Raw genomic sequence first — 282,471 nt, 5'->3', positions numbered from 1 at the left:
AAGACCTAGTTTGCAGAGCGGTCACACCCTGAAGTCCCATCAGCCCCAGGACACTGTGTGGCCCCTAAAGGTCCTGGAGTCGTTTCCAGAAAAGGGAAGCCTCTCTGGCTCAAAGGTGATGTCACTGGTTTTCTGTGGCCAGGCTCAGATGAACACATTTTAATTGAGGATGAAGGAGTGCTACACTCCTTCTGTGGCAACTTTTAACGATGGTGATGATAACGGTGACATTCTATCGAGCATTTGCAGTGTATCCATTGCTATACTAAATAGCTTAAATGCTTTACCTTGTTTGATACTCCCAAAAAATACCTATGGGCTTGGTATTATTATAATCATACCCCACTTTATAGATTAAAAAAAAAGCTTAGACCCCTGGCTGGTGTGGCTCAGTGGACTGAGTGTTGGCCTGTGAACCGGAAGGTCGCCAGTTCAATTCCCAGTCAGGGCACATGCCTGGGTTGCAGGCCAGATCCCTGGTTGGGGGCATACTGCTGTTCCTCTCTCAAATTAATGCCTTTCTCTCTTTCTCCCTCCCTTCCCCTCTCTCTGAAAATAAATACATAAAATCTTTTAAAAAATAAAATAAAAACCAGCTTAGAGATATTAAGCAACTCTCCCCCCGGCCACACAATATTCTTCCATTTCATCCTCCTCCTCCTCCTCCTCCTCCTCCTCCTCCTCCCCTTCCCCCTCCCCCTCCCCTTCCTCCTCCCCCTCCCCCTCCTCCTCCCCATCCCCCTCCTCCTCCTTCTCCTCCCCCTCCTCCTCCTCCTCCTCCTCCTCCACACCCCCACCCCGTCATCACCACAACAACTCTGGGCCAGAGGGGCTGGGGCTGTCATTGCAGGAGATTAGAGAAGGGACGCCTGTCTTGCATCTGGGTTTAATTCAACATCTTGGTGGGAAAAGTGTTATTTAGTTGGTCCCTCATGTCAGCATCAACCCTGGCTGGTTTGGCTCAGTGGATTGAGCGTCGGCCTGCGAGCTAAGTGTCGCTGGTTCGATCTTCCAGTCAGGGCACATCAGAGAAGGAAAACTCTGATTCCAAAAAACCTCCGCTGCCTTGCGGCATACCTCTTCAGGGGAAAGGCTAAGGGAGTAAACCCCGACAGAAAATCCGGAGCCGGAGTCCCTAAGGCGGTTTGACGTTGTAGTCAACACCGGCAACTCCTGCGGCGCACCTGAAGCCAAGCTGTATTGACTCCGTCTTTCCCTTGGACCCTTCAGCTGCGAAGAGAGGGGGCGTCTGCTGCATGGGCAACAGCAGACCCTCCATATCACCCTGCCCAGGCTCTGTAGCTTCAGCTTCACTGGAGAGGACACTCCAGCGTCATCGCAAGATGTCGATTCAACACGGGAGGAGACATATACCGTGTCACTCCCGAGTCGGACTGCACAGCCATTCTCGGCGGTGCAGATAGACTCTTAAGAAGCTACACCATCGTCTCTCGAGACGGACGGCTGCCGACGACGACGACCACATGTCAGCATCCCCGAGGTCTTTTTAAAGCCAGAACCTTCTCTCCCCTGATTATAAAACCCCCAACTAAGCGTGTCCTTGACCAAACGTTAGCCAGGCTCCTCTGTCCTCTCCTGCCGCGAGACCTCGACTTCTGGATTTCCATGTCCATCACTGCGCAGTCCGATTTTAGCAAGAATTCAAGCGTCCTAGCCCATCAGTTTAGCCAGAACCCCCATCAATTTCCGATTACCTCGATATCTGACCGAATTCCTCTTCTGATAATGTCATATTGGATCGCTTGACATGCCTTCAGCAGGAAAATGGTTAGGGCAGTTTAGCAAAGAATTATGCTACACTTTTAGTAATTTTCCACCCACTGACCCCCCACGTCCTCCTCCTTGACTATAAATCCCCCCTTTCCCTTGCTGATTTTGGTCTTGACGCCAGTCTCTCTCCCCTATGGCTAAACCCCATGATCGTCATCCCCCTGAGTCAGTCAGCCATACTGTTTTAACAAGGGTCAGAATAACTTGTTCTTTCACTCCCTACAGGTCAACCCTGAGGACAGTGAAGGTCAAATGCTGGAAGTCTGAGCCTCTGTGGTTGGGACCCCCAGCATCCGGGTTGTCTGAAACTCTCTAGGTGCTTCCGTGTGCAGCCAAGTTTGAGCATCGGTGCTCTAACACAAAAGGCCCTCCCTGTTTCATGAAAACTAGGTGTCAGGGTTGGTGAGTCCTTCCCGATGCTCTGCCTGCGACATGGGCACATTTCCGGAACCCCAAATGAATCTCTAGTCCTGAAAGATATACTCAGTATTAAGAAACCTTAGCACGCACAAGGCTTGAGTCCAAGGACAATTAAGTCAATTACAAAAGATCTCACCCAAAGATTCCTTTAAATTACAGGTATTCCAGATAACAAACCTATCATTTGTTTTACAGGACTCAAGTTTATAATCATCCTTTCAGAATGTACCTTTATAATTCTTTTTATGTAATGTACAAAAGCAGGCAAAGCTCGTCTATACTGCTACAAGTAAGGAGAGGGTTACCTTCGTAGGGGAGTGATTGGAAGAGGAACAGAGGGGGCTTCTGGGGGAGCCGGTCATATGCTGTTTTCTTATCAGGGTGCTGGTTGCATGGGCGTGGTCGGTACGGAGCGTATTAGCTTCATCAAGAGTTGACAGATTGCATCAGGTGTGGACATCCACGTGCCCTGTCATGTATTCTTCTCCAACAGTGACATGTAATCGGGCCCGTCCTGGCCAGCCTCTCCATAGGAGGGTATCTGGGGAAGGCCTCCCACGCCACATCCCATTTCTCTTAGGTCTAAGTCAACCCTGGGCTCTGAAGAGAATCTCCCTAAGGTCAGTTCCTCTCTCTACACGCGGGGCCAGCAGGTCTGCAAGGAAAATGCAGCATCTCTGACTCCTGTGAACGCCCCTCGGGCAGAAGGGCCTAGCAACTGCATAATGTATTTCATCAAGCAGAGAAGCAGGAATGGAAACACACACACACACATGTGCGCACATGTGCATGCACACCCATGCACTCCATCTGTGCCTGCAGTCTTGGCTCATACAAACAGAATATCCCACTCAGCCTCTCCGTGTTTGCAGCCTTCTTCAGGGACCCAGAACACAGAAAGTGATAAAAATAGTTCCTTTTAACATGGTAATGTACTGCCACAGTCAGCTTCTTGGCATTGTTCACACAATTGCCCTCTCAGGAACCCCTCTCAGGAACCCCTCTCAGGAACTGCCAGGACTCAGCCCTCTGTCCTGGGCCAGGGTGGCAGCCAACGTGGTCTGCACTGTGCAGAGTCCAGGATCTGCCATTTTTGCCAAAGGCAATCAAGTGACCCCCAACAAACCTAAAATATTCTCCCGACCTCGCCCCACAAATTTTGCAAGACACGCAGGGCATGGGCTGAAATGGTGCCTCCCCTGGCAGGTTATGGTGTCTGCAATGGGGTGTGGAGTCAGATGGATCTGGGTTCGAATCCCAGTTTCTTGCTTATTAGCACTGTGGCCTTAACCCGGTAACTATGCACCTCTGCTTCTTCGCCTGCAAACTGGGAATGAAAATAGCTTCTGGGATTGCTTGCAGCCCAGCAGTTGTCAAGTGGACGTGGCTGGTCTGGCATTAGCAGCTGGGAGGTGCATAACGTAGTGTGAAACCTACAGGGCTCCTCATTGTTCTCTAGCTGTGTGTCCAAGGACAGGTTACCTAACCTCTCTGAACTTGGTGCCCTTATCTGCAAAGTGCGGGGGCACCTACTTTGCAGAGCAGTCGTGAGGGGTGAGTATTCCGTGGGGTCATCGGATACTGCTGTGCCCTACCCCAATGCCTACCGATGGCTTTTGCTGCTCCTGCACCGCCCCCTCCACTCCATCAGTCGGCTCCTGCTTCCTTTAGCCACACCTGCTACTCTCTCTTGGCGACCCACCCGCCAGCCACTGGAGCCTTTGCCTTCACGCACTGACACCTGCTCATTACACCTCACTTGGAGGTGTAAGTGACACCAGAACTCCCCCGTGGGATCAGGGGAGGCCACCCTCCATGGGACTCTGTCTGAGATTGCACCCTGGCCTGGCTTTTTGCCCTTCCCTGGCCACTTCTCCAAATCCCTGTTTCTCCTGGGAGTACTTCCATTATAAAATACTTGCATCCAAGTAAGACTCTTGTTTCCAGAGAACCCAGCCCAGGACAGTGAGAGGCATCCTGCATCTTGGACATGGCTTCCTGGATACCCTACAGCTCCTCACACCAGACATGTCTGAAACAGAATTGTCCTGACTCCTTCCTGGGGTCCTGTGTCCATCCCCCAAGCCTCAGCCCTGCTGATCATATGCCCTCGCTCACCATCACCCTGCACAACTGTAGGGCCACTGCTGCGGGTCCCTAAACAGCTGTCCTGATGCTCCCTGCCTCCTGGTTGTACCCCTCTGTCCAGTCTCCGCCCTCCTCACCGGCCTCTTTGCCCCATCTGGCCTGCTCCAGTCCACGCCCCACACTGCAGTCTGAGAGCTTCTAGAAACTTCTTCTTACCTCATTTTCTCTTGCTTAAACCCTCATGTTTTCAGGATAAAGCTCCTCCTTAAAAAAAAAAAAAAAAGACTCCTAGAAGAACTATATGCACAACCAATGGGCATGGACTAAGGAGGGGCGTGGAACTACTGGAGGAGGGTGGTCACTGGGTGGAGGGGAACAAAGGGAAAAAAAATTGGGACAACTGTAACAGCATAATCAATAAAGCATATTTTTAAAAAATCCATACCTGAGCATATGTTCATTGATTTGAGAGAGAGAAAGAAACATCAAAGTGAGAAAATCAATTGTGTGCCTCCCATCCCTGCCCCAACTGTGCCCCAAGAGGGGATCAAACCCACAACCTTCTGGGGTACGGGGATGATGCTCCCATCAGCTGAGCGCCAGGCCAGAGTGAAGGCTCCACCTTCCTAGCTCAGTACTGAACCCCTTGATGACCCAGCTCCAGAGCCTCAGCAGCCCCCTTTCTGCTCCTTCCCCGACCTTGCACACCCCTCCCTGTGCGGATCTACTGAGGGTGCCAGGCAGCCCTGAACGTACTCTCTTGTGCACTTAGAATCTCTTGTTCATCCTTCAAAGCTCTGCTCAGGAGGCTTCCTGACGCCCCAATCTGGTGCGATGACCTGCTGTGTCCCCACAGCACCCCACACACATCACCATCATCGCCTTCCCGAGACCTCCTGAGCCCCTGTTTCCTGACCCATCGAGGGGCTCCCTGGGGTGGGGAGTGCACTGCTTCTCACTCATCTCACCGGCTGCCACACACATGGCAGCCACTCGAGAAGTGCTCATTGAGCAAATGACACATGTTAAGTCCCCTGGCGTGTAGCTGGGGTTTGAGAAGCCACCCTTCCTCTCTCTGGCTCCTTTGGCCCCCACACCTGCAACACACTACCACCAACGATCGCTGCTTGCTGGCGCCTGAGATACAGCTCTGCAGATGTGCTCCAGGGCAGAGTCACATGGCTTGTTTGCATATGATTTGTTAAAATTTGCATGTAATTGGCTTATGCCTGCAGAATCTGATCTCTGGTTATTTGTTTTTAATGCTGAAGCTGGGTCATTGAGACCTTCGGGAAGGTTACTCCCTCTCCCTCCTTCTGTTGATCTTCCCGTTCTCCCTTCCATGCTGGCCAGGTTGCCCTGACAAGTGGGGTGTCAGAGGTCTCTGAGGAGTGAAGAGATGCTAGGTAAGAGGGGACATGGGCCAGGAGTGGGGTGTATTCTTTGCTCCGTTGCGTAAGGACCAGCGTGTATGTGAAGGATCTGGACCAGGCGTTCCTGTGGTGTCTCTGGGCTCTGCTGAACTGGCCCTGGATGTCACCGACCCACAGTCTCAAGTGGGTGGGAGTCTCGGGGTAAGAACCGACCAGGGCTGCGTGAGCTGGGGGGCACCCTGTGGGAGGAACCACAGAGCAGAGGCTTGAATCCAGCAGTAGCAGGAATCAGAGCCAGAGACAGGCAGGAGAGCTGGGGGGTGGGGGCAAGGCTGTCGGGAGGTACATGGAGGACATCAGCTTGTCTACAGAAATGGAACCAATTTTCCAGGGGATTTCAATACAATACAAAATGACAAGTTGAAACCAGCCCATTGAGGGACTTGGGGTGGGAGGGAAGCAGGCTGATGTGTGAGTCACAGAGGGTCTCCCAAGCTGTGGTTCCCCATCTAGCTGGGGACACCTTCCTCGTGAACACTGCCTCCTACCTACCCATACCCCATCCATCCCCTCTGGGGCCACCCAGTCACTCCTATCATGCTGTCCCCCTCCCCCGGGACCAACCAGCATCCCCCATGACCCTAACCCCTCTGAGACCACCCAGTGCCCCCCCTTTCCCACCATCGTTGTAACAAAAGACAGCATCAAGCTGCAGGGCCCAGGAGCAAGGTGGGGAATCGGGTAGGCTGAGGAGTTTTGGACCAGCACACTTAGGCTCAGGGTCAGAGCCGGCTTGGTCTCATGCACAAAAGGACACAGTCGCAGTTTAGCAAGTCATAAGCAGATAGCGTGATGTCCCAGGAGGAGTTTGCGGCACTCCCCATGTGACATCAGGGCCTGCTTCACATGCTGCCTTGCCAGCCTGCTAGGCGCCAGACAGATGCTCGCGTGATGCTAAAGACGGTCACCGCGAGCTCCGACGCTCCTGTGCTTGGCTTACATTTTCCGTCTGGCATCTAGGAAATGCGTCTTGCAAGTCAGCTGCCTCTTGAAGGAAACATTGTGAAGACCCAAAGATGACATTCGAAAGCCATGGAGCGCTGAAGCCGCTGTGTCCCTAGAACTCCCATATGCAGCCAGGGATGAACCCACCGACCTAGACCGTGGCAGGAAGATTAAGATCTGTTGCTGCCCAGAGATCAATTGCAAGGGGGTAAAGATCTCTGCAGACAAGGTCGCCAGGTAGGGAAGGGTTGGCTAACCACCCAAACATCATATCGTCATGATGCAACAAGGCGTGTTAAGGTTTCGGTCAAGTGCGGGGCTGAAATAGGCATTGTATTTGAAACAGACATAGCCTTCTGTATCTTTCTTCCTGTAGGGTTTTTGATAGAGGGAGAGTTTATCTGCCCATCTGGGTAGCCATTTTGGCATTTGATTTTCATTAACCTTCATTAGTAAAATTGTTTATGTTTATTGTATATGAACCCAGCCAAAACAGGCACCGGGATTTCTAGGGAAGACCTAGGATTTAGGGCAAGTTTCTTATTGAAGTGTAAGAGGAACAACCAACTCTGTATGTTTTGTGTTTTGCCTGAAACTGTCAGGTCACCTCCCTGCCACTGCCTGGTTGTTACCACACTGGGGTTGGAAGGTTACCTGTCCATGGTGCTGCTCAGCCCAGTTTCATTAACACCTACCTTCCAGTCTCTGATGTCCCTTTACACTGGCCACTCTCTGCCCAGATAGACTCTTACACCTGTCTAAGCAATTCTGGGAGAGAGACTTTGAAGTGCCTTTTCAAAATCCCCTGCTAATAATCTGGTAATTATTGTGGTGACTTTTCAATGAGGTGTGAAGTGCTCAGCTAGCTGTCAGCCAAGAGACTCCCAAGGCACTGGGAAAAGGGACGCAGGGAAAAAGCCCCAGCCAGAGAAGGGGCCCAGCCTGGGGCTGGCAAGGCCACCAGGAGCTCCTGTTGACAGATGAGCCCCCTCTAAGTCCTGGGACCAGTCTGACTGTAGAATCTGGGGAAGCTGCATAAATGACCCCCAGACCCCCACGAGTACCATCGCAGGCAATGCCATGTCCGATGGCGGCTCCAGGGAGGATCCACACTCCCACACAGGGATGGCAGGTCGTCCTCGGTCCCCTCCCAGTGGAGTGAGTGCCTCCCTTCCTTTCCCAACCCATGTCCACCCTAAGCCGTCAGAGCTGCCATCCACACCTGGGGAGAGCCGTTCCCACCTTTCTCCCTGTGCCCTCAGATCCACTGGGGCCACATGTGGTCCAGCCATGCTGGGTGCTCCCAACATCTGGAGGCCAGGTATGCCACCCATCTCCACACCTGTGTTCCCCAACTTGCTTCCACTAGTCAGAGCACAAGGAGCCCCCACGGACCAACACAGGGGTGCTGGGTGTATCTGATACCCCTCACAACAAAGGAGGCCACAAAATGCATGAAGGGGTCATAACTGGCCCAAGTCTTGGCAATATCTGAGCTAGCCTTCTCCTCCAAAAAGAAGACAATCTGATTGGAGAAATGAAATGCCAGCCCTGGGGACCCATTTGGCCATGGGGTCTTATGGAGCAGGCCCCTCATTTTACCAATGAGACACTGTCACCTGGGAAGGTAACATGACATGTTCAAGGTCAAAGCCTCATTAGCCAATGCTCAGGCTGGGACTACAGGGGATTCTCCAGCAGCACCCACCATGAGTCTAAGCTGTCTTCATATTTGCACGTGTTGGCTTAGATTGGTGTCCCCCAGCAGGAAGCAAGGGCCTGGGGGGCAGGATGGCTAGTCTAGCTGTGTTCTTGGCCATCTCTGACATGCCCTCTTGGCACAGTGATACCTGAACACAGCTGCCAGTTGTGCTGACTGGTCTTCCTCCCTAACCCAGCTTCTGGCGTCCCAAACCCCAACTTCTGCTGGCCCAGCCCTGCTCCCAATGCTGGCACCATCTCCAGCCCAGTGATCATGGGAGTTGCCCTGGTTAGTTGCCAGAAATCATCTTTCTAAGCTACAGGCCCTGATCCGGATCCCTTTAGTTAAGTGAACCCAGTTGATTGGTGGCCTGGGATTCCGCTTCTCTGCTCCTTTGAGCAACTGGGGAGCAGATGCCCCAGGTGTAAACATTTTTGTGGCAGCCCCACCAGAAATATACGGCATCGGTGAGCAGCCGATACCTAAGAGAAAGGGAGGTCCTCTCCAGAAGAAAGCAGCAGACAAAACTGCAGGCTTTCACTCTCTGCATTCCTTTGTGCCCCATAGCTACCATCACATTATTTCCCCCTGAGGCCATATGTGGCCTCAGAATCCTTCTTAACACAGCCCTCAGGTGACCACCAAGTTAAACATGATTTGCCATTTTTGAGCTTAAAACAAGGTGCCAGATCATGGATGAACAACAGACTAATATAGACCAGGTTTAAGGAAGATGCAAGCCGCAGAGGTCAGCAGTTCTGATCCCCCTGAGCCGCCTCTGGGAGATGCCACTGTAAGACGGCGGGTGACTGCAGCTGTCAGTCTCCTTGGCAGTGAGACGGTGGGGCCTTTGATGAAGTATGGGACCGTGTGGGCCTCTGTGTGCCTCCAGGGGGCCGAGAGGGTTTTATTTCCATTACTGTCACTCAAAAGTGAGTTGCAAGTGGGCAGCTCAGGAGATCTCTGGGCCTCATTCATTAAATTTCCACAGGGGGCTGGTTTCTGGAGAAGTCTGATCCCTCTAACCTGTGTGCTCCGTCGCTTGGGCAACAGCCAGCCAGGGGTGGGTAAGCTCTGCTAGGACAGGGCCGGGACCAGAGGCCCAGCGCCAGGGTAGCACTGGGCTCTTCTATGGAGGTCTTAGGGCAACATCTCCCACGTGCAAAGGGCAGAGCAAACCCAGGCACAATCAAGATGGACACTGCCAGGGAGGGGCCCAGCCTGGGCCGCAAGGCCCCGGCACACAGCTTCAGGCCGGCTGTCACATGGGTATTCTGATACCATGTGTAGGATTGCAGGGGGTTGGCCAGCAGCGCAGGGGCCAGGAAGCATGACCCAGTGGCCCCGATGGCCTTGCTTAGACTGAGGGCTCCAAGCTCTTGCCTCTTCCCAGGGATTTCTTCAGGCCTTGAGGCTGCAGCTGGTCCAGCCAGGGCTTCCACCTCACACCTGGTCTCCTGGGGCCTGACCCAGGTCCTCAGCACATCTGCGAGGAGCAAGGCTTCATTGCACCGGAACAGAAGCTTGCTGAGCGTGTGGACACGCTCGCCCATGCAATCCATCCTTCTAACTGTAAGGTTAGAAGCGCGATTCTGGCCATTAGGAAGCCCATCGTTTCCTCCTCTGCTCTGAGTAAATTAGAACGGCTCTTTGCTCTCACGTTGCCACCGACCTCATTTTTAATGCGCGGCTGTAAAAGCATCGCCAAGGACTCTACTTAGAGAGCTGCTGTGTCTGATGCCCAGTTGGCCAAAGGGCTTGGCTTTCAGCCCTGGCTTTGCTGCCAACCCGATTGTGATTTTGGCAAGTGCAGCCTCCCTCCCTGTCCTCAGTTTCCCCGTGTATAAAATGAGGGGTTTGGACTAGGTGGCTTCTGGGATCCCTTCCAACTTCCATGGCCGCTGGATTCCAGGCTTGCTTCGTTGCTAAGGATAGATCCATATAGACAAGAGCTTAGCTTCTTTTAAGCCAGGAGGCATCCCTCTCTCTTGATTTCTCACATACAATGACCCGTTCCTGAAGGTGCCACCATACCAATATCCACAGCAGTGTAAAGATAGGGGAGGAGACACCTGCCCAGGTTTCTGGAATTAAAAGTGCTAGCCACGCTCAGGGCAGGCCCTGGACTGATTGTTCCACAGCAGAGATCTCATTTAACCCTTACAACAAAGCAGCCATTCAGCCCATTCCGCAGACAAGAAAACGAAGGCACAGGACGGCCTCCAAGCCTGCTCCAAAGGCCATGCTCATAGTCACAACTCTCTCAAATCCCCAACTCTGGGGACTTCTGTAGAAAAAAATTAGACCAAGAGGCCACTCCAACGTGAAGGGAACGCCAGGCAGGACACCTGCATGACTGAGTGTGCCCCAGCAAATGGCAGATGTCCCCAAGCACGTGTGGCTGGAAGATCCCGTGGAAAGGGGTATGGTTAGAAGGCACAGAAGACTTTGACGAACGTGTCCCAGTGATCCTGGTTCCCTCAAAATGGGCTCTTGCTGCCCCCATCTCCTACCTTCCTCCAAAAATGGAACGCCAATGATTTCCTTTGAAGGGAGTGTGGGTGCTTTTCAGAAGCAGCAGGAAGTAAATTTTTATGATGCTTGTTAGTGGCTGACGGGACACAGTCAGCTGCCTGGGCTCTGATGACCCAGCTCTGTCTCCCAGGTTTGCAGTAATGAAATCCTCAGAATTTACAATTATAAATGCTAAATGACATTTTAATTTTTTTTTTTTTGTATGAGATGGATCTAAGACGCACAAAATATCACTTGCTTTAAGGATTGTCTTTCCAAACAAATTACTTTAAGCAACACCAATGTTATAGAAATGCACATTACCATCCTAGCAAAACAGTGCTTTTAAAAGATAGTTTTAGGCTCCTCTGACAAACGCTAACCCTGGAGAGAAGAGCGCAATGGCCGATGGTCCACAGGAACCGCCCTGTTGTCCCCTTCAGTGAGACTTAGTCAATATCCTTGATCTTGCTCACCTTTCTCTTAAACACCTCTCCAAGTAATTTGTAAATACCTTCTTTCAAAATCCATTCACGGCCCTCCCTGGTGTGTCTCAGTGGATTGCGTGCTGGCCTGCAAACCCAAAGGGTCACCAGTTCGCTTGCCAGTCAGGGCGCACGCCTGGATTGCCGGCCTGCTCTCCGGTTCGGGGTGCGCAAGACGCAATGGATCGGTGTATCTCTTGTACATCAATGTTTCTCGCCCTCTCTTCCTCCTTTAACTTCCTCCTCTCTAAAAATAAATAAATAAAATCTTTAAAAGAAAAATCCATTCCTGGCAAACTTGAAGGCTCCCAGGTATCTCAGGAGCTTCAGACTAGATGTCTGTCCAGCTGAGTGAGGGCCACAGAATCCCAGGTTCCCCACTAGGGTTTAGGAGCAGCCAGGCTGCACCAGGCATCCTGATGCCCCTGGGGGCGTAGCACTGGGCCTGGGATCCCAGGCTTCCTCAGGAAGGATGCATTGAGCTGGAACACACGCTCCAGGACTGCAGTGTCCGTGGGATGCACAAATTGGGACTGAGTGAAGGACAGACGTGTGTTGAAGGCTGAAGGGATACACGACCCTGCCTGTGCCCTGGCCCAGCCATCCTGCACCAGCTTGCTCATCAGTAAAGCAGGACAATAACCTCCACTCACAATGCTGTTGGTGACAGCAGAGGCCACTGAGCAGGGCTGTGATTAAGAATGAACTCTTCAGCTAAGGTGGGCGTCTTGGCACCACCCTGTCTGACTTCTGATATGTGACTTAATCTGAGCTTCAGTTTACCTCATCTTTAAAATGGCCATAGTGATGAATCTCTCCCCCAGGGCACTATGGAGAGCATGCATTTCAAGTGCTTGACCCGGTGCCTGGAGCACAGTGACTGTCCATTAAGGGACAATAACATCCGGCAAAGGTGCCAACGCCAGGCCAAACCCAGGAGAGGCACTCACTCAGCAGGCATTTCTCTCCCTTCAAATGCTTTCACACCCTTTTCCTCCTCCCAGCTCTCTTAGACACTCTCCTCCTTTCTGTAATAGCAGAGGCTTCTTATTTCCTCAAAAAGTCTTCGCTGAAATCTTACCGGAGGCCCAGCGTGACGCTTTGGTCTCTGGATAGAAAAGCTGTACCAGCAGAGGTCCTGCCCACCCCGCACACCGGGGAGCCACAGGCAAGCAAGGACTGCCCCAGGCAGAACGGAGTCCAAGTCACAGCTCGAGCTGGCAACAGCAGCCTTGTCCTGCTGTCACGGCCAAGATTGTGCGGTGACAAATCTCCCTTCTGCCCACAGTGGTCAGGCAGGATAAACGTCCGTACCCTGGAGGTCCAGCTGAGACGCTCTGGGAGATCATGAACCTGCATGGAAGCAGAGGGCACAGGATCTTCAGGATCTGATCAGCCGAACACGGGGGGCTTCCAGTCCTCCCCCAGGGTCACTGCAGAGGCCAGCTCCTCAGCGGCCCCTGTGATCAGCGCTGGAGTTTCCGGCTGAGGAATGAGATTTCTCAAAAAGATGGGCATGAAAAGCATTCTTCCCCCATCTCCCAGTGTGCCCCACCCCCAACACACACCCCAACACAATCTCATGGCCTTCCCCAGAGATTCTGATATAGTTGAACCACTGGCTTCTAAGCCCCTCTTTCCTCCTATCTTTATGATTCTTTTGTGGTTCCTGCCTATTTCTCAGGCTACGATGCGTGGTAATAATCTCTTACTTCCACCCACATTAGAGGAGAGGACTAAGGAATTATCGCCAACTCTGAGGTCAGGGGATGAAAGGGATTCAGAATAACCCAGAGAGGTCCATTTGTGAAGTTGGACTTCAACAGGCAGGAGAAGGGAGAATTAACTAATCCCAGGGAGGGACAAAGGAAAAGATGAGAAGGGCTGTGTGTCCTTAATTATTTCCTTTGATGTCCTCAATGATTATTTTCTAACAAGACAGGCTATGTACAGAAACTAGCGGCCCGTATTTAATGGACGATTTACCAGTCTTCCATTCGTTTTACAAAAATTAGAGGACATGGAGAAATGAAAGAAGTCTCATTTGTTTTTCTTCCTTAAATCTGAAGTAAGGAAAGCCTGTGGTCACCTGGGGCATTTTTTATAGTAGTAACAAGGACTGCACAGGCTGGTGCTCCTCAGGGCTGCCTTCCATGCCAAACTCTGCCCAGCCAGGTGGTTCCCCAGTAGGGCCTGGCTCCTCAGCCAGCCCGAGGCAGGGCAGGGCAGGGCCAGGTGGGCAGCCCCAGGCCCACAGCCTGATAGGAACCACATGAGTCTTGTTGCTATGGGACTGCTGGGGCTCTCTCCATCTCAGTTCCCTAAACTGCCGCTCACATCCTGCCTGCTGGGGAGGTCCAGTCTATTGAATTCCCTCACTCATTCATCAACTATGATGGGGGACCCCAAAAAAACCCAGAATGATCTTCTGGAGGGCAGCCCTTGTAACACGGGCTTCCCCCGCTAGGTGAGTGTTCCAGGAACCCGTCTGTATCAGTGCGCCAGCTGGTGTTGTTGTGAGAGGCTGCGTTCAGCTTCAGTGGAAGTTTTTTGAAGACTCTTTCATCAAGTTTGCCCATTTCATGATGGGTGATTTACAAGTGCACCTGTCCACACTGTACTGAGTGTTCAGCAGTTTTTTACCAAAAACAACATGACCTCCATGCCCCCCCCATATTCACCCCAATCTCACCCAAGCGACTTTTTTTTTTTGCTTTCCCAGGTGAAAAAAGTCCTCAAAGGGAAACGTTTTGCCAATGTGGAAGAGGTGAAACAAAAAATGGCAGAAACACTAAAGGGCATCAAACTTGACCAGTTCAAACACTGTTTTGAGCAGCAGAAAAAACACTCAATAGGTGTAGTGCATCAGATGGAAACTACTCTAGTGGTGACTGAAGTTTAAACATGTTAGAATACATGCACAATTTTTATAAATGAAGTCCAGATTTTTTCATGTCCCCCTCAAATTTACTGAAGCCTACTGTGTGCCACGGACTGTTCTATTGAACAAAACAGATGAAGCCCTCCTTTCGGGAAGCCAACATTCCAATACAAGGAGAGACATTACATAAAGAAGAAAAATACACAGTGCATCAGCCAACAATAAGCACCAGGAAGACACAGAACCATGCACAAGAGGGTAGAGAGTGCTGGGGTGCTGGGAATGAGTGCAGGTTTACGGGAGTGGTCTGAAAAGGCCTCTCAGAGGAGTCAACATCTCAGCAGAGGCAAGGGAGCAAGCAAGAGAGATAAGAAGGACCAGTGTCCTGGGCAGAGGAAACAGCAGGAGCAAAGGCCTCGAGTCCGGAGTTTGCTCGGTGTTGCAGGAATAGCAAGGAAGCCAGTACGCCTGGAACAGAGAATGCGAGGGGAAGGGAAGGTGGTAGGATATGGATAGGGAGGGACGCAGGAGCTGCAACTTAAGAACAGATTGGCCACAACTTAAGCAGCAGGCCCATTCCATCAGTCAGCCACTGCACACTGACTGCCCCCTGTCCCTGGCCAGTCCTCCATGTCCCTGTGGGGCTTAAGGCAGGAGCACAAAGCAGTAATGGTTGCAAAAGACAGTGGCACTTGAATATCATTGTCTTTTTTTTTTCCTCAGAAGTAATAGCTGCAGATTTAGAGAGTATGAAAAATGCAGAGAAGAATCATAACGCAGATGCAGAAAAGTAAAGCTATCAGGTAGCTGGGATTATCAGTGTTTCCTCCAGTTTTCCAGCCTTTGAATAATGGTGCTAGAACACACCTATAATACATTTATAATATGTTTCTTTAAAAAGAAACTCAACCAAAAGCTTTTCTCAGAATAAAATAGCATTGCACTCTTCTAGCGGAGGCACAGACTTTAAAACCCAGCCTCCATGAGATGTTCTAAAAAACACAGACTTTTGAGTCACTGGAGACTAGACCGATGTTCTGGCTTTGCCACTCGCTGCTGTGGGAGCTCATGTCAGTTATGCACCCTCTCTGAGCCTCAGTTTCCTCATCATAAAATAGGGAACACATCCATGGGACCTTTGTGAAGAGGAGAGATGATCTGTGGCAAACACCTGGCACCCAGAAAGCACAAAACAAATGGTGGCTAGTCAGAGCTATCAGCAAACGGGCAAATTTATTCCATCCACAAGTACCGAGCCTCTGCCCTGTGCTAGGTACCTTCCCTGTTCTGGTACCACAGTAGTAAACAGGGCAGAAAATAGTTTTTATCTTCTTTCCCCAGACTCCTATGGTCCAAAAGATAGACTCAATCTAGAAAACACAGGAACTATGTAATATCCCTCTGAATGAGGGCAAGGTGTCGGAACCCGTGGCACGTGCTGGAAAAGTGGGCGGAAAGCAGGCTGCCGGGACACAGGGCTGCAGCAGCGCCATTTCGCACTGAACTGTTTGGCTCCCCAAGGTCTGTGTCTTCCGCCTTTGCTGCTGCCGTCCCTGCTGCACAGACAAAGCCAGGAAGCCCCCTCCTCTGGCCAAAACCCTAGGTAGGAGCATCACCATCGTTACAGCCGGTGACCAGCTTCAAAATGCACCCCTTGAAGAGACGGGGGCGTCTCTCAGCCCTTGGGATTAATTACTTCACTTTCCTGGGCTGCTCACCAGTCACACGGCTCAGACTGACACAGTCCTGTCACAGCAGAGAGCAGATCCTGTTCCTAACATGCAATTTTTAATAAAAGCACAGAATGTCACACTGTCCTCTCTGATAGCACCACTTCCCAGCAGAAAAGTGATCAAGATGTAAATAAAAGGGAAGCCTTGCCCCCTCCGGGAAATTAACCTTTGCTGTAGAAACTAAGAACAGTTCCAGACAGTCAGCTGGTGCTGGACCGACACACTACCGTGTCACAGCAGCCACCACCTGAGCACCTCTGTGGACAGAGGGACAGACACCGGGCTTAATGCATTGATCACAGCAGCCCTGCCAGGCAGGTACCACTGACCTCGCTGTTCGACAGGGAAGCCAAGGCCAAGTCAGAATAATGACCTGGAAGGAGGTTAGGTAGGTTTGGGACCTATATCTGGGCCTTTTCCTTTCACGTTTTCCTCAACCTGGCTTTTGCTCATTATACTAGAAACAATGGACAAAAGCTTCCAGAAATGTGATTGGCCAGGATACCCAGCAATGTAGTTCTGTTCAGGAAACTCAGCTGGTTTAGAGGGAGGGCCACTTGGTTGACTGCCTGTTTCTGCCCCCACCCCGAGACGCTGGAACAGCTGGTGCCCACGAAGTACAACGACTTCAAACCACAGGGTCACCCTTAGAGTGGGATCAGGGAATTTTTTTTTCTAAGTGTAAGAAGCCAAATTAACCAGGAATGTATTTTTAAAATATAAATCTGATTTGTGATGCGTTATACTTGGCAGGCCTCCCCCACTTACTAACCTAACAGGAATGAATTAATTGCCCCTTGACATGGATTGTACAGAAAAATCATAAACACATGCTCACTCGACCTGCCAGGCAGGGAGGGGCCGTGAAATTCCCCATCAGGAACCCCTCGCCTCAGCCGCACCTTCCCACAGCCCCTCTCCACCCCAAACTCCGGAGAATTCTTGGAATTTTCCTCAGGGTTTGCTTGCTGTGAGGAGAATACCAAGTGGGTGTATTGTGTTGGAGACACTAAAAACCAGCTAAACTCTCCAGATTGGAGGTTTTCAGAGACACCTTAGAAAGGCAGAAAGGGCTAGTGGCCCGGGTTCCCGTGCTGGCTGGTGGGGTGACCTGGGGGAGTCGTTCCCCTTCTCTTGGCCTCAGTTCCCCCTTCTGTAAAACGAGCGGGGTCCAGGTGAGCACCAGGTGAGACGTCGCAGGCTCTCCGAGGCGTGACAAAGGAATCGTCTCTGGACCCTTCTGCCTCCCTCCGAGGACGCAAGCCTCCCACAGCGCCTTCTCTGCTTGGAGTCCAGCTCGGGCAGTGTCTCTGGGCCGCCAGCGCGCAGACTTCCCGGGCCCGGCCAACACCCTGCCCGGATCTTCCGATGACACCCCTCCTCCCGGCCTGGCCCCCGAGGTGGCCTCAGAGTCCCTGCGCTGTACCCCGCATCTCTCGGGTGGAACCCCGCCCTCCCCCAGTCCCCCAGCTAAGCGGGCGGAGGGCGGGGCGGGGCGGGGCGCGCGGGAGGCGGAGCCGAGCCGGGGAATCCTGCTCCGGGCGAGCGCCGGACCCCGCAGAGCAACCGTGCCGTCCGAGGGCCCCCGCGCCGGGGGCGGCGGGGAACCCCAGAGCAGCCAAGCCAGGAAGGATCCCCGCGCCGAGCGAAACGCTGCCGCCGCCTCCGCGCCGCCCCCGCGGGCTGCCAGGTGCCCGGCCACCCTCTCTACGCCCGGCCGCCCGCTCCTGCGGTCCCGCCGTGCGCCCACCAGCCGGTCTCCCGCACGCCATGCAGCCGCCGCCGGCCCCGCGCGCGTGAGGCGTCCGCCGCAGGCCATGCTGCCCCTGCTCGCCGCGCTGCTGGCCGCCGCCGGCCCGCTGCCGCCGGCCCGCTGCGGGGTCGCGGACGCGCCGGGCCTCTTCGGGGCGCCCCCCAACGCCTCCGTCAACGCGTCGTCCGCAGGCGAGCCCGCCACCCCGCGGCTGCTGCCCTCGGCGGCCGCCGGGGGCCCCGAGCGCGCGGGCCCGGAGGAGGCGGCGGCGGCGGCACCGTGCAACATCAGCGTGCAGCGGCAGATGCTGAGCTCGCTGCTCGTGCGCTGGGGCCGCCCGCGGGGCTTCCAGTGCGACCTGCTGCTCTTCTCCACCAACGCGCACGGCCGCGCCTTCTTCGCCGCCGCCTTCCACCGCGTCGGGCCGCCGCTGCTCATCGAGCACCTGGGGCTGGCGGCCGGCGGCGCGCAGCAGGACCTGCGCCTCTGCGTGGGCTGCGGCTGGGTGCGCGGGCGCCCGCCCGGCCGCCTCCGGCCCGCCGCCGCCGCCGCCTCCGGGGCGCCCACCGCGCTGCCCGCCTACCCTGCGGCCGAGCCCGCCGGGCCGCTGTGGCTGCAGGGCGAGCCGCTGCACTTCTGCTGCCTGGACTTCAGCCTCGAGGAGCTGCAGGGCGACTCGGGCTGGCGGCTGAACCGCAAGCCCATCGAGTCCACGCTGGTGGCCTGCTTCATGACCCTGGTCATCGTCGTGTGGAGCGTGGCCGCCCTCATCTGGCCGGTGCCCATCATCGCCGGCTTCCTGCCCAACGGCATGGAGCAGCGCCGGACCGCCGCCAGCGCCGCCGGCGCCACCCCTGCCGCCGTGCCCGCGGGGACCACCGCCGCCGCCGCAGCCGCTGCCGCCGCCGCCGCAGCCGCCGCCGTGACCTCGGGGGCCACGAGCAAGTGACCCGCCCCGCGCCTCCCTGCGCCCGCCCGGCGTCCGCGCTCTGCTCTCGGGGGCCCTTCCCGCCGGGAGCTCGGCCGGTGTGCTTCGTGCTGTAGTGACCGTTAGCTCTTCCGGGGAGGGGCTCGCCAGGAAGGTTCGGGCGTGTTTGAAAAGCGAGGTTTGTGCTGCGCTCTGGCTCCGAAAAGATGCCACCAGCCCTGGCACTTGACGAGGGTGGGATCCGCCGCCGGGAAGACGGAGAGGAGGGACATGGGCCCTTTCCCCTCTATTGCACCCCCTGCCCTCCTCCCTCCCGCACCCACGTGCCCTATATTCATGGCAGAAAATGACCAAATCCTGTGTATTTGTTTTATATATTTAATAACTGTTTTAAATGAAAGTTTTAGTAAAAAACAAATCAAATTGCTATTGCTGTAGTAAGAGAAGTTCTTTGTATCCAAACAGTATTTGAAGTTTGTTTGTTTTTTAAAATTTATTTAAAAGGGGGCGGGCGTGGGAACGATTTAACACCGATATATTGTTACCGCTGAAAATGAACTTTATGAACCTTTTTCAAGTTGATCTATCCAGTGACGTGGCCTGGTGAGCGTTTCTTGTATTTCTATGGTTTTTCTTTTTCTTCTTCTTTTTTTTTTTTTTGGCTTTTAATACAGACATTTTCCTCCAGAGTTGCGTATGTAGCTTTTTCTTTATTTGACTTAAGAAAAATAATCCAAGAATTGTAAAATGTTCCCCTGAGACGTGGAGGGAGGGATTTGCCAGGAAGGGCTCCTTCTGTCTCTCTCTTACCTGGCTGGGGGTTGGGGGGGGCAGGGACAGGTTACTTGTCCTGATAGCAGTTGCTTTGCCTGGCACCACACTGTCCCCATTCCCACCCCCTCAGCTCGCTGCCATTGGTCATGGTGGCAAACAGGGTTTTTATGTGACTTGTCTCTTTATCCACTGACCCAGGCTCTGCAAAAAACCCAGTAAAGTACCAAAATGGAAAAATCATACTTATTCTGAGCCGAGCGTGTAGATTTCCTTTTCACTTGTGTAAACTTTAGCACATGAACACATATCAAAAGCAGACCTTAAAACCTGAGATATTATTTTGGCATTAAGATTCTTTTATTAATCCTCAGTTGAGGACAATTTTTTCATTGCTTTTAGAGAGAGAGAAACATTGTGAGAGATAAGTGTTGACGGGTTGCCTCCCATACTCTGCCTGACTAGGGATCACAGGCACCTAGCCCCAGGGACTGAACCCAAAACCTAGGTAATGTGCCTAATGGGGAATCGAACCCGCAGCCTTATGGTTATGGGATGACACTCCAACCAACTGAGCCACACCAGCCAGGGCAAGAGGATTATTTTTTAAGGTAAATTCTTGGGGACTAAGTAGTTAGTGACCACATGGCTTTCCTCAGTCCTGGCCCCCATGTTACAGTGTCTGCTGGGCAATAGTTCCACATTTGTCCTGCTTTTTGGAAGAGTAAATGAGAAGTTCTTCAGGAGACTTAATGCCAAAACCACCTCAACAGCTGCTCTTTCTAGCTCCCTCTCCCTGCTCTTGATACTGTTCTAGAGCCCCAGTTCTCAATGTGTGCTTCCTGGGCCAGCAGCAGCAGCAGCATCTGGGAGCTTGTTAGAGATGCAGAACTGGGGCCCCACCCACGACCGACGGGCTGAAACAGAAACTCGGGGGTGGAGCCCAGCAGTCTGTTTTAACAAGCCCACTGATGGATTCTGATGCATTTCCAATCTGAGAACCGTCAGCATATGTTGCCTCCTTTTATCGTGAGATATCACTATTATACCAAAGAAACAGGAGCCTTTATTCATGGGAATCTGTCTGAAGGAGAGGCTGGTCATTGCCCTGCAGGGTCAGCTGCCCCTCCGGCTCTTTGGGGTCCAGGGCTATCTCTGATAGTCCAGCCTCTCTGACAGTGAAGAGGTTCAATGCAATGCAAATCCCTTCGCCTTGCGATTCACCGTCAATCTTCTGCTCCAAAGCAAGGTGGGTTGTGAACTACCTTCGTCTCCTACCCTGTGTTAACTAGCAGGAGAAAATCAATAACTGCTCATCTTGGTCTGTTTTAATATAATCATAGCATTTGTGAGTCTGGAAGACACATTAAGCATTCCTGGTACAACACACACGCAGTCACTCTCCCTGCTTTTTCCCAAGGTGGAAATTGAGGCTCAGAGGGGTTCAGCATTTTGCCTACAGTCACACAGCTACATGGGGAGGCAAACCTGAGACCAAACCTGGGTCCTCTGCCACCCTGACCGGCCTTTTTACATCACCAGAAGCTTCCTCTCCTAGGAGAATTAGGAGCTAGCCACTCAAGGTCTGCTTCTCCGCTGACCCACCCCTGTCACTGTCAGATTCTATGAGTTGCAAACCCAAAGGGGCCAGGGAGCATTAATTTTAAATGAGACACTTGGCACTTAATATAACTTTATATATTCATGCATTCATTGGGTGGGCCCTAATGAATACTTTCTTAGGGTGAGTTTGAAATACCAGTATCTATTACTACAGCAATAGACCTTCCTAAAGGAAGGTTTTCAGAATTGCTGAAGAACCTGTGGGGAGAACACATGTGTGCACACACCTGTGTGTGCGTACATACATGTATAAATCTGATGGACTGGTTAGTTCTCCTTTATGCTGATTTTGGCTGTTTTCTGAGAGCTCGAGCTCCAGAAGGAGACTACAGACTGAGGACGGAGCCTGTGTCCTTAGCGTCACTTTCAGTTGGGACCATCCATTCGGTAAAGGAAGTCAGGTGTAGGCAGCGTCAGCTGCGGGGTCTGTGCCCTCTAGCCACTTCGGCTGGCATCATCTCGGCGGTGAAACGCTTCCCAGGATGCATTGTACTGAAGGTCAGTCACTACTTCGACAGAAGAAGAAGCATGCCAGTGCAGCCTGTGTGCATGTGTGTGCAGAATCCCCCGACACCAGCCCGTTTTTAAAGCCTCCTAGGGATGGCTGGAGTTGCTAGTGACGTAGCTAAAAATGGAATTGTGCTGCACGTAATGGGTTTTAAAACTTTTCTGATTATACAAGTGCTACATCATAGAAAATGAGAAAATACCCTTCATTAAGATCAACGAATTAATATCAGCAACAATCCCAGCACCCATAAGTGACCATGGCTAATATTTGTCAAAAATGTTCAAATGCATATATTATACCTATTTCAACCCAGCAGGTGCTTCTAAAGGCTCTGCTTTCCCCACTCAGGGCCTCTGGTGGTCCCTCCCTCTGCAGAAGGTAATTGAGGGCTTCTCAGGGCAATGGTTTATAAAGGCTGACATGCAGGTCAGAGATTAGCTGCACAGGATATTGAAATCCATCTGAGGACCAAAGGCCCGATGGAGATGGGGAGCGGGGGTGATGTGCTATCTTTCCCATCCCAAGTTTATCAGCTCCAGACACATCAATGCCAGACCGAATTTCCCATCCCTTCTAGAGAAAGATCTCTGCTCTCGAGATTGAGGTCCCAGATGTGGCCGATAAGGAACGGAACATAACCTCACAGGATGAACAACGCAATTCATCTCCTTGAGTCGTAACCACAGAGCCGCCTTACAGTGCCTGGGTCTATCCGATGCCTTGGGCGCAAAAATGAATTCTGAGATTCAGAAAGCAAGAAGGATATTGTGTCTGTCCAATGCTGCCCAACAAGCGGTCACGGCTCCACACGGCTGGGTAAGAGCCGAATTCAGATGCCTTGCTGCAGAGGTGGGTGCTGAGGACAGACCACCCAGAGAGAGGAAGTAGATGAGCCATTGGCTCAAGACAGGAACTGTCAATATGTCAAAATGTACTCGGTACCACGCGCAATAAATGGACTGTGTTAAGGTTTTTGGGGATGGATCTTGTCCAGGATTGGGTTCCCTAGAAGCAAAGCCTCGGATGGAGGGACTCACACAAGGGAGTATTGCAGGTGGGGGGCATTACGGAGCAGGAATTACACCCCAGCGCTGCCCCACCTGGAGGGAAAGGTCTTTGTCTTCCCACTTCAGTCACTGGGCAGGGTCTTGGCGTTGGGAGCTATACACCCCCCTGGCTGCTCCCCTTTCACTGGGCCCAGCTCTCCAGAGAAGGAGGACCGGAGAGATATTAGCCGCCCACCCTTGCAGCAGCTGGAGAATGGGACTGCGAAGCGAATCTGGGCAGGGCCCCACTGCCCTCACTGCAGACCTCCCATTGCTCTCGAGTCCCATTCCCAGCACCTGGCAGGGTGGGGAGTGAAGCTCAGCGGTGCCAGTTGAACTTAAACTCCCTATGTGGTCTGCGTGCTGACTTCCGGGCCTCTGCCCATCTCAGGTGAGGTCTGGCTGGCTGGTGTAGCCTCTGGGTGTCCTGCACTTGGGCCGACTGCAATGCAGCTGGCTGCGTCATGCTGGCCCTCCCTGATGAGGCCAGAAGTCCCTGTCATTTGTCTCTGTGCTGAGGGTCCTAGATCTCCAGTACTGCATTACGAGAAGGGAAGTCCCACAGTATTAGTATTAGTATTAATATTAATATTAGATATAGTAATAGTATCTCTGTGGCTGCCAGCAGACTGATAATAACATGGGACAGAACACCAGGGCACCTCCCTTGTCATTAATGAGCTGTTTGGCTGGGGCAAAGCACTCCTCCTCTGAGCCTCGGTTTCCCTGCCACAGAACAAGATTGCTGGATAGCTGAGGCCATGGCCCTCCCAGGCTCTTGGTTTCAGGTTCTGGCTCCTCTCCCCACCTTTCAGTTTCGTCAGTCACAACTGCAGAGAAACACCTCTCAAGTATTCTTCACCAGGCAGACTGAAACAGGGGCCAGGGCCACTCCTTTTTCTGGGTGGCGAGGGGAAAATATTGTACAAAGTAGAAAAGGGGGTTTTAAGGGTCTTTGCCCCTGGATTGTCTAAATTGGCTATTTGTGTGGGTCTAATAATCAATAACCTTATGATTTTTGCATTCCTCTCTTCAAATGGCCATTGCCATGAAATGAAGATATTTTAAGCCAATGAGGCACATAAGAAATGAGAAATTGTTTACATTGTTGACTTTGTCACTTAACACTGGGTATCATACTTTGAGGCAGGGTCTATACAAGGTAAGAAAGAGGAGAAATTAGCATGGGATGTGTGCCTATGACATGCCAGGAACCTGGCCTTCCAAACGCTCCCTCAACAGCGACCTCACCAGGTCAGTAATAGTTTTTGAACCACATCCGCCACCACTAGCCCAAGGGCAGGCACCAGGTCTCTTTTAGATGTGCGTGATCTTTATCACCCACTTGCAGTGCAGGCCAACAGAGGCAGGAGCTGGCGCCAGACACCCTGGCACGTGGTATAATGATGAAGCACATTCATTCTCAAGTTCTTCCACAAAAGTCTCCCTGAGCACTGTGGAGAATGTCCCTTCCCTAGCCCCATCATTCCAGGAATCCCCAGCCCAGTCTCGCAGCTCCCCAAGTCTCTTCTAAACATAGATCTATGACTAGTGCGCTTGTGGGTCCAACTGAGCCCAGGCTCATTATGACTCACGTCCGCTCATGCAGAGCCCCAAAGCTCACTTAGTTAGCCAGACGAGATGGCAGAATCCCTGTAGACTCACTCCAGCCCAACTGTTGCTTCCAGAGGGAAGCCAAAACCCCAGCCATGTTTGCTATTTCAGCTCATGGAGTTATTCCTGCAGAATGGAGCGAGGAATGGGGCCAACCAGGTGGGGCAGAGGTGAGGGTAATGAGGCCAGACTGTTCAGGTTCAAATCCTGGCCCTGCCACTTTCTAGCTGCTTTCTAGGTCTCAGTTTCCTTGTCTGAAAATAGGAATCATAACAGTACCTCCCCATAGGTATTGCTGTAAAGATTTCAAAGGGTCGTGTACCAAAGAGTTTAGTTTCTCCCCACGGTCTTCTAAGAACACAGATTCCAACTGGAATCCTGGCTCTGCCATGTACTAGTTTGGGTTAAATATGTACCCTCAGCTTTCTTGTCTGTAAAATGGGAATAATGATGCCTGTCTTAGCAAAGCTGTTGGGAGGAAGAGGCACAATGTCTGTGAAGTACCACGCACGTGTAGATGCTCAAAAGACAGTACCAGTGGTATTATTACTCGAAGGAAGCAATCCTCTCCAGTCCATATGCAGAAAATACTTATTCAGTATTACTGTCTGCCCATTGGATCACGATGAGGCCTGGCTGCAGAGTGAAGATCTAACAGGCCTGGGCCTTGCCCTCACGGAACACACAGCCTATTCTAGCCACCTCCGAGGACCAGAAGATTAAATCCATGCTTGTGGTAACTGATGGAACCCCGTGTAAGTTATTTTTACTATTAATCACTGTTCTCAGAAGCATTACCAAAGGGTGTTGTGACCACCGGTGTGGGTGGGGCCCTAGCAAGGCAGGCCGGGGCTGTGAGAGCGTGGTATGGGAGCTGAGCGCCTTCTTTGTGCCTCTTTTTAAAACGAACACTTGGACGTAGGTGTAAAGCACAGGCTTACTGCCACCAGCAGGTGCACGGATAAACAAAATGTGGTACCACACACGGCAGAATGTGCTTCAGTCTTAAAAAGAACAGAAATTCTGACACGGGCTACAACATGGATGAAGCTAGAAGACATTATGCTCAGTGAAATAAGCCAGTCACAAAAGGACAAATATTGTATGATTCCACTTACACGAGGTACTTAGAATACTCAAATTCATAGATAGAAAGCAAAGGGTACCAGGTCAGGGGCTGGGGAAAGGGGGCAATGGGAGTTATTTAATGGGTACGGGGTTTCTCTTTGGAGTGATGAAAAAGCTTTGGAAATAGAGATTGGTACTGGTTTCAAAACATTGTGAATGTAATGAATGCCACTGAATTGTACACTTAAAAATAGCTAAAATGGCAAATTTTATGGTATACATGTTACCACAAAGCTGTATTTCTAAAAGTAATAATAGTAAAGGAAAGGCTTACTTAGCTCCAACCGAGGACTCAACAGGGGCCACAAAAGATGGATTTAGTATCCTACCCAGTAGAGTGACCCACAAACAGCTCCTGTGGGAATTATGGTTCCCCGCCCCCTTTGTGGCTGCCCCGCCCCCCTCGTGGCAAGCCCCGCCCACCCCCTTTCACTCAGGCTGCTCTCATGCTAGCGCAGCGCGAAAGAGGGACCTTGGGTTCTATTTCCCTGGTCACCAGCCCCGACGCATGCGGCAGTGGCTTTCAGGAGGGAGAGCTGACTGGGACGCTGGCACTGGGGCCCTGGGCTTCTGGCTCCTGGTGGACCGACCTGAAGCAGGTCCCACAAGCGGACAAGCTCTAACGGGCCATGGGGGCAGGACCGGAAATGAGCGAAAGGGACGGGACGTTTCCCTGTCCCCCTCTCCCCCAGCCCCGTTCCCTTTTTTTCTCTTTCAGGCCTGGGTCTTGCAGGGAAAAAATGATTAAACCACTCCCTTGCTCCCTCCTGCCACTGAGAATTCTTCCTTCTGTCACGCTTCCGAGACTCCCCAGGCATCTCAGGGTTTGGAGGCAGCCCCGGGGCCTTGGATGCTGTGGTGCCCAGACCCAGGGCAGAACATAAAAGATGCAGCCTTGACATTTTACAGAGGAAGCAAATTTCTGCACAGTCATGGCTGGGCTCAGAGAGAGCATTCTAATTCAGGCACAGGATGAAAACTCTTTACGATCCCGGCACAGGCGGGAGTGGGAGCAGTAGCACCCGCCCCCTGGGAGACCAACCCAGACGTGATGGGACCCGTGACCATGGCAAGACTCCACACTCAGGAAGCATACGCTCGTCATCTGTGAAACAGGGGACATCAAACGCCTGCCATACAGCTGCTCTTGCCTGGCACTCCCCACAGCATACAGCCTGTCTGTGCCCCTTTCTGTTTATCAGCCATGTCGCACTTTGGTGGAGACGGTTAGGGTGCGTTGGATTGGAGCGCTATTTATTGAGATGTTACTAGCGTTCCACTCTGCCCTGAGAATCTTCAAATATGCATATAGAAGATTTTGGTATTTCCCTACCTTAGGCCCTCTCCACTGACCACGGTCGTGAATATTGGCCCGACTTCCAAATGCCTTCATTTCTGAATCTGTCTTAGCCCACGACGCCCAGGCACCGAATAAGTCAGAAGTGCTGAGCAATTAAGGCACCCCAGGAACAGCCCTCAATCAGGGCTGATGGAACTTGATGGAGAAATATCCCAGCTCCAGCACCCCAGGCCGGGTAATAAATAAAAGACAGCCCAGGCCACCCGTGGCAGCACACTTGCGGGATAAGTCACGTTTGCTGATCACCCCCTCAGGTGGTGTTTCCTGAGATCACCTCCCAAATAAACTACTTCTGAATCTCTCAGGATCTGCTCTGGAGGAACTCCAACTCAGATCATGCAGAATCTCATTTATTCTCTACAAAGAACACAGGGAAGTAGGTCCTTCGAGCTCCCTTTCGCACATGACAAACGGGCTTGGAGGTATTTGGTAACTCACCTCTGTTCCCACAGTGCTGAAGCTGGGGCTTGACTTCCAGCACCTGGTTCCCAGGCCGCAGCCAAGCCTTGCTCACAGCGAGCCAGCAAGTGTGCCCAAGGCAGTGGCTTGTCAGAGAAGTCTGAGGCTGCAGGAGGTGAGTCTTCACCCCAACACCCCTCCTTAAGTCCCCACCTCCGCCATATGCATCAGCTGAGCAAGAGCTCTCCCGTCCCACTGAGTGCCCACCACCAGGTGGCGCCCTTTGCAGGAGGCTCAGGGTGGCTCAGCAGACATTGTAGATAAAAAATCAAGTTGTGTTCATAGACCTCACCTGGCTACTTCCAAGAAACAAGGTGTCCGCCTTCTGCCTTTCTGCAGAAGGCAGAATCTGAAATTTGGGAGTGCCTCAGAGTTCCCAGGACTTCCAAGCTATCTGAGTGACTGAACAGTATCATCTTGTTAGACAAAGACTTGCAAGTACAAATTTCTAAGTACGGAAACTAATGTCCCTAAAAGCAGTGTTAGGCACTGTAAGGACCATTGGCATTTAGAAGGAGAGCTCAGTGTGACTGGAGGGCTTCCTGGAGGAAGTGGGCTTGTGATGGACTCTGAAGTGGCGGTAGGATTTTCATAAGGAGGGAGTGCAGCTTTTGATGGGAAGTGGTCCAGGACTGGGGCATGACCAAATAGTGGGCAGGAGTGTCCTTGATGAGCCCTGAGGACTGAAGTGGTGTTGGGATGGAGCTCTGAGGCCGGGGGGTTGGGTGGAGGGAGAGGTCCAGAGATAAGGAGGGCCAGGTGGTATACATACCTCAGCAGGAGATTGAGGACTTTGGTCTGAGAGACACCTCTCAGAGGCACAGATTTCAGAGCAAGGGAGTCACGTGATGGAAAGTGAGTGGTATAAGGAGGGGGAGGCTGGGTAGGAGAATGAAAGCAATCGGGGTGAGTGACAGACAGGGATGAAGCAAAGGTTGGGTCCAATATTGTGGGCCTGGGTGACTGGAGGCATCAAAGCCTTTTAGAGATGAAAGTGACCTTCGAAGATTTAATCTTGTGTGGGCATTTGAGAATAAAGAACCGCACTCAAGGGCACGCAGCTAATTGGGGGCAGAGTCAGGAAATGAACTCACATGAAAGAGGGAGAAGATTTAGGGCAAGAGATGAAAGAATGAATTTACCGCTGGAGCATTTGGGTTGAAGTGCATGAGGTATGAGTGGAGAGATACACTGGGCAGCGAGAACATGGGGCTGGCGCCAGGTAGGTACCAGCTAGGGTCTGCGGCGTTATCATCATAGAACAGAGGACATGGTTGCAACCCCACGGGGCAGGGTGCAGAGATGAAAGACCAGAAGTCCAAAGACTGAAGCTTGAGGTCCAAGAACAGGATCCAGGACAAGAACAGTCAGAGGTGGGATGTGGCCCAGATGTGGATATGGTCAGTGTTCTCCAAGGGCAGGGACACAGGGACACGAGGCTCTGACCTGCCTAGTCCTGCTGTACCATATTAGAGATGCCTGCAAATTCTTTGACTCCTCTCTCCCGCTGAGATGTGGGGGTTTTGCTTCTTCCCCTTAAATCTGGGTGGGCTCTGACTGATGTGCCCATCCATAGACTAAAGACTGGGAGCTCCGACTTTCTCACTCCGGGAACACTGGCTCTTGGAACCCAGCCACCGTGTTGTGAGGAAGCCCCAAAAAGCCCTTTAAGGGGTCCATGGGATGAGGAATCCCAGCTTTCATCTCTGCTATGCCCTGCTCACACTAGATTCATGAGCAAAATAACCGATTGTTCTGGAGTCACGAAGGTTTGGGGTGACTTGTTATGCAGAAATAATCTGTTCTCCTCTCCAAGCGCATGGGGGTCGGGCCCATCTGGGGCTCCCCTCACCTCCCCACCTTTACTTCTCTTCCAGCGGCTGGTGACCTCCACCGGGCTTGAGCTCAATTGTGGTCACCGTTGAAGGTGGCCCCAGGCCTCTGTGGGGGTCAGGTATTGGGAGTGGCCACACAGAGGGGGGTTCATGGTCCCTCAACAAGAGTAGATAGAACAGGACGAGCTCTGGCCTCCGAGTGACCGACTGGCAGCTCACAGCACAGCCTCCTGCACCGCTGACACAGAGAAGACAGCATGTGCTGAGCCCACGTTGCGTCTCTCCCAGGGAACCACTGAGAAACATGGGGCCGCAGCTGAACCAGGGACAAGTAACTAAAGCATTTAAACAACTTGATGCCCACTTTTTTTTTTTTTTGTACATTTGTTTATTTTAAAAAGCATAGGAAATAAAATGATACCTAAAAAAGTATCTACAACAAATAAATTATTTCCAGTGAAGCATTGCAGATCCATACAAACCAGTCCACTCATGGTGACCAAGGTTCTGTCCCATGGACCTATGCTTTCCCTCCTCTTCTCTTCCTGGAGACCTGCCCCTCCCGTGCAAGGTGACTGCAGCATTAGATCAGGGTCCTGTCTGAGCCAGGTTCCTCACAGCTATGGCAGCCCGGGCAGCGGCAGCCCCAGCGTGAGGCTTCAAGAAATGCATCTGACTGGTTTCCAGTGACCCCAAAATAGTTTACATAAGTGGGGCCTGAGCTTTAAAGAGCCGTAAGTACGTCGGGCCGGCTCCTTCCAGGAGGCACATCTTCAGAACCCCTGGGGTCTTGGGAAGGCCCTCAGTTAAAAGAAAATGGCCATGTGGGACCCTTGTCATTAAAGGTGACGTGTGTGGTGACAGATAGCCACGCCAAAGATGGCCGGCCAGCCACACTTTGGGGCGGAAGGCAGAGCACCAACCCAGCGACCCTCAGAAGAGGCCAGGAGGCGGGGTCACTGGGCAGGAGCCAGCCTTTGAGAAGGGAAAGGTGCCGTAACAGCACCAAGGGCACAAGGAAAACCACTCAGAACAACGAGCGCTTCCTGCTGGGAAGAGTTCAAGAGGCCTTAGGCTACACACCGTTGAGGAGACTGCAAAACTCCTTTCAAGGAAGTCCAAGTAGCCTGTGAACAAGTCTTGGCCAGTGCATTTCCAGGGTGAATTCACTGAGCTCAATGAAACGTGTTTACTTTGCAGAGGAGGCTTTGCCACAGAAATATTGAACTTCGGACTGTGCTGACAAGCCACAACACAATCTGTCTCCTCCTGGGTGAGAGCAGGGCCCACAAAGGCAAACAAACACCCACAGGAGCTGGGCAGGTAATTACAATAAATGAGGGGTGTGGGCTGTGTGTAAAAACCTTCCTGAGGCACGTACCAGCCTCGAGGCCTGTCTTCTCATTTGACAGGTGATATAGGTCCCAAACCTTTCATTTCACTGGGAGAAAAGCAACCCTGCGGGGGAACTGATCAACAGCAACAGAGAAAGTGGTGGGTGCGGTGGGGAAGTGGTAGACCAGATGCCCCAGCTGAAGGTGGCGCTGCCCCTCAATGCAGCCAGTTGTCGCTGGGTGAGAATACGAGCACCAGCGTGGCCAGATCTTCTGATCTGGATTGTTATGTAAACATTTTATCATTTTTAATGTTAGCAATCGATTCTTAAAAAAGATTCTGTCGGCTAAACAAAACACACCGGCAGGATGGATCATTTTGTAGTCTCTCCTGCAGTGGCAGGAAGGTATAGTTGGCAAAATTATGCCCTCCCCGCCCCCAAGAGGTTCCAAATCCAAATCCAGGACTTGTTGCAACCCTGTACTGGGTGACCTGCACTTCTCTCTCATGACTGCCTGGTTTACAACCCAACCTGAGTTTAAAAAGACATGAGCAGTGATAACTGTATCCAGACCAGAATTCATCATTTTTCAGCGTCTCATCAACAGAATGAGTCCCCTTGGAAATGAGAAGTTGGTGGTGTCCAGGAAAACCCCTGATGTTCCTTCCATATGAGTCCTCTTCTTTAGGATTTCTGCTGGGCGCCACACAGGGCGTCTCAGTGCCCCGCTTCATGCAAAGTCTTTGGGATGGGTCCAAGTTATTCCCCAGTCTCCTCTGGCTCGTGGGCGTCTAGCAAGGGAATGTCTGTGTTCCCGTTGCTCACGCTCACCTTGTTCGGGTGGGAGAAGGTATATGGTTCACTCTCAGACTCAGAACCGAAGCCAGGGGATGGCTCCTCAGGACTCAGCTTTGCCGTTGGGGTCCTGGAGCATGTGGGGGGTGGGGAGGGAGGACAGTCCCCCATGGGGCCCTGGAAGGGTCGGTAGGTGTCCACCTCGGGCTGGACGAAGGACCCGCCGGAATCCTGCAGCAGATGCCCGTATACCATGGTGTCTTCGATGACGGCATACACGTGGGTGTCAATGTCCTTTTGTACTTTGTGAAACTGTTTTGGCTGCATCGGCATCTGGGTATTGACGTTTCCATTGTAGATACCGACAGCCGGGCCCTTGTTCATCTTCTTTTTCCTACTGCGAGAGGGAGCAAGGCAGGAGTCAGGAAGACAATGACCTTAGATGGGCACCACGGTCCATCCCTGCTGGACCTCAGATCCTTCAAGGTTCTGACCCCGTGCCCCCACAAACCACTTAGCATTTGAACCTGAAACTGCTCTCCTCAGTGAATACTTAAAAGGGACCAGTTTCTGCCTCTAGTTTTCTAGGTGGAAACAGGGGGTAGAGAGTGGTATAGACAGGGTAGTTTTAACACTCCCTGCGCTTGCATTCACGTTGATAGATGCACAGCATTCAACGGCGGGGACCTCCGACAATCCCCCTTTCCTAATAGAAAGGGGAGGGGGCCCAGCCCAGCACATCAGGCACGGGCTTACCTGAGCCAGCCTTCTACCACTCCCAGCCCTTTGCCCGTAGCTAATGCTCCATCCCGCTCTTCGATGGATAAGAGCTCTGACCATTTAGATTCTAAACAATAACACATGAGACTCAGGATGGCAGGTTGCTTCTTTGTTTTAAGCCTGAATTGGAGGCAGCAGAACTGAGCATTTACAGAGGGACCTGGTTCCTTCAGCAATAACCTCCAACAGGGGAACAAAAACTAAAAAAGAGGACAAAATTCAGGCTGGTGTACCAGGGTGCCTCAATAACACCATTAACCTTTGGTCTGCAATGTTCCTTGGTACTGGGGCATGGACGGGCATTAGCACTCTCTGCTATGGAAAAAGCTGCGCCTTCCACCTGCATGAACCAAAAGCAGGGGGGACTGCCTTTTTAGCCAACTGCTGATTCAAAGGGAGAACATTATCTCAATGAACATAATGGGTCATATAATGCACAGGCTGGCGGCTCGCTAATTGTACTTTTCTGAGGTAGAAATAAATCTAGTACATTTAGCTTGTCACACTGAGACTCTGGCCAGGATGGCGGGTTCCCAAGGCTCCGGCTTGGAGCCTGTGATGGATGCCATTCCTTGTCCCCACCAAAGCTCTTCTCACAGGGTGGCGGGATTGCCGCTCTATCTGCCTGCCTCTTTTAGTCCCTGCACCCCCTGGGCGGAGGGAGAGGGGCCTGCGCCTGGCTCATCATTGTAGCCCCAGCACTGAGCATAGCTCCTAGTGCCCAGGAGACCCTCAGAAATACATGCGTAATACACAAGTTCAATGTCGCTGTCTTCCCTCAAGCTCTCCGCAGAACCTGTCCACCTCCTACACCAACCTGGGGATGGATGAGCCTTCCTTATGCAAGTCGGCCAGCCAGTGGCCTCCGCCCGCAGCAGGGCCGGGGCTGGCAATTCACAGGCCAGACTGGGGCAGCTCAGAGACGGAGGCAAGGGCTGCACCTGCCTTTCACCTAAGTCCCTCCTGATGAGGAAGCTGGGCCCCGGGTTAATGCCATGCTTCCGCTCTGGGGGGCACATACTGTAAGAAAATATCCTGGGAGAAACAACAGAATGCTGCTTTTTGTTAAAAGTCCTTCCTCCCATGTGACCTATGCGCAACCCCATTTCATGGGGAAGAAGCCTCTCCCTGGGTGTCCCTGGTGGGCAGGTCCTTCCTTGTCTGCTGAGACATTTCATTTCTAGACAGTGTCATTACTTATCAGGCATTTCAGTCATTTGTCCATGGGCCCAGTTAATCTAAAAAAGAAATTTGGGGAAGGTCAAATCATGCTAAGGGAAACTGATCTCCCCCTCCCCTCATGGTTTTAATCGGAAATATGAGCAGAATTGATCAAATCTGGTAGCAGCATGCACTCTGTCTAAAAAGGTCGACACCTTCCTTTCATAATACAGAAGTTATCAGGCTGAGGGGGTAGAAAGACACAGAGTCAGTTCACTGGGTCTTCCCTCCTCTTGCCCACAAAACTGGCTTCTTCTGGAGCTGGTATAACGTCCAATAAACATACATAAAGCAGCTCGTTTAAGAAACCGGAGGGAACAAGCTACGGGTGTCTGCGTTCGTGCCTCAAGGCGACAGAGGGAGCGGGTTTCGAGGCCTGGTCTGTCGGGGCCCATGTGGCCATTATCCCACCAAGATCACCCATGGGACGCTCACAGTCTAATGAGCAGACGGGAATCGGTTCCCAGGGGGCTTGTGCTGAGCAGCTGCACAGAAACAGCAGGCGAATCTGTCACCGCACATGAATTTTTGTTTTGTTTTGTCTTTTCCCCCCACTAGGTATGGGATTTCTCCCCGCTCCACGCATAACTCCTATCTGGTGATATGATTTCACACTAATTTTGGGGGGCGGAGGAGGGGAACGGGAAACAAGAAAAAGGGTCTCAATTAACGGCAGCTCTCTGTGATCTAAGGAGGCGTCAGAGCAGCTGACGACAGTCTGAGAAATTCCACCTACTTCTTTTTCACAAAGCAAATGACGAGTCCGAGGGCAAACAGCAGCAAGGCGCCGCCTCCCACCACGACAATGAGGATGACGGTCAGGTCTGCGAGCAGAGACACAAGGGAAGGAGACGTGTGGGGTTAGGCGTGTGACACACTTGAAGACGTCCTCTCTGACGTCCGCCACCCACTCTTCCGCTCCCTGCCCCCGCATGCTGCTCCCTCATTCCCTCTTTCCTCTTGGATCGGGGCTGTGCTGGCTCCGGGCCTGGCCAGTGAGCGGCATGGCGGCTTCTCGCACTTTCTCTCTGAGGGGGAGTCGGCCACCGTGTAAGAAGCCTGACTCTGCCGAGACCACCGTGCTGTGAGCAAGCCCACGCCAACTGCGTGGAGACTCCGTGAGGGAATAAATCATGGAACTTGGACAAACACGAGCAGCAAAGCCTCTCTTGGACCTCTCTGCTTCTGCCAGGAGAGCAGGTTTAGGCTGGAGGATAAGAGACCACGCAGAGGAGAGCCCAGGGAGCCCCGTTATCCAGCTGCTGTTGGCTGGGCCCCAGGCATGTGAGAAGGCCCCTCACCAAGATCAATGAAGTCCCTGAAGCCGCCCAAGGCCCATGAGTGAATGAACCCTGATAAGCCCAGCTCAGACCAGAATTGCCCAGCCAACATGTGAGCAATAACAATGGCTGTTTTTAAGCCACTGAGTCCTGGGGCACTTTGTTACACAGCACTACTGACGTAACTGACAGCTGATGGATACGTGGATAGCTAGGACTCAAGTCCATGTTTCCGACTCACCTCCCAGGCTTGCTCCTTACCCCTCAGCCACCAATTCGCTCTGCATTACCATTCTGGAAAGACACAGAAGGCCCTTACCTATAGTTCTCGGGGTAAGCGACACCTGGAAGAGCAGGTCCAGCTGTTTGCCACTCACAGGGCTGCAATTGGAGATATTGACCCAGAAGTTGTGATGGTGGGCGCTTGGCTTGGGGAGCATTTCCTCCAGGCTGAAGATCTCCTCCGTCCTGGACAACTGCTCCTGAATGATCATGAACGCACGCCCCGTCTGGCAGACCAGGCCAGTCTGCTCCTTCATGAAGGTCAGGCAGGCCACCTGGTCGCTGGGTACACTGATGTTCCAAGACACCGAGGCGAGGGACGGCAGGCCCCGCTCCCAGTTAGGGGTCCTCAGGTAGACCTTGCTTCTCATATCCGGGGTGACTGTGAAAACCCCTTCCTCTGCAGGAAAGGGAAGAGAAGCCACACAGACATGTCGCTTAATCAGAATGGAGAGAGAAAGTCACACTGCAGGAGACAGACAACTGTCTGGACCAGCACTGTCCGACGAAGCTCCCTGCAATGGTGGGAACGTCCTTTACCTGCCCCGTTCCGTCGAGTGGTCATGCCACATGTGTCTGTTGAAGACTTGACCCATGCTTGGTAGGTCTAAAGAACTAAATCTTAAATCTTCTTTACTATTAATTTACATTTAAATTGACACACGTGACCAATGCCTACTGTATCCTTCAGTGAAGGATTAGAGTCTCATCAAATCAGGTGCTCAGGTCTCATGCAAAAAACAAACAAACAAAAAACACCCACACAAAACAAACAAGCGAAAAAAAGGCCAGTTTGCCAAACCCGCAGTATCTCAGCTTCCTTTCAGTAATGCCCTCAACATGGCTAACATTCATCTGTGCACCACAGTGGGGGGTTTACTTACTGATTTCTGTCTCTGAGGTTAAAAAACCACCCGGTTCTGGGAAGAGTTCTGGAACTGCCTAGCAGCCTAGACTGCCCTTAGGCCTATGGCCAAAGATTCTTATCCCTCATGCTCATGCCTCCGAAAACCAAAGCATGAAGTAAACATCAAGTCAAGCCCTTGGTCAATGTTGAAATGGCCTCTCACGTAGAGTAACTTGTAATGGTGATGATGACTTTTTAAAATGAGTTCTACAGTCCACTTTTATGACCGATTTAGACCTCATTTCCTGCCTGGAACACTGAAGATCGCTGTAGCCTCCCAGGAGAGCAGGGGCCTTGAGTTCTAGATTCTTCTCTCTCCCAGCATTCCTTCCCAGTACTCTGCGTATTACATCCTAAATTCTCAAAGCAGAATCATAAAAATGTCTGCAGAAGTGTTCTGAGGTTACCACCTTAAAAATCTAGGACGTGGGAGTATGTGGCTAATTCTAATTTATGCTCAGCCTGCTTCCAAAACAGACTCAACCTGATTATTTGTTCTGCTGCCTCCAGCCACTGCCTCCCACTGTCAGACTGTCTGATTTCTAACTCTCGGAAGTTTCCACGCTAGGTTAATGGTGAAGTCAGCATCAGGACTCACAATCCTTCACATTTCTTGTCTGAAAATCAGCTCCCTCAGCCATATCTCCTCTTCAAATTGACAACTTGATTAAGACCCCCACAGAAGCAGAATAAGATGAATGCCCAAACAGGAAAGGGTAGGGGGGCCTGGGCACGGGGCAGAGTGAAAGACACCCTTACCTTTAAAGTAGGGTATGAAGGACACTTTCAGGCCCTGCCTGGAGACGTCCTGTCGGAAGCTGGGGGCAAAGGTGCGCAGGGTCACCGAGATGTTCTGCTTCACCTGGATCTGCTGGATGGAGCCCCCAGAGCAGAAGGAGCCAAAGTAGAGGTCCTGGCCGGGGCCGGCGCTGGCTACCAGGTAGCTGAAGCTGGTGTTGCAGACCCGCTCCTGCGTGTGCTGCTGCAGCTTCTGGGCCGGCACCAGGGCCAGGCTGAGCCTGTCCTTGGGCACCAGCAGCCTCCAGGAGAAGCTGTGGAGCTCCACGGGCAGCTGGAGGATGTCCCTTGGCACCTGGAGGGAGTAGGACCTCCTGAGGCAGTACCGGTGGTCCATGCAGCCTGGAAAAGAGGAGCTCGTGGTACCCAAGCGGGAGGAGACAGGAAGAGCATCCTCCCAGCTCTCAAGTCAACCTGAGGCTTCCTGGCTTTTCCCTTTGGTCTTTCCACCTCCAGCACCCTCCACTGTGGCTTCTGCCTTCCCCTCCTAGCTTCCCCTCCTGCCCTCATATTCATCCTGAACTGGCAGACCAACCTTTTGTCTGCCAGGGCCTCGCCCCTGTGTGTCTGTGTCTTAGATGCTAAGTGCCGTGTACGCAGGGCACAGGTTTGCCTCCCCCCAGGCCTGGGGCCCCGTGTCCCTGTCTGCAGGCCAGCAGGTCTGTGCGGTGGCTACAGCAGGGAGGGGAGTTGATCTCGGCTCACATTCCAGCTCTGCCACTTCCTCATGGGGTGGCCTCAGCTCCTGCCTCTGCAGAGACTGCTGGGGCATGCACGGCAGAGATGATGGAGGCCCCACAGGGAGGCAACTACTGGTTTGGCTGCCCCGCCCCATTCATCACACACTTATTATATGACTAGCACATGTTCGGCACTGCTAGGGGCTAAAGGGATAAAAAATGGAACAAGTCAAAGGTCTTGACCCTAAGACTCTGAGTCTCATGTGAGAGAAGACAAGTGGGCAGTGAGCGTGGGAGCAGATGGCGTGCAGACGGGAGAGGACGGGGACGGCCACAACTAGGAGGCAACTGCAGGCTGGACAGAGGAGACGTGAGCGCGGACATGGGACACACGCTGCCCTTGTGAAGGACGCATGTTCCAACTGAGGCTGCTGGGCCCCAAGGACGCACATCTCCACACTGCGCTTTGCTTCTTGGTTGCCCCTGCTCACCCGGCACTGCGGGGGACATTTGTAGGCCCCACCAAGAAGACAGGGCAGGACGGGGAGAGGTGCCCACGGGCAGGGAGGAGCGCACCAGTGTCGGGGGCAGGGGGGAGCGTACTTATGGTTGTCTCGGCCTTCATCCACAGGCGAGCCAGGTCATCACAGAGGAAGGAGATCTTGTGTTTGGAGCCAGGGGTCAGGGTGAGATTGGTGCTGCAGGTCCGAGACTCCAGACACACAAAGCAGCCGGGGACAAACCTGCGGCCCAGCTTGAAGGTCCTCGGCTCAATGGTGAGCCACATGGCTCGCTCGTTACTCAAGTCAACCACGTAGGTCACATCTGGAAGCACACACAGAGGACGGGCGTGAGAACGGGTCAGCGGCCACCCCGTGAAGTGGCAGAGGTTTCACCACACCTCTCGTGGCTGGGGAACGCCGGGAACCTTCTGTTACTATTAAGGCAGCAGCATCACAAGAACTTAAAAAGAAATTTAAAAGGAAAAACAGTGGGTCGCATTTCTCCCGCTCTTATTTAACAGCTTGCATTTCTTCAGCATCGTTTTAGTCCTTGTTCACATGCCTGCATATTTTTAGCTACTTAAAAGTACAGCGAATATAAAGTTTTCTACTCAGCTTTTACTTGACTATTTTATACAGTTTTACTTATGTTACTATCATTTTCATATGCACTAATCTTTTTAAACATTCATTAATCTTAGCAGCTGCATAATAGTCAACCAAGTGAGATTTATCATCATTTGCCTAAATACTCTCCTCCTATGAATGGTAATTAAGAACGATGTGGTATTAGTGCAGGAATAGAGGATTCACAGACTCTATACGTCAAATAAGTAAGAAGATGATGAACTATTCTATAGGCTAGACCAGGAGAACTGTCTTTCCCATCAGTAAAAGAATAAAATTAGACCAGTACCTCAAAGCAGTCACCACAATAAAAACAAAGAGACTATCCTTATAATTGTACTGGAGAGTAAATGCAAATTATAACAGAAAAAAAAAAAGATTAAAATATCTTTCTGACAAGAGGCACCATAAATAATGTTAAGGGACCAGGGACACAAGGGGAGAAAATATTTGTGGCCTGGAATGACTGAGCAGTTGACAGAAAAGGAAACATAAATGTCCAAATATACAAAATACCAAGAGTTCTTATATAACTTGCAATTTCACTTGTAATAAGAAAAAAGCAAATGAAGACAAAGTGTTACTATCTCCCCCTAATCAGATGGGGGGAAACATACAAACGTGATAACAGTGGGTGCTGGGGAGGGAATGGGGAGATGGGGGAGGCGGGGTACTCTCACGCTGCAGTGGGAGAAGGGAAGGTCCCATTATGATGACTTTCTAAAAGTCTTTCCCCGCCATCTGGGATGTCTTTGACCTTTGCTCTGCCGCCGGAGCCATCCTGGTCCAGACTTAATCCCATGACAGCAGCCTCTTGCTGTGTTAAAATGAACACACATGACATGCGTTCACCAATAAGCCTGTCTCACTGCCTAGCAACGCACTTCCTGCAGCCCTTCAGGGTCCAGAGTCCAAGCCGTCCAGAAACCGCAGATGAGACACAGGAAGGGAACCTCACCTCAAGCAGACTGCCCAGGAAGGAAAGAAAGTGCTAGAGGAGGAGGGGAAAGGAAGGTCGGCTAACTCACTGCTTTCATTTTGTGGACGTTGGACCAAAACTTGGAACTTCAGCCGCAGGATCCCTGGGTTCTGGGCGTCTTGGTCACAGCCCTGCAGGGAGATGTTGAAATTCCCGGCCATGTTCCCGGGCTGCTTGTCCGCCAGCTTGAACACCTCGGGGTTGGTGGTGGAGCCCGGGATGTAGTACTCCACCCGCTCCTCCTTCTTCTCGCAGTTGGAGACATTGAACTGGAGGAAGGACACGCTCGCCCGCAGGGACGCGGGAATGACAAACTGCCACGTCATGAGCTCATCCTCAGGGAAGCCGCCCGGGTAGTTGGCAGACATCAGGGTTGCGGAGCCTTCACCCTCAAACACAGATTCGATGACGCACAGTCCTGTTGGGAGGGGAACCCACACCAGGTGATTAGACCCTGCCCTGTCTGTCCATGGCGGAGGGGCAGCGGGCTGAGGAGAGGGGAAGGTGGATGAGCCGCGGGTCTGGATGTGGCATGAGGAGGAGACACCCGTGGTCTGTGAGTCAGTGTTTAATAACTGACTCAGCGGGGGGGGGGGGGGGGGGAGCCCTAATATGTAGGGTCCGCCTACTTCCTTGGTGTAAATACTCCCACCATAGCTGATTTCAAGCTACCGATATGAGATGACTGAACGTGGCCTTGGGAAGAGAAGGCAGCAGCTCCTCCTCACACAGGATTGTCGCCTACAGACACAATCGGCACAAAGAGCCTCAGGAGCACAGACACAGGAACGTGCCGTGAAGTCATTAGGAGGCAGTGAGTTTTGAGTGTTTATGACCTTTGTTTCTAAACCCACTATGTTTTACTTGTAAGTTTATGTGAACGGCTCCGTGTCACAACGGCTCACACACTTCCTGCACACGTGACAATCAGCTCCTGTGAGCCAGTGTGAGCCAGTGCTCTCACACCACTGTCACCATTAGAGAAAATGTGAAAAAGAAGACAGAACAAAGGAATTAGAAAAGGAGCGATCGCAATCGGTCTGTAGAATCAATCCCATTTCATTTCTTTAAAACAAACCTCATAGTCACAAAGGACAGAGAAAAGGGAGTCACCGCCCAGGTTAACAGAGAAGGGTGGGCCCGCAGCAGGTGTTGGTGGCCTGTGCCATTTACAGAAGACCTAGATAAAGGGGTGACCTTCTATGTTTCAACCTCGGCAAGTAACAGGAGGGCATGGCATGCTCACGTTTTATGGATGACCGGTTTGCGATGCTGAAGCCGGAGACATTTCTGTTGTGGGACCACGGCAGGTGTAAGGCCATTTGGACGCCCTCTTGCATCTTGATCCGGGACACAGTGCCGTTGCTACAGAAGGTCCCGATCTTGACCGGGGTGGAATCGATGCGGCCGCTGATGGAGTGAGTGACCCCATCCGGGCAGCTGTCCCCTGGCTCGATCTGCCGCAGGCGCGGCATGGAGAACTGCAGCTCCAGTCCAATGCTCTTGTGCGCTTGGACGTCCCAGATGAAAGTCCGGTTGAGGGTGGGCAACCGTGATGTTGGGGGCTGCAGCTGGACCTCCCCAAAAAAACATGGGCCTGACATACAGTCTGAAACACAGTCACACAGCAATCTGGTCACAAATGCTACCAGGCTACTCACTGCTCCTCCCTACCTCTTTAGGAGACTCTCTGGGAGCACACCAGTGGGCACACCTTCCTCCAGGTCGCCTGAGTGTTGATGGCCAGTGGCGCACAGATGCCCCCTTCTCTGGTGAAGTGCCTCAGCTGGCTGGTGGCGCCTCTTGGGGCCAGAAAAACCTGAGGGGTTTCACTGCCCATCCCAGCAGGGAGCAGCAGTCCACAGCCAATCAGAGCTCATGTTGGGAGCATGGGGGGGGGGGGCCTGACCTTCTGGCTTCAAGTGCGTCAGCCTGAAGCTACACTTGAGCTAAACCCACATCCTTGTTTAGGTCTTCCCTCGCTCTCTCCTGCTTTCCTCGCTTCTTCACAGGGCGCTTCTGAGGGCGCTCTCTTGACAAAGGACTGGAACAAAAATCCCCACGCAGGCTCTGTTCCAGGGAACCACACCCAAGCTACCTCCTAACTCCTGTGTTTTCAGATGAAGTCAGTGCAGTCCAACTGGTGGGCCTTCCCAGAAATCTGAGGGTGGCCCTTTGCTCTGCAATGGAGCCTGTGCTTTGGGAGCCAGAGTTGCACAACTTTCAGGGTGCAGTGCCAAGCTCTACCTTTGAAAACTGGTTTTCCCATCAACACACTCATCAGTACACCGAGTTAACTCAGAACGTACGGAGCCCCTTTATGGCTGGAACCCGGAGGCACAGTTTCTTCCTGCCTTGTGGTTTTAATGCTCCTATTTTATTACCCTGTTGGATTTTTTTTTTTACAGGCTAACAACTAATGGCATCCTCTGATGTACTTTGTTTTCTAAGCTTTTAAAACAAAGGGAGAAACACTGCTGTCGGGGAAGAAGAAGAGAAAAGCATGTACAAGAAGGAACAGAAGCCGCAGGTGAGGCAACCGCAAGGCTTTTGTTGTCTCGGGCACGGGAACCAGAAAGGTGGGATTGGTTCTGGCCCATGTGATTAACACCCTGCGAACCTTCACTGTTGCTCCCGTGGGGTACTGGAAGGTACTGCCAACCCTGGCCAGGTAGCTCAGCTGGTTAAGAGCGTTGTCCAATACGCCACGGCTGTTGGTGTGATCTCCAGTCAGGGCACACACGAGAATCAACCAATGAGTGCGTGAAGTCAGTGGAACAATGACTCGATGTTTCTCTTTCTGTCTCTCTCTCAAATCAATTAAAAAAAAAAACTACTGCCAACTCAAAATGGAATTATGGGAGAAGTTCAGAACTGGACGCCTGAGGTCCTCCACACCTAACCTCTCCTTTTTTGCAAAGAAGCCCCAGAACCCAGGGGGTGAGCACAGCATTTCCAGTTCACGCAGTCCCAGGACAGAGGCCCGGGCCACGTTTGCTCAGCCCGCGTCCTTGCCAACTGGATCACCTCACCCATAAAACTGGGTTAGATAATAGGGTGACGGGTGTGGCTAAAATTAGACTTTGTGTCAGTCAGGACAGTACCTATTTTTAGGAGCTCTTGCAAACTTCATTGTCTATACATCACCTTTTTTCTTTTAAAAGCTGGCTTTGTGGCTTTCCATCTACACCTCCAGCGTGCCCAGGGCCACATGGAGTGGCTCCTGCTGGGTTCTGCGCCCTTGTGGGAGCACTTAAGCCCACTAAGGCGGTGGTTCTCAGCCCTGGTTCCACATCAGGCTCGCTTGGAAAATGTTTTAAAAATGCACAAGCCTGGGAGACCTGAGAGATTTTTATTTAATTCTATACCAAGAACCTGGAGTCACGAGGCTCCATTTCTCAGCCATGGTGCTGCACCAGCCAGCAACACGGGAGAATCAGGGTATGTAAGCACATCTTTTTAAAAATTTTACTTATTTGTTTGTTTGTTTATTTTATTTTTAGAGAGGGGTAAAGGAGAAAGAGAGGAAGAGAAACATCACTGTGTGGTTGCCTCTCACTCGCGCCCCCAACTGGGGACCTGACGTGCAACCTAGTCACGTGCCCTGACTGGGAACTGAACCAGCGACACTTAGCTCACAGGCCAATGCTCAATCCACTGAGCCACAGCAGCCAGGGCTAGCACTTTTTCATTTGTTGCTAAGAGCTTCAGTTTTGAGGATGGACACGCAGGGAAGAGTAGCCGCAATGACCGGCCTGCCTCCATGTCTCTGTTCTCCATCCAGGGCCAAACTGTTACAGAGCTAAAGATTCCCACGTAGAGGATGGAGAACTGTCATCTCAGAAGAGATTCACACCCCACACACCCTTCTACTTTATTAACTTTAATGGCACTATTCGAAACGGTAACAAGAGAGATACCCAACTTTGAAACTTTCAGAATGCCTACTCAGGACAGATCTTTAAAAGGAGGGCAGGCAGAGCACGGGACTGAATTCTAGAGTCAAGGTTTATTATTTCAGAAATGAGTATCTTCATATCATTTTCAAAAATTGCGAGCGTGGGTTTTGACGGTAAATTGTGTCGCATCCAAGGGTTGAGAGCCTGAGGCATTCAAGCACTTGACCTGTGGGATGCTTATCTATCAAGATAATCATGGGTAATTTTTTTCTCTCTCACTGAATAGTGCCATACATTACATCAGCCGATTTGATTTCCTTTTCTAAGATGATTATAAAGTAATGCATGCTCGTCAAAAAAAAAAAAAAAAAAGAGGATAGTATAGAGGAACAGAAAAGAGAAAATGAATGTCACTCTTCCCGCCCACCACCACCCCCACTACAGAAATAATATAAGGTTAACGTTTTGGTGTTTAGCCCTCCAGACTCCGGGCTGTGTGTGCATGTGTGCACCTGTGCCTATGTGCATATGTGTGTATTTAATAAAGTGGGACTGAACTGTTTCCCTACTATAAGCTGTGCTCTTCGCAATAAACCAAAACTACCTTTCCATATCAGATATGCAGATTTACTTCAGTCTTTGAAGAGCAACACACCATTCCACTGAATTCTTCAGTGTATCAACATTTTCCTCCGCTCTGTAAAGGCTTCACTGAGATGTTAACTGTAATCATCTCAAACTGACCGATGACTTGGGAGGAGAACTGACATTTCAAAGTACTGAGATTTTCATCAAGGGATCCAGGTCATCTCTCCATTTATTTATGTCTCCTCTTTTGTCTCCCAGTAAAATTTTATATTTTACTTCATATACACCCTACGTTTTTACTGAGATGATTCCTAAATGGTTAACTAGAACTTGTGAATGACGGTGTCCAATAGCATGCATGATGGGGACCCTGATGTCATTTCCTGCGTCACTGGTAACGCTTCTCTGTTGAATGATATTTGCTGTCTGGTTTTGGCAGAGACTCTTCACTGGATTAAGAAAATGTCCTTCTAGTTCTGGTTTACTAAGAATGTTGTATTAAACACATGTAAAATAATCTCTTCAGCTAATCATATATAGTTTTGTTTTGTTTTTTCTCAGAATGACCCTTCCAGTCTCCCAGTGAGGCCTCCCTGCTCTTGTTCTTTTACTCCTTTAATGCATTTTTTGAACTTGATAAACTTAGGATTTGTTTTGTGTGTGTATAGTCATAACAGGCTGGTCTATGGGGCTTTTACTGTTGTTGTTGCTGATTTTTAATGCCTTGGCAGGTTTTGACATCAGGGTTGTAAGAGCCAAATAAAATAAGGAACTCTGCAACTTCCCTTTCTGTGCTCAGAACAGGAGTCAGCAAACTACAGCTCGTGAGGTCTACCCAGCCAAACACCTGTCACGGCACATAAAGTGTCCCTGGCACTTGGGCTGCCTCTTTGTTTACCTATTAGCTATGGGGACGTGGTGCGGTGACAGCAGAGCAGCATACCTGTGACAGCGACCATCTGGCCCACAAAGCCTCAGGTGTTACTATCTGGCCTTTTACAGAAGAAGCCTGCCAACCCTCCTCTAGAATGCTTTAAATATCATGGAAATTATCTGCTCCTTCAAGTTCTATTGGACCCTCTATGAAAACAGCTCTAACCCAAACTTCGCTCTCCTCCATCTTGGACGTTTTCCAAATTTCCTCCATTATTATTTATTTATTCAGGTTTGCTACCTTTTTTTTTTTTTTTTTTTTTTTAGGTCTGCTACTTTTTTATGAGTAAGCCTGGCCCATTAAATTTTTCCTGAAAATCATCATGTCATTCAGATTTTCACATTGAGTATCATAATGTTGTAGTCTCCTACAATTTTAGAACTCGCCTTTGTATATGTCCTTAAGTCCACATTTATACTTTCAAGGCTGCATGTTCATATTTTCTCTTTCTTTTCTAGGGGACTAGTTACAGAGATCTGTCAATGTAATTGGTCTTTATCAAACACCAGGTCTTGGTTTTAGTTATCAAACGCAGTTTCAGAACTGCTTTTAGAAACTTTTAATTTCTCCTTTTATTTTTCCGAATTCCTTCCTCCTAAGGGTTGTTTTATTCTTTTTTCTTCCTTCGTGACCTATTACCTGGTTCAGTTGTTTTCAGTTAAAGGAGAAGAAATTTTCTGAGTCTGGCTCTGATTGGATCACAAATAGTGTTCCCACTGTTGGTACTACCTCCATCCGTGTCTGGCTGGCATGCCCTTCTTCAGGTGACTGGGAAATTATATATTTTCTTTTTTCTTTCTGATTATTATTCCTTATGTCAATCTCCTGCCCCAAGCTCACGTTCTCAATAATAATAATACCAACTATCTATAGTTTGTTGAATTCTTGTTCATCATATACTCTCAACCCATTATTTTATTTCATCCTCATAACAACCCTATTGGTTGGTACAATGGCTCTTATTTTATGGACTAGAAAACTAAGCCACAAAGGAGTTAAGTTACTTGTATGAAGTCACATGATCAGGTCACATGATCAGTATCTCCAAAGCTTGAAGCCAAGACCCAACTCCCTCAGCCTCTAAAGCTGCTGCGTTTTCCCTTGCACTTTGTGGACCCATTTCTCTACTTTTATCTTCTTAACCTTCCTTTCTTTCATCCTCTAATCCCTGGACTTCAGCCGGAGGAGTCGGAGGAGTCGTTAGCACATCAGACTGAGCATCCCAGACCTAAAGATCTACAGCTCCGTTCAGAGACAGTGTTGCTCAGTGGTCACAGGCCAAGGCTCTGGAGCTCAGGAGCCTGGGTTCCGGTCCTGCTGCTACTTACTGGCTGTGCCATCTCAGGCAAGTCCCTTTCTTTGTGAACTCCTAGGGCAGTTTGTGGGATTTAACAATTTAACCTACATACAACACGTACAGAGCTGAATAAAGCGCCGAGTTGCACAACAGATCCTACCCACCCTAGCCCGGAGGCCGGCTGCCAAACCATCCAGGAGTGCGTACTTACCGATATTCTTCTTGATCTCAATGACGAAGTGGTTCTCTGGATTCTGGCAGGTGAAGGAAAAGCTCTTTGTTTCTCCAGAGCTGATGAGCAACGCGGTTGTCAGTTTTCTACTCATGATGTAACAGGGCTTCTTCGGCAGAAGTGGGGTCCCAGGCTTTATCAAAACTGTGATGCCGCTTCCATGGGGCAGGCCAATCTCAAAAGCTTCGGAAGAAAGGAAGAAAAATGCAGTGAGCAAGATGACTGGGGTCTGCAGACCTGCTGTCGTCCCCTCAGTTGGTCCTGGTAGGGTGGCCTCTCCTCTTGGACCAACTGTGGCCCTTCGCCCGGCCTACGAGGGGGGTGGCACAAAATACCAGTGCCGTCCTCATCAATGGGGAAGAACTGGGCCACTGTGGGCTGGGCATTGACATGCGTCACTTGTTTGGTCTCTTTGTTTTTCTGAAAATGAAAAACTCTATACCACATCCTACATGTCTTAAGCTCTATGTTTTCAGATACCCTGTCTGTATTAAATAGCAATTAAGTAGCTATCAGAGAAACTACCACATTTCTTCTTAACATGACTGCAGGCCGAAGTCCACACACAGAAACTGTCTGTAGAAGGACGTGTTTATCTGCAAAGAGCTGCTGTCTCCTGCCCTGGGTGCTTCGCATGCCCAGTACACACAAGCATACATGCACATTCATAGAGTAGTGCAGGGTAGGAAAACTTTTACAGAAATTAGAAATAAATATATGATGTCACCAAACTTGGAAAGTTAGAGAAAAGTAACGGGATGGGGCCCCGACTCATGAACAAGCCCCATCTCTCTCCCATTCCCTTCGCTTTATCGATCTTTGGGTCATCTCGGACTAAAAGGGAAGAGCCACTCTTCCCCTTGTTGGCTAACACCCCTTCCCTGATGAGTCCTGATTGTGGGGCTCTGGGAGGCTGATGGCAGCGCATGGAGGGACAATCATCTGTAGGTGGGTCTCAGGGAGGGACCCCGGGGGCTCAGAGACCCACGGGGCTGTAGCTGGTGCCTCTGTTCCATTATGTTCTGGAGCAAGAGATGGTCAATGCAGTGATCCCTCACTTACCACGGGTATTATATTCTAGATGCCCCCGGGATTAGTGAAAATTCGCGAAGTAGGAACCTTACATTTATTTTAGCATTTACTGTACAGTACCGCAAAATCCCACGATACAGCGAAAAATCCGTGATAAATTATCAAATATAATATTTTTTTAAATCCCACGATACAGTGAGGCCGTGGTAAGTGAACCGCAATATAGACGGACGACTGTACCTGTTACAGCAACTGCACACGGAAGGCGCTCAGGAAACGTCTAGCCAATGAACAGCAACCCACCCAAAAGCTTTTCTTTGTTTTCCAGCTGTGCTTTCCCTCCTCCTTTTCAAAATGTATATTTTTAATCAACTTTATTGAGCTATCATTTGCATGTATTAAGAAAGACCCACTCGTTTTAAGAGTTCTGACAAATGTAGATACATGAGATCACCCCCCAAAGTACCTGTGGCACCACCCCCTTGCAATCAACCTGCACTCCAGGCCCCAGAAAACTATCAGGTAGTTTTGCCTGATACAAACAGAATCTAACAAAATACTCTCTTTTGTAACTGGCTTCTTTGCTCAGCATGGTGGTGAGGTCCATCCAAGTTATTGCATGGATGGTAGTTTGTTCCTTTTAATTGCTGAGGAGTGTTCCACTGCCTGGCTAGGCCACGGGTTATCTGCCCACGCACCTGCTGAGGGACGTTTGGGTCCCTGCCAGGTGTTGACCAGCCGTGCGCTGTAATTTTACCAGAACTTCTAACCAGCACCGGAGCTGAACACATTTCCCTCCCGACGCAGGGGAGGAGGAGTGGACCTGTGATCCCGGAGCCCAGCAGCTGGGTGGGACCAAATATTTGGAATTCAGTCAATGTCCTCTTATCTTACATCTCTCTCCCCCTTGCTTCCCGAGCGAGGAGAACAAGTGAGGGAATTGCCAATATTTCCCCCGGTTTCTCAGGTGAGAAACCACCTTGCAAGTGTAAGCCTCTCCAGCGACTGCCCAGCAGGGACTGTCAGAGAGCCCCAGGGCACCAGCACAGGGCCTGTGACTTCGTTTCCCGATGACTCAGGTTTGCATTGATGGAGCGAGACTTCTTATCTCTCCAGCCTCAGCATATACCCCTCTCTGCCTATACTCGGCCACCTTCGCCTTCTTTCTGGAACATACCAACCCCTTTCTCACTGCAGGGGCTTTGCACATGCTGGTCCTCATTCCTAAAATGCTTTCTCTAGCAAGAGCTGGGTCCTTTTTGTCATTCCAGTCCCAGCCCAAAGGTCATCTCCTCCAAGAGACCTTCCCTGACCAGCCACCTAAGCTTCTCCTCTCACGCCCACCCAGTCGCCGGTACTTCCTGTGTGTCCATCCCAGCTCCATCTCTGACTCAGAGAACCGTGTTATTTGCTCATTTGTGCTCACCTCCCATGACCCAAACGTGAACCTCCTACGGAACTGCAGCAGGACCCTGCTTTATTGAGTAGCACCCACAGGACCTCAACAGTGTCTGGTGGCACATGGAGGCAGCTCTAAGCCTCCCAACAGCCGCATAAAAATTAGACTCTGTACATCCTTGTCTTTGCCACATGTCATGTCTTGTAGACACATCACCATTCCTGTACTGCTGTTTGGGCTAATAAATCTGGGTGGGAACCAGGAACTCTGAGCTTTTTTTTTTTTTTAATATGCTGTATTGATCATGCTGTTACAGTTGTCCCAATTTCTTTTCCCTTTGTTCCCCTCCACCCACTGACCCCCCTCCCTCCATTTGTCTCCCCTTAGTCCATGCCCATTGGTTGTGCATATAGTTCTTCTCAGCATCTTCCTGTCTACTCCACTCCCTCCTACTATGCTTCTTAAGTCCTGCATCATCTCCCTCCTTTGCCCCCTTCCCCCTCCCTGCTGACTTCCCCACAAAATGTTCCCCACACCTATAGTTCTTTTCCCACTCTCGTTGCCTACTTAGTTTGCCTTTGTTTCAGCTTCCTAGCTTCTGTTGTTGGTTGTTGTGATACAGTTTTCATTTTAATGTTCACAGTTTTGATTCTCTTTCTCCTAAACAAGTCCCTTTAACATTTCATATAACAGTGGTTTGGATCTGATGAACTCCTTCAGTTTTATTTTGTCCTGGAAGCACTTTCTCTGCCCTTCTATTCTGAATGACAGTTCCACTGGATACAGTAATCGTGGTTGTAGGTTTTTGCTTCACATTACTTTGAATATTTCTTGCCAGTCCCTTCTTGCCTGCAGAGTTTCTTTTGAGAAATCAGCTGATAGTCTTATTGGGACCCCTTTGTGCGTAATTCTCTTCTTCTCTCTTGCTGCTTTTAAGATTCTCTCTTTATCCTTAATTTTTGACATTTTGGTTATAATGTGTCTTGGTGTGGTTCTCCCTGGGTCCAGTTTTTTTGGAACTCTCTGAGTTTCCTGGACCTGTAAGTCTATTTCCTTCCCCAGGTTAAGGAAGTTCTGCTTCATTATTTTTTCACATAATTTTTCAATTTCTAGTTCTTCTTCACCTTCTGGCAACTCTGTGATTTGGATGTTGGCCCGCTTATAGCTGTCCCAGAGGTTTCTGGGCCTCTCCTTATTTTCCTCATTTTTCGTTTCCTTTCTTCACTGGTTGACTGTTCCTTCCCTATGTTCTGATTTGTTGATTTGATCCCTGGTTTTCTTTCCCTCACCACTAGTTTCGTATGTGTTTTTGTTCATTTCAGCAGGACTAGCCTTCATTCCTTCCCTGTCTTGTTTAAGATCTGCTGTTAGGTCTGTAAGCATTTGTATAACCAAAGCTCTGAACTGTGCCTCAGAAAGATTTCCTATCTGCTGCTTTATTAGATTAGATATTTGCTGTCTGGTCAGCTGCGTCACCAGAATCTCTATCATGATCTGTGCCATCCTGACAGTTTTGTGTTTACCTATGGTTCCTGGGCAGGGCTGTCACACCTCCTACGCTATGGGGGGCGGAGTCCCGTGCACTTGTCACAACCAGGCAACCCGTCTCACCACGCTGTGGGGTTTTCTGTGGGGGTGGGGGTCCACGAAGGATTCCTGCCGTTCGCTCTCCACTGAGAGACCAGGAGCCTCTTCCTCCATCCCCACGCCCTCCGGCCCTCACAATCCAAGGCAATGGGGGTCTGCTTTCCCTGGTGTTGGAATCGCAAGCTGACAGGTCTGATCTGAAGCCGGGGGTGCTCCCCAGGCACTTCTCGGCTCCCCTTAAATATGGGTATCTGTGCTTACTGCTGTCCTGCCTCCATCACTGCTGCTGCTGTCACCAGCACAGCTTGACCTCTCCGCCCCGGCTTCACCCCCCCTACCTGTCCGGACGAGCACCACTTCTTTATAACTTCATACGTTGGACTTTCATTTATTTTCTGGAACTTCTGGTTATTTCTGGTTTTGTGGTAGATGTATTCCTTCTTAGTTGTGGAGGGAGATGGACTGGGTCAGTCTAGGCCTCCATCTTGGCTGGAAGTCTTGAGCTTTTAAATTAATACAGTCCAAGAGAGAAAACATCCTCTGAGGCAGAAGTTTATTTACTCAAATTCTTTATCTTCAAGCAGCATAGCTATTTTTTCTGAGATGGATCAAAAAGACCAAAGCCTCTTTAAGAGATCAGACTTAAAATGAGTCTAGCCCTGATGGATGTGGCTCAGTGGGCTGGGCATCATCCTGCACAGCAAAAGGTCACTAGTTTGATTCCCGGTCAGGGCACATGCCGGGGTTGCAGGTTTGGTCCCCAGTTTGGGGCATGTACAAGAGACAGCTGGTGAATGTTTTTCTTTTGCATTGATGTTTCTCTCCCTCCCTCTAAAAATGAATAAATAAATAATTTCTTTAAATGAGTCTAGATCCGTGTTCAGAAACCCAGTTGTCAGACTGACATCCATGCTGTGTATGTCAACCCTTGTGTTCTTCTTCTGTCATCATAAACATGTCTTAACACGTTATTTGTAGAAGACCCTGGGAGCACCTGTCTTGAAGGCTCCGCCCATGCTGCTGCAGCCTCCAGCCCTGACTCTCCCGGGGGCTGATTCAGGGTCTGGGGAAGCTTCACCCGGTCTGGGGTCTGCAGCCCAGCTAGCCAGGTTGCCCATTTCTTTCTGTCTCTCCTTTCTCCCCTGTCTGCTTTTACACCCTCTGGCCAAAGCATTGTTTTAAAACTCCTGACTCTACAAGTACGATCATTATTACTTTAATAATAATCACTAAGCTGATCAGCTGCTGTGTGCGGCCGGAGGTGTGGGGAGGGAATGGAGTAAAAGGGGCAGAGGAGAGAACCCCTAGGATTAGAGAACCATTCTGTATCTTGACCATGGCGGGGTCATGCCTTGCACACAAACGCCACAATTCATCAGACTGTATACTGAACAGTGGTGAAGTTTATTACATGTGAGTTATGTCTTAAGAAACATGAGAAGAAAAATTTATATTGGAAAGATTGTGTTTCTACACAAAGTAGGCACTTAATAAATGAAAAAAATGATCCTCACGTCCACAGTTAAAATATGGCTTAATAATATTTGGGGTGGGCCTAGTTCCCCTCAAGGTGTGTGCAATATCTGCAACTACCTTTAAATTAGATTCCGAGAGGAACAAGACTCTTCTTGCGCCATGGCCCCTGCTCTCAGGCAGGCGGGCCAGCACCCCTGGGTAATTTTGGGTATATTACAGCCTATTCTGTTATCAATCATAGCCAAAAAAAAATTGGATAACCTCTTCTGGAAATTATTTTTTTCTTTTAGAATCCTTGAAAGTATGTTTTCATTCAACAAACATTTTCTGGGTTCATAACATGTCCTAGGGGCCATCCTTGGTGCAAATGATTGTATGACAAAGCCAGCCGGGGTCCCTGCACCCAGGCAGTGAAGAGTCTAGACCAGGGGTTTCTAAATGGTGTTTGGGGGGGTTTAAAAGTGAGGAAGTTCCAAGTCCCAGCAGGCCCACCATGAGACGTGGGCATCTGTATCGGAAACACTTTCTCTGGTCTATGGTGGGAGGTAGGGATCCATTTTTTCCCCCACATGGAAAGCCAAGTGTCCCAACTCTAATTAACTACTGAATACAGTGATCCCTCACTTATCACGGGTATTACATTCTAGACACCTCCCCCCGGCCACAGCTGCAAATCTGCGAAGTAGGAACCTTATATTTATTTTAGTATTTACTGTACAGTACCACAAAATCCTGTGATATAGCGAAAAAGCTGCGATAAATAATTAAATATAATATTTTTTTAAATCCCGCAATACAGTGAGGCCACAGATAAGTGAACCGCGATATAGAGAGGGACTACTGTATGTCAATCCTTCCAGCTTGAATCTTTAACACTATCTCTGTGAATTATGACCTAGATTTTCACCTAAACTCATTTTGCAAACAAAGATCAAGCCTTGTAAGGGTTAAATGACTTAATCAGGTATACTTTTTTTTCATTTAAGATTCTATTTATTCATTTTTAGAGAGAGAGGGAGAGAGACAGAGAGGGAGAGGAACATTGATCCATTGCCTCTTGTACACGCCCCAGCCAGGGATTGAACATGCAACCCCGAAATGTGCCCTGACCGGGAATCGAACTGGCGACCTTTCCGTTTGTGGGATGATGCCCAACCCACTGAGCCACACCGGTCAGGGCTCTGGGTGTACTTTTAACACTTTACCATGTTTCTTTGTTCTGACCTGGAGATGATGACCCAGAATGTTGCACCACCCAGCCATTGCTTGTGTGTGTCTCAGTCGCTGAGACCAGAGACCCTGGTGGCATAATCCCCACCTGGCTTCCAGCTCCCAGCCCGGAGGAAACACTAAGCTAAAGACACATGCGCTAGAGCCAAATCTAACCACCTGTGAAGCAGATGACGACAACGTATATGATAGTCTGTTTCCTAGGGTCACAAAGGACACGTCATGCACAGGACGGTCATTTTCAATTGTCCCCCAAGAGTAAAAAGACAGTGATTTAACCACGTGCAGACTCGAAATCTGGGCTCCCCTTCCCCAGCCCCATTGCTACCAATCGTACCACCCTCCAGACGCACTCATTTCACTGTAACAAAAGCAGCAGAGAGATCCCCACTATAGGAGTAAGATAACGAACTCATCTGATCACAATGCTTGGGTCTGAGAATGACATTCGCTTGCACACCTTCCTTTTCACCACTCACCCACCATTAATCATACCTTGAAGTCGGAAATCCCGACACTGCGGCATAAACCTCAGCCTGCCCCACCCACAACGCCACCGCAGCCAGGTGGCACGTGTAAGTGCTCAGGGAGTGTACTGTCATTTAAAGAAAACGGATGGGCGTTTTCTTCTTCCCCGTCTCTTGGTTTCCCCAGGAACGTGGTATTTCAAGGCTGTACTATTTCGGAAGGTCTACTACCCAAGTTCACAGAAAGCCAGACAAGGCTGCACATTCTGGCGCGATGCTGAGGTCTCAACGGCTGAAAGAACCTCAGAGCATTCAGGACACTGGCAGGCGCCACACTTGGGCCCATGAGTCACAGCTTTTCCTCACTCTCCTGCCTCCCGACCTCTCCTTATTAGGACACCTTTGCTGGCTTCTGCCTCACCAGGAGCTTTTCTGGGGGCAACTTCCAATCACTGTAAGCACCCTTCATTAGTCACATTCATTAACCCTCTCTCACAGGGTCCTACACAGACCCCCTGTTCTTTCTTCTCGCTGCCATTGTATCTTCTTTGCAAGGAAAACAGATACAAAGACACCGGTTGCACCAGATAAACACCGGGGAAGTAATTTGCTCCCAGATCTGTTAAATACAGTTTAAAAGACAGACAACTGTGATTTAAATTTTCTTGAATGGCCCTGGCTGCTGTGGCTCAGTGGATTGAGCGTCGGCCTGCAAACCAAGTGTCGCTGGTTCAATTCCCAGTCAGGGCACATGACTAGGTTGCACGTCAGGTCTCCAGTTGGGGGCGCGAGTAAGAGGCAACCACACAGTGATGTTTCTCTCCCTCTCTTTCTCCTTTCCTCTCTCTCTCTAAACAGATAAATAAAATAAAAAATAAAATAAAGTAACCTTGTTTTTAAAATAAATAAATAAAGTTCTTGGATAGGGCTGAACCAGCCGCTTTAAGTCTCGGTGTGGTGTCCTGGGAGGCTGGGGTCTCATCTGTTATGCCCAGGAAAGGTGACCGGAGCGGCTCTCAGCCAGGGACCGGGCACAGCCTGGGCAGCAGGAGACATACCTATTAAGACGAACGGTGCCCTGGATGAATCCCGGGAGGGGAGGGGGATAGACGCAGGCACCGGCAGCATAACCGTGAACCAGCCTGGCTGATCCGGCACAGCCTGCATGGGAGTCAGATTCCAAAGCGAGCCCGTGAGGGGAAATCTCTTGGGCCAACACAGCCCTGTCCTCTCTTAGGAAGATGCCACACTGCAGACAAACATCCCTCTTTCAACAAGTTCACCAGCAACAGCTGGTTTGCTCTGCTGTGGAGCAGATTCCTGCTCCTCTGATTGAGCCCCAGATAAAATAAATAAATGTAGATGTTCCCTTCGGGCATGAGATGCTCACACCTAGGGAGCCCGAGGAAGTGACACTCGCAGCAGGGGCAGTGACTCAGCCTTCCTCCCACCTCACCTCCACCCAATGGAGACACTCATGCCATTTACGTGATTTCTCCTGCCTTTATCACCTGCAGGAGCATCTGCTGACTTCATGTCAGTTGAATGCTCATTTGTCTGTCTGTCTGTCTGTCCCACCAGTCCCCACCCGATAGCAACTGGAAGGCACCAAGGAAGGTCAAGGTTCTCTGAAGACCTTCGGGGTCAGCTAGTAACACTGGAGGTGGTGGTCAAGGAAGGCTTCACAGAGGAGGCATGCCTTAAAACCCATCTTGGAAAATGAATAGGTGTGTCAGCCAGGGATAGTGAGACGGGTATCAGGAAGGATAGGAAGGAACAGCAAATGCAGAGACACAGGGGTATGAAGAACATGGCTTCCTTGGAGCCAGTCCAGGGAGTGTGTTTTGGCCAGAAGCCAAGGAAAATTTGGGTAGAGGAGGCTGGAGATGTTGACGGAGGCAGAGGCCTGGCTACAGAGAGGCTTGGTCATTGGCCATAGAGTTTGGGCTTCACTCAGAGGAACCGGCATACCTTAGCAGCTCCGTGGGGTGGTTAAGAGCTTGGACTCTAAAATCTAACTGCCTGGGGTGATTCCTGGCTCTACGACCTGCCAGCTGTGTCCCCTTGGGAAAATTTCTTAACTTCTCTGTGCCTCAATTTATTCACCTGCATATGGAAATAATAATGCAATTGTTGTAAGGATTATAAGAGTTCATAGCCCTAAAGCACTTAGAACGGTACCAGGAGTCAATCCCTGTTAGCTGACAGCAGAGCACGGCTACTAATACTAGTTAGTGGTGGGGCACCACTCCAGGGTGTGAGGCAGGGAAACATGGAGGCAGTGGCTGGGCTCTCTGCATGGAGCCCGAGTCCTGGCTGGCTGGGCGGGGAAGACAGTGAGGCGGGTAAGGCACCTAAGGACAGACTTTAAGGAGGCACACTCACTGTCTGGGTTGTGCCAGTTTGGTGCCCCCTTAAATTTTCCACAACTCCCTGCCCTGCCCTGTGCCCGCTCAGCTCACTGGCTAGTAACATGCAAGGTGACTCGTGTGACTTCAGCAACCCTTTGAGGTCTCATTTGCTGAGCTCGGAAGGCAGCTGGGATATTCTGGTCCAATCTCAGCAACCCTGCCCTTTCCACTCCCCCAGAAACCAAACTCACGGAGGCGGCCAAGGCTGGCCAAGCCAACCCTCAAAGCGGAGGGAGTGCGTGGAGTTGCTGGCTGGCATCAGGGCCTGAGCAGCACCACTGACATTATCAATCCATTTAACAGGACCTGCTGTGGGGAGGGGGTGCCAGGCTGTTACACCACCAAACTCGGCATCTTACCAATGCAGTGGACCTGGGGCAGCAAGACCTGCGGGCAGCGGAGGGACACCTGGCTTAGCCACCCTAAATCCACTTGGCATTGGCTTGGCCAGGTCTCTTCACACACTGGTAAATGGAAGTGAACGTCTTACCAATGGCAGCAGGCCCACCCATCTGCCTACCTGGAAATAGTTCATTTCCCGCACCCACGTGAAAGAGAACCACAACTCAAGTTGCTGTTTCAAGAACTCATGGCTCCATGAGGAGCCATGAAATCTCTTAGGGGACGAGCCTTTGAAATCTAGACTTCATAGGTGCTCATACTGCAGGCATTTTGTAAGTATTTAGAAATCCCCACAGCCCCACAGATATTAATATTAATATCTAATATCAATCCCCATTCGCAGATGAAGACACTGAGGCTCACCGAGGCTAAGTAACTTGTCCAGGCCTAAGTAATTAAGAAGAGGCTTTGTGCCCAAGCAGTCAGACCCTGGAGGCCAGCACCTGACAGATGACTGTTCAGCAGAGCCGGCCCTGCCCAAGGAATTCCACACTCAGCCAGGAATTTTCTGATGAGAAAGGTTTGTTCTCACCAGCAAAGTCAACCACGAGGGAATAAAACACTTCCCAGCGGCTGGCTGGCTCTCAGGGGGATCTCCAGGATATCGAAAGGGACAGATGTTTGTTTGAATTCATCGTTAACGGGGCACACTGCATTAATACCAATCCTTCATTTCAAAACTTTTAAAGTGTAGTTTGAATTTAAACGTGAAGTTCCCTGGAATTTAAAATGTTTAGGGCGTGGTTCTTCTTTTGTGTATATTCAGGGACCCGAGAAAGAGAAACTGGCACATTTGCTGGGGGTGTGGCCACAGGCAGCAGGTGGCCGAGTTGGTGGCACAAGAAAAGCAGCCATGATTCAGGAGCAAAGCACTGGGCGCAAAGGACTTGTGCCCAGTCTTGGCAGAGATACACCCTGCAGAAGCCCCAGCCCATGGGGCTCTCCTCTCCAGGCTAGTGAGACGCACGGGCGAAATCTGACCTAAGGTTCAGAGAAGTCCCCAAACCCCCGTCTACCAAATTTCCTCCTCCTTTATTTGGGGTGAGAGACCCACAGTTCCCTTTAAAGTAGTTGACTACTTCCTTCGCTCTTACAGGATCAAAGAGAGCATAGAATCACGTTCAAAGAGCACCATTAAAAGGAACTCCTAGTCAATCTGAGCTGTTGAAAGAGGAGGCTGATATGTGCATCCACTCCCTCCTTAGTCTTCATCCCCAAACTATCAGGATCGACATTTATAGGCAATGATGCAAGTTCTTTATTTTCTAAAGTAACTGAACAATCCTCCTTAGGGGATTATACCGGCGATCACCTGTCTGCAGGGCTTGTGACGAGAATTATTTTTCTGAAACGGTGAAGGGTTTGCTCAGGACCATCCAACCCTTCTGGTGTATCCTCCCATCCATGATCACAATGCACGCCGTATCAGAGACCCACAGCTAGGCTGGGGGCCCTGTCCGGGCCACGGTCTGCGGCTAATGGACACACTTACTTGTATCCGCCGCCGGCAGCCGTCCGTCTTGAAAGACGATGGTGTAGCTTCTTAAGAGTCTATCTGCACCGCCGAGAATGGCTGTGCAGTCCGACTCGGGAGTGACATGGTATCTGCCTCCTCCCGTGTTGAATCGACATCTTGCGATGACGCTGAAGCTACAGAGCCTGGGCAGGGTAATATGGAGGGTCTGCTGTTGCCCATGCAGCAGACCCCCCCTCTTCGCAGCTGAAGGGTCCAAGGGAAAGACGGAGTCGATACAGCTTGGGTTCAGGTGCGCCGCAGGAGTTGCCGGTGTTGACTACAACGTCAAACCGCCTTAGGGACTCCGGCTCCGGATTTTCTGTCGGGGTTTACTCCCTTAGCCTTTCCCCTGAAGAGGTATGCCGCAAGGCAGCGGAGGTTTTTTGGAGTCAGAGTTTTCCTTCTCTGATGTACCCTGACTGGAAGATCGAACCAGCGACACTTAGCTCGCAGGCCGACGCTCAATCCACTGAGCTAAACCAGCCAGGGCGAACTTACTTGTATAATGTGTTAATATATGTATAAGTCCCTCTGGGACTGTGGCCAATCCAAGACATGGACATTACCTCTATATTGAACTAAATTACGCTGGTTGGCGGGATGGTTCCAAAAAGAACCACAGAGGGAGCAAAAGCTGGGTAAGGACAGACCAGGAAGGCGGGAATTGCAGGACTAAACAAAGACGAGTCAGCTTATGGCCCCTGTAAACAATTCCCGATGCTATGCTAAAATGCCACAGGGCCCTTTTAAGTCCCAAGAACATTTTACGGAATGTTAGATTCATTTTGTCAGACCTGGAAGTGCGAGTCGTGACAACTGTGAGCATCAGCAAGGATCATGGGCGCTAACAGGGAAGAATCGAGGGCAGATCAGAAATCCCACCTGTATGTGCGCCCAGGGATGTGCACAGGGCAGTGGGCCATGGTTCCCCTCGCCCTCCTGCTAAATGTTCAGCCGTGACAGAGTGGCCGATTTCTGTTCCAGCCCAAGAGTACTGTGGCTTAACAGCCTCACCTTACCATCAGAGATTAAATAATCGTTCAAGGCCTTCTGATAAAAAGCAGGGAGATAAAGAAAAAAACTACATGTTCAAGTTCAACAGGACAAACCCAATCTCTGCTGGTTTATGTGAACCTCTGGGAGACAGGTATGAACTAGGAAGCGGTAAGAGGAAAACTTCTGGGGTGCTAGAATGAGATACACAAGTATATCTGTAAAATTTATCATGTCGTACACTTAAGGTTTTGTGTACTTATGGTATGCCTCCATAAAAAGAATTTTAAAACTCAGGAAAACTATTGCTAATATTTGAAACTTTCTCGGAAGAGACATTCAACCCTCCTGTCCCTCTGGGCGGGCGCCAAGCCCTCCCGAGCCTGGCTCTGTACCTGCCTGGTGCTGGGCGTGGGGTCTCCTGACCAACGAGGCAAAGTCTCTGCCCTTAAGGAACGAGGTTCCGGCAGAGCCTCACGCTTCTTGCTATACAACAAACTGCTGTTTGCCCAGCTCTGAAGATGAAGAGAAAAGCCTGTTGGCTCCTGATTAAGTACATGGAGCTTAGCTGTGGTCTCTGAGCCCTGAGCGGGAGTGATGTCCCCGGGGCCTTGTGAAAGAAGGGGCCCTGGGTGGGTCCAGACTTCCTCTAAGCTCAGGGTTACAGGCAGAGGCACTAGCACAGTACCAAGCGGGCCCCGAAATGGTAAGGTGTGCTTCGCTTTGGTGTGTCAGGAGGCGGAGAGGGGAGGGTGAAAAATAAGTTAGAAAAGGAAAAAGAGCGCTCGTCTTTCTACGACTCATGAGTAAACCCTGAAACACTTTTTTTTCCTTTCTTTTTTTATTGTGGTAAAGTCTACAGAGCGTAACTTTTACCATGGTTACCTGTACAGTTCAGAGAGCACATGCGCAATGTTGTACTACCAACCAGCTCCAGAACTTATTCCTTTCCCAAATCTGAAGGCCTGTGCCCCGAAACACTGAGTCCCTGTCCCCACTCCCCCTGTCCCCACTATTCTACATCCTGCCTCCACGGAACCTGACTATCCTTGGAACCTCACGTTAGGGGAAGCACTCCGTCCCTGTCCTTTTGCGTCTTGCTCCCTTCCCGTAGCACAGATAGCCATGCTTCGCTTTCAAACCTGAATAACAACCAAAAATTAAGCTAAATTGCACAGTCTCGAAGTCATACTTATACATAACAATTGCTTTGCGAGAGGGGGAGGAATTGTTCTGTAAACCAAAACTAGATGTCCATAACTAGAAAACTCAAAAGACGGCCAACGGCCACGAGAAATAAGCAGGAGCATGTCTCTGAAAAGGGAAAATGCGGTCAGCCCGTCAGCCCCCTGGCACGGCCCCCGGAGAACCGCCCGGACAGGACTGCATTCTTTGGCGATTAGGAGCGATACAAAAGAAAACGTCCTTACGTGTCTGAACATCCGCCGTGAGCTGGCTCACCTGAATACAAGTTTAGTTTGAAACGGGCTTTTCCAGAAGCTCACACCAGCCCATTTCTTCCTTATTCATCATCCAGTGTGAGAGAGTCAAAGGTCGGGAGGCGGCAGGAACGTGTTCACTATTAAAACATCCGCCTTGGATCTCAGTTCAGCTGCAGCCTTGAAAACCCGTGCATGAGGGAGCGGGGAGGGGAGCAGAGAAGGTTCTGTTAAGACAGACACCTGTCTTGGGGCTATTCAAGTATTGACCTTTGTCACTAAACCCATGTGAGCACAGGCACTTTGGTCATTCGCTGGGCCACTTGGACAAGGCACGTTGTCTTGAAACCACGGGCGTCTCAATGTAACATTGGGCCGAGTACGTGAATTGTGGGAGGGCTTCTACAAGCACTGAAATGAGACCATAAGGATAAAGCACAGAGAATGGAGCTGTGATGGCCCCTGCCGTCACCATCCCCACAGATGGGACAAAGCCTCTGAGCCCCAATGACCCATGCCCGTGTGACCGCCACCCCCTTGTGTGTGGGAGGGACTGTGAATAAGATGCACCACTTGTGTGGCCCGGCTCTCTGCCCTGATGGGCTGAACCAGCTGAGGCCTTAACAGAAACTGGGCTTTTCCTGGAGATGGAGATTCAAAAACTGCAAAAGGGAGTCAGCGTGAGGAGGATTGTCTGTCGCTGCTTTTGAAGTCGGAAAGGGCCACCGGGCACGGAATGTGAGCGGCCTCTAACTCCTGACTGCAGCCTTGGCTGTCAGCCAGCAGGGAAAGGGGGACCTCGGACTTCCAGCCCCAGGGAACTGAATTCTGCTACCACCGCCTGAGCTAGAAGAGGACTCCAAGCTCCAGATAAGAAGGCAGCCTGGCCAACGCCCTGATGTCAGCCTTGTAAGACGGAGCGGAGAACCCAACCCGTCGTGGCTGGACTTTTGACCTACAGAACTGTAACCTAGTTAATGGGTGTTGTTTTAAGTCACTGAGTTTCTTGACAATATGCTATGCAGCCATAGGAGAGGAATATAGAACTTGGAACCAGATGGGACACCAGGCAGGACCTGCGAAGCCGCTCAAGGAAAAGGGTTTGGGGAAGCGTAAGGTACTGTCTGGCACCCCGGCCTCCCCTTCTGAGCAATGCACATCAGTGAGGAGGTCTGCAAACATTGTGTTTACTATACAACTTTCGTGTCCAGATGCCGGAAGGTGACGGGGAGGGAGGGGGAGGACTGGGCCAGGAGAAGGCCCCGCTGCCCCAGAAGAGCTCACAGCCGGTCATCTCACCTAGACCTGCGGGCAGATGAAAGGCAGGACTCGGGGGGGATTTGGTGGAAGCCTGGCCTCAAACCCCAAAGAGTGCAGAAGTGTTAGGCGGTGAGGGGCTGGACGGGGCTCAAGGTGGGCGGGAGGTGACATCTAGTAATGATGGCAATAACTTGCCAGCCCCCATTCGTTCAGCATCTGCCAGGTGCTGGGTACTTTCTATACACGTATGTCCTTCGGGAAAATTGTGCAGATTCATAGCTGGGAAGACACACAGCTGAGATTCACACCCAGGACTGCCTGACTCCAAAAGCCCACCCCTCTGCTGCTGTTCCAAGATATCCATCCTCAAGATCCCAGGCTAGGGAGGAGCAAATGTCAAAGAGACTTGTTGCGACGTGAGGCACTCAACACCAACACAGAGAGGAGTGTGGTGTTTTCTTTTCCTAACGCCCACTCTGAATATCCACCCTGCCCTTCGTCCTAGTACAGGCGCTGCTGTGTTCACCATAAATGTTCCGTGGGTAGGACAGAGGCTAGCCATCCAAAGCAAGGCTCTCTTCCTAGTACGGCCCCCGCCCTTGGTCTGTAACCTCGCCCCCCAGACTCCCCACTCTAACTCTGCCTCTGGGCAGCTCTGACATCTTCACCACCTCTTCACTGCCTTTACTCTGGATGCGTTGGCAGCAGTCTGCACACTGCCTTTACCTTGTCTGGAGGACGGCCATTGGCTGACTCAGCCCGCGCTCCGTCCTTGGGGCAACCGGGCAGACGGCAGCCTCTGCCCACTGCAGCCTGGCTGTGAGAGGCACCGGCCATCTGGGACCTCAGCCTTCACCAAGTGGCAGCTCTAGAGATTGGTGGAACTGGTCTTTGGGAAGGGGCTGCCTAGGTCTACCTGCTTCTTCACTGCAAAGGCCCAACCTTTGATCACTTAGGGGGATGTGATTGGGGAGTGTGGGTGTATCCCCATTCCAGAAGCCAGGGCAGCCAATTCGGAATATACCTTTCTGCGTAAACCTCCTTTTTTAGGGACTAGGGATTAGTACCTTTTATTGTTACTATTGTTTCCAGGAATCTTAAAGGGGCGTCAACCCATATGACATGGCAAATTTTTTTTTTTTTTTTTTTTAATCCTCACCTGAGGATATTGTTTTCACTGCTTTTAGAGAGAGAGGATGGAAGAGAGGAAGGGAGAGAAACAAACTGATGCCAGAGAGAAGCATCGATTGGTTGCCTCCCCCTACCTGCCTGAACCAGGGATTGTTTGTACTGGGACCAAGGGATCAGCAACCAGACCAGGGATGTACGTGTCTGGACCAGGGACCAAACACGCCACCTAGGCACGTGCCCTGCCAAGAATTGAACCCTCAGCCTTTGGGTTATGGGACGACGCACCAACCAATGGAGCCACGCACTGCCCAGGGTGGACAATAAGTCTTTGAATGAAGCTCTCTCTCAGTCACCTCGGGCCCAGTCAATAAAGTGATTCCTCTGGCCAACCAGGCAACCGAGGGGAAAACCAGGTCAGCCAAGGGAGGCTACAGACCCCAGGAAACCTTTGGGCCAGGCAGACACACACTTTCCTCACCCAGGGGGACTGGGACAGGCCCCGGAAGTGTTAGGTCAATCAGGAGGGCCATTATGGGATACGTTACATCAGAGGATGGTTCAACCACATCAGTACCCAGAGAAGCTGTACCCCATTCTTTTAAATGGCCACATGGCATCCGTGGTTTGGCAGTACCATGCTTTATTTACCCAGGCTTCTAATAACATTGGGTTGTTGCCACCCTCCAGCTGCCAGGGCAAGGAGCAGAAGATGCTTATCTAGCCTATGGGACACACCTCCCCCTGCGCCTCAGGTTCCTGCCTGGAATTTGGATTGTATTCCCAGATGCAGTGACCAAGGAGGCTGGAAGATGTTATTTCGAGGGTTCACTGGACGGTGGTGGCCTTCTGCAAGATGATCCAAGCACTGTTTACATTTGAAAAATGCTTTTTATGTTCTGACATGTTGAGAACTTTCCCCTGACAGTGTTAGCCCAAGGCTGAAGTGCCTGATAAGATTGTCAGCAACTTCCAGGCCAGTCTGGCGATCTTTCTCCACCTCTCAGCGAGGATTAAAGGCCGGGCCCCTGCCAGGCTCCAGATCCAGTTTCGCAGCCTGGCACACGCCAGCCCCGGAGACACCTGCTCACAAACTGAGAGGCCCACTGGGGCGTTTTTATTCATTTCTCACGTGTACATTATAGAAAACTGGTCTGGTCAGTTCCTCAGTAACAGGAAGTGTGTGTGTAGAACCTCATTCGCCAACAATTTCTTATTTTTTTATTTCCCAATTACAGCTGCCATACAATATTATCTTAGCTCCAGATGCACAATGTAGACTTGCAAACAATTTTTAAAAACTTGCTCCAGGATGAGAAAATTTCTTGCAGTTCTTAACCTAACAGCTTCGGTTCTAGAAACTTCCCCCCAAATATCCTCAGAAATGCCCAACATCAGCTGCATTGGGACAGTAACCGGGGCCCCAGGTACAGCAGCAGCAATTTAAAAACAGCAGCTCCCAAGAGCAACCGGATCACACAGGCTCTGCCCGGGCAGACTGATCCAGATTGTCTGCTGTTGAAAATCTCAATGTTCTCAGGCCCAACTCAAATAATCAGAGTCGTAACAACTCTCATTGGCCAGAATCTGTCCTAGGCCAGAAGCCGTGCTGAGTGATTTATACGTCTTATTTTATTCAGACCTCCAGCCACCCACCAGGTGCTGGCACCCCCATTTGGTAACTAAGGACACTGAGTCTTGGGGAGCCCAAGCCATTTGCCCATGTGAACCAAGCTTTGTCCACCTCTAAAGTTTGTCAGAATGAGGTTGTTGCCAAGAAGCTAGGAGGTAACTGTCATCCCAGGGCGACCTCTGCCCCTCTCCCTCCACCGGTTGGCAGTCAGGAGTCTGAGCCTTTTGGGCTGCGTGGTGTGAACAGAGGAAAAATGCAGTGGTGAGCAAGAACTCAGAGGCTGAGTGTGACCGAGAGGTGCGGGGTCCGTGCCTCAGAGACGGTGCAAGGTCCAAGTCCAGGGAGACTTGTCAGCAGGTGGTCCTCCCGAGACAGCGTCCACGGCTGCCCGGAGCCTCCAGCAGGAGCAGTGGCATGTGACAACCCCTCCCTGCAGGCCATGGCTCGTGGCCTCTTCTCCGTGGCTGGAGCGCCACTGCACAAGAGCAGACAGTCTGTCTGGATCCAGGAGATGCGCTAAGTCCTTCAAACTCAGGGGCTTTCTCCCATCACCTCTGCATCCTCTGTGATGTCCCAGAGCCCCCGCCGAAGGGGTCTGAGTTGTCCTCAGACGAGAGACGGTTTAACCCAACAGCCTTGTTTGAGAGAGCATGATGTTCCTGCCTCAGGATCAGTCACAGAAGACAAGGTGTCTGTTGGGATGAACCGGCACCTGCCTGGACCTACCCCATCACAGCCCAGCTCCCTGCTGGGCCACATGGTGTCAAGTGTTGTGGGACGTAGCACAAGGCCAAGCGGGCAGGCCCAGAAGCCACAACGGGTGTGGAAAGTTGATGAGCCTCATTTCTGGAGACTGTTTTTTTACCAAGACTGACGCCTCCCTGCAGAAACGGCACCTTTCACCCAGAATGCTTCCTAGATCTTTTGTCACCCAGGGTAGCAGAGTGTGAACTTCCTTTGAAACGTCAAGAAAGCCACACTATCTGTATTCATGGTACCATTTTAATTTCTTTGGTTTTTTTATAAGACATTTCCAAAAATACCATTGAAAGATGTTCACACCGTGAAATGAGGCATTTAATGGCCTCGTAGTCACATTACGGGGCTGCAAGCCCATCTGGCGGAATGGGCAGCCTCTCCCTGTCCAAAGCAGACCAACAAGGCTTTCCGTGGGGCCCTTGGCTTGGGCCGCACTCGGGAGAGAACTGGTAAGTGCAGATTATCTTTAAAGTAATTATCGTAATTGAAGAAGGAACATTTAATTTCATAAAAGTTTCTGAAATGCAAGTCTACAAAGCAAATTCTGGTCTTGTACGGCATTCTATCACCCATTCAGCATTACTATTTAGAGAAAACCAAACCAAACCAAACCAACCAAGTGGTGGGACTGTGGAGCCATGTGGCTATCGTGGGAGAACACACAGGACAATACAAAGTGCTTGTCATGATCACGAGTGCTACGAACAAGCGTCCTTCACACAGGAGGTCTCTGCAGAGCCACACCGTGAAGCCGGATACACCCTGTGTAAGCAATTCCTTCCAGTCTTTTCCCCTAAACTCACGTGGGGTCTTGCCAGGAAGACAGCAAGATAACAGGGCCAGACTCACACCGCACAGACGCACACTTGACCCCCTGCTCCCTTCCCTGTTTCACGAGCCGTTCTCCACCCTTTTCTGGTCATTCCTTTGAAACCTGCCAGGAGTGGGGCTGCATTCCTGCCTGCCCACCCACACCCCACTCCACTCCCCCCTGGACCCACTTAAAGGGGCCAGCGGAGCCTTACAAGCATGTTCTACTCTGTGAAAACCCCACGTTCTGGGGTGAGGCAGAGCCAAACACGGGACGAATGGGATGCTGATGAGCACAGGAGCCACACGTTGGAGATGGTGAGCCAGGAAGTGGGAGGAGCCCAGATCCCCTGTTTGTGGTCTTATGTGAGCAAGAAATAAGCATCTGTTGTGTCTGAGCCCCCGTACACGTTTGGGTTTGTGTGTCACAGCAGCGTGAAGTGTGTTACACCATAACTATCAGCCTCATCAATGTAAAAGGTCAGTAAGAACTAATCAGTGTAAACATGAGAAGCCACCAAAGCCCAAGCCTGTCATCTGTCTTCAGTCTCCTTGATACATAGTGTTCGTGGCATTCTGACCACTTAACCAAAAGTAAATATTTGAAAGGAAATTCAAGGCCTTTTCCTCCCCGAAAGCCTATGGTTAGCCTCCACTGGCCAGAATAAAGGAAGCTGTGAGCCGCAGCACGGGGTGGTTAAGAGTCTGCACTCTGAATCGAGCCTGCCCAGTTTCACAATGAAGCCTGGGAGAATCCCTGGAAGAGTGGGGGGGGGGGGACGGGGGGACACAATCATCACAGATGAAATGGCAGCATCTGACTCCAAATCCTGCAAACCTGTGGGGTTTGGGGGAGGAGGGACTCCTCCGTCCTCCGGGCACACACTGCAGACTCCAGCCGGCAGCTCCTCATTTAAACGTGAAGAATCATGAACACACACCCAAGGCGAGGGTGCACATCATATGATGTCTGCTCACATCTCTGGCCAGAAACAATGGCAGCAAGAATGGGGTCACTGGGCCTGACTCTGGTATCTGGGTGGCGCCTGGAAGGGCACTAAGTTCAGGTTTTAATAACTGAATTCCACCGGAACCAGTCCTTCACCCCTGGAAGTGGGGGAGCGGGTCCAATACCAAACTCACGCAAACACGCCACACCAAGAAGCAAACTTTCCTTTACCCGCCAGCTCCGCAGGGAGGCCAACTTCATTTTCACTCTGCCAAGTCTACGTTAAGAGTGCCAGGGCCCTCTCTGGCTTTCTCTTTCCTTTCAGGACTGACTCCATTAACCTCTCCAAGGACCCCATGGATTAGACCAACCCCAAGTCTTCAGCAAAACCGATGTACTAGGCAACTCCTCCAACCACAAAGGCATAGCCCTCAGTCAAGTCTGTCAGGTCCCGAGACCACGGAAAGGACTTAAGAATGTGAAATCAAAGTGCCTAGATTACATCGTATTTACACCCAGAACCACGAGCATGGTTCCTTAGTTCAGAACTTCCTGGAAGGAGGAGCTCCATTGGAGCAACAGAGACCAAACGGCAGCCTCTGCAGCCCACGGGGAGAAATCGGATGGTAACAGAAGCCAGATCAGAACTGGCCACCATTGCTGTCATTAGCAATGCCTTGATTAACACCATATTCCTACTGGGGGAGTGCTCAACTGTTATCACAGACCCGAAACATTTCAAATAATTCCCAGAGTTTCAATACAGCTTCGAAGTGTGGTGGTTACAAATTTTTCTCACACACACAGTCACTCACATTTTCATTTGCTACATTACTCTTCGTTCTTTTTTCTTTTGGCTTTGTAATCAGTATATTAAGAAGACATCCATACACTTAAATTACTCTTTATTCTTACTTTAAATTCTTTTATTGATTGACTTGAGAGAAAGGGAGAAAAGGTAAGAGAGAAAGAGAAACATCGATTTGTTGTTCCACTTATTTATGCATTCACTGGCTGATTCTTGTCTGTGCCAGACCCGGAACAAACGGCAAACCTGCGTATACCGAACAGAGCTCTACTCAACTGAGCCACCCAGCCAGAGCATAAATTACGCTTTATTCTTCAGAGGAAATCTTGAAAACTCATTCTTAAATTATAGTAAATATGCCCACAATGTTTTAAGTGGCTCAAATGTTCTATCTACTGGGCAGAAAGGAACCAGGAAGCTTTCCTGTCTCGGATTTATAATGACCATAGTTACCAAAGCACCCAAATTCACTGAGCCAGCTCAGTTTTATTTCTTAATTTATAATTTACCCTAATTTACCTACCTGCCCCATACCAACACTCCTTTTAGGTGCAGCGAACGGGTAATCAAAGACCCAAATCGTTTCGTGGACAGCCCTTTACAAAACACAAAACCTGTGCTAGTCTCAGGCAAGGCCTCAAATCAAGTTCTTACAAGAAACCGGGTTATTTACTGTTTTAATAGTTCCAGCGCCCGCGGGACACCTCCTTGAAGGAGCAAGCCGCTGGGTTGTGTGGTCCCTCCTCCAACCCAAACAGCTCGAAATCCACGCAGATATCGGAATGCCAAGCTCTGCCGACCCCCTTCTGCGGTCAAGGTCCACTACAACAGGTGGGGGGGGGGGGGAACCGGGAGTCTCCGTGGCCTTCTACCTGGTACTATCACTTTCTATTAAAGCTCCTGAACTTCAGGGGAACGTACGGGGACGGGAAAAAGGTGATCCTCTGGGCTATCCCAACACCAAAACTCTATTTCCTTGTATCTCTCCCTGCTCCAGGTCAAGAGGTAGAGGGGGGCCAGAGAAGAAAGTTTCCTCCCCACGCCCTGCCTGCCCGGGCGCCCCGAATAATCCAGGTAAAGCCCCCGAGCGCGCGACGCGTGGCCACGGCAGGTGCCGGGCTCAGCTTCTACGCGCTTTTTCCTTTCTCGATCCGCGCCGGGCTTGTGTCCCAGACCGCGGGGCTCCCGGCTCGAGGGCACTCCCACGTGCCGCGGACTGCGCCCAGGGCGAGGTCGCTCGAATCCGGGAAAGCATTGCCACGGCGCCCGACGCGACGCGCCCTAGAGTCGGACGGTCCGGGGAACCCGGCGCCGAACGTGCACCCCGACTGCTCTTCCCCCTCCCTAACTCTGTACCCTCCGCCCCAGGCGCCCTTCTGTCCCCTCCTCGCCTGGCGCCCGCCCGCCGGCCACCACGGCCCCTCCGCGCCATGCGCACTCGCAGCCCCGCACTCACTCGCTCCATCGGACGGGCGCGCCGCTCCCAGCAGCAGGACCCCCAGCAATGTAAGTGTGACCCCGAAGTTCAGGCCGGCCATGGCTCCGGGCGCCTCGGCCTCCGCTAGGAAAACGACTGCGGTCAGTGGTGCGGAGCTGCGGCCGCGGGCGCCCGAGCCTGGCACCCGCAGCGCTGCGCTGCGCTCCGCCCCGCCCCGGCTCTCTCACCTGCGCGGGGGCGGGCCGGCCCGGGTTCCGCCCCGCGCCGCTGGAGCTCGAACTGGCGAGACGTGTCCCCTCCCCTCTCCCCTCCTCCCCTTCCTGCTTCAGCACCCGCCTCTTCCGAACCCTGGATGCTGGGACAAGTCTTCTTCCCTGGGCTAGTCCTCCCTCGCAAGGCTGAGAGTGATCAGGTTGTTTTTGGTGGTGTTTTCTCCTTTTGGTCTAAAGCCGTGGTGGTCGCGCTTGGCGGAAGCCAGTCTGCCGTCCCTTCACTGTCCAGAAGGCCACTGTGTCCCCGATTTTGCACAGGAATATTTGTGGGTCACCCAAACCCTGGTTCCTCCCCCGTGCTTGGTCCTTGGCCGCCTGACTGGGGCAGAGGCGCCCTGGACTTGAACGCCAGTCCCACAGCTGCGAGCCGGCCACCTACTCGCGGCGCTTCGCCTGCGGTACCCCTAACGCTCGCAGCAACCCTTCCGCATCACAGTGACTCAGAGTGGATGAGTTGCGCAACCTGCCCAAGGTCTCTGGGCCAGTGAGTAATTTAGAGGCAGGAGTTGACAGCACAGGATGGGTTTTTCCACAAACGAAGTCGCTCTGTTAAGTTTTTAAAGAACGATTGAATGAATGAATGCATGAATGAATGAATGTGTGAAGCCAGAAACGACCAAGAGTAGAAACCTTAACTCGTCCATAAGGGACTCTCTTCAGTTGATTGGAGTAGTACGGCTTTCAGACCAATTGTTGGGTTGTAAGAATGAATGGTGCTAGGCTCCTTCCCCTCCTCCCAGCACCAGGTGTGCCTCATGTCCCGCTGCTGTGGGTCCTATTCTGCAGGCCACACACCAAGTTCAGGGTCAGGCCACAGGGAGAGGCAGTGGGTGGTTTATGGACTCTGAGCTGGCAGACCAGGGTTTTGCCAAAATGATTCCATGGCCCCTTTAGGGCATATTATCAGGGCAGCCTGGCTCTGAGAAGTCACCCGGAGACCACTGTGGGATCAGGCAGTGGGTTTATTGAGGCAAAAGAGGAAAGGGGGTGGAGGGGAGAGGCAACTCCCGGACTGACTCAAGGGCCCATAGGAGCAATGGGAATGGGGAGCAAGGGAACGAGGAATGGGGACTCCCGGTCCTCCTCATGGGCCTGTAGGAGTCCCACCTGCACTTCTGCAGACACCTTTCTTATACTTGTCAACGACACATTTCGGTGAGGGTGAGTTAGTTAACACATCGGGCTTGGTTCATTACCATTTCCCCTGGGAACAGGTTCAGTCCATCAACATATCCTTTGGGAACGGCTAAGTCCAGGGCCAGGATGATAAGCATAGACCAAAAGTCCAGGTGTGCATTCTAGCTGCCTCCATGTTCTGGCACCTACCTGTGCCCAGGGCCGGGCAGAGCAGCCTGGAGGGCTGGGACATGAACCAGAGCGTGTGCAGAGCATCAGCCTACAATCCATCCCCAACTTCGGTTTCATTCTTAGGGAAACTGAGCCTTTCCAGACTGCTCCTACTCCCATTGTGAACTGGGTGAGAAATCATCTCTTAGAAGGTTCGTCCCCTTCCCTCTCTGTGTCTTCAGTGGTGAGAATGAAGCCCACTGCACACAGGAGCGCACAGTCAGGCAGGAGGCAGAGGTGTCCAGACTAGGGACATGGCCCAGCCCAGGCTCTGCCTATGAAGGGGACTGGACTGTGAGCTGGAGGGAATCTCAATGTGTATCGTCGAGTCCATGTCCGTCCCCATCAGGCAGATAGATGGGGAAACTCAGTCCTAGAGAGAAGGAGAAGAGAGAAGAAATTAGGGAGGCTCTTGGTTCTCCCCACGGAATCGAGGGCAAATGCATCAAGAAAAAGAAATCTAACATTCTTTTAAAATGTTGTTGCTGACCAGGAGAGTAAAAGCAAATTTTGTCTGTTTTCCTAATTCTAAGCAGGCATCTATACCCCAGCATCTTTTCCTGGTGTCCAGAACACCATTTTTTCTCAACAGGAATAATAATAATGAGTAGTAGTATGTTGAAGTGAAAATATTGAGAATATAGCTTAACAAGTCCAAACTTAAGGAACAAGTTATTTCATTTCTCCAAAGTTTGCTTAACTGGCCTCCCTGAGGCAGTGAAACCAACTTTCGGTAAATAACATGAGTCAATAATTCTCAGATGCGAAGGGTTTGTGATGGTCCCCAAAACGGCAGCAAAGAGAAAGCGGTAAGAAAAGTAGGAAGGCATCTCAATAACGCCACATATTAAGAAATATTCAAATATGTGGGCACTGAAATGTTTTTGTATGCTCATCACAGCATGTCTAATAATGTTTTAAAAACCCTAAATGTGTTACAATTGAGGGTGGTTAAATACATTTTGAGAACAAAACAAAAAATAAGTTAGGGAGGCATCTCAGTATTTTTTGCATGGCTCGTGGAGTGGAGCGTGAGCAAAGATTGCCAAGGTATGGGAGTGTTTTGTCTTTACAAATATAGCTGAATGGAAGGAGTCAATGTTAAAAGATTATTTCTGAACTGGAAAGAAATCCAGGCAGGTATAGTCTGTTGCCAGAGAGAAATGACAGATTGAAGGGTGAGTTTTAAAACAGACAGTCCCATCTAATATTGACACCCTCCCTCCCCCTGCTTCAGGAACCCTACAGGGCTACAAAACAGAGATTTTTTTCAAAAGGCGTAAACCCACAGATATGGGGAGAACAGAGGGAATACCACAGTAAAATCCTCCGGAAAGCCAGAAAGCAGGTGGACAAGTGGTAATAGCCTTAGAAGCATGGAGACAGCGGAACCCTAAGCTGGGAGTGGGGAAAATTGAGAAAAAGCATGATTTATACAGTGGAATTCTTTAAAAACAAGACCAACAGCTCAGGAACTGGCAGCACAAGGTATTCTGGGACAGGAGGGGCTAAAACAAAGAAGCCTGGGAGGAAGCTGTGTTCGAAGTTCAATAGCAAGATCCCTGGAAAGGATCCTTCATTCCTCCTGGCTGGGCAACTGCCCTCCTTCACCCCAGTGGAAATCTGAAGTGTTGTTTTCTAGAGAAGTTAAAACTGAGGAATCTGGCCCTGACTGATGTGGCTCAGTTGGTTGGGTGTCGTTCTGCAAAACGAAGGGCCAGTAGTTCGATTCCTGGTCAGGGCACAAGCCTGAGTTTCGGGTTTGGTCCCCAGTCGGGGCACGTGTGAGAGACTACTTATAAGAACGGAGTCGCTCAGAAAGCCATCAAGATGCAGCGAGCAGGAAAAAAGAAGTTTATTGGGGGAATCAGCAAGCTGGGAGGGAGCTGTGCCTCAGGTGGGTCCAACTCCGGATTCCTAGGGAGGGAGGGGGTTGCTTTATAGGGGGAAGAAAAAAAGGAACTATTGAATTGTGATTACCTTGCAGCTGCAAGCCTGACAGGCTTGACACACCCTGCTATCGTGGGGAAGTCCCGGCCCAAAATATCGCTATCTTCCAAGCAGCTGCAGGGGGGCAGGGGGAGGGCACGGGAACTGAGGCTGTCACTACTGACTGATATCTCTCTCACACATTGATGTTTCTCTCTGTCTCTTTCTCCTTCCTTTCTCCTCTTCCCTCTCTCTAAAAATAAATAAGTAAAATCTCAAAAAAAAAGAAAGAAAAAAGGAGGGCTCTGAGCTGAGAAGTGCCAGCGATCACTGAAGGCCTAGGAAACATTCTGAAAAAAAAAAAGGTAGATAGGGAACCTACGGATTCTAAATGCTGAACTCCCCAGCTCCCTGGCCCCAACTTGCCTTCCAGAATGCAGAATGGCTTTACCATCCATACTGGAGATGAAAAGAGTCTTCTTCTGGGGAATCTGACCAGCCCAAAGGGAAGGACTTGAAGATGCAGACATTAATCCCCACACACAGGCTGACCGACCCCTACCATGAGGCTCCCAGTCGATACACCAAACTAATAGCTTTTTAATCTCTTGCTTTGAAATATGACCAGATAATCAGGATTTCAGGACATCTGAGGATAGTTTCTAACATGATAGCCAAACTCAACCAACTAACTAAACAGAAAAATGCAATCTGGAGGAAAGAGAATATATAAGGGAAAGAATCCAAAATGAAATTAAACAAAAACAATTACTAACTTTCTTAGACAGCAGACAATATTTTGCATTGATGAAGCAGGAAAAGGATGTTATAAAAAAATGCATATTTAAGGAACCACAAAAGAGTTCTTGAAAAATTTTTTAGATGGTAGTAGACATTAAAAGAAAAAGAAAGATTGGAATATCTCCCAGGTAATAAAGCAAAAAGACAAGGAGGTAAAAAAAGAGAGAGAGAAAAGAGTTAAGAGAATTGGAGGTTCCGTTCAGGAGATCTGACCTCTGAATAATGAATTTCCCAGAAAGGCAGAGCAGATGAAACAGAGAAGACATCTTTGATGATGTAATTCAAGAAAGTCCCTAGGCCTGAATGACATAAGTTTTCAGATTAAAAGACTCATGAAGTGTTGGCACAATGGATAATATTAGCCCACATCAAGGCACATCATGGTGACATTTTAGAAACCCATGAGCATAGCTTCCAGAGACAAGAAATGGGTGTCATGCAAAGGAACAAAAACCAAAATGGCTTTGCAATACTCAGCAGCAAAGCCTTTAAAGTTCTGAAGGATAATAACTGCCAACTTAGAATTCTATACCCAGCCAATCTACCAATTAAGAGAAAAGGTAAAAGGGGGGGGGGGAGCTTTTAGATATCCAAGATCTAAAACAAACCAAAAAAATGCCTCAAACAACAAACTCTCACATACCTTCTCTCAGGAAAATATTGAAGACTGTGTTCCATTCAAACAAGAAATGCATGAAACACAAAAAAGAGGAGATACAGGTTTATGGGGCTGAACTTAATCACCTGAAAAAAACAATACAAAGTTACAAATAGGAAATCAGGTGTGAAAAATGATGCTTTGTTTAGAATGAGGGAAGAAATCACAACAAACTAAAAATTTGAAAAAAAAAATGAAAATTATCGCAAATGTCACAAAATCCAGAAAAAATAACATACTCTCTCTACTCTTCAGTTACTGGTACAGCCCTATAGCGTTCACTTCTTCAGGTCATTCTGCCTCACCGATGCAGGTGCTGTTTCTTCTGGGACCGCCAAACTTCATCGTGAGAAGATGCATCAGACAAGCTAAGAAGCAATCTCAGTTTATTTAGATGCATAAAACATGTGAATTCACACAGAGAAATATGTGTTGTTCATAGAAACAGTAGTGTTGTGCCCTCCAAATGCAGGAATTCTTGCAAATTCTACATGTGCAATTCCTATTACTTGTAAGGAACAGCATAGTATGGTACATTTGTAATTTCATAAGCTGTATGATCTGTTTATTTCTGACAAATAAACAACCATTCATTTCTGATAAGCCTTATGCATTAGAAGCCTTTATAGAGAACTGGATGGCCTGCTAAAATGTTCAGTTTTCATCAATGGAAGAGTTTTCCACAGAGTAGCTTCTGAGTCTGCCCATGTCAAAGCTGACTCCTCCTCCCACACTATCTATACGCTGCCGGTGGTAGGCACTGCCCAGCAGGCTCGTAGTGTGATGCCACGTCTGGTCTTACTCCTTGTGGTTACCTTACCGTGAGTCAGCCCGGTGGCTAGGAGGAGTATTCCTGGAAGCCCCTGCTATGGCAGGGCAAGCGATGACTTCACTGCACACACAGAAGTGACTTTGAACTACATAACATATCCCACCAAACCCCAGTTAAATGTAGCTTCATTTCCTCTTCCCCAGCCCAATCCCAAAATGCCCACAACTGGGCACCTGCCTGGATTGCTACGCAGGAGAGAAATAAACTTCGCTTTTTGAAGCTTCTGTGACTTGGACTTCCGGTCACTTGTGACTCATTAAGGCTTGCCTTGTTAAGGCAAGCATAGGAGGGTCTTTTGGGGGCTGAGAACTGTTGAAGGGACAGCAGACCCAAGTGATTCAGATAGGAACTTGACCTCAGGGGGCTGGTGAGGTGGAACGGCTTGGGGACTACCACTTCCGCAGTCAGGTGTCCTGGATTCAAATACAGGCTCCACAACTTACCAGCTTGGGCAACTCCTTCCATCTCTATGTGCCTCGGTTTCCTCATCCATCAGCTGGGGCTATGGAGGGCGTCCTTTAGAAGGGGTTGGAAAGATTAATGAGAGAGTCTGTGTGATGCATTTAGCACACAGTAAACACACCATGAAGATGGCTGAGATCGCCCTCGCCGAGGGAGTCGGCATGAAGGGAGTGGGTTTTGGGTCGGTGGGGCTGGAAGCCTTGGAGGAGAGAGGTCTGGAAAGAGAAGACTGGAGATGAACGTCTTCAGGATCTCGTTCGAGCATGAAAGTGTCAGCTCCCAGGGCAGGAAGTTGTCTCTGCTTTGCTCATCTTGATGTTCCCAGAGCTGAAAATGATGCTTGGTACATCATCAGGGCTCAACATGGGCAACGAACAGACTTGCTCGCCAACGAATGCACGGCTTGCCCTGCTAACCCGGCCAGCAGAGCTGGGCAGCTCCTCGAATCTGGGGGCCCTGTAAGAAAGGGTGCACAGTTCATTTTTAAAGGGGTGGGGGAGGGGGTATAGGAGGAATAAATGGTCATGAAAAAATACAATAAATACGTTCATTAAAAAAAATAAAAAGGGGTGGCCCCTGGCTTCCAGAACGAGGCCATTGTGACCCAGGCCAGGTGTCTGGCAGCCCTCCTGACCTTGGGGGACTGGCCAGTGTGTGATGGGCCAAGACGTCATCCGGTTTGAGCAGAGGGTGGGAGGAACATCTGTCTGGATCAAGCAGCTGCTCTGAGACTCTGCTTTCCAGAAGGTTAAGCAAGTTAAAGTGGAGACTCTTTCAGTGCCTGAACAGCTTTTGTGGTCACTGCAATGCCATCGGCTGATGGGTGATGGAGGGAGAAAAGGGCTCCGTCACAGTTTGGCAAGAGAGACCCCTTTGTGAGCCTGGCAACGGAGGCGTTTGCTGTGGTCTGGGGCTGAGACAGGTGTTCCTGGGGGCGACTTACCTCGCCAAGTACTTTGCCCCGGGGGCAACCATGTGGTGCCACTTCGGCCCTAGGATGAGTAAGATGCATGAGGAAAGCCCTCCAGGAGCAGCTGTGGATGGGGGCTGAGTACACCCGGTTCTGCAGGACTCAGGGACTCTCCAGGAGGCAGCGAGCACCTGCTGTCATTGAGCCCAAGTCACCTGGAGCCCAGGGACGCACACTCCATCACCTCTCCAAATTGTGCCGCCAAGGAGGTCAAGGTAAATGGTCAGGGGGGCACAAAGAGGAAGAGTGGAGCTGGAGACCAAGCTCTCCTCTACCCCCTTCCTAAGCTTGTGTACCGCACTCACCCACAGAGCGAAGAAAGCCAGACCCTGCCCTCCGCCCGGGAACCCCACCATCAGATGTGACCCATGCCCACTGTCAGGCCCCTGCCTGCCACCCAGCCTTGCTCCTTTCTTTCCTGTTTTCACCTGGAGTTTGGGCTCCCTCGCCACCCTCTTCTGACATGGCCAGCCATTGAAAAAAACGAATAAGTAGGCTTTCATGCTGTCTGTCACTACCAGAACCAATAAGAAGAGATAAGGATTGAATCCTTATGGGCACTTTATTTAGATACCGGCAATCTGACAAGATGGCGGGTTATGTATGTACCCTCAAAAACCACCTTAACGTCTCATCTCAAGCCACTTTTTTTTCTTATTAATAGGGAGAAGGAAAGGGTGGGTAAAAGGTTTGGAACAAGGTTAATCAGGAAAGAGTTGCAGTCCTGCAGCAATTTTCTTAGTATTTCTTTTATCTACCGATCAACAATAGCTCAGATACATCCCCATCCTTCCAGACCCCCTGGGGCACCAAGGTTGAGTTGACTCCCACATAGGTCATGCATTACAGTTCCTGAAATAACAGCTTTCCACAGGCATTGATCCCTTAAGCCTATCAAGTATGACTAAAGCTAAAATCCTTAACTCTTAAGTTCCCCTCTTTCTATGACTGATGGGCTAGGCCAGTCTAATTTAAGACTGATGTCTGGCCACAGATTTAAACTAAGTCCTCTGATCAGCTTTATTAGTAATGAGATAAAGGAGACACTCCCAGATTGCCTGGCTTCAAATCTAGTCTGCTGTGTGATCTTGGGCAAATTGCTTAACCTCTCTGTGCCTGTTTCCTCACCTATAAAAAGGATAAATAATCATATCTACCTAATAGGATTGTTGTGAAGATCAGAGAGGCTGTTACATGTACAGTACTGAGCACAGTGCTTAGTATCTGGGAAGCATTAGCTATTACTTACCAGAAAGATAACGTTTTTGTCTTGTTTCCTGAGTCATTTTTCAGGAATTAAAGAAAGACATGGAGACTCCGGCTAGCTCAGTCCCTCGTGATGGCGGGAAACAGTAGGAAGGCCAGAAGAGAATTTTTCTGTGCAGACCGTGGGCTGTGGTCAGGCAGGCCTTGGCTTGCTACCCGGAGATACTGACCCCAGCTGGAGGGTGGGGAGGAGAAAGCAAGGAAGTGAGTGTCCTCCAGCCAGCCCAGCCTCTGAGCAGAGGAGCCTGTTGAAATGGTGCCAGAAGATGCAAAGGCGGTGGCGGTCCATTCCCCGGGGAGACTGGCTGTCTTCCAGGGTCCCCTGCTGCCGTGTTTCCTTGGGCAGGACTCGGTTCACTCCGTGACCTTACAGTCTCTGCCTCCTCCTCTTCCAATTCAGGACGTCTGCTTCCTGTTCATTTTCCCCACGTGTTCTGTCCGATCTCATTTCCCCGTCAGCAACAATTAATCCCGACAGATAAGAGAAGACATCCGAAAGCACTGATTCTGCTCTTTCTTATCTTCCCACCCAGGGCCTCAGCACGTGCCATGGTTCTGCTCCCAAGCCTCGGCGGGCTGCGGGAGCGCAACCCTCCCCGACCCCGGGGGCCCCCCACGTCCCCATCCCAGGCAGGACCCTCTCTGGCCTTTGGGAGCTGCTAAGAGACAGAAAGACGATGAGAGAGGCTGGCTGCCTTTAAAAACTATAACTTCAAACACTTGTCCTGAAGGGGACATCGTCAGAACTTGGCTGCTATCTTTCTGGTTGTTCAAAGGACGGCCAGGGTCTCTCTTTTTCTCCCTCCCTTCCCTCCGCATCCCTCTCGCCTCTCTGGGTGGCAGATGGGACGGGACAGCAGAGGAGGGTGATGGGGCCGGGCAGTGCTCTCAGCCACAGGTCAGCCCGGGGGCCGGGGAGGTGAGTGTTTGGGGAAACTGGCTTTTTTAGTCCCATGACGCTTGTGTCATTTACCAGGCGACCTCTTCAGCAAGCCAGCTCTTACTCATGAGCCTCTTAGTTCACAGTTTTAATTATTGTATTAAAATGAAGTCATTGTCTGGGAGCAACAAGCGTTCACACTTTTTGTGACCGTGTAGCCCTTCACTGCCTTCTGGGTCCTGGGTGCCTGACATCTTTTTTTTTTAATGTGTTGTGTATATCTGGCTCTCTCTCTCTCTCTATTTTTTTAAACAAATGATAATAGCATACTGTCACCTTGTTCTGCCCCTTGGGATTTTTTTTTCTTTCAGCATAACAAGATTTTTTATTATCTTTCTATGTCCATCCATCGTTCTCAATGGCCTGGGCATGGAACACACTTTCTGCTCCAGCCCACAGGCTGTAGAACTGTGTTCCCAGGTTGCTGTGTGATTCTGGAGGGACAGTATGCAGATGGTGACCGGAACGTGCTGACTGAGGAGCCCTGGATGCCCGCGCTGCTCACGAAGGCGTGGGCGGGGATGGGGGGCAACCAGCAAGCATGCGCTACCCCGGGTCAGCCCCATCTAGTGGGCTCCGTTTATCACATCCCAAGGGGCTGTATGACTTGCCCAAGGTCGCACAGCAAGAGGGAAAGCCATCAGAATGGAGGTCCTGACTCCCAATCCGTATCCTTTCATTGTCAAAAAGTGGAACAAGACAAAACGCCCCTGGTTATTTGAATCCCATTCATGCGTCTAGGAGAGAGTTTTTTGTTTTTTGTTTTTTTAATTTTTTTAATTGTTTTTCTCTTACAGTTGTCCCATGTTTTTCCCCATTGTTTCCCCCCACCCCACTCACCCCTTCCCCCACAGTCAATTCCCACCCCATTGTCCATGTCTATGGGGCATTTATACATGTTCCTTGACTAGGCGCTTCTGGGAGACAGTTTTTAAATTAATCTTTTGGACGATCAAGACCAATTAGTTAACTCTCCTGTTAGGAGTTTCCATACTTTTTCTATTTGCCCAACTTATAAATTGCTTTTGAAGTCATAACTTGCAAATTTATGCACAGAAAATGTTTTTAAAAGCAAAAATTTGGTATTTAGATACACTAAGGTTCCCAGGTTTGATCCCTTATCAGGGCACATGCAAGAATCAGCCAATGAAGGCATCATTAAGTAGAACAACAAATTGATTGTTTTTTTTTTTTTTCTCTCTCTCTCTCTCAAGTCAATAAATAAAAAATAAAAATATATTGGTATCAAAGGGTTCTAGTGCTTGCTGAAATAATTACAATAACAGGCATCGGTTCTCCTTCTATCAGAGTTCAGTAACTTTTCTCCAAATGGACCAAAGCACCAGGTAACCAGGAAATTTTTCTAGGGACAGAAACATCCAAAGTTCTTTTAAGGCCTTACTTCAGAAAAAAAAAAAAAAATGAAAATAGTACTATGACTCCTCTCCTAGAGGAACCAAAATATATTCAAACTTTTCCATTTTCTTTGGAAAACAGATTTACCCCTTTTTTCTGCTTCTCCTTATCTTTTTTCCTCAGCTGCTTGCCTCTAAAAAATAATTTAGGGCATCATATATAAAAATATATTCAGTAAATAAAAGTGCTATTTTATTCCTTTGAATAGTAATTCATAGGATTGGTAATGGGGATGAATATGGGTTAACTTTTCCTAAAAATGAATAAAAATAAATAAAAAGATTTAACATTAATTAATAACCATATAATTAAAGCAGAAATATGCAATTGCTTCCCAAAATTTGAAACTCATAGGCTTTTCCTTTATTTTGTACTTTTTACATGCTGAGAAATTTGTGACTTCTCACTTCATAATGCTAAATAAAAAATTGAGCTTTAAAAAATAAATAAAAATAAAATAAAAGGGTATCAATTTAAGTATCCTCAAAAAGGATAACGAGCAGGTAAATCACAGTACATCTACATAATGGGAAATCATGCATTTCTTAAACTCGATATTTATGGAGTTTTCAATAAAGTGGAAAATGCTTAGTTGTAATGCTCAAGGAAAACTGTGATCTCCAATTTATTTAGAGTATCATCAAATTATGTTAATTCACACATGCACTGAAGCAAGCAAAAATAAAAACCCTAAAACATTCTTCCCTGCTCCATATGCATCAGCAACTTGACTTTCTCCTGATGGCCAGGGCCTATTACCTGAGCTGGGAAGGTGGCTCCTCTCCTGTCCTGCTGGTCACTTGGCACAAGGAGCCCAAAGTGTCTGGGCAGCAGCTGCTGCTGTGGGTTTCACGGGACCCTCCCTGTCACTGGTGGGAGTGTTTCCTCCTCCAGAAGCCAGGATTTCTAAACCCACAATATGGGGCTGGGACATGAACCTCTCCAGCTGGGTTCCCTGAAGTGGTTAAACAAAAATAAATACAGGAAAGGAATAAAGCAGCATGTGACTGATAATGATTATCTGAAATACAGGTGATTGTTACTTCCTTTTTTCAACTTTTCCAGATTTTCTACACTCATTAACTAATACTTTCATAACCATAACAGTATCGACTACAACAATCAATTCAAAAATAAAATAAAGTAAGTCACCGCGATCATTTGACTAGGGGCTGTCTACGCAGCACCATGAAGAGACCCGCAGCTGTTAATCCAGTCATTTTTCTTCCAGGAATCTAGCCTGAGCAAGAGGTTCTGCTTTCGGGAAGAGCTCTAGGCAGGAAGAAGTCTACTGCAGGGAAAAGCTGGAAACCACCTAAATGCCAAGCCGTGGAATACCAATTACAGAAAATGTAGCTCAGCCGCCCCCTGCCACGATGTCTTCATTAAGGTGGAAAATCACGACAAAAGCATTAAGTGGAAATCTCAGGATTCACAAAGAAATGCAAAGTACGGCTATAATGGGTCTTTTAAAATATTATAGGTTCTGGAAAAAAAATACACCAAGAATGAGCTGAGCTGGCAGGGAGGGGCGCTGGAACAGTGGGTAACTGTTTCTCTTAATTTTCTCACATATTCTGTAATGTACTTATCTTGCTTTTATAACTTAAAAAATACAATAGGTAGCCGTCAGTCTTGGATGTTGGTTCTAAACCTCTGTCTCCTAAGCTCCTGCCCCAGCCCCGATGCTGAAGGAAGAATTAGAGGGAAGTGATGTTCCGTGAGGGCCTGGTGAAGTCTGAGTAATTAACCCCAGTGCTGATTAAGGGTGAGCAGGTTAAAGAGAAATTGCTGGGCCCTGCAGGAGTGGAGGCGGAAAAGGGAGAGGTGAGGAGTGCAGGGTGCACAGTTAGAAAATCAGTCAGCACACTGTTTCTGGTGAGCAAACATCACCGCCCTCCTACCTACGGGGAGAGACGGTGGTTGTAGGTGTCCAGGCAGCCTGACCAGGGGACACGCCCAGAACAGGACCCCAGAGACCTGAGTTCTGGGGTCCGAGATGCCCATCTCTTAACGGAGGAGGCTGGGGTTGACCAGCGGGCTCCGAGGCCCTTCCTGCTCCCAGCGTGTGTGACCTGGGCGACTCTTTGCACCTGAAGTTCTCTTCCTCATCCTCCAAGGTGGGGCCCAAACACCTCACCTCGGGGGGCCTTCCTCCAGAGCCCCTGCCTGGGCTGCGTGTCCACAGCTCGGTGCTGGAACCCAGTTCAGAACTGACTGGGTCCCTCTGAAAACAGAGGGAATGTCCGGTGGCTAAGGACCGTTTTAGAATGTGCCAGATACTGTGCTCAGCTCTGCGTCATCAGAGATGAGTCAGTCTGTCCTCCGAGTACTGGGTTTGTGTAGTCGTGCCCCAGGCTGGGCCAGGACTCACCTGAAGGCTCCCTCACCTACGTGGCTGGTGATTGATAGTAACTCTCGGCTGAAGCCTTAGCTGGGGCCGTGGCCCGGAACCCAGCCACGTGCGCATGGCCCTCCTTGATATGGCCTAGGCCAAGCAGGGCAGGAGGATGAGGGTGCTGCCTCAAGCCAGTCCCTGGGGAACAGGCTTGGCCTAGGTTTGTTTGCAGGAGGCTTGTGGGAGAGAGTCCTTGGGATCAAAGCTTCCAGGGAGAGAAGACAGCAGGCTTGGCCACAGAGAGAGAGGTGGAACATGATTCATTCGTGACAAAGGCCTCGGTGCATCCCATGGAGAGCTCTGGGCCCTTCCCAGGTCTCCTGCATTGACCTGAATGGGGACAAGGGTATTGGGCCACAGCCAGGCTGCCCTTGTGAACAGAGCTTGACCTGGGCAAGGGGGTTCTCTCCCACTAAGGGCACAGCCCCGAGGAGACTCAGCCGCAGGGAGTGAGTCTCCTGTCCCAGAGGGAGGGTGTGTCTGGGCAGCGCAGACAGTGTCCACGCCGCTTTGGTTCACTCAGTCATCAGTTTCACACGGTAAGTTCTGGAAGCACCTCCTTCTGATTCTGTTCAGCCTCTTTCCCTGGGGAATCTTACAGGGGAAAGGTTATAGCATAAAATTCAGCTCCCTCCTCCCGGAAGCTGGTCTCGCAGGTGGAATCGATACTTATCCTCCCTCTTCCACCCATTCTCACATCCCTCACCCCGAGTTAGCACCGCCACCGGTCTGGGTGGCTTAGATGGTGGGGTGACTGAGACCTTCGTCCCTCAGAGGTCCGTGCCCTACTCATCGTGTCCTTCTTGGTCTGTGTACTTGTTTATTATCAAAATCAGGGACAGGAGCACCAAGGATGCCCCAATGGACCACTTGGGGGCCAAACCTTCTTCCCTGCTCCATATGTATCAACAACTTCCTGAGCCGGGAAGGTGGCTCCTCTCTTGTCCTGCTGGTCGCTTGGCACAAGGAGCCCAAAGTGACTGGGCAGCAGCTGTTGCTGGGGGTTTCATGGGACCCTCCCTGTCACGGGTGGGAGTATTCCCTCCTCCAGAAGCCAGGATTTCTAAATGCACAGTGTGGGGCTGGGACATGAACTTCTCTAGCTGGGTTCCCTGAAGTGGCAGCAAGTGACACTGCTCTGGCTGTTTCCCCTTGGTACCCAGACTATGTATTCTCCCTAATGGGGATACAGTGCCATACGATGCCCATTGATTTGGGGTGTTGGGGTGCATAGTGTCTCTTGGAGGATGGTACCCCATCTCTCAGGACACACTCACCACCGATTCCCTGATGTGTGTTCTGGTGTGTCCCCACACCACTGGACTCCAAAACACTTGTCCAGTCTTGGGGGTGCCTGAGTCCTCGCAGGATTTACCTCCCACCGCTGGAGCACGTGGGCCTTATTAACATCTCTGATATACTTGTTACTCATTGCTCCTCTGTTCCAATGACATGCTCTCTTCAATGCAGTGACCTGAGGGATAAGCAGGGGAGGCAGGCACCTTTGGACTACATTACGACAGGGCAGGAGAGGTCACGTAGCCCCTGGAGGATCATCGATTCAGACTGCTGTCCATCCCGAGGGAAAGCGAACTGTTTCTGATCCTCTTTTTTTAATAAGGATGAAAAGAAAACACATTTGCCAGATTCCTGGCTGCAGACCATGTACACGGGGTCTCGTGAATCTCCTCTAGCGAAGACACCACGTTGGGAAACTGCAATCAAGGCTCCTATTGGGTTAAGTCTGAGGATCCTGTCACCTTCCAGGATCCACCTGGCTTTCATAGGGGACCAAAGCCTTGCAGCCTTTAGGGTGCTGAGAGCAGGATGAGTCTCTGCCGCTCTCCCAGGAGTGTGATAAGAGTGAGGGCCCCTTCAGAGGCTGCTGTGTGGCCTTTGTCATCACATTACTCCCACCCCACAGGCAAAGGAACCAATGAGGAATTTTACTCTCAAGTGTGTCCATTCGCATGATACATTGAGGGGCCGGAGAAATGGCCACCAGTCAGCTCCTTGGCGGGACTTTGCGGGTCCCCTGTGAGCCAGACCTGGGCCTCGTTACCTCTGAAGTCATTGTTAGGGTCAAGGGAGATGGTAGAAGAGAAGAAGAATCATAACATGCCTGAGTGACAGCGGTTGATTTTCACCTTGGAACCAGCCACTCAGGGTGGAATCCTGGCACGGCCGTGTGTGCACTGTGCATCCTTGGGTCACCGCCATGCCTCTGAGCTTTAGTTTCCTCACCTGTAAAATAGGTACAATAACATCCGTGTTGCAGAGCTGTCCTAAACATACATGAGCCACGGGGAGACATGGAAGTGCCTGGCTTTTCTAGAAGGGAAGCTTTATTTGATCAAAAACTTTTTACTCTGAATTTCCGTGGGGCTCCTTGCCTTTGCGCTGCTTTGTCTGAGCCCAGAATCTGCTCTGGGTGAGACTGTCAAAGTTGGGTCCCCTTGCCCTTGATTTTCCAACTGACTGGGAAGGTCCCCTCCCAAACCCAGCTCCCCTTTCTGACCTACATGTGTTTGAAAGTTCACCATTAGAAAGCTATACCTTTGCCTCTTTTTCGTCTCCTGGAACCCCCCGTTTGTCACCAACATCTCCTGTTTGTGTGACACTTGCTTCTTGATGTCCAAAGCACTTCCTGGTCCTTCCAGCAGCCTTGGAAAGTGCACCAGGACTTGCCCCAGTCACTCAGCTGGAAAGGGAGGAGCTGGGACTGGAACCCGGCGCTGGCTGGGGAGAGGTCCCCAGCTGAGGCAGTCTGAGCTGTCGCCTCCCACGCCATGCTGGCTCTCTGTCTAACGAACCCGTTAGCTGAGGTAGAAACACAACACATCCCCGTTAACATGAACCATGAAGAGGCCTCTCCATCTCAAGTAGCCTGCACGCATCCCTGCCACCCCCGAACTGCATCGAGAGCTGTACGTAAATCGAATAACTTGCCCATGTCCACACGTTTGGTCAGCAGCTGAGTATGGAACAGAACAGAGCCCAGGCCACAGGATTTCAGAGCCTAACGCCAAGCCCTTCACCCCGACACCACAGCGCCATCACATAATGAACTCTGGGAGATGCTTATAGAGGGAGGACCCCGCAGGCACGGGGGCAGCCCCGGCAGAGTCCTGGACAGACCGACGAGGCAGCTCTGGGTGTTCAGGGTCGCAGGAGCACAGTGTGACGGAGGCCACAGACATGAGGGAAGGGGCGGCCAGGAAAGCTGGGGAGCACCCAGCGAAGGCCAAGGCTTGAATCCTCTCCCGAGTGGCTTCCCACGCCACCGGGGGGTGTTTCTCTAGCTGAGGCTGTCTCCCCAGGGAGTCCGAAGCTGGCACTCATGGAGTCATCTGAAAGTGCCCTTCTCAGCCCTGCCAGGACCTTTGGGGTGCCGTGTTCAGTGTCCCCCAACCCCACCAGCCGCATTTTAACACCAGGCTGTTTGCCGAGAGAGAGAGCGGATGCCAGCACCGCCACCCTCTAGCTCCCCGCTGGGGATGGGGCCGGCCACTGGGCCGGCCGAACTTCAAGGGCTGTTTCTTCTTTGAAATGCGCATAGTCCTCGTGGTAACCAGGTATGTGGGTCTGTGTTCCTGGGTTAAAAAGACAAACAAGTAGAAACACCCCACAACTAGCTTCCGTCAGGGAGGCAGGGGGGCAGCCAGGAGCAGGCTTTGGAGGAACCGGAGACCGCGCCCCAACACTCTCCTTTGCCCTGGGCCTTGGGCCAGTCTCTTAACTTCCTGAATGCCCACTTTCTCCACTTGTGACTTGTTGACTTCCAGCTCTGTTGACATCTGGCTCTCAAGATAGGGGCACTGCTCAGCTTATAAGCATGTGTTCAATCAGGGTCACCTTGGCATGATACTTGGGAGGTACTGACCAGTGTGGTTCTGCAGCCTCAGGTCAGACTCTTCCAGAACCGGGGCCAAGGATCTGGGTGCCAGCTGTTTATTAATGGGGGTGTTCCTGGGAGGACCTCGTAAGGGAGCAGGGAAAGCGGGCGAGGGAAGTGGAGGAACCCCCTCCAAGGGGCAGAGTTCAGTGGAGTGATAGTCTTGGCCCAATCCTGTGGGGAGCTCCTGCTTGTCCTAACACGAGGTAAAGGGCTGGCTGGCGCTTGTCCTGCACATCAGTCAGTTACTGGCCACAGGCTACTGGGGGGCGGGGGGGACAGGACAGGGATGTGGAGTTCCCAGGTCCTTCCTTCTCCATAAGGCGAGGGGGCTCCAGGGTCCAGGACTAGAGTTGCAGGAGGGACAGCCCAAAGGAGCAAAGCACACAAAAGCTGGGAGAAGGATGCACAGAGCTGCCGAAAGGACTGGAGGGCTGCATGAACTTGAACTTCCTCACCTTATGCTACGGGCCTGCCCCAGGCCCAGGCTGCTGGGACCACGCCCCATTGTCTTGCCAAAGAATAAAATGGACAAAATCTTGACTTTGAAGCTTAAAAGCTTTTGTCAGGCGTAAGATAAGATGTGTCGCTCTGGCTGGTACGGCTCAGTGGATTGAGTGCCCCCTGTGAACCAGGAGGTTGCCAGTTCAATTTCTGGTTACAACAGGCTCCACAGTTGCCACAGGAAAACTAACTCAGCATATTTTGTAAGACTTCCCAGGAATGCTTATTCCTTGGCTTATTCAATGCTCTCTCCAGGTGATAATGAAGAAGAGTTGAATGGTCAAGGCATCCAACCTAGGAGTAAGTTTGCTTTCCTTCTTCCCTTGCCACATTGTGTGTGTGTGTGTGTGAGTGAAGCCTCTCTCTGGGTTAGAAAAATTTGCTAAGAGTTTGGGTTCCTGAGAAGATACAGTGCACTTTCTTCTATTTGTAGTGAAAACAGCATAAATCACTTTTCCCCTTGCCTGCTAGGAGGCTCAGAGCAAAAGTTTTGTGTACATTGCAGTGCTCTTTCTAAATCAGGATTTCTGATGCAAGAAATGTCTGCCCCCTGCCAAGCAAACACACTTGGACTTTGTTACATTATTACTCTTGTTTCATTCCTGGCCTTAATAGTGGATTGTCTCTTTGTTTCATATTGCAAACAGCAACCTCCAGTTCTGCCAGAAATAACATGCCCGGTAGAAACCAGTAGTCACTTACCTGACTCCCCAGAACTGGAGGTGCTTCCCAGGGGCCAGGATAATCAGTTCTGTGCTTCTGTGGGAGGGTTAAAGTGGAGGGAAAAGCCGCAGGGAGGGCGTGGGCCTCTGCGGAATAGCAAGCCAGGTGCTGCCCTTGAAGGCAGAGCTAGGTGAGGAGTGTAAGGAGTGTTTTTGGAAGGGGTGTTGGCTCATCCTGATCCCAGGCAGCAGGGTGAGTCAGCAGAAAGAAATGTCCTGACTCATCCCTGTCTCAGATTCTCCTAGGGTGGAGGTCTGCCCCCCGGGAGCTGGGGATTCGGGAAAGACAAAGACAGGCAATGGAGCTTAACATGAAGCCTCTGGGAGTAGGAGTCCCAGACCCAAGGAAGTCTTTCCTTCTAACCATCCTCACGCTCCATTAATGAAAGACATACAAAGTGTCGCTCTGCATGAGGCCGGAATTGGCACCATCAGGCTATCCGCCACCCCGGACACGCAGGCCACTCGTTCTTAGTTTGGGATCTACCTTTGATGACATTGGCCTGAGGCTGAAGGACGCAGGCTTCCTTCCTCCTGTCTTCCCGGGCATGGGTCTGATCAAGAAAGCATAAAGGATATGAAACAAAGTGGAGTCACTCATGTCAACCAAAATGACTATCAGTCAGCCATGATACCTTGGTTCAAGAGGGAAACTAAGTCAGAGCAGACACCTCTGGAAGGAGACACACCTAAGATATCTGCATATGTAATCAGAATAGCCATGTCTGCAGAGCAGGACCACTCACAGATAGGCTCTTGGGGAAATTCCACACTTGCCATCAGGGGTGCCAAGCAGAACAGTCATGTACCACCCATAGGCTCCTGGGAAAATTCCCATTTGGCATCAGGGGTGCCAAGACATTTATCGAAAAGACCCAGAAGGGCAGAGGACACCACTTTACAGGTATAACTGAGGCAGGCTCCAGACCTCTGCTGAGACAGCTGAGCTCCACACACCACAGTGCTGCTCCATGCCACGCTAATCCCCCTTGGCATTGGCCACCTGAGGCTCCGCCCTGCTGGACTGAGGACCTCACCTGCCCTGCTGCCCACCTGGCTCCAGAGATCCTTCCTTGCAAGATGCTGACAACTCCCTTGCCCCCCGTGCTCTCTGCTGGACCTGCCAACGAAGACTCTGGGACTCAGATTCATTATCCCCCATTGATTGCTGTGTGTGTGTGTTTGTGTGTGTGCATGTGTGTGTGTGTGTTATAATTCTCTTAGACCGTTAGAGTGTGTGTAGGATGTTAATGCACGTTGATGGTCTACTTTGAGTGAACCTGCATCTATAAAAGCTGAGTGAACAGCATAGTTACTGTGTGTGACTCTGGTCTACTCCTTAGTGCCGGGTGCTCAGCAGGCAGCTAGCCGAGCAGTTGCCTGGCTGACTTGTAGGAAAGACTAGATCACGAACCTGCACTCGTGACAGGCAGGTTACTGGAGCTCCTCTGTCTGTCGCTGGGTGGAGGGCAGGGTGCTCTGAGTCCCAGGGTCTTCCTTCCTGCAGGCTTGGTATCAGTTCCTGCTCCCAGGCAGTGTGACGGTTGGACATGCTGGTGGAATCCCGGAGGAGATAGAGGTCCTGCCCTGGTATCTCTCCACATGCCCAGCCCTGGGCTGCTGGCTCTGGGTCACCCCTAGAATGGGTTGACTGGCCAGTGCAGGGCCAGAGTGACCCCACCTGCCTCAGAGCCAGAAGCATCCCCAGGGCCATGGGTCAGGGACAGCTCGGATTATCGGCTCAGGTGACTCAGATATGATTTGGGTTTTAGTCTTCTTCTTTGCCCCCAAATGACACTTGCTCTGCATATTTTTCACTTGTAATCTAGCCTCTTATAATCCTGCTTTGCAATTGTCCTGGGGCGGGGTAAGGGGTGAGCGACCTGATTTCTCACTGACTATTTGGACCCATAAAACTCTGCCCAGATGCCCAGGACCCCTTTCCCTGGTGTGTGTGTGTGTCCCCAACCCGACTTCCAACAGCCGGCCCCTGTCTCTTCTTTGCAGGCCCAGTCTCGGCGACTGGGGAGGCATTGACCGAGAAGGTGCACCCTTTAACCGAAGGCTGGTGGGGGCGTGAGAATGTGGAAGTCAGGTCTGGGTGCACTAAGACAGGGGGTAGGGGGGATTCCGCGGTGCCGCTGACTCTGCAGAGCCGCCCGTGCGGTCAGGCTAAGGCCAGCTGCCCGGGGACCTAGTCCCAGGCGGCAGGCTGGCCTGATTCCCCGGAGAGGGCCTTCCTCGTAAACCACATGCACGCAGCGCTCACTCAGCGTTTGCTTGCGGAACGGGGCCTGAGATAGCCAGGGGTACATTTTTAAATGTGAAAATGGGTTTGAAAAACAGCAGGCTCTGTGGGCGTCCTCCAGAAGTTGAGCTCGTTTGTACAGCGTCTTAACACAAAACAAAATGAACAAACAAACAAAAAACACTCCAGACTCATTTCCCTGGACATGGCTGCCTGGGGTCAGAACTTGAACAGCGGGGAAACGGTAATCCCTGTAAGTTATGGGGGTCATTTTGTGCTTTGTGGGGACACTATTGCTAGATCTGCCCTTCTTTCTGTAGGGGCTGGAACCACCTCCAAGGATGGAGAGTGACTTTGAATACATCAGGTTTTAAACCCGAGCTCTAGAAATCATCTCTCTCTATATATAGATATACACGCCTCAGAGACCTAGCCTGTCCCCAGATAATCAGCCACCCCTAAGGCAGCAGAAGGCAGTGGCCAGCTCCTGACTAGTGGCCACAAGGTCAGACCTCCAGCAGGCTGAAGACAACATCTTTTATTTTTATTATATTTTATTGATTACGCTGTTATAGTTGTCCTGGTTTTCCCCCCTTTGTCCTACTCCACCCAGCACCTCCACTCCCTCAGGCAATCCCCACACCGTTGTTCATGTCCATGGTCATACGCATAAGTTCTTGGCTGCTTCAGTTCCTGTGCTGTACTGTACATCCCCATGGCTATTCTGTAACTGCCTATTTGTACTTCTTAGTCCCCTCCTCTCTTCACCCATCCCCCACACCCTCCTCCCATCTGGAGACCATCAAAATATTCTCAGTATCTATGGTTCTGTCTCTGTTTGACGATAACATCTAGGTTTCAGCTCCTGAGCCCTAAGGTGGAATGACCCCCTGGCTACTTTTCCATGAGACCAGACAGAGGGACACCTGTACTGACCTCAGAGATGTCCTGAAGACCTGAAGAAATGACTTATTACCCTTATCTCACCTCTGACCAATCAGGTCCCAGCAAGACCCAATCCCTAACTCAGGGTACCTTGTGACTTTGCTCTAGATAATCTGTAACCTACATGCCATCAGGGAGTTCGGGCTTTTGAGCATTAGCTTCCTGTTCGTAACAAAATAGCCAATCTCCCTACAGGGCAATTTTCCATGTCCAGTGTTTCCTCTGCTAGTACTGGGTGGGGGAAAACTCTCTCTGTCTGATAAGAGTACCAGACTGGGGCACGGAAGGATCCAACCTCTTCAGGATTCAGAGCAGGAGACAGGCTCCAGGGAAATGCCTCAAAGAAAACCAGAGAGCCCTCAGCAAGTGGGAATGGATATTAGATGACCCAGATTGACAAATGTCACTATTGCCTCTCCAGACTGGCTGCGGCCTTGTGCGAGACTCTGATTTACAGGTGCGGGTGCAGGGCTCACTTCCTAGTCCAGCTGCGTCACTGTCACTATTCGCTGCTCCTTGAGGGGCCGCGGAGGACCGCTGGCTCTCCGGGACCCACTGTCACATGGCCCCTCATTGAACAGTATTCCAGGAGCAAACCCACGGAGGAAGCCACAGGCCACTCACCCACCACCTGTCAAGCTGGTGGTGCAGACCTGTCCATGTGTGCACATGGGTGTGTATATTAAACGCAGCCGATCTCATTTATAGGAAACATTTATCCCCAGACTGAAGAAGACCTCGGAATTGCTGGGAGTGCCAGCTGACGTAGCAGTTGTGTGGCCCACACAAGCAACCTGACTACTCTGGGCCACAATTTTCTCAGCTGTAACACGTGGACTCTAACGCCGACTTCAGGGGATTGCGAGGGTGGGAGAGAGGATGTATACGACCGTGTTTGGATTTAGTGGCCACTTGCGTTAAATCAGCATTAAAGAAGAAACATGTCACCCATTGGGGCTTCCGTTTGGCGTGATGTCACCTTCAGCAAGCTGGTTACCTTTTTCTGCTAGTTGACATTCCCTAGCTGATTGTGTCAAATTCATAGATGCTGTCCTGCTGGTCCTCTCTAATCTCACTTGCCTGTCAGCTCCAGCAAGCTGGCCTATGTGACCCTACAGCATTTGTGCCACTCTCGAAAGAGAGGTTCCTGGGAGCAGCATCACAGCGTGAGCCATGTGGGCTCCACAGCCAAGGAACAGGGAACCTCGGGGCCTCCCTTTGTAACTGTCACAGTGACGGGACATTTAGCTGCCATATTCAAGGCAGCACTAGACGTTTGGGCCTGTCTGGCCAGGACACCCTGATTGGAGGTGGACCCCAAGGGAGACATGCGCGGGGACGGGTGCAACCTCCCCAGCACTGTGGCTTGAAACAACCACAGCCGCTGTCTGGACTCTTCTCTGCACTCTGTCCCCACCCCTGAAAGTACACCTTCCCTTAATGACAATGGGCTGCCAAGAACACCCCTCCTTTAAAGAGCGTCGGAAGTTCATCACTTCTTGTCCAATGTACAGTTAAGTCGGTGCCTCTAAAGAGCATCTGAGCATTTGAAAAGCTTAAAAGAGAGGTTTGAACAAAATCTTGTTAAATAGAAACTGTGAACAGTGTTTTTGCCTTCAGGGAAGGAAATTGTGTGACTGGGAAGCTTTGCACTGTATCACCCTTGTGTAACTTTTGAATTTGAACCTTGAGAATGTATCTCTTAGGTTAAAATCAAATAAAATGAAAACAAAAACTTCCTTTTTAAAACTTCCGAAAACTCACGATGTTACTGGTCCAAAGTTCACGCACTCAATGCTTCAAAAATGCCAAAACTCGAAGCATCAGAATTTGGAGAGAAGAAAGATTTATTGATCGAGAAGAAGGTGCCAACTGAGTAAATGGGTGAGCTAATCCTCAAATCCATCTTTAAAAAGTACAGAGTTCAGGCTTCTGTTACATCCAGGGAAGGGGAAATAAGAGGGGCAAGAGCTGACTGACCCCTACAGACTCCTGGGCACCAGCAGAGCTCAGAGGAGGATGGTGCTGGTTGATGTGAGTCTGCTCAAGAGGGTCCTGCAGATCTTTGATAAATGATGCCTAAAGCCCAAACTGCCGGCAGAATTCCTCTGATGATATCGCATGTCTACAAGCCAGACTAAGCAGAAGCTATTAGCCTGAAGGCCATGGGATCAAATCAGGCTTGAACAGGCTGCAATCAGAGAGACTGAGTATTCATTCCGCTCTGTTACAGTATTCTGTGGTTGTCTCAAAAGCAAGCGGTTCACTTTTTACCGCACCTGCTGTGAGAATAAAGGTCTTTCTCAGCCATCAGACTGCGGCCATTTCATGAAATGTAGACGTCACTCTGAAGGGACACATAGTTATTGTGAAGGACCCCAGAGGCACCCTGCAGAGGGACTTTAATCACATCAGTGTAGAACTCAGTCTTTTTGGAAAGAAAAAGTAGAGGCTCCGGGCTGACCAATGGTGGGGAAATAAAAAGGAACTGGGGACCATTCTCACTCTCCACAGTCACGTATAGAACATGAAGAAGGGGGTTACGCTGGGCTTCCTTCTGTTACAAGATGAGGTCTCTACGCTCACTTCCACATCAGCATTGTTATTCAGGAGGACCGTTCTCTTGCTGAAATTGGAAATTTCTTGGGTAAACACTATCCGCAGAGTTCAAATGAAGTCTGGTTTTGCTTTCTCAGTATCTCTAGGCCAGAAAGATGAGTTACTTCTTGAAGGCAACGACATGGAACTTGTATCAAAGTCAGTTGCTTTGATTCAACAAGCCACAACGGTGAAAAACAAGGATAAGGGAACATTTTGGATGGTATCTATGTTCCTGAAAAAGGAGCAGTTCAGCAGGCTGATGAATAAGATCTAAGCTGTCCAGCTACCGAAACAGCAAGATGCCAGGTGATCGCTCACACTCATTTGTGATATTTTGAAGATGAAATAAAAGCTCTGTATTGATTTGGGGGCAAGGGGGAGGGATTATTTCAGTCCTGCTGGCCTCTTCGGAGTCCAGTTTTTCAGAGGTTTTCAAGCCTTCCTTCTCCCCCTCTACCTCCCAGTGGTGTGACTCGTTTGGCCAGATTCAACCCCCCTCCCCAACCCAACCTTACTGCCTGAGAGACTACAGGCTGGAAAAGACTAGCAGGTGTAGCAGCAGAAACCCTGCTCAAACCCAGCAGGAAGCACCTCCACAACCCTTTTGGGCACTCCCAACTTCCTTCCTCTGTCCACCCCTCAAACATTGAAACTCCCAGGCCAAGATGTCCTCAGGGGGATGACATCCAGGCCCAAGAGAAGAGGTATTGGGCTCCCTCCATCTGGAAGGAGAAGTCCCGGCAGCATCTGGTGAAGTGGCCCCAAGCCCCATCAGGGGTTCCTCACATTGCCCAGGACTTGCAGATGTGACCTCTGACCTCTCAAGGATCCCGGGCAAGGGGAGCAGAATCTGCTCACGTCTTAATCCTGGGGACTGGGGTCGTGAGGGAGTCCCGCCGCTCCTTGGAGCTTGGAGAGAAAGAGCCCATCACGTGGGAAGGGCTACTCAGAAAATCATTTTGTGGCTGTTATATCATTTGAGGGGAAAAAAATATTTTTAGCCAAAATCCAAGCCCACAGCCCTGTGGGAGTGAGTGAAGGAGCCACTCAGCCTTTGTCTTGGACTCAGCAGGGGCTTTGGACCTGGGCTGGCTCCCTGGGTCTCAGGACACCAGCAGGGGCCAATTCTACTCTCAGTCCCTTTTCCAAAGACACTGATGGCTGGGCTGCCAGCCGCGTTGCCCAGCAGGTTTGCAGGCTGAGCACAGGCAGGATCCTTTGCTATTTCTGGGCTCAGTCTCTTTCCCCACCTTCCACCTCAGGACCCCCTCCCAAAGCTGCCACCCCCACCCAATCTGCACCACCCCTGGGTGCCGCAGCCACCCAGGGTCAGCCTGCAGGCTAATTGTCAGGGGTCTTTGATCTCAATGATTGTCAACTAAATATACCTTCTCTCTCCCTTCTCTCGCTCTCTTTTTTTATCCTTACCCACGGACAGTTTTTCATTGCTTTTAGAGAAGCAGGGAGAGGCAGAGAAAGAAATATCAATGTGAGAGGGTAGCATTGGCCAGTTGCCTTCTCGCAGGCACCCTGACCAGGCATCTAGCCCACAACCTGGATATGTGCCCTACCCGGGAATCGAACCCACAACCTTTCAGTCTATGAGATGAAGCTCCAACCAACCGAGCCACACCAGCCAGGGCTGCCTTCTCTTTTGAGTTGCAAGATAAATATTATTTCAGTTGATCCCACTGGTGATACAGTGCCTGCTACTTACCAACGCAACAAATTCTAACTGAAATTGGTTCTTACAACCACCCTGTGAGAACCACCCAGTATTTATTATCTTCCTTCTTTCACTTTAAGTCATGAAACCCAAAGAATGTGTGATTTTTGCCTACAGCCCCACAGCAAGAAAGCGGAGGACTGATGAGCCAGCTCCAGCCTCCTGCGTCCGGGTCCAGAGCCCCTTCTTCTGCACACGTCACTCCAAAGTGGGTCTACAAAATTCTGCAGTGGCTGCGGACCTTTCCCTCGGTATTTCCATGCCCCCGATGTCACAGGCCCTCCAGAGCTTCGGGGCAGTGTTCCCCCACGCCTTCGTGTGGGGACTCCTATGACTCAGGCACACACCTGTGCCCTTCCTTGGTTTAGGTGTTTCTTTCATAAGGAAAATCACTAATGATCCAAAAAGTTCTGTCTGAAGTTGCCAAAGGAGAATGAATCAGTGTGTTGACTCTGAGAGACCAGTTTCCCAGAAAGCCAAACATTCCTGTGCGATGGTTCTTTCCTTTTCACAGAAACACACGAAGGTAACTCATACATTGGGAGCCACAACAAGGAGCCCACCACAATGGAAGACTGTGCAGCAGAAAGAAAGAAGGAACGCCTACCTTTTGCGACAGCATGGATGGAACTGGAGAGCACAGTGATCCCTCACTTATCGTGGGTATTACGTTCTAGACTCAGAGAAGGAAAACTCTGACTCCAAAAAACCTCCGCTGCCTTGCGGCATACCTCTTCAGGGGAAAGGCTAAGGGAGTAAACCCCGACAGAAAATCCGGAGCCGGAGTCCCTAAGGCGGTTTGACGTTGTAGTCAACACCGGCAACTCCTGCGGCGCACCTGAACCCAAGCTGTATCGACTCCGTCTTTCCCTTGGACCCTTCAGCTGCGAAGAGAGGGGGGGTCTGCTGCATGGGCAACAGCAGACCCTCCATATCACCCTGCCCAGGCTCTGTAGCTTCACTGGAGAGGACACTCCAGCGTCATCGCAAGATGTCGATTCAACACGGGAGGAGACAGATACCATGTCACTCCCGAGTCGGACTGCACAGCCATTCTCGGCGGTGCAGATAGACTCTTAAGAAGCTACACCATCGTCTCTCGAGACGGACGGCTGCCGACGACGACGACGTTCTAGACTCCCCCGCCCCCCGCGACAGGTGAAAATCCACGAAGTATGAACCTTACATTTATTTTAGTATTTATATGTATTTTAAGGATTTATAAACCCTTCCCACACACTTAGAAACCGTTCCCAGTCCCTTAGTAACCTTTCCCACTCCCTTATTAACCTTTTCCACACTTTTATAAACACTACCTATGTTCTTAAACATATTCTACACCCTTAAACCTACGTAACTTTAACCACATACATATACAGTACCGCAAAATCCCGCGATATAGTGAAAAATCCGTGATAAATAACTAAATATATTTCTTAAAATCCTGCGATTCAGTGAGGCCGCGATAAGTGAACCGTGATATAAAGAGGGACTGCTGTATTAGGCCTAATGAAATAAGCCAGATGGTGAAAGACAAATACCGTATGATCTCACCTAATACAGGAACCTAATGAACAAAACAAACAACCAAGCGAAATAGAACCAGAGGCATGGAAACAAGGGACAGACTGACAGTGACCAGAAGGGCCGGGGTGGGGGAGAAGGGGAAGAGTCTAGTTAAGGAACTAATATTAATGACCTATGGACACAGATAACAGGGTGGGGATTGACTGTGTTGGGGAGCAGGGCAGAGGTGTGCAATGGTGGGGGGTAGGGAATGGGACAACTGTAATAGATCAACAACTTTTTTTTAAGGAGAAGGAGGCCACCCCCAGTGGCCCCACCAATGTTGTAAATCTAAACCTAGGTCATCTAGACCCAGGTCAGTCTGCCCTTATGAGAAACGCCTCATTGCTGAGGAAACCTAACATACCCCGATCATACCTCCAACTCAGCTTTAGCTAGCTCACCTTACCCCAGAGAATAGGACCCACTCGCCTCCTAAGGAAATCCCCGACCTCCTAGCCAACACGCCCTATTTCCACGGTGCCTGTTCTAACACTCTGGAAAATGCCCTCTTGCCCCAGATCGCCTGGGAAGAGTCCTCTACAGCTAGGGAGGCACTGTACTCCCCAATCCATAGATTGCTTTCCCTTGAATAAAGGACCTCAGACTTGTTACTAAATTATAGAATTTTTGTCATTCGCTAACACCCAAAAAGGAAGCTGGAAGAAATAACTCATTCATCAGACAGTACTGAAACATCACCCACCCCCCCTCCCCAGGCTACCGAGGAGAAATCTGGAGAGAGAGAATTCCTATGACAACAGTGCCATCAGCTGGGACGTCTCGACAGGGCATGGAAGAGGCACTTGTCCCTTTAGTCTAATCAGGCTTGGTTCTTATTTTGCAGGAGTATGATCGATCATGTCAATAAAAATGACCCAAAACTTGAAAGGTAGGCACTACAAGAGCCTGGGTGCCCTTCCATGGTCTCCCAGGGCATTCTCTCACAGCTCACTCGCGGCTCATTTAGGACGCTGCAGAAATGAAACTTTTGGTTGCCTTACTATTGATGGGGACCTAGACTCAGTCAGAGTATATGTTCATTTGTAGAACACTGACAAGTTGCACATGATTTTGCCAGGTGGAGGCGCACATGAGCTGTGTCCAATAGAACACATCATCCTTGAGGATGATGTCCTCATCCGCCAGTTCTGTGTCTCGCTTCTGCCATTATTTTTCCCACCAAGTATACTTTTACTAGAGATTATGATCTTCCGAAGAATAAATATTTCTTGTGGGCTAAGTGTGTTTCTAAGACAAGCTACCACCTGCAAGAGAAAGAAAAGAAAATGCATCCGAAGCCCCCAGCAATTCTGCTCCCTGCAGTCACCCACTCAGAGCTTTAGGGTTAGTTACCCAAGCTGTCGCCAGGGAAAATGGAAGAGGGGACATTATTGGTGTTCACCCACAGGAGACTCAGCAGGAACTTCCCCATCCTGTTGGGAGACTGATCTGTCCCCCCAAAAGGGCTGAGGATACGGGGGAAGTAAGACACCCCCAAGTGGGACATCACCCAAAGGTCTAAATGGAGTCTTGTCTCTTCATCCGGTAGCAGAGGCTGAGTTAGTTAAACTGGGGCTTGTGCTAGCTGAAGACCTGCTTACCCTCCAGCACTAGCGCGTAAGCCCCGAATGCAGGCACTTGGCCTTTGTTTCCTCTGCATCCCTAGCAAAGTCAGGAAATGGGATGCTGAGGGGAGATGTCTCTACACGCAAGACCCAGTCTGATGAGGACTGGCTGAAGAAGGACATGAGGGAAGCTTCTGGGTGATGGGAATGTTCTGTGTTGTGATGGGGGTGGTAGGTTCCCTTGGGGGCAAACATTTTCAAACCTGATCAATGGTACACCTAAAATGGGTGCATTTTATTGTATGTAAATTACACCTCAATAAAACTGATTTAAGAAGAAAGCACCCTAATCAGGATTTCCTGTATTTTTTAAATAGTGTGTGACTCACTCTAAGCAGTGCCTGATTTGCAGAGGCCAGACGGTTACCTCCTGCCATTTTCAGAGTATTTGAATGAAATACTTATAAAAACAAACACTTTGGGATACCCAGTGGAGGTGGAAGCCTTCCCTTACATAATCAACTTTAAGAACAAAAAACTAGACCTCTGGCCAAGATGGAGGCCTAGACAGACACGCTGCATCTCCCTCCACAGCTAAGAAGGAACACAGCTACCTCAGAACTAGAGACAACCAGAAGTTCCAGAAAAGCGAGCTGCATGGAAATCCAACAAACAAAGAAATAAAGAAGAAATACTCATCCAGACAGGTAGAAGGGGCAGAGTTGGGGTGGAGAGGACGCAGTGTGATGGCAGCAGCAGTGGCAGTGGCAGCGGCAGGCCAGAGGAAATTGTGGTCACACATTTTAAAAAGTGGGGAGGGACACCTGGGGAGTACTCCCAGCACCAGACCAGACCGCACAGCTCATGGTCCCAGCGCCGGGGAAAATCAAGCCTCATTGCTTCTGACTGTGCAAACCAGTGGGAGATGGGGTGAAGGTGGAAACTGCTAGTCTCTCAGCAGAGTCTGCTTGTTTAAAGGGCCCCCACAGTCCTAGAACATCCGCAGACCCATCCACTCTGGGAACGACGGCCAGGGCAATAGCTAGAGAGGTGCCAGTCCCATATGAGAGTGGGAAAAGTGCCTGGAAAAGGGGCAAGTGCTGAGCAACTGGCATTGTTCCCTCTCTGACCTCTGCCCCACACACAGTGTCACAAAGTGGTGAAATGGGTTGCCCTGTACTAATGAATCCCTAAGGCTCTGCCCCTTACAATGTAATGGGAGCAAGAGCTCTGCCTAAGACACAGAGGCAAACAAACACAGGAGCCTGTCAAGATGAGGAGACAGAGAACTATGGCCCAAAAGGGGGAACGGATCAAGGTTCCAGTGGGAGAACTAAGTGATGAGGAGATAGCAAACCTAACAGATGAGGAGATAGACAACCTAAGAGACACAGAGTTCAAAACACTGGTGATAAAGATGCTCATAGGCTTGACAGATATGATTGGGTACAGAAAACACATAAAGGAAGATGTGAAGGCTATGCTAAGTGAAACTAAAGAAAACCCACACAAAACCAATGGTGAAGGGAAGGAAACCAGGGTTAAAATCAATGATTTGGAACATAAGGAAGAAAAAAACAGTCAACCAGTACAGAACAAGGAAGCAAGAGTTGAAAAAAATGAGGAGAGGCTTAGGAACTTCTGGGACAACTTTAAACATGCCAACATCTGAGTCATAGGGGTGCCAGAAGGAGAAAAGGACAAGCAAGAAATTGAAAGCTTATGTGAAAAAATAATGAAGGAAAACTTCCCAAATTTGGTGAAGGAAATAGACATACAAGTCCAGGAAACACAAAAAGTCCCAAACAAGCTAGACCCAAGGAGGACCACACCAAGACACATCGTAATTAAAATGCGAAAGGTTCAAGATAAAGAAAGAATCTTAAAAGCAGCAAGAGAGAAGCAGAGAGTTACCTACAAAGGGGTGCCTATAAGACTATCAGCTGATTTCTCAAAAGAAACTTTGCAGGCAAGAAGGGACTGGCAAGAAGTATTCAATGTGATGAAAAGCAGGGATCTACAACCGGGATTACTCTATCCAGCAAAGCTATCATTTATGGAAGGACAGATGAAGTGCTTCCCAGACAAGGTAAAGCTAAAAGAGTTCATCATCGCCAAGCCCTTATTATATGAAATGTTAAAGGGACTTATTTAAGAAAACGAAGATCAAAACTATGAACACTAAAATGACAACAAACTCACAACTATCAACAACTGAATCTAAAAAATAAAAACAAAATCTAACTAAGCAAACCAGAATAGGAACAGAATCATAGGTATGGGGATCATTTGGAGGGTTATCAGCTGGGGGGGGGGGGCAGATAGGCAAAAGGTGCAGGGATCAAGAAGCATAAGTGGTTGGTACAAAATAGACAGGGGAAAGTTAAGAATAATATAGGAAGGAGTGAAGCCAAAGAACATATATGCTCGACCCATGGACATGAACTAAGGGGGTGTGGGATTGCTGGGGGAAGGGGGGGTACTGGACAGAGGGGAGCAAAAGGGAAAAAATTGGGACTAACATAACAACATAATCAATAAAATATACTTTAAAAAAAAAGAAGAAGAACAAAAACTAACGTGGATTCCTAATTCAATATTAGCTGACCAATTGTCCTTCATCTCAACTGGCAAAAAAAGCAAAACTTTTTGAAAAATTAGAATTAGAAAGAATGTTAAAGATTATCCAGTGACCAACCCATTCATTTTACAGAAGAGGAAACGGGCCCAGCTGACGGAAGGATAATGGGGAAATGTGTTCTCCAAAGGTGATTCTTAAAGTCGGGCTAGATCTTTCCAGAAATCTTCCTCACAGCTTCTTGAAAGGCAACCCAGTGATATTTCTGCACGTGATCTCTTTGGAAAACACTGGCAATAGAGATACTTCCAGTAATGAGGATAAAAAAATGACTCATATCTTTAAAAAAATGTCTAGCATCAAATCACTCTGGTATATCCAGGATGAAGCTGTATTTTAATTATGTTTCCCATATATAACACAGATAACAAGCTCCTTTAATAAAGTCTTTGGTTTTTTTTTGTTTGTTTGTTTGTTTGTTTTTAATACAATCTAATTTATATTTTTCTCCAGGCCAGGGACATTGATTTTTAAGATGAAAATTTACACTTGCTACAGACACTGCAAGCATAGACTTTTTGCACCAATAGATCAAGATATTTCTAGTTGTCTTCAGATCCTTGTCCAGGGTTGAGCAATAATTGCACACGGCATCACGGCTGCTTTGATCTGCATAAAGAATGTTAGCGTGGGTGGCGCTGAACTGTGTGGTATTTATTCTGCTGGGCATCCAATTCAGTTCAGTTATTTCAGTTCATTCTAACTGAATACCTACTGTGTGCAAGACACTCTGCTAGGGCCAAGTGCAGAAGCTGCCCTGTAACGTGCTACATGAAGGGGAGGACAGACCCCGGGTGGGTTGGGCATGGCGGGCAAAAAGAGGAGATTATAAACCTCAGGTAGCAGCATCCGCTCATTCATTCAACACGCATGGCGTGCTTTCTTGAGCTGTTAAGATGCTTCTAAAGAAGAAGAAGCATGAGTGTGGGGCTGTGGCTGGAGGTGCAATAACAAAATGTGATGAAGGCTCTTGGCCAATTTTTATTCGGCTTTCCCAATTCTGAGCTTTTGTTTCTAGCCCAATTCCCTAGGCAACAGGCTACATGGTGAGTGATTTAGAAGCATGCTTTATTAATCTATAAACTAATTAAAACATATTGCAATGATTTCTCAGTATTATTCTTTCACTAATAACTTTCATTTTGGATACCGAAAGAGAAAATCATGTACTCTCTCACAGACTTTGGGAATGCTGAAGGCCAAGAGCATCTAGAAGGTTATAGATTCTGCACCTGTAAGAGATTTAATCTGGATTCCAAACCTGTGCAGAGGGACTACTGTTTCGTTAAGAACAGCAACCTAGTGCCCTGGCCAAGTAGCTCAGTTGGTTACAACATTATCCCGATACACCAAGGTTACGGGCTCGATCCCCAGTCAGGGCACATGCAAGAATCAACCAATGAATATATAAATAAGTGGAACAACAAATCCATGTCTCTCTCTCTCTCTCTCCCTTCTCTCTCTAAAAACCAATTTATTAGTTTTTTAAAAGAATAACAATCTAGCGTTATCTCACCTGAAGGGGACAGGAAACCCATATTGGAGCCAGCCAGGAGTACAAAGAAGCAAACAGGCTCAGGTGGGCTGGGTGACTCTCTGGGACATTCTTGATCCATCTCCTCCTACCCAGGGTTTGGGGCAGAGAGGACAGGCACAACTACGATGCTTTTGTTCGTCTCAAGTACCTGAGTTGACGGTCTCCAGGTCCCCTTCCCCAAGTTCTTTGAGGACCCAAAGAATCAGGAAGATGGTGCTGAAGATGATGTTTGTGCCAGGGGTGAGCTTCTGCAGACCAAACACTGCCCTTGGCACTTGAGTGACCAGCCACCCAAGATGCTGAATTCGTGACAAGAGAAAAGGAGAGGGAGTCTGTGAGCTTTATCTCCTTGGTTGGTCAACTTCTTCCAGCAAATCCCCATAAAAGGGCTCTTACCACCAGACACCATTAAATAAAGGACTGCCTGGTGCTTTAGAGACATCTCCTTCCCAGACAACCCCCACCCCCACCACACACACACCCTGAAATGAAAACAGCAAGAATCCCCACCCAAGGACCCTGGGTTCCCTCAGCCCCCAGCCCTCCCAGATCTTTCTAGTTTCCAAGGTCAAGCTCTTACCCTGGGCTGGTAAGGCGAAGGCAGCAGAGCCCCAGCTGCAGTTGGCAAGGAGACGGCCATCACTCGCCTTAGCTGGGGGTAGGGGGTGAGGGACATGGTTTGCACAGTGGCCTCGTCGTGGTCTGTGCGCAGACGTGATTACAGAACAGTCTCGTTTTGTCCACCCTCATGTGATGTTGACGTTGACGGGTGGGTGACACTGGCTTCTGCTCCACGGGGGCACGTGACAGCCTCGCTGTGAGCCCCGGTCAAGCGCTGCTTCTGTCTGTCTCCCTGCAATGGCAGCGCCTTGGTCCTCACGTTCTGGCCTGCTCTGTGTCCCAGTCTCACAGCTTCACAGCGGGATAAGGGTCATAAGGGTTGTCACCTGGCAGGGGAAGAGGAGGATGGATGAACAAGAATGACGGGGACTTGCTTGGGGGTAGGGGTGAAATAGCATCTTAGCTCAGAGCAGTCACACCTGTCACCTGAATGGATCCAGGGCTCAGCTCCTTATCTGGGGAGAATGGGATTCCAAAGCTATGTTGGCAGGAAGAAAGGGATTAGGGTAGCACTGGTGTGCAGGTGTCATTTGAATTATTGGAAGGAGTTCCAGGGAGCAGGGTGGAGAGGCAATGAGTGGCCATTCTTAATATAGGTAACCCTCACAAGCCCCTCTCTCGGGAAACATAGGTAGTGTGATCGTACGTTGTAATTTTCTCGTATGTCCTGATGTTAAGTAACACAACCGTTTGAATTACCTGGGATAGAATTTTGCTACACACTGTTTTAATCTTATTTTTTAGTGAAGGGAATCCATGCCTTCTCTGAGCCTCTGAGAACAGGACAGCAAAACGGGATTAGAAGTACAAGAGATTTGTTGGGGGAAATACTTGTGAGGAAGGAAAGGCTCCCTCCCGGGAGCAGAGTCGGCAGGGAACGCCTGAGTGGAGGGACAGGGAGAGGGGGCCTGCGGAGAAGCACCTCAGACCACAGCACAGTGCTGAGGAAATCTTGTCCTGGCCGTGGGGGCATCCCCATGCTCAACATCCCCATTCAGGGAGTCCCCTAGTCTGGCGGGGCGGGCATGGGTCAGCACGGATGTCTCTGCCTTGCTCAATCCTTGCCCAAAGACGGGCACGGGAAGAAAGACTGGCCCTGTGTCCCTATCAGTCAACTCTGCTCCTTGCAGTAGGTGTTCTGACAGCACCTGAGCACCCGCCTCCTCGGCCATGTTTCTCCAGGCGCTGGTGCCACTTGTTTTGAGTTGTCGAAGCAGCTCAAGATTTCCCAGAAGCCGAGGCTTTGAGGAAATTAAACACGCCAGAGTTTTTATTAAGGGAAATGCCTGTGAAGGATAAACGGGGGAAGAGAGGAGAGAGAACCCTATACAAATGTCGTGGAAACTGTATACTGCTGGCGAATAAATCAGTTCATCGAGGTGATTAAAAAACGTTGTTTAGTCATGTGTCCTGTATTTTGACTTGGGGAAATAATGATGGTTTCTTTATAAGTCACATGAAGTGGCGAATTTGGAATTTGGAAAACGTTGAACTAATAAGGTCTGCCTCAACGACTGAGTCTTGCACGGTTCCTTCCTGTTTGAGCTTCTTCGCAGGTACCCTGGCCCTAGCTGCTTCTCAACTGCTCCACAGGGCGTAGGGTAGGGGCTGATTTGCCCGCCCCCCCCCCGGGGGATATTTGGTAATGTCTCCAGACAGTTTAGCTGTCACAGCTGGCATCTAGTGAATGGGTAGAGGCTGGGGTGCTACCAGACATCTTAATGCATAGAAGAGCTCCCAGAGCAAAGAATTATCCCACCCAGATGGCAGCATCGCTGAGGCTGAGAAACTGTCCTTCTCGCAAGAAAGCAGCAGCATGCATGACATAATGGGCTTACTGGGCTTAGTGGGGAGACCTCCAGGGACTGGGACTGTTATAGGCACACAATTCATGTGCTCGATGCTTCAAAAGAAAGGCCAATACTCAATACATCAGGAAGGCATCAGCTGAGAAGACGGAAGAATGAATCCTCAATTCCATCTTCAGAGCCCAAAATTCAGCTATCTTTTAAGTCAAGGGAAGGGAAGAGAGTGTGGTCCGAAGACAGCAAGACAGCTAGGTGCCAAGAGGAAACCAAGGAAAATCGAGCAATTTCGAAATCTCTTTGTTCCCAGTTGGTCCCTTGACTCCCATAAATTTTTGATAAATAAACAGTGTGTATTTCTTCACTTCTTGGAGGGTGGCCTTCTGACAAGGGTTTTCTCTTGCAAAGACTCAAGCCTCCTGCAGGATTCCTGCAGTTAATTAGCATATCTATAGCAGGAGCTATTAGCCTGAAGGCCATCAGAGAAAGCCAGCATTTCACTCTGTCACATGACCTTTTGGATGGAAAGACTCAGCCCTGAAACAGCCCCTGAGCCAGACAACTCGTTACAGTCACTTCCTAACAGTAGACTGTTCACGGAAATAAGAAGCTTTGTCTAATTGATGCCCCAGACCCCCTTCTAAGCTCTTCTGGTTGGCCTAACAATCAAATTAACACAAGAGACTGACAGGAGAAAATAACCAAATGTATTAGGTATGTACGTACGTGAGTTCCCTGAGAATATTGGACCCCAGACAAATGGGGCAACTGAAGCTTATATAAAATTCTGGGCTAAGGAGAGGGCGTCAAGGGTCTGCGACTTCAAAGGGAAGGTAGATGCTAAGGTGATGCCGTTACAGAGCGGGGTCCCCTAGGAGATAGGAGGGTCTTTGACCATTGAATGATGACATAAAGCTTACGGGGCCTGCGTAAAATTCTACACGTGGCCACAATTAGTCACCCTGCCCACTGCGTCACAGGCCGCAGTCAGGGACTTAAAAATAAGGCAGCAGGCATTTGTGTGAGAGAACCGTGCAGCTTTGAAAGGGAAGGGAGACCTCCATGCGGTTTACAAGGAGGCTGGGAACTCCATGTGGTTCTGCATTAGAGATGGAGAGAACCGTGACACAGGCAAAAGGTCTCCAATCAGGATCCAATGATTGGGAGCTTCCGGTAAAGCTGAACTGTGTCTGGGAAGTAGGAAAACGGTACCTCTGACTTTCCTATTCTAAAACTAGCCTGGTTTGGCAAGAGGGGAGGCAGAACTATGTGTTTGTGGGTGTTTTAAAGAAAATAAGACTTAACGGCAGAAATCTGCCTTTAATCTTAATCTGTATAACCTTTAAATAAACAATTCCTTTTCTTTTCACCAAATTCTGGTATTGAGAGTTATGCTTTTGGAAGCGGGCAATTGGGGCCCTCATAACTGAACAGCCCGTGGGTTCCGTTTCAATCGGGGCAGCCTGTGGGTTTGGTTATAAAGCTCCTTTCCTTACGCAGGTTTTTGTATAGGAAATCCTTTAGGCAGGTAATGGAGAGGGTCAAGTTTCTTCCTGGGTCATTGTTTCTTAAAAATAACCAGCTTAAAATCATCGAATTTCCCATGAGGCCTCTTTGGCAAACTCTGTTTCCCATCATTGGTCACTTAACCTCCCTCTGCCTCAGGTCTTTCATCTGAGGAAGTCATTGACCTACGAGATGTTTCTCACCGGATGGCATGGAACACCAGTGCATTCTAGTGGAGAAAAGGGTTCATTGCTTTGTGGGTTGTGCCATGACTTTTAGCTTGAAAGAAGGAGTCATGAACCATGCTTGTAAATGAGTCACCCATGACAAGTAGGTGATGTAGAACCTGACGTTAAGCTTCGGAAAGAGCTCTAGAAAATCTGGAAGGAAAAATGTGACATTACAGGATCCCCAGCTACCAATCACAAACACACACACACACACGCACATTCCCGTCAATTCCTTTCTACAAACCTTTCACACATCATGAAACATCTGAACACTTTCTTCAAGATTCAAGGACTTCATGTATATGACAGATGGTATGTGGGCTTTGGAACTCAACAGACCTATGATGGACTGTCAACCCCACCAAAGGATGTTCTTTGAAAAATTATCCTCTCTGTTAGCGTAGGGAGCTAGATATTACTAAAGAAAGGGAGCAAAGGGAATCGGACATTATTAACCATAATCAACTCGGGAGCGTAAGCCTGCTTGCTTCACCAGGTAGTACAGCTTCACACACTCCCCAGGGAGCCACTGGTCTGTCCCCACAGATTAGTTGGGGGGAGGGACAGAACAATAAAGAGGGAGAAAAGCACATGTGCTATAGGAGCCAAATGGTGACCATAGAGGCCTGTCAGTCCAGCCTGGGAAAGAATGGATTGGCTAGGAGGTGGGCCCATCAGAAGCCCACAAAAGCTTGGGAAGTTGATTGGTTATTTTGAAAGGACTCTGGTCCCTTCCAAGCCCAAGATAATATAATCTGGGCTAAAAAATGTCCACTCTCTCTGTCCCCCAGCATCACGTGCTCACTTCATTCATTTACATGTTCTCTCTATAGTATCTAGTCTAACCCTCATTCTGCAGGTGAATAAACTGGAGGCCAGGATGCCCCACAGGCCTTATCCAGGATCCCACAGCAAGCACCACCAAGGCCAGCCCTGGTCTCCCAGGACACCCCTTCTCTGCCCAGGAGTCTCCAGCTGCACATCCCCCTGCTGAGCAAAACATCACAGGTATAGTGTCTGGGTTTTTTTCTTTTTAATTGGTTCACGTATCATAGAATGAAGCAGGGTTTAGCATCAATACCAATTTAATTTTTCACTTTTAGAGTTATAAATGTTGAAAAACTGATCAGGTACATCGATTGGTGGGGCTGAAAAGCAGGATGTCACTTGTACTTGAACTCCTCAGAGTCAAGTCAAAAGTGCTCTGTTGGAAACCCAGCAAAAGGAGTTTCCACCCAGTCTTCTGCTTCTTCAATACCTACACCAATATTTCAACTCGTCCCTTTGTTTGACCAGGCGACCCCCCGTGGCAGAGAGGGAAGCGGAGGTTGTGAAAAAGCAACATAGAAGTTGAAGATCTAGAAACTGATTTCTTATCTTTGTTCATAGACACCCTGGAAAATTCTCCACGTTTTGTACATCTGAGCTAGGGCCGGCACTAGCAAAGTGAGTGACACACTTCCCTGGGGCTCAAAATTTAAGGAAGCACCCCCCCCCCAAAAAAAACCCTCAGTAATCATGATAAATAATGCCTGAATGAGATATTTTGAAAATCAAAATTAATGCAAAGAAATCCATGGTGAACACAACGTCAAAACTTATAATAAAGATCCCAAGACAGGGGTACCTGGCTTGAAGTCCACAGGTCTCAGGGTCCCAGACAGAAGAGCAGAAGTGGCCAATTAAAGATGGGTAACGATTCTCTTGCCCATGCTGCCACCTGCTGCTGAAGGTGAGTCATTCCCGCTGCCTGCCCAACAGGTGCCCAGGGACGCTTCTCCCGAGGGCCCACGCTCAGGCACCAAGGCACGCACTTCGGGAACTTTGAAAATCCACCTACTTCATGCCAGATCGCTGAGTGGAGTCCAAGAGCCCAAGGCTCAGTAGCAAGACCTAGATTTGAGCCTCAGCTTTGCCTCTGACTCGCCGCGCCTTCTTAAACAAATCACACCCCCCTTCTGAGCCTGAGTTTCTGCACCTATGATGACCTCATTACCTCATTACCTCTTCCCATAATTGTGGAATTAAATTAAATTCACAGTTTCTGTGAATGCCAAGGAGATTGTCTGGCCCAAAGTATGCCGTCTCCCACTACCACACATCAAATCCAACTGTTACGGGTTTATTACTGAAGGCGAAACCTTCCAAAGGACGACCAGGCAGGGAAGCATGCTGCAGTGGTCCAGAGGGTGGGCGATGCCGTGCTGATGGGATGAGGAAGGCTTCCCCTACCAGGTGTCACTACAGCGGGGCCGACATGACTGGAAAAGCCACGTCTTGTCCAGAGCTGGCCAATAGCCTCTGGGGATCACAGGCCACTTCTCTGATGCTTTTTCTCAGAAATATTCTAGTACATAAAGTGAGCATGACAGTGATGGTAAACAGACCAAGGCCCGTGTAGATCAGCCCTGGGGTAAATCCTGGCTCGGCTGCTTACTAGCTGTGTGACAGAGGAAGTCCCTAAACTTCCTTGAGCCTCAACTTTCTCTTCAGGATAATAACACGTCTTGTCCTGGGTGGATTGAATAAGACAACATATTAAAGTTCCTGCAACGTGGTGGGCAGAGGGAGTGGGAGCTGTTATTGTAAACATGGAGTTTTCTGTGAGGACTGGGAAGGAGGGGGACACACCAGCCGGGCAATGGTGGCAATTGTCATATTTGGCTTCTGCACCAACCAGAGTGTGTCTGGCAAGGAGGGGGCTGAAACTCCCCCGTGGGCAGCCTCTGCTCTGACTCCACCCCCACCCCCAGCAGGACTGAGCACGTCAGTGTACCCCAGAAAGGGATCGAGGACAGGAGGGATGTGGGGGAGTCTCCGCTGCCCTGAAGTTGGGAAAGGGATGCTGGATTCCAACAGAGGAAAGCGGAGTTTACAAAAAGAAAGCTGGAGGTCTGAATACGGCTGTAACTCAGGTAACAATCTTATACCAGTGTTCATTCCTCCCACGACCTTGGTTATGTAAGAAAACGACCTTGCTTTCAGGGACACACTCAGATAGATATCTGGGGAGCGGCGACATCATGCCTGCAATCCACTGTCAACCGGTTCAGAAAAATAAAAGGATAAAGCGAAGACGGAAAAATGTTCATGTTTGGAGAGCCTGATCGAAGGGTATACAGGAATTCTTGGTCCTTTTCTGTAGGTAGGAAGTGATATGGAAAAAAAAAAAAAGTTATAAAAGAAAAAGGCAGCAGCAGTCCGGGATCTCTTTCCCCTGCCTCCGCGGAGCCCCTCTCCCGAGAACCCACCCAGCCGCCCTCACACGCCCTGTCCCCACCGCGAGCACCCGGCACAGACGCACCCACTCTCCAAAAGCTGCACCAACTTTATTTGCAAAGGGAGGCTCCAAGCGCTGGAGGGCGTCTGCGAGCCGGGGTGCGAGGCCGGAGGGTCGCACGGCCCCGCCCCCGGCCCCCGGGCCCCGCCCCTCCCAGGGGCCCCATCAGCCGGCCTCCCGGCCGCACGCAGCCCCGCCCCCGGGTCCCCGGGCTACACGATGGCGAACTGGCAGATGGAGGGCAGCTTGTCGCGGCAGCGCTTGTCGAACCACTTGCCGTTGGCCGCGCCCGACAGCGCCGCGCAGTTCTCCGCCTTCCCGCCGTCGGGCTGCGCCGTGATCTCCGTCTCCCAGTTCTTGTAGGTGATGGGGCCGCCGGTCATGTCCACCCAGGCGCCCTCGGTCGCCATGTCGTTGAGGCCCAGCCAGATCTCGGCCTCGGCGCCCAGGCTCTGGCGCAGGTACTCGTACAGCGCGTCGTTCTCCGAGCCCGTCTGCGGGGTGCCCAGCGTGCCCCCGCGCGAGATGCAGTCCTCGCTCGCCTCGTGGAAGGTCTTCGCCTGGCTGAAGGCCAGGAAGCACTTCATGTGCACCTTGGTGCCCTTCAGGCAGACTGCGAGGGGGAGAAAGGGCCGTCACGAAGGTCCCCGGGTCCCCGAGCCACAGAGCCACCCGCCCAGAGCAGGCCCACCCACCTCCATCCTGTCCCTGACCACCCCATCGGCCCTGGACGGTCCCCAGACCCAGACACAGACCCAGGCCAGAGGGCGTGCTGGGGTGGGCACCGTGCAGAGCCCAGGCCCCCGTTGAAGAGGTCCTGGTGCTCCTGCTGCTGGGGTGAAGTCAGCCCCCCTGCTGCAGACACCCCAAACCCCGGACCTTGAGGCCACACCCCTCCAGGGGTGAAAGAGTGCAAAGGCAGGGTAATCATTCTGAAGGGCGCTTCCCTTTAGAATTAGGAAGCTAGACTGTGTTTACTCGGCAGTTGGGTTTGTACCTTGGTTTCTAACATTTTTAAACAGATGGGGCATATGCTCCGTTTGTCCTCCTGCTGCTGGCCCCCAAAATGTTAGGGCTGGATCTGCACTCCACCCCATCCCATCCCCTGGCTCACACAGTTACTCCCGCTCCACTTACTCAGCAAATACCTGCATGACCCCATGGGCAGCTGACCCCTCCGGAGTGTATCACTGAGCTGAGGTGACTCACACACAGTCCCAAGTCAGCCGTTCTGCCTCCTGCGACATTGCAGGTCGTGCAAGCTGGCCTCGTTGCCCTTCCCCATCTGGCCCCACACTGCCTTTCCTTCCTGCTGGGGACACTGTGACACACTGCCTCGGCCTGGACCCCCTTTGGGGATGAAGGATGCTAGACATGCTGTGGGAAGACAGCCCCTAGCTCTCAGCCCCCTTGGGAACCGCCCCAACGGAAGACAGCCACCTTGCCCAAGGCCATGTCCCCTCCCAGGACAGCCCGCACCCAGCGTGCACCAAAGGAGCCCCAACTCAGGACAGCTCTGCAGGGTCTTCCTGTTGTCTGGTGTCCCTCTGCTATTAGCTGAGGATTTCCTTGAGACCCCAGTGCTGCTGAGTTTTTTCTGTCCCCCCTCCCCTTCTTCCTTCCATCACCTCTCTCTCCCAGGAGCAGATCCTAACAGTAACCCCTAATCAGCCTCCTGCAGGCTAAATTCTATCTCAGGGCTGCTCTCTGGGAACCCCACCTGCAGCGCGCCCCCCCCCCCCCCACCGTCCCAGGGCTGGCCCTCCATGAATGCCGCTTCTCAGTGCCTTATCATCACTCTAACACGGTTGCTACACCCTGTTCACCATCCCTGGCTTCATGCCGGCCCTTCCTATACCTTTGCTCCGGCCGTGCCCTCTGCCTGCAACCCCTCTTTGGCTTCCTACACATCCTTTAAGGGTTCAGGCGAATGTGTGCTGGGTGGGGACCTCACATGTGGTTGGTGATTGGGGGAGAAAAGGGGCGATGGTGGGAGGGGGATTGCTCTTTGGCTAGGTCAGCGGCGCTCAGGCATGCTTTGGGTGGGTTATAGACAAGATGATTTACAAGCTGGGGTCGTGAGGGAGAGGCGGAGGAGAGGGACAAGGTCCCCAAGGAGGCCGGGAGACAGTGGACCTCCTGGCAATCAGCCAAGAAGGGGGGCTGGTAGGGACTTCCTTATGCCATAGACTTTGTGCAGGGAGGTCCCCACCACATCACCTCACCTCAGGGGGAAAATGGTGTCTGGGTTACATGGACTTTGCACAAGCAATAAGCTTAGACAGGAGAGGGATCTTAGGGCTTGTCCTGCAAATCCATCCCCATCCCTTCCACTTTACAGATGAGGAAACTGAGGCCTGGAGTGGCACTGTGCTCCAACACTGGTTGACCCAGCCAACACCCCCTTTTCCCACTCCCCCCACTTGTCTGTCTCCACTGCAAAAGCTGCAAAAGCTCATTCTTGCATTGGAGCTACAGGTGGTCATATGACAGAGCTCTGTGAGCTGGACTTTGCTGATAAATGGGACAGATGTGGCTGGTCCCCCTTCCCCTCTCCTTCCTGCCTGTAATGCACTCAGGATGCCCGGAACTGGGCCAGCATCTTGGAACAAGGCAGTGTAGCTTCTGAATAAAGGCAGCTACCTACCCCCAGGTTCACCTTTTTGTTTAAGCTACAGTTAGGTTTTCTATTACTTGAAGCCAAAACATGGTAGACACTTCTTTTTCCCCATCTGCCAGGTGAAGCAAGCTGTCCTTCCTCCCTTCACCAAAGATTTACTGAGTGTAGCTATGTGGCAGGCACTACGCTGGGCAGGGTGGCGGGAGAGACGAGGGTGACCAGAAGCACACACGGCCCCTGTGTTTCGGGGCTCATGGTGTAGTGCGGAAGGCAGACATAAACCAACCAGTGAATATAACGTTACAAATGGCAATACATGAGGTAAAGGATGTTCTTTCCTTTATGTTCTTCTGTGAGAGCTTATAGCTGAGGAGCCTGATTGAGACGAGGGATTAAAGACTTTGAGATGTTGATGCTGGAGGTGTTTATTATGTGGATCTTGGGGGAGCCATTCAGGCTGCCAGAAAAGCATGTGCAAAGGCCCTGTGGTGGAGGGACAGAGTGTGGCATGTTAGAGGGACAGAAGGATGGCAATGTGAATGCTGCAAGAAAAGAGGGCAGGGTGTGTGTAAAAACTGCCCATTGAAAGGGATCTTGGAAGTTTCTGGGGAGGTGGGAGGGGAGGGGAGGGGAGGGCCCAAGGCCCAGGAGAGAAATGTACCTTGGTAAGAGAAGCAGCAGGTGAGAGTGTGGCTGTGGACCATGGAGGTTTGTAGATTTCCTCAGGAAGAGCCAGGGTGACTCCCAGGTGATAATTTGGGAGGCAGCGTAACAGAGCTAAGAGCCAGGCTCTGCTGTCCTAGCTGTTGGCAAGACTCAGCTTCTGGGTAGAAGGTGGGGGCGGGGCTGTAGCAGTGAGCCCACTGCGTGGGTTTTCTGGGTGGAATGAGTCAATGCACATAAAGTACTTAGTGCAGGGCCAGGCACGCCGTGAGCTCACGTCAGTAAGTGTTACCTGTCAGTGCTAGTCTCCATTCTTTGTGCTCTCCAGGGCGAGGTCACAGAGGACTAGGTGAGGCCCTGGTGTACGTAAAATGGAGACGATATGAGAGGAACACAGTGGAGACAGAGAGAGGATAGTGGCGCAGGGGGGCTGGCCAGGCAGTGCTGGGGCAGGTGGCCGTGACGGTGCCCCCAGGCGCCGCCGCTCTCCCATCTGGCCCATCCCTGCTTGGCTGGTTAGTGCGGGGCCAGGAAGACCAAAGCCTGCCTTCCCCTGCACCCAGCACACACTGGGCAGGCTGCTTCTCATCCAGGTCCTAAGCTGTACTACACAGCCAGGTGGGAAGGGTGGGCAAGGAGCAGGACCTCTCCGTGCCCGTCCTTAAAATGGAGACAATAAATCCTGCCTGAGCATCCTACCTCTGCCCCACAGAGCGCTCCAGGGCTATCACTTCCCATGGGTGATGATGGATTCTTGTGGGAGAACTTTTGTCCTTTGGGACACTCCCACTCCCCCACGTCAGGGGGTCTCCCCAAGAGGAATCAGGCTGAGCAGGGGCCTCCCTGAACCGGGTGCCCTGGCCTACAGGGCTGGCCTAACGGAGCCAGCAGCTCTGGTGCTAGCCGGAGCCTGCAGGTGCATTGCCAGCTGCCTGCCTGAGCCCTTTTCTCTGGTGCTTCACTGCCCAGGATGGCTGCCACCTGCACTCACCCGTCTGCAGGGCCTGCTGCTCCTTCAGCAGGGCCACCTCCTGGGCCAGGCTCTCCAGCTGGCTCTTGAGCTCCTCAAACATCTTCGGGCTCACGACATCTAGGATGAAGTCAGGACTTAGATGATCACAGACAGGTGAGGATGGTAGGAAGGGTTGCAGCAGGGCAGGGGCTGGGTGGGGTGCACCCTACCCCTCAACCACAAAGGACAAGGGGCATCGATTCTCCTCGACCTTGACCTCTTGCAGAGAGACCCGTCACTTGCTCCTGCCATGTCAAAACCTGTACTGCATTGGCTCAGGGAGGTCCCCAGGGATCCCATGATGGTGGGGTTGGCAGGGGCTGGGCTTGGGGCGTAGGCAGAGTCTTCAGTGAGCCCCAACCATCCAAACCCCCTCCCAGCTCCAGAAGAGAACGGAGCACAGGAAGCAGGGCTGGGGGCCCTGGAGACCTCCCTGGTTCACTGCCCCTGGCGGGAGGAAGAGGCCCAGGTCAGTCCGGGACCCAGGGCGGCAGCACAGGTCCGTGTGCGCACGGCTCTGAGGTCACGTGCATGTGCATGACCTGGAGCAAGGTGCTCAGCCTCTCTGAATTCAGGTCCCTCGTCAGTGCAATGGGAAGGTGGCAGCTGCACCTCAGAGGACTCTGCGGAAGACTAGAAACTAAGAGAAAGAAAGTGCATGAACAGTGCTGGGCTTGTCATCAGCCCTGGGACCTGGGTAATGAATGCGTCTATGCCACCGCTTCACAGATTCTCAGACAGGAAACCGAGGCCCGAGCGAAGCCATTTGCCCAAGATCGCAGAGCCGGCAGCTGGCAGGGTTGGCGCAAAGCCCGGGCCACAAGGCTCCCCGCCACTGGCAGGGCAGATTCCCAGTGTGGACACCAGACCCAGCTGGACTGGGGTTGGGAGCCGCTTAGGCACGAACTCTTTCTACATGTGTGTAAGTGGAGAGCTCTGTGGGCGGACCCGTCCTTCCGAAACCCCGGGGGACTTCAGGGGAGGCTGCGCTCCGCAGCGGGCAGCGCGGGGCAGGGCTCCCACGGCCCCTTTGGCTCTGCCTGCATGAAGCCCACAGTCATGAGGGGTGTGGTCAGAGCCTTTGTGCATCCGTAAGACCCCTTTGCAGGGGAACCGCAGGAAACACACGCAAAAAGCATACTGTGTCTACAGAAATTAGTGATGTGACTTATTAAGTAGCAGGAAAATGGTGCCCAGATGAGCAAGGCCGAGACAGGAGGGCTTGGGGCTGGGAAGGGGGCCTGGCGGGGTTGTATGTGCCTCACCCTGGACCTCTGCCTCCGCTGGTCCACACCAGCTCTGTACCAGTCACATGACAAGCTGCACAGGGGGCCATTCGAGGCGGTTCAAGTCGGGCGCTGCACACAGGCACTCGGCTAAGGGGTCAAGTGGGGGCGCATGTCCAGGCCTAAGGCTTGCCCTAGGCTGCGCTGGGTCAGACCACAGAAAGGGGTGCCTTTCTGTAATTTGTCAGCTCAAAGGCGCACCTTTGTAATGTGCACCAAGGTGGCTGTGTGTACAAGGGGCCCTCCAGGGACTGGCCAAGGAGCACGGTGCAGCGCTCCACCCGAGGAAGGCGTGTGTGTGTGGGGGGGGGGGGCCCTGTGTTACCCCCTGAGGCCATCCTGCCCACCTGTGCTCCTTGGCCAGGTGTGGCCATGCCGCCCCTGGAGTTCCAGCCGCCTGAGCCCTCCCCTCATGCCTCTCCTCAGGCTGATCCCGTTTTTCTTCCCAGAGATAGACACTGTGACTTACTCTTACTCGTCCTTCCAGAAAAATTGTGTGCATGTACAAGTATGTTATTTTCATATAAATCAGCTTTTCAAAACAAGTGTCAGCAACGTATCCATTCTGTTTTGAACTTTTCTTTGTTTACTTTATAAACCAAACCTCGGAGATTATTTTCCATCACCTCTGCCCTGTTCCTTGTCGCGCCCCGTGGGTCTTCCTGGTCCTGGTGCACTTTTTGTACTTCACTAGTCCCTGGCCAGTGGCAACTGTCCATGGACAGGAGGATCAGAGAGGGGCCTGAGGGGGAGCCCGTGCCCCTTTCCTTGCTTTGTGTTTTCTGTGCTATAGACCTGGCTGCCATGTCTCCACCTGGCACGTTCCCAGCCTCTGAGCCCGGGGGGCAGGTGACAGCCCCTTCATTGCCATGGCATTTCACAGATGTTGTCGCAACACAGCCGGGGTGACTTCACTGCAGGCAAGGCTCCAAGGGCAGGCCCGTGCCACAGCCAAGGTGACCCAAGGACACCCCAAGCCCCAGAGGCAACAGAGGGAGCACAATGCTGCTTCCAGCGCCCTCCTCAGTTTGAACATGTTGACTTCCTCAAGGGTGCTGTGCACTACAGAACCCAGCGAGAATTAACTCATTCCTCTTACCCCCAATGCACCAAGCAATCCTGGGTGCCAGGCACTTTACATGTTCTGTGTCATTAAATCCTCATGACAACCCTTGGAGCAAATGCCACAACCCCCATTGTACAGTTGAGAAAACTGAGGATCGGAGATTTCAAAGCAGAGCCATGGGCTCTCTCTCCGATGAGGGTTGAGCATCTCCAGACTGCCAAGCAAGAGGTTTGATTGCTCTAAAATAGTGAGGGGGTCAGAGGGAGAGGAGCAGATGTCAGTTGCGATGATCTGGAAGGTTCTGACTGTGAGTCAGTGATCCTCACATTTCTGCCAACTGGCCCTGCTATCGGAGGGCCCTCCCAGGCCCCAGGGGGCACATCAGTAGTTCTCTGGACTCACCCAGAAGGAAGATGAGCCCGAGGACCAGCGGAGGAGAGGGTGACCAGCTCCCTGGAGGATGGAGAGGGGCCCCGGGCCCCTCCTTACCTTTCTTGGCATTTGCAGCCTTCTTGACCTTGGGGGATGGTGGCTCAGCGGTGACCTGGGTCAGGAGGGAGAAGAGGCAGAGGAGTAGGTAGGCCCCCCAAAGCGCCATGCTGCTGCCTGCGGTGAGCCTGGGTGGGAGAGCAGCGGCCGCCGGGACCAGGGCTGCAAGTCTTAAGCAGCTGCCACGAGGACCTCTGTCCAGGAAACCCTCCCAGACTTGGCCGCGGGCGTGCCAAAACAAAACAAAGCAAAGCAAAACACGCCCGCACAAGGGGGAGGCCTGGGAGCCAGAGCCTCGCCTTCCAGGGAACACACACCCCGCGTCCTGGCCCTGCCTTCTGAGACAGTCGTTTTTTTCTAGGATTCTGAAAAACGCATGAGTCGTCAGAGCTCACACCTTGGGCAGGTGCGGGGTCCCTCCGTTCCGGGCACTGGCTCAGAAAGGCCTCCCACCAGCAATGTGAGGGAAGTCCTGTCATTTCCCCATTTTACAGTTGAGGAAACTGAGGCTCAGTGAGGTTGAAGGACTTGCCCAGGCTGCCCAGAGGTTAGCAGCAGGGCGGCTAAAGAACAGTTCCACCCCATGGGGGCTGGCCACCTGATGGACCAGTATGGGGAGCCGGGGTGCTTGGTGGTGGCAAATGTAGCTCAGCCCCAGATTTGGAAAACCACTGGGGGCATGGTGGCACGCAGGACCCACTCCACACACCGGTTCTGCCGTGGGGAACCAGGCCTGCGTTTCTATAATAGCTTAAAAGCTTGCTTTCTGCTAAAGGCCCCCCTCATTCTGGGCTGAGAACAACAGATACTCAGTGTGTAACCTTGAAGCAGTTTCTTAGGGCCTATTCTGGGCTTATTTTTAAGAACAGGATGTGGCTAGATGAATTATCCTTACCATGCATGCATGTGTAACATTCTTTTTTCTGTTATATAAAAGTAATAATCATATAAGGCAATGATTGGCACAGTGATTCCTAACTTTCTTGGATGTAATCCACCTAAAGAGTTAATAAAAGCCTGTTCAGGCCGAGGCACACTGCGCTTTCTCCTCTAGAAAGTGGCCAGTTTTGTCCCCTCTTCTCCACAGGATTCTTGCAGTCCGTGTGCATTTATTCACTTCACCCACAGTGCCATGGACCCTGCTGGTCGGAGGTCCGCGACAGGCCAGAATGTTCGCTGCGACGATTTTGTGTTCCTGCCCCTGTGCACTTGATGCATCTTTGGTGAAAAGTACAAGCGAGTCCTCCCCTGTCTTCACCTGCTATTTCTCAACCATTTAGTCCTGAAGGGGAGGTGACTACACTGGGACAGGGAGAAGTCATGGTGCCCAGAGCTGTCAGAGACAGAGCAGGGAGAAAAGAGCGTCCCCGGAAGGGAGGGCCTGTGTGGGCATCAGGTCCCAGCAGGGTGGCAGGGGTGTTCTTGGGGAGCCCAGCGAGGAGGGAAGGAACGGGGTATTCTCAGTCTCAGATTAGATGCCTACAAAATATGTATTCATTACAAAGAGAAAGAGGGACCCTACAGTGGAGAAACCTTAAGTGACAAGAGGGGAAGAGATGGGGCGCATACAGGGCACCCATCGAGGAAGTAAATCTGTTGAAGACCATGGAAGCCAGGTTCCTTAGGGTCCGAGATGGGAGGTGCAGATAACAGAGGCCACCGGGAGGAATCTCACGTGTAGGATTAACACGGCAGCCATCTGGGGGCCATTCTGGACCTCAACTCAGAAAACCGAATCCCTACGTTTGATGGAAACGAGCCCTCCCGTTCCCCGCGGCCACAGGGAGGGCCTTGACCAGCAGCCCCCCCAAAGCCCTGAGCACGCCCAGCTGCCAAGCACCGGCCCCTAAATACAGCTTTCCACGGAGAGGAACCAGAGCCCCGCGGAGAAACGGTTGGTTCCCCAGCTGGACAGGGAAAGCAGAAAATGAGCCTGGAACAAGCTGTTTTGCCAGAAAGCAGGGGGTGCTTAAGGAAGGAGGGGCGCATGCCAGTAAGACACAGAGTCAGCTTGTATTTTCGTCCAGGGGCCAAAACCAGGGCTGGTTTGAGCATCAAAATAGTGACAGGAACAATAAGAGAGGGAAACAGAGAGGTACACACGGATGTAAATAAGTAAAGAACTGAAAGTCCAGTGAGGATCGGGCTAGTTTCATAAACGGAGGACGAAGCAGGGGCAGTGCCCAGAGAGGTCACAGCGAGGACGTGAAGCATCTGTCTGTCAGCCCCCAGGCGTGGCGGGAGCACACCTTCCCTCTTTCCTACTTAACCTGGCCAGCGAGTGCCCTGCACTTCAGGAAGGACGCTCGCTCAGAGCTTTCCATTAGCAGGGAGCCCCGTCTTTGGTGTTTCATCCCGCAGGCTTCGCAGTCGTGTGCACATACACACACATGAAAGACACAGCGCTCCTCCGCCGGCTCCTGTGCTGTAAAACGACTTCCGTAAAACCCCAGCAGGGAGGTGTCTTCTGGCTTGAACCTCCTCAAGCGTAGGGGTGGCCTGGGCCCCGAGGAGGGTCTACGCAGCCCGGGAGAGGCAGCAACTGCCCTGAGGGGGGACGGGTTCATCACACACTGCACGCGCGCCCCTCGCCAGGGCCCGTAGCACCCTCAGAACGGTATTTTAAAGGGATGCCTGCATCCTATGTGTGCGTTAGAAGTGCTGTTTTGTTCAATGTAAGCGTGGAAATTAGATCACCGTTTTTGATAACCCTGATCAGGCCTGTCACTCTTAAATTGCTGCAGGGGCCCATTGTCCCCGGACCTGAGTTAAAAGCAGGTTGGGAGAGGCGTGGGATGTCGCGCCCACTGACCCTGTCAGGTGCCTCTGCGTGCTTACTTACATCCTTCCTGGGACGAGCTGCTCATGACTGCAAAGCCGCTGGCTCCATCCTCAGTCGCTCAGCTTGTTAGGAAGTCCCCCTGTGGGGAGGCCCACAGGCTGGCGAAACCTCCCTGGGGTCCCTGGCACGGCCTTGGGAGCAGGCAGGAAAGAGGCTGGCGAGTATCTGAAACAGGCTGTCGTGTCCTTTCCTTGGCTGTCTCTTCTCCCAGTTCCTCTCCCCTTTTGCTCCCAACTGTTCCTCTACCGTGTGGTTCCCGGACTTTTGACCTTCTGGAAAACCACCTTGGGACAGAATTTTGCTTGTTGCTGTCTGTGTTGTGGTGCGGCTCCCAGAGCAAAACATGTTCTCAGGGCCCTGCCTGCGGTCGGACTGGACACTCTAGTCAGAAAGCCACAGGTGCATGGGCTCTGTGGCCATCAGGACTCACTGTCGCCAGATTGAGCTTATGGACATTAAATACCCCAGTCCCCTTGTACGTGGTGGCCACTGCAAGGGACCCACAGCCAGCCTCAGTGGCGTCCCTGGATCTCATCCTCCCAGCAAGAAAGATCTCTGTGCCGGCTGTCCCCGAGGCCTCTGCAGCCCAGCAGAGCAGCACAGGCGGGGGTGACTTCAGCCCAGAGAACGATGCTGGGCTAATGTGCACAGGTGACCCACGCTCCAGGAAGTGTCCCTGCACTAAAACACCACCCCCAGGACCCAGCATTTTGTTCTTTTTTATTTTTTTTTATAGAATTGGACCCAGCGTTTTTACACCAACTTCCCCAAGGCAGGAAAATCAGGAGAGGTCTAAAAGGCACAGTTCAGTTTTCAAGTTTCTTTTGGCTGTTGTCATTTTGGTTTTTCCCTCCAAACTGTTGGAAGTCTGAGTTACATAAACCAAGCTCTGGCCACTCCGCCCGTGTCCACGCAAACAGCACGGAAACTGCTGGCCCGGCAGCACCCTCACCCCTCCGCTCAGCCCGCACAGATGTTCCCTTTCAGCCCCACTGGCGCCGCGTCAGCAGGACCGGGGCCGCCTGCGGAGGCGGCGAGCATTGCGCGTGCTCTTCCAAGGTGGGAGCACCCAGGCTGAGCATCTCCAAGTGTCACGAGGGCAGCCTCCGCCCTTAGTCAAATCCAAAGACAAAGGGCCTGTAACCGTGGCCTCAATGACCGTCATTGAGAAAGTCACCCGGTCTTTTCCCAACCTGGTTGGCCGGGTGCTCTGTCCTTTGTTCAACATGTATCGCCTCTGCTTGCGCTCTGTGACCTTGCGATGCGCTCCTCCAGAGGCTCTGGGTCTCTGATCTGTGAACTTCATGGTGCTTCTCAGTCCGGTTGCCAGCCCCCATCCTGTCCTCCGGTGGGACAGGATGGTGGAGCTGGCTGGAGCCGGGGTTTCCCTTCCTCAGGTCAGCTAGTTTCTGATAAAACCCCAGCAGGTTGAGGCTCTGGTTCAAGTCTGCCCGAGGGCAGGTCTTGTTATATTTAAACAAGGTCCCTTTGTCCCGCCTCCTGCATGAGGGGTATTTTCTCCAAAGTTTGCTGTGAGGACCAGGTCGAGCTCCCCGAAGTAAAGAACCTGGAGCCTTTCGTGGTCAGAGCTGCACACATGGACCCTCCAGCCGCTCAGCAGCGGTACCTCCGGCTTCCCTTCCCCGTCTGGTTCCCACGAGGGTTTCAGGGCGCTTCTGCCCCAGCCAGGCGGGAGTCTCTGAATTTGCCTGCTGGTCTCTGCACTTTGGGGAGCAGAGGTTCACCTTGTGACCTCACATCCCACAGATTTTGGGAGAGCTGTGACCTTTTCCATTTGTTTAGGTCTGGTAGCTCTCCTCCTCAGCTCCAGGTGACTGCCAGGCCCGGGCTTCAGGGGGAACATCAGACCTCTTTGCCAGGATGTGTACCCCCTTTCCAGCCATGGCGCTGGTCTGACACCCTCAGGGTCCCCTGCCCCCTCTATTCCCCAGCACAGGCCAAGACAGGCCATTCTTTGCGGGGTAGAAATAATACTGGCACGAACTTTATATTTTGCATTTTCACCTCCCTTGTGTCTTGAATTATTTACTTTGGTTACATTCCCAGAAGTGGAAATATGAGGTCAAAGGGAACAAACATTTTCAAGGCCTTTAATACACACTGCCAGATTATTTCCGGAAAGTTTGAAAGAGCAGAGATTTATGTTCTGTTGGCAGTTTATACGCGAGGCCACTTAGTGAGCAATATGCAAACTGCTGTTAATAGTGTAAGTCCATATGTTTTACAGGCTTGAATTTACATGACTTGGGGAGACAAGGAGTCACAAACATAATAAACGAATTTTAACATTCTGTAACATCACATTCTTTCCACGCCTACCCTCCCCCTCTCCATCCCCAAGCTCTAATTGCCTTTTGGCCAACTTCCATGTTCTTCTCCCTGGTGTTTATGTAACGGCCGCTCTATTTTCCAGTCCTCACCTCCAGTTTTTTCTCCCCATATTCTCTCTGAAGGCTGCAACACTCAGAAATTTCTAATCGACGCCTCTCCCGGAGAGCCCTCGCCCACTCGGGGCCTTCGTCTCCCCTGGGCTGTGCGCCGCTCCCAGGTAGGGGTGGCTTTCGAGGGAAGGTGTGGGTGGGAGAGACAGACGCTAACATAGAGGAGTGGGCACAAGGAGGTTTCCAGTTGCCACACAAATAAATGACACAATCGTTAATAAACAATAACACAAGCATAAGCTGTTTCCTCGCAACTGTAAACCTACTTCTGCCCACCCTGCATTGCTCTCCTTCGCTTTCACCGATGGCTAGGCCGACAGGAAGCTGTCCTACAGGTGACCTGGCAAAGCCTCACCTGTCTGTCCCATCTGTCTGGTGGCTTTAATCATCAAGGCCAAAGGCATCTGGACTTTATTCACACTCCCGCTTCTCTTGACCACTGTCCCTGTTCTATGACACGCAGCCAACCAGGAGTGGGGAAGGAGGAACAGGCTGGTTTCCGCGTCGCTGGGAGCACTGTCGTGGCGCCAGTGCGGACAAGCACTGGAAAAACATTCAAAAATAATGAAAACCCAGGCTGTGTTCTCAACGGGGCAGGAGCTGCAGGGCTTCGTCTCTCCACAGGGACGGACCCGCCATGCCGGGGCCTCTGGGGCAGGTCTGCGAGGGCTTCAGCTCACATTATGTTTTTCCCGCGAGGCAATAAATCCCTAACCCCTTATCCTGTTTGTCTAACTAAAAGGCTGAGAGCGAACGCCATGGCTAAAATACTCTCCTTCACAAAGCCGCTCCTTCTCCAGGGTTCTTCAAGATCAACAGGGAGCGCTGGCTGGTGTGGCTCAGTGGACTGAGCGCCAGCCTTTAAACCAAAGGGTTCGATTCCCTGTCAGCGCACAGGCCTGGGTTGCAGACCAGGTCCCCAAGTTGGGAGTGTGCAAGAGACAACCACACACTGCCGTTTCTCTCCCTCTCTTTCCCTTTCTCTAAAAATAAATAAAATCTTAAAAAAAAATTGGGGAGGATCATGGAGAAGAACAAAGACTGCTCAATCCATGAATACATTTCATCCCAACACTGCACTCTGCGTAGAATACAGGCTTACAGGAAGAGCCTTCTAGGGCCTTCGAGAATGGCCTTCTCCCTGTCCCCAGAGAAGGCAGGCAGGCGGAGTCATCAAATGACAGCATCTCTCAAGCAGCTGTGTTAATGCTGACAAAACAAGAAAATCTTACAAAACACCAGGGAGTGGTTATAAAACACAAAGCAATTTCAAAACAAGAGTGATAAGAGGTTGGCTAAGGACCAAAGTGGCCGCTCAACTCCCTTCCCGCCCCTCACCCTGCCCTGGAGACTATGGCCTAGATGTGGGGGGGCGGGGGGGGGGGGACAGGAAGCAAAAAAGAGCTGGGCTTCCCCAGGATGGGGGAGGCTTGGCAGCCCAGCAGAAGCCCTGGCTGTCCCCACTGGGGCAGAGTGTCTCCTCCGGTCTCCTTCCCCGGAAGCGCCCAAACGCACGAGGCCAATGACTGTTTGGGTGTGATTCTTACACTGACGGCTCTATGATAAGCTTTTCCTTTGAAGGTCCTTATTCTAGTGTGTCTGCTGTTGTTCTGAACTCCTGCAGCAGGAACAAGTGAGTCTCCCTGGGGAGGCCCGTGGCCAGAGCCCTTTGCCTGGGAGTGCGTCTCCGGACCTGAAGAGACAAGGGGCCAGACCCTCGGGGCGTCACCGCATGGCGTCCTGGCTTACAGCTGAAGAATCCTAGCCACACCAAACCAGAGCGGAAAACAGGCTTTAATTTTACACATACAAATGTTGCTCTAAATTCGTAATAGTTAAGAAAAATATATACAAACTTCGTCTTAAACAGAAAAGTGGAAACCAACACTCCGTAGTTGCGGGTCGATGTGCAAGTCAGCCCAGGAATCCGACTTTCTGCCTCTTGGGCCCCAGGCTTTCTTCCTTGTGGAGGACGCTCTGCAGGGAGGCGTGCAGCGCCTTGCCCACCCGCTTGCTGGTCTGCAGGGCAGAGAGGGACACAAGGCAGGCATGTGAGGGGCGCGCGCTGACCTGGAAGAGCTTCCCTCTCTGCCCGCCTGTCAATCCGACACCATACCCATTCCATCTGCCTCAACCGCATCACAGGTACATTCTGGAAAAACCTTCATCCTCCACAAGGAAAGGAAAGACAACCACACCCACTCCGGGCACCGAGCAGCAACGGCCGCCTCGACCCTTAGCTGACACTGAGCATCCCCGCTGCCCTTACAACAGCGGCAAAACTGTCAACCAAATCCGGACTGGGCCGCAGCCATGACCTGCAGCAGGAGGCACCGAGGGGCCACAGAGCACATGGAGTCTGTCTGGTGAAGAACAGATGGGGCTGAGGACTCACCCTGACAAGTGGTTTCTAATTTCCCTGCTGGCAGATCTCTAAGCAGAACTGCTCAGGTGAGACCAGAGTCAATACCTGGATAAGGGTCTTTGGCAACCTCAACCCCCTCCACACCACCCACTTTTGCTTTCCAGTAAGATGATAAAAAGAGAAAACAGACATCCAGGGCTCCGAGTCTTCGGTGGAAAGTCACCATTTCGAGGAATGGAGGGACTGTGCAGATGGCACCTCGCTCACTGTGGAGCAATGACCTATGGACACGTGTTGGGATGTGACACAGTGCTTATCTAAAACAAAAACCTCCTGGCCCTGGCTGGTGTGGCTCAGTGGGCTGGGAGCCAGCCTGTGAACCGAAAGGTCACCAGTTCGATTCCTGGTCAGGGCACACACCTGGGTTGCGGGCCAGGTGCCCTGTTGGGAGCGTGCGAGAGGCAACTGATGGATGTTTCTCTCACGCATCGATGCCTCTCTCCCTCCTTCCCTTCCCCTCTCTCAAATTAAAAAACAAACAAATAAATGAAAAAACACCTGAGTCCAGCTAACAGTGTCAAAGTCCTCTGAAAGTCAAGGTGGAAGGGGAAGGGGGAGGGGAGGAAGGTCTAGGAAGATGCAGATGAGCAGGACCTGGTCCTTGCCACCAAGGGGCCCCTGGGCCAGTGAGGAAGACAGACACGTCCACCGTGGAGTACGGAGCAGCTGGAAAGAGCCCTATTGGTGCTGCTGGCCAGTGGAGGAGACCCAAGGGGACACGCACCCCTCAGGCCGCCAGGAGCGCCGCTCTCACTCATCTCCACCGAGACACTGGGGAGCCGGCCACCCTTCAGCCTCTGGCTCTGCCTGCGCTGACTCCGATTCCCTCATCCAATCATGAAAGCTTGGGATTGGGAGTTGGAAGTGACTCTTCCTATTATCCGTTCACACTGCCATTTAGAAATGTAGAAACTTGGGATCAGAGAGGGAGGAGATGAGCACCTGTGACAGGCAGGCTCCCTGTCTCCCTGCCCCCTGCCCCCACCCCTGGCTTAGTCGGCAGACTTCCAGCTCACAACCCGCTGTTCTCCAAGCACCAAGTCTGGGTCAGCGGGGTACATGGGGAGACTTCCAGTGGTGGGACTGACCAAGGGGGCAGGAGGCATCACCGGCCAGGTCCCAGTCCCTGCCCCATAACCGGAGCCTCACCTCCATCATCTCGAAGATGCTCTCCGGGTCCAGGCTGCCCTTCCCCACTTTCCTCATACATGTCACGACTCCTTTGCTGGTCACAGACACCAGCAAGCTGGCCAAGGAGCAGGCCTCCTCCTGAAGAGTGGCGTCCACCACGTGCCGATAGCCAATCTGCAGTCAAGCAGCAGAGCACACGTGTGGGCCACACACACTCCAGAGTAACCGCCGTCCCCCGACAGCCTCCTAGAAGAACAGCTATCCCCGCAAAGAACCTGCATTGCGTGTTCAGGACCGTGATTTTTTAGATTCTGCTCACGTGGGAAATATTTGACGCCATGTTCAACCAGCATATTGCAGCCACTGTGAGAGCCGTGGAACAGAAGCAGGACATGGAAATAAGGGGCAGGGGGGCACATGAATGTTTCACGGCTGACAGAGATGAGATTAACAGGGTACATGCTGAGACCCACAGGGAAAACAAGAACCGTCAGACCCCAGCTCATACCTTGCACAGGGTGACGATGCAGGGAACATTCTCCACACTTAGCCGGATACAGTCATAGGGGTCATCGGACAGCTCAACGTCCTTTGACCCCTCTTCATCCTCCAGAACACGAACTCTTGGTATCCTGGAAGCAAAAGCACAATTGAAATTCCCTTCCTGAAAAATAATTTCTTTTTCTTGAGATTGAGAACAGGAGTTGGAACCCCTGTGTCTCACAAGACAGTGTCATGTCATGCCTGTACTCTGCCATTCCTGTCAAAAGTGCACAGGCAACACTGCAGGGCAGTGAGAAAAGGAGGTCTTATTAAAACCAATGCTTGGTGCCCTGGCTGGTATGGCGCAGTGGATTGGGCGCCGGCCTGGGAACAGAAGGGTCGCGTGTTCAGTCCCCAGTCAGGGCACGTGCCTGGGTTGCGGGCCCCATCCCCGGTTGGGTATGCACGAGAGGCAACCAGTCAATGTATCCCTCACACATCAATGTTTCTCTCCCTCTCTTTCTCCCTCTCTTCCCCTTTCTCTAAAAGTAAATAAATAAAATCTTCAAAATAATAATAAAATAAACAAACAAATAAATAAAAATAATGCTTGGTTAATCTAATATGCAAAATGAATCTTGATCCCTACCTCACACCAAACACAAAAATCCAAACCAAACAGACTGCAAATGTAAAGGTGAAAGATAAAACAATAAAGCGTCCTGAAGAAAAACTAAGAACGTCTTCATGACCTTGGAGCAGACAAAGATTTCAAAAACAGGACACAAAGTGCTTACCACAAAGGGAAAAGAAATGATAGATTAAATTATATGATACTTGAAATACCCACACAATACATATACAATCTATACTAAGATTATGAACTCTGTTCATCAAAAGGCATCATTTAGAAACTAAAAGATAATCCAGAGTGAAAAAAGATCTGCAAGTGTGTGTGTATAAACTGACGTATTACTTAAAGAATTTCTACTAAAATTAAGAGAAAGACAGACAACTCAGTTGAAAAATGGGCAAAAGACTTGATCAGACACTTCATGAAAGAGGCTATTCATGTAGCCAATAAACACACAGAGAGGTACTCAATTTAAATATTCACCAAGGAAATGCAAATCAAAACTGCAATGTGATACCAAGACACACTCACCAGAATGGCTAATATTAAAAAGACAAAAAAATCCAACAGCCAACAAAGATGAGGAGCAACCCAGAACTCTTCCACTGCTGGTGAGAATATCATTTCATAAAAGCACTTTGGAACACTGTTTTGCAGTATCTACTAAAACTAAACACAGCCACACCCTCTGACCCAGAACTTCCACCCCTAGCCAACAGAAATGCAAAATTATGTGCATAAGACATGTACCAAAATGCTGATGTCCAGCACTACTTGCAATAGCCCCCGCCTGGGAACTACCCAGATACCCATCAACAGCAGCCTGGGTACATAAACGGTGGCATAGTCACACGTGAAACAGCCTACCACAAAAAGCTAGCTATGGCCCCAGAACACAATACAGGTGTCTCGAGACCTAATGCCAAGTGGATGAGGCAGACACAAAAGAAAAGACACTGTGTGATTCCACTTACATCAAGTACAAAGCCAATCTACTGCTTCAGGACAGTGGTTATCCTCAGTGAGGGTAGTGACTGCATGGGGGGACAGGGTGGGAGGGATCCTGGGGGGCTGGCAATTTTTGAACTGGGTGCTGAAAAATACTTTAATCCATAAAGTCAATTCGTTCCAGTCTAGGGTGGAGGAGCCAGGAACAGGTGTTAACAGCAACGGTGTTAGAGGTTTTCCCTGTTTCTCTAACAAAAGCCCTCTACTGGGGGTGGGGGGGCAAGAAAAACAGAATTATCTTCTGGAGGGCAGGCCCTTTGTAGGACGGGCTTCCCCCACTAGGTGAGTGTTCTAGGAACCCATCCGTATCAGTTCGCCAGCTGGCATTGCTGTGAGAGGCTGTGTTCAGCTTCCGTGAAAAAAAATTTTTGAAGACTTTTTCAACATATTTGCCCACTTCGTGATGGGTGACGTACAAGCGCCCCTGACCAAAACCGGCATGATCCCCGCACCCCACTCTCCCCAATTACCTAATCTAGCTCTGAGAGACTTTTTTTTGTTTCCCCTGATAAAAAGAATGTCCTCAAAGGGAAACATTTTGCCGATGTGGAAGAGGTGAAACAAAAAACAGCAGAAGCACTGAAAGGCATCGAAACTGATGAGTTCAAGAACTGTTCTGAGCGGTGGAAAAAATGTCTCGATAGGTGTGTTGTATCCAAGGGAGAGCACTTTGAAGGTGAGTGAAATTTAAACATGTAAGAACAAACACACACTCTTTAATAAGTAAGTTCCAGTGTTGTTTCGGGCCCCCCTCATATGATTCGGCCCCGGCGTCCAACCCTACGCAAGCCAACAACCAAGAACATGGGTGTCAACCAGAGAACATGCTGCTAGGGCCCGGCCCGGCTGAAGTCTCCATGTCAGGCCCCCCCAGGGTATAAGTGCTAAGCAAGATCCTGTTTGAACAGATCAGGTAACCCGTTTGAACTTGCATGTTAAAAAAATAAACACAAGCGCCCACACATGTACACACACACACACACACTTCCTAACCCTTTGGCCACAACACGGTTCGGTAGAAGGGCTGGAGAACAGTGTCTAGAGACTGGTCTCCACCCTCCTAAAGGACTCTGACTGCATGAAAGGTCTCTCCACAAGCCAGGGGGTCCCAGTGCCTTGCGGCGTCCCCAATTCCTCGCTGCCTGCAGGGCTGTTCTTGTTCTCAGGATGACTATGGTGATGCCCGTGACAGGTGTCCTCCCCAACCTGAAGAGCTGGGTTCTGTCACCCTCCTTACCACCTGCCTGACACTGCCCCCCCCAACCCCCAGCCTAACAGCCTCAGCTGGTTCTACTCTCTGTCTGCCCTGGTGCCCATGGAAACCAGCTGGCAGGTGGGGAGTGAGTTCTGAGGCTCGAGGTGCAACAGATGGCAACTTCCTTTCTTCTCCAACAGAGCCGAGCCCAGGCTGCCACCGTGGCATCTGGTACTGGAGTCCCACAGCGGCCATTAGTGCCAGGCCCCCAACTGTCCCAGCCAAGCGTCGAGTGGCGCACCTCTGGGTGAGGACTCTACGGCTGCCACTCGCAGCAAATACTCCATCCCACAACTTCTGACCCCGATTTATTTAACTTTGTTTTCAATTATGCAGGTAAGTCTAAATTCACCATAGAAAAGCTCTAAAATACACATAAATGTTAAACCATCCATAATATGGGCACTGGGAAATTGTCACAAAGACCTTTTGGGATATATATACTTCCAGACATTAAATGCAAGAATTAGCAAAAGTAAAATAGGACAAAACATACAAAAAACAGGAAGTGAGGGCTGCATTTAGTGGCTGGTTTTCCATATTAACAAATCTCTTAAGGATGCTGCTGTGTCGATTTTAATCCCCGAGGCGGGTGCATTCCGCTGTTCCCAACGTCTCACCACCGCAAAGTGGCAGTTCCTCGGATAGCACCTTTGCTCAGTTATCCAGTTACTTCCGGAGGCTGCACCCCAGGAGCTTCCACGCCTCATTTCCAAATACCCCAGGACCCCACGGCCCCCATTACCACAGTAGAAGCTCTCTTGTGAAATGAACAACTCATTCATGTTTCATTTCTTTTCTTAATTTTTATTTATTGATTTGAGGGGTGCGAGGAGAGAGTCATCAATTTATGCACTCACTGGCTGCTTCTTGTACGCACCCCGATGAGGGACTGAACCCACAACCCTGGGTTCTGTCATCAGGATGATGCTCTAACCAACTGAGCAACCCGACCGGGGCCACATGTTTATTTTCAAGTGCCGCAAACTTTCCCCTAAGAGCCTGGTCCACATAGTGGGGAAAAGGCTCTATAATCAGATGGTCTGAGGAAATGTCAACTCCAAAAAGGGTCCCTTGTCCCTTGCTATGCAGCCTGCCTGGGACGCTGAGCCAGAGGCGCAAGCGTTTCCTGCTCTTAACTTACGCCACAGAGCAGGCTGCCACCTGGCCTTTAGAACAATTGCACGTCCGTGAACGACGACGTGAGGGCCAGCTCTGTACCAGGCCCTTCTCACGGTGCTGGGGTGGAGCGGGGCACAAGACAGATGGCACCCCTGCCCCGGGGGGCTTATCCGGGAACGGTGTTCAGACGGCTGGTTCCTACTATTTTTACTTCTCTGTAGTTTTCTAATTTTGTCTACATGGTACATGTTTACTTATGAAAATAGCAATATAAAAAATAAATAAAAAAATATGTGCAGTTGAGTTATAATGGATGAACTCTCCGCTTTCTGCAGCTCCACATTAAAGAGCACCATTTTCAATGCTGAACTCCTTGCTGTCTTCACCTAGAGCTTCGGCGCAAAGCTCCTCAGCGTTCCATCGCAGGTGTCGGCCCAGGGTCGCCGCGGGCCCCCGGGGCTGTTTCCCGGAAGACTCACCTGGTGTTGAAGAGAGCGGCCTTTACGGCGACAGAGATGGCATCGAACAGGTTCCCACCGCATTCCAGCAGCTACGGGAGACACGGAGCGGGCGGGGAGGAAGGAGCAAGCGTCACGTCTTACCTAAGGATTACCCCAATTAGATACCAGTGCCTAAGAAGTGCTGACCCAGCGTCTAGAACGCAAAGGTAAGTGGGCGTGATTGCTCTCCTGGCTCACAGAGTGTGTTCACCCCCACTGCAAGCACTCGCTTGTCATGGCTGTGCTCACGTGGGTCATGCGTGTAAGGCCACACTCGGCCGTAGCTTACATGGGCCTCGTGTGTGAGGCCACACTTGGCTGCAGCTTAGATGGGCCATGCGTGCGAGGCCACACTTGACTGCAATTCACATGGGTCGCGTGTGCAAGGCCACACTCGGCTGTAGCTTACATGGGTCACGAGTGTGAGGCCACACTCGGCCGTAGCTTACATGGGCCATGTGTGCGAGGCCACACTTGGCTGCAGCTTAGATGGGCCACGCGTGTTAGGCCACACTCGGCCGTAGCTTACATGGGTCACGAGTACGAGGCCACACTCGGCTGTAGCTTACATGGGTCACGCGTGCGAGGCCACACTTGGCCACGGCTGTGGTACTGGCACACAGAGGCCCCTAACGGGTGGCTCTCCTCCAGCCAGTGGGACCTGCACTGAGGGAGGAACTGATCACCTTTACTTTGCCCCAAATGGCATGTGCTACTCTCATTTTGCTAACCCATGTCCAACTCCCAAACATGTGAAAAATGGCGGCTGCTGATGCTGCAGCCCCGCCAGGGTCACGTTTACTCGTGTGGTTACCTACTGCGTGTCACTCAGCGCGCCCCTGATGCCCAGCAGGCGACGCTCCACGTTTTACACTCAGTACAACTAATACGAGGGCCTTTCATACCATTTCTGTGCCCATGAGCAAAAGTGCCGACTGCATGATGCGTGGTCATTTAGCAGGGACTTAAAGCACAGTATCAAGTGAAGGTGGCACATCCTTCTGTCCCCAAGGCAGAGAAGCCTTGGCCTGAGCTTACGAAATAAAACCAGCTGGGCTACATCAGGAGAAGAAATCCGAATCCAAGGAGTCTTAAAAGACCTGCAGATAAGGGACCCAGTGCCGCCCAGGACACTCCTGCTTGTCACCACTTCCTGCTCATGCACAAGGGCGCTGGGTCTAAGCCAGGATAATGTCCCCACACTCATCAGTTCTGCAAAAGCCGCCAGAGAGAGCAGGCTCTGGATGGAATCGCCCCTGGGCCCACCCCCTACAGGAGCACACACGTTCACAAATCCCGAGAAGGAGCACAGCATGGTCGCCGAAGGACAAATGCGACGCACCATACTTGTGTCTGGCTGTTTTGTGTGGGAAGAGGGGGACACAATGCTCCTCAGACACGTGGTGGGACTGCAGAGTTCGCGCTGCAGGCAGCACCGCCCTGGGCAGCCGTGAAGTCTGCTTCTTATCAGTAACAAGCAAGCGTCCAGTTCCCACCGCTTCGAAAGCAGGACCTGCAAAGTCACCTGCTTGGTAGGAATCATACTACAAGGCACGTCCCGCTTAGTGGAGATGAGAAAAGGCAAATGGACCTGCAATTTTATTATTTTTACTCACTAGCACCAGCATTCAGAACAGCCCTAGCCTGCTGGACAATGGTAACCGCTATTAATTATCTTTTAGCCACGTTCCACCCATTACCGAATTAATTTAATAGTATCCAGAAAGCCCTACCTACCCTGTTGCGTACAGGGCCAACATTCAGAAACAGCCAGGCTGTTCCTCCTCGAGTTCACTGTCAGCCCACAAGATCTGCTTTATCCCTGGCCCATGGCTTAGCCTTGTGGCCTCAGTCTGAGGTGGAAGATGTAGTCACTAATCTCAAGGTTCACACAATTTAATAAAAAAGAACAAAATAGACCCAAAGAAGAGCCTGTATGTGAACCAGCACCTGGCATAATTATAAATGGAGGGCGGGACCGGAAAGACCCCTGCAGGAGCAGACTATGGAAGACAGAGGAGGCAGGGCCTCAGGGTCCCCACCTGGGAAACCGGGCGCTCAGAGTAGGGGGGCTATCGGGTGTTTTCAAGGGAACATGACTCAGTGAGGTCAAGAGCAGGCGCTGTCCCCATCTGGCCTAATGCATGGCTTCGAGGACTAATACCACTACTCTCAAGCTGGGGCCTCTTGGGCTAGTCACTATGCCTCGTTATCATTCCACACAGAAGGTGCCAATTTGTCCAAATTCTGCCCATCGCCTGTGTCTGACACCATCATCTCTTGCTTTTTCTTCCCTGAAGATCTCTGGGTAATTTTAGGTGTTACCGTGATAGGAGTGCTTGTAACTTTATTGTAGGATGGCATTATGTGTAGGCTTCGATACATACGTTACAGTTAACTTAAAAAAGAAAAGAAGACTATGACAGGAGACTACCCTTTTCCCAACTAATCTCTCCCTGGAAGCTGAAAGCGTCCATGTGAAGGAGGAGAAAGCGCTGGGAAGGACAGCATGCCATCTGGTCCCCGGCCGGGAGCGCCACGCAGTACCTACCAGCACGTCCACGTAGAGAGCCCAGCAGTGCTCCCGCGGGCTAATGCAGAGGGACTCCAGGTCCACGCTGCTCTTGTTGTTGAATATCCGGTAGAGGGTGTTAGCAATCTCTGTGCCAAGGTCGTCTCCTCCTCGACCTTCAAATTCAGGGGTAGCATTGGCTGAGCTGCAGAGAAGCGCGACAGAAAACCTGGTGAGTCTTTTCAGCGCAGAGCGCAAAGGGGCAAGGCTTTGTCACAGTTGCCCTGTGCGACGCTGGGAGAGCCAGCGCCCCAAGGAGTCACTGAAACGAGGAAAGGATGGCATCTGCCACTTTTCCAGCCTCCAGACAGACACACACGGTGAGCCAGACCAGCGCCAAGCCCTGGGTTTGTCAGAGTGGGTGACAGGTGTGTCCCCTGACTTCTAACAGAAGTCATCCTTAGTCAGAGTGAAACATGAGAGCAATGGCACGGGGAACCTGGGCCAGTAGTAATTAACTCTCTTATCTTGAAAGTATAATAAATACTTTCCTCTGGCAGGCCCAGAGCAGCAGTCTGGCTGACTGAGGGGTTGCGTTATACGCACCACCCCTGGCTTTCACAGCCTTCGAATGCAGGATGATACTCTCAAAACAAAAGCCACAGTATAAGTATAGTAATCTTCCTGGAATGTTTCAGAAGATCCGTAGAGAGTATGCCAGAGCTCAGTCATGAACTCTAGCTTGGCACTGTACTGAAAAGCAGGAGAGTAAAACAGATTGTGGCTGATTAAATGTTAGGTTATCTCTTTTACTTTATTTGCCATTTTTCAAGGAGAAGGCCTTTTCCATTCGGGCCTCTTGAATTTTATGCCCAATGACCTCAACAGAGAATGGAGAGGCATGAACATGTGCCACCATTAAGTACTACTCAAGTGTCTGCCAGGAAACTATGGAGGGTTTGCTTAACAAACCCAACCTTAATGCCTCTGTGAGGTAAGTAAATATTCCAGTAATCACTTCACATAAAGAATAAGGCCCAGCAAGGTAGGAAACCAGGTGCCTCAGTATCGTCGGCAGCCGTCCGTCTCGAGAGACGATGGTGTAGCTTAAGAGTCTATCTGCACTGCCGAGAATGGCTGTGCAGTCCGACTGGGAGTGACATGGTATCTGTCTCCTCCCGTGTTGAATCGACATCTTGCGATGACGCTGAAGCTACAGAGCCTGGGCAGGGTAATATGGAGGGTCTGCTGTTGCCCATGCAGCAGACCCTCCCTCTCTTCGCAGCTGAAGGGTCCAAGGGAAAGACGGAGTCAATACAGCTTGGCTTCAGGTGCGCCGCAGGAGTTGCCGGTGTTGACTACAACGTCAAACCGCCTTAGGGACTCCGGCTCCGGATTTTCTGTCGGGGTTTACTCCCTTAGCCTTTCCCCTGAAGAGGTATGCCGCAAGGCAGCGGAGGTTTTTTGGAGTCAGAGTTTGCCTCAGTATGCTTGCTACAAAATCACACACTGAGGCTCTCTGTTCCCCAGCCCACCTGTGCCCCTGCTCCTCCATGCAGAAGGGACCCAGCGGTATGGTAGACACTGCAGACCCAGACACTGAGCCAGATGGGCGCAGACCCTAAGTCAGTGTTCCAATGAAGTGAGGGGTAGTTTCATGAGCAAACGGCAGGAGTGGGGGCTCGGGGATGTGAGAGTCGCTCACAGTAAAAACACCGGGACACAGGACTTCAGCAGTAAACAGATATAGGACTTCAGCAGTAACTGAGGCTTTTGTTTATTCACGGGTCTGCAGAGCCCGGCACAGCCAGGGGCATGCACGCCGATGCAGACAAAGCAAACTGGTTTTATACTAACAAGAGTGGCCCTCTCCTTCCCCTTCCTTCCTCCTCCCCCGTTTCTTCATTTGCTGGGTAATCCGGAGGTACAATCTAAAGCCATTAACTAAGGGTAATCCGGTTATAGGCCTGCCTTTCCAGCTGTCCCTTGAAGTTTACCTAACTTGTTTGCTGAGTGGTCTAGCTCCATTTCCCTGTGTTCGGTGATGAATATCTTCCCCCTTTGATCTTAGAGGCATTTGTGATGAGCTGTGGGTTGTTCCTTCCTGATGAGTATAATTATCTTTTCCCTTTGTTTCACTGTTGACTCGGAGACCAACCCCCTGATTCAAGATGCAATCACAGCTGGCCTTAGCTGTTCATTATTTCTTACTGGTTTGAGAGTCACTAGCTTCTCTGTCCCTTATGGGGAGGAGCACAATCAGTATTGAGGGTTATAGGAGACCTTAAACTTGAAGGGGAGGAGGTTGGTCAGGCCCCAGGCAGGGCAGGGTGAGGGGGGCAGGGGTTCCAGTCAAAGCCAAACTTGTGTGAGAGCTCAAGACTATGCTCACCCTGTGTGTGTGATGCTAAAAGACATCTCAACTAATATAGTGAAATGTCCCTTCTGTCCAGTCCATTCTAATATAGATATAAAAATGAATCCTAAAACAACCAGAGTGCATTGCTGTATAATAACTTTGCTTCTCTAATCACATAGAGAACCCCAATTTAAAATGCCCAAGAGAACTTCATCACCGCCATGGCAACCTGGCTGGTCTTTCCCAGCCAAAGCTGGCCTTGGGCACTGAGCCATGAAAAAACACTCATTTATGGTGAATTAATCAAGTCACCAAGGTCCAAGTTTATTCTGCACAGCCAGCAAAACACAACCTGTTCCTAATTCAAACACTAAGCAATCGATATTAAGTTCCATCTTCAAAGTGTTTAAAACACATAGATCCCTGTGCAGACAAATCCAATCTAAGATGTTTGTGCTTAAAATGTTTGCCTTTCCCTGATTATAGCGGGTCACGTCCTCCTGGGGGTGACTAATCACTCAGGAAGTGACACAGTAACCTTCCCCAGCCCTGAGGCATGGTTTACAAAGCTCCCCAGGTCTAACTACAAAGCCTACAATTAACGCTACAAAACCACATGCAATTGTTCCATTTGTTTGGTTTGGTTTGGTTTGGTTCTGTTTTTTGACACTGAGCTAATTTAAAGTGGAAATTATTCCCATTCTAAACGTTTTTTTCCTTTTCTTAAACACATTCTTTCAGCATGGCTAGCAGACAGGCAGAGAAGCAAGTTTAGAGGTAGATGGGACCATAGGAAACTCCTGCATCTGGACTGGATGGGGCCCTGGACCTGGAGTGACTCTGAGGAAAAGGCTGGAAAGAAGGACCTTGGTCAGGGTTGGGGGTGGGGTTCAGGGCTCTGGGTTCAGTGAGAAAAGCCAGAGACCCCTATTCTGCCAAAGGATGACGAGAAGGGCTGCCCCAGAAAAATAAGGGTCCCGCATCATCACTAGGGATGCTTACATAGCACAAAGCCCCTTTCTGATTGAGGGGGTCAGAAATGTTGACCACAGAGGCGTCGCCAGAGGACTTAAACAGCCGATGCCCGCAGGGGCTGGCCAGATACCTACCTGTACCTGCAAAAAGGGCCACATGTGACTCACAGGGAGTGATGAAGTCTGGCAAACTTCCAGGCCCTGTCTGAAGGCATTTTAATTCCTCTTTAATAAAAGCCGCCATCAGTGAAACAAAACTCTTGCAGGTGGGTTGCAGCCTCCCGACGACCCTGGGAGACCTCCGAGGGTCCAGCTCTCTCACTTTATAAAGAAGGAGAACTTAACAACTTTGGGGGAATGTTTACCATGTGCGAGACAGCATTCTGAGCACTTCAGATATATTAATTCTTTTAATTCTCACAACCACCCTAGAGGGAGGAGCTGTTATTGACCCCATTTTAGAGGCAATGACACCGACAGAAAGGTGTCATTTGTCCAAGGTCACACCACTGGTGACTGGGGAGCTAAGATGCTAACCCAGGCAGCCTGGCCCTCGTCAGTCTGCTGGGCTTCGCTGGACTCTCCCCAAATGCATACTTTGGCACATTTGGCTTTCCTTGGGCCTGTCTTATGCTTCAAAGTAATGAATGGGTGCCCTGGTCTTGGGAATTATTAATAGACCACAAATGCTGGAGTCAAGTTATGTAGATCAAGGGAGTCCAAAATAAAAAGCTTCTTTACTCAGTGCACAGCTCAAAAAGCGAGAGAAACACAGATTGGTAACCCTATCCCCGGCTTCCAGGCATCACAGCCTAAGGTACAGGGGAGAGTACACACTTAGGATTTTCAGCATAAAACCAAGTGCTTTATATTTTTTTATAGCTACCCAAACCAATTCAGATCTCGCATAAAGATCCACTCTTCCAGGGCTGTTGGGAAATCACTGAGCTGGATCAACTAATAAAAATCCTGGAAGTTCTCCACCCCTCCTGACTCATCAGCTCCACTCCAGCCCTCCTTCCTGGCACATCTCTCTGGCTTAACTGGGGTAGGCTGAGATCAAGGCCGTGCCAACCACAATGGGACTTCAGACACTAGGCCCATTGTGGCTTCCCTGACAAGCACTCTGGCCTGCAAACCCATGGTGCAGCCTTACAGCCAGGTCAGGCCAGGCCCGTGGCAGAGAAAGTGCGTTAGTGGGTTCCTGGGCCAAGGCTGGCTCAGGACCCCTCCAGCAGTCATTCAGCCCCGGGACAGGTCCCCACGCCTCAGACTCCTACTCATTTCTGAGCCCACTGAGGTGTCCCTGTAAATGGGCTGGGAACACTAGCACACTCTGGGTTTGTCACCTAAGCTTTTGTTTGACGTTGCTGGAAGTTATCAACTCTGGAGACTCCCAGAGTACAGCCAGCCTGGAATGGCTTCTGCAGGTTCCCCTCTGCTTGGCCCCACCCCAGACCGTTTAGCCAAAAACATGCCCCCTTCAGGCAGCACTAAGCAGGTACGTAACAGACCAAGCGGTTCCACCCACCAACTCGGGGCTCAAAGCCTATGGCTCAATATTACTGTAAAGCACTCGTGATCACGCTGAAAAGCAGTTAGGTCCCCAAGGGGAGTGACAGTGTTGGGCAGACGGTACCACCCGGGAACTGCAAGACGTGCTCCTCAGCCCCCACAATTGCACACCGAAGCCTCTCCCAGAGGCTAAGCCACAGCTCCTAAACCCACGGCATGGTGGACAGACAGCTGAGACGCGACTCGATGGACCGCCACCTAGTGGTGACCCGGAGTGACACACCAGCTCAGTCAAGTCTTACCTTTCTCTGGGCTTTAGACGGAAACCGTCTTTTCCTAACCTTTCCAAGTTCTTAATTAAAAGGACCTATTTCCAGGCAACAACTAACAAAGACATGAGACAGAAGTCAGACGGTCCGAGTTAGCTCCCAGTTTAGTGAAAGTGCCTGCGGAGCTCAGGAACCCCGAGTCTTTGCTACCCCACTGTTGCGGGGGTGGGGCGGGGTGGGGGCCCTCTGCACCTCGGGGAATTTAAATAATAAAAACCTGGAAGTAGCTGATTAGTTAAGTCAAGCTGGGCTCGGACTGACTGGCAGGAGGGGACCCTCCCCCCCCCCCCCCAATGCTTCCCTCCCGCTGGCTAAGAATTCTGTTTCAGCCTTGAGCTCTCCAGCAGGGCCCTCCACCCGCGGCCTGGGCAAGCGGGGGCAGCAGCTTTTCCGCTGGGCCCATCCATCACAGGTGCCCAGAAGACATTCCCAGTCACTGGATCGGAATGAAAGGGTTTGTCTGTTTATGCGATTCAGAGGCGCTCCTTGCAGACTCAGACGGGGTTCTCAGAAAGGTGGCAGCCAGTGGTGCTTGGTAATCTCTCCCTTCGCTGTAGGAAAATGGGCTTTTAGGAATCTCTCGTGGTGACTCCACCTGCTGGGCGGGTCCCACTAACCAAGCCACTTAAAGATGCTCCTGTGTGCCACCTTCAGACAATGAGTCTTGAGAAAGAGATTCAGCGCTCCCCAGGCAACGGAGCTTCTAGGCCTGTCGGGGTTCTCCCGAGATTTACAAAGGGGGAGAGACCAGCAGGCAGCCACTAGGCCAGGACAGAGAGGCTTAGTCCCAGAAGACGGGTCTTGGAAAAGGCAGCTCAAAGGCTCCTCTCAACCTAGAGCCACCCTCCCTTTAAAGCTGGGACAAGAAAGGGACAAGAGCAGCAGGCAAGACTTCAGTCACGTTCAGACACAGCCACAGTGAAACGGGTCTCCTGAAAAAACATCTCTCTGGTGTGCCTGGGTGAGGCCTTTGTTGTAAGATGAAGTGGTAGAGGACAATGAAGAGGAAGAAAGGGAAATCGAATTACCGTTCCTCACACATGGTCTGCCCCTTTGTGGCTGTTGACTGCACTGTATTAGGGAGATCAAGGCCAGGAGAGGCAGCTTTCCTCCTCCAAGAGCGAAGGAAGAGGTGCGCTGGGGCTGATTCCACAGCACAACTCATGGCTGCGTAAAACCAGGAGAGGAAACGGCTCTGGGGCCAGTGCCGGGGGCAGGGATGGGCTAGAAGGAAAACTGGCCAGGAAGATGAACGCAGATTCATTCCGGGGCCTCTCGGCACCATACGCCTCCAAAGCTGGCCTCCATAGAATGCATGAAGTAGACGGAGCAAAGACTCAGAGTCGGAGAGGCCTGCGAGGAAAGCCACTCACCGTCTCTGAACTCACGTCTCTCACAGACAGTCTGGGAGGTGAGCTTGTGTTTGGGAGTGAAGGCCACGAGACTCCAGCTTACTACACAGATGGGGGTTAGCATCTGGGCAGAAAGGGGCTGGCAACGCAGGCCCAAGGCCGCCATCTACAGAAGGATGGTCCTCACCTCAGTGTCGCCAGGCAACAGGAGACTGTGACCACTGCACCTAGATGGTCTCTGCAAAACTACGATTTCTGCTGAACACCTACCTGCTTTCCTTCTAGGAGCCTGGTACTGTGGTAGGTGTTAAGCAGAGGGTGCTTACGTGACCAGCACCCAAAAATATCTTGGGTGCCGAGTCTCTAATGGGTTTTCCTTCAGAGTCACCTTGGACACATGTGTTGCTACATTATTGTGGCTGCAATAAATTTGGGTCATGAGTACAATTACATGCTAGCCCTCTGAGTGCTCCCAGCAAATCTCCGAATGTGGGGGTGGTCTTGGAGACCCCAACATGGGATCAGTGATATATACCTGCACCTAACATCAGCCAATGGAGATCCTTACCCACCTCCAGAAGGCCTGCTGTCACCCCCCCTAGCTAGAAATGAAGTTACAGACAGAAGATGAGACTGGGTCAGCAACCCCCCAAAAAGCCCCAACCCCGAGAAAAGGGAGGTAACAAGAGGGAGAGAAGCAACATTTATTGAAAGCCCAGTGGGAGCCAGTCATTCTAGGGGCTCTATCTTCATCACCTCATTCTCCTTACATCAGGACAGTATCACTAGCCCCGTTTTTTAGATAAAGAAACGTAGGCACAGAGAGACTGAGTAACCAGCCTGAGGTCACACAGCTGGCCAGTGAAGGAAGCCTGCATCAAGGCCGGCTGGCTGCACAGCCAGGGGACTCGGCTCCTCCCAGCGCCCACACTGCCTGCCCAGCGGCCACCCCCGCAGCCTGTCACACGCCGCTTGGCTGGCGCCAGTCCCTGCTCTGCCAAAAAGTCACAAGAAGTTTTCTGCAAAGCTAGAGCTGAAAGGGAAACGGGGCATTTTAGACCAAAGGATCCTTGTCATCTGTGTCTGATATTTTTCAAAGCATCCACCATCTCATTTGACTCTTATAACAATCATGTGCTGGGCTGCCCGGCAGACACCCTCCTTTTCCAGCCAGGAAAGTGGGGCCCAGCGAGGGCCAGGTGACCAGCACAAGGGCAGACCTCGGCCCAGCGCCTCCTTCCACGTAGCCCAGTGCCTGGGACTCAGCAGATACCTGCTGGCTGGATGAATGATGATCCAACACAAAATAAAAGTGGGCTCAACAGGAGACCAGAGGTTCACTCTCTGAATCTTCACCTTTAAATTGTTTTGCTTTAAGAACATCTACATAGTACTGACCAGTCTACAAAGAACTCCAAGTAACCTTCGTTTGGTTTCTCCAGCTTCGGCGTCCCCATTTCGGCTTTCACTCCCACCAAGATGTCCGTGTGGCCCTGCAGACAAACGAGAGAAGGGTCCTCACTCCGGGCAGGCAGCCAGGCGCCCAACCGACCCCTCCTCTCCCAGACGCACTCCCTGGGGGACTCTCTTCAGAGCAGGGTTGGGACTCGGAAGTGGCCCTTTGAGAAGATGAGGGGTCCTTCAGCCCTAGACAGACCCCCTCCCAGAGATTGGCTTGGGTCTTGGATTTCCCCCAGAACCATCTGTGCAGCAAGAGCTGGTTCCCGGGGGCCTGCCCATCCCTCTACCCGGGCGTGACGGACTGGGGCCCCCGTACTCACCAGCCTGACCCTGGCGGACCCACTGGTGTTGGACACGACATCAGTCTCCACTTCCACCGCGCGGTAGTCCTCACACCCTCGGCCGTCCACGCGGAGGTCTTCCTAAGGCAACCACCACAATCCTCAGGCTGTGGTCCCACACCCACCACAGACTCCCGAGCCAATTCACTCCCGATTCCCCTGAGGACTACGCAGTGCACCTTTTCCTTAGTGAATCATCCAAGATTGCCAGCCCCTGAGGCCAAAGACGGGTTTCAGAGTGGTCTGGGTACCGCGTGTCTCTTACCCCTACTTAGCGTCTTCAGTCACTTACTGACACCAGGGTAACTCACAGGCGTCTGCTTTACGCTGCGGATTAATTAGTCCAGGACTCGAGTTACTGATCTTGTCACTCCCGATTTGGTGTTGGCCACGGGGAGCTCCTGGGGTGGGTTCCTGGGTTCTTTCAACACGCCCCCGATCTTTTTTGAGCACGTCTTTATTTTTCCAACCACCCAAGACGTCCTAGCCTCTTGTTTTCCCCGCCCCCACCCTGGGATCAGCCCTCTCCCCAAGGGCCCTGCTTCCTTTTATCGGAGAAAACCCAGATTCTGGGTGATAAGTAGGTCCATTGCTGTATGGGTGTTACTGCTTCTAGAGCTTCTCAGCAGACAGGACAGGAAAATGTGTGTGTACGCTGACCCACGCACACATACCTGTACTGGTCCACACATCTGTTAAGAAGCCACCTGTTCATACTGACAGCTGCTTCTAACCTTCCTCCTTGTCTTATTTGCAACTTCTCTCTCAGATAGCGAGAAACCTGGCTTTCATTATCTACGATGTCTTCAGGTATTTGTTAAAACTTAATTAAAAAAAAAGTTTCAGAATGGCTAACCCACATCCCTGTGAGAGGCATATTTACTAATAGGGTCTAGCAGTTGTACAGACTTCCTTTTGCCTTTAGCCACATGGCACCCACTCAACACAGTTTTCCAATTGTCTTCCCCCACCCTTCGTTCCTTCGCAGTGGCAGTTATTCACTCGTACCAGTCTGTGTTCCCGTCTGGGTCGCCATGTCCTTGTCACTTGTCCTTACTCATTTGCTTTCTGGGTATGTGGCCCATCACCGTGGCTCCAGGTGTCAGAGCCATCAGAGAAGGTGTGCTCAGAGACACCAAAGTCACTCTCCCCTTACCCCTGTTCCCATGCCCCCCCTTTCCCCCCAACACCAGGCAGGTAACAACCAATCTCTGGTTCCTGGGTCACTTTTTCTGTATCTCCTTTGCACAAATGAGCAGACACAGGAATAGTTTAAATATCCCCATCTTATATAAGGGTAGGCTACTCCAGAAACTTTTAACACTTTGCTTCTTTTTAACACCTGGCATGTATGTAACAAATCACATCAGCTTTTAAAATATTTTTTGAAAGCAGTTTTTTGTTTCTTTTTTCAGAAAAAGAATCATTAGAACCATCAGATTCTCAAAGGGGTTGATGCTCCTCAAACAATAAAAACACCATCCTGAAGTATGTTAACTGTCAGAAATTTATCTTTACACCACCTGGCTGACTGCATGTGATTGACTTGTTTATTCGGAGAAATTAAAATACGGAAAAGCAAACCACGGCTTGCGCCCACCACACAGTACCAACGACTCCCACGTGTGCTGTGTGTCGGCTCTTCTACCCTCCAGCTCCTGTTCAAGGGAAAAACGGAAGTCCCTTTGCAAGCCCCACCCTCCCCTTCCCTACCTCGAGTCTGGGGAACCTGGACTTGAAAAGCAACAGAATTTCAAGTCGGGGAGAATGAGCCTGGGGTAGGACTCAAAACCATGTAACTGTCTCTCCGCAACCCCGCAGCACCTGGAGGCGTTCTAGGTCCTTCTCTGACTGCCCTGTGTGCCCCACCCCCAGGCGTGCCCAGCTGGGAAAAGTGGAAACCCCATTTACCGGGGGTCCTTCACGGGCTGCCCTGCTGGCGTGGTACAAGTGCCAGCAGTCCCCGGGGGCGTCAGTCACGGCCACCAGGCCTGGCCCTGCTGTTAACGAGCTGCCTGGCCCAGGTAGGGCAAGTCCCCTCCCCCTGCTGACTCGCGTCCTCATTTGTAAAAGACTGAGATTGAATTAAATGGCCTCAAAGGGGCTTTTCTAATTCTAGGCCTACAACTCAAAACACGTGCAAATATTTGCAAAAATTAATAGTAACTACTATTTAACGTGCCTTTACTTTATATATAGATAATGTTCTAGACGCACTACTCAGTGAGCACGCTGAATCCATTACAGAAACAGAAAAACAGGTGGACAGGTGCTCAATGGCTGGCCCAGGGTCACGCAGCCAGGGAGGAGCACTTGCTGTCCACGCCAGAGCTCTGCCCCATCCCACGTGACCACCCGCGTTCTGAAGGGTCCCTTCCCCGGGCGAGGGGGGTGGGCACGCGCCTCCCTCACAGGAGGAACTGGCCGCAGTACCGGCTGGTCCTGATGACGGAGGTGACAGCTCTGAAGGCAAGGAGACCACAAGGGCACGGGCTTCCCCCCGCTACTTCAAATACCACTCGCTCTGGAAGATGGAGTCACATCCCTTTGCAGTGACAACCCAGCTGTTCCAGGATGGGGCGGGAGAGGTGACAAAAACCTGGGCCTCCTCACATCTTGCCTTTGCAGCCTTTAAGTCACTCTGTCCCCCTGGGAAAGGCACAGTCAGAAAGGCTCAAGTGACAAGCAAGAAATCAACGAAAAGCTACACATTTTCCTTTCCAAGGACACACCAGCTATACATTTTTTTTCCATAGGATTAAAAAAAGCACTCAAAAGAACAAAACAAAAACAGACAAATAAACAAACAAAACCCACACAAAACAAAACCCAAACAAACTAGTCCATGAATCACTGCACCAAGGGCGACTTTTTAAAAACCCCAGTTTTCCTCCTAAACGCCAGGAAGTCTCCCCATCCTGCCTGGCGTGGCTGGGGGCCTGCCACCTGCCACGTTTTTAATTCATCTGCGGTGCTCAGGAGCAAGGGACTCACCCGAGCGTGAACACGTTAAAAACAGGGGCAGCCCCGAACGGAAAGCTTCGTTTAACAATCAGTAGAGATGACAGCAAAGGCCGGACAGCACCTTGGGGTGGAGTCCTGTCCTCAGCAGGGGACAAAGGCACTTTTCCAGACACAGGGCTTCTGCTTGCTGGTACCTCTGTGACCACAACAACCCCGCTCGCTGGGTGTGGTGCGGCGGCGTCACCTCCAATCTATATTTAAATCTCTGCCGTCACACGCCAGCTTTGTGACCCTGAGCACGTTCCTCAACAGCTCTGAGCCTGACTCTTCACAGCGAGAGCAGGAATAACCCTGGCCGTACCCAGGAGAATCTGAAAACCGTAAATCACTGAAGGGAACCTGTCAGCACGTGTCACACATGGGAGTCCCCAGCAGCAGCTCCCTTTGCCTGCTTCTGGGGGCAGGTATCAGCTCACTGAATCCTCAAGAACGACCCTGGAGAGAGGTTACAGAGGAGGATCCGGCTGAGGCACCACCATCTCCTGTTTGTGACAGGGTGGAAGGACATGTGACTCAGTCCAGGTTACCCAGTCCTGTCACCTCCTAACAGAAGCTGACAAGTCAGCTCTACTCATCTGACACACCTGGGAGGCAAGAGACCCTCTGAGGCGATGGTACCCCTGCATTTCGTTGCTTTGACCCGTCCGATACCTCAGAGCGTGCTAGGGAACGGAGAGGAGACCGTCTCCCCAGCTAGGATACAGCCCCACTTGGGAGTTTGACGGGTGCAGCGTTGCGGGCCCCGGCCCCAGACACAGGGGGCACAACTAGCGGTTGCCCCTCTTTTCACGTTCCAAGCCTGTTGAGTGGCCCCTCCTTCCTTAGGAAGGATGTGATTCCGTTCACCTTGCAAAGTGCCTGGGTGCGGCCTTTTTGTACCGTGGGTCCCTAAACGGAAATGGCACAGGGCTCAGAACCAAGCGTCCCGCGTGGCTGGATTTGAGCAGCCGCGTCTGGACTGCTCAGTCCCACTGCTGAAGACCAGGCTCAGGCCCAGTGCTCCCCCATCCTGTGCTGCTCCCCCAACAAGGCTGACAGCTAAAGCTGGATCCACAGAAAAGGAAATGAAACTGACAGCCGAGCTACACGTCCCTCCCACTGCCAAGCAAAACTCAACGAGATGGCTTTGCCAGGACCACGCTTCTGGGTGGGGCTCACCAACCTCTGTGGCCCGGTCTGCACCCAGGACAGAATACGCACCTAACAAAAGTGGGACATCTCGGCTTCCAAAGGTTGAGAGGGGACTTAGCAGAAACCAGTTACATCATATATTAAAACTGATCTATCAGCCTTTCCAGTTGCCCCGCCCCGCCCCGCCTCCTCAGGTGCATTCTCCACCTTCCCTGCCCTAACCTGTGCACCAGGTAGACTCCCTCCTCACCTGGACTCCCTTTGCTGGCTTCTGGCTGAGTCTGGCCAATGAAAGGTACCAGAAGAACAGAGTGGCCCCCCCCCAACGCGCGCACACCCCTGACCTGGGGACCACCTTTCTAACGGTGCCCACATCTACCCGAGACTACAACTTCTGCTGGCAGCTCTTCCTCCCTGGGTCCAGCTATCACTGGCATCCGGTAACACCATTTCCTCCCTGGGCCCCGTTGGCCTAGAGGTGGTCGCTACGCCCTACGGTCGCTAGTCTGGCTCTTCAGCAAGCCTTGTTGGTTTCCTGAAACCCACCGATAATGTTAAAGAGTCCCATCATAAAAGCCTCTTGAGCTGTCTCAGTTAGGTTCCATTACCTGCCAGATTCATTCTCCTGGCCACAAATTGCTCGCTCTCTCTCTCTCTCTCTCTCTCTCTCTCTCTCTCAAGTGTGCCTTGTTCCCTGGTGGCCATGTTTGAGTCTAATGATTCAGTCCCATGACGAGTCTAGAAGTGAACTAGAAGGGCTGGCTTCTTATACAAGGGAACTGGAACCCCAGGATCTGAGAGGGAACCACAAAGCCTGAGAAACAGAAAGCCAAGAGAGAGAAGAGAATACAGCGAAGGTTTCAAAAGCAGCAGAGATGAGCAAGGGAGAGCCTGCCGATCTAACTGCTCTTGAATTCCTGGAGAAGCTTATAGCAAACCTGCTCTTCCACCACTACCCCCAGTGAGTGGACTAACCATCCTTTACTTCCGAAAGGCTCAAGCTTACTAAATTCTTGGTCATGCTGAGAGCTCAGTTAAAACGCCATTTCCTTAGGGAAGCCCCCCCTGACCTCCCCGCACTCCCCCTGCCCCGCCCCTTCACAGGGCTCAGTACAATCATATGTAAAAACACCCAAACGGATCTCTAACTTCTGCCTTTTCCTTCTAGCATGGGTGCGATGTAAGGGCAGGCTACTTCCTATCCCTCGAGTCTAGCTCAGTTCCAGGTAGAATGAACGAAATACTGAGTCCAGCAGATACAAAGAAGGAACACATGGATTTACAAGAGCAATCCCACCTCCCTGGGAAAGGCTTCCGAGCACTGCAGCCCCCAAATTCTTTAGTTTCTCTGGCTTCCACTAACTATAGCACCCCTTGATATATGAGAGGAGACCCCAAAAACCTGGAATTATATTCTGGAGAGTGGGCCCCTTGTCGTACAGGCTTCCACCGTCAGGTGAGTGTTCTAGGAACCCATCTGTATCAGTGCACCAGCTGGTGTTGTTGTGAGAGGCTGCGTTCGGCTTCAGTGAATGTTTCTTGAAGACCCTTTCATCACGTTTGCACATTTCATGACGGGTGATTTATGAGTGCCCCTGCTGATACCCTACTGAGTGTTCAGCAGTTTTTGACCAAAAATGGCATGTCCCCTATGCCCCACCCTCCCTATTCACCCGCTCTCGCTCCAAAGGCCTTTTGTTGGTTTGTTTGATTCCCCTGATGAGAAAAGTCCTCAAAAGGAAAATGTTTTGCTGAGGTGGAAGAGGTGAAACAAAAACCAGCAGAAGCACTAAAGGGCATGAAAATCGCAAGCAGAGGAAAAAATGTCTCGATAGGTGTATTGCCTCAAATGGAGAGTACTGTGAAAGTGACTGAAGATGTAAGAATAAATACACAATTTTTTATAACAAAATTCCGGGTGTTTTGCCCGCCCCGCCCCCCGTATACCTTATATTCCATTGCTGTTATTTTATATTCATCTTTGAAATAATAAAGCAACCAAAGGCTGACATTGACCATACTGAACCAAAGTGAAAAGTAAAACACAAAACGGTTAGGCGCATGCAGGATTCTGTTTAGGCTTGGGGTTGGGACGCCTCTACCCCGGGAGGTTCCGGCCCAGAAGGACGCGCCCGGCCTCCCTCCGTAGCTCACTCCCAGGCCCGGCACCCTCCAACCCCGGTTCTAGCGCGGCCAATACGAGGGATCGAAGAGAGTGCGCGCATCTTAGAAAAGCCATAGCTGCCTCTAGGGATCTCAGTTCCCCAACGGCAGATGGGAAACAGTCAAAACGGTGCTACGGGCTGTGAAGCCGCTTTTTAAACACCTTCCCCCTTTATTTGTAAGGCGACTTCTATTTCCAAAGCGCTTTCACCTCGGTGCCTTTTCTCTCCCGGTGGTTCCCAACCACGAGGCGCGGAAAAGCGGCCCAGAAGCGCACACCCACAGACAGCGACGCGCGAAGGCGCAGATGGCCCGGGGGCGGGGCTCCCTCGCTCAAGCATCAGGGACCCCGGTTCGGAACCTCGGAGACCGGGAAGGGTCCACGAAGCACGCATTCAGTCCCAAATGGACACTCGCCGCCGGGTTCTAAGCACGCTCGCGTTGCCGGCTTAAGGCTGCAAACGCTGGCCGCAGAGATGTTTAAGGTTAAGGTAACCCCAGACCCGCCGCTCCCCCCGGGCGAACCGAAGGCCGGCCGCTCGCCGCAAGGCCGTGGGCACCCGGCGCCGCTGCGGGGCTACCTGGACGCCGTGCACGATGTACACCTTCTCCGCCTCGCTCAGCGCCACGGACGCCATGCTGCAGGGCCGCGCCTCGCGTCATCAGCCCGCGTCGCCCCCGAGCCGGCCGCGCCCCCCCTCGCCCGAGTGTCATCAGCCTGCGCGGCGGCCGCTCCGGTAGGCGCCACCGCCACTGCCGGGAGCTCCATGGGCTTCTCCTGTGCGCCGCCGGGTGTGTGGCCGAGACCGGGGAGTCGCGGCGCCTCGTGCCCGGGAGCCATCGCTGCAGCCCGAGGCCGGGCCCCGGGTCGGGGACGGCGAGGGGAGGCGGCGGGAGCCTCACGCGGGGCCTGGGACTGGGCAACTGCCTCCGACTTCACGGTCAGTTGGGAGACGGAACTGGGTTGGGTGGAAAAGCCGGGGTGAGGCGGGAGGCGCGAGCCGGGGACGAAGCCGGTGGACTCGCCGTGCGAGCGGCGCGCGGCGCAGTTTGCTCAGAGCTGGAGTTGAAGTAGCGGGTCGTGTGCGTGTGTGTGCGCGCGCGCGCGTGAAGTAGCCGGTCGTGTGTGTGTGTGTGTGTGTGTGTGTGAGAGAGAGAGAGAGAGAGAGAGAGAGAGAGAGAGAGATCGAAATCGCCCCGGCCCTGCATTTCCCTGGTCCCTAGGGTGGTTGAAAGAAAGAGGCGATAAACCCTCTTTGGGTTGTCCTCGGTGGGAAGGGTCCGGGCCAGGAGTGAGTCCCGAGGCGTCGTCATTCCACCCCAGGGATTCTCCCGTCCCATCCCCGCTCTCTCCCTCTGGGGCTTACCAAACGCTGACCCCCAGGACCTTGCAGGATTCCCCCCTTGCCCTGGATGGTCGCCCGAGCGTTATCCCAAAAAGAGTAGCTAGCGGGGCGAGTGTTGGTAAGGGGCGCTGGCGAGGGGCGCAGTGCCCAGGCGTCCCCGCCGCTTCCCGGCGGTGGCAGGAAGCCCTGGGTTGATGGAGTGTGATCTCGGGGAGCTGTGCAGAGCTGCCCTGGGCGGTGGCCGTATAGGACTGTGGACCTTGGATATCCGGGAAGGATACCTACAAGGTGAATATGGGGTCACTGAAGGAGCCGGTAAAGGCGGAGCAGGCAGGGTATGGTGCAGATTTTAAAGAAACCTTGTGGATAAATGCAAAAAAGTTAACCATAAGTGACTGAAGCAAAGAGGGGAATCTGGTGACTTTTCCAAATGTTTCATTTTTGAGGAATCTTCTTGTTCTCAAAACAAGATGGCTTGATCATCCAAAGACTGTTTGGTGTTTCACAGATAGTTATCTTCAATACAGTTGCACAGATGACTATTGGGAGCTTGCTGTGGATGGGCTTTGGGCTAGCTTTGGGGCCCTAAGACAAGTAAAATACCACTTCTGCCCAGAGAAGCTCCCCCGCAGAAGGGCAGGCTCAGGGCCAGCATAACCCCTGAACGGAATAGTGACACTGGGGAGCGCAATTGGATGGGGAGGTGAGTCCAGGGCAGGAAATACCCTCCCACATTCTTAAGCACTGAACTGCTGAGTCCTGGAAATAGATGATCTCTTCTTACTAGACTAGACTGGAGCTGTTTCTTCTGTGTCTACTTAGTTCTCTACAGGTGCACCTACAGGGGAAGGCATCTTGCAGGGTTGGACTTTGCCCTCCAGGGAAATTAGGAAAGGTGAAGCCGCAAAGATTTCTCTCCACCTGTAGTGGCAGAGACTCCTTTGTGTGTGGCTGGACGCCTGGATTCTGTGCGGGAAGTGCCGTTGTGAGCTAACCAGGGACTGCTGCTATTAAAAAAAATGGTATTTTGTGCCAGAGATTGCTCTGAAAGGAGACACTGGATGTGGAATTTGAGTATCTAGGTTATTATCTGAGAGGAGTGAAGATTTAAAAAGTGGAAGCGGATAGACAGATCAGAGAAGACACAAAGAAAAGTCTGAGTTTGGGTACCGTGGACTCATCTCTGTATAAAAATCTTTCGATCTGTCTTTAAAAATATAGAACATCTCTTTGAACTGTTTCCCCGACAAGGGACTAAGGGGTCCTTGATGGAGAAGGGTTGACAGCATTTGCTAAATGATATTATGAATGATGTCGGACGTGTTAGGCTAAGTGGGTGTGAGAGGTGGAACCAGTGGGATGTTCATTTTAAGGTCTCCTGAAACCATGACACCCTTCAGCACAGCCAGGACAGCTTCATCCCGCTTGCTGTGATAAGGCATCGGACAGTTTTATACCCCATAAATCCAGAGTTCCTTTTTGGTGTATTGAAGCAATTTAAAGAATGTATGTTAGCCAGAAAATCAAGAAGCCAAGGATGGCGCATTATTTTATTAAACCAGTTTGCTTTCCCATCACTGTCCGATTCTTGGGAGAACATGCTGTTCCGTGGGTCTGTCTATTCGAATCTCTGTACTCTGTTAATGCTGTTTAGCACTAACTTAACCCAGTGCTTACTAACTGCCAAGCGCTGCTCTAAAACGCTTTGCAAAGATCATCTGATTCCGTTCTCACGACAGCTCTGTGGGACAGATACCATGACCTCACCTTTACAGATCGGGAGACTGAGGTACAGAGAGGGTCACTGTCTTGGCCAAAGCAGTAAGTGGCAGAGCCAGGATTTGAGGCCAGGTGACCTGGCTCCCGTACCTGCCCCCTTAGCCATTGCTTTGTGCAGTCTTCCTCCGGGCCCCGTTCCATTCGCCGCTGCAAGCTAGCGTTAGCTTTCATTCCAAAAGCAAGGGATCTGTCCACCCCTTGAATCCTTTTTTTAGAGGAGCGTGCGGCGTGGTGCTAATGGGGAATTCCTACGTCTCTAACCCTTGTCGGGAGAGCCCTCCCTGGCAGAGGAGGCCAACAACCCGGTCCCGAGGGTTGAGAGAGGCACGGAGGCCCAGGTTCCTCACACCCGGAATAGACACTCAGCAGCTCTTCAAACAATCAGGAAGTATCTGTTTGCACGCCCGTGAGTCCCTAGTGTTCTCTTGGGCCTGAAGAGAGACAGTGAATCAACACACGCCCGCCTGAAAGGAACTTAGGGTTTATTATAGCCGGAGGGCACGGGCACTTGAACTAGTGCGGGAACAAGACAATGAAGGAAAGCGCTCCATTGAGACCCACGATAATTAGACCAGGGGCCAACCTATAATCAGGCGCTAAGTGTGCAGGCCGGGCATCCAGGGCAAGAGGTAAAGAGCCGCTGCCAGCCACCAGCGGGCAACAGGAACCTTAAAGAGGTGGAGTGAGTCTGTCCCACCTGGCCTGCCTTCACTGAAGCCGTGAAAGCTGGTGCCAGGAGCTTCGGGGCCGTGGTGAGTCCGTGGTGCTGCCCTTGCCGAGAGCTCTTAAAAGCCCAGCAGAGGAACAAACATTGTATTCCCAGCCTCAAACAGGGGGAGCCAAGTTTTAGGTCCTTTCCTTTGCGTTTTCGCAGTTAGCCTTGCACTCCAGGAGAGCAAAAGTGATCTCCTGTTTTGTTTTGTTTTTTTCCTATAGCTGTTTCCTTTCAATGCTTTGCATTTGTCCTGTCTGTACCTTGTCTGAAAGAATATTCAATATAAATAACCTGTAAGAGTCTAGCCAGCAGGCCTGTGTCTGTCCTGCTGCCCTAGAAATTATAACTTATGGTTACAGTGATCGAAAAGTTGACAGGAATACATAGGTAAAGCTTATTCTCGTTTAGAGGAAGGGTTTCCACAAGTGTGTCATTATGAGAGGGTGGCAGGGTGCTTCCTATGTCTTTCACTACGGCGCCTGTGAGAAAAGGGGGTCCCATATCCTGATTAGCAAATCTGGAAATAGTCAAACACACATACACACCCTGACAGCCGTAGAAAGTAACAGAACCTGAAGTGGAAATAGGGGAGTGATGTCTGGTCATTGACCTGTTGGGGGAGGAAAAGAGGCTACTCCCGTGCCACCTTGAGTTTCTTCCTGTTTTTACATTTTTTTAAAAATCCTTGGTCTTCCTCTTTGGAAGCAGATGTCCACAGACACATGGATTCATCCAGGAAGTGCCAGGAAACTTCCACCTTTCATAGTCTTCTCCGAACTGTAACCTTCCTGGTGGGGAGAGACTTGGCAATTGGACTCGAGGCTTTCTCAGTACCTGAGACATGAGTGTCTCCGCTGCAGGGTCTGTGGGGATGGAATGCCTTTGGGTGGGATCGACTTTTCCCCTTAAGAATATGAGCCTAGAGCGACAAGTGCAGTCCCGTTGCAGTAAGTTTTCACGTGGCTCTGTACAAAGTGTACATTTCCAAGTCAAGTGAGAGTAGTAGGAAATCTAGAAAGGCAGGCCATTTGGAAAGGTAAGGATCCATGGTGTAAAGACTGTTGGGCCCCAGCTGGGTAACTCAGTTGGTTAGATCACCATCTCGATGTACCAGGGTTTAGGGTTCGATTCCCTGGTCGGGGCACATACAAGAATCAACCAATGAATGCATAAATAAGTGCAACAACAGATCGATATTTCTCTCTCTCTCTCTCTCTCTCTCTCTCTCTCTCTTTCTCTCTCTCTCAGAAAAAAATCAATAAAAAATATTTTAAAGAAAGAAAGGAACACTATTGGGTATCTATTCCATTAACCTGGACTTTGCCACTAACTTGCTTTGTGAGTTTGAGCAGGTCAGTTAACCCATCTAAGCTTCATTTTACCCTAAAATGCATATCTTACCAGGTTGTAACTTAGAACAGATCCTAGATATACAAATACTTAAACATAGAAAAATAGTTGTATTTAACTTTGGATTTTAAGGCTTCTTTTTTTTTACCATTTTATGATATGGGAAGTATTTTGATAGTGCTTCTTTCCACTCTGAAAAAAAGAAAAATGAATGAACAAAACGAAATGGCATATTTGGTTGAAAAAACTGAACATGCTAACGTTTACTGGTGGGTTTCTTTTTCAATATTAACAAAGAATGGGGAAAGGAACATGAGGGATGGTTTTGATAAAAGCATAAACATCCGAGAAATTAACAAAGGGAATGTTCAGTTTGTTCCAGAGAATGGCAGAATCGGCATCTCAGCCCTGAAGAGAGGACCTGAGCATTCGGCTCGGCCTTCTCCTGTGTTTCCTAACTGAGGACACCAAGGCCCAGGGCCGGTAACTGTCCTGCCCGAAGTCACGAGGTCAATGACCAGGAGGACTGGGAATAGAATTTTGGCCTCTTGACTCCAGGCCGTCTTCATTCTGTTTGGCACGAGCTGTGTCTTCAAAGCCCTCTGGCAGCTGCCAGAGAGCACCTGGCCTGGCAGGCGGGGGCCCTGGGCTTGTAAGGACACCGAGCCTTGTTTCAGGTCCCAGGTTCCTCCCAAGGCTCTGCTCTTGCACCGCCACTTCCGGTGCCTGGGGTGAGTGGGGTCAGCAGAGACCTGGAAGCAGAATGGCTTCCCCCTCTTTTTTTCCCATTTTACGAAAAAATAATTGACATACATCACTATATAAGTTCAAGGCATACAGCATGATGGTTTGATTACCTATATTGCACACTGATTACCACCATCGGTTCCGGAACATCCATCTTCTCATATACATACAGTAACAAGCAAAGAAAGTAAAAAGGGAAAAATATGTTCCTTGTGAGGAGAATTGATGGGATTTCCTCTCTTAACAACTTTCCTGCATAGCCTGCAGCAGGCTTAGCTGTAGTCAGTATATCTAACTACAGAGAGAATAATGTCCGTTAGAGTCCTACTTATTTAGCTTGTAACTGGAAGTTTGTACCTTTTGACCACTTTCCTCCAATTGCCCCCCCCCCCCAATCTCTGGTACCCACAAGTCTGGTCTCTTTTTCTATGCTTTTGGGTTTCTTTGGTTAAGATTCCGCCTATCAGTGAGCTCATACTGTACTTGACTTTCTCTGTCTGACTTACTTCAGTCAGCCTACTGCCTTCAAGTCCATTCGTATTGTTACAGATGGTAACATTTCCTCACTGTTGTGGCTGAATCATATTCCATTCTCTGTGCTTTGGTGTGTGCATCTCACCACTCCATCCGTCGACAGGCGGGGTGTTTCCTGTCTTGGCTGTTGTACGTAATACTGCTGTGTAACATGGTGCTTCTGTATCTAGTTTTCTGAGGATCTTCCATATGCTTTGCATAGTGGCTGCGCCAGTTTCCCATCCCACCAGTGGGGGGGGGGTCCCCTTTTCTCTTTTCACACCAGCACATGTGACTCTCTTTGATGATGGTCATTTTAAGAGGCGTGAGGTGATTTCTCATTGTGGTTTCAGTTGGCTTTTCGCTAATGTTGGGCACCTTCTCATGTACCTGTGAGCCTTTCGTATATCTTCTTGGGAGAAATGTCTATTATGGGCCTTTGTCCATTTTTTAATTGGATTATTTGGTTTTTTGCTATTGAGTTACATGAGTTCTTTATGCATTTTGGCTATTAACCCCTTATTAGATATGGTTTATGAATAATTTTTCCCCATTCCATAAGTTTTCATTTCTCTTTGTTGATGGTTTCTTTTCCTGTGCAGAGTCTGTTTAGTTTGATGTAGTCCGACATTATTTTTGATTTTGCTTCTTGTGATTTAGGTGTCAGGTAGGTTTCTGTTTCTTCTCGTTCGTCGGCAGCCGTCCGTCTCGAGAGACGATGGTGTAGCTTCTTAAGAGTCTATCTGCACCGCCGAGAATGGTTGTGCAGTCCGACTCGGGAGTGACACGGTATCTGTCTCCTCCCGTGTTTCTTCTAGGTTGTCCAGTTTGTCAGCATATAGTTGTTCATGGTAGCCTCTTATGACCTTTTGAATTTCTCTGGTATTCATTACAATGTCTCCTTTTTCATTTATAATTTTGTTAATCTCTGGCCTTTGTCTTCTTTCCTTGATAATCTAGCTAAGGGTTTGCAAATTCTGTTTATCTTTTCAACGAACCAATTCTTAGTTCTTTTTTTACTATTTTCCCTCTTCTATTACTTTTATTTTCTATTTTACTTATTTCTGCTCTGATCTTATTATTTCCTTTCTTCTCTCAACTGTGGGTTCAGTTTATTCCTTTTCTAGTTCCCTAAGGCATAGAGTTGGGTTGTTTATCTGGGCTCTTTCTTGCTTCTTAGTGTAGGAGGCTGTTGCTATGAACCTCTCTCTCTCAGAGCTGCGTTTGCTTCATCCCACAGTTCTGGTCCAGCGCTGTGTTTCCATTTTCGTTTGTCTGCGAAACTTTTTAACTCCCTCTTTAATCTCCTCTTTGATCTGTTGGTTGTTCAAGTAGCATCTCTTCTCGGAACCTAGTACAGTTAACAATAACTGGTTCTCCCGTCCTCCAGCCCTTCTTCCAGACCCTCTGAGCACTTTTGCTTTTAGTCCCTAGTTCAGTGGACCTCTTAAGTGACTGTTTCCTGAGTTAACTAGGAAAAATTAGTTTAGGTGAGAAGCCCATGTTTGGGGCAAGTTCAGGAGGATTCCAGACCAGGCCCCTATCAGCAGCCCAACATGATACCAGATTTATTAAAATGTTAAGTATTCACCCGAAACAAGTTTGGGCCTGTGGCAAAGCCTCCTGTTTAAGGGTTTCTGCTGCCCTGCTGATGTCCGTGACATCTGCTCAGGAGTTCATGAAATGGCGTTTCAACTATGTACTTCCCACTAGTAGGGGCCCAGTAAGTATAAGCCTTCGTTTGTTTAGAGTATTTGTGTGATCCTTATTCTCTAAGCCAAAGGAAAATAGCCACACCTGGTTTTGAGTTGATCAACCCAGCCTCCGTACAGATATTTCCTGCAGCCTGCACATCCAGGCCCCGCCAGCACCTCTGCTGCCCCTGCCCCTGCCTTTGCCTAAAGCTGCACGCCTCACCTGGCCCCCTGCCCTGCGGAGATCCCACCCCTTCTGAAGCCCGGGCCTGAAAACGTCTACTTATCCCACTTCCGGGGTTTGGGGAGGGGCAGGTATTTGTTTTGGAAGGTCCTGTTTGCCCCTCCATTGTGCTACACATTTAACACCTCTGTGTGAGGATTATTGTGGGGTGTGTCTGTCTGGTTTACGTATTCATTCACTCAAGAAATACCATTCCAGCAATTCTGAATTTGAACTTACACTCCTGCCAGGTCCCAGGCTACAAAGCTAAACAAATGGGACTCGCAGGTAAGTCAGGAAAAAGCAAGTAAGACTGGTCTTACCAGACTGGGCGCTGGGAGGGGAAAGGCAGGGCTGGCAGGGCTGGCAGGGCAGGCAGCTGCACGCAGTTCCTGGCTGCTTCCCCAGTGTCTTTCTGAGGCGAATCGAATTGGAGTAAAGACACCACAGAGAGCAAACAGGACAAGGGACTGGGGTGAAGGGAGCCGGGTGGGGGCCCTGGAGGAGGCGGCCCCTCCGAGGGTGTGGGTGGCTGGCAGGAGCGGTATGAGGGTTCTGGGTCGCGCCAGCCTCCTTGGGTGCCTGCCCCAGAGGCCTGAGCGACAGGCAGTTCCGAGCAAGGGCTCCGGGGGCGTGGGCCACTGGCAAAGAAGCACTTCTCGGCCCCAAGGGTTGAGTTTTCCTGATCCAAAACAGAAGAGGAAAAGGTGAACACTTCCCTTTTCTGTGGCTAGGGGCAGAGCGGCGGGAATGTGGACAGTTTGTTTCAAGCTGGGTTTCTCCCCCGTTATTTCTCAGATTTTCATTTGGCTATTTTAAGAAGCCAATCCTTACTGGAAAGCTACTTCCCTTGCGCGCTGAGGAAACTTTTAGAGCCGTTTGCCTTCATTGGTCACTTTGACACTGCAAAGCGTGGGCTGGAACGCATCCTTCAGTCTAACACTCAGTGTCTGGCTCTGCCAGGCGTGCCCTTGGCTGGTGCTTTCCCAGGTCACGGGTTCTCGCTCCCCAGTGGGGGGCAACGGGAAAACAGAGCTCCCATGTGCACCCCGTGCTCCCAGTTGTTCAAGGGTGGCGCGTTCCGGTTCCTGGAGTAAGAGCCACAGTCCACCTGCTTCGTGACCCTGCGCGGTGCCCCTCCACCGCCCAGAATGTGGTCACAGCCCCGGAAGCAGGCAGGCAGGGCCTCCCGAGGGGGGCCTGGGGTCACAGCGCTCCCGTGTCACGCGTGCACCTGCGAGTGGCTCCTGTGTCCCAGGCACTGGGCCAGTGAGAGACGGGGCTCCCTCTCCCCGCAGCCGGACTGTGGGGGGGGGCGCAAAGCAGGTGTTCCTCAAGGCCCGCTGCTGAAACAAGTCCCCCTCTTTTACAAACAGGTCTAACAGGATTTCATTTTAGTTGCTTCTCCAGCCCACCGCCAATTAGTGAAGTAGATAGAGGGTGTGTTGGGAGGATGGGAAAGTGCAGGCCCCGAAATGACAGCAGCCGGCAACGGAGGAGGGAGAGGGAGGACCGGAGGAAGGAGATGCCACACTTAGAACTGCCTGACCAGGCCAGGGGCTGTGAGGTGGCAGGCCCAGTGAAATCCCTGTGCCCCCGAGGACATAGTTCCCTAACACACTCCAGTAATTGATGTTCCTGGTAATGACTCTTAATCCTTCCAAAGAAAGGGATGTGATTGTACTTAACACAGGAAGTAGCTTATCCGGGAGGTTTACTCATGTGGAAGGGCCCGTTCCTCAGCAAAACCACATCTGTGAAATACAGCTAGTGTAGCCGAGCCATTGCCATATCACAATCAAGGATGAGCAACCGTCAGGATAGAGTACAGTCACCTGTCTGATGTCTGAACATACAGGGAGCATAATTTAATCACCGGAAGTATCTCACCATGAGTTGCTCTAAGATTTACTTTCAGTGAGCCTCCATTTCTGAAAACCGCACCATTTATGGTCACTGAAGGGCAGTTTGATGCAGCACACAGGTCATGGGGCGATGCCCCTCAGCTGCAGGTGATGGGGGGGTCGTGCCGCCAGCGTGCGGGCAGAGTGGTGTGAGCGGTGCCTGGTCACCTGTCACACTGAGCCATTCTGCAGGGAAGCTGAGCTGAGACAGAACTGTTCTTTACAGGGTCGGATAAAAGTAGGTTTACAGTTGTGAGTACCCGAAACACAGATTATTCTCGTATTATTAGTTAGTTCTGGTATTATTTCCCATATGAACAGCTGTAAGTCTGCTTTGGCCCCACCCTGTATTTGGTAGGTAACAGCTGCCCCAGCCAGGGTCAGCAAACCTCTATAAGGTCCCAGAGAGTAAAATTCTTTAGGCTGGCCGGTTGAGTCTCCATCAGAGCTGCTCAGCTCTGCCATTATCATGCAGACGCAGACACAGAGAATGTGTCGTCAAATGGCATAGCTGTGGCCCAGTAAGACTTGATGTAGAGCTTGGATGGCAGTTGTGAGAACACAGGAGGCGTGCACACAGATCCGTGTGGCAGCGGGAAAAGCCAAGAGAACGGCTGCGTCTGGAGGCTGGTGAAACGCTGGGCTTCGTTCGGTCAGCTTTTGAATCGTCGCGGGATTTCCCCTTTCATTTGTTTGGTTTTGGTTGCACAGAGTTTAGAATTTACTGGGTGTAGGTCAAGGTCCAGATGTGCGTGGTCTGGGGTTTCCTGTCCTGTTTGGTGCTTCAGAAGGTATCCCAGCATCTTTCAGTGCCTCTGGGTCGCCACTGGCAACACTAATTGCCACGGTCTTGGGGAGATCACAGGCTGCTTTAGTAGAAAATTCTGATGGTGGACATCGGGAACAGCTGCCTTTACTCTGCTTGGTTATTCTACATGTGTCGTGACTTCTTGTTCCCTGGCTCCCAGCACGGTGCACCGAGCATGTGATAGTCACTCCGAGTGTCTGCTGAGTGGGTGTTTCTTTGGACAGGTACACAGTACATGTTTAGCGGCCTTTGAATCCTTAATTCTGTGCCACCCTCGGAGAAGAGGCTATTTTTAGAGAGAGAAAAGGGAGGGAGAAAGAGAAGGAGAGAAACATCGATGTGTGAGAGAGACTTTGACTGGTTTCCTCTCAGAGGCCCCCAAGGGGGGAGCCCGGCCTGCAACCCAGACATGTGCCCTGACGGGGAATCGAACTGGCGACCTTTTGGTTTATGGGCGACACTCCAGCTCACTGAGCCTAACCAGTCAGGGTGCTCTCTCTTCGTTGAGGGCAGCGGAGGGAAAAGGGAAATGGAGCAGAGAAGTACAGATAACCTACCGCCGCCCCTGAACGCTCGCCCTTGGCTGCAGAACTCCCACAGCCAGTACTGCTTCTGAGTGACTGTGAAGTGACGTGCGTTGTCGGAGAACTGAGGTGTCACTTACTGTGCTGTAGACGGTGCTACAGGTGGCTTTTCCACAGCACCTACAGCTGGAGGTGGACTGGAGCCACCATAGTTTCTAACTGAGAAACCTGGTGAGTGACACAGTGGGCTGCAGAGTTTAAGGTAAAGAAGCAGAGGCGGGAAATCTGTCCTCGCCGTGTGCTGCAAAGCGTGCTGTGGGCAGGTGGGCTGCAGTGACCGATGCTGAGTGGTTCCGCTGCTGTCTCCGGGGCCCCGAGCTGCAGCTGGTGGGGGGAGAGAGCGCGTTGCTCGGTGCTTGTTTCGGCTGGAAGGCGTGTCTTTCCGGGAGAGAATATGTGTGCGCGGGCTGTGCCATGGACGTTCCCGTCTACAGCGTTCTTCACAGGCACCTCCACGCCCCGCCCCACCCGCGACCCTCACGCCAGCCCTGTGAGGACGTGGTAGGGGCTGGAATGTGTTGTCAGCACAGCCGAGGAGACACAAGCCAGCAGTAGGGGAACATCTTTGGGCTCATTGTCCAACATTCCTGCACTCTGCCCCGTCAACCACGAGAACAGAACTCAGTCTCTTATCCCTGGAAGAGAAACCATTTTGGCCGTGGGGCTAAAAAGCCTGGCTTGTTTCAAGAACGTCCCCATCCCAGTGGCCGTTTTGCGTTTCTCCTGGCTAACGCGGTACAGTACGTCAGAGGGTCTCCGCGGTGGCGAGCCCTGGGCCACCACGCTCCTCCTGCTTACCCGTTACCCCCAAACAGCCTCGGCGTCCATCTCTGGGCTTGTCCACGGTTTAGAGGCAGCGGCGTTACTGCTGAAGACAGTTTTCCCGGAGGGCTTGGGGCTCCCCCGCCCCTCATCTTTTAGGTCCCAATTTGCACACATCTGTGGGGACACTGTCCGCCCAGCGGAGCCCTAGCAGACGAGGAGGCCTGGCCCTGGTCCGCCTCTGAGTCGGCGCTTGCGTGCACCGCCGCCCTGGCTGGCCTTGGCAGGGCATTTGCCCTTCGAAGGCTCCCTTTTGTTATCTGTCCCGTGACCGCTTCGGGCAAGGGGGCCCCATTTCACAGAGGCTAAGTGAACGCTCAGGAGGAGGGGGGAGAACTATCGCTTTCAATAGACGGAAGGTTCAGGCAGCTTTTCTGCAGGAGGTTCACGCGTGGGGCCTCCTGGCTCACTTCGAAAGGTCGTTTTGTCCACTCTGCTTGATGACAAGACCACACCGGATTTCCGGGTCTTCTCTCTTCCAGATGCCAGGATGGACAGAATAGCTTATGATGCTCATCCCAACCCACCACTTCCGAGACATTGAGCGGAAGCCAGAGTACCTCCAGCCGGAGAAGTGTGTCCCACCGCCCTACCCCAGCCCCGCGGGAACCATGTGGTTCATCCGCGACGGCTGCGGCATCGCCTGTGCCATTGTCACCTGGTTTCTGGTCCTCTATGCGGAGTTTGTGGTCCTCTTTGTCATGCTGATTCCATCCCGAGACTACGTGTACAGCATCATCAACGGAATTCTGTTCAACCTGCTGGCCTTCCTGGCCCTGGCTTCCCACTGCCGGGCCATGCTGACGGACCCCGTGAGTATGTCTGGGCTGGTTTTGACCAGCTCACACTCTCTGCCTGTATGTATGTCCCCTTGGCCTCAGAATGCAGAGAACAGGAGGGCCAGGGCCGGGGTGGGAGAGTGGACCCAGGCCCCACCGAGGAAACACCATCTGCACCACAGCCTGTCTGTCCTGGGTGAAGGACACTGTCTGGACATTGGCGTGTGCATCAGTGGAAGCTGCTGGGGGAGGGCTTTGGCCTGGGTGGAACTTGGCCTCTAGTTAGAAAGGTGCCGTCAGGTACCCGGGAAGCCTGGGGCCAGGTGAGGAGCACAAAGTGTGCTGAGGGTTGGGTCAGGTCAGGGCTTCGCAGCAAAGACAAGACCGGAGCTCGGTGGATTTGAATACAGCCATATCCAGGTCTAGGACTCTGCCCAGGAATGGCCTTCACTTTGGGCGCGGCTCGTCTTCCCCTGGAAAGCTGGGCGAGCCTATGGCAGGCCGCGGCAGGGCCTCCTGGTACAGCAGTGGAGTTCCGCCCACTGAGCTGAACATGCCAGGCTGTGCGAGTGGCTGCTGAATGTCGAGGCCCCTGGTGTTAAATCCTCTGTTCCTGTTTCTTATCGTGTATGGGAAAAGCACGAGAGTGTGTTATTTGATAAAGACCTCCTACGTCTTCACTGCTTTCCGTGCCGCGGACGAGTGTGTTTAGATTAAGGATAGGAAAGCTCTCCGGACCAGAAGGGCAGCCGTCACACCTGTTTCGGTTCTGGGAGCCCCAGGGGAAGCTTGGAAAGGTGCTGGGTCCTGAGCTACTTCCCATCTCGAAGGGCTCCATTTTTTGTGGGTTCAGGTGGTGGGTTGTTAACCCTCCCCAGGGAAAGCGGCTTTCCCGTCCCAGTTACGTGCTAGCCACTGGCCCCGACTGTGCCTCCTCCCGTGCACGTGCCTGGGGAGAACGCGCCCCGGCAGGCAGGGGCCTGGGGCCTGATGTGAGCGCCGCTGGTGGCTCATTGGACAGCTGTCACCTGAAGGAAGTGACGTGCGTGGTTAGAACTGAAAGTGTCCAGAAGCACGAGCTTTCCCAGCAGCGCCAACTTGGTCACACTGGTGACAAGCCATGGGTTTACTCAGACGTTTGTGTGGTGCCCTTGCTGTTCGGGATGCAGAACTGAAAGATACCGTTTTGCTCACCGTATCGTTTGTTTCTGTTAAGCCCCAGGCACTGTTGCTGCCTCCAAGGTGCCCTCTTAGAGAAGGCAGCCCTGCGCAATAAAGGCTGTGGCAAAAGGAAGCACGGGTTGCAGCGGAAGAACGAGGGAGGGGATGTTAGCCAATCTAGGCCAGTGGCTTGGAGGAGGTGATGCGCAGGAGCAGCGTTTGTGAGCTGGGGAGGCGAGGCCGTGGGGCGGCAAGAGGCTGACGACATCCCAGGCGGGGGGCGGTGTGCGCCAAGGCGTGGGAACGCAGGAGCTGGTGGGGCTCCTCTAGAGGACTTGTGTGTTGTTCCGAAAGGTGGGGACTTGGAGGAGAGTGGATCTGGTGTAGGATGACGAGGGCCGGTCTAGAGCCCCTGAGGATGGCAAACAAAAGAGTGACAGGAGAGCAGATTTCATTTCACAGGGGTCACTCTGGCAGCAGCGGTGAGGAGGGGCCGGGGGCACTGAGGACGGAATGAAGTGAGGGGCATGTTGCTGAGTGCGAGGTTCACTCTGTGACAGGTTCCATTCTGGGCGGTGGATGCAGCTGGGAGCAAGACTGGCTCGGATCCCTGCCCTCCTGGAGCTCCTGCCCTCACTTAGGGGTCAGGCAGTAACAACGTGGTGGAACAGGGCACTTTCAGAGCGTGATGAGTGCGATCGGGGGGATGTGGGGACTTCTATGGGGTGAAGGGGTCTTAGGTCAGGTGCTCTGACTGCCTGAGACCGTGCCATTTGAGCCGAGACCTGAGTGACAGGAGGCTGCAGGTTGGGAAATGAAGGTCTGCGGGCAGAGCCTTCCGGGGAGAGGAGAAAGCAGGTAGGAAGGCGTCGAGGCGGGAGCATGTTTGAGAAATGGGACTAAGGCGCAGGCTGAGTGCGAGCAAGAGGGGCCGCCAGGCCGGAGGTGTCTGCGGAAGCCGGACCTGCAGGGCTCTGGCCTGTGCTCTGAGTGCAGCAGGAGGCCGTCAGGAAGGCGCGGTGTGACCAGGCCTCATGTGTGGGGTGGGGCTCGGCTGGGGGCACAGGGGCGCAGGGAGAAGAGAGGCGTTGTGGGGGTCCCCGCGAGAGGCATGGCTCAGGCCCAGGTGGGGGCAGGGAAGCTGCAGGGAAGCGGTTGGATTTAGAGTATATTGCAAGCCACTAGTTCTCAAGCCTGGCTGTACATTAGAATCCCTTGGAGAGCTTTTAAAAAGTAGTGATGCCTGGGCCCCGCCCCCAGAGGTCTGCTCTAATTGGTCTGGGGCGGGGCCCTGGGTATTGGGACTCCTTAGAACTCCCAAGGGTTCAGCCAGGTCTGAGAACCACCATTCAGAAGAGCTGATAGAATGGAAAGGGATCAAAGAGTCTGCCTTCCAGAGTCTCCTTGGCTTTGAGCAGCGGGGGCATTGATTGCTGGTGCCATTTATTGAATGGGGAGAGTCTGGGGAGAATAGATTTTAGAGAGAAATCCAGGCTTTTGTTGTGGCCGAGCTGTGTCTATATTACATGTGAGCAGAGGCCAGGGAGGCAGTAGACAGCCAGGCCTGGGGCTGGTGGAGGGGCAGGATCAGCGTGGAGCGCAGAGGTTGCTGGCTTAAAGAAGGCGTGTGAATCAGGGAACTGGGTTCCGGGTGGGGAGCGGGTGGGGAGGCCTCGCCCTGGCGCTCCTGCTGTCTCCTGGGGCCTCCTCAGTCCGGCCCCTTGCAGCTGGAGGCAGGAGAAAACGGTTCTTGCTGTGGTATGTTGCTCCGCTTCTAATCCCAAACGCCAGACTCCAGCCCCAGAGAAAACTGGGCAAAAATATGGAGCATCTGTCAAATATCTACCATCGTAAAGGGAGCAAGTCAAAGCGTGTCCTTCAGACAGGCCTCATCTCAGGCTCTTCCCGCCCCCACCAGGGTCCCCATCCCAGCACGTGACATCCTATGCAAAACTCAGTGTGGGAGCAAAGAGGTGGAGCTGCAGCTGTGCTGGGGGCCCCTGGGGCCCCCTGAGCTTCAGAGAAGCAGAGTTGGAAGTCTAGACCTCACATAGAAAGCAGATCAATTAGGGGTTCCTCATTAACGTCGGGGGTGTGTGGGGGGGACTCTGTTTTCAGAAAGGCTCTCTGCAGGCTTCTAATTTCCTAATAGGATTATAATGTTTTGCATCTCAAGAATTCCCATAACTTTCAGAAGTTACATCCTACAGTTATAAATAAGATATGACAGTGTATACATTGTATGTATTATTTTGTTTGTATTACCAGAAAAAAAAAAGTATCTGTAGTCTCCTGCAAATAGTTACTATACCACTTCCATCTTAGAAATTCTTATTCCAAATATAGCATCGAAACAGTTGCAGCCACGGTACTTTCTGGACCATGGAGCCGGTCATTTAGTAAAGGGGTCCACACAGAGCTGGAGCAGAAAAGGGAAGAGGGAACTGAGTCACAGATGTCCAGGCAGCCCCCCGACAGTGAGACTCCCGTCTGAGAAACGGGATGAAAGGGATAGGCCTGTCAAGAGAGGGGAGAGGACAGACGGACGGGGGGACAGGCGTCTCACTGGGCAGCGGGCAGGCCCGAGGGGGCATGCGCGTGGGCAGAGCATGAGTCAGACTGGGGCCTGGTGTCAGGTGCCCTCCCCTTGCCCGCTGAGGCTGTGTAATGTTCCCTGAGGGGCTTTCTTGCCGTGTTCCTGAAACGCTTCCGATGCCGAGGGGGTCTCAGCGGCTCCCTTGGCCCAGAGAGCCGGGCTCGGGCACCCTCCTCTCGGTGGTCCCCCTCTGCTTTCCCCCTGCCCCAGGTTCACCCTGTTTTCTTTCCCGGTCACAAGCACATTTCAGTTCCTCGTCCTGTGACCTCCCTCGGGACTCCTCAGGGATTCTTTTGAAAAGTGAGGTCTGGGGCAGGGTCTGTCTGCCAGAGGGTGCTTCACATTGACAGCCACAGCTTATCTCTTTGTCCCGGCTGCCAGGAAGCTTGAAGCCAGGACAGTCACAGCCATGGTGTGATGCCTGCGATCAGGGATTTTTTACCCTTCCATTCTTGGGACCTAATGATTTATTAACCTCACTGTAAATTTCCTCAAAGCTTAGATTTGAGGAAAAGAGGACTAGAAATTCAATGTCACCACACTGGTAAGGAAGGGGAAACGAATCTGTCCACCTGCCACTGCTGCCCTCCCTCCCTGTGAACACCTTGCTGTAAACAGACCTCACCTGATCTCAGACCGTTGCAGGCCACCGATTTTTGTTCCAGCTGCCAAAACCCATCTGTGGAACGGTCGGGACTCACTTCCACGCGCAGCTGGTATTCCTTTCTGGAGTCTCTCAGCCACCAGCGATGAGCCAGGGGAAGAAAGGTCACCTGGGGGCGAGGTCCTGGTCTTCCCAGTTCTGTCGGTTACCGGACGCCCAGAGCTTTCCACCCTGGGGACCTCCTGTACCTGACCCACTGCCCTCGCTCTGCTCCGGTCTGTCTGACCACCTACAATAGACCCACTGGTGTTTCTTTGGAAGCTGTCTCTGTGACTTTGCATTGTGTCCTTCTTACGTTTTCCTGTTATCCCAGATATATCCTGAGTCCTGGTCCTGCTGCTTATTAGCCCTGAGATCTTGGGAACTTCTCTGCTGTAGTTGCCTCGTCCATAAGAGGAGGAAGGAATATCACAGTCTCTGCCTCCTACAGTTGTTGTCAGAATTAACTGGCAAAACACAGCAGCGCACTTGGAACTGTGCCTGGCATACAAGCCCTCAGTAAAGGTTTGCTGTATCACCATTATTGTTCAGCTTGCTTTATTAAATACACGCTCATGCCAGGCCCTGGGCGGTTGGGCTGCAAGTTGAAAGGCATTATCCTCCAGGAATTTACAGCCACGTAGGAGAGGGCACGGTGTCATTAACCGGTTGCTGGTACAAGACAAGTGCAGGCTAGCGCAGAGGCCACAAGATGGGCTCTGACGGGGTGTGGCCTGGGCCCTTGGGACAGAGGCAGGAGAGGGGGTCCCGGAAGGCTTTGGCTTGGAGGGGGGCAGGGGGTTCCCTGGCATGCTGGAGAGCAGGTGCTGATGCAGGTCCCTGAGGGCACAGGGGGAACTCCCCAGGAAGGGAAGGGCCGGTGAATGGACTGGATGCTGGGCTGGGCTGTGCCGGCCGAGCCTGAGACCTGCCCGGGGACGTGGACTCTGTGCCAGGCGCAGGCTCGGGGGGGCCCGAGGAGGCTTTGAGGCTAGAAGGCCATGATGAGATCCGCGTGTCAGCACGTTCACTCTGGAAACCAGCAGGGGAAGGGTTGGAGGTGGGGCTGCAGGAGGCAAGGGGGACCGCGGAGAGGCTCTCGCATCTGGGGCTAAACAAAGGCCAGGCGGTGGCGTGGACGGGAGAGCGAGGTTCAAGGTGCAGTTGGGGCCAAGTGGACCTGGAAGAGTTGGGGACGACTCCTGGATTTCTTCCCGGGTGACAGGGTAGCTGGATGTGCCACAGGCCAGGGAAGGGGAAGAGGAGGGACAGTTGTGGGGAAGGTCATGTATTTGGTTGTGGCACATGGGGTTTGGGGGGGCTAGTTTATTGGGTTTCAGTGCCTTTGGAACAACCAGGTGGACTGACCTGCAGCTCCAAAGGAGGTGAGAGTTGGAGCGGCTGACTCGGCATCATGGCTGGGTGGTGGTGACAGGGAAGATTGTTGGGGCAGGGGTGGGGGATCCCTGAGGCACACCCGGCCCAGCGGGGTCAGCTTCCCGAGAGAAAGACTGAACCTGCAACGTTCAGTGTTCTGCACAATGCACGACCAAGCCCCCGGCCAGGCCAGACCCAATGACTTGTTACATTACGGAGAATTAAAAGCAAGGCCCTCTGGGCTTTTAAGTTTTTCCTCTTATCCTCTTTCATTGAGCTCGTTCTGTTCACCCAGAGAGTTCCGCACATGCCTCCCTGTCAGTACTCAGGAGATTGTATCTTCACAGAACATTCCAGAGTTTCGTTTTGTTTTACTTTACATTTTATTTTGTATTGGTTGCAGGTGTACAGCTTAGTGTTTTGTTTTTCGTTAGTTTATTTTTTGGGCTTTTGGAGGACCCTCTCCTCTGCCCTTTGCAGGGGGTGGGGGGATGGTTCTGGGTGCAGCCTTCCTGTTGTGAATCAGACCTCCGGACCCGGACCGTCACTGCTGCCTCAGGAGGGGACCCTCGGCCGTCTCCTAGCGTGTGTGTGACATGCTTTAGGAAAGTCGGTCATATTCCTACTTGAGGTAGCTCCTTCCTGAGGTGCATTTTTTTTTTTTTTGGCTTGCATATTTAATTTTTTTTAATTGCAAAAGCCACATGTTCAATATAGAATGTTTAAGAAATAGCATCAAGAAAATGAGATGTTCCTGTGATTTTACTGTGTGAGGTAGCCATGAATACTTTGCATGTGTCTTTGTGTTTTTATTTGTGTCTGTAAATCTTTACCAAACGGGCTTATATTCTACACCCGCTTTGGAAGTCTGCTCTCCCTTTAACGACAGTCATGGCTGGTGTTTCCCGTGTCGGTAACTGTGGTGTGTTTAACATGAAACTGTACCCTAAATAGCGCCGCGCGTACCATCCAGTCCCTGCCGCCCGAAGTGTGTTTGTTTTCCAGGGTCTGTCCTGGGCTTTCCTGGCACCTGACTGCATTTTACAGGCCGGGTGTTTTTTTTTCTACTTCATTGTTTGAACTTTTAGGAGGATCTTTAATGAAACCCTAAGACAGTGGGACGGGCCTACAGGATAATACAGTGACCCCCCCACGTGGTCACCCGTTGATGTTTCCGCAGGAAAACTGTCAATAAGTAGTCACTAGTGTTGGCACACTCTGAACAGAGTCCACGTGCTGGGACAGACGTGTCCCGTCCCTGCGTGTGTCACGGCTGCTTTGAAATGATGTTGTCCCCCCTGGGGTGTCAGGACTGACGGAAGCCTCGGCCCACCCCGACTGACGTCTGTCCCCTTCCTCGCAGGGGGCAGTGCCCAAAGGAAACGCCACCAAAGAGTTCATCGAGAGCCTGCAGCTGAAGCCCGGCCAGGTGGTGTACAAGTGCCCCAAGTGCTGCAGCATCAAGCCCGACCGCGCGCACCACTGCAGGTACGCACTCCCCCGCGGGCGCCGAGGGGCCGCTGCGGGCCGCCCTCCTGACCGCCAGGCGCTCGCCGGGCTGGGAAGGGCACTGGGTCTGGGCTCGGGACACCTGGCTGCAGGCTTGGCTCTGCCACAGCTGACGCACGGCCCTGGCCAGGCCTTGGCGCTCTGCCCCTGTGTCCTGACCTGGGAAGTCCCGGGGACGTCTGCTTCTCCCCCCTCCCAGCTGTGTCACTCCAGTACGGGCGCCTGAGAAAAAGCTTTCGGAGAGCATTCTGGGAGTGCCTCGCACTTGACCCATTTAAGGGGTGAGCCCTGTTCTCTTCAATTTTACAAGGACGTGGAGGGGTCATCCTTGATTGAAGGCTTTTCTTTGAAACAGAACTGCAAGAAGTTACGATATTGTGGAATTGAGCCCAGAAAGCCATTCCCCTATCTTATCTGTGGTGATTTTTCGTTTTCAGATTTCTTTGAAGACATCTAGCTAAAAATTGCATGTTATCACTAAGAACCAGAAACCTATCACTTGGTCCCTTTCTCAGACTGGGGTGTGTTTAGTGGGGGGGGGGGTTCTGTCTCAGGGGACAGCGCTCAGCTTCCAGCATTGCGTTGCAGTTCTGTCGTCAGCTCCCGAGCAGCCGCTGTGTGCGGGGACCCGAGCCCTCCGTCCCATCGCCAGGCCTCTGATTTCCATCCTCACAGCCCCTCTCGGAGCTGACTTTGCTGTAGGAGTGGCTTCCTGAGTGAGGACAGCTGGCACAAGGGGTGCCGTGGTTTCCCTTTGTCCCCGGCCTGGCATTTCCTCCCCGCCTCCTGGCCTCTCCCCCAAGGATGAGCGGAGGAAGGCATTCCTGAGAGCTAGTAAACAAATCAGCCTAGCAAAACGAGAGCTGCTGATTACGAGGAACTCGAGGGAGGATCCCTGAGTCAGGAAATGTGTGCTGACAGCTGCTCCTTTGTGGTGGCTGGCAGTGGCCCACGCCATCTGGGGACCCATGGATTTGGAGAAGCAGAATCGCCGGCACACCTACAGCTGGGCCTATGGCGGTCGGGCTCGCCTGCTCAGCCAGGTGCTTGCGCCCCGCTGTTTGGTTCCTCTCCTCCCAGTGGGGTCTGTGGATTTTAACACCCAGTCTCTGAGTCCTGGTGACCACCACCCGTCCCCATGAACTCAGGGCCACCACCCGTCCCCATGAACTCGGGGCTGTAGGTGCCCCTTCCAGCCGGCGGTGTGCCGGAGGGTGTTCCCGCTAAGGAGAGGCACTCCGGACCCCCAGGCTGCTTTTTCCTGGTGCTGAGGCCGCGGAAGCAGGTGGCCGTCCTGCGGAGTAAGGTGGGCGGCCCAGGGGTTAGGGTTACGCGCTAGGCCGTCGCATAGGGAGGTGGAGACCTCCGACTTGGGCAAAGCCTCACACCCTCCTCACCGCCGAGTACGCACGCCGAGGCAGGGACGGCTGTACACGGCTTAGCGCGTCTTCCAGAGTCTTGTCTTCTCCTCGTGGTGTGAGCACCAATAAAGCTTATATAGCTTCAGTATCGTTTTTTAAGGATTTTATTTATATGCGTTATCTCAACCCCGGGAGGCACCAGGACTAGTTCTGCAGAGGCTAGCTCAGAGAGGCTGGGTTTTTATTACCCCAAGCCCAAAGTGGGGATCTGAGAGCAAAGTGTTCTTCCCACTGCCTGACCCAGAATGTTTCTGAGCGGGGGCCAGGATGTGGTAGGTGCCTTCTTTGCTTATAATTTAATTTAATTTTTTTTTTAATCTTTAGAGAGAGGAAAGGAAGGGAGTCATCAATGTGAGAGGGAAGCATCAATCATTTGCCTCTTGCATGCGCCCCAACTGGGGACCTGGCCCACACCCCAGACTTGTGCCCTGACCCGGAACCAAACCGGGGACGCTTCACTTTGCAGGACGATGCTCGGCGCACTGAGCCGCGCCAGGGTCAGGGCTGCTTGTAACTTTCACACTAGTGCCTGAGGTGTGAGATGAAAACACCACTTGGCGCCCCTTGCTGTGCGCTCCTTGCCCTCCCTGCGGGCAGCCCAGTATGGCACGGGGGCAGCCCGCTTCCAGGCTCGCTCTTTCCCCATCTGCAGCTTCCCAGCCTTCACCCGCTGACTCAATCAGCGGGGATCTGGCCTTGGCGCTGGGCTGTGGGGGCAGATTAGCATGGCCTGACCCCAGGGACCTGCCGGGCAGGTGCACTCCTCCACTGGTGCCGTTTTGTGAGTGCCGGCCGCCACTGTAGGGAGAGACACACTGCGTCCCCATGGTGGGCTGTCGCCCGGGGACGGCAAGAGGGCCCAGCCCGTCCCTCTGGGCCTGAGTACCAACGAAGGTCCTTGTACCCTCTGGAGAGGGAACACAAGCATAAAAGAACCTGAAGGCATGTGAGCCAGGGAGCTTATCCGGCCCTCCCCAGCTTTTGAAGGAAAGGGAAAATGGTAGGGAACCTGGAAGAAGTAAGGGGGAGAAGGATCCTCCCTCTTCTAAAACAATGACTTAAAAACCTAGAAGGGGCCTGGGAAACCTTCCGTTTAAGGTGCGTGGCCTTTCCCATGGCTGTTCCTCCGTGCTTAGGACTTGCTGCCAGGCACAGGGAGCCCGCACCCGGGAGCCCACCAGCTCACAGTTCTAGCACAGGGGACAGGGACTCTGTGCTCGAGGGCAGTGCGGGGGGCCAGGGGCTGATGGAGGAGCCGCAGAGAAGGGGCCAGAGTCAGGAGAGCGTCCCCTGGGAGCCTGCCTTGGCCACTGTGCTTGGGCTGCCTTTCTAGGTCTGTGCAGTGGGGTCTGGGAAGAGGGCTGGCTCCGAGGTGACTGATTCCCCAGTGGGGTCTCAGGGGCTGTGGGAGGCCCACATTTTTTCTTCTTCCTCATGACAGATGGTGCTTACAGCGAAACTGCCTGGCAGGGTGTGGGCTGTCACTGCCCTGGGCCTGGAGTGTCCTTCCCTGACCTGCTCAAGGACCCACCTCCAGGCCCCAGCCCCAGAGCCCTTCAGGCTGGGTGTTCTGTGAGCCTGGAGGGTCGTCCTCTGCGCAGTGCCTCCAGCCACGAATGTGGATGGACACCCACCTACCCCCCCCAACACACACACGTGCCACCACCTGGCTCAGGAGCCTGTGGGGGAGGGGCCCTCTTGGCATTCCGTGTCTTGGCAAACAGCAAACATAGACCCGCACTACGGACCAAGCTCTGCAGCTCCCAGCGGGCTGGCCTCCCTTTTCCCTGCTGCCTGAAGGATGAGCAGTTCTCTGATGTGGCCGTCTGATGTGACAGGCCCTTATGAGAGTCAGCTTCCCAGGGACACGCCTGTCCCTCCCAGAGTCTGGGAGAACAGCTGAGAGTGTGGGTCAGCGCTCGGCAGCTTTCCGAGGGCATCCGGCCAGTGCACACCCCTCTGCTGCTGAGCAAACAAGCCCCGGAGCACCCACTTGGAACCCTCTTAGGACTGAGTGCCACGGAAGGGAAAGAGCTCAAGAGCCCGGAGCCGGGAGGTGGCTCCCCTCAGGAGTTTGTTCCTGGACTGGGAGGGGCTAGGAAGCCGCAGAGCTGATTGTCCCCAGAAGGACATGCGAGAAATAGGCTCCATGGGGAGGCTGCAGGGAGGGCCTGTGGGGCTGGTGGCTGAGGCCCAGATGCAGGGAGCATCGCTCTTCACCGTCTGCCTGTCTGCACTTAAAGAGTGTGTGTGTGCCGGAACAAGGGTTACCAGTTGAATCAGTGATACAGTACTTAATAAATAATAACAGAAATAAACCCTCTGGGTACTCACAACTGTAAAGCTCCTTTTGCCCACCCCATACGTATTATTCATAGGTATCTTTTAAATTAGATGCGCGCGCGCACACACAGACACACACACAGGGCGGGTAACGGGGTTGCGGGTGCCTGACTTCCCCTTTCCTTTGCCCGTGTCCCTCCCATGCCTCCCTTTCTCACCCCACGCTCCTGGCCCCGGGGAGAGTCTGTAGCTGGGCAAGCAGCTCTGACGTGCGTCCCTTCTGGATATGCTAGCAAGACCCTAAGGTTGTAGAGAAGAACAGGGTGGAGACTGGAATGACTCCCACTCTGAGCCAGGCTGCGACTGTTCTCACTTTATGTCGGTACTTACTTCTACGGGCAGGCAGCCGGAGGCTCGGGGTTTAGGTGTTGTCCCCCACCCCCACCCCCACCCCCGACAGGGCAGCTCAGCAGGCCCAGGTCTGCCTTGCCTCCAACAGCTCACACTGCGCTTCCAAGAGGCCGCCCTCCTCCTGGGTGTGGGGTGAGCCTGGCAGCTCCATGTCACGGGTCACAGCGGCCCCTCAGAGTGGCCATGCTCCTGGCCAGGGGTCCTGGGAACAGCTCGCTCCTCGCCCACAGGACCCTTCCCTGCCTGCCAGCCAGTGACCTGCGCTCAGCAGGGCTGAGGCCACCCCTTCCCGCAGGGGCTGCCCACCCTGGGGGCCCACCATGCACTGTGACAGCCTGAGATAAAGAAAATCTAATTGTCCGATTTCCGAGCTTGTATTTACAGTGTCTCCAACTGTTTTAGAACAAATAAGCCCCCAAGATAAATGTTAAGGAACCTATTTTAATGAATTGAAAAGAGAACAATTTTGGTGAAGCTGTCTGTTGGCACGTGGGTCTCTGAACGTGAGCTTTGGGAAGTGGTTGTTTCCGAGCCCCCATTAGCCTTGTGCTCCTGTTTCAGGTTGTAACTGTGTCCAAAAAGGGGTGGGGAGGGTGTCTGCTGTCCAGTAAGCTTGTGTCCTTCCACAAATGATGCAGATTTTTCAGGTCATTTGAGCAACACTTAGGCTCAGATGCCTTCTGTGCTCTTTGGGGTAGTTTGGATGTTATCCTAGAGCACTTCCCGTGCGCTGAGACTTTCTGCCCTTGACCCAGCTCTGCACTCTTCCGGCTGCTTCTTCCCGCAGCGCGCCTTCCTGGAAGCTTCTGCTGAGAAGCCCCACCCCAGCCTCCGGTGCTGGGTCTTCCTGGGGAATGGAGGGCAGCTGTCTCCCGCCACGTTTCTGAAACGGCTTCTTCCTTCTGGCCTCTCAGTAAAGCACGTACATTCTCAGCTCCCTGTCACATCAGGGGAGCAGCCATGGCAGTCCCATCCCATTTTTATGTCGAACACGAGCCCCCGGGGGACGACTGTCACCCGGGGGTCCTGGCTGCCTCCCAGCCCCCCCCGCAGCGCACCCCTGGCAGGGCCGGAGCGGGGCTGTTCCCCCGCGGCCCCCTGACCGCCTGCCTTGGGCCGTTGCAGTGTCTGTAAGCGGTGCATTCGGAAGATGGACCACCACTGCCCGTGGGTCAATAACTGCGTGGGCGAGAACAACCAGAAGTACTTCGTCCTGTTTACAGTAAGTCCCCCTGGGGGATCCTGCCCCGCCCTCCGGGGGCCAGCGGAGCACTGGGTTCCCCTCCGCCTCTCCGCCTGCTCTCCCGGGGCGGGGCCAGCGGGGGAGCCGCCAACACCTCTGCGGGGGGCCCCCCCGCCCCCCCCCCGTCAGCCCTGCCCCATGCTAAGGGTGCCTGGGGGGGAGGTTCTGAGCGCCCCCACACGTGGGAGGGTCTCTCAGGGCCGCCCGCTCTCCCGTTTCAGATGTACATAGCGCTCATCTCCTTGCACGCTCTCATCATGGTGGGGTTCCACTTCCTGCACTGCTTTGAAGAGGACTGGACAAGTGAGTACGAGCCAGGGCCTCCCTCCGCCTCGCCTCGGGGGTGTGACGTGAGCGGGGCGGGCACCTCGTTTCCAGCATGCGGCCAGGGCCCCCCTCACTTTATTAGACCTGCAGGCCTATGGATTGCCCAGGGAAGCAACCACAGAGGCCCGGGTCTCTCTTCCTGAAAAAGAGCAGCCCCTTAAAGTCAGTCCCGCAGGTAAAGTAGTGAGCGGGCCAGACCCCTCGCCCGAGCGCGCCCGGAACAGTGAGGGGACAGTGCGGACCCCTCGCCCGAGCGCGCCCGGGGACAGTGCGGACCCCGCGCAGGCCCCTCGCCCGAGCGCGCCCGGGACAGTGCGGGCCCCACGCAGACCCCTCGCCCGAGCGCACCCGGGACAGTGCGGGCCCGGCCTGGAGGCAAGGCCCAGGAGTGGGGGGCCTGCCCAGAGAGGAGAACATTTGTTCTGAGTCCTTAACAAAGCACTTGATTCAAAGGTCACTTATTCTAGTCTTGCAGAATTTCACTTCTTAACTCTCTGGCTAGGATGTGGAGACTTTTCGTTAATTTGTTTTTTGTAGTGGTGGTTTTTTAACTGCATCGATCACCAGTTTACATTAAGATTGTACACAAATTCTTCCTGCTTTAGAAGTATCCCATTTAAATGTGTAAATGGGGGAGAAACTCCAAGCAGAAAATTACGTAAATTCTGAGCGAAAATATAGGTGCTGAAGAAAATAAGTGAAATTTAAAAGGCAAATAAAAATAAGAAATAAGAAAAGAATTTTAATCCTCGAAGATTTAAGAGAGGCCACCTCCTGAGCTGGACCCTTCACACACACATAATCCGAGACAGATGACTCGGGCACAAACCTCGTACTTCCGTTGCGTTTTCCCTCGATGGGCTTCCTACCCTGGCCTGCCCGGCGGACCTCGCCCAGGGAACAGCCCCGTGCCCGCGGCCGCTACAGCCCCGCTCCTCCTCCCAGTTCTGGGGCTGGGAGTCCGGGCCGAGGTGCTGGCCAGGCGGTGCCCGGCGGGACGTCTCCTCCCGGGGTCCTCACACAGCAGAGGGAAAAGCAGGCGCTCTCGTGTCTCCTCTTACAAGGGCACAAGTCCCATCTGACCCCATATAACTCTTCTTCTAAAGGCCCGTCCCCGAATACCATCGTGGGGCGGTTGGGGTATAAACGTAGGCCTTGAGGGGGCGCCGTTCAGGCACAGCACCACGTCTCCCTGTTCTCATGACAAGCATGGTTCTTGCACAGGCCGGAGAGAAGGCCAGGCTAGGGGGTGGCAGGGAGGGGGGGGGGCAAGGGGCTTTGTGCAGGTCGCATGTCCTGCACAGCTGGGTGGGTCCCCAGCAAGTCCCTTGCTGAGCATTCTGCATGCTCACGAGTTCTGCTGGGCCTTGGGGATCCAGTTCAGCTCTAGATGGGGCCTTGGCCACTTGATAGTGGGGTCTACGAGGACATTTTATCATCACGAACACCGCCCACCTGTCATTGGGTTAACAGGCCTGGGCAGTGTGGGCGTCCCGGAGGCTGTCACCGAGGCCCGGTGTCCCTGCTCTGGAAGGGAGCGGACAGGGGCCATTGTCCACAGTGTGCAGAACAGGGAGGACATGGGGACCGGAACAGAGTGTTAGTGGGGCACCTTAGGGGGAGTCATGCAGGACTTGGTACCGGGATCCACACTCCGCCGTGCCCACCTGACCTCAGAGCCCTCACGCCTCCCATGGTCCCACACTGCCACACCTGTGGCCACCTGCCAGGCCCGTCGCCAAGGCCCCATGAAGGGAAGGCATGTCTGGAGGCGTTAAGATCAAGAACAGCAGGAGGAGGTGACAGCATTTAGACAAGGCGTTCGTGCCCTGCCACCCAGACACTGGCAGGTTCCTGGCCTGGGAGCTGAGGTCCCAGCTCGTTCCCGCTGGAGGTGCCTGTGGAGGAGCCAGCAGGGCCTGACTGCCCCCCCCAGCCAGGGAGCCCCGGCAGGACGAAGCCCAGAACAGCCAGGCTTGTCCGGCTCGGGCGGGCAGCTCTCACGAGGGCGAGTCTGCAGCCAGTGCCATTGGGGGCCCCCTTTGCCCATGTGGGCCACTGCCCCCGGGGCTCCCCCCTGCTCGTGTCCCCCATCATCTGCTGCTACACCTCTGCTTTTCGGTGGGTTGGGCTTCTGGTTTCTGCTCAGACAAAGGGTCCCACTACTCATGACAAAAGCACACATCTCATTGGCCTCTGCTCCGCAGGGGAGCGGAGTGGCCTAGAGAGGGACGGGGACTTCCTCGGGTCACGCCCCAGGTCAGCGTGGGCTTGCAGAGGGGCCCGGTGGCTCTTGGGTACCCCCCAGCCTGGGGCCTGGCTGTCCCAGCAGTGCAGGTGCTTCTGGGGGGCACCGCCTGTGGGCTTAGCTCACTCCTGGGGCAGTCACACCACCCCCGTGAGCTTCAAGTCCCAAAGCCACCAAGTGGCCCTCTAGACCTGCCGTCTCCTCTCACCCCTGAGCAGAGAGGTGCAGAGAGGCGCGGGCCTGGACGGAGGCCCTCCCCCGGGGCCACCTGCATGTGCTCCCTGAGGAGATGGGGCCTGTCTGTGTTGTCTTCGGGCCTCATGCCTCAGCCCCAAGTTCTTTCTGGGTCCTTCCATGGGCAGGCACTGTGCTTGGCATGAGGACACAGGCGTCACGTGCTGGCCGGCGAGAGGCAGTGAGAAAGGACTGGTGTGTGTGAGGGAGGGAGCCCCGGCAGGCCCGGCCGTCGCAGAGGGCTTCCTGAGCGAGGGGGTGTGGGTGCAGCCTGGTGGGGGCAGGAGGCTCCTCGCTGAGGCCTGGAGGCCACAGATAGGTGCCCAGGGGGACCCAAGTCCTGCGGGGCTTAAGGCGGAGTGGGAACCCTAGGGATGCTAGGCGGCGGCTGCAGCCCTGACCCCTGTGCCCCTGGTTTTCAGAGTGCAGCTACTTCTCGCCCCCCACCACGGTGATCCTGCTCATCCTGCTGTGCTTTGAGGGGTTGCTCTTCCTCATCTTCACATCGGTGATGTTTGGGACCCAGGTGCACTCCATCTGCACGGACGAGACGGTAAGCAGATGGCCGGCCAGACCCCAGGGCCCTCGGTCAGAGCCAGTGTGCAGGACACTTCCCCCACTTCCGGGACACTGATCCGTGTGCACATGAGTCCTCCCCCGTGGGCCTGGCATGACAGGGCTCACCAGGAATGGGCGCAACAGCTGTGGTGAGGGGTTCCCTTTGTCCCGTGTCCTTCCATCCTCCCACGATGGCTCTATCTGCGTTGGTCTGTGTCGGGCGCTCTGCTGAGCACTGGGACACCTCCCATCTGGGGCCCACAGGCCCGGGGACAGGGGCGGACAGAGGGCCCTCTAACCCAGAGGGCACAGGCAGGGCCAGTTTCCCAGAGGAGGTGACTTCATGACCAGGTCCTGAGGGCGGAGTCGGGAGACAGCCTCACCTCGAGAGCCCCCAGGTCAGTGGACAGCCAGCTCCCACCAGGCCCCTGGGTCACCCCTGCCTGGCCCAGCTCTGGTTCTCATCCATCGCTTCTCCCTGGTCCTGCCTTCCACCCACTCCATCTGGGAGCCGCGAAGCAGCTGGGCTGGGGCCCACTCCCCTGATGCCACTGCCACTGCCTGCCACCTTCCTAAGGTGTCCCGGAGCCTCACGGCGGTCAGCCCATGGCCCTGATGTGGCATCGCTTCCCCTTCTGCCTTTGGGGTCACGAGTCCATCCTGGCAGTGCTCCTGGCTTCCCAGGTCCCCTCCGGAGGCAGTTCTCACGTGGGCGATGCTGCCCAGCTGCCAGCGCACCACCGTTGGAACCTGTGGGAATTCCCATTGGTTTAAAGGTTGTGGGGCTCGTAGCAACTTCTATAAGAAATAACATTGCAAGAGGCTCTACTGTAAGAACGGCAGCCAGTGGCATAGATGCAGCTGTGTGTCTCAGCAGGAAACAGCCAGCTTCTCTGGAGGTGACTTGTCAGGCCCCACCTGCACACTGTTGGGGTGCTGCCAGGCCCCAGGCCACCATCTAGGGGAGCGGAGGAGCGCGCCCGGGCCTGGCCCTGGCTGCTTCCCCTCGAGGAATCGTGCTGGAGAGGAAAGAAAAGAGGAATTGCGGGCCCCACAGCTCCTGGGAAACGGGGTCTCCTCTGTCCTTCCCAGGCCCCGAGGCTGAGAACAGAGATGCAGGCCGGGATCGCTGTCCCCGCAGCACCCCCCGGCCCCCACCCCCACCCACCAGAGGCGGGGGCCCAGACTCCCGGCCGGTTCCACCCAGGCCCCTTCTCTCCCGTCCCTGGGCAGGGGCGCGCGCTCAGGCCCCGCCCGCCGACCGGCCCCAGGGTGTGGGGGCCCCGCAGGCTGCCACTGCTGCCGAGGTGGCTCGGGTCGCGCTCCTCCCACCTGGGAAGACCTTCGCCATGACCGAGGCCGACTGGTCTGTCCGTGCGGCCCTCTAACCTGTACTAATCCGTCTCCTTCCTCCTCTGGCGACTTCTCCCCTGACGCCGTCTGTCCTCCTGTCCCCGCTTCTGAGCTGTGCTTCCTGAGCCCGGCCGGCGCGTCTGACCGCGCAGAGCCGCCCTTCGGCTCCTTTTTTTTTGTCTGCAAAGTGGTCATAGTAACCTCAGACTCCCTCCGAACCCCCAGTCCCACAGGTGCCCCTGATCTGCTTTTCCCACCCTCCCTGGAGGGACTTAAAAATATCTGCCCACCTCCCAGCCCCCCACCCAAAAGTATGATTTTTTAAAACACTTTATGAGAGAAAGGAAAGAAAAATGTAGCGTTTACTCCATTCACCTCAAGCCAATGGGCATTCCTCCCCCAAGTCCACAGCAGTAACGCGCTTGACTGAAAGTGTGATTGTTCTTGTTTTCAGGGAATAGAACAATTGAAAAAGGAAGAGAGAAGATGGGCTAAAAAAACAAAATGGATGAACATGAAAGCCGTTTTTGGCCACCCCTTCTCTCTAGGCTGGGCCAGCCCCTTTGCCACGCCTGACCAGGGGAAGGCAGACCCGTCCCAGTATGTGGTCTGAAGGACCCCGACCAGCATTGCCACTCAGACACAAACCACATCACAGCACCTCCGCCAATCCGGCCTCACGAACGTTCAGACCGAGAAAGCAAAACGCCTCTAAAACTTTTATGTTTCAAGTAAAATGGCTGAGCATTGCAGAGAAAAAAAAAATGCCCCCATGTTTCATTTTTAAAAGATCATCCTTTCTATTTTTTTGGCAACTGAAGCTGCTCTTCTTTTTTCCTTTTCAAATCACTTCTCTGGCCCCTGGTTTCCTCTCTGCCGTCTGTCTGGCCTGACTAACGTGGAGGGCGCTGGCTCCGGGCCGCACCCCCTTCTACTAACTGAGTGAGACGTGACGCTGGTGCGTGGACAGACGGACCGGCCTCAGCGCCTGGTCGGGGAGGCATGGGGGGGCCCTGACTTCCCCCTGCCCAGGAGGCAGCGGCGGGCGCTCCCAGAAGATGGATGCCCACCCCTTGTGGCCTGGAGGGGCAGGATCCAGGCTGGAGTCCTAAGCAGGGCCTTGCCGCCGCGGCCTCACCCCCCGTGTGGACACGGCTGGCCTCTCAACCCGCGAAATCAATTGCCGGCCTTGACTTTCTGGACTCGGGGTGTGTGGAATGACAGGGGAGTGGGGCTGAAAGGGGTCTTTTTTGTATTCTGAACCACCAGTTATACTCCCTCTGATTATGTGGAAGAGTGAAGGAAAGGAGGCTTTCTGGTTCAAAATGCCTTACACAATCCGAAGAAAAAGGCACGCAGTCTCAGGCGAGCCCCGCTTCCCTCCGTCCGCTCGCTTCCTCCCCCCAGCTCCCTGCGTCCGTGGGAGCAGGAGTGCCGCGGGGCAGCGGGGGGCCCCCACACGGGCAGCCCCCACCCCCACTGTCGCCTGCCCTTCCCACTTTGTAAGTCGCCAGAGCAGGTGCGCTTTCTGATCGTTAGACCCTTCAATGTGCACGTGGCCATGTCTTGTCTGTACCCTACCCCGGGTGACTTGCCCCACCTGGGGCTGAGTGACGCAAACGCGACGGCTGGTAGGTGTGGGCCTGTCCCTGGAATCCGCAGGCACCCCTGGGCCTCCGGTGCTGGGAGGCCCGAGGACCGCGGGCTTAGCGAGGGGACGAGAGTGCCCGTCACATGCCAAACTCACAGAGCTCTAGGCACCATCCCTCAATTCTTAGACATGGGTTTGTTTTGTTTTGTTTTGTTTTTAACCAGTTGCCACAAACCTTTTTTAGCTCTTGCTTGGGGCGGGGTGGGGGATAAGGTTTATTAAATCCAGTCTTGGATAGGGAGACCGGGATCTAGCCATGTGATTTTTCAGAAAAGTGGAACATGCTTCCTCTTTTCAATTCTGTCGGTCAGTGCTTCCACCTGGAACCAAAATGCAATAAAAGTTTTCCAAAACCTGTTCTGAGGAAGCTGTGCTCTCTGACAGCGTTACCGTGTGGCGAGGGCCGGGAGGGGCCCAGCCGCTGGGAGTCTGCCGCTGGGGTGTTCGTTTTCACTGCGTTTCAAGGACCTTTATCGATGCTCCCTCTCTTGAATGAGGTTTTTCTTGTTTTTAAAGCACGGCAGGCCCCATCTTGAACAGACGCGCCCCACCCGCCTCCCCTCTGGCTTTCTGCAGCCCAGTCCCTTCCCTCTGCTCAGGGCTTCTCAGCTGCCACAGAAGGAATTGTCAGACCTGCAGACTTTGCTTCTAGGGTTGGGCCTGGGGAGAGACCCTTCCCCCGGCCCAGCCGAGGGAATCGCTGCAAACCCCCACAGGCAGTTCTGCTGCACGGCTTTGAGGAGCTCTTCGATGCCGCTTCGGTGTGTAACCCGCGGAGAACCGTGGCCTGAAGCCCGTGACCTGGGGCTGCTGCTGCTCTGCTCTCTGGGCTGCGGTCAAGGCTGAGGTCTGTTAAAATCTAGTTTATAGCGTTTGTTTTTCACACGCTGTTTTTTTTCTTAAGATTTTATTTGTTTTGAGGGGGAAGGGAGGGAGAAAGGGAGAGAAACATCGATGTCAGAGAAACATCAGTCGGTTGCCTCTTGCACGCCTCCAACCAGGGACCTGGCCCGCAGCCCAACCAGGAATCGAACCGGCTTCCTTTCAGTTTGAGGGACGATGCCAAACCCACTGAGCCCCACCAGTCAGGGCCGCTTCTTTTTTTAACTGTTCACTTCGGGGTGTGGAAGAAGTGTGGCTGATAAATGACTCAAGAGAGGTCTGGAGGGCTCTGGCCCTGCTCACACCCCTCAGGGGCCTGTCCCTGGGGAGGCAGCTCCGCCGCTCTGGTCCTCCTGCTACCGGAGGGAGACAGGGGTCCAGAGAACATTTTTAAGTATTTGGATGCCCTCTAAATACCCTATTTCCAAGGGCATATATATATTCTTTTTAATTTATTTGTTCGTTTGTTTTATTTGTAGAGAGAGGGGAAAGGAGAAAGAGAGGGAGAGAAACATCACTGTGTGGTTGTCTCTCACTCGCGCCCCCAACTGGGGACCTGGCATGCAACCTAGTCATGTGCCCTGACTGGGAATCGAACCAGCAACACTTGGCTCGCAGGCCGACGCTCAATCCATTGAGCCACAGCAGCCAGGGCTTCCAAGGGCATCTTTTTAAGTGACCCAAGTTGGTTCTTTTCCCCTTGGAATTTCTAATGAACGCAGGAGATAATGCTGGAGATGTAGTGAATGCTTTTTGAGTCCTAAAACTAGAAACTCATCATTTAAACTTGAGCGTTCTTTGTCCACCTTTCCCAGAGAGGCTCCCGCTGACATCTATGTGATTCTACCTCTGGCGTTCGTTAGTGCGCCCTTGGCTGAAAGAACGGATCTTCCCCGGTTCTCAAGCCAGAGAGAAACACTGCACTTGGAAGACAGGAACCCCCCCAAGAGTCCCTGTGTTCTTCCCACTTCACGTTCACTGGGACGGGACACACTGCCGCAGAGCGGTGTTGTCCCTGGCAGTGGGGGAGTGGTCTCCAGCCCTGCGCCCACCCAGGACAAACCGGGCCTCCTCAAGCTCTCCTCAGAATTCCCAGAAAGGGGCCACATCCCCACACAAAGGCAGTCCAGCTGCCAACTTCAGCGCAGGAACCGGGACAGCACTGAATGGCGTGCACACAGGAAATGAGCCAGTAATGGCTGCAGTCTTTCGAAACGTGGCCTCCGGAGAGTGGCAGTGAACAGTGAGGAGGAAGGTGACGTGGCACGCTGAATTAGGGGACTCAGTGCTCACAGCAACCGGACTGAATGCAAAAGGCCCAGGTCCATGCACATCTGCAGATCTGCATGAGCTTGGTGGCACCGCACACAAAGGAACCATGGGTGGGCACGCAGGTGCCAAGCCTCCTGTTAGGCATAAGCATTGCACCAGTGAAACATGGTTTCCTCGGAAGAACCGGAAGCGAGACGCCTTGAGTTCCCAGCTTTTTCTCATTCTGGCTAAGCTGCTCAGAGAGTTAAAACCTACCTTCCTGATGCAGGAACCTTCCAGGTGAGGCCAGTTAAGGAACAGTCATCAACCACCTAAGTGAGGTCAGCTTTACGCAGAAACGCCGGGCCTGGGAGGCTGGGTTTTAGGTTGCTCTCATTTCAAGGACAATGCATCAGCCTAAAGGGTGAGCCAGCCAGTAGAGGTAAGGGTCCCAACCTAGAAGGGGCCTTAAATACTAAAGGAATGTGAAGCAGGGAAGGTTTTGCTAGAATACCTCATGAGAATCTTTACTGTGGTGCCCAGACCACCACCAGCAGCAGCAGCAGCCGCCGCCCCTGGGACTTGTTAGAAATGCATGTTCTCAGGCCCCACTCTCAGGGTCGGGCCCAGCATCTGGATTTCGACAGCCCTGCTGTGATTCTCACGCATGCTCAAGCCCGAAAATCTACTTGGGGCTTTCAGGGTCGCCCTGCAGGGGGCGCTGACGCCCACTGAGAATGTGGTCCTGTGTGCCGTGGAGTGGCTGGGCCGCCCTGAGCCCCTCTCCCACGTCACCCGCGGCCTCCCCTCCTGATGCGTCCTGGGAACAAAGGAAGCGCCTGAAGGGAGCCACGTGATCAGTGTGGCCGGCAGACCTGACTTCTCATCTGTCCGCTTCGTTTCTGGGCCAAGGGGCCCTCTGGGTGAAGAACCGTCTAGAAGGGAGAGGGAAAAGAACAGAGTCGGGGTCCTCCAAGTAGGCGTAGTGGCTCCAAATGGTGCACAGCAGAGCCCAGGCAGACGGGTGCCCAGTCCACGGGGTCCCCACACCCACGGGGCTCTTTCTTAGAACTTTTAAATACATGCCTGACCTGAGCATCACCTCATAGAAGACGAGGAATTCACAGTGAAACACACAGGCCACTGGCCAGTCTGCTGTCCCCAACTGAAGACTTCATTTCCCCACCCTCGCCGCCCTCACTGATGATCCGAGTGTGGGATTCCCTGAGCAAAGCAGAGCGGCCCCCAGGGACCCCTCCTCACCTGCGTGCGCAGGAGCAGGCGGAGCTGATCCAAGGGATTGTGCAAAGCGCTGCGGGGCACTGTTCACAGAGCCCAGGGCAGGCGTGCCCGTGGACAGAGGGCACCCTGGGGAGGGGTCCTGGGGCCCTGCGCTCAGTCTGTGGCGCAAATGCCTCCCACGTGACCCTGGGCAGTAATTTATTTCCGCCCCCCCTTTTTTTCTCTGAAAGTCAGGATGATGATCCCATCACGAGGCGGGTATGAGGGTTAAATGAGAGCGACGAGTGTGGATGTCACACAGTGTCTGACGGCCGTGTGGCTGTCGTGTCAGCTGTGGGAGCTGCGCCTGTCAAATCATGATTTGTGAGATCAGTTTATTGGCGTGCAACAGCATGTTGGCGAAGAAATAAAAAAACGCATTACACATTAGTGGACAGGTGTTGCTTCGTGAAACTTTCAGGGGACATATCCACGGGGTGGTTGTAACAGACAAGGATGTCCCTATTGTGGGTTACAGTAAAAAGGTGTGAAACCCCCAGGGAAGACTTCTCTGGCCCTCTGTGAGAGGCGTGTCTGCCGGGCTGCAGCGTCTCCGACTTTCTGCACCTGGTGACGCAGGGAGCAGGGCTCGAGCTGGGTCTCAGCTGAGTCCCAACAGAGCATGTGCTTGAGTCTCTGCTTCACTTGGACCCTTGGTCCTCATATATTCATTTTGGGGCGTTGGTGGGTTTGTTTACAGACCATAGCTCGTGTGTCACTCAGGCCAATGAGGCCCAAAGGCCCACATCACATGCTGCCTGCAAGGGGTGCTGGTCTGGGTTGCTTCAGCCTGAAGTAGGCGTGACTATTGCCTCTGCAAACCTCCAGCTTAAGAACTTTGCCTTCACCCGGGTAGCTCAGTTGGTTAGAGCGTTGTCCCAGTACGCCAAGGTTGCAGGTTCAATTCCTGGCCAGGGCACATACGAGAATCAACCAGTGAATGTATCGATAAGTGGAACAACAAATCGATGTTTCTCTCTCTGTCTCTCTCTCTCTCTCCCTCCCTTCCTCTATCTCTAAAATCAATTTAAAAAAAGAACTTTGCTTTCAGGACACTAAATCCACACAAAACTCAAAATTGAGTCTTTCCAGGAACAAGTGACCCCACGGGCTCCTCCTGAACCTGAGGACCCAGATCTCCGGGACTTGTATGCTTCAGGTTTGTTGGGATTTCTTCTCTCCAGACTCGGAGTTGACACACTGAACTGCCGAGGAACTTCATCGGGTGGCCAGCCGGGCTCTGTCTGGAGCACCGCTGCAGGCTGTGGAAGAGGAGGCGTGTGACCCACGAGCCCCTGTGGGGACAGGTCGTGGAAACGGACTCCAGTGATCATGGGGGTCTCGCGTCATTTCCCGCCCCAGCTTTTCTCTGCCTTTGAGACCAGCACCAGCAAAGCCAGGATTTGCAGGAGGGTGAAAACAACTCGGGCAGAAACAAGACGCCAATTCGAGTCCCGGTTCGGATGTGTGAGCAGCAGGACGAGCTTTGGCCACTGTCATGGCCTCTCAGCCTCTGTCTGCCCATCTGCCAGGTGACAATAGTGAGCCCACTTCCTCTCTGGGCAGCTGTGAGAACCGTCAGTGTGGATACAGCCAGTTGCCATTTCTGGGGTCCCCTCTGCAGCCTGGTCAGCCCCGTGTGGACGTCCCAGCTGCCCTGCAGCCATGTTTTAAACCCTTCCCTTAACACGCTGCAGCTGATCACCCACGGAAGGAATGCAGGGTCCCCAAAGCAGGCCACCTCAGTTGGCCTCGGCCACTTCTGCTTCACAGGGAAGGCGGGCGGGGGGCCAGTCCACGAGCCGTGCGGCGCCCTGTACTCCTGACCCAGGTGAGGCTCCCTCAAGACTCAACCAGATCCACTTTCTGACACAGCCTCTTTTGCTCTGATTATAAAAGGGACACCTGTGCATTGGCGAAGCCTTGGCACGTGTGGGAAGTTAGCAGAAATACAGATCATCTGAAGCCCCTTCCCCAAAGGCGACCTCAGGTTCCATGGCGATGTCACGTGTGCCTTGTCACCACGTGGACAGGATTTTCCAATGTCATGTAAAAATGTATTAATACCATTTTTAATAATTGCATAGCGTTCTGCTTTATAGAATAAGTTACATAGCCATCAATACTAGATATTTTGTTTCCAACTTTTCATTACTGTAATTCAGTATCCAAGACTGCACTGCATAATTGTCTCAGATGGTTTTCACTTTTATTGTAAAATAATTTCAGACTTATAAAAAAGTGGTTAAAATAGTACAAAGAGCTCCCATGACCCCCCCCAAGTCTTTCCAGTGTAAACATTTTCTATACCCATAATACAAATAGAAAAACCAGGAAATGTAGTGATACAACGCTACTAACTAAACTACACACTCTGCTCATATTTCTGCAGCTGTCCCACCAGTGTTCTCTCTGTCCCCGGGTGCCACGTGGCACCCTTTATCACGTCTTAGTCTCCGCCTGGCTAATAGAGTTCTTCGGTCTGTCTTTCCTGAACCTGACTTTTTTTTTTTTTTTTGAGGTGAAATTCACACAACATAAACTTAACCATTTAAAAGTGCGACTCTGCCGTTTAGTACCGTCATACCATTGACAACCGCCACGTCTATCTGGTTCTAAAACACTTCCGTCAGACTTGGAACCCTTTGAAGACTATGCACCTCCGTTTCTGTGGACTGTCGTCGCGCGTCTGTCCCCCCGCACGTGGTCCCAGCTGGGCCTTGGGCAGGAAGCAGCACTGAGGAATGTCGTGTCTTTCTCAGCTCAGATGCCATGAACTTTGACTTGCTTAAGGTGACATCTGCCAAGTTTCCTCCTGTAAAGTTAGTTTTGCCCTTTGTAATAAGTATCTTACAAGGAGATATTTTAAAATCAAATTCTTTAACCCACAATTTTTTCAAAAACCGGGAGACTTCCATGTCCAAGACGGTGTGGGAAGAGCGCGCTGGAGCACGGGCCGGCGTGTGGTCGGGTCTGTGCGTGCACCACGCCGCAGTCTCTCCTTCTGCGTAACGGGGAGGGCTAGACCAGTTGGGTAGGGTCTTGTGTGGAAAAGGAGAGAAAAACCTAGAGCTGGGGACGCAGCGTCATTCCGAGCGGGGAGTCACTGTGAGCAGCTCCCATGTCTGACAAATGCACAGCGACTTCCCTTGGCTTCCAGAAGACACGGTGAAGGCAGAGCCCTCGTCCTTCCCCATGGGGTCACAGCCTCTGCGGAGGGGCTGTGGGCCTGCGGAGCTGGCCTGGCTGCGCCTTTAACTTGGGGGCTCCTCCCTTTCCCCCACGCCCTCTCCTGGTGGCCTGGTGGCCGAGGGGTAGCCGACACCCAGAGGCAGGTAGGTGAGTGGGCAGCTTGGGAGAGGCTGCCGGCGCGGCCACCGCATGAGCAGGCCCCACGCGCCCCCGGCTGCCCGCTGCATGGTGTCCAGCCGTACACCTCTGCTCCTCCCCTCGCCTGTTGTTTGTGTCCTGCCCTGTCCCCTTCACCCCATCACCATGCTGAGTTTGCTGCGCCTACTGCCTACCATGGGGGAGTGGCCCAGAACGCTGAGGGTGGCCTCCGTGGTCTCAGGACAGGTGGCCCAGCTCACGGCCCAGAGGCCTGGGACGTTCCTCCTTGGCCACCCCACGCCCGCTGCCTTGGCCTGGCCCCTGTGCACAGCTGGCCCCACTCAGCGAGGCTGGGCAACCCTCACACCTGTGGGAGAAGGAGGGCCAGGCCAGGTGGGGGTGGAAAGACCCTGCTTGCTGGGACCCTCCACCCCACTGCCCACTGCACCCCGTCAGCCCCGAGGGGCGTCAGTGCTCGGCTGTGCCAGGGCTGGGGGCACAGGCCGAGGGGCGCAGCCTGTCCCATGCTGACCCTCGTGCCCCCTTCTCTCCCCAGGGCATTGAGCGCCTCAAACGAAAGCACCAGCCCAGGGAGCACCAAGGCAGCTGGAAGGCGGTCAAAGAGACCTTTGGTGGGAACTTCTCCCCGAACTGGTTCAACCCCTTCTCTGGACCGTGTCACCCAGAGCTTCTCAATGACGGGGGCTGGGTGCGGCAGGCGACATCCATGTCAGACAACACAGAAACGACAGAGGAGCAGCTGGAGGAGAGGAAGGACGAGGACTCTGTGGAGGTGACAGACGAGTGATGGCTGTTGCCGGCAGGCCAGGCACAGAGGAGTCGCTGTCAGCCTGCCGCTGCGGCCACCGGGCTCGGGGGCATGAGCAGTCCCCTGCCCCCGCCGCTTCTCCCGCGCCACTCCCTGGGCACTGCGATCCTCACCCCTCCTTCCTCTCCCCTTGTTGGGCCAGGTCTGGGGATGCGCAGGGCGTGGGGACCAGGGACGACAGAGGAGGACAAGAGACTTTTCTCCGAGTTCATCTAAGGGGAATGTCGGAGAGGGACTGCCAGGAGCCGTTCTCCACGACTGGGCGGCCTTCAGCCTCGCCCAGCAAAGCAAGCTCCGAACGGGGCCGCCCCGGGGCAGCAAAGGACTTGTCTGGTTTTTGGGGATGCCTGTCTGCTTGGGAAGGTTGGGGCCCTGCTTTTTGGCTTTTGAGAACCAAGGCCGTGAGGTTATGATACCGGGCCCTGGGTCAGGACGCTGGCGTTAGACCAGCCTGGACAGGCTGCAGGCCCGGTCCCAGCCTCTCCCTGGAGAGGCTGCGCCCTGCTGCCTGCCCCGGTCGGGAGAAAGGCAGGGCAGCCCAGCTCCCTCCAAGGGCCTCGCTGCACCCACCCGTGTGGATCGTGCCCAGGACGGTAACGAGCCAGGGTGATGGCAGCAGCACCAAACCCACTCCTTTTCCACTGACGCCGGACTCTTCAGAGTCCTGCCTTGAGGCTACTATCTGTCCATTCGCGGGGGGCGGGGTGTCTCTGACCTCTCTCCCACGGGAACTTCATTTTACTCTCCCCCATGCAGGGAGTCTAACCACCCACATGGGCAGAACTGACCAGAAATGTGGCCTGTGTGCTTTAGGCCATTTCTCCCAAGCTAGTGCCCCTCTTGTCGCTGAACGGTGGCCAGGGCCTGCCCAGTGTAGAGTCGGGAAGACAGACAACCCCCACCCCACACACACACACACACACACACTCTACCAGGAGGCCTGGACCCTGGTCGCCCCATATGAAGCCTGAAGGCCTGAGCAGGGGGACCCCCATCTCAGTGGCTGCTGGGAACGTATCTCCTGCACGGAAGGGCTCGGCCCCGGTTTGGTCCAGCGTGGACTTCTGCCCCTGCTCTCTCTGGGGCGCTGCTGGTCTGTGCCCAGTCCCTCAGGGCCCCCCGCAGCCCCAGACAGGAGAGCACAGCCCCTGCCGACACCTGATGACCACCGGGCTCCGGGGTTAATTACTAAGGGGCCTGCATTCACAGAGCCATCTCTGCCCTCGTCCGTGCTCAGAGCCCGCCGATGATGTCCCAGGAAAGGGCAGTGTCAGGATCTAGCACAGGCTCCCGGACGCGGGGCGGAGGCCTGCTTCCTCGGTCCCCGTCAGCTCTAGTGTTTATTCACGGCAGCGTGGGAAGCCCGGGTCGGCTCCGCAGCTGTTCCCACGCAGCCAGCGCGAGGCGTGCGGGCAGGGCAGGGCACAGCTGCTGCCGCTTTGGGAGAGCTGCTCTCTCGGGGGGGGGGGGGGGGGCGGGGGGTTGGCACTTGTCCTAACCCAGAAGGCAGCCCTGGGGTGTCGGCATGGTGGATTATATCCCGGACGCCACACCGGGGAGGGACGCAGTGCCGCCCCCTGGTGCCCCTGAGGACGCAGGGTTAGCATTTAGAATAAGGGAAGAGTCCCAGCAGCCCCAACGCCATCCTGTTCTCAGACCCGTGGGGGGGAGGCACCGAAGCTGCAGTCAGGCCCGGCCCCTCCCTCCTCGCCGAGCCCGTTCTGGGAGGACCGGACCGGCCTGTTCAGCGCCGAGCCTCACGTCCTCACACCCGGAGCACGGTGGCCTTGTCTCTCCGGTGGCTGCCGGCAGTCTCACTCTCTGCTCGGCCTCAAACGGGAAGTGCTGCAGCTGATTTCAAAACAGGAGGGCCTGCTGGGGGGCGGCCGGCACCTGTCTCCCTCCAAATAAAAAGCTCTTTGCTTGACCTTGGCGGCTGGAGTCTCCCATCTTCAGGGGGAGACCCCATCGGGACCCCTGGGCAGCATCCTTCCCCAGGGTCAGCCTGAAGCCTCGGCTCTCCCATTTCCCATGTGGGAGACAAGTGTCACACAGACACCGGCTACATGTGGGGCGTGGCTAACCAGACCCTTCATTCTGGGTGGTTATTTCGAGCAGAAGGAAGAATTGCCTTTTGTGCAGTGAGCATTTCCTGAGCACCTACTCTCTCAGGGAGGTGGGCACTGGGGCTAAGAGTGCCTGGAATGGAAGGTTTTTGAACTTAGGGCCCAGCCCGCCAGCCCTGAATGTCACATAAAATTACACAAAGCAACCACTAAACTCACACACGTGCGTCTGCCACAAAGCACACAGTTGGGGGTTACAGCCTTTGAGGGAGGGGCCGGGTGTCCTGAACAGGGCCCCGAATAAAGAACCCTGGCCCCTCAGAGAGGAAGTCCCGGACCTGGGATGTTCAGAGGATCTGATGGCTCCCCAAGTGCCCACCTGACCCCCATTACAAGACGCTAAGCAGCTTGTTCGCTGAAAGTGACCCAGGAGACCAGTTATCTTGAAGCGGTCCGAGTTTCACTGAGAGCATATCGATCACCTGAAAAAGTCCTGAGGGAAGAACAGGAAGGGCTCTCAGCTGGCACGAGGAGGCACCTCTGCCCAGGATGGCGACAGAACCCTAGTCAAGGGAAGCAGTTGCTGCCAGATGTGGAGTCTCCACCCACCCCCCGGGGCCTGCCTGAGGCTTCTGAAAAGGGGGCCACCTCCTCCTGGAATCTTTAGAATTTCTACACATAAGACCACGTCGGCCTTGAAGAGGGAGGCCGTTCCCTCTTCCTGTCCAACGGCATGCCTTTCCTTTTCCTTGCCCAGGTGCTCTGGCTGCGACTTCCAGGCACATGGTGGGGAGAAAAGGTGAAAGCAGGCATCCTAGTCTGTTCCTGGTCTTGGGGGGAAAGCCTTCCGTGTGTCACCGCTGAGCAGGATGCCCACTGTGGGCTTGTCATGTTCAGCAAGTTCCTTCTGTTCCTAGTTTGTTGAATGTTTCAGTCATGACAGGACGCTGAATTTTCTTGCATCGGTGGAGACGGCCCACCATTCCCTCCACTCCTCCCTCCAAGCTGCTCTCGTCCAAGTCCTCTCTTCTCCAATCCAGTGGCCACTTCCCCATCCCCCCCACCCCCCTTATGGGGGCCCTCAGCATTGGCCTGCGGGATGGCTGCCTTTCTCTGGAGGTGTTCCCAGGACGCCACACTTGCCTGGTTATCCCCTCCCCGCTGTCTGCTTGCTCATCCGGCTAGTTTCTCCGCCTCCCCGACTTCTGAACACTGGGGTGCCCGGGCCGACAGGGGGACTGTGCCCTCAGGCTCCTCACCGAGCTGAGGATGTAAGAAGGCAGCAAGAAGGGAGGCGGGGAGAGGTGGGCTGGGGCCAGATCCCAATCAGCAGGCGCCACGGAAGTTCCAGAAAGCCCACCTGCCACTGTGCAATGAGGAGCGGAAGGCAATGAAGGCGCTATGTACACGGATGAGGACGCCGCCTGGACGTGACCCTCCTCTCCCCCAGCCCACAGGCCCCAAGTCTGTTCTCACTGCAGGGAATGTCTGAAGACCTGGGCCAGCGGTCAGGTTTGGGCAAGCTGGGAGGACACTCAGACACCCAGGGGGCCCCTGGGTAACTGGAGCAGGTGAGCGTCACACGTGAGGCTACGCACGGGGAGTGTGCGGGCAGCAGACAGACACTGAACTAGGAACTACCTTCACGTGGTGCAAGACAAAAAGTCCCACGGACTGGGAAAGATGATCAAGGGACAGAAGGGGCCTAAAGGTGAGATGAGGGGATGAGAGCAATGTCCGGGCCAGTTTTCTTTCCTAATAAGTAAAATAAAACTAGGTCCCCAAAGTGGGGTCAGGCTTTTCTCCATGAGTACCAAGAGAATGGACAGGCCCTCCTGGATCTGAGGAGGCCCACGTGGCTGACGTCAGACGGGACCACGCACTGAGCCTGGCGGGTCCAGGAGGTGGGGGGGCTGTAAACGCCACTCCAGGAGCTGCGACTCCAAAACATCAGGGAAGAAAAATAAATGTAGGAAAGAACTGGGATTCCACACCTGGAAGTTTTAATGTACAAAAGAGCAATGATCTGGTCTCCCCTCTCTATCCATAACGCACCATCATGCAGCTGTCAGAAAGCCCCACCAACCCCGATTCCCGTGTGGCGTGACTGGCCTTAGGCCAAAGGACTGCAGTCACAGCGTGGTCCAAGCCCATCCACAAGGCAGACCACCCCAGGGTCTCCGGCCTCTGCCAAGGCCCCTGGTGGCCAGGAGGAAGGGAACAAAAGCACTGTGCAGAGGCATCGGGTCACAGCAGGCAGCGGGTCCCTTATGGAAGCTGGAGCTGTCCGCCCTCAAGGCTGCCCCCCAGATCACCCTGGGAAGGATCCCCGCGTGCGGGCCTGAGCCCGGGCCACTGCCATCGCCTCTCCAGCTCATCCGTGTGGCGAACTGAAGCTACTGCTGCTTGTGAGGACCGGCCTCCCCAGGGGGCAGGAGGTTGCTGTGCAGCAGGACGAGCCCGCAGAGGATGAGGAGCGCCCCTCCCCACCACAGCGCGTCCTGGCACTCTCCGTACAACAGGAAGCCCAGGAAGGCCTGCGGGACAGAGACAGCGGTGAGGCTGGAGACAGGGCAGGCGGCACGGCCACGCCCCCCTCCCCCCAGGGCACAACAAAAGGCCTGGGGCCGCACATCTTGGGCCGGAAACCGTGCTGTCGCCTTCAGCAAGTCACTCGACTCATTTCGGTCTCACCTGCAGAAGCGGGGAGGGTACCTTCCTTACAGCATGGGACCCCAGCAAAGGCTGGCGGCCAACCCCCACATGCAGCTGGCACCTGGTGTCCGCTGACCCGCGCGCGCCTGCCACGTCCTCCCTCCCTGGCCTGCAGGACTGACTGAGCCCAGGCCGCCTGGCTGACCTCAGGCCACCAGGGCAGGGGAGCCAGACCCTTAGGGGACAGCTGGGCTGTGCCCAGAGCAGAATGGGGGCTCCAGCCTGGAGCGGCAGCCAGCAGGCTGCCTTGACCGTTCCTTTGACTTCACGCCCATCTAAGGTGAGAATTCCTCAGTTGGAGAGATGAGAGGAAGAGCCACCAGGGGTCAAGCCACAGCCCGGCCTCTGCTTCGGTTCCTGACCCTTCTCCTATCTAGGGATGCAGAGGTTACGCAATGATACCCCACCCAACACCCAAGTTTGGGGCAGGGGGATTGTACCCTCAGGCTACTCACCGAGCTGACGATGTTTGAAAAAGTCACCGTGACAGATGCGATGGCTGAAGACATGGAGAAACTGAGACCCCGGCTGAAGAACGTCCACATCAGAGAATTGGTGGTCGCCATCATAACAATGCCTAAGGCGCAGAAGCCCACATGCACCTGCAGGAGGAGGTATCACTGCAGCCATGCCCTGCCTGGCAGTGCAACCGGCAACCCAGGGTCACGGTCACTGGCAGCTGGGTCCCTACTGAGATCCCACCACAGCCCTAGGGGACCCTTAGAGCTTTCCTGCCAGGACTCCCCTTAACCCTCAGTGGGTAGCACATCCATTTTACAGCTGAAACAAACTCAGAGATGACACTTACTTGGCCATCCTCCTGGCCGCGTGACCTTGGGCAGAAGTAAAATGCCAAGGAATTTTACTACTGAACACCAGTCTTTATTAGTCCCACAGTGACCCATGCAGGAAGTTCAGTCCCCAGAGGCCCAGCAGTTATTATCAGGTCTGCGGTATGAGTCCATCGGGGCAGAGTCCTCGCTTCCCCAGGTCAGGCAGAGCGTGGATCAGTCGTGTGTCTCCCCTCCTGTGCAGCTACATCCCACTCAGGCATTCCTGAGCTTTCACTCTGTGCCAGGCCCTGGGCTAAGCATTTTAAGGACATTCTCGTTTATTCCTTCACTTCATTTCACAGATAAAGAACCTGAGGCATTAGCTAACTTGCCCGAAGTGCCACAGCCCACCGGAGCCACCAGCATGCAAAGCCAGGCCTGTGGCTCCCAGCTCTTAACCTGGACAACGCCCTCCGTGGGCTATGGGGCTGGCGGTCACAGGCATCACTTGGAGAACTTGAAGTTTTCTGTCTCTGTCTTTTTTTTAAAGGTGACAGCCGGAGAGGCGAGAGGATCTTCAGAAGCCTTCCACACAAAGGATACGCAGACCCCCTTGCAGGTAGCAACCCACCTGCAGGCAGAGCTGCTGCTCTGGGGGTTGTGCCCATCCAAACCCATACTCTTATTTCTCCTAACAGTTTCCCAGCAGCTGAATACATAGTGTCTGGAGGAAGGCAGGTCTTTGTATAATTTACACAAAAGCACCGTTATGTGCCGGTGACAGCCAACTTATAAAAGATTTTGAAGGCCGGGTGCACAATTTAAAAGACCAGGAAACCATTTATGTCTCATGGAGTCACTCGTCTTATTTTGAACCATTTACTCCAAGAATGACACCCAACAGGTGAGCTTGGCCGCCCACCCTGGATTAGCCCCGAATAAATCGGCTTAAACCTAAAGAATCAGCCAGACTCGGGATGGGCGAGGCAAAGCGGTACACGTTGGCAGACGCGCCGAGTCAGTTTTTACGGCGCCCAACATCACAGGGATGCGCAGAACGCTTCCCAAACGCAAGCGGTGTGGCACCGGGGGGACAGGTCAAAACACGCGTTAATCAGGGAATAAAGAGATGGGCACAGGCTTCTCACCTGGAGTCACGTGGAGAGAACTGTTCAGGCGCATGGGGCTTAAAATGAGAGGTGGTGTGCGCCTTCCCCGGGAGCGAGCTAGCCCCACCACGGGGCAGGTTTTAGTCCCCGACGTCTCCTACCGTCTACACCGGTAGCCCGCACGCGACGGCGTCGAGGGGTGCTCTCCCGCCCCCGGTGGCTGCAGCGCCCCGTTGCGGACGCGGCCCAGTAGAACGCCGGGGGTGAGGCGGCCCCCTGCGCCCCCAGCCCCGCCCCATCCGGAGGCCCGCGGCCTCGCAGCGCCCCGCCGCCGCCCAGACCACCTGCCCGCCCGCCCGCCGCGGCTGCGCCCCGGGCTTGACCTCGCTGCTGAAGGCCAGCTTGGCGGAGGCGGCGGCCAGGGCCCCGAACGCGCCGGCACAGAGGCAGTTGACCACGCCCCAGAAGCGGCGCCGCATCGCACCGGCCTGGAGGTACTGGGGGAGCCCCGCGGGGGTGTCGGGGTAGGCGGCCACAGAGGCCGCAGCCATGGCCCGCCCCCGCCGCCGCCGCCGCTCAGGAGCCCGCCTGGCCCGCCAACAGCAGGGTTGAGCGCGCGCTGCGATTGGACGGCGGCCTCACGTGACACAGGGCCCCTGTGAGCGGGGAGCCCAATTCGAATCTTGCGAAGGCCTTCGGTGGGGGCGGGGCCGGAGTGGGGGCGGGGCCATCGGGGCCGACTCCGGCGTCAGGTTTAGGTTTACCCGGGAGGCCAGGTCTCTCGTTCTGTGGCTGTTGTAGAAGTCGCGGCCCAGCAGTTTCAGTCCTTGCCACTCGGTGTGTCCGGCATCGGCTGTCCCGGGGCATGTGTTAAAAGTGCCGACTCCAGGCCCCGCCCACACCCATTGAATCGGAGTGCATTTTGGTGAGACGCCCACGGGATTCACCTGCACCTTCTAATCTGAGAAGCGTACCGTGGACCCACGCTTCGGCAGGGGGCGCTAGAGACCTCCAGACTCGGCGGAAACGTGCGCTCGGGCAAGGGTTTCGGACAAATCAAAAGGCCCAGATGGACACGCGCTCGTTGCTTGTTGCTCATTGCGGGAAATTGAGAAAAGCTGTCATCCCTAATCACTCCACTCGGATCATTAGGGTTAACATTACTTCTAATCTCCTATGCACTTGAAGATGTTTAAAAGGTTTTCCTCTAAGAATTATTTAGTATATGTCTTTGAAAATAAAATGCTGTTGAAATGTATGAAGGAAAAAAATTAACGAAAAATAAGTAAAAAGAAATGTATGAAGGACTATTTCTACACTCCAGGAAAATCATGGTTATAGTGTACTTCTCTCTACGCATTTTTAGTTTTATATATAGCACACGTTTAAAAAGTTTATATAACATAGGTATGGGACTTTTTGAAAACAAGATTCACAGTGAACATTCCGTTGTTCAGCATTCTTTTTTTTTTTTTCTCTCGGGAAGTTTCTGTGGAAGTCCTTTCTTGCCACCCTCTCTCAAAGGGTGGTTTTGTGGCTCAAACAAAAGCATGGATAACCCTGGTAACTCCTACTCTTGCAGTTAAGGAAGGAACCGTGCTGGTGCAGGTGTTCTGGGGGTCCAGGACCCACTGTGGGTTCTTGGTTTCACCCAGGGAAGACTTCAGACTCGGGCCAGCCTAGAGGTTAAAGTGAGAGAGTTTACTAGTGAAGCCGTGAGACAGAGTGGCTACTCCGCAGACAGAGCAGCCCCTCCACAGTGGGATTTACTTCTTTCATTGAGATTCATTTAATGGAGGGGTAGTGCAATCAATAAGGGGAATAGTCAGAATTTTTCAGGGGGTGGGGAGACTTCTCGGAAAAACTCTGTTGGTAATTTTGTATCCTTATATGGGCTTTCCCCTCTGATCATGGCAGTGGGGGCTGGGGATGTTGTTTAGTATGATAATTATTACAAGGAGCCTGTAAAGGCTGGGGGTTACTGCAAGGTGAAATTAGTTCCCATGTTGGATTGAGCTGGACTTCTGCAAGTTCTAAGCCCTAAATCCTTTGGAGCGTTGGTCTTACTATCTCTTTGTAGCCCTTATAGGGTACAGCCACTTTGCCACATACCCTATCTCAACGCTCAGCTCAAAGATGGTCCCCCTCTTAAAGTTTGTCACTGGAAACTTACAGGAAATCAAATGGTGTTGCACTTGATTGTCAACTCATGCTTTAAAGACTACAAAACGAACTTTCTTAGAATAAACAATGTCCCCACTAGCATCTCAGATCCACCTCCTTTGTACAGCACTATGTTCTACCCCGCTACGTGGGCACCATCCTGTCTGTCTCCCTGCTAGCCTGAAAGCCCCTGGAGGGCAGGGACAAATTTCTTCCTTCTCCAGGTACACAGTGCCCAGCACAGGCCTTGTTCTGGGAATGATGGTTGAATCGACACCATCTTTGGCCGCTCAGCTGGGAAGCAATGTCTGCCTCCTAGACAAAAGCACTTATCGCCTATTAGGAACCCTGTTAAAATGCAGAGCAGATTCTGATTTCGGTCTGGACCTAGATTGGGTTTCCCACATTTCTAACAGGTTTGCAGAAGCTGCAGGACCCTGACCCCCTGAGCTGGGCTGGCAACACAGAAGCCACCGGTGTTTTCTCCTTTGTTCCTGCCACAGTGCCCGGTCCTGCAGCCAGCTCAGGTCCTTACTACAAATGTTCGAATGGACTATGCTTTCGTTACCGTAGGTAAGTAGGTAGTTATTAATAAAGGAAGGGAGCAAAGGGAATCAGACATTGCTGAGCATAACTAACCAGGAAGCATAAGCCTGTCTGCCTCACCAGGAAGCTGCAGCTTCACACCCTCCAGTGGATCACAGCATTGCCCTGCCAAGGATTAACACCCCTCCCTTGGCCTCTCCAGCAGGGATTGGTGGGGGGAGCAGAGGGAGGTAAGCACATGCACAATACAAGTCAGGATGGCACAGGGGAGGTGCCTGACCATAAAGAACTGTCACTCCAACCTGGGAAAGGGATCAGTGAGTCAGGGGTTGGACCCATCGGGAGCCCGTGAAAGCTTAGGAAGTTGATTGGTTATTTTGAAAAAGTGCCTGGTCTATCCTAAGCCTGAGATAATATCACCAGCGTAACAAAGAAGCCCCACCACCACCACCACACACACCAGGAGCCTGTGCTTGTCCCATTCCTGTGTGCATTCTCTCTCCATAATCACGTGACCCTAGCAGCAGCGTGGCCGAGGCTGCGCGGACTCCAAACGCAGGCTCCAGGAGAAGACTGGGTACAGAAGCACAGCTTCGAACAGCGCTAAGCCACCTGAGTGGGATGGAGACCGCTTCGCAGCTGCCTGCAGGCTCCAAAGGCCTAAGCTTTAATACGAAACAGAACCTCTGGACGCTGGCCTTTTTTAGGGGCCCTGCTGAAGACATGGTTGGACTTTCTCCGTGGTGGGACGGGCCAAGATGGGACACGGGCAGCCTTTATTTCCACCCAAATACACCTCACCACACCACGGTCTTCCGTGCGTGGGTGGGTGGAATACTTTCCTTGCGATCCCATGGAAGAGCCCCATTTCCTTTTAAAACTTACCAACAGCAACATGATGCAAACTAGAACTGGGGCAGTGTGGACGGGAAGGATACTTCATCCCACATTTATTAAAAAGCAATCAAAACAAACCTCCAAGATGACTTATGGGCAGAAGCTGCCTTCTTGTGTGCTGGGCATCCCAAACTGCCCCCTCCCCTTTAAGGGCTGGAAGTCACAAACTCGAGAACTTGAGGTCCAAGGAGGGAATTTAAATGAGTGATGGTGGGAGGTAGCAGGAATGGGGTGTCGGGGCAGCCTGGCTTTGAAAAGTCACCCGGAGACCCCTGTGGGATCAGGCAGTGTGTTTATTGAGGGGAAAAAGGGGGAAAGGGGAGAGGGGAGAGGCAGCTCCCGGACTGACTCAAGGGCCCGTAGGAGGAAGGGACCAGGGACCAGGGACCAGAGAACGGGCAATGGGGACTCCCGGTCCTCCTCATGGGCCGGTAGGAGTCCCGCCCGCACTTCTGCAGGAGCGCTTTTTAAACCTGCCAACCGCACAGCTCAGTGCGGGTCAGTTTGCTTAACGTATTCAGTAGGTGTTGGCACCTCATTGCTCTTTCCCCTGCGAGGCTGGTTAACATGTCCTGCAGGTCAGGGCTAAGTCCACTAATCCATCCCAAGTCCAGGTGTGCGCCATCGCTGCCTCCATGTTCTGACGGCAGAGCCTGGGAACACAGGGAGTGAAGGTCTTGTTCTGTTGCCGTCTCTCCAGCCTCGCCTCTCCCTCTCCTTCGGGCTGTGTCCAGTTCTCTGTCCCTTCTTCTTCTGTTCAGTGAAATAAGTGAGCACCTACTCTGGGCCAGGCCGTTCCTCAGCAGCAGTTGCCAGGGTGACTAAGAACACAGTGCTCCTTGGGTTCTGGCTTTTTGCAACTTTCCTAACTCCCTGTCCTGAGCTGGCCTAAGGCTTTCTCTCTTTCCCTTGCTGAGTAGTTATGGGGGTCTCTCCAAAAGGTTATCGTTAAGTCTTCACCCCGCAGCAACTGTGAATGTGACCTTATTTGGAAATGGGGTCACTACAGATGTAACCAAATTAAGATGAGGTCATCAGGGCTGGCCCCAATCTAATGCCCTAAGCAGAACCAGAGTCACAGGGGAGAATGCCACCTGACCATGGTGGCAGACTGGAATGCCGCAATATACAAGCCAAGGAACACCAAGGATTGCGGGCAACACCGCAAACTGAGAGGCACGGAACGCACTGTCCCTCGGAGCCCTGAGAGGCCAGCTCTAGCAACGCGATTCTGGACTTCCAGCCTCCAGGACTGAGAGAGAATAAACTGTTATAAGCCTCCCACCTTCTCCCACCTCCAAGCCGGTCACTGTCTACTTTCTACCTCTCACAGAGTTCTGTTTTGTTTCTGGCTCTTAGGGATTTAGTACTACGTATGTATTACTTGAGAGTTCAACTAGGCTTTTTTTTTTTTTTTTTTTTTTTTTAAGATTCTATTTATTTTTAGAGGGGAAGGGAGAAAGAGGGAGAGGAACATAGATGTGTAAGAGAAACATTGATCAGTTGCCTCTCACACGCCCCCAACTGGGGACTGAACCACAACCCAGACATGTGCCCTGACTGGGAATTGAAGGCCAACCCACTGAGCCTCACTGGTCAGGGCTACACTGTTTACAAATTGTTAGACTTGTCAAAACATTTCCTGCACATGAAAAAGTTCCCTTGTTCGCACACGGTCATCCCACTCCCACCCCAGCCCCTTTACTGGACATTTCTCTTCTGTGGAAGCATCCAGTCTGTTGTCTTTTAAGCCTGACTTCTCAGTTGGCATTTTTTTTAGGTCCATTTTTGTCGTGGCGCCTACCAGTCTCTCTCTCTGGTACTGCTGAGTCGTATTTCCACGATACAGACATGTGCCCGGTACCATCAGCCATGCGGAGACTGTAATCGGCAGGGCAGCACCCACCCCCAGGGCGGTTATAGCCACACATCGCATTTGGCATGCAGGCAGTGCCTTCAGAAGGGAGCAGGTGCCTGTCCCGTGACCCAGCCTTCGTGCTCCTCGGTTTCCACTCGAGGTGAGAAAGGCAGGTCCACCCCAGGACCTGTACTTGGATATTTACAGCAGAATCGTTCATCACAGCCCCAGGCTGCAAACAGTGCACGTGTCCATCAGACGGTGAGGGAATAAATCGTGGCACGTCCTGCGGTGGAATATTATTCCCGGTGGAAAGGGATGAGCGCTGATACACATAAGTTCCTCGGGGGCAGGGTGTTTTGTTTGCATTGTTCACAGGTGACCAGCGCCCGGCACACAGTGGCTGCTCATTATATGTTGCATGAACAAGTGAGTGAACCATATGAACCACTCCTTTGGACTCTTTTATTTGAAAAAGATTTATTACATTTTGAAAAATGGCCATGTTTACAGTCATAAAAATGATCGTAAAAATACTTCAAGTTGGGATACAAAAATAATCTATATAAACAAGTTTGCTTTTTACACACACTGTGCCTTCAGCCATGAACCTCACTGCGAGTTCTGGGACCACTGATCATTGTTAGAGCTTCTGACCTAAGACTCGAAGGGGCTTACGTTAGTGCCCAAGGAAAAAATGATCTGGCTAACGTCCACTGCCAACATTAGCTACAGGCTTTTATTACACAAAGGCCAAAGGGTTTCCCAGTATTTACAGTTGACTTAGAGCCTTGAAACGGGGCTGGCCCTCCACACAGCAGGTCGCTCACTGCCACAGGACGTGGATAGATGCCCGATGTTCGTCAGAAACTCTTTTTTTTATTTTCTTTCAAAAATATATTTTCAACACGCAACTTTTCTGCCTCCTAGTAATTTTTTAAAAAGGAAAAGTATTAAAGCTCTTATTATTATAGGAAGACTTCTTGGCATTCATTAAATTTATATTTCAAATTAAAGATATAATTTTTAAATCTGTAAACTACTTAACATTAAACAGAAATCCGATGTGTATGAAAACTGACCAAATTATCCTTCGAAGAACACTAACTAAATTGTTTTCAGTTCAGGAAGTTCACTAAAGAAAGCAGTTAAGTGATTCAATAATTGATCATTTAAAAACCAGAGTGAGTTTACTCAGAAAAATTTTCATAGTTTACCTCAGTGAGTCGGATGTTCTCCTTCTTCAGCCGCACGACATAGTGAATCTTCTGGTTTGGGTTTTGGTGACCTACCAGCTTTCCATTTTCCTCAGCGAGACACTCCACCTGCTTCTTGAACATTTCCATTTCCTGCAGGTAATCACCCAGGCAGGAGAAAATGAGCTGCTCTTAATTTCTAAAAAAAAGTGACATTAGCCCTGGCTGGGTAGCTCTCAGCTGGTTAGAGCGTCGTCCCGATGTGCCAGGGTGGCGGGTTGGATCCCTGGTCAGGGCACATACAAGAATCAACCAAAGTGCATAAATACGTGGAACAACAAATCGGTGTTTCTCTCCCCACTTCCTCTCTCTAAAGTCAATTATAAAAAATAAAAATGTAACATCAGTTCACGCCCTCTGAGGGCATGAAGAGACAGAGCCCAGGCCCCAGCGCCTGGGACCGCACACCTCTGCGTTTGCTTCAGCAGGTCTGAACCACGGGACACCCAGTCAGACGTGAGTCTCATTCTGACTGGTCCCAGTAATTCATGCGCCCCCAGTGCAGGAAAAAGTAAACACAACCGCACCTGGAAAGTTCTCTCCTTTTCTTCATACAGTTCTTCCAGCTTTGATCGCAGCTGCTCCTTTTCTTGGAAGGCTTTCGACTCCAAAGTTCTGGTTCGTTCAACTTCCTCAGTCATCCGCAGGCAGTCTGCCTCTTTGTTCTGGAGGGCAGTCCGGACCTCTTCCAGGCTGTGAGGACAAACGTCCCTTAGTGGTGTTCCAAAGACACATAATCACAGGACAGTTCTCCCCGATCCCAGAGTGTGGATGTGGAAGGCGGCTCATCTTCAGCCCTCCTGCCAGCACAGGACGATCGCCAGGCTGCGGGATGCTTTTGGTCATTGGTTTACCCAAGACTTTCATTTTGGCAAAATCCTCAAACCATTTTTAAATAATGGAAGTTTAGAATGGGAACTTCTAGATCCAGCCCACGCGGAGCCGGCACAGTACCCATACCTGAGAGCAATTGCTTATTCACACAGTGCCTCTCAGGCGGCAGGGCATAGTCACTGCTTCCGGGATGTGCTATGTACATTTACATACTTTATACAACTGCCAGTTGGAATGGCTGCATGGGAGGAACCCCTGAAGCAAGCGGTATTCAGGAAAACAATTTTGTACATATCCATTATGTTCACATAGCACTTCAGAAGGAAATGAGTTCCTTACCTTGTGGATATAACAAGCATTTCCCCCCTTAGAGAAGCATAAAGAAAAGGTCAACAAGAACTTGAACTACAAACCAGTGCACTTACTCTGCTTTCATTCTCAGCATTTCTTCAACTAACTTATTCTATAGGATTAAGAAAAGAAAAAGATGGTTTAAGTTCTTAATATTGCTAAAAAAAAAAAAAAAAAGATGGAGAGTAACCAGTCCACACCCCTATCTAGTAACAAAATCAACTAAACCAACATCCGTTCCCACAGTCCCAGCTGCACACGGCGTAAAGGGGCACCTATTTACATGCCTCTCTGTGCTGCCCCCCCCCCCCCCGAGGTCTCAGACAGGCACACAGTCCTTGCTTCTATGTGGCCAGCTGTGTGGGTACGCTGAGCAGTAGGCTTATTGCCATGCAGGCATAAAGACAAAATTCTCTCAGTTCTCTGCTGTGTCTAGGTACTGGTGGTGAATATCCAAGTTAACAGTGGGGATATGGAAAAGACAGAAATTTCAATAGTAAATAAGTTTCTAAGATGTATAACCATAAACACTTACTACAGAAGCACTTCTCAGACAATAAAAAACCACTATGTAAAAAAGAAGTCATACTTTAGCAAGTCTTTCTTTGTTAAGTTCTTCTTGTTCATTCTTCAGCTGTTGGTTGTCTGGATGATTCTGTTCGCTGCAGAGATGAGGAAGGGAGGACAGGGAAACACTGTCATATCCAAATATCAATTTCACGTCTATTACATGCAACAATGCCAAGTTGTGCAAAGAGAAAGGCCACCTCCCTGGCGATGCAATGAGGTCAGCAAAATTGATACATGTGACCGACACGCAGGGATGGCAGAAGGTGCCTCCCAGAACTGAGGATTCCTCCCACATGGAAGTGCGGCAGGCAAAGCCGAGAAATCTATTCAAGGCTCGGCTGAAAGTAAAATAACGTAGACACTTAGTCAAGAGCAGTACCATCTGAAGATCAAATGGGAGCCCAGGGGGCTGAGGGAATGGGCAGTGCAGGAGTCTGCATGGCTGTGATCAGTGGGGAGGAGCCTCGTTGAGGACGGGAAGGGTCCCTCAGGCTGTCCTGGCCCCTGAGGGCCCCTTGCACTGGATTTCATAGCCAGCTGGCAGTTTCTGACGACACTGGCTTCCCAGGTGTGACGACACCAGGAGGCGGATTCTCTGAGAACCAGACATTAATCTCTTCATGCAAAAATCCTCCACATAAAGAAAAGCGTGTTCGCAGTGAAACATCAGCATCACGCGAGGCTGATTAATTGGGATCCATCTCTGAGCCTGATCAGGTCAGGAGGATAACCTGGGTTTCTGAGAGCAGCCTCTGGACCGGGGAGACACACCGTAGGATAACCTGTCTGGACGCCACAGGCTTCTCTAGGACCATCCCACTGATGGGTTAAAAAAAAAAAAAAAAAGGTTGTTTCTCAAAGGAAAACAAGACACAGTAGTTTCTTTCACTTAATGAAGCTGGCAGCTTCGATAAAAATGGTAATGAGACCTCAATAGGAAAACACCCCAAATCATCAGGGTGGATGTTTTCTTTGCTCTAGACCAGGGGTGGGAGCACCATGGCCTGAGACAGCTGTCAGGCTGGCTGTCCTCCCGCATGAAAGGGCACGACTGTGCTTCACACAGCTGCACCCGCCCAATAGGCTGGGCGCCAGACCTGCCCCCCACCAGTTCTCCTTCGCTCTTTTCTTGTTACTACAGCATTTAATTGTCCTCCCCGTCACGCCGAGCCAACCGCCTGGCTGCCTGGAGGTGCAGGAAAGGGAACCCACAGGGCAGGCAGGGCGCAGGAGGAAGGGCTCTGGGATGTGGAGGGTGCCCACGCGTGGCGCAGAGGGTGAGAAAGGCCACCACCAGGCCAAAGAGCCTGCGGCCTCCGAGGGCGCAAAGCCCCAGAAGGCGCAGGAGAGTGGTTGCTGCAGAGCGGGGTTCCCGGCGTCAGCAATGATGAGGCTCCCAAACAGCCCCCGTTCCAGCCCCGGCCCCAGTGAACTTGGCTGCTGGGTTGACGTCCCTTGAATGGCGCTGGTGTGGAAGCTGCAGCCAGAAGCGGGGTCAGGGGCCGCGGGGTGCCTTGCTGTGGAGGCTCTCCTCTACCAGCACCCCGGGGCGTGCAGCACCCCACGCACACTGACCGCAGGGGTGGAGGCAGACTTGGCGCAGGCGGGCGTTTTCAGAGGCGAGGGGCTGTGGCAGGAGAGCCGCTCCCCGGGCACAGCAGACAGGCAGGGTGGGGGCTCCGGTTTCCCTCTACCCAGACCTGTCATGGAAAGGCTTCTGTAAGGCTCCTCTACACAGCATTCCTCACGGGGGTGGCATAAACGACCTGGGCACATCCTGTTCTCCGCGCTCACACCACGTCGGGATAAAAGACCGAATACCGAGCACACCGCTCTCCCTCAACACGACTGACATGGGGGTGGGGCTCGTGGGAGCTCGGGAGCACGCTGTGCGCTATGTGCATCAGAATCACCCCGAAGGGGGGTTGGGACCCATAAAAGAGGGTGCTACTGAAGCGAGCATCTCTGATGCGCAATAAACCTCGGAGAGAACCAACCGCCTGGGCGCAGCCACGCACCCGCTGCTTTCCGACGGCTGAGTGAGGGGCAGGCAGCACACCCACACGCACGGAGCCAGCACAGCCCACGGGGCCCTAGGTCAGAGGGCGCGGCCTGTCGCTGTCGGCCCGTTTCTGCACTAAACGACTCGAGATTAAGTGCCATCGAGACCCAGTGAACATGAGGTGCATGAGGCTGCTGCCTGTGTGACATGGCACCCCGTTTCTGCATAAGCAGAAGTCTAGTCTAAAATACTGCCCCTGCCCTGGCCGGTGTGGCTCGTCCCGTCCACCAAAAGGTCACCGCTTTAGTTCCAGGCCAGGGGACGTGCCTAGGTCACAGGTTCCGTCCCGGGGGGGGGGCGCATGCAAGAGGCAGCCGGCTGATGTCTCTCCCTCACACCAATGTTCTTCTTTCCCTCCCGTCCTCTGTCTTTAAAAGCAATGAGTGTGTCCGCAGGCGAGAGTTAAAGAAATAAAAAGCAAGGGAGGCAGATTACAAAGAAAAAATAAATATTGACTATAATGAACAAACAAAACAGTACCAGCGCAGCCACTTCCTGCCACTGCCCAGTACCACGCAGCCTAAGGGCACACGGCTGGCAGAGCCGCAGGCCCGCTCACCCCGGCGTCACTGCAGACGCGTGAGCAGAGCATTGTGTTACAACGTGGAACTTTTCAGCTCTGAGGGACCACCGTCGCATGTGCGGCTGCCCTGACCGAAGCCTGGCCATGCAGCGCGCATGGCGCAGCCGTCAGCAGAGCCACCAGCACCGTCCCTGACACCTGATGCTCACAAAGGGCCGGGACAGCGCGCCTCGGGGCTGTGCTGGCGACAGCAGGACAGCAGACACCAGATCCGGGAATCTGAGTTTGGTGTGGGCTCCGTCCCGAAGAGGCCCCTTCGCTTCCCCTCAGCTTGCTGCACGGTTTTACAGGCCACCGTCACCTCCAACCGCGCCATCAGAAAGCTGGCCCCAGGCAGGACCCCAGCTCTACCTTTTATGCCCTTTGCCAGCCTCCGGAACCAGTACTTCACCCACGTTACCTTTGGTCTTTCAAATGCCTTGTGTGAAGCTATCATTTTCTTCAGTTTATTGCTAAGGAAACTGAGGCACCACGATTCAAAAATGTGTCCAAAGTCACATGATTTTCAAGTGCCAGAGAGGGGACACAGCCTGGGTGTGGTTGCCCGTGACACTGTGCTGGACCATGAGCACACCCAACGTGAACCTGCCTGAGCTGAAGCCAAAGCGCGCACACACGCGCACCCAGGCGCAGAGAAAGGCTGCGCCGGAGAGCTGCGCCCCGGAGCCAGGACTCACGCAGCAAAACCAACCGGTAGGGAAGTCTCCCTTTTTCTGCAGGACCTCTTGAACCTTATCCTGTTGACGGATTTGCTCCCTTCTTCTTTTTAAATAGAAGTAGACAGTTTGGCTCAAGTACTGGAATGTCTGAAATTCCCTGCAATGGCTCCAGAGCAACGCAGTGTCACAGAGGAGGCAAAGTCACGGGCTCCTCGTTCTTCCGCTGTGGGAGAACCAACACCCCACCCGCAGCAGGCCTGATTCAAAAGGAAGGAGAAAAAAATGCAAAATATGAACAGCCCTGGCTGGTGTGGCTCAGCGGGCTGGGCGCCGCCTGAGAACCAAAAGGTTGTCGGTTTGAATCCCAGTCAGGGCACACACCTGGGTTGCGGGCCAGGTCCCCAGTTGGGGGCGTGTGAGAGGAAACTGATAGATATTTCTCTCACACATTGATATTTCTCTCCCTCTCTCTCTCCCTCCCTTCCCCTTTCTCTAAAAAACGGAAAAGTAAATAAGATCTTAAAAAAAAAAAAAAAAAACAATAAGCCCTGGCCAGTGTGGCTCAGTTGGTTGGAGCATCCATCATCCCATAAACTGAAAGGCTAGGGCTTTGATCCCCCATCGGGGCGCATACTAGAGGCAACCGATCAATGTTTCTGTCCCTCTTTCTCTCTAAAATCAATGAGCATATCCTCAGGTGAGGATAAACACCAAACAAACAATAAAATGGCAATAAATACATATGTATAAACAATCGAGTCTAAAAAAACAAAGTAAACAAGCAGACCAGAAAAAGACTCATAGAGAACATTTTGCTGGATGCCTGGTAGGAGGGGCCTTTGGGGATTAAGTGCAGAAGGGAAGGGATTGAGGACAGACGGGAGGTTAGCGACTAGCCATGCGGACGTCAAGTACCGTCACTGTTAGTCTAATACTACGTGTGGGGACAGGTCGGTACAATATTTGTCAGGATGATCACTTAGTAAGCCATATCATGTCTAATCAGTGGGCCGTACATTTAAAACTAATAGAATATTGTGTGTCAACTGTAGTTGAAAAATAAAAACATGATTTAAAATAAACAAAACAAAAAAGCAGCTGGTGGGAAACCAGTGTGTGTTCCCCCCTCATTCACTGAACGACACCCCGACAGGCCAAGACTGAGCCCAGGGTCCCGGGGGCTCTCCCGTACCTGCTGTCCTTGTGCTTGTTAAGGTCGTCCAGCTGATCCTGCAGGCGCCAGTTTTTCTCCCTCAGCTGCTCAGCTTCCAGGCGTAGGTTTTCCATTTCACTCAGCTGCTCCTAACACACAAAATCATGTATTTCAGAAACCACACGAGAGGAGGCATTATTTTGCTCCCCAAGGCCATGACTGAGGCAGGTATTTCTTCTTTAAGCTTCTCCTACACACAGAACACTGGACTCGGTGACGCTGGATAAAAAGTTGACTGTGACCGGCTCTTGGGGGCCTGGAACTGTGATTCAGTCTCATACCCAGCATCTTAAACATAGTGTCTGATCAGTATCACACGACTCATTAAAATTCCTTTATGAGAAAAGATGACAAAAGGTCTCTACTTTGGTAAATGTTCTATTTGATTCTATTTAATAGATTCTAATTGAAAATCATGAGCATAACCATCTGGAAGATGTTCCTATTTGATTTGCTTCTACGTGTCTGTTATTTGATTTCTTTTAACCTGTCCCAGTTTCTTCAGAAGTACCAAGATTATGCCAGTCTGCGTACCAGTCCCCGTCCCAAGACTGCAGCATACTGAGCTGCCTGAAACAGAAAGGTCAGGAACGACCCCTCCGCCAGAATGACACTGTCGTCATATACTTTACCCCCATGGGTATAGCAAGCTAATTTTGTTCCTAAACAAAAACACCCTGCCGAGCAATGCCTTACCGACACCCCCCTACCCCCCACAGCTAGGACACAGTACCTTCCCAGACACACCTCCACACGCCTCCCGGCCCTCAGTGCCACACAAAACACACTGTTCCCACGCAAACACCATAGCCCATGTACCTGGGTAAAGGAACACCAGAAGGAAGTTTGAGAGAATGGCAAATGAGAGAAAAGTATTTTTAACTAAAATTGACAAAAACTAATCTCTCTGATATATAAAGAATGCCTCCAAACCATTAAGGAAAAGTTCAACAATAGAAAACGGGGAGGACGAAGTTCACAGAAACAGAAAAGCACAGGGTGCTCAATCTTGCACCTACAAAGAAAAATACAAACTTGAAACTACAACAAGATACCGTGTGTCAGCCATTAAAATGGGAACGCTCTCACCGGCAGACGGCACCGTGAGGCGAGCGGTCGGTGTGGCCCGTGGGGCGATGCCACCGTATAAAGGCCAACGCGACAGGGAGGCCTGGGCTCAGACCGGGTTACGCGCGCACCACGCACGGGGCTGGCTGCGCCGGGAGCCTCCGGAACAGCGTCAGAGTCGCTTGGAGTCAGCGGCGAGGGGAAGACTTTTCTGTCTGCGCTGGGTTTTGTGCCGCGTGAATTTGGTATCTTCAGTAACCATGTATTTTAAGACATTAAATTTATTGGAAACAATGACCCAGTTACCTTCATTCTGAGGATTTCAGCGTTTTTGATTTCTCTGTCTTCATCTAGCTTAGTGACCAGGTGTTGCAAAGAAACTTTAGAGGCGCGTCCATCTTCTATCTCTTGTTCTTGTGTTTCCAGAAGTTTTGCCAAATGTGTTTGAAAATGAGGTGGTGTTTTAGGGCTCTAAAATGAAATCAAATTTCATCCAAACACCTGATTAAGTGAAGTTGTAAAGATTCAATTTTAATATAGAAAATACTCAGGCTATTTAGCTTCGTTTAAATCTTGTCCAAGCAAAACATATAAAACACTGGCACCTTTTTATCCAGTAAAAAGCAGAAAAAGTGTTAGTGAAAATATTTTTCTATAAAAAGACAAGCTGCAGTCTTAGTAATTTCCATACTTTTCTCACTCATAAAACTTTATTCCTCGTGAAATGCAGGCTTTCTCTGAAAAGTACCTGGGGGTACTCTGCGGCGGAGTCCATCACACGTTCTAGTTGCCTCATTTTGAAGTTATATTCGTTCTTTTTCTGTTCGACTTCCTCTTTCTTTTGGTTTAACTGGGAAAATCAACAGATGTGAGGTTACAAGTTAGAAAGTAATATGGAACCCATGGTCCACTGAGAGAAGCCTATCTCCCCAAGGTATGTAGAAATGGCTTTTTACATTTTGGGGGGGATTTGATTAGTACTCAAAAGCAGTAATGTATTAAAACAGAGCCATTTTTAAAGCAATGAATTGTAAAACCTGGGGCTTCCATTTGTGTCTGTGTACCTTAGTTGCTACTATAACCCTCTCATCTCCCCCTCCCTCACGAACTTATTTACACTTTTTTTAAAAAAAACTTTGTTTTGTGTTGACTGGCATGGCTCGGTGGGTTGGGCACCATTCTGCAAAGTGAAAGGTCACCGGTCCAACTCCTGATCAGGGCACAGGCCTGGGTCGTGAGTCAGGGCCCCATTTGCAGCATGTGAGAGGCAACCGATGGATGTTTCTCTCCCTCTTTCTCCCTCCCTTCCCTTCTCTCTAAAAATAAATAAAATCTTTAAAAACAAAAGAAAAACAGCTTTGTTTTTAAGCTTCACACATGATCAAAGGGCCATTTGAGGAAAAATACAAAATATAAAACAGCAGCCGCCAAAAAGAGGACGAGAAGCAGCCATCACCTCACCACGCGGTCAGAACCTGCCGGCGCGTGTCAAAGGCTCAGCGGGACAGGAAGACAGCCACGCCAGTCTGACCCGGGAGCAACCAAGTCCTGCAGAGCCACAGCACAGCTGCCCGTGCAGCACCCCATCCGGAGTGGCGCCCCCCTGCCACTCACCTCGTGCTGGAGCTCCCGGATCAGGGCCTCCTTCCTGGTCAGCTCCTCCTGGGCGGACTGCAGGAGCCCCGAGTGCTTTTTCGAGGCCTCGGTGAGCAGGTTCAGCTGCTCAGTAGCATGAGCCAGGTCCTCACAGAGCATGTCCCTCTGTCAGGGGACAATCCCCACACAAGCAGAATTCCTTAATTGTGGCTCTCCAATAACTATTTGCAGATTATTACTATGTGTGACTTTTAAAAGGTTAAGAAAGTTTTAAGTGATAACTTTTTCTTTTTTTGGCTTGCGTGGTAACCCATTCCAAGACAAACCAGGCAGTTAGTTAACATTAGTGAGCAGGCCTAGAGGTAAGCACTGCAGTAAGTGCACACAGGTATCCCCCCAGAGGTCTGATGGCGCTCCCCTCCCCACCCTCCCCCGGTCAGTTATGGGACCTTAACGTGGCGTCAGCACCAACGGATAAACATGAGTCAGCCAGATAAAGTATAACAGTGCAGTCTTCTGTATGCATGCCTAACCCCTTTGGGTAAAATGGCCCTAATTATGGCCTGTTCACCAATAAACTCCACACGCACATGGACATACTGACAAGTGGCAACTGACGGAGGAGCCGTGGTGTGTGAGCAGTTACCTCAATGTCTTCAGAGAGAATTCTCAGTCTGAGAGTTTCTTTCAGATCCAGAATCTCCACTTCCTGTCTGTTAATTAGCACTTTGCTCTCCTCTTTGTCAACCAAGGCGGAGTTGTAGTTACACTGCAGAAAAGAAAGCTGTGATGTAAGAGCGGCCTGCTTTATCTGTACTTTTAGATTGAAATAAACCTAAGAAGGGGTCCCAGTTCCAGGGTGATGAGCAGGTTAACACAAATTAACCCAATCACTACTTGTGAATTAAGGGATGGAAAATAAAGGCATGGATGACAAATAACGTGGTTAAGTCCTACAGGTACCGGTGAAAAACACCTGCTCTCAGTAATACGGTGGCGGCAGCCAGCCCCATGGGGCGCAGGGGAGTGGGGGACGCCGACAGAAACCCTCCCCTCGTCCCAAGGGCAGGAGGAGGCCCAACCTTTCCCCTGAGACGGGCTCGCCCTGCTCGTCAGCGGGTTACAGGCTCTGCCGGTTCCGCAAATGCAGACTCTGCTGAGCTGTAACTAGTGTTTCCAAGTCTCTCTCTCGGTGAGGCGTTTGCTGACCTCCTGAGGCATCTACAATGTGTCTCAGGCTCAAATTTAATACCGTGTGGGGACAGAACTCACGGTGATGTCCTTCAGTTCTTGCTTCAGGGTGTCTATGGTCTCTGTTTTCTCCCCAACTGATGTCCTCAGCTCCTGGATCTGGCTCATGAGGTCAGCGACAACTTCCTGACGAGGACAGAAACAGTATCTTCACACCCAGGGACATTAAGGAGGAGATCGGTTTTAAATGACAGATTCTTTATCTTTCCTAACAACAGAAGTCAGTTTCATTTGAGCAGTATGTCACATTACATTATTGATGTTCTCAATTTATATTTTAGTGGATTTCTGCCATTTTACTTAATCATTTGCTTTGGTTTTATGAATAAGAGCTAGACATAAGGAATTTATACCTAACTTAACACTTAAACATACATATTTTGTTTATTATTCTAGCTCAGGTCAACACCAGAGACTTGAGACTTTGTACCACGGGACTCAAAGTCAGCGAGAAAGGGCCACACTAACAGCATCCTGGGTAAAAGGGGCAGGGTGTGTTTTAGAAGCACTGCCATCGAGAGAAACAGAATAGCTTGCACTTGAAGTTATGTGGAAAGCTAACTTAAATGAAGGACCACATTCCCTAGCAACCGTGAAGATGAAGGGGCACAGCCACATACAGAAATGCTAGCGCTCAGTCACCCTCAGAGCAAGGGACGGGAAGGTTAAAGCAGCATCTGTAAAGAAAACACAGGAATGTGGCTTCACCCGCTACTGACCTTGTCAGCATCCCTAGACTTCTCCAGAGAACTGATGACTTTTTCGGTAGCACACAGACTCTCCTCTAGTTTCTGGACTTTTGCCATCTATGGGGAAAAAATAAATATCTTTAGAAAAGGAATTAAATCACAAAGTTAACTATACACATTTAAAAACGAAGTTGAAATCTGCTGTTCATATTATACAGTGTACGCTAGGAGAAATACTTGGAAACAGTAAGATGGGTTAAAAGGCACTGATTTTGTGGTCTCTATTAGGAGAGAACCAAAAAATTGTAATAACGGTCACCTGGGAGTTAGAAACAGAGAGCTAGAAAATGACCCAAGTGGCCGAACGCCCCACCTTTCTATTCCCGAGGAGCTGAGACGTGTGCTATGATAAGCCTCTGGGTGTCGGGAAGAATTACAGAGCTCCAGTTCTAGAGCCAGCGCACCGGGCACGTACCTGCTGCTCACACTTGGCCATCTCCTTCTGTCTCTCCTGACGCACAGCCTCCAGAACGTCCAAGATTTCTCTGGAAGAGAAGAGGGATCTTTTTACTCAGGACTTCGTTCAAGGAAACCAGGAAGAGAGTCGATGCTACGCAACCAAACTTGATTCGGCACAGGCTTGGTGTCAGGCGTCATATCCCAGGACGGGTCACACATCTGAACCCACTCCTTCAACAGGTATTGAATGAAAAGCCATTTTTGGCTCACAACAGTTTATCTTTCTTGCAAGTGCTCAGGATTCCCAAACAATCTCAAGCATGTTGTGCGTGTTTGTTTATGACCTCTCTCTCTCGGCTAGAATGTAAAACTCACGAGAATGGGATATTCTGTTTACTGCCTGATCTGTAAATGTTCTAGCGTTTGCCAGTATAATGCCTGGCTTGCTGAATATCACTAAGTGTTTGAACGAATAACTAAAAGTTAACTGTTTCCCAACCAGATATTGGCATAAATTGGATGCCTTCACCACTGCAGAGTGGGGCCCAGGGGAGACTCTGCCTCACAGGAAGAAGTCTACAAGCATCCGCCGAATAAACAAACAGGTTCTTCTCACAAGGGGAATCATCACTGGGTTGGCTGAGGGCAAGCGAGGGTCAGAGACCACCAAGGGAAAGAACTTTGAGACGAAGGGAAGAAAGACAATGGCATTCATACTAAGGGACCAAGAGAAAAACAAAGCAACTAGAAAAATAGTAGTCGAGACAGAAATAAAAAGTTAATCTCCACCGTCCAGTAATAAACGCTGTGATTTATTTATCAAAGGCGCTGAGTTCTGATCACTACAATTCATTTAAAAAGTACCATGGCTAGTTACTGAATGCTTTACAAAATTAAGTTTCTCTACATAGTCATTTACACAAAAAAACAAAAACAAAAAAACCCTCATTTTTGGAATGTTTTATAAAAAATAACTTTGTAGAGTATTGATAATTAAGAAATACAAGATAAAGAAAGTGGAAGTAAATGCTTTTCTAGTTTAATGGAAAAGATAAATAGCACTCACTTAGAACTGTTTTCTTTATCTTCTTCAAACTGTAGTAACAATTTGTTATTGCGTTCCTTTTCTGCCTCAAAAAGCTCCATCAAATTCTAAAAGACAAAGTGACATTAGATTTTATGTAACTGTTTACTAGCAGTGTGTAGGCAACACGGCCATCTGTGCTCGCTGGGCGGCGAGTCCTGCACCGCAGGGAGCGCTCCCACGCCCGGGACAAGTCTGGCAATAACCAGTACCTTTCTTAACTTACATTCAGATCAGACTGCAGAGCCTCATTTTCTTTTTTGCAGCTCTGGAGGCTTTTTGAAAGTTGGTCGATTTCAAACTTCATTACTTCTTGTAAGTTTTCATAGGAATCCTGCAGGCAGGCTTTGCTCTCGAGCAGCTTTTCATTCTCTAACCTTTATGAGGGGAAGTTTTTACAGTGATAAACACAAACATCAAATGCAGTTCTAGCCAGATTACCTGCAGTTCACTTGGTCCCAGGTACAGACCACTCTCAACTTAGAGAGGCCTCGACTGAGGACAGCGCCTCGAGAGGGCACGTGAAGCGTCTGTGGGGCACGGACACGCAAGACCGCCGGGGCCACAGCGTAGCGTGATGGCAAAGACCGGGTGGGCACGCCAGCTGTCAGCTTGTGGCCACTTCTTCCTCATTCACTCTCCCGTGGTTTCAAACAGACATGCTTTACTGACTGGCAGTCTAGAATGATGCCAGTCCAGGGGGTTCCAGACCTGACCCTCATGTAGCCTAGGGGCTGGCCGTTAACTTATCATGTGGGCAGCTCCACGCTACCCATGCATCACACAGTCCCCGAACTCTACAAAGATCTTTCAAGACGGCAAACGTGGCTTCAATCTGGACAAGGGTGTTAAACCCCCCTGGGAGAGAACTATCTTCTAATTCGCATGATTATTATTACTGAGTTTTAGGTTTTCATCCTCCAGTTCTGCTTCCCAACATACCGTGACAGGTCCAACATCCAGCGCTTAGCCCAGAACCACTAACCGATGAACCTGGCTTGTGGGCCACCCAAAAGAGATGGCCCAGCTTTCACGCGGAAGGTTATTAAACTGGGATCTACCTCTTTACTAACAGAAAGCAGAGCAGAAGCAGTAAGTTACAACGCGGTAAAAGCCAGCTGCTAAGATAAGTGTATAGACCGGAGACGGTAGGGAGGGGGAGCCTATGTATTTACAATACAAACTGTAAAAACAAGGCAGGCAAAATAACTCAAGACCAATTCCAATTCTCCCTGAGATGACATCTGGCTGCTGGGAGCGAGGATTTCTCCACAGGAGTTGTGCTAGGAGACAAACGGGGAGCAGCGAGGCCACCTGTTTGTTCCCTGTCACACAGATGAAGGCCCTCAATAGGACAGAGCGAGGCAACCCCAAGGGCAGCAGAGTGGGGACTGAGCGGGAAGGAGAGACAGAGAGACTGAGGCACTGACATGCTGTTTGAGACACAGCCTAGCTTGTCCCTGAAGTCGCAGTCACCTCCGAGCCATCCCAGTATTGTCGGCCAATAAATTAACTTCTGGTTGAACTAGTTTGGGGTGGGTTTGCAGCACGTGCACCTCAAGGAGCCCCGGCTCACAGGCCAACCGTGACGGCTCTACCTGACGCTGTCTAGCTGGAGCTGCACATGCACGTGTCGCTCAGCAAGGGCGCTGAGCTCCTTCTCCTGACTCTCCTTGAATGAACTGTACTCCAGTTTCACCAAAGACAGCTCCTTGTCTGCAGAATGGAGAACGACTCGCAGGTCATGCACCTCACTTTTCAAAACTAAAAGACAAAATAAATGCACACATATTTTTTACAGAGTAGGCAAATAAAAACAATAGGTATCTTCACACAATCAGCAAAAGAATGTCACTGTGGCACAGCCCGGTGGCAGGTCCCTAGGAGCACTGAGAGTTCTATTTCCTCCCTCTCCCGTGCTCATGGGTTTTGGTACATTTCTACCAAAAAAGGAATAATTAATATCATCTGTCCATGACTTGTAGGTTACACGATTTTCTACATTTAGAATGTGCATCAAAATTCTTTATAAGAAAATAAAAACACCAAGGTATATAACGTACTTTAAGTGACCTAACCTTAATTATTGAAACCCCCTTGGAAATGTGTCAGGGCTTTCTAAATTGAGTTAAACACTTCTGGTCTTCTAAGGAAACTCCAATTGAAAGTAAAATTAGGTAACTTCTCAGATCAAAACAAATTGAAAGGCTGTCCTTTTCGTTTGAGCATTATTACAAACTACTGCAAATATTTTGATGAAAGAAGAAATAAACTAAAGACAACAACAAACAAACTGGGAATCGACGATACTCCCACATCTATGAATATATACCAACATATTAATTTATGCTTCATTTTGTCCTTTTAAAAAATTGTTCAAAACTATAATTCAGAAAATGAAAATGAATGGTTAACGAAAAACAAAACATTATAATCTTATGAATTCAGGACGATTCACTTTAAAAGCGGTATTAAAACTTGAAGCAAACAGTTGCGTCATTTGTCCGTGAGTGGCCCTGAAGCTGATTACCCTTTACGGTACGTAATTCTTACTTGCCACTGCCAGGCAAACTCAAGTCTGGCTCTCTAATTAAAACAAAAAACAACCAACCAAAAACACAGGGTCAAGAGTCATTCATATGAGTAAAGAGATACTGAGTTGCAGTCTTCAGACTACAGTTCTCAGTTGTTCACACTTACAGTCATTCTTAGTCTGAGTGTCCTGAAGCTGCTTTTCAAGGTCATGCATTTGTGAGAGATGCTCTTGGTGCTGTTTGGTCCAGTCAGTTCTCTCTGATGAGAAAAGCTGCGGGAAAGAGATGAGCTTGCTGGAAAAGGCGTACTGGCATGGAGCCACTCTCCAAATCATTGCTTTGTTTCTCTTTTTAAAATTGAGTTTTAAAGTCTCTGACCGGAAGAAGACTGGCTGTTCCCATCAACTACAGTGAGGATGCCCAACAAGAAAGGATCCCTGCGCACACCTGAACCGCCCATCCCTCTTTCTTCCGGAAAACGGCCAGGGATCCAGGTGCACTGTGGACCAAGAGGGCCGGGCTCAGACGGGGGTGTGAGTCTCATTACCGCAGCAGCAGTATGGAAGTAACAAAGCGGAGCATACAACTCCAGTCAGCCTTCACTGGGGCTCTGCGAAGTCACCTTCTTCCTGAGACCCACCCTTGGGGGACGGATTCATATTCCGAGGCCTTGCTCTCGGCCTTACCTCCTGCATTTGTGTAGAATGATGCTCCAGTTTGTCAATGCGCTGCTGAAGCTTCAGGTTTTTATGCTCTTCTTCATCCAACTTGACTTGAAGGGCACTCATTTGTTCCTGCAACACAAAAACTTCAGTTGTCGAGAAGTCTTTTAATGGAAATCTCAAACGTTCCACCGTTTCTTCTGCGTTAAAAAAACAAAACCCAAAACCTCATATGAACAAAGGTATCAAAGGCCAATCTGGAGCCAGAAAACAATTTCAAAAGACTACACTAATGACTTCTCATATTTCAGAATTACACTTGTGGTCCATCAAAGCGGGTAATTTTAAACACAGGAAAGAAATGATTAACATTAAAAACACGGATTACCCCACAGAGCCACCTTGAGACGTGTGAGAAGTGTTCTCAGAGCGGCACAGGGTGACCGCGCCAGGAAGGACTCCGTGCCACCAAAAGGGCACAATTTTGGAATTTGGGGTGGTCTGGCTCATTCTAAGTTATACTAGACGGTAGAAAAACTTAAAAAACAAAAATAAAATCACCAGAATTCTGAGATAATCAAATTTCATGTTATTTCAAATATACCAAAAGCGGTCTAAAATTTCATCTGTAACAAGGGTCTCTCAAATACTTTAGTTTTCTTAGCAGATACAGCACTGTGCCATATAATCAGGCCGGTTCGGGAAGCTCGTGGCAAACTGGTCTCCTTCCATGTAAGAGAAGCAAAGCCCCAGGGCACTGGAAAGCGACTTGCTGAATAGCGCAAAGTGAGTTAAAAGAACAAGAGGAGGCTGGTCTCTAAGCCAGCGACTTCACACACCCATACTTAAAAAAATACTAATCAGGTCTGAAAACTGCAAATTACAGAGTTAAAATGATAAAGCAAATTTGTTTATATGAATGTTTATTCATTGTTTCTGAAGCTAAGCATTACCTGCACCATTCTAAGCTCTTCAGAAATGGCCTCAAAAGCTTGTTCATTCATCTCCGGTGGAACAGGCTCGTTTAAGATATCATTATCTAATTTGCCAGAACTCTGAGTGTGCAGGAGTCCCAAGCTTCCCAGCTCAGGGCTTGATTTTGGTGCTTGTCGAGACCAAAGCTGGTAAGTCTTGGTTGGTGTAGTTATAATCTGCAGCAAAAAAGTGATTGTGGAAAACTGTATTAGCACGCATGAAAATATATAATTGTGTAAACAAAGAGGGTAAAATTAAAATTCTGTTACTCAAAAGAAGAAAACATATCCCTGAGAGGCAGCACAGAAATGTCCAAGTGGAAACAAATCCATCAATTTATGCAGGCTTTTAAGGATTTTTAATAAGATTTATAAAAATGAATTTTGATAGGCCAATTCCAAACCTTATTCAAAGAATAAATGTGTAAGAAGATAAAAAGAACAAATTGGGAAGACTTCCTTGGCCAATATAAAAATACACTGTAAGGGTGGGAGTGGCCATTTTTAAAGTGCATTATTAGCATATGAATAGTCAAACAGAACATCAGAAGAAAACACAAAGTCCAGAAATAGAACAATTCATTGGTAAAAATGAAAAATGTGTTTTATTTTTACTTTAAAACCAAGGAACTTTTTGGCCAACCAAATTAATGAAAAAACATGGATTGTTCAAAGTTAAATCTCTATGCCGTACCACTCAAAAATAAAATAGCAAATGTATTAAACACCTCAACATAAAAATTATAAAACTAGTAAAAGAAAGTAGAATATACTGATGATGTTGAGATTGTCTGGGCCTTTAAAAAAGAACGAAAGCAGCCCTGACTGCTGTGGCTCAGTGGGCTGGACATCATCCTGCAAACCGAAAGGTCGCTTGTTCGAATGCACGCCTGGGTTGCAGGGTCAGGTCCTCGGATCGGGGCGTGAGAGGGGCAACCCCATTGATGTTTCTCTCCCTCTCTTTCACCGTCCCCCTCTAAAAATAGATTAATAGAATTTTTTTTTAATTTGAAAAAAGTTAAATAAAAATAAATGAAAGAAGTCACAAAGGTAAAGAAACAATAAACCTGGCTATATCAAGATTTTAAAACTTCTGTATAACAAAAGGGTCACACACGAGATGAAAGACAAAGACATGACGGCAGAGTATATGGACAGTAGGTATTAACAAAAGATTAACACATAAAAACTACAAATCAAGTAGTAGAAAATGGCCTCTTTTTCCATAGAAAAGAACAGACAAATGGACAATGGACACAGAAAGATGTGTGACCTGGCTAGAAATGAGGGAAACGGAAATTAAAACCTTCCAAGATCCCATGGTTCACCCATCAGACTGTCAGCCATCAAAGAGCCCGACCACGCCAGTTCAGAGGGAATGAGAGGCCCCGACTTCCGGAGAAGGTACCTGGTGCGGCCACTGGGGGGGCACTTCAGCAGGACTGACTCCACCCACCCTCCCAGAGAACCCTTGCACTGGAAACCTCCTCAAGAAGCCATGGGGCATCCAAAGCATGAAAGCCTAGGTTGAAAAGGAGGTAAAATTCTAGGCACTAGTTAAGGTGGAAAGACTCAAGTCATACCCCCAAGCTAACGAAAGCCCACTGCAGAATAACATATGTAGGATGGTTCCTTGTATTTTTAAAAACAAAGCTCAATAAAAAACAATCTATAAAATAACTCCACATATCCTTCTCAGTGCATGTATATTTACTGTACAGAATTATTAAGAAAAAGTTTCTAAATTGATAATAAATCGCCCCTGGCGGGGGGAGAATGAAGGACTAGATTAGACTCAGACTGGCAGAACTTTAACCTAAATTCACCTGCACGTGTGTATTTCTTTTAAACAAAGAGAATGTATTCCTAAACTACTGATGTAATTTAAAACGAAGTAAAAATGAACAAAAGATCTGAATTGCTATGCTACTCTTGGCAAAACCTTTTTTTTTTTTTTAAAACCTTCACCCGAGGACATGTTTCCATTGAGTTTTCGGAGAGAAAGGAAGGGAGGATTGGCCTCCTCCCACACATACGTGCCCCGGCTGGGGATTGAACCCACGTCCTAGGTATGTGCCCTGACCGGGAATCAAACCAGCAACAGTTCGGTGCACAGGATGATGCTCCAACCAACTGAGCCACACAACCAAGGTTCCTGACAAAACTTTTACCTCCTTCTTCCTATCTGCTCAGCAAGAAGCAGAAGAAGCAGAGCTATAAATAGAATGTCAGTGCTTCAGGCTCCAGCATTACACTGGGCTAAGAGGCTACAGACACAAATTATAAAACAGTTGGCAATGTTCTGCAGGTATTTTACGACTGTATTTACTTATTTACTTTCAGAGAAAGGAGAAGGGAGGGAGGAAGAGAGGGAGAGAAACATCAGTGTGTGGTTGCCTCCCATGTGCCCCCAACTGGGGACCTGACCCACAACCCAGGCATGTGCCCTGACTGGGAATTGAACCGGCAACCCTTTGGGTCACAGGCTGGTCCTCAGTCCACTGAGCCACACCAACCAGGGCTCTGCAAGTATTTTAAAATTATTTCCTACCCAATTTTAAAGGCCACCATTTTTAAAAAGCAAAAAAACAGTTCTAATTTTTTAAGAAAAAATAGCATTTTCCAGGTGAAATAAATCATGCTTACTGATGGTTTGTTTTGGCAGCCGCAACATTTACAATGCATGCTTTTAGCAGCTGCCAAAAAACAAACAAAAAACCCAAACAATAACAAAAAAGGATTGTTAAGAAAAAACAAAACAATGACAGCAAAGAATGATGTATATTATATGCTGTGTGAAATTAGAAAATAAAAGAAAACAAAAAGCGAAAAGACTTGGTGACAGTGATGGCCTCCAAAGAGGGTCGTGGCCAGCTGAAAGGGCAGCAGCTGGAATGAGACTGTCACTGTGTGCTCTTTGTATATTTAAAAATTCCAGTCCTTTGAATTACATATTCAAACAAATGAATAAAATTACTCTTAAAAGCAGTTTCTTATTAAGTGACATAAAAAGCATCACTGCTAAAGGCAGCACTAGAGACACATCTACTTATTAAGTGTAAGGTGTATAAAGGAGGTGTGTAGTCCTCAGAGGACTTGGCACGGAGCTCAAATCCCCAGCAGCAGCGCCTTCCCAACCCTTGGCTTCCCTGTGTATTCTTCTCGCTCCTCTATCTCAGACGTTTTGTTTTGTTTTGCTTTGTTTTAAATGAAGGCGATGCCAAACTCTGTCATCATCTCCACTGTTACCCTGGATCCTCGGGGTCTTTGTCTTTTGGATTTCTATGCTTCCCTGCAGGCCTGGAGCACATCAATGATCCATTGTCACGACAGCTGCCATTTACTGAGATCTACCAGGTGCCAGCACTTTATTATGTAGGGGCACCAAATATTCCCTGTAAAAAGTTTCAATATGTAAGTATGTAAGGGCTTTAAATGTTCTTTGTAAGAAGTAGCAAGGACTTGCTAAAAGGCCTTGGAAAAAGGAATGTAAGAAGGAGTGTTATAGCAATTAGTGATTTACAAGCTAAAAGGACTTCAGCCTCTATCACCTCCCATTTGCTTGCTTGTGTCTGGTTTATAACATTTGTGAAGGTTGTGCTTTGCAGAATGTCTAGCCCTTTGAAAATAAATTGCCTCACAGGGAGTTCGTCCCTGGCTGAAGAGCTATGCTGCCGTCGAAGATAACCTTTAGCCTTGCGAATTTCTGTTCCTGTTACTGCCAAGACATTCCTGCAGTCCTGCCCAGCCCCCTCTTCCTAAGGCTGTTTCCCACCAAAGAAGAAACAAAGAGACTGCACCAGTATAAAAGCCCAGCGTTTAGACTCCATTGTAGGTTGGAGCATGTTAGAGACCTGCTCAGGGTCTGCCCAACTCCTGGCCAATATTAAAAATCCTTTGCTTAACTTTATACACCGCTTCAGAGTGTTCAATCTCGCCTATGTAGCCGTAACATTTTGGAGGCCCCAGCGAGATGCCTCTGTAAAGCGGTGCCGCCTTCGGTGAGCCCCCGGGGCTTCGTGCGGTCCCGTGTGTCTAGCTGACGTGTGGCAGGACAGCGGCCGCAAGCTCTGATTGGGAGCAATTCCCTGCGCCTTCAGGAGACACTCGGGAGCCGCTAGAAGCCCTGACGGCCCAGTCTAGAGTAAGCAAAGGACAGAGGACAGCCTCGGCGACAGGTGAGTGGCAACCCATTTGGGCAGCGGACTTGGGCCACTGCCACTGAGACTTGGTCTCTTTTGTCCTCTGGACGCAGAGGTACATATTCCCGAACAGGGAATTTGTTGAAGCCGGCTTGGCTAGCTTCATTTGGATTGTATAGAGCTCTTTTGGTTTTGGGGTTCTGCTGCCTGTAGCCGATGCTGTTCATCTAATCTCAGAAGCCTAGGCGGGGTTTGGGTGGGATTGTTTAACCTCTGAGTGAATGTGTGAGTGAATGTTAAGGTTAAAGTAAAAAAAAGTTATTTCCTCCTTTTTGTGTGCCTCCACAAACTTCGGTCTATGGAGTCTGAGTGGGCTCTAGCCTCGCAGGAGGAGAGGCCAAGCGGGCATTTGTTTGGCTTCCTTTGGGAGCTCCCAGCCCGTGTTTGTCTGCGCCGTGAGGGGGGAATTGCTCCTGTGCCTTGTGTTCCAGCTCCTAATTGTAATCCAAATTAAGCGCATGTTTGTAGCAGTCACGTTAGCCAACATAAGGGGACGCCAGTCTAAGCCTGCACCCACAGTTCTTGACTGTGTGCTCCAGAATTTCCCCAGGTTCCGGGGACAAAATCCCTTCATAAACTCTGGCACCCTGGAAACATTCTGTAGGTCAGAGTGGCCTGCTTTTGGGGTCGGATAGTCCCACCCCCCCTTGGGAGTACTTTAAATCTAAATATTATAAGTGTAAAATGGTGTCTCTCGGGAAGCAAAAATGCAACAAGCAGAAGGGAGAGTGTTACTGGGGGAAGTAGCAAGGCAGGAGGGAGCTGTGCCTTGAAAGAGTGGCTCCTGCTCTGCACTTCTAAGGGAAAAGTGTTTTTTTAAGAAGAAGAAAAAAAAAGGTATTATCTTGCAGATGGCTAGTGAAGGCCAAACAAACGTGGGTTAGTTTCACATATTCTGTAATCTGGGAAGGCCCCTGGTTCCCAGATCAAATTGCTATCTCTCAAACAGCTGCAGGCGCAGGAGAGGGGGGTGGGGAACAGGAAAACCAAGGCTATCAATATGGGCAGTGTCCCCCCCCAAAAAATAAGCCTAGGACCCTCTGTGCTGTCTCCTGCTGCCTTGTAGCCCTGGCCAGAGGGATGAGGCTCCTTAAAAATTTCCCCAGAGAACTTGCTTGCAGCATTTCTTTCCACCCCAGGTAACTTCTAGCAATACAGTTTGCATCTGAATACTTCCTGCTGGAGCTGCAAGGAGGGACAATGTTAAATTTGCTAGCGAAGCAGCCGTCTAATCCCCTTGCTACAGGTTACAGAAACAGCAGAATGTCTGTCTCTCCAACATGGAGGGAAAAAAAATGACACTTTTAAAACTCAGGTCGCTCTTTAAACTGGTGCAAGCTGCTTGGGTGCCAATCAGCAACACCTCTAAAGCTGTAACTAAAGAGCCTTCAATCTCCTCACTGCTTCAGCAGGGGGAATGTGCCTGTATCTTAAGGAAAAGTGTTGTTACACATGAATAAAACTAATGTCCATTCTAGACATCCTCTTCAATAGGAAAGAAAGAGGAATAATCAGGTGGGCTGCTATAAGAATATAAAAAAATGCAAGGATCCTCCTGGTCAGGGAATTGTCCTGGCCAAACAAAAGGTTCCCAATAAAATCCTAAATAGAATAGTAATAGGCCAAATAAAACAATTGAAAAACTTCTCAGGAAAGCTCAAAAGTGTATGTTAGAAAAGAAGAAGAAGAAGAAGCAGGAAGCTTCAGAAAACTGCAGAATATCTATAAATCTAGGGAAATTTTAGCTGCTAAATACTGAGTTTGAGTAGAGTACTTTACAGTGTGGAAAAGAACAAGAATTGGAAATGGATTATGGTTAAATCTGAATGGGTAAATATATGGAAAGTTTGTGAATGTTGCAGAAGGTCTGTGGAAAGTCATAAAAATGTATAGAAAGGTTGTGAAAGTTTTTAAACCTGGGGAAAGGAAACCTCAACTACTTGTGGTCTAATTGTATGGTTACTGTACCTCTGTATTGGCATTTAGCCTTGGGACCTATGAAAGGTCATTTGGAATTCCCTGTGTTGGAATTGGCATTAGCCATTGGGGACCTAGAAAAGGTCTAGAATTCTCTGTATTGGTATTAGCCATATAATCTGAAAGGAAAATTGAGGTTCCCCAGAGAGAGTTAAAAAGAAAAAAAAGAAAACTTCACATGTAGGAAAGTGAACAAAAGAAAGTATAAGGCATGGAAATGCAGTTTTAGTAAATATTAGAAGAACAAGGATTTTCCTTCACACTGTGTATTTTTCTCCCTACCTGATCCCTCCAGAATTTGGCAACTTAAAGAAGTAAGTAATGACATTAGGTTTCTTTGCATAAAACTAAAAAGACCAGTTGTTAATAAAGGTATTGTTAACCAAGACATTCCTGCAGTCCTGCCCAGCCCCCTCTTCGTAAGGCTGTTTCCCACCAAAGAAGAAACAAAGAGACTGCACCAGTATAAAAGCCCAGCGTTTAGACTCCATTGTAGGTTGGAGCATGTTAGAGACCTGCTCAGGGTCTGCCCAACTCCTGGCCAATATTAAAAATCCTTTGCTTAACTTTATACACCGCTTCAGAGTGTTCAATCTCGCCTATGTAGCCATAACAATTATCTCATGTAATGCTTAATAAACCTAAAAAGCAACTAAATTATTCTCATCTCCAACTCACAAACAATAAGCATGAGGTTCAGAGATTAGGAAACCCTGTATGAGGGTAGTGGCAGGTGAGAATTTGAACCCAGGTCTGATTCCACAGTGCACGTCTCTGCCCCACCCTGCCACTGGGTCCACATCAGAACACTGGGACAGTTGTCACCCTGGCTTGCCTGCCTGCAAGGGACTCTGTCTGTGCCTGGAAGTAATCCATGCAGACCCTGTTATTGACAAAATAAGACAGCAGTGATTAAAGACTGAAGTACTGCTTCGGATCACCTACCTTCAGTGTTTCGGCATGAATTTTATTCAGCTGAGAAACTTCTTGCCGCTTGCACACTTTTGTTGCTTCCAAAAGGTTTTCAAGATTAAGGTTCGCTTTTTGCAAAGACTGAAGCTCTGATTCTAATTCTAGCTGCCTTTTCCTGGTAGATATTATAAAATTGAGTATTTTAGGTAATAAGTAATATCATACATTTGCAGGGTACTTTACAGTTCATACTCTCACACAGCTTTATCGTTATCTCTTTATATCAGAGATATTCTTAGATTATTACCCTCACTTCCCAGCTGGGGTAAAATACAGCTCAGAGACTGACGACTGTCTGAGGTGTTCAGCCAGTGAATGGCAGAGCTCCAATCAAAAGCCCAAACAGTCCACGATGATTCCATATGTGCCATGTTGTTTGATTTTATTTTTAATTTTATTTATTTATTTTTAGAGAACAGGGAAGGAAGGGAGAAAGAGAGGGAGAGAAACATCAACATGCAGGAGACACACCCATCAGTTGCCTCTCACAAGCCCCCAGCTGGGGACCTGGCCTGGAACTGTATGTGCCGCCACCAGGAATCAAACCAGCGACCTCTGGGGTCACAGGCCAGCACTCAATCCACTGAGCCACACTACCCAGGGCGTGCACGTTATTTTAAAATCTTGTCTTTGTATTTTAGAATAGGAATAATTTTTGTTATAATACAAATGTGGTTTTCCTTTGTTTTCTTTTTTGCAATGAGCAACAACAATATTAATAACTCTGAAATTTCTAAAAATCCAGATTTAATTCATAACAACAGCGATTTAAACATAGTGGCCAGATAAATACTTTCCTGTTAAGTTCAACAGACACCTCAACATTAAAACATTCCTATTACTTAGTTCATTAAATATATTATTTAAGAACTAGAAATTTATGTCAGTTATATCTCAATTTAAAAACAATGAGTAAAAAACAAAACTAGAAGCATGTCCTGTTCCCTCCTATCACAAGTCAGTATATCAAGTAAAATGCTGAATTACATTGGCAATGTCAAACCCTAAAATAAATCAGCACTAAAAGATACGAACATAAGAAAGCATGAAGGTGCACCTATGCCTTACCTCGTCAGTTCTTTGTATTCTTCAAACTCTTGCTTTGAATTATTCAGCTCTGTCTGAACTTGGAGGAGCTGCGCTTTCAGCTTCTCAGCGTTTGCTAATGAACGTGGCTCCTTTGCAGCTTTAGGAGAAAATGCTTGCTGACCTGATCGTAAGTCAACAACTTGGTCTTTGAAAGACAAAAAGAACAGAATACATTTTCTAAGTTCGCCACCAGGTATCTGTTTGGGAGCACAAGAAGGGAAAAAGGAGGAATGAACTAGGAGGTGGACCCTAAAGCACAAGACACAGATACCACACACGTGACAAAGAGAAGCTGTGTGGGAGCAGCTGAGAAGCCGGGGATGGGACGGGGGCCTGCTGGGGACAACACCTCAGGAGCAGGGCCAACGATGACTGAAGAGGGACGCACACGTGGCTGAGGGAGCAGCGTCGCCTGGGTGTCTGGCAGCCCCAGCGGCTCAGGGGACGGCCAGATGGACTTTAAGGAAAGAAATAAATAGCCAAGGCAGCAAGTTCAAAGAGCTCAGTATCACCTACTAGGCAGGAAAGATTAGTTTTCAGGGATTAGATAGAAGACTGAATATGCTGAGAGGGCCCCGCTGAGTGTCACTGTGGGGAAGTACCATGAAACAGTTGTCTAGAGAATGCAGTCTGTTCTAAAGGTGGGGGGGTCCAGAAATTACCATTATTATTTTCAGGGGTAGGAAGTCAAGGCATGATTGAGGTCAAAATGGCCAACAAAATACACGGCATTGTAGGGAAGAGTCATTGAAATAATACAGAAAAGCTGATTTTAACTTTATATCTAAAATCTTAGTCTCTCCACAACCCAAATACTGAGAATTTTTCTTTTATTAAGTCATAAACAGAATGGAAGAAGGCTTGGAAAATTTCAAAAAGCAAGTAGACAAACAGGCTTCTTTATGAGTTAGAATGAAGATGAAAACTTTCTCAATTTCAACCTAAACAGAAACAAAGGCTGAGACAGCGCATGACAAAAGGCCACGAAAGTATTCACTCTAAAGATGGAGTGGCCAGACCTCCCTGCTCAACGCCAGAGCATGACCACCAGTAGCTGCCAGGCCTGTAAGCAGGTTCAGTGCTAACAAAGCACTTTCACAAAAGTGAAAGTAAAGTTATGGAGACACCGTGTAGGCACAGAGTGTGCGCAGGAAGCACAGCAGCAGCCGTGACACCAGGGCCAGTCGCGCTGCATGGGCCATGCGTCTGAGCACGCTGACATCTCTCATCACATGGACCGTCACCAGGTGCATGAACATTTCAGCTCTGCATTCATTCGCATTGTGTTTAGGTAAGCATTTTTCATTTCAAATACTTAGGAAAACTCCACTTAATGAAAATTAAAATAATATCTCATCAATCTTTTACTAACAAAGCGATCTATAACGGGTATTTCTTTGCTGTATCTATTAACCCACATAATTTACTATTACAATTTCTTTTTTTTATCCTCACCCGGGGACAAGCCCACTGGTTTGAGAGAGAGAAGAAGGGAAAGAGAAAGAGGGAGAGAAACATCGATGTGTGAGAGAGATACATCAATTGGCTGCCTCTCACACACCCCCAGCTGGGGCCCTGGCCTGCAACCCAGGTGTGTGCCCTGACTGGGAATCAAACTGGTGACCTCTTGGTTTGCAGGCCGGAACCCAACCCACTCAGCCACCCCAGCCAGAGGAAGCACAACTCGGATTTTTGAGAAAAGCATAGAAAATAACTTGGATAACACAGAAGAATAAGTATGTGTATAAGAAATGAGCACACCAGTCTAGAGGCCAACATGAAGAGCCTCCAGGCGAGGCACCACAAATGCCCTGTAAAGCAGCCCCCGCCCCTCCCATGCATGTATACAACAACCACTTCTCACCTTTGTCATTTTTCTCTGTGCCGGACACTTCGAGGAAAGCTTTCTCCAGCATTGCGATGGTCTGGGCGTCCATCTCCTGGGCTCTTTTCACGGGCTCTAACAATCTCAGCCTTCTGTTCTCCTCCCGGAGGGAGTGATTTTCCATAGCGTACTTGGCGACCCTGGGATGGTGCTCCACCTGTGTGACACAGAAGAACTTACAGACGCATGCACACAAACGAGTCCTACAGACGCTGCAGGCCCTGGGGGTGGTAGCCCGCTGCGACCACCGTGGGAAGCAGCGGGCCCTGGTGACCACAGACTGCACGTGCGCACACGCTGCAACTGCGTGCCGTGTCTGGGTCTGCGCCCTTGCAGTTTCTCCCGGCACCGAGGGGATGAGCGGAAGGACGTCACCGCAGCAGGCTCTTCCTGCAGAGGAGACTGCTTATGTTAATCACACCAAGGAAAGAACAGGGAGATTGCTGACCAGGACCGAATGTCCTCCGCGATACACTGCGTGAAAAGGGCAAGGGGCGGGGAAGAATGTATGGCGGGGAAAAACAGAAAAATATCCATATTGGTTTGAATATGCATAAAGTCTCTTGAAAGACATACAGAACTGATAACTGATGATCCTGATTTTTAATGATGTGCCTGTATTAACTATCCATCCTTCCCAGGCAAAAGGAACAACAAAAAAAGAAACTTCACAGGGACTACATTCAGACAACCACAGCTGTACACTGGGGTGAGTTAGACGTGACCTTCTGGGTTGAGTGCTTTTCCCTTCAGGTTTTATTATTTTCAGAAAAAAGGGGGCCGGGATTATGCCATCGTACTGTCAGTTTAACGCTGTACCACCAGACGGTGGTAACCAACCCCTCTCTGCCTGAGACCCCTGTTATACTCGGAAACGCTGGCACGGCCGGCACTCACTTGTTCCCGCAGAGTCTGAATCTCGTCCCTCAGTTCCGACAGCAACCGGTCCTGCTCCTGAGGCAGGAAACTCCCCCGCGACTCCCTGTGGAGCTTCTCCAGCCGCATTATTTGATCCTCTCGGAATTTCACAATCATCTTATTAGATTGAATAAACTTCTCTTTTTTCAGGGTGAGGTCTTCTAATTGGGTAACTTTTTCTACCAGAGACTTAAACAATTCATAATTTGGTTAAATGTGAAAAATAATTTCCCTTCCCTAAGCAACAAACATTAACATCCCATTTAATCTCAAAGGCAAAATTACGTTTTTCACAGCTTTCCTTTGATTTATTTACTGGGGCCATTTATTCCACTCAGAAAGGCATGAGTCACATGGTAATCCCTGAAACAGCTTGCGTCCCCTTTACATTAATTCAGTTTCCTACCTTCTTTTCCTGTTCAGACTTCTTAAACAATAACATTGCCTCTTGGAAATACTTCATATAATCGGTCTCATCTTTCTCTGTAATTGATCCAGTAAGAAAGGGGAAGGGGAAGAAACGTTTATCGAATCTGAAATCCAAGAGATGAGCTTAGACAGCCTTTGACTGACTGCTCTCAGTTAATCTAAAAGAATCGAATTATTATCAACAGATGGTGCATTTTAAATTAACCTGGTCTACATATTAGCTCAGTGGTTCTCAACCTTCCTAATGCCGTGACCTTTTAATACAGTTCCTCATGTTGTGGTGACCCCCAACCATAAAATTATTTTTGTTGCTACTTCATAACTGTAATTTTGCTCCTGTTATGAATCATAATGTAAATATCTGACATGCAGATGTAGTTTGTTACAAATTGAACATAATTAAAGCATAGTGATTAATCACAAAAACAATATGCAATTATATATAATGTTTTCTGATGGTCTTAGGCGACCCCTGTGAAAGGGTCGTTCAACCCCCAAAGGGGTTGTGACCCACAGGTTGAGAACCGCTGTATTAGCTGTTCCTTGAAGAAAAGCCTCTCCTGTTCTATTTAGTAAACATATATAGATTACATATGATATAAACGCATCTTAGAAGTGGAGCAAAATGAAATTTTTTATTATATCTTTTTAGCACTTTTATTATTCAAAACTATTTCTACACCTCTTTCCCACATATCTCACAGAACACAGTCCTACAGACTCTGTCTCTGGTTACAAAGTACCACGTTCCTCTGTAGATGACACAAGCAGACAGATACTGGGTGGGAACGTCCGGGCAGCCTTATTGTGCTGTGCCTGTCACTGAGGGCTCCCCTCCAGCATCCACACATGCTCTCCCTCGGATGCAGAAGGCCGCATGGCTTACCTCTGGTCAGTGAGGCTTCTGGTGGCAGCACCTGCCCCAAGGTAAGCTGGGCCAGCTGGTCTCTGAGCCTCTTCACTTCGGCTTGGAGCTGGCTCACATTGCCTTGGGTGTCTTCATTTACTACTGCCTGTTAAAGAATTTTTTAAGAAGCATCAGAAGAATGTTTTGTAAAAAAATAAAAGAAAAAGAAACAAGAACAATAAAAAGAACGTTCTGTGGGACTTGCAGTCTCCCGTTTATATTTATATGACTTGGAGTATTTCTCTCTCGCCAACAGTCTAAAGGCCACCGGACCTGTGTGCTGTCGTGGGGACGGAGCTTCTTTTCCCTGGGATCAGACCTACCGCCAGATTCCCCTTCCTCACCATGCCCCCTCCCTCCTGCACCCACTTAGCTCCCCACTCTGTTGACTACCCTGGGCCCTGTTGGGCTGGGTCACCCGTGGGATCTCAGTATGTGTACCACACACTGCTTTCATCCCGAGACCTGAGACAGACAGCCCCGCCCCATGGAGAAGAGCAAACCCCTTGCTGGGCACGGTGCCCCTCCGTCTTGGCTTGCCTTAAGGGTGTGAGGGGCTGCAGTGTGGCCTGTGTGCCATCAGCCGGCAGAAACACCCTCCCAAAGGCCTCCTACCCTGTATTTCCTAACAGCACCTCCTGGGAAGAAAGGTTGGCGCTTCCGCTCCATTTCTGTTTTACCACCACACTTAGTGCTATATTAAAGAAGTGTCTTATTTGAGACGATGTCTAAGAAGTTCAAAAAGACCCACAAAACCTACAGTGTGATAACAGCAACAGCTGAGTACCAGCCAGATAAAAGGCACCCAGTGGTGAAATATACCCAATACGCCACTGAGGAAAAAGCCCCAAGGTCCTAGGGTGCCTCTCTCTTTTTTGAAAAAGATTTTATTTATTTATTTCTAGAGAGAGGAATAAAGGGAGAAAGGGAAGGAAAGAAACCTCAAATCAATGTGAGAGAGAAACCTCAGTCGGCTGCCTCTCGTACACCCCCCAAGTGGGGACAAACCTGCAACCCAGGCATGTGCCCTGACCGAGAATCAAACCCACGACCTTCTGCTCTGCAGGACGCCGCCCAGCCAACTGAGCCCCACGCGTCAGGGCTCACATCCCGTCTGAAGCCAGGTCTGCACGTTAGGAAAGCTCTTACTAGTTCACCCCAAAACAGGTCACGGACATCCCAGCCCCCTGCGCTGCTACAGGGGACTCACCATTGATGTGACCAGAGTGAGGCCCCTGGTTGTGCCGTTTCTGTGTTAAGAAGCCATTCCTAGCTGCTGCTGATTCTAAGGCCGGGCTCACTACAAGGCTCGCCTGGGCATTCTGACATCACTGTCACATCAGTGGTCTCAGAATTCTAATCGCCCCTCAATTCTCTACTCCCTAAAAACTTGTAGTAAGTCCCAAGAGACAGGGTCGGGAAGCTCTAATGATTGTTTCCTCCTCATATTGCAAACACCCTGGGCCCTGTTGGGCTGGGTCACCCGTGGGATCTCAGTACGTGTACCACACACGGCCTTCGTCCCGGGACCTGAGACAGACAGCCCCGCCCCATGGAGAAGAAGAAACCCCTCGCTGCGCATGGCGCCCCTCCATCTTGGCTTGCCTTAAGGGTGTGAGGGGCTGCAGGTGTGGCCTGCGCGCCATCAGGAATAAATGGGTAAACCTACATCCTTCTGACCTTCCCAGGGAAGCGGCAACACGGACCCCTTCACTCTTACCCGGTGAGATAACCAGGGAGTGTACTCTAGGGGTAAGAACGATCAATTTCTCCTTGGAAGGACAGAAGAATTAACCTGTCAATTTAGGGCATGACGATTCTTTCATTTGGAATCAAAGGGGCCTCCAACCTCTCCAAACCAAGGGGGAGGGGGCCTCCCTAGTCCTTCGTCAGTCTGCAGCAGGAGTCGGCAAAGGGCTGCTTGCTCGTGGGCCATGTCCACCCTGCGGCCGGTTTTGGGAAGTTTGACTGGAACACAGCCGTGCCCATGGGCTGACACTGTGGCTGCTTTCTCTCTACAAAGGCAGAGCTGAGCAGTTGGGAGAGACCATACAGTCCAAGACTAAAATGCTTACCACCTAGTCCTTTTAGGATAACTCTGGGACCGCTGGTGTACATTCATACACAAGGAGGCTTCTTGGATATAAAGACAAGTGGAGAATCCTTGTACTTATAGGCAACATGAAAGACCAGCTTCTCCAACATCATCAAACTATTTTCAGGGTGAATCCCTACTACCCCCTGCCCTCTCATCCAGCTCCCCCCTTTCCCACCACACAGGCAGCCACGAAGGAAAAACTCTGCTGTCCCTTAAGAAAAAACCAGGCAAACTGTGACAACCACAGCACTTAACCTACTTCTCAGATGGTGCGAGCGATAAGAAGGCGAGGGAAGAGGAAAGAGAAATCCTGCTTAGAATCAAGCTTCCACAGTGAAATAAATAAAAGCTACTGTTAAACATTAGGGCAGTCACAAAAGTGAGATACTGCAAGCTTAAGTATTTTTCTAATTTACTTCACTGTACTCAGTATTTTACCTTATTTTTAATCAGCTTGGCCCTCTGAGCAAAATTCAGCGTTGACAGGGTTTCCCCAAAACACCGGGACCCAGGATGAACATTTGCGATGATGGCTGTTCTGGCGTTACCCCCAAGGGAGTCCTGTTAATGATACAGATGGACACACTTGCAGGGGAAAAGCCACAAGAGCTGTTTGAAGCAAAGAACGTGTACACCCTTCCCACCAAGGCCGGGACCCGACCCGCCCGTCAGCCGTAGGGAGCATAGCCAGAAGGGCCCGGAGCCTGGTGCCGCGCCTACCCGGAGCAGGAAGGTGAGCCTGGAGTCTCTGTAGCAGACGTGCCTCTGTTTTCCGTTACCCACGTCCACAAGGGCGGTAATCACTTGGCCCAGGCAGCTCAGCGATCGGTTTATGTTGCCTGCTTCCTAAGGCGTCGGGGAAAGACATAAATTTAGGTGTGCCGGTTTCTTTTCAGTATTTTGAATTAAAATATACCTAGCAAGGTGACAATTCTGAATGGGAAGGCGAGTCAGGGACATAATCGCTAAGGGTAACTTAACTTTTCAGCAAAAGATGTCCTCACGTACCTCCTAACCTTTCCTATTTGACACATGGGGCAATTTTAGTGTTCAAACACAAACACAAGAATCATGTGATGGGGGGATATCACCTCATCACCATAATAGTTTTAAACTGACCTATCGGTGGGGATAAACTAGAGAAGAACAGAGAAAAATAGCTGGAGAAGTGCATTAATGGGCACATTTCTCAATGCTTCTAAGGTAACTGCATGTACATTATAGAGCTGTGATAACTCATGGCCTACTCCCGTGTCCTACAAAGTCACTGATGGAGTTATTACAAGCAAAATGGCCTAAAATGTGTAAGAAAACCCCTTTAAGGAGTGGTTTGGGGAGGAAAACGTGTTCGGGTTAAATATGTCACACAGGATTTTTACTGCGGGCAGCGTGCTTCAGTAACCGGGGTGCAGCGGTGGGAGCGCAGCAGAAGAGTGGGAACCACAAAGCCAGCTGCGCGGAGCTGTGAGCGGCCGTCCGCACACCGGCAAGGCCGGGAGCCCCGCCCGGGGGGCCCAGCGACACGCGGGAGTGTGAAGCGCAGCTCTGCCCTCAGCTGTGTGCTCCAGGACAACTTACTTCAGTTTCTTTGAGATAAAAACAATGAGAGCACCTACTTCCCAGAGCTGTTGGGAAGGATGAGTCAATAAATATAGAGCATTTAGAACAGGCCTGGCATACGTCCTATGGTAAACATGTGTTACTTCTCTTTGCTGCAGATCTCAATGCAAACACAAGCCTGAGACTGCCGGAAACTGCGTGAGAGCTCAGGAGGCACAGATCACTGCTTTTAATGCAAAAAGCAGACTCTCCTCCGCCATTTCCGACCATCTGCCGGCAGTCCTAACACACGAGTACCCTAGAGAAACCACGTATCTTTTACTGATGACACATATATGCACACCGGCGGCAGTCAGGCCAAAGAGCCCGACCCCGCTGCTGCCCCTCTGGCCCTGAGTCCTGAGCCCTCACTGCTGAAGGCTGACCTGGCAAAGCTGCTCCTTCTCACTAGGCTGCCCCTCCGGAACCTGGCAGTGGTGGGCCAGATGGCTAAGTTTTTACAGAACAGGCTTTCTGCGTGAAATCACCCCAAACTTTGGTCTCTCGGTGTTCGTCCTCAGTGACTGGTGCTGACTTGCGCCTCCGACCCAGCCACCCACTGATCTATGCTGAAACGCCAAATGCATTTTGCATCCACACTAACCCTTACGATGTCCCCATGTGGGGCATGCATCCCTGCTCCTCCCTCCCTGTCCAAATGCCGGCCCCTTTGAGAACGCAGCTCAAGAGCTACCTTCCTCCCGCTTCCTCCAGGCAGCCCCCGCCACGCCGTTCTCCCTGGACCCCTGCCTCCGCTTGTACTACGTCATCCTCCTGGCATGAGTTCCAGTGCTCTTGCTACTGACAGACGTGTCCTGTTTACTGACCCTACCCAACACAAACTCCTATGTCTTTTGTAATTTCTTATTCCTCTGTCGCCCTCACAACACTTCCCCGGGCATTGCTTCCTAGGAAGAATTCACACATAACTCCATCCTTACCTTCAACCTCATCCCTTCCGCGTGGGTGTCCCTTTGCCTCTCAGATCCCGCTAAATCCACCAGATTGAGCAGGGAGGTGCGGATGTTCACGGTCTCGCTGCTCTTCTCCATGGACTCAATCGTGACCGTGAAGACTGCGTGAGACCTCGAGGACTCTCTGTTCATTGATGTCGACGCCACACGCCTGTTCCTCCATCCTCCGGACAGCACCTGGGCAGGAGGCAAACACGCCATCACAGCTTCCAAGGGGTCGCTGCGGCCAACACCACCAGCAGGAAAGGCGCACAAAGGAGTGAGAAAAGATGCAGACCAACCAGGGAACGCACTCCAGGCGTTTTCCTCTCCCCTCCCTTTCTGTCCCCTCTCCACGTCACAGGAAGATAACAAATGGAGTCAGAAGGCATAGGACCTAGAACTGGCTTTGCTATTCTCTATCTGTGTTAACTTAACGCAAATCACAAAGTCTCTCTGCGCCCTTCCTTTCCCTGGACAGTGACAAAGCTGGACCAGCGAAACCTCAAAATGACCTTCACACCCCATTCTGTCAGCTCTTTAGGGCCACCAAGTATTTGTTCTCCCTCCCTACTCCGCATGCAGGTTCAGTCTGCAGGCTCTGGAAGGAGACGAACTTGAGGTCAGCCCCTGGTTCTACTGTCCACACTGGTTGGTGGTCTTGGCCAGTTGAGCCTTTTTAAAACTCAGAACATCTCGACCTGTAACACGCACAGTGATCACTTGGAGAGCTTATTAAAATTCGGATTCTGATTTAGTAGGTGTAAGGCTGGGCATTAGATTCTGCCTTTCCCCGGTACTTTTGGGAGCTCAACGCTTGCTGTTGTTGAGACCCGGGGGCGCCTCACCGCATGCTTCAGTGCCCGAGGACCGAGACGCTCGGTGCGGTACCTGGTAGGCTCCAGCAGCCGAGGTCACCGCCTGCTCCACCGCCCCAACCACGAAGACGCCCTTCTTGATGTGCTCCCTTAGGTACAGCCCGGCCGACGCGGAGTCCAGCAGGTCGTAGATCTGCTCGTTGTAGATTTCGATAAAGGAACACTTACAAAGGAAGCTCTTTCCAGCTCCAGCCTGAAAAGGGAAGCCTGGCTGAGATACATCATTTTCACACACTCATCCCTATCATTCATGAGCGTTAATCTTTCACTTGCTTCACAAGGGCAAATTTTCTACAGTCTTATCCTCTACACCAGAAAAGATACCTAAATGTCAGTTACAAAAAAAAAAAAAAACCCTAGGTAACTACCCCCGGCCAGTGTGGCTCGGCCGGCTGGGGCATCGTCCTGTAAATCAAAAGCTCATGGGTTCAGCTCCCGGGATGGGCAATTGCATTTTTGTCTGTCTTATGTATTGGACTTCCTCATAAAGTTTTATTTGAAGCAAGTATTAATATACAGTGATCCCTCACTTATCACGGGTATTACATTCTAGACCCACCCGCAATAGGTGAAAATCCACGAAGTAGGAACCTTACATTTTAGTATTTACTGTATACTACCGCAAAACCCCACAATAAAGCAAAAAATCTGTGATAAATAATTAAATATAGTATTTTTTTAAAATCCTGCGATACAGTGAGGCTGCGATAAGTGAACCGTGATATAGAAAGGGACTCCCGTACTTTAAAAGACCCACAATAACTTATTTTTAAAGTCTCTCTACTGAATTTTCAACCACAGAAATGCATGGCACGAAACATTTCCCTGGCATGCAGCGTGTGTGTGTGTGTCTAACTGCAGTGGTTAGGGATAGTTTCCGCAAAGGAATAAAGGTTACATATCAGTCTCCTTAAAACATAGAACACTCATGGCTGCTACGCCTGAAATGCACCCAGCTAAAGAAGCGCAGCTGGGAGAATGGCCCAACCTGGGAGCCAACGAAGAGGGAAGCCCACACCCCCAGGGTGACATAGCCACACCACGCGCGAACAAGGAGACCAGTCAGGTGGTAGCAGGTGTGGCAAAGGAGGTAACGAAGGACCTGTCACTACTGGACTCCAGGAGGATCTGCGGACACCTGCAGCCGGCTCTGGGCTGAGGTAAAGGTAGGTGATGAAGCTTAGTGAGCCTGTTCTCTTCAGTTCAGATTTTCTTTACACTCTCTCTTGCAAAATCTGAAAGCCTGGGAAGCACTACATTCTTCCTTCTTTTAAACCAGCATCTAGATTCGTGGATGATACGTGTTTTGTAGACTAAAAACTTTTAGAAAATATAAACACTAGCCTGTCCACTGTAAAGTACAACCTCCTCCGTGTATCATGACTAACAGCTGACTTCTCAAAATAGAATTGCTTTTTTTTCAGTAAGTTTTACCTTATCTTTTTCGCGATCAATTAAGGAAAACAAATATTCAAAACTTCGTGGGATCACTCCTCTCAGGTTATGAGAAAAATTATCAGATTCAGATGGTCCTAAAAAACATAAAATATATAGCTGTTCATTTTTGTTTGTAGTACACGAGTCCTTCAAAATGGCAACACTGCAAGGCAATTTACACAGAAATAAGATGACACGTTATATAATCAGTTTCCTACCTGTGACGCCAACTAGGTTATTACTGCCTCCACTCTAGTCCCTCCTACAGTCTTTATTCCGCTCAGCTGCCTGAAGTAACCCTTTTCATTACACACTTCATTCTTTAAAAACAAACAAAAACCCCTTCCAATGACTGCACATCACATGCCTAACAAAATCCAAAATCCTCCTCAGGCCCTCCGTGCCCGGCCTCCCTTCCTATGGGCCCCTTATTCTAGAAAACTCCACCCTAGGCCCAGGGTCTTCCTGCTGGTCCTCAAACCCTCTTCCCCATGCTCCCACCGCAGGGCCTGTGCGTTTGCAGTCCCTCTGCCTGGAGGATTCTTCTCCCACCTAGGTCCATGGTTCCTGTTCATTCCACCTTGTAATTCTGTTTAAATGTCACCTCCTGAGAGGCCTTTTCTGACCCACGGACCTCTAACAGCTGCCCCCAGCCCCATGCTCTTTTCCACCTTCTTTGTTTCCTCTTCATAGCAGTTACTGCCTCTGGCATAATGACAGACATTTATTTATTTGCTTGTAACTGCGCATCCCCCCTGAGAATATAAGCCCCACAAGAGCCCAGACATTTCCTTGCATTCGAGGGGTCCGTCAGAGCCTGGAAGAGTTCCTGGCATATTGTAAGTACTCAACTGTTTATTGTTATAACCTCAGATGGGGGAGACCTTTCTTATTACCACTCATATATCGGAAGCTATTTTTTAAAACCCTGAAATTCAGACACATAAAAATAAAAAACTTCAGCATACAAAAAAAACCGTAAGTCAAAAGACAAATGAAAAACCCAGAGAAAAATCTGTAATCTATAGCATAGACAAAGGGCCACATCTATTTTATAAAGAATTCCCACAAATGAATAAAAAAGAAGACAAACTTATTTTTTAAATGAAAAAAGGCCTGAATGGACACTTTACAGAGAGGCTATTCAAATATCTAATAAGCACATGAAAGGTGCTCAGCTGTTAATTACACATTAGGGAAATACAAATAAACACGCAGTGAGAATACTACACACACTCAAGAATAGCTAAAATTTTCAAAACTGATAGTATCAAGTGTGAACAAGAATGTGGAGCACTGTAACTTCTATAGATCACTTTGGAAAACTGTTGGCAGTTTTTCCTAACCTCAGTATACACAGACTATGACCCAGCAATTCCACTCCTAGATATATATCAAACAGAAATGACTTTAAAAGACACATACAAGAAAAATGTTTAAGGCAGCATTATTCATATGATCCAAACTGGAAATAATCCAAACGTCTATCAACAGTAAATTGTGGTATATGCACACAACAGTAGATAGCAATAGAGCATGCAGCAATATAAGGGAACTCTGAAACTTGATGCTGAGACAGAGAAGCCAGACATAGAAGAGTGCCTAAAGTTTCATCTGTAAAAGTTCAAAAACAAGCAAAACTAATGATAGACGTCAGAGTAATACCTACTTCAGGGGATGGGGTGGGTAGGAATCTGGATTAGGGTAGTGGTTATACAGGTATATAAATACACAAATATTCATTAAATACGACTCAAAGAGTGTTAATTGAGCACCTACTTTGTGACAGGCATTGACCTGGGAACACAGCTGCAAACAGGGACTTTGCTATCATGGAATTCACAATCTGACAGAAGCCTGGGAAATATGCCTAATTTTATGAGGTCAATATCATATATGTATAGAAATTATGACTTCCCCCAAAATGTGTTAGATGTTATCATCACAGAAAGAGTAGATTAAGCCAGCAAATGTTATCTTTAATTTACTTACCCATCATAGTAAATGTTTTCCCTGAGCCAGTCTGTCCACTGTAAAAAGAATGTGTTATATATTATTTTTACATGTGAGATTTGTAAGGGTACCCTCCTACTTTAATTTTCCCCACAAAGCTGATTTTCTTTCTCACAACTATCAACTGAATCTAAAAAACTAAACCAAACTAAGCAAACAAACAGAACAGGGACAGAACCATAGATATGGAGATCATTTGGAAGTTTGTCAGCAGGAAGGGGGAAGTGGGGAGAGGGAAGGGGGAGAAATGGGGAAAAGCATAATCGATTGGTATAAAATACACAGGGAGATGTTAAGAATAGTATAGGAAATGGAGAAGCCAAAGAACTTATATGCATGACCCATGGACATGGACTAAGGACGGGGATTGCTGGAAGGAAGGGGTGCTGGGCAGAGGGGGACAAGAGGGGAAAAAATTGGGACAACTGTAATAACATAATCAATAAAAGACACTTTAAAAAATAAAAAAAGAAAAAAATACAAATTATATTTCTATTTATGGAACAATACTAAAATTCACCTTGTATAAATGCCAAGGTTGTCTCAATGCTCTCTGGACCTCCAGCTTATATTCCAACATTAACTCTCTAGCAATATTTTAAGGCTTGCCAGCATTTAGAAAGTCAGGATCATCACTCCAATATTCTAATATTTGTAGCAAATTTATGTATAATAACTAAAAACAGGAAGCGACCAAGACGTTCTTTAGCGGGAAAATGGATAAGCAAACTGTGATACATCCATACAATAAAATACAATTCAGGGGAAAAAAAAATAGAAGTTTACTATTAATGCATTCAACAACATAGATGAACCCTAAATGCATTTTACTGAGAAGAAAAATGTCAACTCCAAAAGGCCACGGAAAGCCCCTGTCATTGTGACTTTGGAAAAGGACATACTCAGCAACTTACTAGGCGAAGATGGTGCCATTATAACCACTCATGCAGGATTCCACAATGCCTTTGGCCACAGTTGAGAACACGGACTCCTGCAAATGTAAGCACCAAATAAGTTAACATTTCATAAAAATAAAAACATTTTTCCAAACCTACATTCCAAAATAAACAATAAAAGTTGTGTGCTTAGATTTTTTTAACATTTGTGATAACATGAAAATTCTATCCACTATAGAAAAAAGGCTAAAACATATAAAATGACAAAACTTGAAATATATTCATGTCCACTAATCTTCTATACAATTACAGATTTAAAGCTCACATCTAAACATTATATAGAATTTTGTTTAGCACATTACATGTAAATATACTTGTATTAGCATAAAATATAGGCCGATATGCACTTCAGTGCTTTTCTCACAAGCTCGTACTAATAAATATCTCATTTTTACATCTAGGTAGATGCAGTCATATTAATGATGCATGAACATCTACATGTGCACTGTCCAGGACAGTGGCCATGAGCTGCATGTGGCCATCGAGCACCTGAAATGTAGCTGCTCCAACTTGAGATGTGTTGTAAGTGTAACATACACACCAGATTTGAAAGGCTTAGCATGGAAAAAAAAAGGAAAATACCTCATTAATAACTTATTTTATGTTGATTACATGTTGAAAGGATATTTTGGCAATGCTGAGTTAAATAAGATACAGAATTAAAAATAATTTTACCTGTTTCTTTTTTACATTTTTTAATGTGGCTACTAGAGTATTTTAAATTATAGATGTGGCTCACTTTATATTTTCATTGCCCAGCCATGCCCTAGATGAAAAAAAAGAAAAACCCCTAAAAGTCTAAATGTCTCACTAAAATCATCCATGTGTCTAGGGAATAATCAAGAGCTGTGATGTCCAGTAGAGCAGCCATGAGTTATATGTGACTATTTAAATTTAAATTAATTAAAATTCAACAACACTTAAAAGTTAGGTCTTCAGATGTACTAGCCACATTTCAAGTGTTCAACAGCCACATGTGGCTGGTACATCTGAGAAACTGAATTTTAAATTTTATTTAATCTTTAGCCATCTGTGGCTAGAGGCTACTGTAATGGATAGCACAAATACAGAACGTTGCCATCACTCCAGAAAGTTCTACTGGATAGTGCTGACTTGATCGTAAATAAATCGTCCTTAATTAGAAAAGCAGTTATTGACATCACAGTAATTTTAACTCTGTCACTCTCTGTCTCTGTTGTGTGTGTCCTCCCCAAAATGCATATGCCGACACCCTAATCCCCAATGTGACGGTGTTTGGAGATGGGCCTTTGAGAGGTGATTAGGTCTCCCTCTCTCCCTTACGCTCCCATTCTCCCCCTGCCCCTCCGTCTTTCCACCAGCGATGACAGCGAGAAAGCAGGTGTCTACAAGCCAGGAAGCAAGTCCTCACCTGACCCTGGATCTACTGGCCTTCATATCTTGGATTTCCCAAACTCCAGGAACTGTGAAAAATCACTTTTTTGTTTGGGCCACCCAGTCTGCGATACTTCTGTTACAGCTGCCAGTGCTAAGACACTCTCCTTAAACTAGGCAGTTCACTGTGCTTAGCAGTCACCCGGGAGGCTCTGAAAAGTGTACCTTAGCTGACTACCATCACTGGATGGACAGGAACAGTAATGCAGCCTTGTCATTCTGGTTTATGAAAAAAGAAAAGTCATTTAATAAAATTAAATTAGCCCTGGCTGGGTAGCTCAGTTGGTTAGAGCACTGCCCTGCTACACCAAGGTTCTGGGTTCAATCTTTTGTCAGAGCACATACAAGAAGCGACCAGTGAATGCAACAATAAATCAATGTTTTAAAAACAAACAAAAAATTAAATTTAAAATATTTATGGAATGTTTGAGCTTCCTCCTCTGAGAGCCATCAAACTAAACAGACCAGAAACAAAATCCTCACAAATAACAGAATCTTCCACGTTCCAAATGGAAAGTTAAGTGTCCCGGATTATCCTCACCTGTGTAGCGTCCATGCCAGCAACATGATCGAAGGTGAAGGTCCTGGGCTCGGGGTTCGAGTGCAGCCGGAGCGTCGTGGGAGACAGCACAGACAAGCACGAGCTCTGCTCCCCGTCGGCTGACCCCGAACCCTCTGCAGGTGGACGAATCCGCACAAAAACTTTGATGGCATCACCTTCATTACTGAAGACAAAAAATGCGGCCGCTGAGTTCACTGGAGAAAACTAAAACAGGATCTGGGGCCCGTATTTCCTGTAATGTTTCTATACTCAGTTTCCCCAGCCAAGCCCCAGATTTACCCCATTTACATTTACCTCTTATAAGAGTCCCACACGCCCCACACCCTTGACTCATTTGCTTCAGGTCATCCCCACAAGCCTTTATTTGAAATCAACTCAAAGGGAGTTGATTGCAAGGAACTCCAAGCACTGCTTGTCCCTAATTTCCTTCCAAAAGCAATAACCAAATGAGTCACCCAAGGGAGAATCCTGTACTGATCCCACCTTTTAGCCTGGAAGGGGAAGAGGGCTGGGGGTGGGGAGATGGGATGCTTCCAGGTAGCCAAGGTCCGAGCTTTATCCTGAAGCAAGCACCTCTTGTCTCAAGTACCCCTTACTAGGCTAAATGGTGATTTTAGGAAAACTACATCCCTAATTATTTTGGTCTCATTAATAAAATTTTTCCTTACCTTGGCTGGTTAGACTGACAATTTGTCACGCTGCGTAACTCAGCTAGGAAAAAAAGATAAGCTGTCATTAAAGGTATTTAGAAGTGCAGTATGAAAACCCCATTTTGATCAAGCCTGCTCTTCAGTTGCTGACAGGCCTTCTCAGCCTCCTCAGCTCCCTGACCTCTTGAAAGCACGTGCTTCCGGACCCTGGCTTTGATCCTCCTCCAGTGACACCCTCTCCATTGGTGATGACATTCAGTCTTACATTTTTGTTTTTGTTTTGAAAGATTTTATTTATTTATTTTTAGAGAGGGAAGGGGAGGGAGAAAGAGAGGGAGACAAACATCAATGTGTGAGTGATACATCAATCAATCGAGAGGTTGCGTCTCACGCGCCTCCAACTGGGGACCTGGCCTGGAACTCAATCGTGTGCCCTGACTGGGAGTTGAACTGGCAACCATTTGGTTCACAGGCCGGTGCTCATTCCACTGAGCCACACCAGCCAGAGCCAGTCTCATGGTTTCAAATGCTGTACATATAGTGATGATCCGCAAATTTAAGCCTTCTCCTGGAACCACACCTTATCGCCTGCTTGATATCTCCAGTCCGATGTCCAACAGGCAATGTCTCAAGTTTAAATGTGTCCAAAGCTGAGCTCCCGATCACCCCACCCCGCCATGCTTCCCCACCTCAATTAATGACCACTGCATCTCTCCAATTCCTCAGGCCAAAAGCTGTCACTTCTAACCACTTCCTTCTCATATTCATATCCAATGTGTTTGCCCATCTTCAAAATACATCCAGAATCCTACAACTTCTTGTCAAAGCCACTGCCGTGACTACCGGGCAGTCAAGCCAGCAATGTCCCTTACCTGAGTGATTACAATAGTCTGCCTGCTTTTCTCACTCCCTCATCCCCCAACTCCCACCTATTCTCAACCCAGCAGGCTGTATGACTCTGTTAAAAAAAAAAAAAAAAAAAAAAAAAGCCAGAGATCAATGCCTCGCATGACAGTGTGAGAAACTCCACTGACCCAGTGCCCAGTAGAACTAGTTCGATGAATCAATAAATAAAATATAAAAACCACATAAAGCCTCTAGAAATGGCCCTAAGGGCAAAGCGCAAATGAAGAAAAATCAAGTCAAGAAAAAATGTGAAAAACTCCGTAAGACGAAAGTCTGTGCTACTTGAACCAAGACCACTCCCTCCCTCCCAGCTCAGTGAATTGGAGATTCCATTCCAGACTGAACAGCCCAGAGCAACCACAAAAAAAAAAAAAAAAAAAAAAAAGGCAGTAAAAGAGGAATAGAGGACCGACCATAAAAGACACGAGACACACAGAACACGAAAAGTAAAATAGCAGCTGTAAATACGACATCATGTGAAGAGGCTGTCACACTGCATGAGAAAACATGCTCCAACTGTGTCACCGACAGGAAGCACACTTTAGATTCAAAGATCTAAACCGATTGAAAGTAAGAAGATGAAAAAAGATCTCTCAGGCACCCAGCAACCACAAGAGAGCTGGGGTGGCTCTACTGGTCTTGGACAAAACAGACATTAAAATAGCAACTAAAAAGTTACTAGGGAGAACGAGGGGCATTTTTAATGATAAAAGGGTTCATTCTCCAGGCAAATAATACAAACAGAAACATACAGTCACCAAATAACAGGGTGCCCAAGTACATGAAACAAAATCTGACACAAGCGAAAGGAGAAATCGCTCAAAAACAACGAGCGGAGCCGTCACCACGCCACTCGGAGTCACGAGGAGAAGCGGAGAGAAAGCAGGTTCGTTGTTGTAATTTCGCGCCAGGGGAGGACGGGGAGGGCGGGCGGTAAAGCCGCAGGTTCGGCGTCTGGGGAGGGCAAGATCAGGGCCGAGAGGCGCACAGAGAGCGCCCCTGATCGGACGAGTACCGCCCTGGGCACGCGCACGACATTTCCGTCAGCCTAACATTATTCCAAAATGAGATGTTTACTAGAAGAAGAAAAAGCAGAGCAGAATTCCAACCGACAGCTAGGAACATCAAAGTCGGAAGGCTCAGAAACCGAAAGTGCACAATGTCTTCGATCTTCTTAGGCTTCTCATCACATTTAACACCACTCACCAGGCGCTATCGGGGCAGCTGGAAACCAGCTTTAAAAAACTAGACCTTTTAAACGTCTTGTAAGAGGTGGGGCGTGCAGGACAGAGGAACAGTAAAGGACCAAGAAATTCGTGGAAATCAAAGGGTTTATCGAAAGTAAGAACGGCAGCGGTCCTCTCTATGGCCGACGGGAGAAACTGGAGGGGTCTCCTTGGGGAGAAAAGAGGGATTTTGAGAACATAAACACTTCATCGAAGGGTCTGCAGCGGGCCCTCCAAGGAACACGGGCACGTTCTCGCCTTCAGGAAGCTGCGCGACGTGGACACGCGCAGGACGAGGCGAGAGCCAGGGCCGACCCTCGGGCAAGGGTACCGAGCGCGGCTGCCCGGGTCGGGGCCCGGGAAGAGGCCCGCTCCGAACGGGAGCGGCGGGGAGGAAGAGCATGCCCCGCTCCCGGAGGGCCCCGTCTCCGCCTCACTGCTCAGCGCGCGGGGCTAGCACTGTCCCGGGTCGCAGCGTGCGCCCCACGCCCCGAGGGAAGGGAAGAAAGCTGTTCCGTCAGCCTTTCAGGGACAAAGAGATACCAAACGCCCCCAGCCGCTCAACTGGCTCCCGCCTCTCACGCCTACGGGGAGCCCAGCTGAGAGCCCAGCGGGAGGCAAAGGGCGGCCATTCTTTCATCGCTGTATTTGGGGACGGGGGCGGGGACGGAGCCATGAAGCCGGGGTTCCATACTTACTTCTGGAGCCGGGCGCCATGGCGCCCTCACCCCCGGATTCCGAGGCCAACGCAGCGAAGCCCTCACCTCCAGACCCGCTGCAAGCCGGGATTCCGCTCGCTCAAGATGGCCGCGAGTTTGAATTTGGCGCCCTGTTAAGACGTTGACGCAAGCTCTGAGGCCGCCATGTTGCCCGACCGTACGCCAGGAGGCGGGCCCTACGTGACGTCATGAGTAGGCACCGCCCCTTCTGCGCCATCGGGAGGCGACGCGGGGAGCCAGTGTACCCCTGAGCCACCATGAGCAAACGGAACCAGGTGTCTTACGTGCGGCCAGCCGAGCCGGCGTTCCTGGCCCGCTTCAAGGAACGTGTCGGCTACAGGGAGGGGCCCACCGTAGAGACCAAGGTGAGCCCGGGCCAGTCGCGGCGCCGGAACGCGGCCCGCCCCGCCACTTCCGGCATCTGCTTAGCCTTGGAGGCCGGGTACTGGCAGGTCACTCCGCTCGCCCGCGCCCGGCCCTCGATCCGAGTGGGCCTCGGACCCCAGGCTGGTCGACGACTACAGCCTCTTGTGCCCAGAAAACGCTATCGTTTTCAGAGTGCTGCTCGGTTCCCGAAAATGCCTTGACGCAGGTAAAGCCTCGTCCCTGGTAGATGATTAAGAAAGGTCACTTTGCTGTCTCCTTTCTCACTCGCTTATTCCAAAACCCATAGTTACAGGGTGGATGGTAGTGCCGTCCCGTTTACAGGTAACTGAGGCCACTTGAAATGACCTGATGTTGTAGGCCTTGAATCTGGAACATTTTTGGAGCAACGCCCTGGACTTATTCCTATGCTTTGTTCTTACATTCAAAAAAAAAAGAAAAGAAAAGATAACAAAAGCCACATCTGAGTAGTTTAGTATTGGAATCAGTGGGAGTCAACTTGTGAGCCCTCCCAGGCTTCAGTCCTCACTGGTTCACACCAAAACCTGCCCTACCTGCTAGGAAGAGACCATCATGCTCAGGTGAATGTGTGGAGAATTTATTTATTTAGCACTTTGTGTCTAGCACTTGCACTAAGACCACTTAGAGCTTAGAAAAGGGGACAGACTGACTTAAGTGAAAATACTCAGGTAAGGCTCTGAAAGGACAAAGAGACGGGCCCTCCAGATGCCATATTCTTCAACACCCTCTTGCCTGCCTCAACTCTGCCTTCAGAGATCACTGCCTCTGTGAAGCTTTTTGAGGCTCCTCCAGTTATTCCTCCATATCATCTGTAATAATTCATATCGTTTTGCATTGCAGTTACTTGCTCTCCCGTGTTAGTATCTTAATTCCTCTGTTTTTTCCCCACCACCTAGCACAGCGCCTGGCATAAAATAGTGGGTGACAACTTACATTGGTTAGATGACTATGCTTGTCCCCAGGCAAGGCTTCACGGAGAAGAGGATATTTAGGTTGGATCTTGAGCATGACTGGGTCAGCAGGTAGGGACGGAAGGAACCGCATGGGGGAAGGTGTAGAGATGGTGAGAAATGGAATGTAGTAGAGGTGATTGAGGGTCTGATGGAGGGGAGGCGAGCTGGACTCTCATGTAGGCAACAAGGAGCCGTTTCTGGTTAGGGATAACATGATCGGGGCGTGGCTGAGTCCCAGGACCAAAAGCGGGGACCACGACAAAAGAGGAGGTTTGAGAAAAGGGGCGTGGATTCAGCAACGCGCAAAGTATGAAACCTAAGTTTATAGTTCGCTTGAAGTCCTAGTGATGGTCATGGGTTCAGTTAACACCTTAATGATTATAGTTTGGAATGTTGTCTTAGGAGAACTGTGGAAGGAAAGCTTTCAATCAGTACCAGTGATTTAGGCTTATTTAATCAACACTTTTCCTTAAAGAGAGAACCCATGTTCCTCTGTTTGTGAAACCAACTTTATTCTTAATTGGTTTGGCAATGTAATCATCATGCTAGTGATCTTAACAAAAGGAAAGTAGTTTGTTATAACTAAACAAGTTCTAAATCATCTTAGTCACCTTCTTGAGAGTTAATTCAGGAGCAGCTTTGAACAATCCTCAAGGGCTGCTGCCACTGACCCTGTTTCTCTTGTTTCCCAGCCGGTTGTATAAACAGAAGCTCGGAATTAACGATTCTCTGTCTCAGCGTAATGAACAGCAGGAAGGACTTTATTTCACTTACCCGTTTCCTAGGCTAAAAGTATTATGTTAACTCCCTACTTGTTTGTGGTCATCTATCGGAAACTTCCAGAGACATACAGGCAGAACTCATGAATAATTAGTGAACGGGCATCGTTAAGGAGAACGCACTTGTCAGGCGACGGAGCAGACATGGGGTGTAGACAACAGGTGAGGGTGCCAGCGGGTCCGGGACCCCGTTTTTCATCCTGTTGGTCATTCACGGATAGATCAACAGCTGCTTCCTGTTCCTGCTGCTTGCCAGGCTCTGTGCCTTGGGATACAGACAGCGCGCCTAGCGGGGACAGAAGCATGGGCAGCACAGTGTGGTGCACGCTACCTGGGAGAGCTGTGCCCCGTGGGAGGAAGAAGAGGCGAGATCTGGGAAGCGCTTCTGAAGGACCTGGGTCTAGGGAGGCAGCGTGAGTAGGGGCAGGGGCAGGGGGGTTCCTCTTTCGGGAGAGGGTAGGCGTAGGAGCTCCTATGTTCATGGATCTGCAGTACCCAGAGCTGGCTGGAGCTCAGAGGCCAGGAGCACCGTGGAGAAGAGCACTGTAGTGACAGGGCGAGGCCAGAGCCAGTGCGGCTTTGTTGTCCTGTTTAGGGGACAGGGAAGGCTCAGAGGTGTGGGCTAACAAGCTGTTTGAGTAATGTGTGATTGTGCGAGACTTTCAGCCCAGCAGTTCCACTCCCATGGACTTATCTGATGTGTAAGTTGCCAAAGTGAACAAAAACATGTTAAAAATTTTTATCATAGTGGAAAAAAACTAGAAACAAGCACAATTTTTTATTTACAAGGTACTGGTCAAACTGTGATGGGACCATGTATATAATTAAGTACTAGGCAGTGATTTCTAAAAATAGATCCTTCTATAGGTATTATATAAAGATATTTTTTGAGTAAAAAGTTGGTGAGGTTTTTATGGTACCTGACATATTTATTTATTTTTTCAAAGACTTTATTTAATTTTAGAGAGAGAGGAAGGGAGGAAGAAAGGGAGAGAAACATCAATGTGCAAGAGATACATCGTTCAGTTGCCTCTCTCATGCCCCAAACTGGGGACCTGGCCTGCAAGCCAGGCATGTGCCCTGATTGGGAATCAAACCAGCAACCTTTCGGTTCACATGCAGGCGCTCAATCCACTGAGCCACACCAGCCAGGATGGTATCTGACATATTTTAAAAATCTGAATACCATCTGTTATGTGTATATAGTGAGTACGTGGTTTCTGTTATGTTATTGCTTATACTTTATGTTTGGCAAATTTCATAATTTAAAAAGAAAAGAAAGCCCATCAACCCTAGCTGCAAACCGAAAGGTCGCCTGTTCGATTCGTGATTGATGATTCTCTCACACATCATGTTTCTTTCCTCTCTCCCTCCCTTCCCCTCTCTCTAAAAAATGAAAAAATAAAATCTTAAAAAGAAAGCACATCATATAGTAGTATGTACAGTATGTACAGTAGCCTGTTTGTACATAGTGTTTTACATACCTCCATATTTTTATACACGTAGAAAATGGCTGATAGGTTACCTCTAAACAAGCTGAGTACCTTCTACTTGCTGCTTTCTGTACTTGGTGGCGTTTATTTTTGGCACAGTTTGAAACGAGGTGGCAGTGCAAAGGGCTGGCGAAGAGCAGAGAGGAGTGATGTGGTTCAGCCCTGCCCTGAGTCGGCCGGGAACCCGGCAGGTGTGAAGCAGAGGGCCCCTGACACTGGGACTGACTGCAGCTGGGGTCCTGCCGACACGGAGAGAGTCCCACCGGATAGGCCCCCAGGTAGCTGGCAGCCAGACCTCCTCCCTGCTTGCCAGGTTAGGCCCTTCAGTTACCTGAAAATTCACTGCCAGACATTGAGTCAATAAAGTTGCCTTTCCCACTTCGGGAATCCCAGTTTCTCGCAGAGGCAGTGGTTGTGTTCAGTCCAGGGTCAGCACCCTACAAGTCATGCCTGTGTTGTCCCCTAGAGAATCCAGCCTCAGCTCCCAGATGAAGATGGTGATCACAGTGACAAAGAGGACGAGCAGCCTCAAGTGGTGGTTTTGAAAAAGGGAGACCTGTCAGCGGAAGAAGTCATGAAAATTAAAGCAGAAATAAAGGCTGCCAAAGCAGGTACGTCTGAAAGCAGTCTGGTTTTTCCAGCAAGTTAAGGAGCCTGGAGTATGCAGTTATTGCATTTAATACTGTGGCATGGTGGAAGGAGGCGGCCCTGGGGTCAGACTTGAGCTTTAACGCTTCACTGATGTGTGACGTTGACCAAGGTCTTTCCCCTCTCAGCCTTGGTTACCTCATCAGTAAAATGGGGACAGTAATCATGCCTGCCTTATTGGGTTGTTATGAGGATTAAAGGTGAATTTAAGTAAAAACATTGTTCTTAAAAAACAAACAAACAGGTGGTTAGGTTCACAAACTAGTCAACAAAGATCTATGTAATTAGTGCCTGAAGTGTGGAATGCTATGCAGTACATTTTTCGTTATTTGTAACTATTTATTACATTGCTTTAGGGGAAAATGGAGTTACAAACCGTTACTTTTCAAAATAGTTTAAAGTACAGCCTGATTGTAATTAATGAAGAAGGCAGTATCAGGGAACATGTCAGGGACTGCATGCCTGGTTGCTTATCGCTGATGGCAGTAGAAAAGACCAAACTGAGGTGACTCAAGGATTTCCCTAAGTAACAGTGTAAGATCTGCTTGCCATGTGACTCACAGATAAAGGCAAAATAGTGAGGAGGAAAAAAGTTCTTGAACTTTTTTTTGCTTCAGATGAAGAACCGGCTTCAGCTGATGGAAGAATCATGTTTCGAAAACCAGTCAAGCGCTCCCCAGATGAAAAATACTCCGGTTTAACAGCGAGCTCAAAAAAGAAAAAGACAAATGAAGATGAAATGAATAAGCAGGACTCTGTTAAAAAGAACACACAAAAGCAAATAAAAAACAGCAGCCTCCTTTCTTTTGACAATGAAGATGAAAATTAATAAGTATAAATATTTTGGACTTAGTCTTTAGGAGTATATGGGGTGTTTTATACAATAATATCTTTTTCCTATTATAAAGATAATACAGGTGCATTATAGAAAATTCAGAAAATACAAAAATTTTTGTAACATAAAATCTATCCATCTATCAATACTCCTTTGACCTGAAATGCTAACTCTGTAGACATTAACTAGTACAGTATTAACACTTTGTTAATTCACATGTGGGGTGTGTATGTATGTAAATTATATTTTTTAACAAAATTGAGATGTGTTGTGTCTGCTCTCTATCCTTCTCACTTGACCTTATATTTTGAGTGTTTTTCCAGGTTAGTAAAATTCAAACACCTGACATCAGTAGCTACATTAATTTAATTTTGTAATTAAACAGATCCCTCACTGTATCTTTCTCATCTCACTTTGGGTGGGAGAGACAATAATGTGTGTAGTTAAGAATCCCTCCTTACCTCCTGCTAAGGGGTAGCCACGGAAGAGTTCTAGCAAGTTAGATACACAAGTGGGCCTTGTACAGGGAAGGACCTAATACAAATGACCTTGATACAAATTAGGACCTAAGGTATAACATGCTGACTATGGTCGCTAAAACTAAAAAAAGAAAGATACAAGTGGAAGTCCGCTTAATAAAGCTACTAGGTTTTTTGATACAAAGGAACAGATTTGGCAAGCATGAACCTTTGTCCAGTTTTATTGAGAAACAGACATAAATCACCGTAAGTTTAAGGCCTACAGCATAATGGTTTGATTTAATTTGTTGTGAAAAGCATTTGAATATCTTTAAAACTTTTGATGCTTTCTTTCAAATTGCTTTCTAAAGAGGTTCTGACCATTTTATTGATTTACCATCTGCAAGAGCCCACTTTGCCTCATCCATGGTAACAGTGCACCAGCCATGGGCTGGAACCTGTCTTCATTTTTGTCAATTTGACCTATTGAAAATGGTGTTTACTAGTTACATTTAATCGACATTTTCTTTGATTGACCAGGGAGGCTAAACTTTCATATTTAACAGACCATTTTGTATTTCTTTGTCCAATTAATTTTTGTTGATTTCCCATTAGTATAGTCATATTTTTCTAATTTGTAAATTATGTAATCTATCAGCCTTTTCTGTTGTTGGCCTCTGTATCAGATAAAGAATCACTTGTATTATCTTGTCTTTGTTTTTATTTTTTAATTTTAAACTTTGTTTCCTCTGGAATTTGGTACCTTTTTCTTGAATAATTAATTATTCTAGAGCCTCATCTGTTTTCTCACTTACTTGAAGGGACATCTGAATGAGAGATTTCTCTACTTTCGGGGGCAGGGAAAGTGGGGAGGCACAGAAAAGTCAGAGCCTCTAAAGATCCTGCGTAAGATCCTAATAATTTTCCTCATTGCTGCAGGTCAGCCAAACCTCTCACCAGCCACCCCAGCAGGAACTACGAATTTCTGAATATCCATATCATGAATATGGTGCCACATCCATCTTTACCCCATTTTAAGACCTAGTGTAAAGAATACTCGAGTGATTCGTGAGTGGGCTAGGGAGCCCTGGAATTGTCTCTAAATTATATAGCCTAGGCATGAAGCCATTCTGCAATACTGTCCTTAATGTGCATTCCCTTGTCATATGAGCCAAGTATTTTCCTTATCTGGGTCATTGCTATATCTGCTTGTACCAACATCACTGTTTTAATTACTGCACATTTCAATGTCTATCTGGAGGTGGGAATCTTAGGGCAGGGACTTGGATTTATTTACCACTGTATCCTCAGTACCCAGAACAATACCTAGCACATTAAGAGGATTATATAGTTCAAATGAATGAGAGTGTTTCTCTAATGTGTGGTTTTATAAAAAAAAAGTTTTATCTACTTTTAGAGAGAAGGGAAGGAGAGAAATGTCAATGTGCATTTGCCTCTCACGTGCTCCCAACTGGGAACCTGGCCTGCAACCCAGCCCCGTGTCCTGACTGGGAATTGAACTGGTGACCCTTTGGTTCACAGGCCAGCGCTCACCCACTGAGCCACACCATCCAGGGCTGTTTTGTTTTTTAATCGACCAATGGTTCTTAAAGGTATGGATCCTGGACTGCTGGCATCAGCACACTTTGGGAACTTAAAAATGCAAATTCTCAGGCCTTGCCTAGTGAATCAGAAACTGTTGGGTTACGACCCAGAATTCTCTATAACAAGCCTGCCAGATGGTTCTGATGGTCACTCAAATTTGAGAAAGGCTGATGAAGCCTATTATATTAGAACTGCAATAAGTGAAATTTAAAAAGTTAAGTAATATAAGGCCATTTAAAAGATCTTACTTTTTAAAAACATTTTAATAATTGACTTTTAGAGAGGAAGGGCAAGAGAGACAGATCGATTTGTTGTTCCACTCCTTTATGTGTATGTGCCGTGACTGGGGACCAAACCCACAACCTTGGCACATCGGGACAATGCTCTAACCAACTGAGCTATTCAGCCAGAGCAAAAGGTCTTAAATCTTGAAATTTATCATACTGATTATTTACCACAGGTGATATTTCTAACAACAAGTGTAAGAGTTATCAGCCAGGAAGCACATCTTGTGATGAAAGACCAAGATATGGCGGCCTGTGAGATCTGCTGAGCAGCCTTAAGAAAACTGCTTCACCTTCTGTAAACGGCAGAATCTATTGTGCTGAGAAAGATGAATGAGTTTGGGGCCAAAAAAGAGCGCCTAGTCCTCTTCCGTTGTGAACTCCCCCACTGCTTCTCAGGAATGGAGCATATGAGCAAGGGCAGGCAGGCAGGCCAATCATGTGACTCCCAGGTGGAGGCAGGGATAGTAAAAAGAGGAGCCTGGAACGTCTTGCGCCCAAAAGTGAGAACGCGTTCAGAGAATAACGGGAGTGTGTCAAAAGGACAGATGTGCAGGGGAAGGGATAGGTCTTTACAGTAGAACGCTAATTACCGACGGCCAAATCTGGGACAATTTGAACAACAACAAAAACACTAGTAGTAGATTGCAACTCATATAAGAAAAGTTCTTATGGATATAAATCAACTATTAAATAAGTGAGGGAAAAGGAGGAACGATGAAAATGGAAAAATCACCATTTGGCAAATTCCACAGCAGTAAGTTGCAGTGGGCTGGGACGCAGCCTCCAGGGATAGGTCCTACTCCCTACAACCTGTGGTGGTTATCTTTCATGGTAGATTTTGCAGATGTGATTAAATTAAAGCTCTTGAGATAAAGAGATAAAACTAGATTATCTAAAAGCCATCAGGCAGAGGGAGATGAGCCACAGAGAAGGAAATGTGAAGACAGGCAGAGGCTGGAATGATGTGGCTACAAGCCAAAGAATGCTGGCAGCCACCAGAAGCTGGAAGGAACAAGGGACATACTCTCCTGAAGTCTTCAGGGTACAGCCCTGCCGATACCCTGACTTCAGCCTAAGCAACTTGGCTTCCAGAACTCAGAGGATGCATTTCTGTTCTTCTAAGCCACCAACCTTGTGCTAATTTGTTACAACAGCCATAGGAAACTAATACATAAGTGATATTGGACGGACTCATCAAAAAATGTCAAAATGAGTAGCCAAAAATATTGAAAAGCAGAATACTTACAATCTCAAACTATCTCCTTAAGATATTACAAAAGAAGAACCAGTAGCTTTACAGTGGAGAAACCAGAGAGACCACCTTATCTAAATGGTCAAAGGTACCATTACCGGTGGTAAGTCATACTGACGTCGCGACCTGCTGATGCACTGAGAAGGGCACATCACTTCCAAAGCCCAAGATCCTTCTAGTCCCTTCCTGATGCCCTTTTCAAGGATGGGCTTATCAAGGGCACCACATGTCCAGTACTGGAGAGGCCAACATCCTAGGATGTGGCAATGGCCCAGGAATATCAACAATGTGAGAGAGAATACATTGAGAACCAAAAAAACTAGTGCTGAATTTTGCTTGTTTTTAATGGCCACATTTATAAAATTTTGGAACATCTATAACTCAACCAATTAGGTGGCAATTGTTATGTACAGCTCAATTTATTCTCAAGACAACTCTAGCAAGTATCATTATTCTTTGGGGACAGGGGTTGGGGAAACCAAGGCTCAGAGGGGCTAAGGTCACATACCTAGGAAGTGGCAGAGATGGCATCAAACTCAAGACTATCTAGTACTGAGTCTGTTTTCTTAACTGCCTCTTGTTCAACATACAAAACATTCATCCCAACTGTGGATTGAGTCTTAAAACTTTTAAGAATTTAGGGGAAAATGGAGTGTTCACACAAGTCGTCCCACACTGACTATACCCCAAGTTTTATTCTCCAACATGAAGCTTCTGATGGCGAACAAGAGCTGAACGGTGCCTAAAGGATTTCCCACATTGAACACATTCATGAGGTCTTTCTCCAGTGTGGATTCTGTAATGCTCACTGAGGTGTGCTTGCTTGCGAAAAGGTTTTCCACACACACTACCCTTAAAAAGTTTCTCTCCAGTGTGAGTTCTCTCGTGTTCAACAAGGGCAGGGTTCTGAGTGAAGGCTTTCCCACATTTATCACAAGTGCAGGGCCTCTCTCCCGAATGAATTCTCCGATGCTGCAGAAGGCGTGTGCTCTGATTAAAGGCCTTCCCACACTCATTACACGCATACGGTTTGTCTCCAGAGTGACTCCTCTGATGGCACATAAGGCATATGCTCTGACTGAAGACTCTGCCACATTCCTGACACTGATAGGGTCTCTCTCCAGTGTGGATCCGCAAGTGTTTAATAAGGGAGGGGCTCTGACAAAAGGCTCTGCCACACTCATTGCACTGACAGGGTTTCTCTCCAGTGTGAATTCTCAGATGCTGGACAAGAATTGCTTTTGTTTGAAAGGCTTTCTCACATTCATTACACTTATAAGGCTTCTCTCCCGCATGAGTCCTCAGATGTTGAGTAAGATTTCACTGTTACCGGAAACAAGTTCCACATTCACTGCACACACAGGGCTTCTCTCCTGTGTGGATCCTCTGATGCTGAGTAAGAGGGGATCTCTGAGTAAAGGACTTTCCACACTCACTACACTTTGAAGGGTTCTTCTGCATGCTAAGTCTCTGGTGTTTCCTCTGCAGTAGAATCTGGCAAGAATTCATGCTACTTGTAACACAGTGCAGGGGTATCTGCCCAATAGGTCCAGGTTTAGACGCAACTTTCTCAAATTCATGATAAGTTACAAGGTCCTTTCTCAAAGATGATACCGTTAGAATAACACCGTTCTCCTGGGAAAGGGCTGTGTGGATGTTTGCACGTGTTCTCTCAACCATTGCTGCAGGATTTGCCCTCCTATTCTCTGTTCCACGTGCTTCTTTAATTTCTCCAACTGTGAACCCTGATGCCCAGGTTCCCTGCCTCTCCGCATCTTCTCTAAGTCATTTAACACTGCCATCCAGGCTGGTCTTGTCGGCTGAAAAGAAATTCACAAAGGAAAATACCCTCTGTGCAGAACAGGCACCTACATGTGGAGTCTTGATTTTTATCCCCCTTTCAATAATAGAGAAAGGAGATCACAATGATCTGGGGAAAAGATCAGAAGAGGTAATAGGGAGAAAGAGGTTAAGTTAGTGATAGGTCTTGGGAAACCTGTAAACTTCCCTATAGTGATTGATTCCCATACAGGGAAACTGCATGGGAATCAAATCATTGTCATCAGAACACTCTTTGGGAAACACAGAATTAAAGCGAGGTTGAAATACTTAGATAATCCTAATGGCATCAAACTTTGAGACCCTGGTGCCCTGAATAAAGGCACATGAAATCAGAGTGGATATTCAGGTACCGCACACCAAAGCAACCTCTTCCTGGGATGCGCTGGAAACACTGACACATTCTTATTCTGAGGCTGCTGTTCATTTTCATTTTCTAATTACATTACACATAAATATATCCTCACTTAAAAATATTTAAGGTCCTGGCTGCTGTGGCTCAGTGGATTGAGCATCGGCCTACGAGCCAAGTGTCACTGGTTCGATTCCCAATCAGAGCACATGACTAGGTTGCATGTCAGGTCCCCAATTGGGGGCGCGGGTGAGAGGCAACCACACAGTGATGTTTCTCTCCCTCTCTTTCTCCTTTCCCCTCTCTAAAAATAAAATAAACAACTTATTTTTTTAAAAGTTCTCAGTTTCAAGGTTTAAAAAAATAATTTAGACAATAGGATGTATATGGGATAAAATAGTAATTTTTATAACTGTAATTACCCCGCCCTATCCAAACAAACCCATTTCCTTCCCAGAGATGTATCAAGTTTGGAGTTTATTTTTTGAACCTTTTTTCCTACATATTTTCAACACACACATAGCACTTGATTCTCTACATGAATAAAACCATTCTATAGGTGCTGCTATGTAATTTGCCCTTTTTCACTAGTAATGTGTCTTAAGATCATTTCATGTTAGTACATACGGATCTACTGGGCTGAGAATCATCTGGTACACACTGGTGTATCTGCACAAATTGTTTACAGTCAGAGTGGATCTGATTGGGCAGTCCTGTCCCACACTGGTTCTTATATATTGACTGTTTTGCCTGAACTTATCTATCTGCTCTATAAACTTCAAGTATGGACACATAAAAATAAACTCCAAGTAATTTAAACAGGTAAACATAAAACCAAAACTCTAACCACACTTTTATTTCCTTTATTTTTATTGTCCTAAAATAAAGATTTTTTTAAATACAAAGTATGCATGCTTATTCTAGAAAAGTCACTCTAATAATGAAATTACTGCCCTGGCCAGCATGGCTCAGTTGGTTGGGTGTTGTCCTGCAAAGCAAAAGGTCACTAGTTTGATTCCTGGTCAGGGAACATGCCCGGGTATGGGTCTGGTCCCCGGTAGGGGTACATGTGAGAGGCAACTAATCTATGTTTCTCCCTCTCTCCCTATCTCTCTAAACACATAAAAGCTTTTAAAAATAAATAATAATAAAATAAAACAAATTACTTGAAACCCTACCAACGAAAATAAGTTGGTATTTTGAAGAACTTCCTCCATAAACAATACGTAGTAGACACATGTACATATTAGACTGAATTCCTCAGAATATAAACAGTCATGATCTTCACAATTCCAACAATCTAAAAATGCAGTCCACTCAGTCCTATTCTTCCCAAGTTTCACAGATACCCAGGCTCCGCATTGCTCTCTGATGGCCAATAACAATGGCGGTTGTGACTACTTAGGCTCTTGTTCCAAACAGGGCTACGAGTCCACTGCATATTCTCTAAAACAATCACCTTTCAATGGGCCTTGCAATAACTTACTATCAGTCTCCCTGATCTGACCACTACATCGCTAAGGCATACTTAGCAGTTCAGTGAGCGGCTTCCAGGTGTCCCACCCAATAAGTGCAGAGGGGGGAAGCTGGTTTTGCTCCAGTTTAAGAACACGTGATAAACTACTAGCGCACTCTGGTCTGTCCTCTAACTGCTCCACAGCCTTCTTCCACACTGGGTCACCCTCCGTCTGATTTGAATAAGATGGTCTTATTTCTGGGTGGTTCTGTTTCCAGTCTGAAGGGCCTACAGCTACAGAGGTCACTGGTGGACCCTACAGCAGGTCTGCCACCGCTGCTGAATGAGCATCCCCGTAACAACCCGTCCTCAGCTCTAGTTTGAGTTCACTTACCCAGAGACAAGCTGTTAGGAACGTAAGTGACACTGGTTTGTCCCCTGGGGACTCTTCTCTTAAGAGAAGGAATCTGAGGCTTAGAGGGAGAGCACCCATGAATTGTCAGCCTACTTCATACTCTGGATTCAGGAGAACCCAGGAATATTCCATTCCTAAGCAAATGACTACATTTTTTATGATTTTCTTTTTTTTTCCAGCGAGGGGAAAGGAGGGAGAAAGAGAGGGAGAGAAAGAAAAGTCAATGTGTGAAAGAAACACAGGTCGGTAGCCTTTTGCATGCCAACCAGGGATCTGGCCTGCAACCCAGGCATGTGCCCCGACCAGGAATCGAACAGGCAACCTTTTGGTTCACAGGCCTGTGCTCAATCCACTGAGCCACACCAGCCAGGGCCCAAATGTCTATTCTAAGTCTGAATAAAAGAATAACATTGTTCTAGAAGATTATCATGAAGGACAAAAAAGTCAGTTAGTAGGTAGACTTCAGAGAGATGTGACAAAGCACAAAGAGAGAGGGCAGGTGTTCCTAAGGACTAAGCACCCTTGGGTGAAACTTCTTCCACAGGAGATGGCGGTGGAGCCCAAAGTGCCCCCCGCCCCCCGCCTGCCCCAATCTAGTAGAGAAGCCAGAGAAGCCACTGACTTCAAAAGGCAAAGACTGTAGGGCCACAGCAGAGGGCAGTGAGACAAGCCGCAGACTGAGTCAAGAGCTCTGGATTCTAGTCTCTGCCACTACCTGTTCAATGGCTTGAAGCAAGTCACTCAATTTCAACTGACTTTTTTCTTATCTGTGAAAATAAATTGAAAAACTAGATACCTAAAGTTTCTTCTAGTACCAACACTGTGATTCTTTGATTCTAAAAAGGAGATGGAAAAAGAGCAAAAACCTCAAATTGAAACCTTCCAGTTCATCTTTGATTGACGCTGGATATTCCATTATTTTATTTGAAAGGTACAAACTGAGTAGCTATGTGTCAAGCAATGAGATCACCCTTTTTTTCTCTTTTGTTCTTCTATTACAGTTGTTCCATTTCCCCCCATTGTTCCCCCCACCCAGCCCACCCCCTCTCCCACAGTCAGTCCCCACCCCGCTGTCCATGTCCACGGGTCATTTGTACTAGTTCCTTAACTAGACCCTTCCCCTTCTTACCTCCCTTCCCCCCTCCCCTCTGGAGATCACCTCTTTTGAGAACGGCCTGAGTTAACCATAGGGAAAGTCCCCAGCAGTTATTTTCCCACACTCAGAGCTGGAGGGATTTCAGCAAAATAAGACTACCTCTGTGTAAAGCAGAAACCCCAAAAGGGCCCTGACTGGTGTGGCTCAGTGGACTGAGTGCCCGCCTGCACACCAAAAGGCTGCTGGTTCGATTCCCAGCTGGGGCGAGCAAGAGGCAACCGGTTGATGTTTCTCTTGCACATCGATGTTTCTCTCCTGTTTCTCCTTCCTTTTCCCCCTCTCTACAAATAAATAAATAAATAAATAAAGTATTTAAAAAATAAAACTACTGAGAGCTTAAAAAAAAAAACAACTCCAGAAAGGACAAGGGCAGTCTGCTGGAAGATGTTGAGGACCCCTCCTAAGAGCAAAGGTTTTAAGAAGCCCTCTCTCTGAATAGAAAGGAGCCCCGTATCCAAAGGCCTGGATTCGGTTTCCAGTCTGATTCAGCCCGACCCTCCGGCTCCTCTTCCCAGATACTGCACACACTACTTCCAAACTTCTAGTCCGATTTCAGCATTCGGGCCACATGTGAACCAGCCTCCTCCTCCTCCTGGAAAACTTTCCACGTCTCAAGGCACTCCCCACACCCCCCAACATTCTGAAGGATCTGTCTCTGCTGTAGCACGTTCCGTTTGTGTTTTAATTCTCTGATTAGGTCCCGCCTTCCCCCACTGAACCTGAAGGCGAGTGTAGGGTGGCTCCGGGGCTGGCTCTCCCTGGGTGTGACCACCGTTTCTTAGCTACGTGGTCTGAACAAGCCACTGAGCCGTTCCGTACGGTTGTGACGACGCCGGTAAGCACGCAATAAATGCCGCCTGCTGCCGAATCACTGCTGGGTCTGCATGTCCTCATGCCTATGCCGTGTGTGTGGGGAATAAACAGGAAGGCGGTACCCCACATACCGGGCACCCAGGCAGCCTGCACTACTCCGTGAGAAGTAGCGAAGCGAGGCCGGGCACGCGCTTCTGGAAATCGGAAAGTGACGCGGCGCCCAGAAGTCTTGCTCGACCAAGTAGCGCAGACGGAACCCAGGTCTCCCGACTCCCAGGCCAGGGCCCTGGAACAGCCGCTCCTCTCTCCAGGGGAGCGGCCCCCGTCCCCGGGCCTCCGCTCCAGGCGCCCCTGCTCGCCCCGCAGGAGGCGCTGCGGCCCGCCGGCCCGGTCCGGGGGAAGCGCCGGAGGGAACCGCCGCAGCCTGGCACGCCGGACGAGGCTCAGCGGGGACTCCCGCGCCACCGCCCGGCCCGTGGCCCCAGGTCCCCGACGGTCCGGCCGCCGTGACTTCACGGCCCGCGCCGCGCGCAGAACCGCCGCCGTCCGCTCTAGGAAGGCGGGAGCGGCTTCCTCTCGGTGGTTCCTCCCGGGCCCGAGCCGGGAGCCGGGTCCCACCCAGGGGGCGGACCCAGAAAGCCTGCAAACGCATCTCAACATGCCGCCTTCCGAAACAAGGCAGCTGAACGGACGCGAGCGCGGGGGCCGACCACAAGGAGCTCTCGCTCCGGGCCAGCTCGTCCTGCCACACGACACTGCTCCCTGAATGTCTCTCCCCCCGGCCACTGCCGCTGGGGGTCTTCTCCAGGCTTCCACAAAGCGGGCTTCAACCTCGCCGCTCGCGTCCTCCCCCGCCCGTCCCCAGCACCCTCCTGCTCCGGGGTCTGTGTTCAGCAGTTGGCCGGAGAACGAGAGCCCCGCTTTAGGCTTGGGCCCCAGATCCTCAGTGTGTGGACTTGGGCACCTCAGCTCTGCACGTGTCCCCTCACAAAACAGATAGTAGTGACGCCGAATTTCATGGGGTGGTGGTGAGGTTCAAATGCGTGCAATCGCCGTACGTTACCAAGGACAGTTTCTGGTGCTTAAAAAAAGCTTCGGTGCCCAGTTGTCCCCACCGAGCTCCTCGAACCCCCGCTCCAGCCAGGCCACATGGCTCTGCATTGGCTCCCGCGACCCTGCCTGCCCTCAAGTTGGCGCCGCGGGCCCCCTTTCGCAAAACTCCAGCCCTTGCTGGTCTTCATCCAGGAAGCATCTGCACACGGAGGCGAATCCTGACAGGTGTGTTCCGGGGACGAAAGCGTGGGCAGCGGGGCACACGATCTGCAAGCTCTGGGACACAGGGCTGTCTGCTCGGCGTCCCACCCCACTGCGCAGCAGCAGGCACCGGGCAAACACGTAAGAGAATGAGACGCAGCAGGAGTTACCCGCTTAGTTTTCCAGATGTGACCGACGTTTCCCAAAAAGGAGTCCTTGATTTAGGAGGTGAAATCAGATGTGCAGACGCCACAGACTAACCGGCTTCACCTAAAACAGCACCCTTGCCTGGCAGGGAACTGGTAAGACTCCCAGGCAAGGCACAGGCCTGGGCTGCGGGTCTGGTCCGCCACGGGGGCGCCTGGGAGGCACCTGATCGTTACTCTCACATGGATGTTTCTCTCCCTCTTTCTCCCTCCATTCCCCCTCTCTCCAAAAATAAGTAAGTAAAATCCTCTAGAACACGAAAGAGCACCCTTTGTACACTATCAACTGACTGGGGAGCAACGCTGAGCCTGTCTTTTTACCTCTTGTCAGTCTCAGCGCTCCTCTGGAGTCACAAGTTCTCCCCTCCAGCCCCAGTATCTCACAGGCCTATTCGTTTTCCCCGTTGGTCTAATCAGCAGGCTCCGCATTGTGCAACCTAACCCTGGGGTGGGAGGGAGGTACCCTAAGCGGAGCACAGAAATGCGGCAGGACAGCGTTTCAGGCTGATCTTCTCACTGAAAGGTGGAAAATGACTGGGAGGAATGAGCACCAAATTCATTCCACAAAACTACAACGACCTTAACCCTACTGTGACCAGCAGCTGAAGGTGAGTAAAATAGAAACCACCTGGGATGAAGGTCTGCATCATGTAGGAAGGAAGGGGGGTCATAACGGAAAATCAGCTTCTCATCCTCACATGCAGGAAGGTCTGACTTTGAGGGCCAAAAAGGTTCTTGAGCTAAAGTGAGGTCCTCCCACCCTCAGGAACAAGGCAAGTTTGGAGCGGTTAAGTGGCCCATCTAACTGTGTCGTGTAACAGACGCATGTAATATGGCATCATGGAGCAGAGGTAAAACCAATAAAGAGATCTGAAGCAAAGCGATGAAGAACACTGACGTTTCAATTTGACTTGACACTTAGTAGCTATGTGACCTTGGCAAGTCCAACCACCTCTTTTCCCTTTTGTCGTTTTGAGGATCTAATGTGGCCTCATCGCCTGTGTCCTTCTGAAGCCACTAATTAAATTTCAACACGTTGTGAATAAGCAACACATTCCAGTTCCTTATCATTCCAGAGCGCAGGAAAAGCCATGAGCTCAGAAAATACTTCCATGTTTGGAATTCCACACTCAACCGCTTTCTTGCCAGGCCAGCAACACCCTTCAGCTCCTGCTGATTTCATGGATAGTCCCATGGACGGAACTATGCTTCTATACCTGCATGCCCTTCCCTCTTCCTATTGTCCCGGATAGCAACGTATCTGAAAGAATTTTGTTAAAACTGCGGTAGGACATTTAAAATGCCTAATTTGTAGCAAAACAAAAAAACATTGTTGCAAAGTGTCTTCTTACGGGATCCTCTAATACAGTCACATACTCTGTATCTCGCAGAAAGGTTCAGAATGATTGCTCCTTGCAAACAATTCATGGACACACTCAGGTACTCACCATACCTCCTTTCTGCTGGTAACTGTAGACCTAAGTCACATGCTGGCAAGGAGAAACATCTGACTCAGTACTTTAGTTGAGGTCAAAGACGACATGGGCCAGAGGAGGGGCCTCTGATACCTCCTTAACGGGAAAGAACCTTATTTTGAGAGAACAGAGCTTCCATAGTTGTCCTACAAAGATCATACAGAAGAAATGTGGAAGATGGCTTAGTGGGGCAAGAAACTTAAAAGACTGATTAGAAAAATAGAAAAACAGTCTATGATATAAACTGGAAGTGGGACTGGAGTAATAGCAATGACAATGGCTTCCCGATTGAGAAGACAGTCAACAGGAAACAGTAGCTGATTGGATATGAAGACGCAGTCAGAGGCAAGGTTGAGGAAGAGGGAAATTCCTAGGTTTGGGGTCAAGCTGAAGTGACTGCACAGAGTAGGCTGGCAATGGAGAGAAAATTATGAACAAATACTTTCAAGTATGAAAATATGAAAATGAAGATAAAATATTTGTAAAAAAAGAAAATGAGGACAGTGGAAAGATGATGTTTCTTTTCCCTCTGTTTCCCCAGGAAGCGAAAATAGTACCAGACTCTTTAATCTTGAGGATTAAACGATATACCCATTCTGTTATAAAATCTTTCTAACAAGAACTTAAGACATCTTTCACCCTTGTTTTACCATTTCTTCCTATCTAATCTCCACTCAAGACTTCAAGAAGAGTGTATAAACATTATGTTAAATACCTACGCATCAGGAACTTCCTAAGTTTTCTGGTGGGCAAAGACTGATTAAAATATATTAATTTAACAAGTAAGTATTTATTGAACATTTACTATGTGCAGGCAAATAGTGTTATTTTTTCATTTGCAAAGTATAAATCCAATGACATTAGCTTTCTGTGGACTGTATTTTTATGAGCATAAAATAAAGTTTTCATAGGGTTATATTTGCCCATAAGGTATTAACTTAATTATAAATTGCTCTGTGCCAGGTTTTGAGACCATACCTTTACAGCTGGAGAAAAGTATATTTCTTTCATATTCTCATTAATGGTAATTAATTTCTCAAAGAAAACCTTACAAGACAGATGCTTCTGAAAAAAGTCAATGCTGAGTTCCAAATAATCAACCATTCCAGAAACAACTTACTTTCATTGTTTTTAATAGCCATATGTTTTAGAACTGTATTAAGCATCAGAGCACAGAAACAAATTCCTGTCAAAAGTTATCCTCAATCTTCCAGAGCACAATCTCTGGGTAACAGTTTAGAACATCAAAGGAAGTAAGAAAAGAGAAAAACATGGCCTTTCTCCTAGAATAAAATACCATAAGCCAGTGGCAACCTGTGATATCTTGATTTTCAGGTAATCCTCTCTAGAATGCTTTCCAAATTCAGCCCATGAGAACTGTTTCCCTAGATACTCCTACTCTGCAGGTAAGGGTAAATATCCAGCAATAAAATAGGCCTAATAAAAACAGAAACATCTAAGATCTAACAAATCTGTTACAGCCACCAGCAGCATAATGAAACCCAGCTCTCCCAGCTACAGTGACGAACAATCTCTTAAGGTCTGGTGCAGCAGCCCCAACTCCAGCCAACCCAAAAGGCTGTCTCCCTTCATTAATGCTTTTGCTGTCCTAAAGGGGGAAAAATGAGTCCCACTTTGGACATTATTTTTAGTAGATCCCTCTCCCCTAGTGTCTGTGAACCTGTGACCCAGCCCAACGTACAAGAGCCAGGTATCCACCACAGTCCAGGGCAGGGGGATGGCACTGATGCTCAGTCACATGCAGGTTTCCTGCTTGTGGCCTCTTTGAACCACCCGCCTGGCACAGGTCACTTCCATGCTGGGTAAGCCACCATTCCTCTAGGACAGAGCTTGGGCCTGCCTTTCCACAGCCCTCTGAGCAAATATGACTCCCATCCCACAAACTGGCATCATTGAAGAAGTCTCTCTCAATCTATTTTTCTCCGGCCTAAAAGGATCAGGAAAGGTCTCCCTCCCCCTGATAAAAGCCTTCTTTACCAACATATCTGTAGGGACCAGCCCAGTTCTCGCCACATACCCTCTTATTGTCGACTGACTATGGACTGCCTTTCACGTGTTTCCGTCCCCCCTTCACGGGACCACTTCACGCAGAGCAGCCTCCCCACAGCAGACATCTGGAGGCTACGCAGCACCTCAGACCTGCTGCCACTTGCATGCTGAGTGTTTGGAAAAGCACCTCGGCCTACTGGTCAGTGAACATCCGTGACAATTTGGGAAGGTGGGGTAGGAGTGTGGTAAGGGTGACACAAGTGGCGCCTCACGGTACGAGAGTCACACGAGGAGAGGGGTGGCAAGCAGCAGAGATCTACCTGAACAGCAGAGCTGCCCCTCTACCCTGTCCTCCCAGACGCCTGCCTGCAGTAGGCTCTCTTCTCCAAGCCCCCACGTACACTTCTGGAAACCCTCTTCCGACCGCAGTATTCGAGGCTCCTTCATCCTTCCCGCCAGGAACCCTGTCTGCCCCTCCGTCCTCAGCCAGATTCCTATCCACTGTTTCTTCAGAAAGTGCCATAACCTAATGCCAGCTTCATTCACCACCGTGCAGCTTCTGATGTCTGAAAAGGACTGAACTGTGCCTGAAGAATTTTCCACACTCAATGCACTCGTAAGGCTTCTCACCGGTGTGAATCCTGTAGTGCTCACTGAGGTGTGCGTACTTGCGGAAGGTCTTCTCACACTCGCTACACTTATAGAGCTTCTCACCGGTGTGAGTCCGATGGTGTTCCGTAAGAGAGGAGCTATGAGCAAAGGCTTTCCCACATTCTTGACATTTATAGGGCTTCTCTCCAGTATGAATTCTCATGTGCTGAGTGAGGCAGGTATTCTGATTGAAGCCCTTCCCACATTCGTTGCATTTATAGGGCTTTTCTCCAGTGTGACTTCGCTGATGCCGAGTAAGGCAAATGCTCTGAATGAAGGCTTTGCCACATTCACTGCATTTGTAGGGTCTCTCCCCTGTGTGAATTCTCTGATGTTTAGTGAGTGGGGTACTCTGAGTAAAAGCTTTGCCACATTCCTTACATTTATAAGGTTTCTCTCCAGTATGAATTCGCAGGTGTTTAATAAGGGAGGGACTCTGACAAAAGGCTTTGCCACATTCCTTACATTTATAGGGCTTTTCTCCAGTGTGAATTCTTCGATGCTGAGAGAGGTTTGCCTTTGTTTGGAAAGTTTTCCCACATTCATCACATTTATGGGGTTTTTCCCCGGTGTGAATTCTCTGATGTTGTGTGAGATTTGAGTGTTTGCGAAAAGAGGAGCCACATTCATTGCATAAATAAGGTTTCTCACCAGTGTGAATTCTCTGATGGTGAATGAGGTGTGTGTTCTGATTGAATGCCTTCCCGCACCTATTACACTGATAAGGCTTCTCTCCAGTGTGGATTCTCTGATGTTCGGTGAGATGTGAATGACTGCGGAAGGAACTCCCACACGCATTACATTTATAAGGTTTCTCTCCAGTGTGGATTCTCTGATGCTGAGTAAGAAACGACCGACATCGAAACGTTTTCCCACACTGCTCACATCTGTACGGTTTCACTCCAGTGTGAATTCTTTGATGCTGAACAAGGAATGAGCTACGACTAAAGGCTTTCCCACATTCTTCACACGCGTAGGGTCTCTCTCCAGTATGAGTTCTCTGATGTTGGGTAAGGGATGAGCTCTGAGTAAAAGTTTTTCCACATTCATTACACTGCCAGGACTTTTTCCGTGTGGGGAAGGTCGAGCATTTACTTTGGTCTGAAGTCTCAGTGGTCTGTATGCTACTTGTCTCCCACTGACGAAAACTCTCTTCTGTAGAGACCCTGAGATGTGTAACAAGGCTTGACGTCAAAAGCAACCTTTTCTCAAAATTATAGTCTTGGCTAATCATTTCAGGAGGTACTTCCCTGTGGATGAAAGTTATCCCCCCAAAACCTCCTTCCTGAAAAAAACACGGGCCAGGAACCTCTCCGGGAGAGTTTTCCTTCATGCTCTCAAATGCATATTTTTCATCAAATTCGGAACCCTGGGATTCATCCTCGTGCAGTCTCTTTCCTACCGTCTCTGGTGAATCAGTTTCAGAGGCACCCTGTTCTGGAGCAGGCTTGTTCACCCAATCTGAAAGAAACCATCAGAACGAATAACTCTTATGTAGGGCAAAGTGGAGGCCCTTGAAATTCTGGGGCCGAAGTTGCAGGTCTCTAAGGACCAACGAAAGCAAGTGGGAGAAGTTATTCAAAGTTGCAAGTGGTGGAAGAGATCTGCATTAGAAAAAGGTGATCACCACCTGAGGAACCCCATGGAAAGGGAAGCTACAGACACCCGGCGGGAGTGAGAGAACCAGAGAAAATGCAGATAACGGGAAACCCACCACCACAGGCTAATGATCAGGGCAAGACAGAAAACACGTGCTGTTTATGTTCAAATAGAGGAGAGTAGGAGAATGTCAAAGGGAAAACACTGCAATTAAGATGAAATGAGTGTGGGGGAAAAGCTGACCCCAAGAGAAGCTCACCACACCCACTCCCAACACCCCTAAAGGGGGGGTAGTTTTATCTCCTGAGCTTCATTCCGTTTCTTTGGTACAATTTCCAACACCGCTGCTCACTCACCTGGACGAATCTCTCTTCCGATCTCTCTCTCTTCAGATCCTTGCATGTTCAACAGCCACAAATCTTCTCCTTGCTTTAACTGTTAAACACTTCAAGGCTGGAGAAGTGGGAGCCCTGCTCACAGGGGAAAAAAGGTGGGGGATGGGATATCACTGTCCCAGTAAACAGAAAAAGGAGAAAGAGCTGTTGCTTAGGGGGACTATCTAATAACCCATACAAAACTGGTCAGGTTAGCCACGTGACTGCGTCAGGGAGAACTGGGGTTGGCTTCCAGCCCTCTAGGCTCACAAACTCCATATGTCAGCTCTCCAAGAAGTGACAGCTCGACGGACTGACATATTACCAAACATCCACGTGGCTTGATGAATAATCAAGAACGTTATTTATAATGATAAAAGTAACTAAGAAGTGGAGAGGAACATTCATGTCAATTAGTACACTGTCCATTACACAATAATCTATAGGAGAAGTCAATAAAATCAGAAGTTGCATGGGCAAACGGCCTCACAGCAAGGCTAATGCATTAAGTCTGATCCGGCCACTTCCACTACATGCCAAGGACCTAGATAATAGTTAGAGAACTCTAATTGTCACAACTTAGAGGTATACTGACTGTCCTTTCTTCTCAATGTCATATCAGTTTTTCCTCAGGCACAGTTCAATATAAGAGTGTAGGCTGCAGTTTAAATAAAACACTTTGTAAAATAATTTTTGACTTACATTAGAGTTACAAAAACAGTAGTTTCTGGTGTTTGGACTGCCAAAGTTATAAAAGTTTATCCAAAAATGTCTCTTCATATAACCCTGACCTATGAATTAAAATTGGCAGCGTTATTTCAAGGAAGACAGAGACAATTTTATCACAACTGAGAGCTCAGAAGGCCTGAAAGAATAGGCCATGTCTTAAGTACATCATAAGGCTAGTCCTGTGGACTTCTCATTAAGGCCTGTACTTCTGTGTTGTTTAAGAAGTGTGAGGATTCTGTCTGGGACTTCCCGTTCCTCTTTCACAGTTGGGACATTAAGTGGAGGGGGGGTTGGGTATAATCAGAGCTAGGCAGTGGAGAGAAAGTCAGACATGGCCCTGCCTGCCCAGAGCTTACATCATAGCTGGACAAGGACATTAAACCAGAAGTTACAAATATGGGAATTACAGATTGGAAATATGGGACGCTATGGAATGTAGAGCAGAGGGTACCTAATCTAGTTTGGGAGAGAAAGCCTCACTGAAGAAGAGATAAAATAGAAATTAAGACACATGAGGACGGAGAGAATATACCAGAGAGATGAAACAGAATTTACAACAGGAATCAAGCTCATTACTTTGGAAGAATGAAAAAGATCCAGTGAGTCAAAGTATTAAGCACCAGAAATAAAGACATGAAGCCCAAGTCAAACGAAGACCAAATCAAATTCAACCCAGCAAACCATTTTAAGGCATTTACCCAAAGGTGAGCAGAAAGCCATAAAAGGGATTTGAAAAGGTCTGAAAAAGATGTGACATTAGATCTCCTGTTTTTAAAATAAGACATTAGAACTTTAACTGTCCATAACACAGAAAAAAAAGAAGAGAGATATACATAGGGGTGAAAGTAGGGGAGGCAAGGTGAAGACTGGAAAAGTCCCAGTAAGGGACTGGACTGCCCAAGAGACAGAATCCGCAGGGTTGGACGGATATTGGGGGGTGGGGGAGGCAGGTTTGAGGAGAGGAAGAAGTCAAGGATAATTTGCTGGGTTTTGGTGTGTGATGACAGTGATCTTTAGTGAGAGTGGGAATGCTGGTTTGGGGAGAAGGAAAATACATTTAGTTGTGAAGTACCCAAACAGAAAGCAGATCTATATCTATATCTATATCTATATCTATATCTATATCTGGAAGAGAGGAGAGACGTATGTGCTGAAACCTGTATCTAGAGTTTTTAGGGTAAAGAGAACAACTGAGAATCTGGAGTAACAGACGAAAACCACCAGAAAAGGACGGCTAGGAAAGCCTCGACAGTAAGTTAACATGCTTAAAAGGAAGTTTAACTCTGGCTTTTGATTTTACAGAGTCCTAATCCCCTAAGAGAAATAAACAGAAGAATTTAGCATATGATAAAATTGGCATTTATAACAATAAAAAGTTGATTACTCACAAATTATGTTGGCACTGTTGGTTAACTACCTGGAACAAACACTCAGTGAGATGCCTACCTCACACCATATTCTCAAAAAAAAAAAAAAAAAAAATCTATACTGATTAAAGGGTCATATACTAAAAAATGAAACTGCAAAATAAAATATTGACAAATGATAGATTTTAGGGTTAGGGTAGCCTTTTCTAAGTATTATGCAAAGAAGCACAAACCACGAAGATGAACTGGATAAACCAATAATCTCTATATTCAAAGTACAAATAAAAAGAAAAGGCAAACAATCTAGGAAAAGTACTTCAATTTACACATCAAAGAGTGGGTATATCTAATAGATAGAAGACTTATAAGAAAAAGATGCACGATAGAGAAATGGTATATACAACAAATACATCAATATTACAAAAGGCCAATAGTATATCAAAACAAAGTTGCATCTCAGTGATAATCAAAGAAATGGAAACTGAAGGAATGAAGAATCAATTTTTTTGTCAAACTGGATTTTTTTGATGCTAAAATGTAAGACCAGCAAAGATGCAGGGAAAGAAAGCCTCTCTCTCAGCTTACCGGTGAAAACATAAACTGGTACCATTTTTCTAGAGGTCACCTGGCAATAGTATCAGATCTTAGAGGTGCAGGTTCACTTGCAGCTGGGACACTGTGATCATCATTTTGTGGATACAGTAACTAAGATGAGAATATTCATTATGTGTATATAAAACCTGCAATGTGTCTCAGATGATCCTCAAAGTCATCAGTATATGTTATAAAAATGTCTATATTGTTTGACCTAGTAATTCCATATTAGATCTTTCTCACAGAGAAGTAACTTTCCAGAGAGAAAAAAAACACAACTGAATCCTTTCATTAATTGTTAACAAAATAAATCTTCTGAAATGTTTTAGGAGAACACAACTTTCTTAAGAAGCTACACCATCGTCTCTCGAGACGGACGGCTGCCGACGACTTGGTAGAAATTATATGGATTAAAAATAAAAATACAAATATGGGACCATTTAAAAAATATTGAATACTATGTTATGTGTAAATAGAAAAAAATTCAGGATATTAAAATTTAAAGTAAAATAACATTATTTATGTTAAAATATGCATATAAGATCAAGAAGGAAAATTAATTATCAATCACTATGGTGAATTATGACTTCTTTAGTTCCTAATATTTTTCTATTGCCTACATTTTGTCTTATTTTTTAAAAACTAACTTAAATCTCTAACAATATATATCATGTTAACCATGATCATCTCTGAGCAATAAGATTATGGTCAGCTTTTGCTTTAAAGCCTATCTTTTTGTAATATTTGAATATTTTCATATAAAAATAAATAACTTCTATAATCAGAGAAAAAAGTGAAAAAATATAATCAGAAAGGAGCACAGATTTATGTACAAAGATGACATTCTTACTGTAACTGTAAAAAAAAAAACTGGCAAATAAACATTGATGACATATAAAAATGATACATTTTGAAACTATTATGTTTTCATGTTTTCAAAGAATATTCATGAGAAAATACAGTGTATGAAAACAGGATACAAACACTAGAAAAACATGCACATATACACCAGCAGCAAGTAAGCATTCGATAAACAGAAACTATTATTAATACACAGATATTTACAAAACATACTTACAAAAAGGACAGAAGACAACCCACCAAAATGTTAACACACTCATCTCTAGGACATTTAAGAGGTGACTTTACTTTGTCCTTCACAATAAACATGCATTACTTTTAAAGTCAGAGAAGTAGCTGTTTTGAAAATGAGAGATCTCTCTTATGGGTTTCAACACCCCCCGAAAGAAACCATAAACAAAAACAAAAACAAAAGCTAGATCCAATATGGCACTGGCTTCCCAATTCAGAGTGGACTGGGAGTTAGGAAACTTTATTCTATCACAGCCCATGTGATTGGGCATACATGGCAGGCTACCTGAAAAAGGTGACAAAGTAGGTAATATTCATGAGACCGTCCAGCTTTACCATTCTGCGAATCCTTGACTAAGTGAGTTATTTCGTGTAAAACATTTTGACCATCTGCCACAACACAGGCACTCAACAGGCATTCCAAAGTTATGAGGTTTGATTCTAAAACCCATGGACAAGACACCTTGGTGACAGCCACTCCCCTTCAACTGTGGATCATCTGAGCTGTCAGCAGCTTATGTCAAATGGCAAGCTTTTTCTGTAAAGGTTTATAAGGTAAATATTTTAGACTTCCTGGGCTAAAATAAAAGGGCTATATGGTCTCTGCCCCCTCTCCATCATTATTCGGACGCTTTGCCTTTATAGTCTGAGAACAGAACTAGACGATATGTGAACAAATAAGTTTAGCTGTTTCAAAAAAACATTTTTACAAAAACGTGGACCAGACTGCTGACTGCCTGGTCTGTAAGTTCCCCAGAAAGGAATGTACATGTTTCCACAAATGCCTCCTGTGGAATAATCTGCTTGTTTGTGATTTTCAGAGGCTAAGGCTCTATCCCAATCCATATCTGGGGTGAGATGGGTACTATGATGAAAGGTAACAGGAAAGAAGTTTTTAATGGTTTCATCCTGTTAAAAGTAGTAAGGAACACGGAACTGGCCTCCTCCTCATACCGTGTAAGCTTTCTCTCTGCTGCCCCTCTTTTCCCCTCAATAATTCGCTGAAGGGTTCTGGGCAAGCCAGGTGGGGTTTTTCAAGAGCTTGAAACCACAGTTCTTTTCATTAGCCCACACTTAAATGTACTCTTCTCTGAAACTTTTCTCGGATTTGTCAGTTTCCCAAAGCCACATACTCACCCAGGCTGCACCTGCACCGTGGATCTCTCTCTGCCGGTGCTTTGGGTCCCTTACTAGCCATGTGTCCTTGGAGAAGTTACCTATTCTCTGTATCTCGATTTCCTTTTTAAAAACTACAGATAATACACTGTCGTCAAAGTTAAATAAGTTAGCACAACTGCTTTGAACAGGGCCTGTTAATTGCTAAATACCAATAAATGTAAAGACGCAAAAATCTGCTCTACAGTGTGCGTGCGTGCGTGTGCGTGCGCGCGCGTCGTGCGCTGTGTACCTTCCAACACTAGGCTGGAAGCCGCTTCTCAATTGGCAGGCTCCAACGTCACTCATTCCATAACCCCGCCCCCGAACTCTGCGTACTATAGGGTAAGGAACGGGTAGTAACCTTTTGATGGAAGACACTGACGTCTGTACAGGTGCTATGACATACTAGCGGCCGCCGGAGCCTTGCACACAAAGGAAGGCACGGATCACTAGACGGTCCAACTTCGGAGCTCAATGAACACCTCCGTATCCCCGGGAATTATGGAACCGGCTCTCGACACGCTCCACCTCGTGCGTCAAGCAGGATTTGCCGTCTCTCATTAGGACGGTCCTTATTACGCTTCTGAGCTGCAGGGCTGATGGTGGATAGGTGGTATCCCGAGCCAGCCTCGGGATTTCGTTTCCGAACACTCATCGGCTCCTTTCCCTCACTCAGCCATCCGTTCATTCACTCCGTCTTCTCGGGCACCTCCTCGGGGCGCAGGCAGCAAGCCCGGGGAGGACGAGCCGGAGCTGGCTTCCTGTATAAGCCTCCAGCAGGCCGCCCCGAACTGCTGCGGGGCCGCTTCTCTCCCCTCCCTGGGGCCCCGCCCGCTCACCGTGATCCCGGGGCTCCCCTCGGGGCGGCGACTGCTTTCCCACCGGTACCCGCAGTGCTCGGGCGCAGGCTGCCCCGCCGCGGCCGGAAGAGCGGTGGCGCGACCGGTAGTGCGTCACCGGAGGCCCGGCGCCCCGCCCCTCGCGCGTCGCCAGCTGCTTCTCTAGGAAGCGGGAGGAGCATCTCGATGCCTCCAAACCCAGCCGCGTTCCCGCTGTCCCATTCACTACAACCTTGTCCTGGAAGCCTCTGACCACCTCGTCCCTCAGCTTAAAAACCCCCTGCCTTTGCCATCTCGCTTCCTAGGTCTCAGACTTACTGCCGCAGCAGCGGTCTGCTTTGCTGCAGAAGCCATAACCGAGGCTTCCCTTCATCAAGTGTTGATTTCCGTGGCCTCTTCAGGGAACCAGCAGTCCGCCCTCTGTCGGTCATCCCGGGCTACCACAGCAAGATATCAACTGAATGGCTTAAACATCATTTTCTTCTCTTACAAATGAGGCGGCCAGACACAGACTCTGACTTGTCTGCGTCCTAAGTAATTAGCGGAACTTCTATATTCCTTGACCACGCGGGACAAATACTCGCTAACCTGCCCAACCTCCAGTTAGCTTCTGCGCGCCACGCCCCTACTGCTGACCTGCCCCAGCCCAGACCAGCAACGGAATGGGGCACGGCTCATTACACCGGCCCTTCTGCGACCCGGCGGCCCTCCTCTCGGCCCCAGGCTCCCAGCCACGGAGGGTAAGGGTGACACGGTACCCTCTCCCCGCATTAGCTCCGAGTTCCGGCGCGGCGTCCTCGGAAAACGTGCTCGGCTCTGGGAAAGGGCGACTGGACAAAAGCTGGAGGCCACAGCCCTAGGACTGGGCCCAGAACTGCCGTCTCTGTTCAGCTGCTCCGCAAGCCTCCTGGGACGTGAAGCTGGGGCTTCAAGCGGAGGGGCTGGGTACAGCCCGTCACCCTCGCCCCTCAGGGTTGCCTGGCTCTGTAAAGCCTGGACCCTCAGTGCTGCGGTGCGTCTGCAGCCTCGGGCGCTCGGGAGCAAGAAGCCCCCTGCAGGTCCTGTCACCTCAATATGTCCTTTAGTTGGCTTTCAACACAGTGGCAAAGGACATCTTCGCAGTCCTGGTGACTTATTTTTCTGTGTTGCCTTTGCGCTCGGGGGGGGGGGGCACTTACATTTGGGAGTCTCCCCAAATTCTGAGGCTCCCCAAGCCTGACCAAACTGTTGAGTAGGTGAGGGGTCGTCTTTGAGTGTAGGGCTGACCTCAGTGAGGATGGCAGAGAGAATGACAGGTTATGAGAGTTTATCCCAAAGCGGGGGTGAGAAAGATTTAAAGGACAAATAGAGATCAGAGGGTGAATGGAAAGACTGAGAAGATCTGAGGAAGAAAAACGAGGGAAAAAGAGGAAAGCCAAAGGGAAGAGAGGTGAGGGTTAGGGAAGATTGTATAAAAGAAATGGGAAGAGGAAAAAGAGAAAAGGGACAAGACACGACCTTTGTCCCACTGCTGCCGCCTGCAGGCCCAGCCCCCCAAGCTCATCTTCAGCACAGGAGCATCGCCCCAGGTCTGCACACGTTGAGTTTCCCACAGTCCAGGACAGTCCCCTGAGCCGGAGGTGCCGAGCTCAGTGTGGGGCAGCTCAGCTCAGAAACGAGAGCGTGAACAAGGAGCCGTGTGAGCCCTGCCGGATTCTGGCCTGTTCCCCGCCCCAAGTCAGGTCTCCTAACGCACCAGAGCCTTGGCGGCTTCTGTGTGAACGCCCTGCCCGCTGCCTCCTCCGCTCCCACCCCGCTCCCTCCTAGCTGCCTGCTACCTTCTTCTGGAGCCACATTAGGTGTAGATATTCTCTAGACATGTAAACAGTGTGAGTATCTACACTATGTTAACCTCGCTTGAAGACATTTTGTCTCTGCCATTGGAAACAGATGGCAGTTTTCTATTTTCTCTATCTTTTGTTACGTTATGAGGTCAAATCTGAGATTGAGGAGTTGGTTCCAAAACAGGAAGTATCTGGAAAAACAGAGCCACAGAATCACCTCCAATGAACTTCAGAATGACGCCCAAGAATGCAGGATTGGGGGATTCAGAAATTGGGATGACACTTTTAAACTTCATCAGAGAAGTCCACCTCCAGGGAGATGTTGAGGGCAAGACCCAAAAACTTAAAAAGCCAGCAGAAATCAAGGAGGCAAACTCTCCCCCAGAGAAGCCTGAGAGTTAAAGACTACTTCAGTCTAGACCCAGACAGTGTTTCACATTTGAGGATCCACAGAGAAAAGAACAAGGGGCCAGTTTCAGAAGTCAGAGCACGAGTCATAGCTGATGAAAGGCTTCAGCGGGTTGCCCATCTGGCAGCCAGGATTCGAGAAGCCCTCGGAGGGAGGGAAAGTGCAGAGAGGTAGCAGGGAAGCCAGGCAGGACCCAGGGAAAGAAGGAAGAGTGTTTTGGGTACGTTGCCATCCGGAGACAGAAGTGCCCTTCAGGAAGACAGAGGGAAAAAGCAAAGAAAGAAGAAAAAACAAACAAACAAAAGAAACTACATAGGACAGAAACCCTGGATCTGTGAGGCGTGTGGAAAAGCCTTTGGTCAGAGAGCAAACCTCTTCATGCATCAGGGAACCCACAGCAGAGAGAAGCCTCTTCTGTGTAATGAATATGGAAAAGGCCTCAGGCAGAGGTCCCACCTGATATGGCATCCACAGTGGTGAGAAACCCTCCAAATGCCAAGAATGTGGGAGGACCCTCGGCCAGAGCTCAAACCTCCCAGTCCATCGGGACATCCGCACTGGGGAGGAACCTCTTGAATGTGGCGAGTGTGCCAAGCCTGCAGTTGTAGCTCAAGCCTTATTGTGCATCAAAGAAGCCACACTGGGGAGGGGCCGCATCAGTGGAATGAGGGTGGAAAGCCTTTGACAGAACTCCCACCTTCCTCTCCACCAGGAAGCTCACACCGGAAGAGAGCTCAGCCAGCTCCTTGGGTTAGTGCCCAACGGGGCAGAGTTTAACCCTCGGGTTCATAGGTTTGCTTTCACCAGGCCGGCGTGTCGTAGGTACAAGGCAGTGGGTGAGAGGTCATGAACTGTGCAATAGTGGAAACCAGGATCCACACAGTCACTTCTGCTGGCATGTGGTTTTATTCTTGTCTTCATAATGCATGTGTCTCTGATCATATTTTGAGCTCCAAGAGATAGATGCAAGGTCCTCACTTCCATTTTGACCAGAAACTCAGGAACTCTTTTACAAAGCTGGCTAAATTTTAGTTTGTTAGAAAATTGGGGTATCAAGAAATTCTTCACCTGACAGCTTTGCAACTGTCAAAACGAAAGACTGTAGTGTGCTGTGCGCTGGGGTGTTTAGAAGGCTCACTAAGCAGAGCTGACATTTAGAATGTCATGTCCTCTTTCAAGTTTTAGCTGTCTTTGGAAATGACCCAAGCAGAGGATACATAGGATGACAATCACAATTCAAAGGGACGTTGACAGACAGACCTGGAGACTGAAGTTAACAAGATGGACTATAAAATGCTGCCCATTGGGTTAAGGAGTCTGAGACCCTGAGAACCCCAGACCCTTGGACATTAGACAAACTATCTATAGAGTGTACTGCAAAGCATCAGCCTTCTCTCCCACTTACAGTCACCAGGCTGCCAAGGGCTGAAGTCCTGGTCTTAGAGCCTTTCAGTCCCCTCTATACTCTATGGGTTAGTCTTCACCCTTAAAGATAAAAATACAAATATATGTGTGTATAAAATTCAAAAAGTAATAATCCCAACCACCGGCCACTTATTCAAGAGGGGGCGGATTGCCTTCGGACATCAGTAAGTACAGGAATGCTGGCTGTTGCCATCACCGTGAGTTCAGCATCAGCGCACCCAATAACTCGGGATCTAAATGGTCCACATCCCTGGAGGGTAAGTTTTAGAGATTTTATAAAACCAGAAGGTTGACTCTCAAAATACCTCTGGTCAGTTCCTTCCAGGTCAATTCCAGCATGCGACATATATTTACCCTTCAGTCACTAGGTCTGGCAGGGGTGCTGGGGTCACTTGCTGGCTTGATTTCTAGCAACAGGAAAAGCCTGGGATGAGGTGTAGTCACAACCTTGACTATCGGCTCAAGCTGTATGGTGGCTCACGAGCAGGTGGAATTTCAAGGACCACCCAAAGCATAAGAAAATCCTTATTTCTTGCAAAACACGTCCCCATTACTTCTTGGGGCAAGAACCAGGGTGCTTTTCCTTATTACAAAGGTCTCTTACTAAGCAGAGTTTTGGGACTTTCCTGAGGTGACCAACTAGTCAGAGGCAGAGCAGGGCCAACAGCACTTAGTACCAGCTGGCAACTTAGACACAGAGTTAAGAAATATGCCCAGTGCACCTGGGCTCACACATCTAAGGGTCTGGGACGCCTGAAGGAACAAAAGGCGGCTTATGAAAGGGCCAGAAGATGAGTCCCACCCCACTGTCGCCCCCAGCAAGCCCTGGTGCTCTTACCCCCCTCTCCTGAGGCCAGCCTGTCTTCCCACCTCTCACCTTCGGCTGTGGCCCACCGTGCTCATGGGAAATGCCCGCCGTCGGCCCTGCAGACGGTGGTCCCCAGGCCGGAGCCAAGGCCAGCTGCTTCTCGTCCCATTCTCATTCGACCCCCAGGGACAGCAGAGAGGAAACCCTGATGTGTTCTGGATGGAGTCTTCTTTGGACTCATGGAGTGTTACCTGAAGGGACAGTCAACACTGTTCAGCAACTCCAGCCCAGCCCAGCCTCTGGAAGCCACTCTAGCCCCACTGCTGTCTGGGACCAGGGACCATCCACCCTGCTCCTGCCTCAGGCCCAGACCCTGCCAGACTCTCACTTCCTGAGATGTCCCCTTGCATCTTCTGGCCTCTGGATCACAAAACCATCTGGCTCCTTCCTCAGCACAGTGGCTCCTTGGACTCTATTCTAAACAGATTCTGCCTTTTGGGATGCGACTTGCTGCTCTGTATCCTGTCCCTTCATCAGCCAAGGCCTCTGCTTATGATCTCTAGGCTGCGGGTAAATCTGGTGTGACTTCCAGCAGCGGTGACAGGAACCCAGCCCAGCTCCAGGGGAAGCGCTGCTAGACGGAGGCCTTTGCTGGCTCCAGTCTCTGCCCAGTTGGGGGCCCAATGCCACCAGAGAAGAAAACAGAGTGGCTGCTCACAGACCCTTCCATGGACATCTACGTGTCAAGCAGTCAACAGGAACTGTGCCACATGATCAACTGCGAAAATAAAAATGTTTTCCCAATCAAGGCAGGCTTCATTTTCCTTTATCCACCCCACCCTGTCCTCCAGCAGGAACATGGCAGATCTGTGCAACAAAGGCAGGCTTTTGATGATTACAAAGCCATTTCAAATCCATTTCATCCTGGCTTTACACGTGGGTGGAGGTGGGAAGGGAGGACTGATGTTCAGAGGTTAGGGACTTGTCCTGGGTTGTTGGAGAGGGGCAGGGCCAGCCTAGAATGCCCTCTTCCCCACCATGAGGTCCGAGAGAATAATCTTGTCCCACAACACGGCCTGGTTTGCGCCCTGCCCACCCAAGGCCAGAGAAACCAGCTGGGCAGGACCAGGGTCTCAGGATCTTGGAAGGCACCCAAGCACGCGCGGATCCCTTTTTTCAACTCGCCGGGCTACACACACACACAAAGCCCGTCTGACCCCTTCCCGCGCCTGCCACCCCTCCCTTGTCTCTGCTCTTCCCCAGCATGCTTGGCCTCACCCCAACACTCCCCTTACTTCCCACCCATGGTGCAGCCCCCCGCCCCCACTCACTGACCTCACAGGGCAGCCTCTCATTGCTTTCCCTCCAAAAGCAGGACCACAGGCTCCTCCTCCCTGCCCACCCACCCCTCCCCAGAGGGCAGTCCTCTCCACCTCCATCCCCTGCATGCCTCCACCCTTTGCCCCTCACCCGTCAGGATCTTCCCCCTTCCTCCCTCAGCTGCCCTCTCTCGTAGGGCAGCTCTAGGAAGCCCAGAGGCGTCTTCCTCTTGGTGGTCCTCCTGCTAAGCTCCCCCTGCTGAACCCAGGAGGAACAGTGCAGGAGGCGAGCAGGACCCGACTCAGTCCTTACTACAAGAGGAATTTCAAACGGACCTATCTCAAAGGACCGGACTAGTCAAAGGGCTCTCACCTGGGAGCACGCAGAGTCTGGAAGAGGGCAAGGTTCTGATGTCACATTAAACTGTAAATATCCAGACCGCAAACAACTGAAGTAAAAGGACTAACTGTAAGCCGGGGGAAACATTTACAACACATACGGCAGGTAAGAGAGTAACTTCTTTACTACAGTTTGTACAAATCAATTCTTAAACGGATCAACAACGCAAAAGAAAGACTGTTAAAAGAACATGAAAAAGCAATTCATAGGAAAAAAGGGAACACACGTGGCTTTTAAGCACGAGACACGACAGGAGTTTCACTCATAACAACGCAACACACGAGAGCATTTTTCGTTTACTAGATCCGAAAACAAAGAGTTCTTACAGAGGATTCGGGGAAATGGGGATTTTCACACACATACTCATAATGCAATTTCAGAATATCAGATGCACTTGCCCTTCGCCCATTTATGCCGGCCCACTGCACACATACCGGAGAGAGGGCCGGGTCCGCAGCTTGGCACAGTTTAGAACGGCAAAGAGCCTGCACGCACCCTCGCACGTCCACACGTTGGAAGACCACACAGCAGTGAAAAAAAGAATGAGGTAGCTCTTACTGGCTAATATAGAACCATCTTCGAGACCAGCGAAGAAGCAAGGTCTGGACAGTGCGTCTCTTAAGGTCGTGTGTGTGTGTGTGTGTGTGTGTGTGTGTGTGTGTGTTGGGGGGCTGGGGGTGGAGACAGAGCATTGTAAATGTGGGAACTAACTCTAGAAGGATCATCAAGGTTTTTAAAAAAAATTTAACCACAGTTCTCTCTAGGGTCCTCTGGGCTGGGAGAGTCGCCCTCACTGCTTGCTTCTGTGCCATGACGTTAGATGAGGAGAGGCGTCCCTGCAGGTGCGCTGAGGAAGCAGCTTGGGAGGAAGGCGCACAGGCTTTGGCCTCGGTTGTTTTGATCCTGACCACGGCTCCTGGCCTTGTAAGCGGGGAGAGGCCTTCCCTCCCGGGGGGAGAGGTGAGCGAGGTAGACGCCTGGCACTTAGCCCGGTGCCCGGCACCCAGAAACCCCTTGCCTTCTACATGCGCTTTCTTGAGGACGCGCTGCAGCTAATGGGGCAGTGACAGCGTCGCCTCCGACGCTCCCCTCCCAACACCACAGCGAACACACGGTGGCCTCTGAGCGGCACAAGGAAACCCAGGCCCTGTCTGTCACGGGCCACAGGTCACATCTCACCAGGATGTGGAGGCTTGGATTTCTGGCGTGGGAATTTGCTGCCTGCCCCTATGGCCCACTCATTCCATCTGTCCCTTCTCTGACCCCTTGCCACTCACTGGGTCAGAATCCCAGGGTCCCTCTTGGACTGTGCGGCCTCCAGGACTCCTTTCTCTCTCACAGCCCAGTCCCCACTACAGGAGCGTCTCCCCACTGTGCACAGGCCACGAGTGTTCCCTTTTATTAACCTGCCCCTCCTGAGCATAGAAGATTCAGGCTCACTGTGAAAAATGTAGACCATGCAGGGACACTTAACTGGTGTTAACACCAGATGCACTCTTTCCTTCCAGCCTTTTCTATGCTACCAGAAAGGAACAAAACAAGAAAAGCCTCTTAGAAATGAAACTAATTACTGCCGAAATGAAAAATTCACTAGAAAGGTAGAGAAATAATCATCAAGGTACTCTCCCAGAAAATGACACAAGGAAATGGAAATAATAAAGTAGCTGAGGATCACTCCAGAAGGTCCAACATTTGATTGACAGGAATTCCAGAAAGAGTAAAAAGAGAAAAAAATTTTGGAAAAGAGGAACTGTCATATAAATAACACAAGAAAATTTCCAAGACTAAGAGTACCTGAGTGACTATACTGAGAAACCCCACTGAGAGCATTAGGAAATTGAGCTCATCTCGGATAAAACAGAGACTTTATTTCATCATTACTATTTTATCCTCACCTGAGGACGTTTTCTTCATTGCTTTTAGAGAAAGAGGACAGGAGAGAGAGAAACACTGACGTGGGAGAGAAACATCAATTGCATGCCTCCCATACACACCCCGCCCAGGGATTGGATCTGCAACCTAGGTAATGTGCCCTGACCAGGAATCAAACCTACAACCTTCTGGTTCACAGGAAAACACTCCAACCCACCAAGCCACGCTGGCCAGGGCAAAGTGGAGACTTTAAAATCTTCCAGACATTGGGGCAGGGGAACAGATCACCATAGTGCAAATACTATTTATTGTCAAAGAAATGAGAATCATACTGGAATTAGACATCCACAAACTGACGGGGAAATTTTTCAATCAAGAATTCCAGAGCCAGGCAAACTACCAAGCGTGACGGCAGAGTTTTGGATACATAAGCATCAACAATTCTGCCTTCCACGTGCTCTTTCTTGAGGATGCACCGCAGGAAAGCGAGGGAGTAAATGAAGGAAGAAGAGATGGAATTCAGGACACAGCCGAGGCCTGTGTAACAACAGAACCTTGGCAGAACGACCGCCCAGGACAGACTAGGACAGGGGATTGCAGGTCTCAAGACAGGAAACAGGAAAAAAGGGACTCAACAGAGTAACTGGATGGAAGATTTGGGGGGGAAAAAACTGAGAATGTGCTAGAAGCAACCAGTGCAAGGGAAAAGAAGGCACCTAGAACTTCAGTAAAAACAAAAGGCTGCTCCCCCCAAATATACCATATAATCAGAGTACGCCACTCAGATCTGCAGTGGCCAACACGTACGCCGTCATGACATTCCTGCTGTTTATTTTCAACTTTTAGAAGAAACCAGTAAACAAAGCATAAAAATAGACTAACTATGGTTACAGACTAGAATTCAAGGGTTATCACACTTGACACTGTCAGAGGCAGAGGCGGAAAAGGGAAGGAGATGGTAGGTGCATCCC

General features: G+C 50.4%; 10 protein-coding genes and 1 long non-coding RNA gene across 13 annotated transcripts; 3 read left to right on the top strand and 8 right to left on the bottom strand.

The window, feature by feature from the left end:
* The first annotated feature begins 17,490 nt into the window (after positions 1–17,490).
* TMEM158 (transmembrane protein 158) lies at positions 17,491–19,359 on the top strand. Its single transcript, XM_090283056.1, has one exon. It carries the CDS (start codon positions 17,810–17,812, stop codon positions 18,692–18,694), a length of 885 nt encoding a protein of 294 aa, XP_090139182.1. The 5' UTR covers positions 17,491–17,809; the 3' UTR covers positions 18,695–19,359.
* Positions 19,360–30,738: 11,379 nt separating this feature from the next.
* CDCP1 (CUB domain containing protein 1) lies at positions 30,739–69,111 on the bottom strand. The gene is made up of 9 exons (XM_090284621.1): positions 68,914–69,111; positions 46,138–46,341; positions 40,455–40,817; positions 39,258–39,626; positions 37,703–37,924; positions 36,381–36,761; positions 34,752–35,114; positions 33,889–33,976; positions 30,739–31,548 (listed from the first exon to the last, which is right to left on the bottom strand). The coding sequence occupies exons 1-9, from the start codon at positions 68,993–68,995 to the stop codon at positions 31,116–31,118; spliced, it is 2,505 nt and encodes an 834-aa protein (XP_090140747.1). The 5' UTR covers positions 68,996–69,111; the 3' UTR covers positions 30,739–31,115.
* A 40,497-nt stretch (positions 69,112–109,608) lies between these two features.
* On the bottom strand, positions 109,609–116,960 carry CLEC3B (C-type lectin domain family 3 member B). Its single transcript, XM_090284620.1, has 3 exons — positions 116,715–116,960; positions 113,853–113,951; positions 109,609–110,191 (listed from the first exon to the last, which is right to left on the bottom strand). The coding sequence occupies exons 1-3, from the start codon at positions 116,821–116,823 to the stop codon at positions 109,791–109,793; spliced, it is 609 nt and encodes a 202-aa protein (XP_090140746.1). The 5' UTR covers positions 116,824–116,960; the 3' UTR covers positions 109,609–109,790.
* A 6,834-nt stretch (positions 116,961–123,794) lies between these two features.
* EXOSC7 (exosome component 7) lies at positions 123,795–148,409 on the bottom strand. 2 transcript variants are annotated; one of them, XM_090284618.1, is made up of 8 exons: positions 148,319–148,407; positions 141,399–141,500; positions 141,016–141,110; positions 133,128–133,293; positions 130,556–130,626; positions 126,083–126,206; positions 125,593–125,748; positions 123,795–124,037 (listed from the first exon to the last, which is right to left on the bottom strand). In XM_090284618.1, the coding sequence occupies exons 1-8, from the start codon at positions 148,373–148,375 to the stop codon at positions 123,933–123,935; spliced, it is 876 nt and encodes a 291-aa protein (XP_090140744.1). In that variant the 5' UTR covers positions 148,376–148,407; the 3' UTR covers positions 123,795–123,932. The 2 variants fall into 2 exon arrangements, with proteins under 2 accessions (XP_090140744.1, XP_090140745.1); XM_090284619.1 differs by lacking the exon at positions 125,593–125,748 and having other exon boundaries at positions 148,319–148,409.
* A 38-nt stretch (positions 148,410–148,447) lies between these two features.
* ZDHHC3 (zDHHC palmitoyltransferase 3) lies at positions 148,448–188,154 on the top strand. 2 transcript variants are annotated; one of them, XM_090284616.1, is made up of 7 exons: positions 148,448–148,678; positions 160,705–161,034; positions 168,142–168,266; positions 173,528–173,624; positions 173,867–173,948; positions 176,877–177,007; positions 187,317–188,154. In XM_090284616.1, the coding sequence occupies exons 2-7, from the start codon at positions 160,729–160,731 to the stop codon at positions 187,566–187,568; spliced, it is 993 nt and encodes a 330-aa protein (XP_090140742.1). In that variant the 5' UTR covers positions 148,448–148,678; positions 160,705–160,728; the 3' UTR covers positions 187,569–188,154. The 2 variants fall into 2 exon arrangements, with proteins under 2 accessions (XP_090140742.1, XP_090140743.1); XM_090284617.1 differs by lacking the exon at positions 187,317–188,154 and adding an exon at positions 178,820–179,778.
* Positions 188,155–191,746: 3,592 nt separating this feature from the next.
* On the bottom strand, positions 191,747–194,819 carry TMEM42 (transmembrane protein 42). Its single transcript, XM_090283055.1, has 3 exons — positions 194,636–194,819; positions 192,826–192,972; positions 191,747–192,192 (listed from the first exon to the last, which is right to left on the bottom strand). Exons 1-3 carry the CDS (start codon positions 194,801–194,803, stop codon positions 192,052–192,054), a joined length of 456 nt encoding a protein of 151 aa, XP_090139181.1. The 5' UTR covers positions 194,804–194,819; the 3' UTR covers positions 191,747–192,051.
* A 5,360-nt stretch (positions 194,820–200,179) lies between these two features.
* On the bottom strand, positions 200,180–245,348 carry KIF15 (kinesin family member 15). The gene is made up of 35 exons (XM_090284957.1): positions 245,330–245,348; positions 242,518–242,560; positions 241,829–242,012; positions 239,833–239,909; positions 238,898–238,935; positions 236,903–237,000; positions 235,482–235,661; positions 234,579–234,788; positions 232,759–232,884; positions 232,477–232,599; positions 229,920–230,046; positions 229,011–229,087; positions 228,584–228,793; positions 227,666–227,843; positions 225,781–225,946; positions 224,686–224,827; positions 217,541–217,738; positions 216,612–216,719; positions 216,092–216,197; positions 214,990–215,155; positions 213,618–213,768; positions 213,374–213,459; positions 212,324–212,393; positions 211,879–211,965; positions 211,181–211,285; positions 210,555–210,677; positions 209,927–210,073; positions 209,061–209,162; positions 208,619–208,783; positions 207,224–207,333; positions 202,747–202,819; positions 202,232–202,269; positions 201,500–201,665; positions 200,934–201,065; positions 200,180–200,642 (listed from the first exon to the last, which is right to left on the bottom strand). The coding sequence occupies exons 1-35, from the start codon at positions 245,346–245,348 to the stop codon at positions 200,580–200,582; spliced, it is 4,194 nt and encodes a 1,397-aa protein (XP_090141083.1). The 3' UTR covers positions 200,180–200,579.
* Positions 245,349–245,544: 196 nt separating this feature from the next.
* KIAA1143 (KIAA1143 ortholog) lies at positions 245,545–251,627 on the top strand. Its single transcript, XM_090284606.1, has 3 exons — positions 245,545–245,715; positions 249,447–249,591; positions 250,246–251,627. The coding sequence occupies exons 1-3, from the start codon at positions 245,608–245,610 to the stop codon at positions 250,455–250,457; spliced, it is 465 nt and encodes a 154-aa protein (XP_090140732.1). The 5' UTR covers positions 245,545–245,607; the 3' UTR covers positions 250,458–251,627.
* LOC150005342 (uncharacterized) lies at positions 249,193–259,534 on the bottom strand. The gene is made up of 3 exons (XR_016512439.1): positions 259,456–259,534; positions 250,190–250,336; positions 249,193–249,536 (listed from the first exon to the last, which is right to left on the bottom strand). It is a non-coding gene; the product is annotated as an uncharacterized LOC150005342 (long non-coding RNA).
* ZNF501 (zinc finger protein 501) lies at positions 254,106–256,138 on the bottom strand. The gene is given in 1 exon segment (XM_090284605.1): positions 254,106–256,138. A coding segment is annotated over 1 exon segment (987 nt). The 5' UTR covers positions 255,746–256,138; the 3' UTR covers positions 254,106–254,758.
* A 5,896-nt stretch (positions 259,535–265,430) lies between the features above and the next one.
* ZNF502 (zinc finger protein 502) lies at positions 265,431–273,626 on the bottom strand. The gene is made up of 2 exons (XM_090284956.1): positions 273,445–273,626; positions 265,431–267,158 (listed from the first exon to the last, which is right to left on the bottom strand). The coding sequence occupies exons 1-2, from the start codon at positions 273,624–273,626 to the stop codon at positions 265,580–265,582; spliced, it is 1,761 nt and encodes a 586-aa protein (XP_090141082.1). The 3' UTR covers positions 265,431–265,579.
* Between the last annotated feature and the right edge of the window lie 8,845 nt (positions 273,627–282,471).

The sequence above is a fragment of the Furipterus horrens genome, unplaced genomic scaffold (assembly GCF_987537825.1).
Source record: "Furipterus horrens unplaced genomic scaffold, mFurHor1.1.pri manual_scaffold_7, whole genome shotgun sequence".
NCBI classification, from domain to species: Eukaryota; Metazoa; Chordata; class Mammalia; order Chiroptera; family Furipteridae; genus Furipterus; species Furipterus horrens.
This window is presented reverse-complemented; position numbering and strand designations above follow the sequence as displayed.

Excerpts from the sequence above, each read along its gene's own strand:
- CLEC3B (XM_090284620.1), bottom strand. The coding sequence starts at position 116,823 with ATGGCGCTTTGGGGGGCCTACCTACTCCTCTGCCTCTTCTCCCTCCTG. Across the intron at positions 113,952-116,714 it reads GGCTGCAAATGCCAAGAAAG|ATGTCGTGAGCCCGAAGATG; the intron begins GTAAGGAGGGGC and ends ACTTCATCCTAG. Across the intron at positions 110,192-113,852 it reads GCAGCAGGCCCTGCAGACGG|TCTGCCTGAAGGGCACCAAG; the intron begins GTGAGTGCAGGT and ends TCCCCCTCGCAG.
- TMEM158 (XM_090283056.1), top strand. The coding sequence starts at position 17,810 with ATGCTGCCCCTGCTCGCCGCGCTGCTGGCCGCCGCCGGCCCGCTGCCG.
- CDCP1 (XM_090284621.1), bottom strand. The coding sequence starts at position 68,995 with ATGGCCGGCCTGAACTTCGGGGTCACACTTACATTGCTGGGGGTCCTG. Across the intron at positions 40,818-46,137 it reads TGAGATCAAGAAGAATATCG|ACTGTATGTCAGGCCCATGT; the intron begins GTAAGTACGCAC and ends ACTGTGTTTCAG. Across the intron at positions 31,549-33,888 it reads ATTTGCTTTGTGAAAAAGAA|TAGGAAAAAGAAGATGAACA; the intron begins GTAGGTGGAATT and ends TCCCTCTCGCAG.
- EXOSC7 (XM_090284618.1), bottom strand. The coding sequence starts at position 148,375 with ATGGCGTCCGTGGCGCTGAGCGAGGCGGAGAAGGTGTACATCGTGCAC. Across the intron at positions 141,111-141,398 it reads GGTCCGCCAGGGTCAGGCTG|GGCCACACGGACATCTTGGT; the intron begins GTGAGTACGGGG and ends GTTTGTCTGCAG. Across the intron at positions 133,294-141,015 it reads TTGGAGTTCTTTGTAGACTG|CTCAGCCAATGCTACCCCTG; the intron begins GTCAGTACTATG and ends GCTTCTCTGCAG.
- TMEM42 (XM_090283055.1), bottom strand. The coding sequence starts at position 194,803 with ATGGCTGCGGCCTCTGTGGCCGCCTACCCCGACACCCCCGCGGGGCTC. Across the intron at positions 192,973-194,635 it reads AGCTGGCCTTCAGCAGCGAG|GTGCATGTGGGCTTCTGCGC; the intron begins GTCAAGCCCGGG and ends CTCCTCCTGCAG. Across the intron at positions 192,193-192,825 it reads TTTCAAACATCGTCAGCTCG|GCCTTCCTGGGCTTCCTGTT; the intron begins GTGAGTAGCCTG and ends TCTGTCCCGCAG.
- KIF15 (XM_090284957.1), bottom strand. Across the intron at positions 232,885-234,578 it reads CGGAAGGGATGAGGTTGAAG|GAAGCAGGCAACATAAACCG; the intron begins GTAAGGATGGAG and ends CCGACGCCTTAG. Across the intron at positions 210,678-211,180 it reads AAGAACTGAAGGACATCACC|TGTAACTACAACTCCGCCTT; the intron begins GTGAGTTCTGTC and ends TCTTTTCTGCAG.
- ZNF502 (XM_090284956.1), bottom strand. The coding sequence starts at position 273,626 with ATGCTCCTCCCGCTTCCTAGAGAAGCAGCTGGCGACGCGCGAGGGGCG. Across the intron at positions 267,159-273,444 it reads AGGGGAGCCCCGGGATCACG|TTCAGATTGGGTGAACAAGC; the intron begins GTGAGCGGGCGG and ends CTGATGGTTTCT.
- KIAA1143 (XM_090284606.1), top strand. The coding sequence starts at position 245,608 with ATGAGCAAACGGAACCAGGTGTCTTACGTGCGGCCAGCCGAGCCGGCG. Across the intron at positions 245,716-249,446 it reads GGCCCACCGTAGAGACCAAG|AGAATCCAGCCTCAGCTCCC; the intron begins GTGAGCCCGGGC and ends GTTGTCCCCTAG. Across the intron at positions 249,592-250,245 it reads AATAAAGGCTGCCAAAGCAG|ATGAAGAACCGGCTTCAGCT; the intron begins GTACGTCTGAAA and ends TTTTTGCTTCAG.
- ZDHHC3 (XM_090284616.1), top strand. The coding sequence starts at position 160,729 with ATGATGCTCATCCCAACCCACCACTTCCGAGACATTGAGCGGAAGCCA. Across the intron at positions 168,267-173,527 it reads GACCGCGCGCACCACTGCAG|TGTCTGTAAGCGGTGCATTC; the intron begins GTACGCACTCCC and ends GGGCCGTTGCAG. Across the intron at positions 177,008-187,316 it reads CCATCTGCACGGACGAGACG|GGCATTGAGCGCCTCAAACG; the intron begins GTAAGCAGATGG and ends TTCTCTCCCCAG.